The 246,780-nt window shown below is 44.1% G+C and overlaps 3 protein-coding genes across 12 annotated transcripts; 1 reads left to right on the top strand and 2 right to left on the bottom strand.

Moving 5' to 3' along the window:
* Window positions 1-10,060: 10,060 nt before the first annotated feature.
* JAK1 (Janus kinase 1) lies at window positions 10,061-74,791 on the top strand. 2 transcript variants are annotated; one of them, XM_074598627.1, is made up of 26 exons: window positions 33,402-33,803; window positions 42,227-42,306; window positions 43,156-43,354; window positions 45,238-45,361; window positions 50,944-51,097; window positions 52,825-52,988; window positions 53,564-53,906; window positions 55,406-55,579; window positions 56,361-56,518; window positions 57,375-57,498; window positions 60,270-60,456; window positions 62,442-62,548; window positions 63,788-63,934; window positions 65,397-65,484; window positions 66,019-66,146; window positions 66,686-66,821; window positions 67,256-67,407; window positions 68,557-68,707; window positions 69,440-69,534; window positions 69,714-69,906; window positions 70,516-70,640; window positions 71,363-71,535; window positions 71,995-72,112; window positions 72,987-73,097; window positions 74,094-74,191; window positions 74,344-74,791. In XM_074598627.1, exons 2-26 carry the CDS (start codon window positions 42,301-42,303, stop codon window positions 74,366-74,368), a joined length of 3,480 nt encoding a protein of 1,159 aa, XP_074454728.1. In that variant the 5' UTR covers window positions 33,402-33,803; window positions 42,227-42,300; the 3' UTR covers window positions 74,369-74,791. The 2 variants fall into 2 exon arrangements, with proteins under 2 accessions (XP_074454730.1, XP_074454728.1); XM_074598629.1 differs by lacking the exons at window positions 33,402-33,803; window positions 74,344-74,791 and adding an exon at window positions 10,061-10,265 and having other exon boundaries at window positions 74,094-74,340.
* RAVER2 (ribonucleoprotein, PTB binding 2) lies at window positions 55,782-113,320 on the bottom strand. Of its 8 annotated transcripts, XM_074598631.1 has the most exons (15): window positions 113,020-113,311; window positions 101,428-101,494; window positions 97,332-97,801; window positions 93,618-93,809; window positions 92,610-92,736; window positions 91,580-91,662; window positions 88,066-88,170; window positions 87,760-87,871; window positions 86,391-86,647; window positions 84,297-84,408; window positions 83,772-83,917; window positions 81,904-81,993; window positions 81,148-81,276; window positions 77,848-78,029; window positions 55,782-55,921 (listed from the first exon to the last, which is right to left on the bottom strand). In XM_074598631.1, exons 1-14 carry the CDS (start codon window positions 113,191-113,193, stop codon window positions 77,883-77,885), a joined length of 2,211 nt encoding a protein of 736 aa, XP_074454732.1. In that variant the 5' UTR covers window positions 113,194-113,311; the 3' UTR covers window positions 55,782-55,921; window positions 77,848-77,882. The 8 variants fall into 8 exon arrangements, 7 of the variants coding, with proteins under 7 accessions (XP_074454732.1, XP_074454737.1, XP_074454731.1 ...); XR_012588818.1 differs by lacking the exons at window positions 55,782-55,921; window positions 81,148-81,276; window positions 81,904-81,993 and adding exons at window positions 75,954-76,506; window positions 76,770-76,875 and having other exon boundaries at window positions 86,391-86,620; XM_074598630.1 differs by lacking the exon at window positions 55,782-55,921 and having other exon boundaries at window positions 75,967-78,029.
* A 10,149-nt stretch (window positions 113,321-123,469) lies between these two features.
* On the bottom strand, window positions 123,470-237,794 carry CACHD1 (cache domain containing 1). 2 transcript variants are annotated; one of them, XM_074597568.1, is made up of 27 exons: window positions 237,333-237,794; window positions 198,517-198,579; window positions 188,674-188,822; window positions 175,193-175,299; window positions 165,364-165,490; window positions 162,395-162,539; window positions 160,528-160,744; window positions 156,161-156,310; window positions 154,824-155,057; window positions 151,930-152,079; window positions 151,248-151,371; window positions 150,612-150,729; window positions 148,717-148,885; window positions 146,505-146,647; window positions 145,730-145,911; window positions 143,977-144,087; window positions 138,898-139,020; window positions 136,649-136,748; window positions 136,405-136,521; window positions 134,875-135,035; window positions 134,116-134,202; window positions 133,363-133,479; window positions 132,256-132,407; window positions 131,686-131,847; window positions 129,783-129,860; window positions 128,700-128,801; window positions 123,470-126,213 (listed from the first exon to the last, which is right to left on the bottom strand). In XM_074597568.1, the coding sequence occupies exons 1-27, from the start codon at window positions 237,561-237,563 to the stop codon at window positions 125,975-125,977; spliced, it is 3,858 nt and encodes a 1,285-aa protein (XP_074453669.1). In that variant the 5' UTR covers window positions 237,564-237,794; the 3' UTR covers window positions 123,470-125,974. The 2 variants fall into 2 exon arrangements, with proteins under 2 accessions (XP_074453669.1, XP_074453668.1); XM_074597567.1 differs by lacking the exon at window positions 237,333-237,794 and adding an exon at window positions 195,051-195,147 and having other exon boundaries at window positions 198,517-198,562.
* Window positions 237,795-246,780: the final 8,986 nt, after the last annotated feature.

The raw sequence follows: 246,780 nt of genomic DNA, 5'->3' as shown, positions 1-246,780 counted from the left end.
GCTGGGAGACTGCAACTGGGAGACTGCAAATTTCCTGGGTAACTTCTGTAGCAATTTCATCAAAAGACATGGAAAGGTCGAGGTTTTCGGCGAACCTGCTGTCTGATTTTTGTGCCACGTGAATGAAGTGGTGGGAGCTGGAGGGTTGAGGGTGTATCTGCCCCTGGCTTGGTGGAGCAGGGAGACAGAGGGTGCAGAGAGCGGGGCCAGGGTGCAGTGCTGGGATGCGACAGCAGAGGGGCCCCGTGGGCTGGGTAGTGCTGGAGAGTGGGAAACCCCAGGGATTTTTTTCATAAAATAAGCAAAGACTTGAAGACATGTTAGTGCGGTACCTGTTCCCCAGATCCCCCCCGTGGAAGTGTATGGCCCTCAGGCTGCCGAGGCTAATGCAGCAATTTCCAGAGGTCACAATTAATTCGTGATACCGATGTTAAGTGTGGTCATTAACCCAGTGGTGTTTAGAAAACTTCTTTCTGTGCTGGATGATTCATGACTGTCCAGGGCCTTGCCCTGTGCTTCCCTGTGCAGCCCCGGCTGCCGCTCGCTGCTCCAGGGAGAGGATGGGGATCAGCTCCACCTGTGGTCTGCTCCAAGATGGCAATTACAAGGTTTATGTTATTTCTCCAGTCCTCTTTACTGGAAGGCGTTTCTGCCAGACCATGCTGCTGGCCGTTTCTGTGGGCCCAGACAGGGTCGGTGTTGTACAGCCACGATGGAACGTTTTGCCAGTGTGCGTCATTTAAATGGGGGAAATTATTACTGATGTTATGATAGTGGCATGGGTCTGTTTCTGGAGGAGGACTCTCTTGTACCAGAAACTCTGCAAATGATAAAAAAGACATCCTGCTACCAAGAGTTTTAAGTTCTAGACAGATTAAAACCTGAGAAGAGTCAACCCTCAGCTTCCTCTCTGCCCCTTTCCAAATCCTGCAGGGATCCCTTGGCCTGGGCAGGAATATGCTCATCCCAAAAAGGAGAGGTGGACATCTCCCACAGCACAGTGGCTGTGGTAGCCCCTGGCCGTATGACAGCAACACGCCTGTGCTCCTTTACATGCCGTGCCACACTCCTGTTCTGGTTACAGGATGAACGGGAGAGAAGAGGGGCTGTGAGGTCCTGGGGTGGGGAGCGTTTGTAGGCTTGCAGGCTGGCCGAGGCTGGGTTTCATCTCTTTTTAGCTATTTTTCCTGTCATTTTAGGAGCCAGCAAGTGCTAAGGGAATGCATGTCCCCTTTCCTGGGAGAAAGGCAGGTGGCAGTGGAGTTTGGAGCGGGAAGTAGTGTGGCCTTCAGCCAGGTCCTCCCGGCCACCCAAAGCAGGGTTTTGGGTGTTCACCGATGAATATAGTCAGGATGCTGACTTGTACTAGAAACCGAAAAGTTCTTGTCCTTCCCACGGGAAATAAGATAACTGCTCAGAGGCAGATACAAGGTTTGTTATGGACCAGGTCCAAGGAATAAGGTTCCTCACCTACTCAGCCTTGGGTCACGTTTGAGGGTTAATGACCAACCTGACTTATGCAGTGGGACGTGCAGCAAAGCTGCTGGCGGTGTACTGCAGCACATGTCAAGGACTGGGGAAAGAGAGCAAAGAGCCTGTTCGAGTGATATGTGCCTCTGGCTTCAGATTGCGATTCTCGTTTCCTGTTACAACAAGTACAGCTTCAAGCTCTGGCATGGGACAGGAACTGAAACGCTGTCTGTGCCTGAAAGCAACACCTCTCCGATCAGATTTGCTCGGAGCCTTTATCTCCCTCTCTAGCTCAGCGGATGTAGAGTCCATCTCTTTTTCCTGTAGCTTCCTACTGATATCATAATGGGACAGACTTATTATAAATACTGGTGGGTTTGCTATGTCTAAATATTGCTACATGCGAATAATGCAACTATCAAGTCTTTTTTGGCAGCGAAGCACTTCCTCCCACGAACCGTGTTAAAGCAAGATGTAAACAACATGCATACAGTGATACATCACACCACTTTTTGCTCAAAACTAAAGTCTCAGAGGACCATCCATTTTCTGTTAAAACTTTCTGTAATTTATGGGTTTGATCCCCAGGCAAGGCAATTTTCTGGTGACACGTCTCAGCTGTCATTCCAGATGGATTTGTTCTGACCCGCTGGTTCTCAGGCTTTTTCATCAGGAAAGTCCCTTTTCCCATCTGGAGGCCGTCGGCTTCCCACCCACGTCTTGCATGAGAAGAACAGCAGTTCTGCTCCTGCGATGTCTCTTTGGGGCTGCGTGGCTACAGACAAGAATGGCTGTTCTGTTCTTGGCTCTCATCCACAAATTGTCCTTTTACGGGTCGAAGTTTCTGCTCCGAGCAAGCTGGCCAGCTGCTATCAGCTTCTGACAACCGCGGGATAAAAGACTTCCATTGTCTGCTAGCACTCAGCCTTGAAACCAGGTGAAGATGTTGCCTTTTCCCAAAATGCTTTTTTAAAAAAATGTGACTTTCTGTTACTGTTCAGCGTGAAGCATCGGTACCAAAAAGCTTCATTTTAATTGTACTAAAATAAAAAGAATCCTTCCCAACGGAGTTTCAAGCACGCAGTCATCGTTTCAAAGTCCAGCAGTGCCCCATATGAATCAGACTGTGTTTTAATTACCGTTCATTCAAATCGTCTCTGGCTAGCACGGAGCACTTGAACTTTAACCCAAGCCTTCTTGATTAAACATCTTTACAAATCAAGTAGCCTAATTGCAATGTCCCGATATTTGCAAATATTAGATGCACCAGAATGTAACTTGGCTTTAGGTCAGGTTAAGCAATTTCTGAATGTGAGCCTGGAGATGTTGGACAAAGTAGAGTGAAAAAACCAAGCTGATGAATACTCTGGTGAAGTTCCTGTGTGATCGGGAATGTCACCAGCTCAGCCATGCAGCGTTGTTTTTTCTTCAGGTGCAGAGGTATCTTGGCGTGCCAGCACCAAAAGCTGCTCAGTCAGAGCACCCTGTCTGCAAAATTTCATGAGCGTAACGAGAATTCAACATTACTCGTTCATAACAGATATGCTCAGTTCAACCATGGTAAAATTTTTCACTTTCTTAAAGTAAAATCAGATCGATGTGTTGGAGCTGCATTCCTGCTCTTGCTATTGTCAGTGGAGTGCTGTGATTACGAGCGAGAACTCCTGTTTCCAGGTGAGGGTTCCTTTTCCACTCAGTGCAGACACTGTGCAGTAACAGTAATGGCAATTACGCGTGCCTGTTACCGGAAGAAGTAATCCCCAGGAGTACTGTGTGAGCAGAGGATGACACCATCATTTCTCCTTTCTGCATAAAATATTTCTGACCTGTACCTCATGTTTTTGGGACAGCTACTAGCTGAGCTGTTGGATAATATGTAAACCCTGTGTTTTTGTCATTAGCTTGATTCACACGGGGAAACTGTGACTTTGATTGGGGGCAAAAATACTCATCAGGAACTGCGTGTTTCAGTGTGGTATGTTATCAGAGTTACTACTATCATTTCTGTATTTGGGCAGGTGGTAAAGTCAAGATTGTGCAGCTTGGTACATAATTTGCTCTTCATCACATTTCACAGGAGCAGGAGAAGGGCACGGATCTATGTGTGGATTAACATACTCTTACATGAGATCATGCATTTATGTTGGGCTGATGTTAGAAGCTTCTGTTACAAGCACTGCTGGAGCCAGAGGAAAGACTCCTGTTCACTCTAAAGGGCTGTGGCTTGGACCTGTACTGCAGATCATAGGGGAAGTTCTGGTCCCCATCTCAAGTTCCTCATTGACTTCAAGAGGACGAGAGCTGCACTTAGTCTGCGTTGTTTGATACAGGGATACAGACAGGGATGTGCATCTGACCCTGGAAAAAGCCTCCTTCAACTGTAGCAGAAAACAGAGAGAAAAAAAGGCATGATGCTGCTTGGGAGGGACGCAGCTCTTGGTTTGGATGGTTGCCTGGATCTTCTGAAATCAGGCACGGCAACCTCAACCGTAGCTGAGGACATGTCCCCAGCACTGTGCACACACCCATCCCCTTAAATTAAGTCAAGCTCATCAAGATTTGGTGCTCTGGCGCTGCTGGTCAGCACTGCCGAGGGAGCACAGCGTGGCAGCTTCTGGCGCTGGAGGGGTGGGGAGGGCAGGTGGTTATCAGCTCTCCCTCTGCCAGTTTGCTGCCTCCTCCTTATGGTGAACGTGAGAGCTTGCTATCGACTGCCCTCCATTTTAATTAACTCCAGAAGCAGGGAAAGTACACTGAATAATTCAAGAGAGACATGTGTTTAAACATTTGCACAAGCTTCGGATTCCTCCTGCCTAAAAATAAGTCTGTGAGAGAGCAAATGATTCCTGTTGGAGGTGTTGGCGGATGGACAACAGAGCCACGGGCCCCATCCCAACACCATTGTGTTGCCCCACCCAAGAAGACACCATCCTTGGGTCTCATCCTTGCTGCTGGGACCAACCTGGGGCTGATGGTGGTGGAAGGTTCAAGGAATTGAGTTGAGGGCTGGACTCAGAAGGGCAGCACCAGCACAGACGGTTTTGGTAGCAAAGAGCACCAAGGAGATGTAGTTTCCAAAAGTAGACGTGAGAAACCCAGCAGCAACAGAATGTGCCTTGGAAGTTGTCCAAGCAAGGCTGTATATCGTGACTGCTAGTAATCCGTTAAAGATTTTAGAACACAGGTTACGCATGTTCTCCTGGAAGAGAGAGGGGCACCTGGCCTCAGATGCTGGACATTGACCTGAGAAATGCCCCCAGCCATGTAAACAAGCTCTGTGATCTGTGGACCGTGAGGGACGTGAGTCAATGTTGTGTATGATTATAGCAAGGCTTTGGTGACAAACATGGCATTTCCAGTCCTAAAACATTTAATTATTGTTCTGGTTGAGGTTGCTGCTCTGCTTCATCCCTCCCCACCAGCAGACCCACCTCCAGTTCCAGTTAGTGCTAGACTTGCCCTTATAAAAGCCAACGGTTGCACATAGAGCTTTTTCTGGGTTATATACACACACACGTGTATATATATATATGCACACATACACGGAGCTAGTATATAAGCAAGTGCTTGTAGCTGTAGTGGTGTGGCTGGCAGACAGGCGGCAAGTGGGTACCTGTGAACTGTGCCAGCACCAAACTCGTCCTTCTGGAGACAGCCGCACTGGAGAGCAGATGAGCTGAAGAAAATGCATTTGAGGTTCTGAGTATTGATTTGTCTTTGCATATTTTGTTAGTCTGCTCAGAGCACAATAAAAAGGTGGTCACCGAATGAGGCTGACTTCAGTGGAGGGGGAATTAGAAGTGGGATTCGGAGCTGGCCACCATGAGCACCAACATAACCACTATGACCATCACCACCACCCTGCTCCATTCCATCTCAGAGCAGCGATGGCTGGGACAAGAAACCAGAGTTAGACTGCACTGGTTACAGTGTGCCAGCTGCAAACTGGTATAACTCCATCCATTGCAGCTGCTCTACAACTCTACGCAAACCCAGTTTCTGCTTCACAAGTGAACACAAGGTATATTTTTCAGCAGTGGTGTCTGGAAAAAAAAATGCAAATAATGCTGTTGGTTTGGTTTGTTAAGAGCACAATGAGGAAACAGAAGGGTGGCAACAGGGCAAAAACAGACATTGAAGGCAAGCAGCAACAGGAACATGCCTGATGCAGGACTGAGACATGGTGGCAGCATCTCCATGCCGCTGAGCATGGAGAAAAGCAAGCGAACTACAGCCCCTGGCCAGGAAAGTCGGGAAATGGAGTTACATGTTACACCTCCTACACGCCGCTCAGCTCGCTTCAGCCCTGCGCAGGAAATCCCCCCGCTGCTTGGCTTTCAGCAGCAGCTGCCACAGCACCCTCAGAACAAGGACTGCTTTGGATGGGCAAAATTTAATCTTTTTTTTTTGCAAAGAAAACTTGGATTATGGATATGAGGTCCCTCTCCTTCCCCAAACTGAGATCATTAGAATCCCCACTTAGCTTAAAAAAAAAGGGTTGAGCACCATATTTAGTAGTTAATTATGAGAAAGCAATTCACACATTCCTGATGCCTCAAAATAAATTCTCTCACTTGCTTTTTCAAGCAGGGACAAGCACTCTGAAAACAGTGTCACAAACACAGTTTCACGCACAGGAAGTTTAAGATAAATTCAGCAACAGATCAGATGAAAGAACTTGTGCGCTTGCATATCTATTTATACAGCTACCCCTTGGCAGGTCCCACCCCATCGCTGCAGTATCCGGGGGCCGCGCTGTCTCTAAGATAGCGCACAGTGATGGTGTACAGTGCTATCCACTTGGCTGATGGGCAGACATGACCGGGAGGAGGGTGCAGGGTGAATTCACCCACAACACCCACCCAACGGGTGGTCTGGAGCACCCAAGGTTGTTGCTGTGTGACCCACTTCGCCTGACCCAACCCCACGCTGCCCAGTACCTGCTCCTCCCGCCCTGGTGTCCCGACTGCTCCCCATGCTCCGGCCACGGCGTGAACGAAACCCCGCGTGGATCCCGCTGAGAACAGCTTCTGCTCCCTGTGTTAGAAAAAATAACTCTACGTGAAAAGATCAGTTTTGTTGATCTCAAGGAAAAAATGCTCCACTTGCTCTCCTTTGTAACGCCCACTTTTTTTCCTGGAGATAAAAATGGAAGGATGTTTTTTCTTTTTGGGGAAAAAAAAAATCATTTAAAGAATAAATTCTAATTTGAGCAGCACTGAACGTAGCCCAACACTCTGCAGAAGAGCACAGAGAATTATTCTCAGAACACTTTCTAACACTATTACAGTTTAAGTAATTGCTGCCATTGAAAGTCAGCGGCCCATTTTACACACGACGCAGTGCCTGTGACTTCATTGCCTCCTCCTGATTTTTGCTAGTAGGTATGAGAAGAATCAGGCTCCAGAAGTACTGCCGGGAACAAATCAATGACAAACTGAAACCACTTAGATAGTGTTCAGTCACATTTATGTAAAGGTCCGGTCAATCCCAAGCTGACAGCATTGGTGATTTAAAGCAGTTTACTGTATGCAGGGCCCCTCACTGTATCTTGAAATGCCATGAAAAAAAAGGTTTCTAAACATCTACATTGTCTAAAGTAGTGTGCAAGCATCACCATTTCAGAGCCAAAGGTGAAGTTTGGTTTCTGGAAGCTTGAAAACCAAACTGCAGAGCAGGCAGGTAAGGGGAAATTTGTGCATCCATCCCCGCCCCTTCTTGAAGAAGGCTACAAGAGAGAATTTGTTTGAATTTAGTTTGGTTTTTAATTCACAAATACCAAGACGGTCAAGTCCAGTCATCTGTACTTTGCCATTTATTTTGTGGAGGATATCATTGCATCCTGGAAGTTGCAAATTAAAGAAGTATGTAAGATACAAAATATTTCTTCTGACCTGTCACTGCACCCCAGTACAGTACTCGCAGGGGAAAGAAAAATTTATTTTGCATCAAAGGCCTTTTCTGCAGCTCTTTGCAAACCTATTCTCTCTATAAGCAAAAGAACGTATTCTGCTACAAATACATGTGATTAATTCCCTAGAGAAAACTACTTTGTAGGTTTTAATACAAAATTACATCCTTCCCATGGGATGGTATGTTGTGGTAAAAGCAGAGCGTTTTGGGTATAGGTTGGAAATGCTCCCCTGTTATTAACATAGTTCTTGGAGTAATTTTTAGAAGCACATTGATTTCATCCCTTTCATATGTCACAGAACAACCAGTAGAAATCGGCAGACACCAGCGTCCTGAAATTAGGGAGAAAAAGCAAAAGGAGCTGACATTGCAGGAAGAATTGAACACACAGTTTCTGTGAAAGTGCCATAGAAACCCAGCTCCATTTTTTAAAATGAGGTGCGTGAGCACGTGAGAATTTAATTCTTGCTGGAGGACGTGGCCTTTGGGAGCCTGGGTCATTCCTGGACATGGTCTTGAGCTCTGGGCACTGATTTAGATGGAGACAGAGGTAAAGCTGCTCTCCTCTGAGCTGCTGCAGCCAGGCTAAGCCCCTTATGCAATCCTTCGTCACAGCCATCTCCTCGGCTTTGCTTTGATTTGCAGCTCTCAGCTTCAGGATTTAAGGACATTCGCAGCATCAGTTGCTGTGCTGGGAAACAAGACCTGCCTGTAAAGCATGAATAATAAAGAGCTGTTACGTTACTGAGCATGAAAAGCTCACCGAGAAAAACTGATTGTATCATTACAAAGGCAAAGCCATGGAAAGGGCTAGCAAGAATGAGAGTTAATCCATGGAAGCACAGCCCCTGCAGGCAGATTACAGGAGACAGAGAACAAGAGAGCAAGAAAAGGTCAGCCGTGAGAGCCGTGGCATGGCCACGCGCGTCTGCAGGGTTTGACCTCTCTCCTTCCAACCTCAGGCTCTTCTCCAGCCCCAGTTCAGATTACCAGAGTGATAGAGACAGAATGAGACTCCAGTGCTTTCCCGTGCACCTGCAGCGCATGGTTAATCCAGACCCAGCGATGCCATGTGGCTGAGGAAAAAGGAAAAAGGTAATCCAAATTATGCTCTGCTGGTTCCCTGACAGCTGTGGAAACAGGTGGGGAAGGGCTGTCTCGTTTCATCTTGGGGGAGGGAAAAATTAACCAATGATTATCTATCTTTAGTTTGTAAACTACAACCAGCTGGACATGCACAAACAGCCCCCGCCTCCCAGCTCCTGTGTGGGAAATGAAAAGCTTTGGGTCAATTTCCTGGAGAAAATGTTCAGTGAGCTGGGACAGATTAACTGTATTGGCGTATAAACACTTCGTAACAGCAAAGGGACTTGCACACCCATGTGCTGCCGTGCATGAGAAGAGCTTGACAGAAAGATGCTATCAGTGTGTTCTGATTAGCCTGAATTATGTGAAACTACCATTACATCAAAAGGGGGCACATTTACCAGGGCACGTATTTTTTAATGACCAATTTGGCTATTAGGACAATTTCCCCAAAAGGCAGCAGCAGATTGGCTCTTTGTTCAGAAGAAAATGCCAAATATGCGTGCATGTGTGGGAAGGGGGCGGAATAATTTTATTGAACTGAATCATTTTCTTACTGATATTACTTCCACTTGTGCCATTTCCTGTGACTTTGACAAGAGTTCGAAACCACAATGAAGAAAACGATGTCTTTTCTGTGCAGACGGAAGAATTGTGCATGTCTTCTCATTTTGGTGTAAACACCCAAGTTGTTTATGCTGGCTTGTTCACATCTGCATGAGGCTGGAGACGGGGCTGTAGGGGTTGTTCAGCCCGGAAAAGAGAAGGCTCCGGGGAGACCTTAGAGCCCCTTCCAGGCCCTAAAGGGGCTCCAGGAAAGCTGGGGAGGGACTCTGGAGCAGGGAGGGGAGCCATGGGACGAGGGGGAAGGGTTTTACACTGCAAGAGGGGAGATTGAGATGAGATGTGAGGCAGAAATTGTTGGCTGTGAGGGTGGTGAGCCCCTGGCCCAGGTTGCCCAGAGAAGCTGTGGCTGCCCCATCCCTGGAGGGGTTCAAGGCCAGGTTGGCCGGGGCTTGGAGCAACCTGGGCTGGTGGGAGGTGTCCCTGCCCAGGGCAGGGGGTGCCACTGGGTGGCCTTTAAGGTCCCTTCCAACCCAAACCATCCTGTGACTCTGTGATCCACGTACTCCAGCAGCTCAGCCCACACCATGACAGACACTGGACATCTGTGTGGGGATGACGGCCATGGCCTCGGCACTGCAGGTGTGAAGAGAACCCCGCAGCCCCAGCACCCTCCCAGCAGTGCCAGAAGACGTAATGGTTTTTAAGCACCTACGGTTAAACCCCCGGGTGCTGACCCGGGCACCAGGCGGGCCTCCCACCCCGCCCGCTAAAGCCTTTACCCGCTTTACACCAGCCAGGAGACACATCCATTTTAACCCCTCCGCTTTCCCCAACCGGGCTCCGGACGCGCCGCTGCGGCCTAGGCCGGGCCGTCCCCACCAGCCTTTGGGAACCCGCCCCGCCGCGCACCCGGCCGCAAACCCCGCCAAGCGTCGGACCCTCTCGTGCCCCGCCGCCGCCATCACCCCCGCAGACCCGGAGGCGGCCGCGACGAGGCACCACCCCCGGGCGGGCCCGGCCCGGCGCATGCTCCGCGGGCAGTAGCCGCTGCCGCCGCTGCCACCGCCGCACCGGGACCGCCGCCCTGACGTTGCCGAGCGTCCCCGGGCTTCGCTCTCGCACCCACCGGGCCCGGCCGAGCCGCCCCCAGCCCCACGGGGCCGCGGCTGAGCGGCACGGCCGTCCCCCGCTGGCCTCACCGCCCGCCCCGGCGAGGTGCGACGGAAGCGGTGAGTGGGGCCGGAGCGGGCTCCCGCGTTTCCCCGGCCGGGCCCGGGGCCGAGGGGGACCGGGGAAGGGGGTGGTGCGGGGCGGCGGGCGCTTCCCCTCCCTGAGGGAGGCTCCCGAGATGGCCGACGGCGCGGGGCTTCCCCCGGCGGCCGCGCCGGCCCCTTCCCGGGCTCAGCGCGGCGGCCGAGCCCGGCGCCTGCGCCGGGATGTGGGGTGCCGCGGGGCCCCCCTCAGCGGAGAGGGCCGGGGGCGGGCACCGGGGACGAGCCCCCGCGGGCGGCGGCCGGGCTGGGAAGGGGTTTTCAGAGCCACGTTTGGGCGAGGGGCGACTCCTGCGCGGCCGCGGCGGGGGCGGCCGGGTTGTGGCGAGAGGAGGAACCGGAACGAAATTACTTCGGTTCTGGCGGCTGGTGGAAATGGGTGAAATTTAAAAAAAAAAAAAAAAAAAAAAAAAAATCGGGTGCCTGTGAGCGCGCTCGGACCCCCCGTGAGCTTACGGGAGTCCTCGGTCTTCTTTGCAAGCGGAGATATTGCTGCCTTGCACTTGTGTGTTTGGAAAAATTGATTGTGTCCAGCTGTCAGTTTGGCATCGGTTCCTGTCTTGGGGATAGAGACGCTTTTTGGGCGCCTTTCAGCGCCCCCCGCCCCCCCGTAGGTGCTCCTTCCCCTGAGGGTGGTGACAGCCGTCCAGGTCACCTCCTGGTTGGATATCCCTCACCCGAGAGGACGAGCAGGGATGTGGGGCTGGTACCCTGGCAGCTGCCAAGTTGTACCTTCCTTCCACCTTCTCCAGACACCTAAAAACATAATTCTGCTGTACGTGTATGTGCGTGGAAAACGATTTTAGGTGGTTTGGATAGTCCTTGTTGAGTTGGGATTTTCAAAATACATACGGAAAGCTTATGTATGAGGAGAACCAGGACACAAGAGCCTGAAGCACATCAGCCCCGCTGTTAACCATGTAGGTTGGTGGCAGGAAGACAACATGGCAGTCGCGCGGTGTGACAGGAGAGGCTGGACCCGGCTCCGGTTAAACACACATCGAGTCTGTGCTTGGGAGGAGGACGGGGTGGTGCTGGGGCCAACGGGATGGATTAGGGATGCGGAGGGTGTATTTTGAGGCATAGAGACCTGGAGGGCAGATAAATGCAATGCAGGAAGGCTTTTTTTTTTTTTTTCTTTCTGGTGGTTGTTTTTTTTTGGGGGGGGAAAATGGAAATAATTCAAAGTTGCGTTGGTGTTTGAACTGAACTCCAGTTAGCCCAGTTTAACTCATGCTGGTAGAAGACTCTCTGCAGCATTATTCATGAGCAGAATGTATGTACTGTTTTATTCGTGGCTGCTGAAGCTCAGTATTAAGTTCAGTTTTGACCATATATGGGGAGCAGTAGGCATTTCCTCCTGGCACTTGTTTTTAAAACACACAGGAAGTTGCACCTTGGTCTGGGTTCGCGCTAGGTGACACCGAGACAGGTGCTTTGAAATACAGAGCCCCATCAGGACGCGCTGCTAAGGCCTGAGCAAACAGCAGATCCCAGCAGGCTCTCGCTGTCATTTGCGGCGTTAAAAGTTAGTAATTGCGGGCAGGTTTTACAAGTGTTTTTGTCAGTGCGTTCTTAGTGATTCGGTTCTCCTTAAATATCTTAATTTGTCTAACTATCTGCAAGTCATTTGCCCTAAAGCCCAGTGTAACAGGGAATATGCTATGCTCATGCAAAGCAAAACTGCAAACGTTTGACCTTTGGGAAAGGTTAGGTGAAAGACTGGTAAAAAGCCAGGGTGAGTGGGTTTAAATTTGCACAAGAATATAAACACAGAACTGGAACAACTTTAAGTTTGCAAACGCCTGGAGCTCCCTGCACTGCAAAACTCTTTCAGAATTAATTTCAAAGTGGCCTTTTTTGAGAGGTAGATTCTGCAAATCTTGAGCTCTTCGGGAATGTGCTGTTTCTGTAGGTCCAAATTGACTTGTCTGTTCAATGAGTTTATTTAAAAAACAATTGGGAAGCAATTCTGGAGATAATATCTAATACAAAAGCTTTGGAAAGCAACCTGTATCAATTGCAAAGCAAAACGCTGCAGTGTACCTAAACAGTCACCGGAGAGACTCAGTGGGTGAAATCAACATACCTTTTAACCTCATTTTTTTCTTAGTCAAACAGAGTCTGCAATTTAAACTTATTTTAATTCTTTTGCCTTACCGCTTGGCGGGCTGGAAGTAATCCAGGGTTCTTGGTTGGAAGAATAAGTGATACCGATTCAGTAAATTTAGATGGACGTTTCTGTAGTAGTTCACTCTTGCAAATAAAAGACTGAATTCACAGAAACCAGCTTCCCTTTTTTGCATAGAGGGGAAAAATCTTTCCGTTTTCGTAGGCAGCATCCTGACAGTGATGCCCGCTGTCACGGGTGGGAGGATTTCACCTCTTTCCTACCACGTACCTCCCCATCCTCCCTTGATTTGGGGTTGAAACACTTTTTTTTTTTTTTTTTTTTTTTCACCTGTAGAACTGGCCCCAGGTTTCTTGGCAGCTGTTTGCTGCCCAACTTGGTATGAGGAAGAGAGGTTCAAAATACAGCACAAACCCAAATGAAGAACCCTTGAATCTGTACGTTATGTTGGGCTTGAATTGCACAAGAAAGAACTGCTCTGTGTTTACATGGAGAGGAAGGTGTTTGGATTGTTTTGAGAGGTTAAAGCTTTTACACGTAAAAACAAACCCTTAAGATGGGTTTGTATTTAGATGTGAAAAAGATCGTTATGAGAACCTATGAACCAAAAAGTGTACCAAGAAGCTGGGTTATGGAGAGAAGAGCAAGTTGGGTCTTTCTTCCTGCCTCATCTCGTGTCCAACAGCAATTAAAAATGACGAAATGTTTTCTTCTGGTTGATAAACTGGCAATATTGAAGTTGTTCTTTTGTAGCCTGTCCAACAGTCTGCAGTTTCTTAAAGATTGTGCATTATTCCTGTAAACACACTCAGAGTTGCTTTAGATCTCAAAAGCACTTAAAATGCGATTAGATTTCAGGTATTGGTAATGGCAAACACTTGCCAAATTGAATAGAAAATGGCTATTAAAGCTCCGCACGTGATTCGGTCAGTTCATACTCAGAGCCCGACTTCTGCAAAGAAAGCTTTTTCATGGACTGATACTGCTCAGTTTTGCTAGTAGGGTGAGACAAATATGCTTGAACCTCATCAAGAAGGAAAGTGGATTCACAAAAGAATGGCATTTTGGGGTGTTTGACAGCTAAATTGTTACTTCCAGCTATTGCTATAGTTTCTGTACAATACATGAATATAATGAAGATTAGGGGGGATTATTTTGCTCGGTCACTTGATGTCTTTATCAGCGCTTTAGGTACCCTGATCAGTATTTGTTTTCACCATTCATCTAATCATTCCAAAAAAATGATGCTAAAAAGTACTAGGTTACTGGAAAAAGTTGATGATGGTTCTCTTGGGCAAATTAGTTGCAATTTCTCGTGATTCAAATTGGTGGGGGGAAGTAAGGAAGTGTGATTTAGTGGTTATAATTTCCTGGCCCGTTGAGAACAGGTGGATTTTTAAGGAAGAAGTCCTGTCACTTTCTTCATGCTGAAGGGCTTATAAAACTTCAGACAGTCTTGCTGGCTAGAATAATTCTCTTTTTCCCCTGAACTGGTTATATAAATGTAACAGGAGTTGCATAACTGACAGAAAAACTGAACTACAGGAAACTGGAAGAGCACCTTCTACTTGGAGAAGTATAGTCTGTACGTCTTATATTGCGTATCGTTACCTTCTACCACCCTCTGACACTGTATGAGTTGTTTGTTAACAGACATGAATATGGTTCTCTGCATGTTCTGTTATTACATACTTTAAAACAGCTGGCCCATAAAAATGATCTGTTTAGAATTTTTTTTTCCTGCGGGATGTGAAAGGTGAAATAGGAAATAAAGGAAAAGAACTGGAAGTCGATGGAGAAGCAGAGGATGTGTACATCATCCCAAACTATGGAGCGAGGTAGTGGTGAAAGCCTGGGAAAAATCATATTGGATCGTTGAGGAGGAACCTACCTGCGGAGCTAAGATTCTGAGCAAGTGCAGTTATAGAATCAGAATAGTTTGGGTTGGAAGGGACCTTTAAAGGCCATCTAGTCCAACCCCCCTCCTGTGAGCAGGGACATCTTCAACTAGAGCAGGTTGCTCAGAGCCCCGTCCAACCTGACCTGGAATGTTTCACGGGATGGAGCATTGACCACCTCTCTGGGCAACCCGGGCCAGTGTTTCACCACCCTCATTGTAAAATATTTATTCCTTATACCTAAATCTTTCCTCTTTTAGTTTAAAGCCATTACCTCTTGTCCTGTCGCAACAGGCCCTGCTAGTACCCATCTTTCTTATAAGTCTCCCCTTAAGTATTGAAAGGCCACCATAAGGTGTCTCCCTGGAGCCTTCTCTTCTTCAGGCTGAATACCCCCAACTCTCTCAGCCTGTCCTCAGAGCAGGGGGGCTTCAGCCCTTGGAGCATCTTCATGGCCTCCTTTGGACCCGCTCTAAACACAGAATAGGAAAATCATTTGTATTAGAGTAAGTGCCTTGGTATTGCTATTGATTCTGCTTTGTCAGCAGTTCCGATAGTAAACAAATTGTGTTCCAGAAATACCACATCACCGTTCTGTTGTAGCTATGGAGCTCCCAAAGTAGCAGAAAGGGCTTGCTAGTAAAGAACAAACTTTTACAAGGTGACTGGCTTCAAGAAACTCATCCATCATAAACACACGTATCTGGTAGCTTTGTTCTGTGAAGCACTTTGGACTTCTACTCCAAGCTGGTCTGCTACATAAAGGAGGGTCTGCTAATAAATTGAATAACTTCAGTATTTCGTGCTATGTTCTCTGACTTTGGAAGCATGTAGGATTCACGTGAGTCGAGACTTCAGTTGCTTGCCTGTGTACTGGAGGAGGGGACAGGAAGGTTCACAAAGATATGGAGTCAGTCTGCAGGTGGATAAGTGTATAATGCAGCGTTCAATGGGGTCAGAAGCCTGGGGGTGTTTTCATTTCAGTCAGTGCCTGACTTTGGCGGAACAACCTGTCTGTTCTTTCAACATGTTTCTTCTCCTCTCTCTACTGAAAATGCTGCAATTCCCTCCCCAGTCCCCAAAGGCTTAATTCCCTTTGAACACACAATTTAAGTGACAACTGCTATTCGTACTTCCAGGAGGAAACTCCTAAAGGGAAACTTGCACATTCCTCGGGCTGTGGTGCGCAGTCTCGCTTGTTTGCAGAGTGGATCTGAGAGGGGCCCTGGCTACCGAGGCACCTAGACATGAGTATAATGCAAGTTTTTAGCGGTTTTGGACACCAGGTGCTGTTTAAACTGTTCCTTGAGTGTTTCATTCCCTGCCATTTCCAGCTATTCGAAGGCTGAGCCGAGTCTGCATTGCCCGTCAGGTGGCCCAGTTGGAATTTAGCAGGGTATCGAAATAATTTATTAGCAGTACTCTTAATAATTACTCTTCAATCTGTGGCATATTCTGTCAAAATAACTTTCTTGGTCTTCCACTTCAGATCTTTTAAATAACTTAATTTTACTGGCTGGAAGTTGAGATTGAGGTAATATTGCCTCATGCTGTTTTGAACAGGGAAAAATCCTTGTTCAACCAAGGAGGCTGTTCCTAGATCTGCTGGGAGAGCTACTGTGCCTAGGGCTGTGCTGGAGACAGCGGTTCTGGAAAAAATCCTTACACCTTTCATGCCAGGAGGAAGGACAGGTTTCAGTCTTCTACTTTTTTAGGTAAGGAAAATGAAGCGACCGTGCTAGATCTGTGACTTGGACAGGGGAGCGAGGGAGGAGAGGAAACGCTTGCAAGAAAGCTGTTTGCGTGTGGACTCAGTTTTCCAGGAAATTAATTTGGCAGAACTAACCTTACATTCATTTTGAGACACTAGCAGCACAAAGAGATACATTAAACAAAACAAACCTTAAAAGCCTTGGAACTTGTACAGTCCAAATAACTTCCTGTTGCTTGCCATCCATAAACACCTGTCTCTGCACTCCTCTGGATTTTACCAGAGGAAATTTTTTATAATAAAGCTATGTTAGTTTGTAAGGTATTAGATGTTTAGGGGGTGTGTGGAAGTATAAAAGATACCATGTAGCTTAAGTGTTGCGTTAGACTGTCTTTTATATTTAAATCTACTTTGCATAGGTTTTGTGGGGGGTTTTTTGTCCCTAGGATGTCGAGCTCTCACAGAGCAACTCAAGCTGGTGGCCTCCTGCGTGGAAAGAACGTGTGGCCGCCCTCAGTTCTGAGGTTTTTCATCAAGAGCAACTGTAAGGTGGCATTTGCAGTGCGCTTCATATGGTTTTCTTGTACACTCAGTGTCTTTCGTGTTTACTGAAGATGCACAAGAAATAACCTTTCACTTCCTGAACACTTCTGTATTTCACTTTTCCTCAAAGTATGGCAAAACAGATGCTAATAATTTTGAAATTGCCAGAGCCCATCTATTTAGAGAGTTTAAAAGTTCAAAAGAAACCAGAGAGTTAAATGAGCGAGCCTGACCTGTATCGAGCAGCTTCTGTTGTCACCCTTTACAGCTCTATACCCTGTGTTGGAGCACTTGGTTCTACAGGAGTTATCCTCTCCTCTGAAAACAAAAGATTACAAATTCACTGTTTGCCTTCTTTGCTTTTTCCTGCTGTTGATTTGTGTTGCATTTGTATTAAACTGTATTTTTTTTTCCTTTTTGCTTTTTCCTGCTATTGATTTGGGTTGCTGTTGTATTAAACTTTTTTTTCCTTATTTGAATCTTCTACCCTTCTTTCTTGTTCTCAAGGCTTAAGTTGAAGGAAGAGAAAGGTGCATTTGACCTCATTATTGAAGTAACAGCTGCAATTCCAAAACTTAACACTTGCTGCCATCCACTGTTTCTAGTGTTAAAGTCTATTTGAGGGGTCTACAGGCCGTAATGGCACCACGTTCTTCTGACATGGTGTTATAACCTCGCCACTTTTCTAACTGTTTTTCTATTAGAAACATCAGTGCCTGACTTAGGCAGAAAATGGCTTAAATGCATTTTATTTGACTGTTATTGTATTGATTTTTAGAAAGTCTCTTAATAACTCTCTCCCCTAAAGGCATGAAATAGCCAGGAGTTTACCAGATTCTGGGAAGTGCCGGTGTAGTCAGAGAAAAGGAGCCTGTCTGATCCCTGGTTTTTTGAAGGGTCATAACTGTTCGTTGCCAAGAAAACTTCTAGTTGTGTTCCTTGCCCTTATGAAGGGAAATAGAGGGCGTGTTTATTGATGATATAAAACAAGCCCCCATAGACCGATGAACGTGTTGTACGTAGGTGCAAGTCGCTAGCAGGAGCGTTGCCAACCAGGATTCTCACTTGGAAGCCTTTGTCTTCCCACCAGCATCACCTGGAAAAAACAGCTTGTGTTGTTTTATACCAGCACTTATTTTAGTCGCAATTCATAGCTGTGAACACCTTTCTTGTAAATGTGGAATGAATTAATACAGGAGAGCATGGGTTTGATTTCACTGTGAAAGCCACAAGTGGTAAGTGAAAGGGCATATAGGGATAGCTGACTTAGAGCTTCATTTTACAAAAGAAGAACAGCTATCTTCTGCCAAGTTAAAAAAAAAAAAAGGCGGGGTGGGGGGAGAGAGAGAGAGAGAGAAAGAGAGTCCTGCGGGTTTTACAGCCCTTTCAGCTTCCTGTGCACGTGACTTGAGACACGGCCAAGTTACATCTACATAGGCAAGATACACCAGCAAACAGAGGGCTCGCTTGGCTTAAAAAAAAGGCACCTTTTAAATCCTGAATACTCAGTATATGCCAGCACAACCTTAAACATCTAAAGCCTAAGATGCTGGTCGTGTTTGCTTGGTTGTGTACAGATTAACTGCTTGCTCTTTGTTGGTGTTGACTGAACGTTTACCTTGCAATAAAAGTATGTGGTATCTCCAGGTTTAATCACTCCGTGTTCTTACAAGTTAGCTGTCAAATTGAGTGAAAAATGAGCCTGCATTTTTCTTTGCCTATGGTGTGTGTGTGGAGGGAGGAGGTAAGCAGTGCTGCAAGTGGCAGATCACAGCAGCACTATCTTAAGTCACTTCTGTTGTGGCATGTCCCCCCTTCGGTTGAGCAACTCGCGTGCTCTGATGGATACCTGTTCCAGCTCACAAGACTTCTCATCAGCTCCCTCCCCTGCTCTCCGCAGGGATGTGCGAACTTGGACACTGTGTCGTGAAAATCCTGCTGAAGAAACACCAATCTGCTTTTAAGTGGAAGGAGTTTAACTTCTTCCTATAGCCCACCGTACATGAAATAATTTTCTCTAGACCCCACTTGCACCACAGCGTATAGCTATTGACGTGCTTTGTGTGTCATTTAGAGTGCGGAGAAGCACTTATATAGAACCACCCTCTCGCTCCGTATGCTGGGAGAATTAATTTTATGTGACAAGGGCAGGACCTGTTGACCTATAAAGATAAATTTATAGGACTCTGCCTCTTTAGGGAGAGAAATCTGGATCACGTGTTACCTTCACCTCTGCTATGCTGGCACAGCCTCCTTGCGTGCCTTGAGATTGTTTCATGCTTTCTCTGATGAGCAAATTCCTCAGGACTTTTTCAATCCATTATATCTTTGTTACTTAACTACTTGATAAAGTTTAATAAGCAGTTAATGTAAATGGCTACGCTTGTTTGTGTACGTATATGCTGCTAACTCCTGTTTGTGTTTAGAGTTCCATGCAAGTTCAGTTTTGCACAGACAAATCAGTGTGTATCAGTGAAGTTGAGTAATTACATAAAGAACTTGATTTGTCCCAAGGTTTGTGGTGAGTTCAGCCTTTAAAACACAGCTGAGATGCAAACCGCTGTCCCTTCCTGATACTTTTGCTGAAGCTGGCAAAGGCTTTTGTCAGAACTGCAACTTTTTTGCATGACTCCGGCTGGAAATAAGATTTACCAACACTTCGGCTTGCATTTTTGAAGCAATTTAATCAGCACTAGTTCTGCATTCAAAGCCAAGACAGCTTGCACGTGTGCATGCGACCACTTGAGATGTACCATCCCCGAGGTGTTTACCGCTCCCTTTCTGGTGGAAGATACTGACACCCTCCCCACAGCTGAACCAGGAACGCTTCCTTTTTTTGCCAGCAAAGATTGGTAACCACCAGTAAAATAGTCACATCTTCACCAGGCTGTGCTGCCTGTGCAAAGCATGTACCTCTGCTCACTGCCAAAGTAATTTTAAAAATGTTTTGGGGTATGTCCTAATGTCTGAATTATGAAAAATCCTCTCTCAGATATGGTTTAGAAGTTTTTAAAAGCAGTGGACATCAACGTCTCTCCCAGACCATTTCAAGGTGTTTGGCTTTTCAAAACCTATTGCTACTGAGTCTCAGAGACAGGAAAAGTTGAGAGTAGTTTAATTAGCTGGCAAGGCTGACGTAATGATCTTAGTCTTGTAAACAAATCATAGAATGGTTAGAGCTGGAAGGGACCTTGAGGACCGTCTCGTTCCACCCCCTGCCCTGGGCAGGGACACCTCCCACCAGCCCAGGTTGCTCCAAGCCCCGTCCACCCTGGCCTTGAACCCCTCCAGGGATGGGGCAGCCACAACTATTCTCCTTGTTTTAGTGGGGCATTTCATGGTGTGTACTCACAGAGGGGGCAACAGCCTACAAACACTAAGAGATAATTTGCTGAGCATCAATCAAAGGCTTAAGAAGCAGCTTAATATGTTATTTCTATGTTAATAGATATTAGTTTTTTCAGGACTTACTTTAGAATCAAACTCTTCTTAAGGGTAGGTGATATGGCAGCAAGCAGTCTACTCCATGAACTTCCAATTATAAAATGTTCTAAAATAGGGTAATTCTCTTTCCCCCATCTGTCGGAGTCTCATCCATAATTATGGATAAGCTATAAAATGTCTTTTAAAGGGGTGGGAGGAGAAGGTGCCTTATTGGGAATTTGACCTGAGAAGTCAAGTAATGTGGAGAAGCCTGGTGCGATGGATGTTCTTCAGTGGGAAGCATTCTGCAATAAATTGATGATTTAGGAATACCCTTGTAGAGTTCTGTCTTGATTTTGCATCCCACATCAAGTCCCACATCAAGTTTTCTTAGTTTACAGCTGAGGTACATCTTCCTGGTTTGATTTGCAGTTGGTGCTGTTCATTTCCAGAAGCTGTGACCTTAAAAAGTTAACTGGTGGTTTTTTTCGTGTGAGAGCATGAGTAATATAAGGGGCAGGATGGCGAGGAGAAGCTCAGTCCAATTAATTTTACAATAATTCTGTGTTCTTTTCTCTTTCGTATTATGATTTTACAGCTGGGGTCTCGTTCTAAGTCGAAGGCACAGGATTTAGGGAAAGAAAAATCGTAATTTGATCCTGATCTCTTTTCTTTAAGGCAAAATGACATTTTATGCTTAAGAAAACAAGTAACACTTTTCATTTGTGCACCAAACAGTTCTTTCACGATTAGGAGGCTGGAGCATCTTTCATGTAACACTTTAGTGCTGTGAGAGTGGTCAAGCACTGGATGAGGCTGCCCAGAGGTGTTGCAGAGTCTCTGTCTGCGGAGAGACGAATGACCCAACTGGGGACGTCGCGGGCAGCCCCAGCTGCCCCTGCCTGAGCCGGGCTTGGAACAGGCGATCTTGACCATCCTGTGATGTGGAAGTTGTGGCTTAATAAAACTTTAATATGTCCATTTGTAATTTAATTCTGTAGTTGTATTTATTGCCAGATTAAATTTGTGTGTTTCAGTCCTCTTAAAAAAAAAAAAAAAAGAAAGGAAAAAAAAAAGAAAAAAGATAATAACTAGTAAGGAATGGCTTGTTGTTGGAATATCTGGTATGCTTATTCTGTTTCCATTGCCGCATCTGTTTGCTCTCTTGTTACAGTAAACAGAAAAGAATCCCCAAGATTTAAAAATGGTGGGTTTGGCTTCTGTAATTCTCAATTAAACTTTCATCATTCCTAGCTAACATGGCAGGGTGGCTCTTCCAGAGTTTTTGTCAAAAGTATTTTTCAAGAATCTGTGTTAAGTGTGTGATGATAATGATCAGAAAACAAAAGCTTAGAGCCGCCTAAATGAAGTCCTTTGCCCTCATTTCAGTGTCTTCTGGTCACAATCCATTAGTGCTCAGAATTTCTTGAGACGAAAAAAAAGTGGTATGGTGTTTCTGATGTGTTTAACACTTAAATCAGGTCTTACATTATCATCAAAGAAAAAAAGAATACAGAGCAGTTTTTCTGAATCTCTAAGGGTGCTTTTGCTTCCTTGCTGTGATTGATAGGGAGATAGTGGCACGCAGATTTCTCTCGCTTTGCAGATGTTACAAATTGAATTCTACTCACAGAGATTTTGTGGGAAAGGCTTGTGGCCTTTTTTGCTTAAATTTAGGTGAATTTGCTCTTCAGAGTGTTTTCTGCATGTCTCGTTCCACTAGACTTTCAGATTTTCAAACAGGTTAAGAGATTAATGTTACACTGAACACTGAAGGGGTGGGGGGGAAAGGCTATGCATTCTTGTTGGAAGCCAGTGGATACTGAGAGTCAGCTTTCCGGTGGCTTGGTAAGAAAACAGAAAATGAGAAATTTGAGGTTCTCATAACTGTAGGTGTCGTGCATTTTTAAAAAATAAAATTGTGCATGAGCCCTTTGGACAAGCATGATTGAGAACCTGTTTTTCTGCTCAAGAGCCCGTGGCTTGAGAGGAGGGGAGCGGTGCAGGGTTGAATGGGCACGGTGTGAACATCCTCGCTCCATGTGGGTGAAGGTCCTGCCAGAGCAGAAACTAAATGTATCTCCAAAGGTGATGTCCCCTCCTGAGTGCTGGCATAAGACACGTTTTGGAGTGGAACGGAAAAATTGTGGGGAGCGCCGAAATTCCCTCTTCCCTACCGCTTTATGCTTCAGAAGCCTGCGAGGGTGGAGTAGCGCTGTGGGATTATCGGCTGGGTTTCAGTGTGATCTGTGTAATCCTTGGGACACTCGACAAATGGTTGCAGGAGCCTCCAGCCCAGCGCTCAGGGAGACAGGGAGGTGATGTTCACTGGGTGGGTTGGGGGTGGTGTTAGTCATTGTGATGCACAGGCATGGAAGCGATAAGTTTGCACTGCTGACTTGTTGAATGTCTACAGATTGGCAGCACACTGGGGTTTTTTTTGAGTTTATTTCCCCTTAAGAATAAGGAAATATTTTTTTTTTCTATTTACGTAGAAAGGCTGTGTCTAGAATGGTGTAGAGAAGCGCAGTAGACAGTTTTTAACTGTAAATAACCTCACAGATTAAAGATAACCATTGCATATGCACAGGAGTCACATACATAGAAGGAAATGTTGGCTTTGCAGTTTCTGATTAATTTATGCAATTTATGTGCATTTAGCCATTGCAGAAAATGAACCGATTTTACTTCATGACATAGAAGCAAACACCCAGGCAGAAATGCAGCTTCGTGACGGCCAGATTTCTAGCTTCTAAGACACAGGGAAAGATTTTGATTAGTTGTTCGAAAAACAGGGTATTTCCTCTCTGTGAATTTCACATGATAATTCTCAGATTGCTTAAGAAAACTGCTGAAGGGGTGATACATCCAGGTTACTACGGGAATTACAGATAGTTTTTTATTAAACAAAAAAAAGTTTGTAGAGATCACTTGGAACTAAGTCCTGCGAGTCTTCGCTGAAGTCTGCGGTTAACCTTTGAATACAGAGATCTGCTTAATGTAACTAGTATTTGGTTTGTGTTTACTGAAATACTCTTTTAGCGTGTTAGGTTACAAATCAATAGGTTTTTTTAACTGGTTATTAAATTCTGAAAGTAGTCAAGCATTATGGTTCTTTTAATGTGTTTACGGATTTTGGGTTGTTTTTTCATGGGATAACAGCCTTCTGGCAATTACAGTGATTTAGGGCAGTGATTTGGAGTGAAGCTCCTTGTCTCCCTCAAATCCACTGGGCTTCGGTAAATGCTGAGGAATGCCTGATGTGGTAATCCTAATTCTTGAAGGGGCTGACCAGTTTAAGACTGGGGGTATTTGTATGGTAGGATAAACTGACAGCATAGTGTAATCTGAAAGAAGTTGTGTTGTTAAGATTCCTGCCTGTTAACTTGCAATTAAACTTCTGAGTTGCTTTTAAGGACAGAAAAAAGGAAGTACTTTTATGGCTAAGAGTATGTAGAGCTACGGCTTAAGTAGCCATTTTAGACAGCTGAGCTAACAGACTGTGTCCTCGGCAGTTAGCGTACACGTGGTGCACCTTCTGGGTTTAATTTTCGTTATTTCATTATTATGCATATTTCATTATTATGCGCAGAAGCGCATGTGCTTTAACAGACACTTTTGCTCCCCAAAGATTTTTTTTTTTTTTCCTCTTTAGTATTACTTGTAGGAAGTATTGCCCGCTACAGTTAAATATTTATTGCCCAGAATAGCTGCACTGTGGTATTTGCAGATTGTCTGGCTGCAGACCTGGAGCTAAGCTTGAAATGCCCAGTTGCTTTTTAAAAGTCCCTTTTCTCTATAGTTCTTAGTTTTGAAATCCAGGCTTTGGAATTGTAATTGTAAAACATCCAATTTCATCACAGCGTATAAAAAGAGGGGAGAGGTGTGATTTAAAGTTCCTCAGACCCGCCCCTCTCCTTCTTTGCATTTTTTCCCCTCTGTCTTTCCTAATTTTCTCGGCGGTGGGGTTTCATGGAGGGACCCCTCTGGTAGCCATTCCTTTTCAGCTGTATTCACTCTTCTAGGTTTTCTCATTGGTGGAATTATGAAAAGGAGCGTATGGCGTGTGAAGCTGTCTGTGTAGTCAAAGTTAGAACTGAGCCTTTGTGGCAAATAATTGATTTTAAGTTTACCCTCCCCCCTCCCCTAAATTTGGAAGGTTTGGTGTCTCATGGTCTCTTAGACGCAAAATACATTGTTAGTTCTGGTATCAGGTTCAGAAGGGGAAATACGAAACCCCAAGTCTAGAGCGCAGTTCCTGTTTTTCTGACTTGACAGTTTGAGCTCGGACTTTATTACTGTTAGTTTTTGTTAGTTTTAGAAGCTGGCAAATGTTGTTTGATAATTAAGCAAACGGGTCAGTCTGGGCATAATGTTTATCTTCTCTTTCTAATGAGTTATGCTGAAAACATCCCCCAAACTAGTCATGTTATGCTTTTCCTGGCAAAGAAGAGCAGAAAGGGATAATATTTGAGGCTGGCTTAACTAATATGGGGAGAAAGTTACCATGAGTAATTCATGCATAAGGTACCTAATAAAGTAGTGCAAATGTAGCACTTGGGACCTCCCTAAAATATCAAGTATTTTTCTTAAGGGTTTTAGGTTAGTGCTTCTCCTCCTGCATTTTCTTTTCCCTTGGTGTCCAAAAAAGCCACTCAATCCCAAAAGAAACTTAACAGTTGTTATTATCCTGGTGAAAAATGAAGATATAATAAAAACTTGACATAACTTGTAGTGGATATATATACAGATTAACTGTATAACCTTGCTTTGCTGCCACTGGCCTCCCTCTCTTCTTCCCTTTGTCATTTTCTTTATGATCTCTTTTAAGGCATGAATGTCAAAATTAAGTTATTTGGGTCAGGGGATATTATTGCAAATCTGGCAAAGACTTTGGTATACATGATTTTTAAGCACATAAATAGTTCTGGTGGAGTACTTACATACATAAAATGTTCAGGATCACATATTGCCACTTATAGCATATATGTAGCATTAACCACATTGTAATTGGTATCTGATTAGCTCGATTAAATTGTACATTGTGAAGGTTTTGTAATGGCTTTTCCATTCTCCTCTGATGTTTTGATCGTAAATGTACAGTTGAAGTATAAAAGTTACGAACTTAACTATGTGGAATTTCCCCATATGAGATGACTAGTTCCTGTAAACTCCAGTAAATAAGACTATGAATTGTTTTAGAAGGGTTTTTCTCTGATTTTTTGGGTGGTTTGAACAAAGAATGGCAAAGGTACTGCATTCGGAAAGCCTGTCTACTCAACATGTGGATTTCTAGGAGGATGATCTTGTTGGAGGGCGACACAGTAACTCAATGTGGCTGCAGTTAGGAGGAAGAGAGGGTAAGAAACTGTTTTCTGAAGAAAGATGCTTGATAATTGCCTGTCAAACTTGTTGAGAGTGATTTAAGCCTGACAACTCCTTAATTTCTAGTCCTTTTCAATGTCGGCTTTCAGTCCTTTGTAGTGTAATCCTGTGAATCATTTACTTAGAAATGATGTTGAAGGTTTCAAGAACACGTAGAAAATGCTTATGAAACTTTAGTGGTGAGTATTGACACACATGACCCGTCCGTCCTGGAGGTCCCGAGATCGGCCGTGGTGTTGTCCAGTATGTGAAGTCAGAGGTGTTACTGCCAGCCCTGGGAAAACAGATACGGCTGAGGTGCTTGGGGTGAGTCATACGTGTCTGAGTCAGTGCTAAAAGCGATTGAACAAGAGTGTCCTTGCTTAGCTATTTTTAATATTTGCTTACTCACATTTACTGTACTAAGCTCTTTACAGGAAAGGCAGTTAAAAGCTGTAGTAAATTCTTAAAGCCACGTTTCATGACAGGAGCTCATTTTGTTGATTTGTAGTGATGTCTTCATTCCTGCCTTTTCCAAGATTTTTAGGTCTTAGCATAATTTTGTTCTGCTTGATGCTTCCAGAAGTACTGCAGTCCAGTATTCACAGCATTGCATCCAGACCCGCACAGATAAATTGGCATCGGGGCCGGACCTTGCGACAGATCAGCAGTGGCACAGTTGAAGCGGCGAGGAGGGGTGGTGATGAGTAGCTTGGTAGCTACTAAACCACCTAGGGGTGGTTTTCTGCCTCACCAGGTGGAAATCCATTTCATATGGGACATGATTTAATATATTTAAGAAATATTCCTTGGTTTTAACTACAATGGAATATACAAGTCACAGCTTTTCTGTTGTAAAACCCTGCTTGCAATTTACATAATCTTAGGGTGCTGCCCTCGCCAGGGCAGAAGCGTGTTCAGCTTGTGGAGCTGTGATGACCAGTAAGGTGCAGCCCTGACTCCCTTACAGGTGTAGATATTCTCTTCGCAGATATTGACACCTGTATTTGCAGGACGCAGAAGTTCAGGAGGTTGCTTGGGGTGCCCATATGTGTCATGGAGCTCAGCAGTGGCTTCCTGTTTACTGCTGCTGAGTGAGGATTTGGGCTGGGGCCAGAGAAGGTGCAAGAGTGTGGCTGGTGGATTCGCTGTGACATGGGTCTGCCTCTGCCTCTCCCCCCCTCTCCCCATCGCTTACAAGGTGTTGCAGAAATGACTGTAGCCATGGGTTGGGGTGTTTGCTGCGGAGCGGCAGTGGAATCAATATGCTGGCTGGAAACTGCTTTCTTTTCTTGCTGCTGAAAACCCTTCCCAGTGCGCAGCCAAGTTGCTTGAGCTTTGTGTTGGCGCTGGAGGTGGGGAGGGCTTTTGGGGTCACGGTTCTTCAGGCCAGAGGCTCTTTGGTAGAGTGTGGGTAAACTGGACCTGCTCGAGCTGCTGAAGCCAAGATAACTTTTGTTATCAGCCTCTTGGGAAGAAAGGCTGACCTGTGGCTTGTACAACTAATATCTTGGGACTCATCAGTGGCAAAAGCGAGACCCAGGGATTTGTGGGTGTTGAGTCACAGCAGACGGATACTGGTCCTGGATCCAAAGCTGCTGTTACGAGAGGCATCACAAGAGAGGGAGGGAGAACTGCAGCTAAGCGATGTCTGCTGCTATGTGCTCCTACAGAACTGAAATAAAATTATACCTGGACTGGAGAGTGAATTGGCCATAAACTCTTATGAAACTGCTCTTGGCCAAAACTGGAAATTGAGAAACAGTGAGCTACTGTAAATTTCCATAATCTAAAGACACTACTGGGAATGCTGATAGAGTCCTGAAAATGTAAAAATTTATATTCCTCTCGTAATTTTTGACTTTGGACGGACCTTACAGTTGTGCTTTGAAGAGTGCCACTTGGTATTCTGAAATACAGAGTATATATTACTCAGGCTTTTCTTTTTCAGCTTTCATACATTGTGTGTAAGACTCGCAGGGGGCTGATTTTGTTCTTAAAGGGAAGACCACCAAGGTACCAGGCAGCAGCTGCAGAAATCGGACAAGCAAATGTTTTCTAAGAAGAGAAACATGAGATGATTCAGCCCTACCAGAATTTTGTAGGAGAGTTAAACTGGATTGGTAAACTGGAAGAGGTGTAGGACTTTCTAGGCAGAAAAGTACTTAGACTGCCAGGGTGAAATTGTGCGGGGTGGGATCCAGTGCTTTGCCACCTCTGTGTCAAATGCCTAAGCGTCTGGGTATGGATGAGTGTAAAGACCAGCTTTAGTCATTCTGGCACCAAATTTCCAGCGACAGGATAATTGTGCGGTTTGCAGAACAAATGCAAGTCCGTAACCCAAACAGGACTCCCTAAGAAAAGAAAAATAAAGCCCCGCCGCTCACCGTTGTACACTAAAGGCACTGACATATCTTACCGCCTTTGAACTACAGTTGGCACAACTCTGAGGTAAACGTGTAAAATTTACTCCTGTTTAGCTGGTGAGTTAAAAATAGCATATGTATTTGTCCAAGAGATTGAATGAATTGTGTGTAAATATTTAGTTTGCTTGACAGGGCGATACTGGGATATAGCTCATAGTTGACACAAGACACACACCAGGATTTCTCTTAATTGTACCAAGTGCACCAGGTCAAGCCGTAGCATTCACAGTTACATTGGCAAGTGGAAATTCAGTAAAGAACTTGCTGAAAATCATTGTTAGAACTTTGGTTGGTTGAAAAAATCCATAATTACTGATACGGTGTCTTGAAACACTGGACTGCTTTGCTCAGATTATCGGTTCAGGTATGTGCAAGCTGGGGAAACACGTCTGTGTTAATAGGTGATGGGGAGGAGTGGACTGGATTTACGGGTTCCTTCTCAGCTCTGTGTTCCTGCAGAACAAGGTGCTTCTGGCAAATTCTGCCTGTGCTTAAACACTAAATTGTCAGTTACTTTAGTTGTCTTGGGAGATAAAGCTGATACTAGAAGAACATCAGGGTGTTCCTCTATTTGAAGCAGAAGACAGCAGTTAGAGGTGGCAGCCTGGCCTTCATAACATCACAGCTATCCCATGTTCTGAAATCGTAGGAGAATCGGGATGAAACCATGGAGGGCGCCTGCTGTCATGATGTCCAGAGGGCATCTGAGGTGTGACTGACACCACGTTTACGTTGAAAGGAGCAGCTGATGACTCTACGTGTGTGCGCATGGACGTGAAAAAGCAGCAAGCACCGTCTGCTGGGTTGGACACAGGAGGCCAAAAGTTATCTGAGGGGGAGCGTCCAACCCTATAACTGGACAGTCACCGTGGCTCAGACTCCGCTTTTCGGTCACCAAAGGGAGGCACAAGGATCCTTGTTATTTGGCAGAGCTCTAGCTGTCTATTCAGACAACTTGCTAAATAGCTTCATTGGGCTTTCACCAATTGAATTCCTTTGTTTCTGCCAATTTACTAGTATTTGATGATTTTTAGGAAGAAAAGAGCCTGCAGCTGTGCAAAATGATGATGTGTTTTCCAATCTATCGCAGTTGGGATTTAGGGATGATTTAGGGTGAGACCTGTACCATGTCATTTCTTTATCACCTTTACAGATGATATTTAGGACTTTTTAGATAAGACAGACAATATAAGGATTCATTAAAGCCTGAGAATATAAAAGTAATTGCAAGCAAACTGAAGTATATTCTGGGGGAGAGTCTGCTCATCCAGTGTTTGAATCCCCAGCGTAAAGAGACAAGCTTAGATGCAGATGTCTGAGATCCCTTCTCAGCCCAAGGGAAGACTTGGAAACCTCATCCAACCTACTTCAGGTTTCTGTTTCAGGGTGAGAGAAAATGCATCTTGGACTTAATTGTCTGGATTGTCTATGAGAGGAGCACACCGTGTCTAGCTGAAAGGCAGAGAGATGTCTGCATTTAGCCAGGTCTGTGGGAAGCAGGGCAACGTGCAGGTATTGCCAGGGTCCCCTCTCGTCTCTGTCTGCGAAACCTGTTTTGAAGAGAGCTGCTTTCTTAACAAACCATTTACCTGAGGCCGAGGTGAGTAAAGGTCAGTGCAAACTCATTTTTCAGCTGTCAGCCGCACTGCTCCTTTGTGGGGGAAGAGGTGTAACTGTCCTCGGCATTCTGAAAAGAGGAGTGTCTACCCCATTGATTTTCAGGCAGAGACTAAAAAGAAACCAGCTTCAAGTTTTGTCACTGTGATCCTTTTTCTCGAAAGGTTGTTTTATACGCCATGCTCCGTACCCTTTTCCACACGCTTGTGGCCGCCCCTGGCTGGCCTTCGGGATGGGTGAAACGAAGCACGAGAAGTCCTTGGCGGTAAGGCTGCGGCGTGTGGCACAGCAGTCCCTGCGGACGAGCTGACCCGCTGCCTGCCCCGAGAAGCTCTGCCCTTGGTGAAATGGTGAGGAGAGCAGAAAATAAGCCAAAAATAAACCCATGGAATGGACTGAATGGGCTTGGAAGAGGGACTTCAGTGTTGTGTCTCATTTTGCTTCAGACAAGCCAATTGACTAGTCACCGTTCCTTCCTCCAATAGGGATAAATGTGTTTACAGCTCACCATTAATACAGGTGTACTCTGGTGATTAGTCAATAATAAAAAGTAATTGCTACGTGTGTTTATCCCAACAGGTGGACTGTATCCCAACAACGAACTGTATTTCCCACTCTTATTAAAAATTATGTCTCAATGGCAGTAAATCTTTCTCATCTCTAGTCATACACATACTTCGGAAAATGCGCACAGGTTTGAGCATGCCAGTGGATATATACTGTACTGTTGAGGAGTAGCTGCTTAAATTAAAAGTTATAAAATACAATTAGCTTCAAATAGCAATGACAGAACTTGACTGTGGTTTTCCTTTCTGGGGATTGATCTTCCTTCTGGTCTCTCTCATGATGGTGGGAGCCAGTATGAAAAGCCATTTAAATATATTTAATGTATTTGATGCATACCTGCAGTGAGAGAGCAATCATCAGGACATTGGCATGAGGCTGCCTGGGTCCCCGCTGCCATCTCCTGAACGCCCATCCCTGGCGCAATCCCTTGAATGCGGTTCAGTGAGATTTCACTTGAGCCAAAGAAAAACCCATGGAAGGGTGGATAACTGAGCCAAATATGCCTCATTAGTTTGTCTCCACATGCACAGATAACAAAATACAATGGCTGGAAAATGACATTAGGACTCGTTAGCTGAAGTGACAGTGAACTATCTGCAGAGACCATTCCTATTCTGGAGTCCACCCACCGCTGACCTCTACAACCAGCCTTTGCTTTCCAGAAGAGTCTAAAAGCAAATACCACATTTGAGCCACTTCGGTCCTCGCAGTTTGGTGAGCGGGTCCTCTGTCAGCGTGCACCTCTGTTGTCCCTGTGTACAGGTCTCGTCCCCAGGTGTCGCTGGTGGAGGCTGAGACGGGACTGTCGGAGGCCTCTCCTTTGGGTTAGCTGGTTTTTAACGGGAAGTGCTAAGGTAGTCACTCTCCCCCAGCTTTTCTAAACTTAGAACATTTTTTCAATACACAGTAAACCAGTGTAGCCTAATAAATTTTCATGGGGACTTTTCGGGTTGGAAAACTCCATATTGTTCACTTCCTGTTGAACGTGTCTTTTGTGCACCTATGTGGCTAAATCTAGATAAATTTTTTTTTTTTTGGTCATACTGTTTATTGGAAGAGTGAAGCCCAGTGGCTGAGAAAGCAAAAGCTTCTTCAAAATATAGTAGTTAATCGGTACAGTAAGACAAGGTTGAAATGTTACTTTGACTAACTCTCCTTTATTAGTTTCCCAGCAAATAGTTTTTTGTTGAAGGTCAGTGTATTTGATTTTCAAAGCTGTGGGTGGCATTGGCATAGCTACTGTGGACCTCATTTCTTTCTGTAAATTGGTCTCAGATGGCTGTGGCTTTCCATGGCAACACTTGCTAACTCTTTTGCAAGAGAACATCTGCGTATAAATTACCTCACAAGCAAGGAAAATGATCCGTTGATATGAAGGAGCAGTTTCCCCATAGACTGAGGTACTGGTAGCTCACTGCCCGGGATGCTTTGGTGGCCTGCACGGTGTGTGACGGTGGGATGGGCAGGGAAAGCTGGAGTCACTCTGCTTGCAGTCGTGGAGAGGAGAGCTCCGATCTGTTTTCAAATGTAGGTGGTGGTTTGTGCGACGTAGCAGAAATCATAATGCAGCTTATATCTGGCAGAGGAAGAGGTAACACTGCTCTTTGGACTAGCGTTTCTCTAACTTTATAGACCTGGAAACACAGTCAGGAGTTGAGCTTTTTTCCTGAGGTTAGTAGGACTTCACACTGTGGAGACAGACCAGCTGGAGTCCCCTCGAGGCCATCTGAGTGAAGGAATGCCGTGCGAGTGCTAGCTGTTGGGTGGTATTGCCATATTCGTAATACAGATGCTGGGAGAGAAAAACTGAAGCTAAACTCTGTTTCTTCTTGCTGAGTTTCGCTCTTGCCAGGTGGCAGGTTTTCCAGGAGTTAGGTTCTGCCTGAGGGACAGAGGTGCCACCTGAAAGTTCCTCGGGGTTGATGACGCACGTTTTTCTTTCTTGGTTTCAGTAGTTGTGTTGGTTGGAGCACGGCACACGCTGATCCGAGCAGTCAGGCAGAGCTAACTGAAAGAAAGGTGTGCTGCTGCCAGAGGAGCTTGGTGAGGACGGGAGGAGGAAGAGGCTGGCGACTTTTGTTTGGTAGCTGTACATAAGGCTGTACCTCAAAAGTTTTTTGCCAGATTGAATTAACCTGGAGCCCTGTCGGTAAGACCAGAGCTGGTCTGTGCTCAGATCTGAAATCCCATTGAAATTTCTCTTGTTACTCCATTCCTGTTCTGGTTTACCATGTATGGTGGCCTTTACAGATGTTTTTGCACTGTGACTTATGGGACCACACAGCTACAGTTAGCATCTCCTTCGCTACCAGAGCACCTTGCAGAGATTTCTGTACTTCAAATCTCAGCTTTTTACTTCATTGTGTCAGAACTATATATATATATATACAGTGCCTAACAGAAACGGCTTTAGTTGAGACACTATCTTTAACCCTAAGACTGTTTTTGTGTCATCTGGCCGTACCTTCTCCAACCAGAATTGCGTGCAGTGTTCCAGTATTGGGGCTACCAGTGTTACAGCGGGGGGATTTTAACTTCGTAAAAGATGAGCAGAGAACACAGAGAGGGGTCAGAGACTTGGAAGATCAAATTGCTCTAGCTGCCAATAGCAAATCCAAAGTTTGCTATGAAATTGGATGGTTTTGCAACTATATTATAGAAAGAATGTTTGTTGGTTAGGGGATGTCTTTGTTGGTGGTTTGTTCTGAACAGAAAGCCAAAGTTTTGTTTGCTTTTGTTTATGACTTGATTTAAATGGCGAGCCCTTAAGAGTGAACTTTAACAATGTCTTCTCACCACATTAAAAAAAAAATAAAAAAAGAAAAAGGCAAACCATCAAAAAACACTTACCGAAGTGCAAAGCCACCACAGGAAGCACGCGACTACCAGAAATCTTCGTGAATAAAGCTATCTAGGGGATTCAAGTGTCTTGCTGTATGCAGAGTAGATGTTGACCACGTCGATAAAACTCTTTAAGGTCTTTGTAAGGGATTTAAGTGCTTATGGCAACAAGTTACTTTTAAACCAGGTAAAATGCAAAGAGGTGCCAGTATCTCAGTTTGTTCTTCTGGGGGCTGCTGTGGTCAACTTGAGGTTGCTCTTTGCCGCCAGTAATTCCTGCTCTTTGGGAGGTGCTAGGGTGCCAGAACTGATCCTGGGCAGCTCAGCCCCATTGCAGAATGACTCTGGGCAAGTTCCTCCTCTGGGGTAACGAATATTTGCTGTAGCAAAACCTCCCGTCTCACCCATTCCTTCTCTGAGGCCGGTGACCTCCATGCACGGGGTGGCTGATGGTGGGGGTGAGGAGGGAGCCAGAGGCTTGCTTGCAGTCCCTCTTTGCTGCCACCATCATAATGTGCAGCCTGTGCAGTTACTGCTGCCCAGCTCCGGGGAGGAGGAAGCAGGGGGTGGAGAGAACTGGGATGAGAGTCTCCATTTTGTGATACGATTTGAAAATGAAAAAGGTTAAGAACATCTGTGGCTGCTCTCAAGGAAGTGGCTACAAGGCTGAGCACGAGGGAAATGACCGCGTGTGGTTACTGCGCTGGGAGCTTTGCTAGAGTGGTCTGTGAACAGCCGGTGAGTCTCGGAGGAGGGGAGCTTTGCAGTAGCTGTGTGGTCACCAAGAAGTCCCAGCCCCTTTGCAGGTTTTACATACTCTCGAACTAGAAAGCTGTAGCGTCTGTGAAGTCCGCCTACTGAGGCTGTTGGTATTTGGAGGAGCTATTGCTTCTAATTCTACCTCTCACGTTAGAGGCTGCAGAGCGGGACGTGGGAGACCCAGGCTAATTACCAATGCTGTTGCTGATTTCCTGGGTAAGTTGGCAAGTCATTTAATTTCTCCTTCTCTCCTCATTTGCAGAAAAGACATGCTGATAGTGTTTCTTGTGCTGTCTCCCCGGTCTTGACTTTGCTAGACATCAGCTGTTTGCTTGTTTTGGTTTGTTTCTTACTGAAGTTCTAAGACGTGATCGGAAATCCGGGTGCAGTGATAATAAATCTAAGCTTTCTTTTTCCTTAAAAGCCAGTAAAATGTAGGATTCCCTTGTTGGGGAGCGCCCGTGGATCATGGAGGCGGTCATTGTACCTGAAGGGATGTATCATCTTGGTATTATGCCAAAGCTGATGTAGTGGTTTTGCAGCCGGGGGTACAAACAGCCCCCTCCCAGGTAGACTCTCAGTCTAAATAGTTACCCATCAGAAGAGCGTTGGATTTGGAACAGTGCTGTGCCAGGGTGTCATGTCTAGGACCTGGGGTTCATCTCTTTTCCACACGCAGACTGCTTGAGCAGATGAAATTAGATAAGTGAATAAGGTGGAGATCGGTGGGTTCTGGCTTAAAACTCTTGGCTTGTGAGGAGAACTTGGAGGAGAACCTGTAGATGCGTAGCAAGTCCCCAGATGTGAGGTTTCTGTGTCAAACATTTCATCATGGTGGCTTCTGTGAGATCTTAAGGCTCAGGACAGCAGGATGAAGCGAGTTCTCTTGCTCTAGTCCGGTTAAAGAGAGGAGCCTTCATCTGGAAGGTGTGGATGATGAAAGTGCTTCATCTCCTTTCTGGTGGCTTAGGAAGGAGCGTTAGCCTCTTAACTTCCTTCCTTAGGAAGACTGCTGGTAGGTCCTAAATACTCAGGGAGCAAAGGAAGCTTGAATTATTAGGTTGTTTTGTGGAGGAGGAAGGGAGGTGTAGAAGCTTTTTAGAAGTCCTGGCACGTTGATGGACACTGAATCCCCCTTGTGCTCCTAAATCACAGCACCATCCCAGCCAGATGCTGCTCTTGCCATGTACACCCGTGGCACAGTGAGCTGTGTGAAGATACTGACCCTCTGTAGTCTTCCAGTCAGCAGAGGGAGAATGTCACACATGTTGTACTGTTTTTTCTTCCATTCTTTTTATGTTCGTTTCCACCCCTGCCTTTCTGATGGATGTGTGCAATGGATCAGGGTGTCTTCCTCTCTTGGAAAAGGCAGAGCCGTTCCCTGGGCTTGAGCACCTCCTCATAGACCTAAGTGCTGTGCTGACTTCAACTTGGGTGTTTGGCCAAAAACTCTTGAGTTGAAAGAGTGTGCTTTAGCAGAGCTGATGTACGTGACCCCGTGTTCACTCTCTCTCTGCCCCACTTGTGAGACACACTATTTTAGCTTTCACTGAAGTTTTAGCTTTTAACTGGGGCACAAAGATCACATGCGTAGTCTGGCCACATCCAGTTCTAGTGACCAGATGAGGATCGCTTGTCAGGTAAACCCAGAAGGAGCAAGCTTCACACACCCTTAACACTTTCTCTTCCAAAAAACCATGGATTTGGAGGTCTTTGCCACATGGATTGATTTTCCTGAAAGTTTTTCCACGCATCTGAACTTCAGGAAACCCCTTAAATCAGTGCAGTGCCACCAGGAAGAGGCCGTGTTTCCTGAAGATCTGCTTCATTGCTGGGAAGATGACGTGGCTTTTTGCCAGAGGACTTCCATCACATCTGAAAGGTGCAAACCTCTAGCTGTGTGCTAGTGGCACGCACAGAGAGGGGACTTCAGTGAGGGGCATGGAGGAGAGCATAAAGGAAGGAAAAGGATCATTAATGGTGTGTCCCAGGCAGGAATAACAACAGATTGTCCGTGTAAATCTCTTTAAGGCTGGAATCCCCCTCCAGTCCCATTAGCATCAACCTTAGTAATAAAGCTCTTTTTTAGATGGCTTGGGGGGTGGGGGGAAGAGGGGAAGAACTTTTCTCTAGTAATAGGTTTTGGAGTATTGGCTACAGGGTAATTACATAAAAATCATGTCGTTATTTGGTAGGTTTCCATGATGGCTTGAAGCTTGATACATGAACTTATTTTCCTCCAAGGAAATTGGTACCGCTTTAGGCGAAAATTGTTTAGTATTGGTTATGCAAGGATGTGGTAACAGATTGTAAGCTTCTCAAGAATTGTGTCATTTGAAGTTATTGTTAGACCAGAAATTGTCGATGAGAAAGAATTAAGTACGCATCTATAGTTTAAAAGCAAGCTATAGAAATTGTTGGTCTCCATTGATTTCACAGAAGCCCAATCTGTATCCAAAGGAACATCAGGCTGGAAAGATCAGATAATACAGAGGAAAATGTGACTTTGCGTTCATGTGTGTGCTCATGCATCTGCAGCAGCCCTTACCGACGGGACAATAAAGGCGGTAAATTAACACGCAGCTTTCTGAGCGAGCTGAAAACCTTCTTCCTACATAGGTGACACGTCACGAAATTCAGAGAAGTAGCTGAAATTGCCTTGGAAAAGCACAGGAAACGAGCAGGGCTGGTTCTCATAGTGCGACAGTGAATTGAGTGGGTTCCTAAAGCATTGTGTCTGGTCCGAAGCAGTCAGTAAGTGAACGCAACAGGAGTCTGCCTCCTCTGCTTTTCCGAGTTAGGCTGCTAAAAATGGAAATATATAACACCTGTTAATGTAAGCGTGCGAGTAATGAAGGCTGGCTGACACACCCGATCACAGTGCGCCCTGGTTTTCAGTTCTTAAGAACTTTGCTGCACGTGAACTGTTTTTGCTGAAAATTTCCGTTATTTGTGCTCTCAGCCTGATTTTTAGAAGTAAGTTTTACAACACAGATCAGTCACGTCGCAGAATGAATACTGTAGAAAAACCCTGGGGGAATTAGTAATTCTGTTTTTGGGGCAGAGGTGAACAGCGTGGGGTGACATCATTCTGAATGATAGACTAAAATAAAATAAATACTGATTTGTGCATTGAGGGAGGGTGTCCTGTGTGTGGGGGGGAAAAATAGCGTGTGATCACATACATAAAGATGATGAAATATTGCATATGCACAGAAAGGACCCAAATACGGTTAAAAAGGCAACCTCATTCTGCCCTACAGTATTTTGGATCTTGAATTTTAAAAAAAAAAATAATAAAATTTTAAAAGCATTTTTTCTTTACTGTGACTGGAAAGAAACATCCCCAGAAGAGAGGACAAGAGGACAGATAGTAGTTAGCATAGTTAATCTTAAATTATTGGTGAAGAGGAGCGTTGAGAGCTGAGTTGGTGTCGTGAGCCACATCCACGGGTCAGAAGAAGACACGGGAGGGTGGTGCTGAGCCTTTTGCTCTCCTCAGTCTCAGTTGGACAAGAGTTGTGGACCTGAAGGAGCTCTGTGTATGGTGGTGTTCTGCTTCAAGGAAAGGTTTTTACCTCTTTCTTTGCAAGGTTTTTACCTCTTTCTTTGCAATGAGCTTTAGTTGATGGATGCTGGTCTCACCATTGCCTGCTGCAGCGGTGGCTGTTCCTTCCCGGGGCTGCTCGGTCAGCGATGCGACGGCGCCTGCAGTGATTTGGGATTTTAACGTGCTTCTTCATCGCTGTTTGCCATCGTGTCGCTACTGTCATTCTCTCGTGTTAAAATTTGAAAAGCTAAGTAGAGCGCCTGGTTTTATTTTAAAGGAGTCTCTAATAGTTTACGCTAGATTAGATGCATGTCCCATGCCGTATGGGCTGTGACATGTTTCTTTACTCCTCTCTTGAAAAAATAATAATAATTGAGAACTTTCAGGCTGACATAAACTATGAATGCTACAAAAATGGCATGCCCTGCTCACTTAAGGAAAGCCTATCTCTTTCTTAGCATAAGCAATCGTAAACATCCCCTGTCATGAAACCAGAAACTTAAATTGGCTGAGAGGCGACAAAAGAGGAAGAGCTTGCAAATGGTGCTTCAAACCGAGTTCTGGTTTGGTCAGACTTTATCTGGGATTTTCCTCTCCTCACATTTTAGGGACTTTTGCCCCAGAAACAGACCTTCCATCTTTGCATTTGGCTTCCATGATCTTTGTTTATGGTGGAAGCATGGGCAACGCAGGGGCAGTGGTGTAACGGGGCTGGCATGGGGGGTCCGCGACACCGGCCGGAGTCTCGTTTTCCTGTCAGAACTCCCCAAAACGAGCAGGAAGAAAAACTTGCATTTTAAATCCGAGCAGGTCTCAAGTGTGCAGGTTTGCCTCGGGTTAAGTGTGGATGTGCACCAGGAGGTTTCTTCTCAAAATCTGTGTGGGTTTCATGTTTTCCCTTTGTCCATTAAAAAGATTTATGACTGGAAAACAAAGGGTTCTGGGTCCATGGGGTCCAGCCAGGATGGGCAGCAGCTTTCCGGCAGCTGATGGCAGGCCTGGAGGTTCTGCTTGCTTCTCCTCCACGTCGCAGTGCCTCTCTTTTGGGAATTGCGGCAGTTCTTCTGGCAGAAATGTAAGTGTGTCCCACTGAGAGCGAGAAAACTGATTTGGGGTGAAAACCCAACAAATGCTTGGGTCTGCTGGGGTGGGGAGCCTAAGCTGCGTGGCATCTCTAGCCTTGTTTGAGCTGAAGCGAGCGGAGTTTTCTCAAAAACGCCCAGTAGAGCTTGGAGCCATTTTCTCTTGGTGTCTGACATCTCAAGGTATCTCCCAGCTGTCAGTTTTATCCTGTTCCCTTGTTCAAGGAAGCTCTTTTTGTGCTTCGGGGTATTTTTCTTGAGGAAGGCTCTCGGCAGGGCCAGGTACAGGTGTCCCAGCGTCACAGGAGGCTTCAGAGCCTGGTGGGCTTTCCCGCTCCTCCTTCCATGACAGCGGATTAACTCCTTCCTTCTCGTTCAAGGAAGATTTGGAAATAGTTTCTAAAGCATTTAATTTATGCCCCTGCCTTTTCTTTCCTTGATTTTTGAGGCATACAAAAGTTTAAAGGGGTTATTTAACAAATAGTGTTGTACGTTTGTGTTTTTTTATTCCTTAGAAATGCTGGGAGTATTGGGCTTGAACCACTCTGCTTTTATTGAGAAGACCTTGGCCATGGCAAGTCATAGACAGGAACTTCATTTTTTACCAAATATTATTCTCTTCCAAATATTTCATGAAGTCTTAATAGTTTAATAGCCAAACCAGAGGCAAACTGATTTTGAACAACCCGCTTTCTAGAATTCCCTTTCCCTATTTTAAACTTTTCAGCTGATACCAAAATTGTGTGAGGGCGTCATCCGTGCATGGGAAAAAAATACTGACTGTGGGCCCAGAGCTGTTTGTTGACCGAGTCCAAAGAGATTAGATGCGAGTTTTGGCAATCATGGGTGCATGGTTTTGTTATCGTGCCCGTGTGTGCACCCAACATCACTAATTTTGTGGTTGTAACCACGGCGAGAAGGATGAATCATTGTCCCCCTCTGCTGGTGGTGCAGCGGGCTGGGGGTTTGCTCACCCCGCCGGCTAGCTGAGTTATTCTGCGACTGAAATACAGACTTTTGAGAAGGTGGCAGGTATGTGTGTATACATCGGTCAGCGTTTTAGATAACCAGAGAAACCCTTTGCTTTGAGGCGTATCTCGAGAAGAGCTGCCCTACCTTCCCCTAAATACTTTGCAGCCTGCATCGCAAAAAACTGTTTCCAACGTGAGAAAGAGAAAACAGGTGAAGAGAAAATGTGCTCTGGGAAGAGCAAACGCTGTCCTGTCAGTCAGGCTGCTCCCAGCAGCGACTGAGAGCATCCCTGCGGTCCTCCCGCTGTCCCCTGGGGCCGAGCTGCTTGACGAGGAGGGGTTGAGCATTGAGAGATGCTGCAAGGATGAGCAGGGGCAAGTGGAGCTTGTCCTGCTGGAGGATACCAGCGGAGCATGGCGCAAAATGCAGTCTGAGGAAGGATACAGCTGGCGTCTAAGTTCATCAGGGAAACGCTCACAAGGGAGGGAGATAATCTGCAGAAGATACACAAAAAACAATGGTCCTCTGAGGCTCTGAAACCTAAAAATTCCCTTCGGATTCCTGAGATGAAGCATGAGGGGTGTGTAATGTGGTGCTTAAGATTGCAAGAGACCGAATGTAATGGCCGTGGGGAGCTGTGAGTCACGATCCCCGGGGTGAGCCTGGCATGGGGGACAGTCATGTGGCCGCCTGTACGTGCCTGCCGGAGCGAGGGACTGCCACGACGCTGTCCCGGCTGTCACCGGGTGCCGTGACCTGTATGTACGGTAATATTACTGTGCAGGACTGGTGAGAGATGCTACTGCTGAGACCGAGCAGGAGTTTGTCTTGTTCAGTGGAAGCTTTGGAAGATTAAGATGCGTTTTGAAAAAAGGTCAATTCCTGGCGTTGAGCATGGGACTATCTGGAAAAGTTGTTAGTAAATAGTAAGTTAGAGCTCGGATGTTGGTTTGTTTGGTTCATCCCCAGAAGCGTATTATAAACGAAGCAGCACTTAAGGTTCTTTTGTGTTCTGAGAATTGCTGCCGTGATTAGAAACAAGAATACGAGCTATTAAGCAAAACCAAAGAACGCTGTGTTGAAAAGCAACAATTTTGATTTATGAATCTGCCAGAAGGCAATGGTTTTATATTTTTCTTCACATTTTAAAACGTCTGGACAATCTTTTTAATATTATGCCCACACAGACATTAAAATATATTGAGTTTCGGTTATAAGATATGTTGTTTAAAAGGGAGTGTTTTCAATTAGATTAAAGCTAATATCTTTAACCTTTTGCATTTAAATTTTCTGGTGCTGTGCAGAAATAATTACTGGCTTGTCTGCATGTTCCAGTAATCATGCTCAATTACTTCTTCCCCATATTATTGCTGAGGGAATGTGTCTGGAAACTCAAATTTAGCATTAAAGTGGGACGGATGGCAGGAACATGCAGTTTAATTGTAAATACGTGCTGTGCTGTTAAATGTTATTTTTTTCTATGATGGTATCACATTTGCTGGGCGCTTTCCAAGCACAAGGAAAGCTTGTGTGGCAGTGTCAGACTTTCTCCTGACTAAGCCTAGGGCTTATAAAGCAATATTCAGTGAAGTCTGCTGTATCAGATCAGGGCCTCATGCTGTTGCAGCAGAAACAATGCACATTTAAAGTTCCTTTTGGCAGAGGAAGGGGAGAAGAGAAAAAGGGAGGGATGGAGAATACAAATGTCTTTCAGCCTCAGATGAGTGATGGGCGACGTTTACCAAACCAGCAGTACTGTCACATTTAGTTTAGAGACGTTTTGTCACATTTGGTTTGCTGTCGCACTTCGTTAGTGACTGTCCCGGGAGACTGAAGCGGGATGGTTTCCCCTTGAGAGCATGGAGCCGTGGCTGGCAGGCAGTGATGCGGGACCACTGCCAGAGCACGGGAGTCCCTCCGGAGATGCAGAACAGAGCCCCCCATCCTTCTTCTCGCCATGAAGTCCAGACTCCTTCCCCATCTGGCTTATTCCCATGCCAGTTCCTTTCCACCTTTGGAAAGGAACGTACAGGCATGCCTTCCAAGCGTGCCAGCTCCTTTGCTGATGCTCCATGCTCCAGCATCAGGACTGGGCCTAAGGAGACTTCTTACCAACACCCGTTCTCCCCCCTTCTGCTTCTTAAGTATTCCCGCAGCATCTTGTTGGTTTTGCAGCCCTGGCGTCAGACAATACTTTAAATAGAGGCACTGTCACGCCTGCTATTGGGAAAAAAAAAAAAGGTATTGATATATTCCAGGTTTGCTTCAGGTGATAAGGATAACCTGTAACTTTGGGTGGGAGAGTTTTGCAAACCAGCCCCAGAATACCGAAGTGGTTTGTGGTATCAGATAAGGCTTAAAAAAAAAAAAAAAAAAAAGAGTCTTGGAAGGTGCCCCGGCTGCTTGAAAGCACGGAAGTCATGGGCTGTGCTCCTTGTGAACAAGGATCCTCTGAGAGAAATATTACCCTTGCAGTGAAACTCCCTTGAGTGGCTTCCTTATTCTGTGCTGCCCACCCAAGGCTCTGTACCTTTCATACAGCGGAGGTGAATAAAAAAAATGAAAAAACCTGATAATCTGGAAGGGGAGGAAACAATAGAGACTAAGGAAGAATTGGAATTAGCAATATGTAGTAAAAAATGTGAAAAATGAAGTGACTTCAGAAGCCACGAGGGAGGCAAAGCAAAGAGAAGAACGCTCCTTTGGTGTCACAGCTAAGGGTTGCAATGCGTACGACACCAAACTGGTGGCTGATACTCTGAAAATATGAAAAAAACCAACAATGAATAACCAAGGCTTTTCCCCTGGTTTTAGTCTGCATCTCAGCCAGCGCACCCAAAGAGTCGAAGGAAATCAGTAAACCTACATAGACTCCTAGATGCTTGCTATGACTGTCTTTGGTTGAGACTAGATCCGGATCTCAGTTATATTAATGGAAAGATTACCTCAGATTGCATTTTATCAGCCTGACCGTGTATTTTCTGCCTCAAACTGTACAAAGCCATTCCTGACAATTTTAATATTTTTTTCCGCAGCCAGAGTCAAGTTGCTCTTGGAGAGTGAGAAGATAATCCACTTCAGTTGCGTAGAGGATCAGACAGTCACATAAATGCAGGTATGTTAGCTTTTGAGGTTTGGTTTTGTTTGTTTTTCGGTGGGAGTATTAAGTTCGTAAACTGTAGAATTGGTGGTTTGGGCTTCTGTTATTAATTGAGCTAAAGCTTAGTAAAACATGGAACACAGACCCCACAATACATGGAGTATGTGTTCATCTGTTTCCTTCTGGCTCTTTCTATTTAAGCACTGCGTATAAAATGCAACACGCATTTTCTTTTGAGTCAGAGCTGTCCCGTATGCTTTCTCGGCAGTCTAAAAGTTATTGTGTTAAACCTGCTCGTGCTACCCTTTCCTTCTGGAGACAGAGAGAAGTAATAATAAAAAGTAAGTCTCCAATAAAAGCTCATCTCACCATGACACGTTAAGTATCGGGAGTTTAAAAAACAAAGGGTGAGAGGGGGGAAAACCATCAGAAATATTTAGCTGTTAAGGAGATTGTAAAAATAGAAGCTAACCTTTTTTTTAAAGGAAATATAAATCGTACTGTTTATATTACCCAGCCTCAAGTATTGTTTTTCAGTCAGTTAGGTGCTTAAGGATGTGAAAGTTATTCCTGCTTTACAGTAAGAAGAGAAACCTTCTGGAATAGTTGTGGAACCACCAGAACAGAAGGGAATGATTCGGAACAGAGTTACCAGAAACCATCGACATTTCTTTTTTCACTTTTCCCCTCATTTGTGAAAAGTACTGATTTTGAATAATCAGATTCCCAATGTGAAGACTTGGAGAAATGCTGCGCCTAGCCCATCATAGCATGCAGTAGGCTTATTAAGCAACGGATTTGTCTTCTGACAAATACCCAAACTCTTCTTCGTATTTCGCTTAACTGTTCTTCCTCTGCTTTCAGTATCTAAACGTAAAAGAAGATTGCAAAGCCATGGCTTTCTGTGCAAAAATGAGGAGCACAAAGAAGAGCGAAGTAAATCTGGAAGCTCAGCATCAGGGTTTAGAAATACTTTTCTACCTGCAAGATAAAGATCCCATTTGTTACACGGGTGGCGAGTTTACCTCGGAGGAGCTGTGCATTGAAGCTGCCCAGAGGTGTTGTGAGTATATGGATTTTATATAAGTTCTCAGTGACGAGGCTTGGCAGTATTGAAAGTGATGTGTCCTCCTTTGCATGTGAGTCAGTGCTTGTAGAAGTATGCGTGTGATGTAGTCTAGGATGGAAACCTTTGCCAAAGGCGTGTTTGGGCGGTTCTTAAACTGTTTGGAGTGGAAGAAATGGTGAGAGAGACAGTCTTAAGATTCACATAAAGTAATGATTTCCCACCCTGCTTACAGGTACTGATTTTCTCATTTTGGTGGGATGGGATTAGGCTTCTTTTAGGAGAAAAGGAGACACAATATACAGATAAGTTAACACAAGGCTGTTTTACCTCGTATACTAGTTGGTAAGCCTGACAAGTTCTGTCCCATGTGATAAAACATTTTGGAGAGGGCTAATGAGAAAAAAAACAATGCTACTTTTGAGAACCCATTAGATACTTTCCCTGTTTCATTTTTTCTTTTGTTACCTGACATTTCTTTGCAGAGTTACTCTATCAGTAGTACTAATAATTCCCCAGTTACAGTTAACCCAGCTGTGCACAATTGTGGTAATACAGAAATGTATAATGAAGACTTCTTGCTTTGTCACTGTGGTCCTTGACTCAGCAAAATATTTGAATATGTATATATAATTCCACTGGAATCAGTGGATTTAATCTGTGGTAGAGCCTCATGAACGTGGGCCCCGGTGCACGGTGCGAACCCACGTACTGTGCGACTCCTCCTAGTAATTTCTATCGGAAGCTTAAAGCCTTTGAAGAAATGAATTAAAGTGACCTTTCCTTAAGGGAACTTCCTTCTGCCTTCTCTCGCTTTTCGCTAAGCCTACAGCACACGGCAGTGAGGTACCCACTCATGGGCAAAGCCTTACCCATTTCAGCGAGCCCACGATGCTGGTCTCTGCTGTAAATCACAGCTTGAATAGTTAAACCACGGATGACACCAACGTTCTGCTTGTTGCCCTGCAGAAGGCAGCGGCTGCCCAGCCCCATCTTCTCGTGAACTTTGCAATTAGGCTGTTCAGTTTTTATTTCCTTGGCTTCCCTGCTTCCCTTCTGCTCTCTCTCCCCAAGTCACAGCAGAAATGGTTTCACTGAATTCTGCAGGACCTCAACAAAATTGTATTCTGTTCTATTTTAAAATGCTGCAGTGCTCTCTGGAACAGAGCTGTCTCCCTGAGCGGGGCTTTGGCAAAAAGGTACTGCCTCCTATTGAGCAGGAAACTGAAGCAAGGAATTCAAACAACAGTAGACCCGTAAACATACCGTAGCCTGTTTTAATCTGGGATGATGTAAATGCAAGAGTTAACGCGGGCCAGCCTAGACATACAAGTCAAAGTCTGTTCTTTGTTGGAAGACCCTCTGTTGAATGAGCAAAGAATGGAAAAATGACACGTTAAAGCTTTCTGCGTGTGTCCTAATGAGAAGGGGATGTTCATCCTTTCATTAGAACCTGCTCTTTCAGCTGTAGGAGTAATATTTATTAATAAAGGAAAACCGAGAACAAAGCTGTACTGCTGAGTGGTTTTGTTAAAACACCCATTTTTGTGATCTGGAAAAAGTGAAGATTTTTAAGTCGTTTCCTCCTAAGTTCAGACCTTTGGCGAAGTCAGGATTTTGGAATAAGTTTAATGTGAGAAGTAGCTGAAATGATCTGCTGTTTAATACACGATAAAACCAGTGGAGTGAACCAATGCACAGCTTGCAGTTCCACTTTAACTGTAACTTTCTAGTGTTTGTTTTAAACTAATCCCAGTATCAGTTGCTTTTTACCGTCTGTTTTGCAAGATCAGGTATTTGCTTTATGCATTTATGTTTTTGAGGTGTGTATACATATTGTAGCCTTGTGATTCATACGTTTGTTTACTTTTCTCTGGCAGCTATATCTCCTCTCTGCCATAATCTCTTTGCCCTCTATGATGAAAACAAAAAACTCTGGTATGCACCAAACAAGGTCTTTAAGATAGATGAAAAAACATCACACCGGCTCCATTATCGAATGAGGTAAGTGCAAACCCCTGAAAAATGATTCCTTAGCCATACGTGGATGCTCTAACTCTTACTACTGAACTCACCGAAGAAGCAGGAAAGCAAAACCAAAAGAAGCAGCTTGCTTTTCACAGCGTAGATAAGAGATTAACAGGAAAAGCTTAAAATGTCTTCTTATTTTCTTTTCATCTTGCTATATAACCTTGAAACAAGCCCCGGAAGTTGGAAACCCACAAGAACCTGTGTCCGCAAAGCTGTAGGTGATCGAACTAGCTTAAAGCTAAGTTGAAAAAAATGGCTCAAAAATGTCATTTTGTTACGTCAGTATTTTGCATGCTTCACTTTGCATTTGAAGTGTTCAAAGCGAACCATACTCCCGCTGAAGTCGGTGGGAATTTTACTATTAACTTGAAAGGAAAAAGCAACACGCTATTGCTTTTGAAATGCTTTTGAAATTCTCCTCTAGGACTGTGGGGGAGTCGGTGTGACCTCGCTGTGGGTGGCACACGCCAGACTGGAGAAAGCGACGGAAGATAGAAACCGTTGTTCCCAGAATCTTTATCCAACACGTACCATCAGGTTGAACTTCAGGTGGCGTTCTTAAAATACAGCACGTAGCCCGTTGAGGTTTCTGGGGCTGAATGGGTAGAGCAGCCCTCATCCACTGGACAATGAAAGCGCTAATGCTGACAGCTCTTGGGCACGCTCACCTGCTCTACCCAAAGGAAGGGTGTCCTTCTTTCAGGATTTGCTAGAAATCTAATTCTGCACATTATGCTGCCTTCTTTTTTTTTTTTTCTTTTATTATTTTTATTTTGACTTTTCTTCTTGCATCAATATGAGCTTTACGCGTATGATATAGGAGAAAAATAGAATGAGCTTTGCTTGCAGCAATAATTAGTCTAGAAACTTTTCCCATTTTCCTAAAGCAAGTCCATGGATCATTTCTGTTGGTTCTTCAAGGTGCAGCTGTAAGAAAATAAGCTTTTACGTAATATTCCCTCTTTGCCTTAAAATGTGATACATACACAGTTAGTTTGGGCTATAGAGAAAAAAACTTCAAGTGGTAATACAGCATTTTAACGGCTTTTTCCTGATAATCTCTAGTTAGACAATATGATTTGTATGTGCTAATGAGAGAAACGGCATGTGCGAACCCCAGGTTGTGCATCCAAACCATTTCCTAGGCTTGTTGGAGAATAACAACCACTTTGCTTATGCAGATACAAAGACAGAGCTTTGAAAATGTGATCTTTAACTGTACGGTCTTTCAATTCTGATCACGTTTGTGCCGGACCGGTGTTGTTATTGTTGTCTGATGAACTGAAAAATTACTGACAGTCAACAAAAATATCTTTGCTTTTCAAATAATTATAATACCTATTTTTAGGAGAGGAAGAGGATATTACAGTCTTTTCTTTTTTTCTTTAACACAGTCTGTTAGTGGTGTTAATGACTTAACCTCGACTAATCTCAGATTTAAACAGCTGTGATTACGTTTGGCAGATAAACGCCGTACAATAACGGCATTGAGTGACTCTCTAAAAGAAGCTCTGAGGACTCTAATGGCCTCTTACAGAGCATTAAGTGCCCTTTCTTGCTTTAAGAGATCAGCCAGATCAACCATATACTGGATAATAAAAGAATTTTCTTGGTATAATCTGAGTCGGAGGCATTTTCCCCTGATACTGAAATTCTTTGATGTGGTCTGCTTTTCTGGTATTTTAAAAATGTCGTTGTGGGAATTTAATCCTCTGATTAGATGCTGGTTTTAACTCAGTTCTTCAAAAATAGTTTCTGCTGTGTTTGGTGTTTATTTGTTTCTTGTTTGGGTGAATGATGAGAGCTCTCTCCAGGTTCTCTTTCCTTCCTACTGCATCTGACCTGCCCGGGGTGGGGGGAACACCACTCGCTTTAAAACTGCTGGGACACCTCCCTCGCAGAGATCTTCTTTGCCTGCTCATAACGCTATCAAATTTTAGGTGTACAGGCAAAATTACTCTATGCTGAACTTTATTTTCCCAAAATGCTTCTGTTCTACCATTTTATATAATGAAGCTGGAAAACGCCCTGCTTTCTGTGTTTAAAAGTTACGGCGGTTTATTTTTTTTATGCTTTAGAGTTGGGATTTGACGTTTGGCAGGGGCATCGCTTTTGTCAGGTGTACTTCATGCATGAAAATTGGCAACCTTTGCGTCAATAATATGTATTTAAAATAATTTCATATGCATTTAAGAAGAGACTATATGAAATCTAAAGATTCCCGTCTCCCTAGGAATAGTGGAGTGTATCGGTGAAGTGATATTTTCCTTTCTTTCATTTCTGATCTGTTGTGTGTCTTGGCTTGGGCATCTGAACTGAGAGCAGGGCTGGGGACTGAAAAGTTATGAGCAATACAGGATTGTGAAACCGTTCTCTGAATGAATATTGTTTGTTCTGAGCTGTGCAAGAGGCAGAATTCCTCTTGAAAAAGGAAAATGGTCTGGGCTTGTTTAAGAGTGCAGCGTGTTAGACTGCGTATAATCATTCAGAGACTAAATCATTTTTATGTGGACAACCTTGTTTCTGAAATGTCATTACATTGATAGGTTTGTTTTAGTCATGCCCTATTGAGATTATATATATAAAATGAAGGTATGTGACTGAGTAGTTTCAAATGCTTCTAGATGTTTGATCTTTGTGCCGCTGCTGAGAGCTTTAGATTTGGTTTCCAATTGTTCAGACTTCCCGTCCTCCTCCTCTCCCCATCAGATCTGTGCCAGCTGGTATACTTTTGGTAATACTTTAAAAGGACTTTCTTTTCACTGGAAGCTTTGTAACTAGCCCTATATTTCTTTCACTTGCCTCAAGGTTTAGAAAAATAAACACTCTACAACATAAGAAACCACAGTATTTTGTAATATCCTGGACTAATTAGCACACCAGCTGATGGAGGAGTTTAACCGTTCTGTGGCTGGGTTGTGCTCAAGCCAGAAGTAGGAGTGTTTCTTGGCATGGAGAAGGGACCCAAGACACGTGTTTTTGGAAACTCTGGAAAGAAGGACTCTGAGAGCTGCGCCGGGGGAGAGAGAACAGCGGGTTCCCCTCCAGCATTTCCACCACTCCTCGGCCAGATTGAAGGGCAAAACTGCCCCTTCCCGGGGGTGACCCGCTGGGGCTGACTCCCCAGATCCCCCCCGCTGGAGTGTCTGCCTTGGGCTAAAGGGGGAAAGATCCTGAAATCAGGAGCGCGCAGTCTCCTTTCCAGCTCCTCTGCAGGGCTTCGGAATTGGAAAGCTTGAGCTCCCGTTTCTGTTTGTGAAAGTGGAATAGTAATAATCTGTCTCCCCCTTACCACAAGTGCATCGGTCTCTGCAAGGCAGAGACTCCCCTTCTTTCTTTATACGGTCCCTCAAACAATGGGGCTCTAATTTTCATTGTAACTTATGAGTGTTGTCTTAAACAGTGCAGTTTAGTGGGGAAAGGAGCAAATCCTCCTCTCAATTACAAACAATACGCGATACCTTGCCCATAATTATTTTCAGGAAATACCAAAAGAATTGGCGTTATTAATTATCACTAATCTTATAAAGGAGCATGCGGAAACCAAGTAATTTCCTGGAGGCAGAAGGATTTGCTTTGCTTTGCTTTTTGTGCTTCAACCGAAGGAGTGGTGCGCTATCTTACAGTACTTGTCAGGATGCGTGTTGCTGTTCCTGCTCATGCTATAGATACATGCTTTTTGGGGGACTTAAAAAGACCTACCAAAAAGAAAGGATGGAGAGAAACACTGGGCAGAAGGTCTCATCTCTTTAAATTTAAAAAGATGTAATTTGATATATAATTCTTCATTTGAACGGCCAGTTTACTGTACAGGTAACACGTGTGATTTGGAAACGTGGTGCTGAAGTAGAAGTACTAATTTTGGTTTGCTTTTGAGATCCTGACTCTGCACTGAGGCCGATACACACCAAGCTCAACCACTGCAGAACCGGGGCTTAATCCGTGAACTCCCATTCTGGTCAGAGACAAGTCACGAAGATGTAGTCACATATTTCAAAACGCCCAGTTTTGCATGCGGGTTGTTCCGCACCGTAGCGTTTGTAAGCGTTTGCCAGTTGACTTGCTGTCTTCCTCTCTTCCAGGACATGTCTCTTGACGTTTTTATTGTGCTATATTTGAAAGTAAACTGCTTGGTCAACATAGTGATTTGTTACTTGAACAGATTTCTTATTTGTAATCTCAAAATATGTTCATAGATTATGAGGTAGTTTATCTATTCAGCTTTTTCCTTCAATACAGAAAACATGTATTTCAAATTGTGGACTTGGATATACCCATCACGTGCCTCAACATTTTCTACCTCAAATCTTAGGTTTTTTCCATTCAACTTTTTCTTTACAACTTCTTTTAAGTGCAGTGTCTATTAACATTCACATTCATTTGTCTTTTTCTTGTGTAAAGCTGTTTGGTCCCAAAAATTCTTTGTGATTTTGATCACATATGTAGGTAGTCATTAAAAACTTCGCTGTCGAGATGTCATGGTGATGTGAAACAAATTACGTGATGCTTATGGTGGTCATTGTCTATCAGAAATATCCCTTTGTATTAATGCAATAATATATCTATACAATGCAGTAATTCTGCATTGTGTGCTCGTGCCGAATGCTCCTCTGGAATTCGATTGACATATTCTTCTAGAAATCATTCCTACTTAGCAGTTGGGTAAATCTGTTCTGCTGTAACCTTTTAATTATAAGTAGTTTGCGATCACGTGCAAGGCATGAACCTTTGGAAAAGGCACATGGATTCAAACCAGATTTAACTGAACTTTACCTGATTTCAATGTTACTAGAACCCAGATAAACACAGATTTCTGGAATAATTTAGGCAAAGATTTCTCAAAAGGTGCTAACAGAGCTTGAATTCAAAGTTTTTATTAACTTTCAGTAGATGCCAACTCCTCTAGCGGGTTTTTAATTAAATAGCTTTGGGTGAAGATAGGAGTAAAAAGCTTGTTTGTAATGTACACAGGAGATTGTGCCGCTTTAAAAACGGGTGACTTGAATTGGTGCCTTTTTCACCAGCTTCATCCGAAACCAAAGGGAAGCAGAAATTCCAGGGAGCGAGGCATGGCCGAGTTCTTCCCTGTGCCTGAGGAGGAGGTTTAAGTCTTGCTCACGCTTTAGATGAGCCATTTTATCTAGGAATGCAAGTGCGAGCTGTTGGTTAATGCCCAGTAGAGGCTTCACGCTCTCTTACGCTGCTCAAGCAAAGTCAGAGGTGATGGAAACGTACCTGTCATCTGAGCGGTGCCTTCTTGTTCGATTGACTGCAGGGGTGCGACAGGCAGTCAGTCATGGTGTTGTGAGTTAAGAGTGAGCTACTGTTGAGTGGAAACGCTGAAGACCTTTGACTAATACATCGTTTTTTCCCCAATTCCTCAGGCCAGGCTTGCAGTTTCAGCAGCGGGCCGCTTTAAGTTGCAGCCTCAGGGCGGAAGATTGATGGATTTTTGACTTGTAACTGGTTTTCTTTTAAGAGTTTAAATTGTGCATCTAATGTAAATGGAGGATTTCCCTTGAAGTTTTTAAAGTTTATTCCTCTTTTCTTGCAAGGTACTACTTTACAAACTGGCATGGGACTAGTGAAAGCGAGCCCTCGGTGTGGAGGCATTCCCCAAGGAAGGCAAAGAACTCTTACGAGAAGAAGCTGGCTCCGGAGGGGACGCCTATACTTGATGCAAACTCCTTAGAATACATCTTTGCACAGGTAGGAGGTTGCTTACAAGTATCTCTGCCCTTATAGTCACACAAAAACTATCTTATTAAGTAGAAGCTGCTTTAAAGACCTACTTTCAAACCCTTAAAGTACACGTAACCTTACCTGTTCGTATTGATAAGTGTTTTCTTCGTACTTCTGCGTGGTGGAGAGAAGAGAATTTGCTACGTGAAGAACAATCTACCCCTATGCAGAAGGTGTAGAGAAACTGTCTATCTCACAGTCCAAAAACGGCTGTATTTTTATTTTTCTTTCCTCCCGTTGTGCCTCCCACTTGTTGGCGGTACACGCAGCACCCTGGACGTGGCCAGTAAGCAGGGCCCCTACTTCAGAAAGCTTGTGTTCTTGTACAAACAAGTTCATATACACACAAATGATTTTGCAAACGAGAAGCTGTCTGGTTTCGTCAAAGAAATGGAAAGATTGAAGTTGACAAAAGCTTGTGAAATGGGCAAATTAAATGCGCCGCAGAAAAACATGTTTACTGTTGATTCTGAGTATAGTTACTGCAGAATTTTCAGTCTTTGAAATAACGGTTGTGTCCTTCAGAAAAAGAGAGAGCATGAAGCTGTTCCAGTGGATCCCTTTGTTTTGTTGTGAAACCACAATAAAATGCCAAGTTAGCTACAGCTGCGTGTGCATTTTAATGGTACCACTTGCACTCTAAAGTAATAAAATAAGCAAATATTTTTTTCTGTGTAATCAAATTAACGTATGCCTTATTTCGTATGAACGTTCTTGTGTATATGTATGCAACTCTGCAAAATCACTGTTTGAAAACACGCTGCAAAACTGGTTTTTGTTCTTTCCTTTTTTTCCCCTTTTTTTTCCTTTTTCTGAGTGCCAGCAAAAAGAATGAAACCAAAACCAAGCTGCGGAATGAGCAGGGAGCCTACTGATTTTGTCAGATGATATTGTATTAAGCAGAATTTTACCTTTGGGTAATAACACTTTTTAAAAAGTCAAACAGGAAAACACTAGTGCTTGTGTAAGGCAACAGAAATGTCTTTGCTCTTTGGTAACCAAATATTTTTGAGACTGTCCCAGAGCAAGGCGGCTGCCATGGAATTTGCAATCTTGGCTTTGAGATGGGGCTTAGAGACCGAGTGCATGGGGATCATAGAGACACCAGGTGATGAAGGGCAGAGAAAAAGCAGAGACACAAAATTTTTATTGCGTACCAGAAAACATCATGGTGATGGTGCTGGAGGGGTGGTCCTTTCTTTAGTTAATTAAAAAACAAGTGAATTTTTGGTGGGCTAATGTATGGAAGAAGGGGACGGGGGGTTTGTAAGTGTCTGAGCAGTGCAGGTGTTCTACCTGCGCGTCTACACACGTTCTTGGTGAAAGCCGCAACGCTGTGGACTGCATGTGGGATGGATGTGCTGTGACGATCCACCTGGTCATGCCACTTGTTCCACAAGCTGTCATTTTAAAAGACTTCAGCCAGGCACAAACGTTGGTGTTTCTTCGCAAACAGGCAGGGTTTGCGGGGTGAGTAGTGCTTGCCTGTGTTTCTGTTTCACTGGTCTAAGAGAAGGTTTCATCCATTGCACAGCTCTTCCCTTCTTCTCCTACCCCTTCCGTTCCTGGCTTTCGTTTTTGGGTGACTCTTCTTGCTCAAGGAGAGCCTGCGACCTTGTGATATATTGCTTGCTCATAGACAAACGATGACAAATACCAAATCTGGCAGCTTTCTTTTTTTGCTTCCTATTAAGGGTCAGTATGACTTAGTGAAAGGCCTGGCACCAATCCGCGATCCTAAAAATGATCAAGAGGTTCATGAAATTGAAAATGAATGTCTGGGGATGGCTGTCCTTGCAATCTCTCACTATGCCATCAAGAGAAATGTGAAGCTTCCGGAGCTTCCCAAAGATATCAGGTGAGCTGGGGAAACTTCTTTGTCACTGTTGGGTCTGCTGCGCTTCTCTTCCAGAAGGGCTTTTTTAAGCATTTTACCTTCCGGGGTCTGACTGTACAGGTGTTACAAGCTCCAACACTACTAGCGCTAAGTGGGTCTTCCTAATCTTGTCGATATGTATTAGAAAACCTGATTTTTTTTCTCGTCTGGAGAGTATTTGAAATCCATGCAGCTCGTGCAGCCAGCACACTGATGTGTTGGGTACCAGTTGACTTGCTGTAAATTCGGGGTTCTGGCTCAGTAGGTTCAGAAATGGCAGTGTTGTTAAGTGGCAACCTAATGAGAAAACGGTTAGAATAACTTGTTTTATCGATTTGAGTGGGCTGCATCCATCTGACTAAAAAGCTTTCTGATAAGGTTATTATTTGAATTCCTGTTGGCTATTGATGCTGCAAACCACCGCTACGGTACCAACCGCACAGTGGTTTACCGCATCTTGTTCTCTGTAACTTTCAAAGTAAGGCAGTTGCACATTTTAGAAAGCTAAAACTTTAGGAGACAACAGTATTAACTCATAGCATTGTTTTTCTTTCTAGTTATAAGCTTTACATTCCGGAAACTTTGAACAAGACTATCAGACAGAGGAATTTCTTAACCAGGATTCGGATAAACAATGTTTTCAAGCATTTCCTTAAAGAGTTTAACAACAAAACCATTTGCGACAGTAGCGTGTCGCCGCGTGATCTGAAAGTTAAATACTTATCAACAATGGAGACCTTGACTAAACATTATGGAGCAGAAATTTTTGAGACTTCGTTTTTGCTGATTTCGTCTGAAAATGAAATAAATAGATTTAACTGTGGAGATAATGAGAACGTCCAACTATATGAAGTCATCGTAACAGGAAACAATGGAATTCAGTGGAGGCTCAAGCCAAATGTAAGTATCCCTCGATAAATGGGAAATAGAAGATTGCTTTTGGGGGTGTAACAACTGTTGAAAAACGGTCATGATCTTCAGACACTGCAGATCAGCTTTTTATTGAAAGGGCTTCTTTCATAGGATTATGCAGGTTGGAAGGGACCTCAGGAGATGTCTAGTCCAACCCCCCCCATTCAGGTCTAGCTTTGAGGTCAGGCCAGGTTCCTCAGGGATTTATCCATTCTGAGCTTGAAAACTTCCAAGGATGGACACTCCACAACCTCTGTGGGCAACCTGTTCACCAGGCAAAGTAAAGACTGTACTGTATCTGCCAGACCAGACACAAGTCTTGAAAGATCAATGTCTGGGGAGGCCCTCTTGTCTGATAGTGCCCTCAAAGTCTGATAGTGCTTTTTGTGTATGTAGCACCCCAGGTGCCGTGCTTGCTCATGCTCCTAGACTTTTCATGAATAAATTAAAATATAGTGACATTAAAGCTAAGCTTTCTCACGTCAGTGATATTTTATATGTTGTTTCTTGTTTCAGTGCTGCTAATTGAGGTCACTTTGCTTAACCTCTTCTGTATTTGGTGTACAAAAATATTAAATATGCTCTAGGCTTGAAGAGGTTATGGCACATTCTACAGTTTTTCTCCACATATGATACTTGAACAAATAGTCCTCTTTTTGCTTGCCGCAGTTCCCCACAGTGATGAGAACCCTACTGATAGCTATCTTTTCTAACACAAAAAGTATTGTGCTCCACTCCATTTAGATGTACTCTAACTATCTCTATCTCTGACGGAGAATTTCTGGTTTAAACGACAGTATTAATGGGGGGGAGGGAAGGAAGAACTGTTATTTGAGCAGAGGAGCTTGCAAGAAGCACAGCCTGTTTCTTGTAAGGCTCCTGTTTTCTGCTGATTTATAGATTATATTTATTTAAATGCCCAAACCAAAGACTTTCATCTTGGTGAGAACCTGTCTGTGACTAGCAGGAAGCTTTGCTCAGCCTGAACATTTATCTTTTTTAAATAAGTAATTACTAATAACTTTCAGCAATTTTTCACCTCTAAGATGCGCAGCTTCGTTGTGGTCTGTGCGCAGAACTTCATCTGCTGTCGGCCGTTCAGGCGTGCAGCGCGAGAAGGATGTGACTCTGGCTTTTGGGCTGGGCTCTGGGAGAGTATTTCAAGGGCACAATTTAGAAATTTCAGTCGAATCCTTTCAGCCCTGTACTGGTACTAAAATTATCCCTAGCGTATCAAGAGAGAAGTAAGTCGCCTGGCTAACGACTGCTTGCTTTCATTCTCATGAAAACCCTCTCTTGGACAATTCTTGATAGAAGAATACACCGAACATGTAAATGAATTGATAATTCAGTGCAAAGAGCATTCAAGAATGAAATAGTTGTGGAAGATTAATTTGTCGTGAATTTTCGTTTTAGAGTAAAAACACTGTGCTGAAAAAAAATGAAATGTTTTTATTAGTATACTTTTATCCAAAATATATTTGCAGTCTGTACAGACAGAGAAAGAGAAGAAGAAAAAATCTGACAGCAAAAACAAAAAGGATGAAGAAAAACACAAAATTCGAGACTTGTGGAACAATTTTTCCTATTTTCCTGAAATCACCCACATTGTCATCAAGGAGTCTACAGTTAGCATTAACAAGCAGGATAACAAAAGGATGGTAAGAACCAAACCTTGGGTAGGTTGCCCTCCCATGGGAAGCTGTAGTGCCACAGTGGTGTTGGGCAACAGGTGACAACCTCCTTGAGGAACGTTTTCTAATGGGACTCGTAAATACCAGTTGAATGTGCTGTCCTCAACACTGTACAGATGCGAAAAGCAAGAAGTTGGTGGGCATGGTTGTTTCTCTACGCTTGTTATTGCATACCATCATTGCCTGGTGGCCTCCTGGGTACGCTTCTCAGCCTGTGGCCGTCCTCTGTACAGCCTGGAGAGTCAAAAGCAGCATCAAGAAAGAGGAGCTCAGCAAGGATGGCAGAGAGGAGGCAAATGCAGAGAGGACCTGGGAGAGAAAGAGAGGAGGGTCGGTTTATAGATACCCAATTTTGGTGTCCTAACTGATTCTTCTTGCTGTGGGCTGCCAGCTGTTAGAGTTTGGACAGGAGCTGCCAGAGTGCCCTTGGCTTCAAGTCCAACATGACTGCTCTGGTCCTGGGCTTGTGCCGTTTCACAAAGGCTGGCACAAGGGTTTGCCTTACAGATCTCGCGTAGGGTTACAGCAGAACACGTCACGCCAGAGAGAGAAAGTTTCTAGCCAGTAATGAGTGGGGAGGATAGAGAACAGTCAGTGTTGGCTCCCTAAATATACGTATGGTTTTCTGTCATAGGTTTCTGGACAATTTTTTAGCCACCCTTTGCAAAAATTGCTCGATATTAAAACACTGCTGAAATGTTTTAACAGGACTTGAAGAATTCTTTACTAAAATATCTTTTTGTTGTAGGAATTAAAACTGTCCTCGCATGATGAGGCGCTGTCGTTTGCATCGTTGATAGACGGATACTTCAGACTTACAGCAGATGCCCACCATTACCTCTGCACAGATGTGGCTCCCCCACTGATTGAGCACAACATAAAGAATGGATGCCATGGACCCATTTGGTTAGTAAAAATGATTTTTATTGTTCCACTTGAATAATTAGGCATAGAATCACAGGATGGTTTGGGTTGGAAGGGACCTTAAAGATGATCCAGTGCCACCACCTACCTCCCACCAGCCCAGGCTGCTCAAAGCCCCGTCCAGCCTGGCCTTGAACACCTCCAGGGTTCAAGGTTCAATGCTCTAATACTGCTGCATAGTGAATCCATTGAGGAAATCTGACATTTGGAAGGCTGTTAGTTCCCAAAATGTTGTAGAACAACTTAGTTTTGCTAAAGATTATATTGAAAACATGCCACTGTTTCTCTCCATATCAACTTACTCTTCTATAGAATCAGTTTTTCCTCACTATAGGAGTATTTTGAGGCTTAGTTCACTAATAGCTATAAAGGTCGTTGTCAGTTGAACAGATGGGAATATTTTAGGTAAACGGAGTTGAACTGTATCTACGCTGACCCTGGGAGTCCTCGGATGGATGAACAAGCCTTTGTTTTTTTCAATAGCTAACGACATTTTTTTCCCTTCTGCCCACCTTGTTGGCTTTTCCTTTTATGTTTGAGGGTGCAATTTACATAAAACTGAGAGCTTATGCGTGCACTGTGTTGGATGTGGAATTTCCCCATCAAGGATGCTAAGAGCTTAAGAAGTCGTTCTTCCCTTGCTCTGTGTAGCTAAATGTGACTGTGTGCAATGCGCTCAATTAAATCATGTTTTAATAATAATAGAAATATTTCTAAGTTGCTGTTACACATTTTTGTTCCAAATATAGGATTACTCTCCTGTGTATTTACTAACAATAGATTTGGGATGCAACTGCTCATTTGTTGGTTTTCCTCATTTGTACATGGACTCTTTCAGCACGGAATACGCCATCAACAAACTGCGGCAGGAAGGGAACGAAGCAGGAATGTACGTGTTGAGATGGAGCTGCACCAACTTCAACCACATTCTCATGACAGTGACTTGTTGCGAAGGCTCAGAGGTACGTCAGGTGTGGCGTTCCCAGCAGTAATCTGATAATCAGCTAAAAGACCAGCAGCTCCCTGTAATCCATGTTGATACATTTATGTGCTTTAGGGCAGGCACCCTTGTCTTTGTTTGATAGCCGGTGCGGCAGAAGATTGATAATTGTACTCGGAGCTTCATTTTCGCCAGACCCTTGTGCTGTCTCTACAAATACGCTGTATCTACGTTACATCCAGAACATTTCCATTCATAGCAATAAAACTGTGCATGGACACGATTGAAATTGAGCTTTTAAAACTTATATGGTGTGAGAATGACATACAGAATTTGTCCATGCAACTTATCTCATGTTTCTTGAATGTGGATTTAATTATATGGATGTATTTCTGCTGACACACTGTGAAAGAACAGTGCATGAGGACAGTGGCCTTTACGTGTAGCGCGCCACAGAAGGGCACATACACACAGTCAGCTGCTGGAAGCTATTTTGTGAAAGATGAGTGATAAGTGAAAGCTGATGAGATGGGATAGGTGAGAAAACCGGTTAGAAGCAGAAAGAAAGAATGCAGAAACTGCACAGAAGTTTGAATTTTACTGACCTCAGTTGGAAGTTTGCAGCTGACTCGCTAGTTTGGGGAAGATATTTAAAGCGTTCACACGAGAATAATGATAACATAAAGACATAGAAACTGTTTTCCTTCTCTTAGAAAAAAGTGTTAATAGAATCAATCATAGAATCATAGAATCTTCATGGTTGGAAAGGACCTTTGAGATCATCGAGTCCAACCATACACACACACACAAAAAAAAACCCCAGACCCCTACAATCTCTGCCACTAGAGCATGCCCTGAAGTGCCACATCTAGACGTTTCTTAAACACCTCTAGGGATGGTGGCTCAACCCCCTCCCTGGGCAGGCTGTTCCAGGGCCTGACCACTCTTTCAGTAAAGTCATTCCTCCTAATATCTAACCTAAACCTCCCCTGCTGCAACCTCAGATTTCCTCTGGTCCTGTCATTCTTCACCTGGGAGAAGAGGCCAACACCCACCTCTCTCCACCCTCCTTTCAGGGAGTTGTGGAGGGCAATGAGGTCTCCCCTCAGCCTCCTCTTCTCCAAGCTAAACATGCCCAGCTCCCTCAGCCTCTCCTCACATGCCCTGGTCTCCAGACCCCTCACCAGCCTGGTCGCTCTCCTCTGGACACGCTCCAGCACCTCAACGTCCCTCTTGTACAGCGGGGCCCAGAACTGAACACAGCGCTCGAGGTGAGGCCTCACCAGCGCTGAGTACAGAGGCACCATCACTTCCCTGCTCCTGCTGGCCACGCTGTTCCTGAGACAAGCCAGAATGCTGTTGGCCTTCTTGGCCACCTGGGCACACTGCTGGCTCATGTTAAGCTGGCCGTCCACCAGCACCCCAGGTCCTTTTCTGCCGGGCAGCTTTCCAGCCACTCTGCCCCAAGCCTGTAGCGTTGCTTGGGGTTGTTGTGACCAAAATGCAGGACCCAGCACTTGGCCTTAGCGAACCTCCTACAGTTGGCCTTGGCCCATGGATCCAGCCTGTCCAGGTCCCTCTGTAGAGCCTTCCTACCCTCAAGCAGATCAACACTTCCACCTGGTTTGGTGTCACCTGCAAACTCACTGAGGGTGCACTCAATCCCCTCATCCAGATCATTGATAAAGCCATTAAACAAAACGGGCCACAAAACTGAGTCCTGAGGGACACCACTGGTGACCGGCCGCCAAGAGGATTTCACCCCATTAATCACAACTCTCTGGGCACAGCCATCCAGCCAGTTTTTAACCCAGCGAAGAGTACACTTGTCTATGCCGTGATTCGCCAGCTTCTCCAGGAGAATGCTGTGGGGGACGGTGTCAAAGGCCTTACCAAAGTCCAGATAGACAACGTCCACAGCCTTCCCCACATCCAGGAGGTGGGTCACATGGTCATAGAAAGAGACTAGGTTGATGATGGGGTCAAGAAGGGACATTTGAAACAAGAAACAACAAAATGATGAAAAAAACCTCTTGGAAGTAATAGTCATCTCAGCATTGATATTTGGTTCATTGTCTGTAGACATTTGGAAAAAACCTATATGATCAAGACTGCCTTCTGACAGACAGGGCAACTGAGGCACTGAAACAAGAAATGGATTTTGTCTCGGAAATGATTCAGCCTCGTTCATGAGGCTTAGAGAGGAAAGAGAGAGCGGAGCTGCAGCACGGTAGAGGTGAGGGAGCAGGAGTAGAGGGTAGAACTTGAAAGGGCACGGGCTTGAGAGAGGTAAGTATGAAAGTTCAGTCATTCTTCCTCGCTACAGTTGAATGAAACTGGAAGGTGTGAACAACAGCCTGAAATCTTGTTTCACTTGTTGGACAGTCTGGGTTGTGAAAGGGAGTTGTGCTATTTTTAAGTTGAGATTTCAAAAGGGGTCCAGATTCTGCAATTCTTGTGAAGAGAAAATTCCTTCTGAAGAGTCGGGGCTTCTGCATGCTCTCAGGCTCTGCAAAACTCAGAAGCCACAACTGGGCTCGTTGCATGATGGCATCTTTATGTTGCTCTTCTTCCACTATATGTTGTTATGAGCCTTCCTGGGACTGAAGGTTGTAGGATTTTAGGGCCTTTTTCTAGTTCGTTGGAGTTTGATTAGAGGACCCTAGCTCAGGAGCAAGTGATTAACTGGTCCTCTCTGTAACTTCAAAGGCTTTTGGGAAGCTTTTATGGCTTTAAAACATTCTTTAATTATTATATTTCACTTTTTTTTTTTTCTCTCACCCCTAATTGCAGATGATAAATAATTCAATCCAGTACAAGAACTTCCAGATTGAGGTGAAGAAAGGCGGGTACTTCCTACATGGTTCAAACAAGTCTTTCTCCTCCTTAAAAGAGCTGATGGATCACCTGAAAGGACAAATACTTCGGACAGACAACATAAGCTTTACACTGAAGAGGTGCTGCCAACCAAAACCAAGAGGTAGTCTGTCCTTTAAGAGAGGCAACGCACTTTGTTGTTGAAAGAAAACAAACTCCAGAAATAGGAGGCATTCTTAGCGTCTTTGGTTTGTTCTGTGTTCTTGTGCGAAGCTCTCTTGTCACTTAAAAAATTATCTGTAAAGTTTCTTCCTTCTCGGTGGAGGAGGAGTCTTGCCAAAAAGCAAAAGCAAGCACCGTGAACAAGGTTTTCGGGGTTTCCTTTCGGTGGTGCAAGCTCAGCACAGGATGCTCAGGGAGGTGGTGCTTCTCGTGAGCCTTGTTTGCGTGAATTTTTCAAATGACAGTGAGCAAAGTTCTGGCTTCCCTTTTTGCTCCTAAACAGCTGCAGTATCGCCGGCAGTATCGCCGGCAGAGGTGGAACTCTAGATTTGTTTGAAAAGCAAATGTCGCAGCTGACTCAGAGTCACGGGCTGACATGCTGCGGCAGAGCGGGGACTATATAAGGTTCTTCCTTTGCTCCACCGAGTCACGTATGCCAGGCGTCGCGTTGCCTTCCTCTAGCACAGGAGGGTTGCAACCTGCAGTGGTTGTTTGGTTTGAAGCTTGTTTCTCTCATCGTGAGCTGTTGTTTGCTCTATTAATCTTCCCGAAGCAGCAGGGAAGGCTCGGCCAGCAAGCGTTAGCAAGCAGAACAGCCTTGCAGTCAGTAAATCCATCTGTGAGGTCAGATTTTAGAGGGCTGGGACAGTCGTGCGTTTGTTCAGCTGTCAATGCCGACACTTAGTGAAATTGTTTGCTATAAGCTACAAGTGCCTTGCAGCTGAATTTTGTACGAAAGAGGAAACACAGTGGCATGGTTGTGTTGATCAGATAATGGTTTCCTGTTAGAATAAGGGGAATAACTGCGCGACGTTAATTACCTGCTTGTTCTGACGGATTTAGAGGAGAGTTGTCTGTAGATAGAGGCTGAGCTTATCAACACTTTGAAGCACATTGGTAATTGTCTAGAGCATGGAGAGATTATACTTTTTTGACATTTTGATTACATTTTGACAGCTGTGTTTGGAATAAAATAGGACGAGTCAAGGAGTTGACTGCACACTCCAGCTTTTCATTGGCATTAGTTACAGTGGGACCCAGGGCATTATCTGTGCTGCTCCCTGTTCTTTCTCTTCCCCGTTTTGTTTTTCCTTCTTTTTGAGTCTATTTAATTGGCTATTCACAAAGAAGTTTAGGGGATGCAGAAACGGAGCAGTTTTCCCGGCGTACGGTTCATTACTGATTGTTTTCAGAGTGCTAGATCACGGGTTCGCCCCGACGCACACGTTCTCCGCACAGTAATGGGAAGGCCAGATGCACCCAGGCATCTAAAACCATTGTGGTGTAATAAATAATGCCTGCCGTCAAACACAGGAAGGCAAAATCCGTGTGCAAGACTTTGGGATCCAACCGTGCCTCTCCCTGACCAGGAGCAGGGTGGAGGAAGCTTTTGAGTCTTTTCCTTCTGTTCGTTTCCCATTCCCCCGTTTAATTCCAGTGCTCTGGAAACAGGCTGTTAGTGTTTCCCAGAGAGCAAGACATTTTCAAGGAGGTAAAGAGAGGAAACGAGACTCCAGCTGCTCCTCACCCGTCTGCGCACTGGAAGGGAGAGGTACCTGTTGGCAGGAGGGAGCGTGTGGTTTTTTCACTTACTGTACAGCAGAGATGTTTCCCCTTTCAGTCCCGGCTATTTTTCTGTGCAGGAAACACTATCAGTTGCTAAATATCAGCCCCAAGATGGCTAATATTAAGACTGTGTATATGATATAAAATATGTAGCTCTGCTTTAGTGAATTCTCTGTGGTAAGACAGAATATTAGTTACTTGAGCAGAAATTAAATCAGAGTTTCTTCTTTTCTCCCTCCTCCTCATTCATTTGGGGATTTACCTTGCAGTGAGCGTATACAATAATGTTACTGACTGAGAAGGATGAATGCAGTTATATTTGAAAAGCCTTAAAGACTATTTTCTTTCCCTGCCTTCCAGAAATCTCCAACTTGCTGGTTGCCACCAAGAAGGCGCAGGAATGGCAGCCCGTTTATCACCTGGGGCAGCTGAGTTTCCACCGAATCCTCAAGGAAGAAATCATACAGGTCAGGCAGCTGCTGAAATGCGTTTCTCTCTACTTATAAGTAAAGAAGTTTTAGAGCCCACCGTACCCAGTTAAGTAGTAGAAAATCCCTCCATTCCGGCTGGTTCTTCCATTCCCATTTCTCCTCATCACAACTTCGTTCGAATCTTTATTTGTATTAAAGCCTCTTATTGCAGAATCTAAATGTTTATATGTCTTGTGCGGAAGAAAGAAGAGAAGCTTCGAAGTAATGCCTTTCACTACAAATGGAATTGATGTTTGAGCAATTTTGTAATGCCTGTGGAAAGAGGTGCTTCTAAGGTCATTCTTAAAAAGTCATGAAAGTCTTAAGAGCTGATTTTCCTGGCCGGTTTGTTGCTAAATGTGGCCGTATCTTTTAGAGCCTGGCATATCAGAGCAGCAGGTGACTTGAGGTTTAAGATAATATCCTACGGTAAAAAAAGGGTGAAGCATTTAAAAGCTCTGAAGAGTCTTAGGATTCAAAATTCTATGTTTCGAGCTGATCTAGCACCCAGATTTTCTGACAATCATTTGCAGTTAGTGATGCAGGTGACCTGAATAAGCTTCAAAAAGAACCAGTGGCTTGAACACACAACTCACATTTCATGGTTTTAAAAGACCTGAGCTCTTAAATCACGCAGTTAGCTTCTTCAGTTAAATAAAAAGATTTGGGGTTTTTTTTTTTTTTTGAAATTGCATCACCAACCGGGGAGGACAGATATAGATTATGTTAATTGTTTCTTGATTGGTATATTTACAGTCGGCACGCAGGCTTCCTGCGAAAATACCCGAGGTGGAATCCTCTGTTATTTAGGAGGAAATTGCTTTCCCAAACAGAGCGTTCCATTGAAATATTACTTCCTCTGACTTTTGGAAACACATTAAAGATTGCCTCAATGGCAGCTCATTGTAAATAAGGTGCCAGTTGTTATTTGTTCATTTGGTGTTTAGTCTAATAACGTTAAATCACAGTGAACCTGTTTGGTGTTGACGGCGATGTAACAGCTCTTCAACATCCAATGAGTTCACAGTGGCGAGTGTGCGCAGAGAGAGCACTAAAGCAGAGAAAAACAAGCTGTCACTGGTTTTTCACTGTAATAATTTTAAATCTGCATGTAGCTAGATCAAGCGGAAGGCCAAGTCCACTCTCGACTTGGAGAGGGAGAATAGAGTGCAGGTTGGAGTATTTGTGTAAGTTCACACGTGTTTCCTTCATGTCCTGTTTTGTCTGATGTCTTAGGGCGAACATCTTGGAAGAGGGACGAGAACGCAGATTTACTCGGGGATTCTCAACTACAAAGATGATGAGAATGAAGGCTATCAAAATGAAAAAGAGATTAAAGTCCTCCTCAAAGTCTTGGACCCCAGCCACAGAGACATTTCTTTGGCAAGTTTTTTCCTTTTTCTCTGTTGCATTACAAATACTGGGCCTCTCCATATTGTACGTGGTTAACTATGAAAAGCCCGTAAAAGAAGGGGTGTCCTCTATAGTAAGGGAATGGGAAAACGCTGAAGGTGTCTCTCTCACTGTTTTAGGCAGTCAGATCCATAGCGACCAGCATTTTTGAGGTGCTCGGTAAAGCCCATCTCATTAGACAGGCGGCAGCATTGGGTCTGGCTGGAGCACGCCAAGGGCTCGCTTCCTGCCTGCGCACGCGCAGACCACGCGCATAAGGAAAACGGACCCAGGCCTTGCTGGGGTGTGAAGAGCACCCTCATACCCGTACCCACGGTCTGGCAGTCGAGAGCCCTGGAGATCAGTGAGGGTGCTGCTGCCAACCAGAAGTGACCTCCGCCTTGTGCGTTGAGCTGTGAGTCTGTCACTGGTTCTGTCATCGACGTGGCCACAGGGGAGTTGCTTAATTGGAATTTTGCTTAACCATAGAATCGTCTCGGTTGGAAGGGACCTTTAAGATCATCGAGTCCAACCATTAATCCAGTGCTGCCAAGTTACCACCAAACCATGTCCCTCAGCACCATGTCTAAGCGTCTTCTAAATCCCTCCAGGGATGGTGATTCCACCCCTTCCCTGGGCAGCCCGGGCCAATGCTTGATAACCCTTTCAGGGAAGAAATTGTTCCTAATATCCATCCTAAACCTCCCCTGGCGCAACTTGAGGCCATTTCCTACTGAAATAAATTCTTGAGCATCTGACCTAACTATGAAGCTAGAATGGCTCTGAGCCTGGAGGTGGGAGCCAGTAACTTCCAGAGGACCTTTCCAACCTAGATTTTTCTCTAATTTGAAGTCTCGCCTTCCCTGTATTAAGCCTTCCTGGCAGCCCAAAGTGCTCGTACAGCGTCTAGTAAGAGAGGGTAACGTGTCACAGAGGGGATGCTAAGCCCTGGTGTATGCATGCCTGTGAGAGCACAGGGAAGAGTGTTGGTTGCTTGCAGGACCTGGTGAACAACAGCCCACCTCAGACAGCCCTCCGCTGCCCCGTTACTACTGTGGGATGGCCCATCCCTACCGTTGTTGACCCTTTATGTTACTGGAAAACACAGTGATCTTTCGCAAATGTTTTTGTTACTTCATAGAATCACAGGGTTGGAAGGGCCCTCTGGAGATCATCTAGTCCAACCCCCTGCCAGAGCAGGGTCACCCAGAGCAGGTGGCACAGGAACGCCTCCAGGCAGGTTTGGGATGTCTCCAGAGACAGAGACTCCACCACCTCTCTGGGCAGCCTGTGCCAGGGCTCTGCCACCCTCACAGGAAAGAAGTTCCTCCTCATGTTTAGGTGGGACTTCCCATGGTCAAGTTTGTGCCCACTTGATGCTCTGTGTTTGTTAAATGCTTGGCTGCCGCGATGACCAGCAGTTTAAGGACTTACCTCTTTCACTTTCTACCAGGCGTTCTTCGAAACGGCAAGCATGATGAGGCAGGTGTCTCACAAGCACATTGTCCTCCTCCATGGCGTCTGCGTCCGTGATGTAGAAAGTGAGTTGGGTGAACACCTCTCTTGGCAGCAGGCTGGGGAGGGACAGGGCAGCCGTTAAGCTCAGCGCTGGCGCGGGGGGAGGTGGGCTTGGCCGCTGCTGCCTCCTGATTTTGCGGTACAGACAGACGTGGAATTGGAACAGCAGGACAGCAGTCCTTTCTGCTAACCAGCTTTCCCTTCCAGTGTTGTCTTTGAGTAGGTGCCTCACAGGATGATTCCTTGAGGTCGGAATGCCAGAGTGATAGCGGCAGTGTCCGTACAAACCAGCCTTCTGACAGAAGTTATTTCCCTGGGAAGGCTTTGCCCTGTGGTCTTTGAAATGCTTTGTTCCGGGATTACTGTTCATTTGCTACATAAAGCCGCTCTTCTCAGCCTTTTAATGTCGACTCTGAGCACTGAAATAAACTTTGAGGAAGGTGACATAAAAACTTAGTGTAACCAGCTTGCCTGGGGCAGGGAGCGTGGTACAGGCCTATGAGGTTACTCCAGACGGCGGTTATTGCAATACTGACTTTATGCACCTGACTTTGTAGATATCATGGTTGAAGAGTTTGTTGAATTTGGGCCTCTGGATCTGTTTATGCATCGAAAGAGTGACGTTCTGACAACTCCCTGGAAATTCAAAGTTGCCAAGCAACTCGCCAGTGCACTAAGCTACTTGGTAAGAAGGTGTTTGACAAAAGCATTGCCTATCGCTGCTGCAGCCCAACACGACAGAGATTTCACGTGCATTAGTAATTTGCTTTCTCCAGTAGCGAGATGGTGCAATGATGTTCTTTTTGTATTCATTACGTTGCTTTAAATAAGGCGAAAGACTCTCAGAGAAGGTGATGCGCTCCTTCTCGATCAGCAGGCCACACAGGCTCGGTGCTGGCATTTGCCACCAGTTCCGTCACGTGCCTGGGGAAGCTGCCGCACCTTCCCCTTTCTGCAGGCGCGCTCTTTGGGAAAAAGGAATGTAACGTTGGTCTTTTTCCCAAAACGCATCAGCTCTACAAATACAGATACTTAAGTATGAACAGTCGGTTTCCCTCCTTCTCCTTCCCCTGTTTTTCCTCTAGGGTCGTTTCTCCCAAGCTGTATTTTTGGGTTTCAGCTTGGAGTATTTTCCAGCGATGCCCCGTGCTGTAGGTAGGTTCGAGCGCTCGCAGAGCGTTGCTAGCTCACTCCGCTCACTGGGCTTTTCCTCCCTTACTGTAGGAGGATAAGGACTTGGTACACGGAAATGTGTGTACTAAAAACATCTTACTGGCAAGAGAGGGAATTGACACGGAATATGGTCCTTTCATAAAGCTGAGCGACCCAGGAATACCCATAACTGTGCTGTCCAGACAAGGTATGGTACAGGAATCGGATTTCTCTCTTCGGTGCGGTGGGGAAGGGAAAAGGAAGAAGAAATACATTTATACCAGCTAGAACTGGCTCTAGAATAGAAGTAATCTGCTTCCACGAATCTGAAAACTACATGGAAGTAAAGGAGCGTTGCTGACGCCGGGTGCTTGTTGGATTCATTTCTCGAAGTCTAGCGAGAAAATACAGAAGGAATCTCAGTTTCTGGATGGCTCAAGGCACAAGCTTGTAAAAGCCGCAGAAACATCCTTCTGAGAACAGGGATTTGAGAATCAAGACTTCCCTGAAACTAGACAAATACTGCAGCTTTAGTTTATTTTAGTTATGCAGCTAGTAAACAAGAATAATTAAGTTAGAAAGCTGTTTTTTTAGTCCTTTGATATTAACTTCAAAATGCTTTGATTCTGTGTTTTATCTAAGAATGCGTTGAGCGAATTCCCTGGATTGCACCCGAGTGTGTTGAAGACTCCAAAAATTTAAGTGTTGCAGCAGATAAGTGGAGTTTTGGTACGACACTGTGGGAGATCTGCTATAATGGAGAAATACCGCTGAAAGACAAGACGTTAGCAGAGGTAAAACTACATTGCATAAACTTTACCTTGACTTCTCAGGTACATTCTCTTTGGTACTCCAGTTCCCGTACCCAATTTGGGTTGCTTTCCCTGACAGGAAAACCAGCTCAGCCGGACTTGATAAGGGGCTGATCCATCTGAATTGCCGCAGGTTGCAGCAGGAATTCATGTCCTTACTACAAAAATTGCGAATTATTGCATCAACCTGACCTTGTTGGAGATTTTCAGAACTCAGCATAGTAACAATTAAACAGAGTTTCCGATGCTGTCACGCCTGTCCTGTTCTAACCCCGGTGTCCAGTTATAAACTGACTGAGGTTCTGCTTAAAAGCACCGAGGTTCTTCTGTTCTTGCTCGTTTCTTTTGGCCGTTGGTTCAGAACTAGTCTCCTGTGGGGACACCATTATTGTTCGCTCTGAAAGCTAAAAAAAAAAAAAAAAAAAATTTAAATAAATCTTGTTCTGCCTCGGTGGTGGCAGTTTCTATTCATCAGTGCCGCAGTCCCTCGGCATCTGTTCCAAATGTGCTTTTTTCTGTCTTGAAGTTTCGCTGTGTTGGGAAGGCGATGGAGCAAGGCAGCTGCTGCGGGGCTGAAGGAAATGACTGAGCACTTGAGTCACTGCCCGAGTTGTTTTAGCAGGAGGTGGCTGAGAGGAACTCGCTGCCCCGGCTGCAGTCCGCTTCCTGCATGTGGCGGACAGCCGGGGTGGTTCTGCACAGCTTAGAAAACGCACAAGCCGCCCCCATCCCATCTGCCCCGCAGCCGGTACCTGCTCCGGGGTTGTGAAGAGCAGCCGGTGCTCTCTTGTTTCCTTGGCAAGCGTTTCCCTCGGCCCTCTGTCCCGGTGCGCGAGTAACGTGGCAAGCCTGGCACCCGGCAGAAAAACAACTTCTGAAAGGTGAAATCTTCAGCACGTTTTAGAAACTTCATGTGTTGCTCCAAACTGCACCAGATTGAGCACAGTAATAGTTCTCTGCTGGCAGGAGATGACGTAGAGTTACTGCTGGAAAGGAGGATTTCTTTGGCAAAGTTAACAAAAAGTTTGCAATGAGTTAAGGATGTAACGGTCACGTCTCCCGATGTAGAGCACGGGTTTATTAAGTTAAAAGCTAAAAATTCATGCAGGAGTTTCCATTTGCACCTTGCAGAAGGAGAGGTTCTACGAGGGGCATTTTGTGTTGGCAACACCATCGTGCAAGGAACTCGCTGACCTGATGAAACAGTGCATGAACTACGACCCCCATCAGAGACCCTTCTTCCGAGCGATCATGAGAGACATCAACAAACTGGAGGAACAAAGTAAGGCCCGGTTTTACGCATGGATGGAGGGAGGGATAAGGAAGGCTGGTTTATTTGGCGGTCGGGCACCTCCCGGCAGCATCGTGTGTGTGGACGGTTGTCCGCATGCAAGGAGCACGTTGTGTCCCTTCCTCGAGATGAGTGCAAATAGGATGCCAGTGTTTTATTCATACGGAACGTGTGGATTGAGTTACGTCGGTGTTACTGCCGCTTCATTTGGTGGTCCATAGTTTATACAACAGCTTAAGTTAGTTTCAAGATAGTTTTGATCTCGGTGAGATTTCCGTAGGAGTCTCTTGACCGAATCAGAGCATTAACACAGATAATTCTGGTTCCTGGTTCAACGTATGTTGGAATTGCTGCAGAGCAACTAACAGATGATCAGTCCAGGGCAAAACTTTATGTCCCACACCTAGTAATAAATAACAGAAGCTGAGTAACTGCTACGGGGTGGGAAACGCTTCCCACCTGCGACAAAACTGAATCAGAGTCTGGAAGACGACCCAGCGAGACGCTCACAAAGTGAGGGAGGAAGATCGGCAAGCGCTAGAGTGGCGTGTACAAATGAAGGAATTCCCTGTCAAGAAATAGGCAGGCTTTAAGTAAGGGAAGTTGTGACAGTAGGGATAGAAACACACCAACATTGGAAGTGAGCAAGGATGTCTTGAAGTGTCAAGACCGAGGTGTCCTTACAGGAATCTGTCTGACCTGGGGCTTTTTTTCCACTCCCAGATCCCGATATCGTCTCGGAGAAGAAACCCTTTACAGAGGTTGATCCCACGCTCTTTGAAAAACGATTCCTGAAAAGAATCCGTGATTTGGGAGAGGTAAGAGCAGTGTGAGATGCAGAACACAGATAAGCGTTCCTGTGTGCGTGTGCACAGCTCTCTGCCTGGGCTTTCTGTGCCGCAGCAGGAAGGTGGGAACCGTAAATGCCTAAAATAGTGCGTTGGTGACACTGTGGTTGGTAAGTGTTAAATAACGCTGTCTTTTCTGCTGCAATCAGGGCCACTTTGGCAAGGTTGAACTCTGCAGATACGACCCAGAAGGCGACAACACAGGGGAGCAAGTGGCAGTTAAATCGCTAAAGCCAGAGAGCGGAGGGAATCACATCGCTGATCTCAAGAAGGAAATAGAAATCCTGAGGAATCTTTATCATGAGAACATCGTCAAGTATAAGGGAATTTGCACAGAGGATGGTAAATCTTCCTGTAGAATATTAAAAGTATACACTAGAAGGGTTTTCCTTTAGAAATGAAACATAAACATTTTAAGAAGCAAAACAGTCTTAGTTCAGTCTTACGGGTTTATATCTCTTCCTTCATGGAAGCAGCAGGAGTTTCTCTCTGGAGGCCTCCTCCTGCCCATTTTTGTGCTTGGCTAACGTGGGGGTCAGCACCATGTTGGTGTTCTCACCAAATCCATTAAAAACCCGAGCGCCTGGGCAGGCTCCGGGAGCCAGCTGACCCCTGCAGCCGGGTCGTGGCCCCGTAAGCCCAGGGGTCGTTATTAGAAGCACGTTATGGTTCATAGAAAAAAGCCCTATTGCCTTGTATTTTTGCATTTGCAATAGCGGTTGTTCTAAGCCAATGTTTAAAACTTTTAAGTTCAGTAACTGCGCTGCCTGGGATAGATTCTCCTCTGGCTTGGTTCAGTGACTGATAGTGGGCATTAGCCCATAGCCTGGCCGTGGCCACGCGATACCGCTACAGATGCGACCAGAGCTGGGGGCTTATACAGAAGTTACTGGTGCTGGTGGTGTGAGAAGGGTCCCGTGTCTGCAAATTCAACACACGCTCTGTTTTTAGGAGGAAGTGGGATTAAACTCATCATGGAATTTCTTCCTTCCGGGAGCCTGAAGGAGTATCTCCCACGGAACAAGAACAAAATCAACCTCAAACAGCTTCTCAGATACGCTGTTCAGATCTGCAAGGTGAGCCTGGCACCACGGCCTTCCTGCAACTCCCGTTTCACTCGTTTAATAGTTAACGTAGTGGGGGGGAGGGGGGGAAGAGAGGCTCGCTTGATGAACAAAGCCATTCTCCTTGCTCTGTCCCCAAGGACCTGAACCCTAAAGCGGCCTCTCCTGTGCTTCAGGTGTCACTGGCACAAAGACCAGCAAGGGAATAACTCCAGGGCCCCTTGTGTAACAGCCTACTATGAGAAGTTGTTCCTACTGCAGGATTTGACGTGTTAGGGGGCAGGACAGCACGGAGGAAGGGTGTGCTGGCGCGCAGAGGGAAGGAGCAACATGCCGGGCTAAAGCGAGGAGTAGGTGCCAGCGCAGTCAGGCCACCTGAAGCAAGAGGCTGTGGCTTTCTGATTGTGGTGGACCGAGCAGTGACAAGAAGCGTAGAGACAGGCAAAGGGACTGCTGCTGTGGAGAGAAGGCTCTGAAGACGGGGGCTGCTCGGCTGAAAATTAAAAAGCACAAAGCGGGAACAGCAGTCTCTGGAGAGATGAAGAACCAAAGGCTGAGTTTAAGGGCAGGGGGTGTCAGAAAAGGACCCTGTAAAGTGCCAACAGATGGAGAACCTGGCGTGAGAAACCTGGACAGTATTACCACGGGGACGAGGGAGCGTTTGAAGGGGAAGTTGGAGAAAAACTGACTGAAGCATTGGAGAAACTAGCATAAAAGGCTTTCTTCTCTCCTAGGGAATGAACTATCTGGGCTCCTGTCAGTACGTGCACCGTGACTTAGCAGCAAGAAACGTCCTTGTTGAAAGCGAGAACCGAGTGAAGATCGGAGACTTCGGTCTCACCAAAGCAATCGAGACCGATAAGGAATACTACACTGTCAAAGACGACCTCGACAGCCCTGTTTTTTGGTAATAATTTATAAGTAATTGTAATTTTCTTTAACCAGACTGTGCAGCCAAATAACTTGTCTGTTCCCATTGACTTAGGCTTTTAGGCATCCTAAAGATTCTTCCTGTTTTGATAAGAGGCCTAAAAAAAGGTACAACATCAGAGCAAGGAAAAGGCACCTGGTAGACTATACTTATCTACTCTTGTGATGTTTATTTTTTCCTGTGCTTAATGATCCCTTTTCCCACGATCTTGTTTTTGGTTTTGGTCTCCTTTAGTTTCACAGCGACTTGCTGTGTAACGGTTGTACCTTATTTACTACTCCTGTGCCATCCCAAGCCCTGCGGGCGCATTAATTTCTATACAAGGACTCTACAAATGTAGAACGCGCCTCTTTAATTTGTTTATTTTAAATGCGTTGGGGTTGTGCGTGTATGAGTAGGTCTGAATGAAGTTTAACGCTGTCGCGTTGCCCGCAGGTATGCTCCAGAGTGCCTGCTGCAGAGTAAGTTTTATATCGCCTCGGATGTCTGGTCGTTCGGGGTGACGCTCTACGAACTGCTGACCTACTGCGATTCGGAGTCCAGTCCCATGGCAGTAAGTGGCTGTGAAAGAAATTGCTGCTGAAGCGGCTTCAATCAGATACTTTTTTTAAAAAAAATTGGTTGTTATTTTTGGGAACAAGAAGTGGGATGAATCTCTTTATCTTATAGAATCATGGAATTGTCTAGGTTGGAGGGGACCTTTAAGATCACTGAGTCCAGCCATCAGCCCAACATTGCCAAACCCCCACTACCCCGCGTCCCTCAGCACCGCGTCTGCCCGGCTTTTAAACACCTCCAGGGATGGCGACTCCACCACTGCCCTGGGCAGCCTGGGCCAAGGCTTGACAGCCCTTTCCATTAAGAAATTTTTCCTAATATCCATCCTAAACCTCCCCTGGCGCAACTTGAGGCCGTTTCCTCTTGTCCCATGGCCTGTTCCTTGGGAGAAGAGCCCGACCCCCCCTGGCTGCCCCCTCCTTTCAGGGAGCTGCAGAGAGCGAGAAGGTCTCCCCTCAGCCTCCTCCTCTCCAGGCTGAACACCCCCAGCTCCCTCAGCTGCTCCTCACAAGGCTTGTGCTCCAGACCCCTCACCAGCTCCGTCGCCCTTCTCTGGACACGCTCCAGCCCCTCAATGTCTTTCCTGGAGTGAGGGGCCCAAAACTGGACACAGCCCTCATGGGATCTGTCACTAAAGACTCTGTAACACAGAGATACGTTGTGGTGACTGCGTGTCCTGGTGAGGAAACCATATTTATAAATATTACATCTGTTTTCTAATGCAAGTCGATGGTGCGTGGCAGCTGAACAGTAAGCATCTACTGTTGGTTTTCGTTTTGATACTGAAATGTCATCTTCATGTCCAATCGAAACGGCCTGGATTTGCACAGGGCAAGAGGATGCGCCGCTGATTCCCCCTCTTTTCACAGGAGTTCTTGAAAATGATCGGCCCCACGCAGGGACAGATGACGGTAGCTCGGCTGGTGCGTGTCTTGCAAGAAGAAAAGCGTTTGCCGCGGCCGCCCAACTGCCCAGAGGAGGTAATGATGCACCGACACTTTGATAATGACACTAAATTGGCAGCGAGAGCACCACAGAGTCATGGCTGAATAGGCCTTGGCTAATCTTGGTAGGAAAACTTTCAGGTGTGCTAGTAAAAAGGCATTTCCAAGGTTTTTAAGCATTATTTTAAAATGTTTTTTGACATTGACATTCTTGAGTTCGGGACGTCCCTTCAGAGAAGGGCTCAGAACTTGGCTTTAGTATCTGGATCCGTGTAAAATTCATTCTGAATCCTTCTGATGGATGAAATGGAGAGTTCCTGGGTGTGCCCTCGGCAGGGTCACTGCTAGAGCTGCCTCCTCCTGCCCTCGGGGACGCGGGGGAGCCAAGCTCTGCCCTGGCTGGGCTGGAGACCCCCCACCGGCGTCGCAGGCCCCCAGAAGGCTGAGGCAGGCGAGGGGCGGCGGATTCCCGTCTGGGTGCGTGTCCCAGCGCGGGGCAGGCGGCGGCCATGGGTTGCAGGGACAGGGAGGTGAGCGGGACGGGGGGGGACGCGAGCCCTGCGCTGCCGAGACGGACGACTCCGCGTGGGAAGGTCGGAGCCGGGTGAAGGAGGAGCCGTCCCGCGCTCCTGGGGCCGGAACCAATCCGGCGTTTAGGGGTGACGCAGGCTGTGGGTGCCTGGCCCCAGCCAACAGGTAATGAACGGCTGTTAAACCAGTTTAGTAATTAATTACTGAGAGGTACACGCCAGCGGGTTTGGTAAAACACTCCTGAACCGGTGATAGAGCTGTTGCGTTAAGCGTCTACGCTACCGCTGCGTCAACTGTCTGCACTGAGACAATCGTACACCCATTGAAACAAAACCACCCACCGTACCAGATTCTTGCTAATTCTGATCAAAATCTGCAGCACGTTTCTGTCAGCGTTCTGCGTTTCACGGTAGTGAGAATCTGCTCCATTATATTTCCTGGAAAAATGAAATGTTTTATGCATCCTTTAAAAAAACCCTCTCTCTTTTTATTTGTTGTTAGGTGGACCATCTGATGAGGAAGTGCTGGATATTCAAGCATGACGAACGGACAACCTTTCACAATCTGATTCAAGGATTTGAAACAATTATGAGTAAAATGTAACTCATTTTTTTTATACTGTCAGTTCTTTGTGTGTCAAAATATAAATGCCCAAGACCTTTTGTTTTTTTTAACTACTGTAATTTGTACTCTGACTGTGCTGATGTGTTTAAAGGATTCTTCTTCCAACAGTTTTCCTTTTTAATTTTAGTCAACAGTTGGATCAAATGAATTAAAAGGTATGGAAGAAACAATCGCTTCAATCCCTTTTGCTGCTGCTATTGCAAGGCAGATTTATCTTTACCCGATTACAGTCTCAGCACAATTTGCACGACTCCGATGAATGCAAAGGGCAAGAGCCGCACCAAAAAATGCTGCAGTTCTCTGTGCAATCTGTAGCATTTAAAAAAAAGTCTGCTGTGCACGCTTATTCCTGGAATAACTAACGGATATAAGAGGACTTGATACAGTAATTTAATGATTTTTATGGGGTTTTTGAGGAGGTTTTGAGAAGTTTGGCTGACAGTCTATCCTTCACGTGCACTTAAATTTTAGTAACAAAAAACCCCCCTCTGGCATAAAAAAAATCCAGAGAAGACCAAATAATCAGCTCGAGCTTAACGAGCCTGCAGTTCAGAGCTCGTGCCTGTTTTTGAAAAGGGAAAAAAAAAAAAAAAAAAAAGTGCTTTAGTGTTGCGTTCAAAAAACCAACCAAATGACAAAAGCATGGAGCCACATGTATAGTTGTGCTTCTCCTCGAGAAACCTGGAAATTGGCTTTTCCTAACTCAGCCCTCCCCTCCCGCATTCCTGCCCGCTGGAGCTTCCAGCGTGGCTGGAGCTGTGAAACGTGCCAACAACAGGATGCTCTTCGGCTTCTGCTGCCTGTGACCTACAGTGCGGCGAAACGGGTGTAGGAAATCAATTGCACACTTTGGGGATAGCAAAGAAAAGCCAACGGATGGATAAACCTGTGGGGGAGCACTCCCCTAACACGAGGGGCTAAAGGAGAGGCGCGCAGCGGGGAGAAGAGCTGGAACACAGGGAAGTCTTTGTTACCAGCGGTGCCGGCCGCGGGGCGCACCTCACGCGCGTCCTTTCGGGCTGTGAGTTCTTTGGCCAGCACCTTAATTCATTTTAGCAATTCTGTAAGGCCGGTCGTGCAGCCGAAGACGCTGAGTCTTTAAATAACAGCATTGGCCTTTATTTAATTCGATTTGGAGATTCCAGCCCTGCACTCGCGCAGTGCGCAGCAGAGCCAGGGGGAGGGCAGTGGGGCCAGACTGGGACCAGGTCCGATTTGCCGGCGGGACCAGCTTTAGCGTTTAAACTGTAAACGAGTCAAGTGAGGGCACCGCACCCTTGTCTTCTAAACCCGTTACGTATCGATAAACAGTGGTTTAACTGGAAACCTTTTGCTGCCCCGTGACCTAGGCCACACGTTTTTGAGGCTCAGTTCTGGCAATACCAGAAACGTATCTTTAAATATATATCTATATATATATATAAACTTGTAATTATGAGCCACACTGAGGTCAGATTTATTTTTACAGTATTACCTGTTTTTTCTGTATGTCACGTAGAAGCCTGATTTAAATCTGTAAGCACTTTGTTACTCTTTATACAAACCAAACCTAATAAAAGATTTTTTGTTTTCTCCATGTGTGTATCTTTTTTTAATCATAAATTAAACACAGAACGATTTTTTAAATCTAGCTTCCATAGGAACAGTGATCGGAACACAGTGTCTTCAAAACAACCTTTCCCTACATTAAATGAGTACTTCAAAGCTAGTCCAGAGATGTTTTCCTCCCGCAGAAATCCACTTTAAGTGTGTACCAACCATTTATTTTCATTGAAAAGCGTAACAAGGTGAGAAAGTTGCATATACAAAGAGTTTGAACAAAATATTACAAGTGAATTTAGCAATACGCCCATGTGGAACCCCAGAGGAGCTGCTCTAACCTGCGTTGCTGTTTGGCCGTCACAAGCAGTTCCTGCCCGTAGGCACAGCGTGTGCTCGCGCTACAACCCAACCGCTCCGGGTGGGGGGAGTGTTTAACCTTTGAAAATATGTATCTTGGTCACATCACAAAGCTTGAAAGGCAAAGTTTAAGACTTTTTAAAAAAAATAAAATTAAAAATCAGTATTGAAAAATGGCTTCAGTATTATCTAGCAAGACGAAGTGAGACGGAGCCGGGTTCTGGCCTCAATGCTCAGCGAATTCCAGGCAAATGAACTGGGGAGAGGATTCCAAGGCAGCGACCTCCCCCCGCACCCCGCCGCGGCACAGAGGGCTGGCTCCCCGTTTATCTGACACAAACTCTGATTTCAAACGTAATGATTTCAACAGTAACGAGTTCCAAGTCTTCAGCTACAAGGATTAACAGCAGAAAAGAAAGACTCTCGCCTGAGTTGCTTAATGAATAAGCTAAAAATACAAAGTCTTTTTTTTTTTTTTTAAAAACAGAAGAAAAACAGCAATACAGTCAAGCTGGGAACCAGTGTCTGTGTGGTGCCAGGTGGGGCTGTGCCGACACACGCGCAGGCTGCCCAGGTCCCAGCCCGGGGGGGGTGAGCCGGGCCCGTACACCCGGGAGAGGTGAGTGAGGAGCGGTCCCTGCTAACGAGACCTACCTCATGCAAAAGGGAAGATGTAAGAAAGCGTGAAAACCAGAGCCAGGCTGCTCCTCTGCTGCTGCAGGTCATCGCTGGGGTGCAGCACATTCCTAAAGTGAAGATACTTGGAAAAAAAACAAATAATACAATGAAGAGCAGGAAGGTGAGATTAATGACACCAACCGTGGAGCACGTCAGTATTGCTCCTGCTCCAATGCTGAATCATCCAGATTCAGAAAAGGTCAGAAAAAAGACACCAGGCACCTGCTTTCTTCCACTTTCTGTTCTCTTTACCAATGTCCCAGCACCTGCTGGCGTAGCCGCAGCCCTGCCGTACCGACAGCACGCCCGGCAGAGCGGGGGACGGTGCTTTGCCACATGCCCTGTTCTACACAGCGGCATTGCCAAACTGTAAATTACTTCGAGCAAAAGCTGTGGATTCTTGGCCTAAAAGCAGAATAAAGGTTACTTCATTGTCCAAGTATCACCTATCCAAATCGAATTTAATGTTGCAAGGCAGCACACAGTATAGCATCTTACTTTTAACAAACATTTATTGAAAAAAACATCACAGAGGCTCTGGTAATACATTTGGTATATCTCCATTCCAGGATTAAGAGAAATACTAAAAATATAAAGGCTGTAAATGCAGACCTCTCAATCCTGGAAAAAGTAAAGATTGGAAAAAACCCCGCATTCTGAGTTAAAAAAATAAGAAAAAAATTACTATCAAGACTTCATCTTTTAACTTCCTCAGTCTGAGGACAAGAGAAAGGCTCAGCGTTCCCGCCTCGGTATTTTTATTGCTTTCGGCTGGTAAGCGACCAAAACTCACCGTGTTACTTTGCTTCGTCAGCTCCAGCCCACTGTTACTGTCAGTGGCAGACGACAAAGGAAACGCCAGCCCAGCCTTTCAGAAGGCAAGTCAGACTACCCCGAAATGCTAACCTCGTAGCAAGACGTACCCTTTCCTTGGCAAATTTGCCCGTTACAGGAGGTTGTTCCTCTTGGGATACTTACAACCCCCCCCACAGAAAGAAGAATTATTTGTCTGAAGTTAAGGCAGCAATAAATAGCAGAGGTACGAACAGCCCACCTTCGCGCCCAAAGGCAGGAGTGGTTATTTAGGTCTCAATAAACGCGCTTTTTTTTCAGCGAGGATTCTGCGTAACGTACTGCGGAGCCCTGAGTCTGCTGGCCAAGGTACTCCATGGGGCCAGGTTCCGGGGAGGAAATGAGGTACGAAGAGCCTCGCTTCTCGCTTCTCATTGGAGCCACCTAAGGACAAGAAGAAAACAAGTGACACATGATCCAGCCCAAATGGTGTCAATAAATAAAGCTTGGGAATTACCAAGGACCAGGAGCCTGTAACCGACTCCAAAGGCCCGACTCCTTCGGCTTTGAGGTCCGGCTATACACAGCTCATGAGTCAGTGTTTGTGCCCTTTCCCTAAAAAAAAACCCCACCTGATCGTAAATGCATTGGTGCCCCACCATACATGCGATTTTGTGAGGGCAAAGGGCTCCCGGGTGGCCCTGCTCCACAGCGCACGTTTGAAAGGCGGTGGCGTAATGGCCATGCTGTCACCCCGTAGTATTGCAGCAGTTCCAGCCAGCTTCGTCCTTTAACGTAAGGCACCAGTGGGCCACCGTTTGTGCCCCGTTTCTTTTTTCTTGGAGCGCTGAACGGGTTAAACTGTCCTGGCACAGCTCTCATGGCAAGTCAGATGCCGAAGGGCTTGGTTACCGGCCATGCCAAAGCCGGCTGGTGGTGCGGGTTACAGCTACCCATCTGCCATTGCAGGCATGACTTTACATGCGGTACCAACGTGGAGAGAGCAACAACCGTTCTTTTAATCAAAACTTCAATTTAACTAACATGCCTCACTCTGAGACACCGAAAGGCCTGAGGTGAGGACACCTCACCTTCTGGTGAGGGCAGAGGTGACCTAAGGCTGCCCCACCAGGAAGGGCCCCTTGAGGTAGGCAAGGCTCAGGTTCAGTTCCTCTCTGGGATCCATCAGAGCAGAACATCGCAATATCTGTGGCCCTACAGCACTAGGAGCTGTACACACACATAGAGCCCACCACCCTAACCAGTGAGTCTTGATCACTCTCTCTTCCCCCCATGTGTCATTAATTTTGTTAATTAAACAGTCACTTTGCTCTAGAATAATGAACTATCTGCCCTGTAACAACCACCTGAACCTCATCTCACCACGTCCTCCTCAACCACACTGCGTATCCTGGGTTAAGCCTGGCTCCTAGAGCAGAAGATCTGGGGCTTTGGTTTATGTCGGAGTGAGAATTTCAGAAACCTTCACGTGTGTCAGACCAGGACACCAATTCCTTAACTCAACCAAAAGAAGAGCTGTGCTGACCAAACGTCCCCCAGCCCAACACTTCCCAGCAGAAGTGCCCCTCACTGATTCACACTCACAACTCAAATGACCCTCTGCTAAGCCCAATTTCATCTTAGCGTGCACTTGTCATTATCATAAATAGGAATTTGCTTGAGGAACGACTTTTAGTTCCCTTCCCGCCCCTCTCCTGCTCTCCGAACAGCCGTGGGGATGGCGCGGGTGTACTGGCTTGCACGGCAGCGTGCAGCGTCTCCGCTGCGTGGTTCATACAAATCTCCAACTGTGCTCCTCCTCGACCTCTGAAACGCAGCCACAGAAGCAGGAGAAAACCCGGGTTGCAGGGTTAAAGTGAGCGCGCGCGCACACGCACACACACGAGCACGCACTCTCAACCCCTGCAGAGCCTCTTGGGGACCAGCCTGGGTCCCGTCTTCACTGAGATTTATCTTTTGAGTTCAGGAATGAGAAAAGCACCTCGCTGCGGAGGCAAACCATACTTCTGTGTAGTTTATGCCAAGGGACCGACCACTCTCATTCTGCCTTCTACGGCATCTGGCATTAAGACAGACTTTTGAGTGAGCCGTTCAACATCACCTCCACATGCAAGCTTTCCTCTCTGGACTGGAGATAAACTGGAAGGTATTAGTTTGCTCAAAGCCCAGACTATCTCCTTCACTTGTTACAATTTCACTCAATTCCAGTCATATCAGAGTTGTGTATTCCTTCTAAATCGCCTCCAAAAACTGGGAATCTCATGCCGAACCCGAGATGCGAGTTTCTGAATGCCAGACCATCATGTGCTGAATCCCGCAGCTAACCTCTGCGCAGCGAAGGGATTTAACACCGTGATGGAGAAGAGCCGCGCAGGAGAGCTGCATTCCCCCAGACGGGGCTGCTGACTTCAACTGTGGCTCCTCTCGGCACGGCCGGACACCGTGCAAAGGGCCACGAGCTGCGCTGGAGGCTGGAGAGCCAGCTCGGTGTCCCTCCAGCAGCGCTCAGAGAGATTATCATCGCTCGCATGGCTGCGTGGCTGGGGCCAGACTCACAAAGGCAGCAGCTCGTTATGCTGACAGACATACTTCCCTGCAGCCGCTCCAAAACAGATGACAACCTGGCTTTTAAGGTCTCTCCCATCCATAAAAATGGGAGTAATGCGATTTAGCTACGACACGAGGGTATAAATTCCTCAGGACTTCTAAGGCACTCGGGAACGACGACCACCTATGCTCAGATGGTGCAAAGCTTTTACCCCCGCCGTCTCAGTCTGTGTTAAACCGGCCTCCTGTTACTCCAGCCTCCTTTAAGTTGTCCCTCACAGCTTCCATAGTGTTTCCCCATCCCTCCCGCATCTTTATTGATGAAAACTAAGTGTCTACTGGGTGCAACAGACAAAGGAAGCTTTGCACAATGAGTCTGTCTGAACCAGGCTGCATCTGACGTCTGTTAAATATTTCAAATGAAAGCCATTTAAAAATGGTTTTCCTCCCAGGATCCAGTTAACAGTACTGCAAAGTGGCACCCAGACGCTGCTGTGACTTGCTAATGCCACATCAGAGGTTTTACCCACTGCAAAACATCTGCAGTCAGGCAAAAAAACCCCATCTAAAACCAGTGTGAACCTCCTCCTCTTCCTTTGTTCACTTCCTACTTTATTTGCCTCCTCCAAGGCATTGTTGCACATTCACGCTCGCAGATACCATCTTTCCAAGAATTTTGCTCACAGACATCCAGCCTTTCTTTGCCTGTGGGATTTGGTGGTTTGTGGGCAGCGAGGAGCACTGATCTCCAGGGTGCTGGAGGGCTCCGAGGGACGCTGGTGCCGGCACACCCTGCCCAACCGCTGCTTCTATTTATCACATCCACCAGGAACTCCGTGGGATCCTGGGGAGCACGGGTGCAGTGGAAAAACTGCCTTGGCTTGTCGTGGGTACAAAGTCCACTCGGTGGCAGCAAAAGACAAATAAGAAGCGCTTCCACCAGCAGCTGGCCGGGGCTGCCTCTGCAACCACTCTGCTGGGTCTCTCCTCTCACCTTATTTAATGGTTTTTGTGGAGGAAGCTGCAAGCTGCCTGGCTGGTATGGTCCCTGGGCTCCACTGTAAAGTGTAGGCATGACCTGCAAGCAGGTGCTGTAGGCTGGGTAAGATCCACCTGTAGATTCCTAAATGCAGAACGGGATCCATGATAAACCAGAAGTTGAAAGAAAATACGTTTAATAATGCATTTTTACTTGATATAGTAATGAGCGCTCAGTGGATGTGAAAATGCCTGAGTCACATTCAACTGCTAAAAGGAGTGTACCATTCACAGCAGCTCAGGCATGCAGCGACTTCCGGAGCAAAACGTAGGGTTTGGGGGATGATTTACTTTACACAATTCCTTTAAAAAAGAAAAACCTCTGGCTATATAATAGCCTAGGCGAGAAAAAATCCTTCAATAGTGAGACTGGGAAATACTGTTGCGGTGTGCTGTTTCTTGGAAGGAGTACTTTAATACACTCCTGAACTTTACAGGTAGCCTCCGATTGTGGGATTTTAGACAGAGGAACGTTCATGGCAGAGATAAAAGCGTGAATATGAATCCTGGAGAGTAACGGTGCAGGGATGCCCTGCAGAAGGTGACCATGCAGTGCCATTCGTCCCACACTCTCCAGCCCCTCATTCCTGCGGTACCGACGGCAGCAGCCACTACCAACAAAGAAAGCAGGTGTCCAGACTCCAAAAGCACCCTGACAGCTGATGGGAGAAACAGCCAATGCAGACATCAAGAAAATAAAATTATTTCTCACCTCAGCGGCTTCATTTTCAAATTCATCGACTCTCGCCTGGGTAGAGTTATATGCCTGAGCATAATGCTGATACCACTGCTGAACAGCCTCCTATAAAGGAGGAAAAAACCTCTTCCCATTAGCTGTCTACTAAGATGACTCTAAATGGAAACAATTCTTACGGTCTCACAGGACATGAGAATGAATTAAAGGCAAAGCTCCCCCAGAAGCATCAAACATGTTTAACACCAGTGATAAAAGCTCAAACCAAACATTTAAAACTACATTAAGGGTGCAAAAGATACACAAGGCACCGCTGATACAAGTACAATGTAATTTCTGTTACATGGAAGGAAAAGACAGTACGAACACAGCTGAATGATGACATGTGGCATCTCTGCACCTAAGTGACACTGTTTGAGTCCTTGTCTGAAGTTCATACTAGTGACACTAATATTACAATACTACTGATTTTTTTTGGACAGTATTTTAAGGATTTGGGGTAAGGAACTACCTCCAGGAGACATCAAAATGAATTTAAAGCCAATAATCAGATTTAAACAAAATATTCAAGAGTATGTTAGTGCTTTCATGAAACACATGGCACAATGGCCCGCAGGACACCCCTCTTGCTTCCCTAACCCACAACTGTCACCAGGTCTGATCTGACTGGGAGGTGGGTCTGGCCCCCAGTAAAGGCCCCTGCTGCAGCGAGTGCCGTGCAGCGACCCCATCCCCTCCTGGCCAGGCTGAGACCCTCCTCGCACAAAACCACCCCTGTGCCCACCCGTGCGCCCGCACTCCGTCCTCCAGACTCAACCCACTCCCACAGCAGCCCTGCTCTACCCCAGGGAGCTTTGGAGCAACACAGATTTCCTTGCCAGCAGCCTCGGAGAGAGGAGCACAGCCTGTTTCTGCCTTCCTGCCATCGGATGAGGGATCGGGCCACTCTGGGGAGGAGGAGGTGATGGGACCAGGGCAGGAGACAGAGAGACCGACAGCAGAGCCAGGGTGTCTCAGTGCACACCCAAGCCTTCTAGACAGATTACAATCCACTTCTCATATTTGATTTGTATACAATTACATTTCTACACAGACTAGCGATGGCTAATGAAAATATGGAAATACTATTTCACAAAATGTCCCAATGTCTGTGAAACTCAGTACTTGCCCTCAATACTACACCAAAACACTGTCCAGACAAGGGGCAGCCCTCCACCTTAATGGCCATGCTCTGATCACCAAATGGGGCAAACGGTGAAGAAATCCCGTGCAGTGAAACCAGCTGGCAGAGACTGCAAAAATTCCCCAAGCTGTACAGGAACTGCTGGCAGACAGAACACACCCTTCTCTGGGATCTAGCCAAAGTTCAAGAAAACTTTAAAACTTCTTGGGAAGGGAAAGAAAAACTTCATGGTTTTGAAGACAGACAGAAGCCAAGCCAGAAGTTGTAAGAGGTAATTTTTCAGCCAACCGAGCTGAATTCAGGTTCTCAAGAAGCAATCTTCCAATGGTTATAATACTGCAGCTGGGAATGTCTTGAAGCTTCTTTTCACTGGCATTAGGTGTATTTTGTGCTAAATCTATTCTGTACACTGAAAGAGAGAAACTGGCAGTGAAGGGGAACTACAAAGTTTGATGTGAAGGAAAAGGTAGGCTTTAGTTGTAGGAAAGCCTTGAAGAGTGGTACCTGATGTTGGGCAAGGCTGTTCAGCTGCACGCAGGGCTATCAGACCACATGTGTACCAAGAAGCGCATTAAGAGTACACAGAGAAAAACACCGAGCAGCTCAGGGAGGCATCTCTGAGCACATCTCTGCCAGAAATCCTGCTACCGGAGCTCGGGGTGACAAACCAGGCTTCAGAAGAAAGCGCTGCAAAACAACATACCTGTGTGTACTCCCCATGCTGTTGAGAGTAATTAAAATAATTTTCCATTGCATGTTGTGATGTAGTTCCCTGAGACACAGCAGCATCCACGATGTTGTTCGGAAGTCCGGTCTGCTGTGGCGGACTAGAGGCTTTGCTGGCAATTGCTGTTCGTAACATAAAGAATTCACAAGTTTGTATAAACTGCAGAAATTAGGTTGCACTCTTGTTTCACAATATTCTGTGATTAAATCAGAAATTTGCTACTTCAGATTAGGCTGTGCTCAAAATTAACCACTGCTACTGATAATTGAAAGGCTTTCTAGAAGTTTGTCTACATCAGTAAGCCCATTAACTCTGAAAATTTACCCTTCCCAAATAAAATATTAACTATCAGGATAGATCAGATCGCAATTTCAAGACAGACCGCAAGACTTCCTTAAAGATAAGCGTTGTGGTCACTGAAATGACTTGCCAAACAGAATAACAACTTGCCACACTCCCGTCAAGGAGATTTGCAACTAAAACCGCTAAACATTTGCTTACCTGGAAGACATATACCAGGCAACACACTTGCCAAATTCAAGTAGGGGTTGGTACTAAGACGTATTTCCTTCGGTGGTTCTCCTAGCAGCGAGGTCTGTTTTTTCAAGGGAGTCTGCGAAACAATTGGACAGGGCAGTTTGCATTATATTCCTACAAAATTTGTCAGAAATAAGGTAAGTGTCCCAGCAGGATTTTGAAAAAAGCTTAGCCCTATGAAATGTATCAGGAAAACTTTCAAATTAAATACTGGGGACAACTGTGTGGACACATTGCTTCTATTTTTTTCTTGCCAAACAATTTTGTAGGAATGTTTCTCTTTAGATTGTTAAATTACTGAAGGATATTAAAAAACCAAACAAAATAAAACCTTTTACACTCAAGTAAAGGCATAATAATCACCATAACGACTCCAGATGCAGGGAATTAGCATTAAGTACGTGGCCAAGACAAAAATCAACTCTCTTCACCCAAGCCACAAGCAAATAAAGGACAAACGAACCCTGGCCTGGAGAGATGCCACTGTCTGCACTCTGGCATTACAACACCTCTTACTGATCACTCCATTTAGAAGCCCGTACTTAAAAGGGGAAAATGTTTATGAGTGGAAATGAAGTGCAGGACTGACTCACTCCAAACCACCAGAAGTGTTTCCTACGAGGGACTAAGAAGGGTATGCTACCAGCTTACAGCCCCTTAGCTTACGTTAGAAAAAACAAGGACGAAGCAGCCATAGCAAGTTACATAGCTTGTCGGAAATACATAGCTCAAAGATGTTTGTATAATATTCTCCTCTATATCTATTCTGCTCATCTTTTCAAAGACCATTAAGGAAAAAAAATCCACTATTTTACGGGATTAATATTATTTTCAGTAATATAGTATTAATCAACAACTTTTCAAAAAGTGAGACCAGTTTTCAAACACTAAAAACTTCAACAGAGTACTGAAATTCATCATTTTGATGCAAAAGCAGGCATTTAAGACAGCATGACCATTCAGTATCAGCACACAGACTGCGGCTGTCTCGTCAAGGAAGTAAGTTTTGCAAATTGGGCCTTCTGTCTACTGGTGCAGAAGAGGAAACAATTAAACCATCTCCCAGGATTTCAAAAAAGAACTCCTCCTGGTAAACAATATTCATAGAAATAAATGAATGATCTAGTCTTCTAATGGTTTAATTACATTCCCTTTTAACTACATGAAATGCTGAAATAAAACACTGATTTTATCTACGTATACACATACACCCTATGTATCTTCCCCACGTCCCTCTATACACAGGTAAAATCCCCCTTCATTGCAGTAAAAAAATTGATTTAAAAATGAAAAAGTCTATTTTCTGAAGTAGGACCAAATCTGTCAAAGCTGTCTAACACTTGGTGTATATAATCTAATCACTTCAGATGCTTCAGAAAATATGTAGGGAAAATATAGATCTGACCTGAATTAGGAACACATTTCCCCATAAATGTCAAAGTATTTCTGTATATTATAAAAAAAAGCAAATTCTGTTAATGACAAGAAAACAGTGCTGAAAATTAGCCCACTCTGGTTCAACTTAAATCCCATCCCATCATCCTCCCACCGCTCGCCTTCAAGGAAATAAAACTGATACAGAGTAAGAATACGTCAGTTATGGCTAAGAGGTTAAGGATTAAAAGTGGAAAATTCACACACGCACCCCCCCACCTGGCAACCCAAAGGCCCTACACACCACCACAACTGCTCCTGATTAGTCATAAAATTCAACCACAAGTTCAAATTTCAGTCTTTTAAAAGGGACATTGCCTTTGAGATAATTTCATCATCAAATACTATGAGGCATACACATGGAAAAAAACCCCTCCAGCATTGTAAAAAGATTCCTTTGTTAATTCATTTGGACCACCAAAGAGCATTATTGTTCTCTCCCTATTATTCATAACTGAAATGACCTTAAAATGTCTCATGAATGATCCTGTGATCCAGCAAATTTTACAGTGAAGAACTACAATAAGCAGTTGCACTTAACTCTTAGGCGTGTTAAAATAAGAAAGAGAAAATACACACACACAAAAAAAAAAAAAGAAAATATTTGTATTCAACGTTCCTTACCCCCAAACTGGTATCAGGACTTTTTAGTTGATTTTGTTGTTTGGCATGTCCAGCCCGCAAAGCTCCCGCAGAAAGATTTGTTAAGGTCTGATGATAAGGCTGTGATCCCGAGACAACCGCTTCGGTAGTTGATTGTTTATCTGGAGCATTATTTTGCCCTGGTATAGCTTGTCCAACAATGTGCTGATTCGGAAAGAATGGCAGCATGCCCATCCCCGCTGCTGCCGCTGCTGTTTGAATTGGAGTCAGATTAGATGCTGCAGTCAACCATAAATGGAGAAACTTTTCTGTTAGACAAGATTTATCAGTACATTTTGTTTGTGGTTTTTACCAAGTGATGAGAAAAACATTGAGAGATCTATTTTACAGCTGTCCCAGAAAACCAGATTCTGATGATAGTTTTTATTCTTTTACCATTCCAGGAGCAAACAACTCTATTTAAAGTTAATACAATAGAAGAAAACTGTGACCTTTCTGAACATTCACTATGATAATAAGTTACTTAATGTTTCCTGTCACTTTCAAAAAACGTATGAACAACATCCTAGAGGATCCAGTATTGGAATAGAGGGGGAAAACCCCACCTCAGGCGGCATTAGGAAAATTCTTTTTACCAACAAAAGGGCTAGAAAGTATTCTCCAAAATTAAAATCAAGACATTTGGAATAGGTTTCTTCCCCGCCCCCCACCAGCCTCTCCTTGCTCCTGGTTACTACCATTGCTCAAACCACGTCTAGAACTTCCTCTCAGTGGAGGATACAAAACCGATGCATTAAGCAGTATCACAACTGGTCTTTCCTCATAAAAATTGCAGGCATCACTGGCACAGAAACTTACATTCAAAATTGACATCTGTCACAGACTGGATGTCAAAGCTCTATCGCTTAATGAAAGGAATGCAAAACCCCCCCTTATTTGCAGTGCCACTTCAGCTACTCAGTTTTATCTGTTTTGAAAGGACAAACCCCAAAATTTTGGTCCTAAATAAAAACATATTCCAAGTGTACAAAAAATGGTAGTAACTGAGCAGGCAGAGTATTTAACAACCTGCAAATATTCAACCAATGCCACGGTGTGCTCTTTCTTCCCTGACAAACAGTTGAGAGAAGCCGGGCAACAAGGCAAGATATTTCAAGTTTGTTTCCTGCTTAAACCAGCAGGTTACAGTTGGTTATACAGATACGTAACTCGTTACCTTGCTTAACTATAAACCTCTGTAATGTGCATTATTGTCCAGCTCTCTGCCTACTGTACCGTACAGTGATAAGGCTCAACATATCCTTGCTTTTGCTACAGTGGGAGAAAGTAAGGTGCATAATTTCAAGCTGAGCATTTCTACTGATTTCGTATGAAATAAAACGTCATTTACACTTAAGAGCTTCTCCACGGGCTCCCATGCCTGAACTCACTGATGGCATTACCCCTATTCCCAGTACTGTCTGAAGTAGCATTGTTGGAGGTTCTCCCAGCAAACCCGGTTTCTATAAGGAAGAATAGAAAACTGTGTAAATGATCAAAATAATCTGCCTGTTGCTATTTATTATAAATTTCACATTCAGTTAATCTTTTTAGAGACACTAAACCGTTCAATTATACTAGATGAAAAAACATATTTGTTTTAGCAGTTCTAAAAACGTCCGAAGACGGTCGAAGTTAAAGCGATGACCTTCCTTACACTATTAGCCTGAAGGTTTTCAATCTTCATCAGCTGCTGCTGTGGCAAGGGTAGGTGAGCGGGGCTCTGCAGCAGTAAGTTAGATGTGCTCCCCAGAATTGAACTCTGTGAAATTAATAAAAGAAGCTTTAGTTGACAGTCACGGAAAGCAGTACATTCTTGAAATACTTTCAGATGATACTGCTGAAAGAAATTTAAATTAGTTTCTGAGTTAATACAGCAAAGGAAAATAACTATTTCCTCCACAGAGCTAAATTTTTGCTTCATTCATGGAAAGTTATTTCAAGTTCTACTAAACTCCTTTCCTCCTAGTGCTTTTTTTCACCTCACAACCATAAGTATGCTTTCTGATGGCTTTTAAAGGATCAAGAGCATACTCCAAAGACAGCCCAGACCCCACTGCAGCCCCTGTGTCTAAGCCAACAGGGACAGCCAGATGTGTGCGAAGCCTCGGCAGACTGACTAGATAGATAGGGGAGTTACCTACGGTGCCAATAAGAAAGATGAGACACATGGACTTCAGGGGATTACGAGCTGTATGAATAAGGACTTCATTGTTTCTTAACGTTTGCCGTGTGCCTTGCATTGCAATTCTAATACATAATCTCTGCCAAATATCTATACAGTTTACAGGACGCGGTTGCAACCAGCAGGGACTTTCATCCCTTGCTCTTCATTTTCAAAGAGGAATATCCAGATACGTTTTTGCCCCCTTTTTAGTGGCAACTATCTATGTGAAATTCTATTCCAGAACCATTAAAAACCTTACAAATCACAGAATTTTCAATTCTATAATATATTAGTATTTCTCGTTCAAAAATTCTACATCAATTTGCCACCAGAATTGAGCCACTTAATGAACAATTTGGGGCACCACATTCAGACTTTGCTACTCAGCATTATGTGCTCTGGCTAGCACAGTGGCTTAAAAGAAACCTTATGTCCACTCTGGATGACAAAACCACATTATGAATCATGCTTGCTGAACACAGGCTTGACACTGCCTTTCTGGCAGCAGCTCCTGAGCATGACTTGCCAGGCAAAATATAGGTTGCTCTACAAACCTTTCTGTACAGCGGTGCAAGAATAGATATATGGGACACTGACTGTGTCAAATCACGAGTATGGCCTTCCGCATTTTTTTGATATCTCCTACGTAGGAAAGGTCACCAAAACCAGGTAATGAAGATGGAACCCAAAAAGAAGGCAGGTCTCCCCATGCACGGCTTTGCAGATTTCACAGCCTCTCACAACACATCTCACAAATATTTTCAAGCCTAGGTTGTGTGTCTGTGTGGTAGGGTGAAATTCCCTAGGGAAAAACCCTCTATGCCTACAATATAGTCTTCTGGACTCAGAAATGCACGATTTAAAACAAAAACGTGCCATATATAGACTAGTTACACATCTGCTATTTTAATTGTCTTAGTGATTTCCAGTAGAAATTATCCAGGGCCGTTTATTGTCACCAATACCAGTGGTTGTTCCTTCTAAAAGTGGTTATGTCAACAAAGAAAACGTGTTAGTTCAATTGCAAAACTTTCAGAAATACAAGAATGGAAAATCAGTTCGGTTAGAATCCTCAAAAGAAATTCTCTGGGTTAATAAAGATTTATTAAACTGCTGGATGACTGAGGAAAACACATCACCGAGAAAGTTTAAAATGCATTATTGTGGCACATGATAATTGTAACTAAGAGAAATTTAAAGAAAGAAGTTGAAAATTGAAGTTGAAACTACCTCCAGACTTGAAAGATTACTCGATGAATAACCCATTTGTTCAAATTCCCCTCTGATGAATCTTTTGTTATCAATTATATTATAATATTGTAGCATAATCATTCTAAAAATATTGTTCTCGCCATATTACTTTACAAAACCTTGAATATAAGATAGCAAAACCAAGATACACAGGAAGCCGAATCGGTGTGTGACTGGGGAGGTGGGGAGAGAGTCAAGCCGAGACACTGCCTGTTCCTCTATCTTGTGACAATACTGAATTTCCAGACAATAAAAATAGTGACCCAGTTCTTTGACTTGAGAGAATACTCTGAAATAAGTCACTGAATAACAGAAAAATGTGCCTAATAGAAAGAATAGGGATAATCAGATCACTGTCAACAAAATTCAGGCTATTAGATCGGGTTTGGAGCTAATTAAATGACGGGAAGCTCCCTGGAAGAGCATTAGACTTGCAAGTCTCTCTAAAGAGAAAACACGAACTTGTTTGACTTGCAGCACTCTTAAGCCAAAAAACATTGGATCATCATCAATCACACTGTTAACTGTGTACAACATGCCTGTCTCCAGCTGTGATTAGAAAACATTCACATTGCCTTCCAAGGAAGCACAGACTCTCCCAGGCTGAAGAGGGAGCAGCAGTAACTAAATATACCAATTGAAAATGTCACTTAAATAAAAGAAGTATAAGCAAAGAAAGATGTTATTTTTCATTGTACAGGACAAAAGCAACTCATTTGACAGGGCAAAATTATGTACTATTGATTCAAAATTAATATATTCACCTACCAGTTTTTAACAGGAAAACAATAGAAAAGCTAAATATACTTAACATAAGGAGTATCGCTGCATTGTAATTAGGACTTTTTCTAAGATCTTTAAGTCTGCGTCTGCCAAAAGAACAGCAGAAATAACAACTAATGCTTAAGGGGATTTTATTTTTTAAATGGGAATTTCTGAAACATCAGAAAGAGTAAGTCAAAGCGATTGACTCCAGTCCCTCATAGGTACTTATGAAAATCCCCGCCATGAATATTAAAGGCAAAGTTTGGCTCCTGGCAGAGCTGGAGAAATCTCTGATAGAATGTGAATACAAGGTGGAGGCCCAGCAGGCTGCTGGCCAAGTGCGCTGCCGCAGGGAGGAGTTCTGCTTGTGGCTGCCACTCCACCATATTCTCCTCTCCAATTTCGAGGGCAAACTCATCCCAAATATCATTTATAGTATCTTTGAGAAATTCTGGTGTCCATCTGGAATTATAGATACTCCGAGAACATTTAAACACTTACAACCTTGGGGTGTTTTTTTTTTGACTAAGAAGTAACATCTGCAAATCACTATTTTTTATGGCATATATAACACATTTTGGTCCCTGCAAGCTTTAAAATGAAGATAATGATGCTAAGCTTGTTGGCTTGAATAAGTTAAAACAATCAAGTGTCTATAGGAAGTGTGTATGAGCAGTTCCAAAAGATGTGCCATGCTCCTGAAGCTCTAATTTAAAGGGGATTTTTTTTGCCAGTAATGGCGAGTTGTCTCTACGTCGGCAGGTGCTAGCAAATCAAAAGCTCAGTAAGATAAAATAACTCCCTTGTGGATAGTAAGCACAGTCCGCTCTTACATCCCCGTAGGCATCTCGTTATTAGAGTGCTTTTCTTAAAGACAGCTTTAAGAAGAACACTTGATTTTAGTTGTAATTTCTTAAAATTTTGAGAATATTTTTCATCTAAGATCTCCACAAACATCTATTTTGACAAAAGTTATTTTGACACATACCTGATGAACTTTATTCAACTGCAAAAAAGGTGGGCCGACTGCTGAATTTATCAGGTGAGGTAAACCTGCAGATGCTCCAAGAACTGTTTTAGAAACACAAGAAAAAGGTGCCGTGTTTCATAAGTAGTTAGGCAAGTAAAGATCTTTATAAGAGTTATTCTATATTTTTCATATTTGGTTTCCGTGAAGCTTTCCAGTGTAATAAAGGTCACTATAACGAAATCTTTCAGTACACCCAGCTTTGATCTGCAATTAACAACATATCAGAGATCAAATGTATTCTCAAGGCGCTCCTTTAAAGCTGAGAGTTTGACTCAAAGATGCAGAAAGGCCTGCAGCTGACTGCAAGACCCCAGCATTTTCTAAAGTGCTTTGAAACATCAGCATTAGCTAAAGTGTTTCTTCACTAAAGTGTTCACTTCACACACCATTTCTGTTCATCTTCTGTCAGTAGATTATGTCACAAACTCCTAGCTGTGCCCCGTCTGACTCCTAAAAAATTATCTGTTCGCATCCCTGTTCCTAATAATTTCACCATTCGCAATGTGATAAGATTGTTTTTAGTACGTTCATTCACACCCATCCTACTGAGAAACCAGAGAAATGTTTTTGGCTAACGCTGTCATGAAATGCTGTGTACGACTACAGCAGCATCCAAGTGAATAACGATTTACACTGGAAACAACAGGAGAAAAACTCAGGCTGCAAAATTCAGACCTAGAATCAGATTTAAACTTGCCATTTTAATGATGTCTGCAAAAGACATTTCATTTTAAACCCATTTCTAAAACAAACACTCAGAGACCACAGAGTTAACGTGAGGACGTTTTTAGGTAACACTAGATTTTACCCAGACACAATACTGTAGCAATCCATTTCTTGCTTTCGCTTTCATAAAATGTGAGTCTACACAGACACACTGAAGCAGCGTCTGCACAGATTTTAAAATCCGCTTCTCTCCTTTGCTGAAAGCCTCATATCACCAAGAACGGGCTTTGGGTTTTGTTAACTCAGTTTTAAAACAACTTACCAGGTTTCACAGCATGTCCACGCAACTGGGGCTGCAGTAGCATTTGCAACATTGCCGGATTATTAAAACTTTTCATAATCTGCACTGGATTTGGCTCTGGAAGCAAGCCTTTCCTATTGTTCCTCATCTCCAATTAAGAGAGATACAAAAATGTTAGAATCGGGAGAATACAAAGAATACATTTAAATCCCTCAAACTTGTGTCGTCGTAAGGTACATATTTCATTTTACACAAAAAATAATCCCAACATGTCCTCCTCCGTTTTCTGCTCTTTTCCGTGCCCCTTCTCTGTCAAATTAAACGCCTAACAAACTACTCTCCCAAAACTTCAAGCGTATTATTTTTCCCGAGACACGTTTCTTTCTTCCCATTAAATCAAGACAGTGTTATCAATAAAGGAGAACAGGAACACCACATGATATCTTAGAATAGCACCACTCACGTCTTTTATAAAGATGTGGGCTAAAGCTAGCCGAAGTAATGATACTGTTCTGCTTCTACTTTTAAGACAGCTTCATGCAACACTTATCACATCCAATTTTCTAGAAAATAATCTGATAAGACATGTGGGTGTAAAAAGCTTTCTTCTATATCAAGCATGAAATTAAACTATTTCTCCTACCTTGAAATTTATCTTAAAACTGACAAATTCTTGCCTCTCTGTTGTAAACCAAGTTTTAGCTTGTCAAATGACTCCACTTACAGTTCCTCCTCTTTTGAACTGGAACAATTTCTCATACAGAATATTAAATTTACTAAAATCCCAGAGCTATGTAAGTACAACTTTGTGATCTCTTATGGCCCTATTTTACCCTTCCTCCTTGCAGAATCTGGCTACGCTTTTCCTAGGAAGGAGACTGAATTGGGCTGACTAGATTAAAAAAAGGCTAATGCTTCCAAAAGCTTGGCCAGTTTTCCTAATGCAAAGCATCTGAATCCCTCTGACCCAACTCAGGCAGCTCAAGGTGTATCAAACTCATTCTGACAACAGATTCGCAAAGATCTTACCATCCTTTGCGCTGCTATAAGCGCTGCTAATGTGCTTCTGCCTGGCGCTCCCGGAGCACAGTACGACACCTGGACTCTCTTGCCTTTGATCGTCATGCCATCGGTGACTTCTTGTACTTTCTCAGCCTGCTCTGCAGTTTCATATTCAATCACCGCGAAGTCACCGATATAACTGTCTTCATCCTGAGCAAACTGAAACAACATTTCACAATACACTGAACAAAATGCAGAATTTCAGGAACTGCCTTGCAGTATTTTCACCTATTGCAAAATCCTTCACAAATAGCGGGCATCCTGTATTGATGTCTGTATGTCTTTTTCTCAGACGTGCTCTCAGATGTGCAGATGTAAGTTGAATATCACAGTCTCATTATACTTGGCATGCACGCTCTATCTACTTGATTTACAACCTTCATGTCAATCTAATCTCATGGAGAACCTGAGCTATGAAACGTATTTAACACACATTTTCAGAACAAAGAAGGAATGAGAAGGAAATTGCAAATACAGCTGTATGCTACAATCATTTTTATTTTTATTTTGCAGAGTAAGAATTATAAACTCATTATTGTTCAGTTTTTAAACCTACAATAATAATAATGCCATTCATCAGACTACATGGTAGTTGTTGAAACATGTAACAATGCAAATTCCACTGATATATACTGCCTTTTAGGAGAATATGAAGGCTGTGGTTGTATTTAATGCCAAGAGAAGATGCCAGACTGATCAATCAAGCAGACTGGAAACAGGCTTATGTGTCAAACAATGCTCTGTCCTTTGTCTGCAGAGTTTTATAGCAGAATGAGCAGATTTAAATCAAACAAAAAAAGGGGGTGAGAAGGGAGGGAATAAAGCTTTGGCAAAAATCTCCAGTCCCAAAATGAACAGAAACGATATTCTGACACTAGCTCTGATGTGGAAGAGAGGAAATCTCCTCTAGATTTCACTGGACAAAACCAACATATTCCCAACTATTAGGTCCCACAAACTTACACTAACAATTGAGACAGAAATCTCAAAAATTTTGAAGAAAACCAGGGTGGTCAGATGTTTAATGCCACTGTTAATGGCTGGCCTCTGGGATGCGCTCTGGAGAACACACGTATTTTGATATATAAATACACACATAGGTATGCATATGCTACGTATATATATATGTGTGTGTGTCTATGTGGAGAAGCATTCTATTTTATTTTGACATCAGTTTAGCTGCACTGATAAAGACCTGAAGTATTTGTGAAAAGAGTGGTTTGCGGCTATGGAACGTATTGTTGTTTCACCCACAGTTAAAAACTCCCTTAACATGTGAAAGGGCAGCTACCAGTATTCTTGCAAACAGACCAGGAATTTTTAAACTTCTCAAGTAAACAGGTACTGAAGCAAAGCCCGCTGTCCCTATCTAGGTAACAGTGGAGAACTCCTAGTGACAATTTAAGGTTGATGTAAGAAAGGGATGAGGTTTTCTGGTCCATTTTCTGGAAGAAAAGGACAAAGCATGTTCCTCTAAGTCCTAGGAAATGCCATTTTTCTAAGATCCACGTAGACGTTATCTGGCTTCAGCTCTTCTTGACAGAACATTTCTGTTGTCAACAGTGGAGAAATCAAATTGATTTTAAAAAAATGGTAACTCTGGAATCAAATGAAATAAACCAACATTTATTTCATGATTTCAGCTAAGAATTTCAGGTGAAAGATCATATTTACATGATGAAATATGGCATCAGTTACCAGCAGAACTAAGCCATGAAAGCAGCACATGACAGCTACGTTAAAGAAGCCATAACAGGGGATGGGCAAAATGTTCAGAGTGACCCCACTGGAGGGACAATCTAAGTGCAGGAGTGGTGTGAAGGCAGGATTGGCAAAGACTGGGAAACAGAAGGAAGAGAGAGACTGATGTCATGATAATGTAAAATAACAAGAGTGTGAATGAACATTTTAATTGTTTTTCTGAAACGTATTCCTTCTTCCAGGTGAAGTTTTCCAGACAAAGCGCTCCTCCTAGTCGTTCTCTATTGTCGTGGCTTGGGCTGGACTGGCCACTGAAGGAACGACAGATGCTCTCTTTAATCTCTCTCCCTTCAGAGTAGAATGAGAGAGACTTATGGATTGAAAAAGAAACTAAACTACTTCAACAAAATATTAATAATAAAATAAAGGTAACACTATTAAATAAGAATATAAGAAAATAATGAAATATAATCACTGAGAATAAATCCTAGGTTATCATAAGTAAACCTATTTTTCTTCTATTATCATACTTCTATGATCTACCTATTAGTCTATTACACAGTGTGTTTATACAAGTGATAGGTAAAACGATAATGTGCCAAGAATGTTTTCTTGGATATATTTTTGACTGGGTGCCTATTTCCTGATTCAAAAGCACACTGTTTAATTCCCGTATTTTATAGAAAATGTATTTAGTGACATTTACTGATAGAATGCGTATACAAACAGCCCCTCCTCACCTACACCAGGTGTAACCCATGCATCATTATGATTTAAGAGGGAAGGCAGAAGTCAATTATTAAGTGCAAGGTAGAATAGTGTTAGTAAAAACATCTTTATCAAAGAAGCCTGTTATTCTCTGAACTTCAGAATTTTGAAAGAACGTTGAAAAATTGTTGGGGGAGCTGATAACAGCCTCTGGATTATCTGACAGCTGGAAAAATGCCCTGAAGTAAAAGACTTTAAAAGATCAATCTGTTTAGCTAATTAAACAAAGATTGAGTGAGTGACTTGATTACAGCATTTAATCCCTTCTCACAGGAAGAAAACAGCAGGGACCAAAGGCTCCTCAAGCTAGCCATCAGTGAGGTGAAGCTGAAGCCAGATACCTTCAACTGAGAAAACAGACACAAGTGCAAAGTAACAAGGGATGGGCAGTTTCTGGAAAGAGTTACTTCCAATTTAGGTGTACTTGGATCACACAAGTACAAGGATGTGCTTGCGGCCAGCTACAAATTACTGGGGCTCAAAAAGAGCACTAGGGAAAATGGGATGGCCTGCAGGTGGTCAGCCTAGACAGCCTGATGGACCTTCCGGTCTTAGATGCTGAGAATCTCTGATTACTTATCCCTGAAGCTAATCCCTGGGCAGCCTTCCAAGATACTTAAGGAAAAAAAAAAACAACAAACAACTGAAGTCATACCCAACCGTGTGACTATAAAGCAAGCTTTCTTTCTACTGCCTGTTTATGGTACACTGGTCTGCACCACTTCGAGGAGCAACATTTTATTTGTGCTCTAGTATCTTACAAGCCATGATGATGAGAAGGAAACCTTTCCACTGGCAAAGGCTGGTAAGGATCTACCTCTTCTGTACCTGCAAAGCTTTCCAAAAGAGGTACCACTTCTACCACTGGGCAAGCCCAGCCAACTATGAGATCTCAAGCCTACATCTTCTCCAATTAGGGAAAAACACATTAGATATTTGCAGAGGTTTCTTAAATATATTAATTATATACATATATATACACATATATTCTTCATCATCTATACTGTTGCACTTGTGGTATTCGTACACTCTGGCTTGCTTTATTGAGCAATAAAACCATCATCAGCATTTACTTTAAAAGCTCTCTAAAATATTTCTAAAATTATTTTCAATAAAATACATGAGGAGGGGATGTCTTACAAACACTTTATTGGCACTTCACGGGGTCACTTAAATGACCATGATCTTCCAAAAGATACAGATTCAACATACCTGGCAGAAAACAGGTTTATACTTTAGTGAGAAAGCTTGGATCAGTTCTTTTGAATCAACGTAGTCTTTTTGAAATTTATCTACACAAAGGCACTTGGAGTGAATAAGATTTGTCGTCAGCTGGTTCACATCCATCCACTGTGCAAAGAGAGTGCTCTCGTCTAACTGTTTCCCCAGAAGTTCCAGTCTCGCCTTTGCAGCGGAGTCCTTTTTCATGTATTCCACAAAGCCATAGCCCTTTGAATGGCCAGTAACTTCACTATAGACCAAAAAACACCTCTCGACATTGCCATACGCACGCACAAGTTCTTCAAACTCTTCTAATGTAAATGAAATGGGCAAATTAGTAATGCACAGCAAAGCATCTGTTGGTTGGAGTTGCACGGATATTTCTTTTCCCCGAAGAGAATACTGGTGAAATTTCCGAATTGCGTTTTGAGCCTGCTCTCCATTTAACAGAGTAACGAACGCTGTAAGAGACCAAAACAAATTACATCACCGACCGCAGCTTCTCTCCAGCTACAAAGGTAATTACTATAACTCTCCCAACCTCCAAAACCCACTAGTATAAGTCACAGGAAAAATAAGAGTTTCGGATTTATCCTGAAGATGCAACAGATAGAGAGAGATGCTGTAATACATATTTTTAAATTTGACATTATCAACTGGACGTCATGAGTAATTAACTCAAAAAAAGTGACTACAGAAACAAAGATACACACAACCTCACTACTTGTAACACAACAAAATTTTATATTTGGGAAACAAAAAGCAATTAAATTTTCTACTGAAGTCAACACATAACTGATTCTACTGAATTTCTTTGAAGACAGAATCCATAAATTCTCACTTCAGGGGTTAATGATCTTTTTTGGGTTTTTCAGTTCATAAAGCACTTCATACAATGACAGAATCACAGACTGGTTGAAGCTGGCAGAGACCTCTGGAGGTCATCTTGTCCAATCCCCTGCTCAAGCAGGGCCACCCAGAGCTGGTTGCCCAGGACCATGTCCAGATTGGTTCTTAGTATCTCCAAGGATGGAGATTACACAACCTCTCTGGGCAACCCGTAACAGTGCTTGGTGACCCTCAGAGTGAAAAAGTGTTTCCTGATGTTCAGAGGGAAACTCAATCAGTTCAGTTGGCACCTCTTGCCTCATACCCTGTGAATTAAAGAGGATGTAATAGTCTGCAGTGAACCACAGCCGTGGACAAAAGGACCAACACCCACTCTGTACCATGCCATGGTCCCACAAGCAGCTGGAAGGAACACGCAACCATGGACAATCTCGTCATCATACCCCGTCATCATTCCACAGGTAACTGAAGGTTCATGCAGCCGTGGACAAAGGGAGCACTGTACCACCCACCACATCTTTACCACCTCATGGTCCTACAGCCAGACAGAAAGCGCTAACATTTTCTTTCATGCTTTAACAATCATTAGATACAACAGTCTAATCAAGGATTTCTAATTAAAACATAAACATCCACGGGGGTTCTAAAGCAAGTTCTGGTCTGTGCCTACCTTGTAGCATTTATAAAGCCAACAAAAAGAAGCAAGTGTAATCTTGGCGACATACGCATAATATTTGAGATCTCAGTTTTGCGATTCTAGTGAAACTGAATGTTGTTATGCAACCTGCAAACAATTAGTTTGTACTAAAATATAAACAATGCCCCTGCAGCAGGTTTTACATTCTGTCCTAACCAAAGAGATGTACCAGTGATCAGATAAAGACGAGATGGCGTGGAAATCGGTAACCTGGCTCTCAAATAGATTAACATGTGCCCGGGTAATCTACATTGTTTTGCTCTCCAGTATTTTGACACAGCTTCACATATTTCTCTAACAGGATACTATTTGGTATTCTAAGAAGAGTCACATAGAAGATACCAACAGAAGACAACAAAGTTTGAAAATACTATACTTTTTTCAAGATACATTTTTTTCCCCAATGTTTTGAGGTCATTTAGGGCTACCTCCCTGAGTTTATCATTAATCTTAAATTAGTTCATGTAATCAAGTGAAAACATTGTTTATACTCTGGAGAATTTTAGAAGATCTAATTGGAAACATCTTCAGAGCTCTACAAAGTTCTGATTCTGTCCATTAAACTAAAAAGTCATTAAATCTATCTAACAAAAAAAAATAAAAACAAAGAAAACCCACAAAAAACCTCAAAACAAAAGGAGTTCCACTTTTTGGGTGAATGACTCCTGTTGTGTCAGTACTTACTTGGACAAGACAGAATAAACACACACAAACACCTGAATAATTAACAATAATACTGAAGAACCAATACTGATCCCAATACTAATATAAGATAAGATATACAAGAATTATACTCAGCCAATTCTATCAGTAGGAAACTGTGCGCTCCCAGCAGTGGACAGCAAACGTGGGACACTGCGAGGGCTACGGCTTTAGGAGGAAGGGAAGGGCTCAGGGGTCTGGCACGGTGGCAAGGAGTTCTCTGGACTGCTGCCATCAAGGGAGAGAGAAACTACACAGTAAACTTTCTAATTTGTATCGAATGTGACGTTTGTGGTATGAAATAATGCTGTTGGCCAGCCTGGGTCATAATGCCCAGGCATTGCTCCTTCTCATCCCTGCACCCGGCAAGGCTTGAAAACACTGAAACCTTGAATCCCACATAGCCTAGCTGGCTAGAAAGTAAATATTTTCCTGAATTCAGACACTAGAGTCTTCTAAAAGTGCAGTTTTCCCCAGCATTAGAAGATAAATTAGTCCTGTGTCGCTCAACCTAGGACAACACCCACAGACCACTAGCAGAACTTTTGCTTTTTGCACAGCAAAATAATACCCTGCAATCTAAAGACCGTGAGTAGGAAGAGCCAAGACGCTCGAGAACTTTTTTGACTGTATAGTAACACGTTAAGATTCTGTAACATCAGGGCCTCTGAACACAGTTTTAAGGCTTTCATGAATCCAGAGATAAAATAATTTAATCTATCCAAATGAGAAGCCAAGAAAAAATAAACCACCTACAGTGCGTTCCAGTCATGAAAATTTGCAGAGGCATGCAGTAAAACATACAAAAATTCACATAAGTAGGCAAAGTACTATATATATCTACATATACACAAAGACACAGATGTATAAACTCTAAAACCAACCAAACACATACATAGTAAAAAAGTAGTTATATATGAGAGCATCTAGATTGAATGAAAAAAAAAAAATCCTCTTATTCTTTCCAAGTATTTTCAAATATTTCCTCTCACACTGAACACAGACGTCCACTCTGCCATTAGACAGCAGACTACAGTATCTCACACACAAACTGGCCTTGTTCCATATTCAGAAATCAGATTTGCAAGATAATAGGACATTAAAGCACAAATTTAATTAGGGGCAGGTATCAAGAAATAACCATTATCCTCTATCTAAAGATCTATCAAATCTCTCACAGCTATCGGACTAAGATTTTGTCCCAGAAACCAAGGCTGCCTCAGGAGATAGCCCAGGCTGTGGGAACTATGGCGATCTGGAAGGACAGGAATGTGTAGAGGAATATATGTCCATTTCTTTACCTCTCAAGCACTAAAACTCCATGAATCCCCTATTTAGAGAATTAATTTGTAAACGGAGGATCAGACTTAAATAATTCAGAATTTAATTCAGGACAACATTTCCTTCAAAGACTGAAGTATTCCTTTAATGAATTACTTCTGGTTTATATTACCTGACACAAATGCATCTGCAACTAGGTACGTTGTCCTCTGATCATGTCATAGGCACATGTGGTTTGTCCTAAGAGAGGCCTCAGGCCCAGTTTTTCAAAGGAAATCACACAGCTGAAGTTAGCTTTGTCCCAAAGAGACACCAATGGAACATGCCTGAGAGATACCACAGTGGACCAGTCTACTTCTGGCTGACACCAGTGAAGTTTACAACTCTCCATTGGCTTCAGTAGAAGGCGACAAACTACGCAGCCAAAAAAAGCACTGAGGGACAATCAAGTTATGTGATGGCAGAGAACGTGATGACTTCATACACAGCAGACGATGTTCCTCACTAGTTTCATCACGGAATGGAAACTTAGGACACTGGAAGATTTTAAGTTCTTACCTGTTCTTTTATTTCTGTCCACATAACAATACTTGATTTCGTAATCTTTAAATAAGTCGTGGATTTCCTGAAAGAGAAAAGCGCAAGTATCATCAGATAAATAATTCACCAGACCAAGTACGTATATAAATTCATCTTCACTTATGAAAAAAAAATAAAACCCAACCCAAAAACTTTCCCAATAAACAGAAAATCTCACCATAGAAACACTATCAAATATTTGTTTTTAGAAGAGCTGGTTACACTACTGCAGCAATGTTTTTATCTCTTATAAAAAACTGCCTTACTGAATCTGAGTAATTTACTTTTCATTATATAAAGTCACGTAAGCACAACAGGGTGTCGTGCTGACTGTCTTTTGATAAAGACGAATAACATCACAGTTCATTAAATGGCAAAACCCCCACAATTTCTCCTGAAGTACAGCTAGCATAGCTAAAATACCACACAGACAAGAAATACCCGCAACATCACATCATGCAGTTTACTGAGGGCAGGCAACGCTGTCATAAAATGCAACAGTTGTTTTAGTTTCCTGTAACTGCTCAAGTTCGCTTTAACAGATTTTCACTCTTTTAATAATGAATATTCTTTCAATCAGCAGATAATTGTGCCCAGAATACCCCCTGAAAAGTATCCTCTATCAATTACTGCACAGATGCTCAACGAAGAGCCAATCCCAAGAGCATTATTTGCTCCCACTAATTAACGGGGAGAGAGCAGGGATGTGGCAGGAGTGGAGCAGGAGCAAGTCGCAGAGGTGTGTACCAGTTTGCTATAGCTATTCCCCAGCAAGAGCAAGGTGTACGCACGTGCCCCACAAAACCCACAAATTATTATCAGTTCAGTGGCAAGAATACAGATATGGACATTAATCATCCCCAAGAAGAAACCACAAGTAGTAACGTGGATATATGTATTCTTTCAGTTGGATAAATCCCATAAACAACAGCAAAAGACCACTTGGATAAGCAAAATAATCAACTAGCTTTGTCTGAAAGTTTAATTGCAGACAATTTCCAGTAGCCCAGTCTACTTGCCAGTTTGCTAATTCAATATATATAGCCTAGAGGTTAATTGGGTTCTCCATGACTGGTATCAGGTGCACACCTTTTAGTCAAGCGAACACCAATCTCTAGTTTCACTAGTTAACAGCTGTCAAATACTACATTAATAAAACATGGCAGCATTTCTCAAGCTACCAACCATCCTCTCATCAGACGTGATAAGGATGTGGTTTCTGAAAAGCAAAATACGCCAGGCACAATTCAAAGGTTCAAGTCAGGCAGGCGATTTGACGGAGGACATCTCTCAATGAGAGTCAGACACCAGTTCATTCTCAGTCATGAGAGACTGAGAAGACACTTTCTGTACAGTTTTGTGCAGCTCAGCTGTATTGTGGCACCGGGACTCTGCAGATGTTACTTCTGTCCTACTTAGAAAACGTAAATACGTCCCCCTTTTTCTATTTATTTCATTTCATACATTTTTTCACAAGAGTAACACTGAAAGTTTTATATGATTATTAAGCAGCAGGAAATAGTATTTCAAACAGCTCTGAACACCCTTTTGAAAGTCATCTCCGAATCAGATGATTCCACATGATTTCCCAGTAACTCAAATTTTAATTGGGAAGGGAAATAGCCTGTAGTGAACATATCTTCATGGGATAATCATGAGATCTCATGTAAAAATTGTAGGAACATAAGGAAGATTTAAAATGAAAACCAAATTTAAGCACAGTGATTTTTGTAAAGATTTTAACACCGATTTCCACAGGTTGTTGCAAACACTGCCAGGTTTGTGGAGCGGGCTCTTCCAGGGAGGTGAGTCTTCTTGTGCTCTCATGGCCCCCATGGAAGGGCTGAGACCTTCACCTGTGGCACTGGGTTTGGGTAGTATTTCAGTGAAAGCATTTTTCACGTAAAGACCGTTTGTGACAATTTACAAAAATAAAACAGACCATGCCAACTCTTAAGCAAATGTATACCCCTGCAAATTAAACAGATACGTAAATATCTGCGTACATTAGACTAAGATTCTTGACAATGTTTTCGGAAGTACTGCGCTGGCTTTTGAACTCGGGCACTTCTCTCAACTTTACCTTCAACATCTTTCAACACTTAAGTCTGTTAGAAAAGAACGAACACTCCTTCCATTTTAATGTTGTTAACAGTTTCTGTTCCCGACAGCTCAGAGCAGAACTGTCAGGGAAAGCAACAAAAACACCTTACTCGCTGTTTCTGACCAGGTTCAGCTGTGCACCACCAGCACAGAACACATTTGGTCCCTCTGGTGTAAGGAGTTACCCGGTATTCAGGCCAGGAAGGAGCGTTTACTCCAGGAGGAGAAATGGGTCATCCAAGTCAGGTATATTCTCTGGTGCGACCCTATTAACTTGCAAGGAATGTAAGCAGAGGGCTGTTTCCCTGAGCACAGCAGAAACAAACAGCCGAGGTTCATTCCCCGTTCCCGACCTCCCGGCAGCCTGCCGGCTCACGCACTGGGGAGCCTGGCCCCCGCACCCCCAGCCCAGCTCTGCCAGTGTTCTCCCCCCGTCAGCACCTACCGCCACCGCTCTGCACACCCCCACGGAGAAGCCGTCAGCCCCTACCCACGCTCTGCAGCAGGAAAACCTTTCCCTCTCCCTGGGTCAGCCTTTCCATGGCACTGCCTTGTGCTGGGCAGCCACGTGAGAAAGGCGACACAAGCGCTCACCATGTATCACACAGAGTTTAGCAAAGCAGCAGTAATAAACCCAGTGGTGGTACCACATGCGAGCAGTGGCTGCCATCCCCAGCTGCCACCACTTTGCCCACGCTCACAATATCCACATCCAAACCATCTGTTGACCAAGACAACAGTGGCCGGTCCAGCCCAAACCACATCACTGGCCACTATTAGTATTTTTTCCACATGACGTTTGTAAAACTGCTTCTCCTAAACTTTTTTCTTCTTTTATAAAGGAATGAATCTACTAGTCTAAAGAAAAGTGTCTGAGAATTACAATAATCATGATTTAACTGCATCATGTTAGGTCTAACCAAAATGGCAACATCCACTAACATGCCGAACGTCCAGCTGCCATGAGTGTCATGCACTGAATGTCCAGCTAGATTATAATATTTTGACAACAAAAATTGTAAGCAGCTATAAACCTATCTGGCAGACATACAGCAGCCATGGATCCCGTGAAGTTTCCAACACAAACACTGTTTACAGTGGTGTCTCTCTCGGCCCTTAATTATTGCACTCCTTGGACCAGCTCGTAGCTGGCTCCTGAACCAAATGTAAAACTCAGCACTGACTCTTGGGCACCGAGGTGCGTTGGTACCTGAGCAACGTCCCCGCCAGGCAGCTCCCAGGGGATGTGTCCCTGGACAAAGCAAGGGCAATAGGTACCGCAGGAACGGAGAGGAGGAGAGAAAAGGGAGCAGAGAGCTTGCTTGGAGTAACAGCAGTTGCATAAACACGTGGGCCATGCCAGCGGCCCTAACTAAACATCACGGAACAGAAATGTAACCATTAAGGCTTAGCTACTTAAATCTTCAAAGTTCTTAAAAGCAGAGTTTGAAAGCTAGTTAGTCCTATCATCAGTAAAAATTAGGATCCTAACTAGAAAATAATCAGCTCATACTTTAAAATTAGCAGAAAAGCAAAACCAAATATATTAAAGGGAATTTAAGAGAAACCACTAGTAAATACAGGCTGAATATACTTTAAAAAAAATGTATTATTTACTACTATAAGAAATGCGGTTTTGAAATACTTCAATTCTTGGCCTGTCCTGTCTTGTCTCGGGTAGAAAAACTGGCAACATGAGTTTTTACCACATACTGTCAATTTGAAATTTGCATCTCTCAAAGGGAAAGAACACCCTCCTTAGAGGGGATCTGTCTTTATGCTTTATTACCCGCATTGTTTGAAACGCTAAAAGAAAAGGGAATTATTACCAGGTACATTTACCCTATTAATAAAGCTCAATGTATTATTTCTGCTTTTCATACCCAGGATCTCCTACTGCAAGAAAAAAAACAGGCAAGAAATACTCAGTCATCACCTGGAACAATATACCATGTATATAAAGCCTACAGCACCCTAAACCCAAGTATTTTTCTCTCTCTAGATGTAATACTGAATTATGTTATTCTGGCAACAAAAATATTTAACAATTATAATGGTGCCTGGCCAGATTTGTGCACTAAGCTTTAGTGGTGTTTCCAACATAAACACTGTACAAGTCTGGTCTATAACTGGGCTCTCAGTAAGTAGCTGAAGGCCTAAACTTCACAAGCGTATTCTTGAAATGGGAATCAATTATGTTTTAAGTAGTTGAACTAAATAACATGTTTGGCTAACCAAGAAGTTTTAAATCATCTCATAACTAAAAAAGACTTTGTTTTCATTTGCGTAGGCAGAGCAGGAAAGAAGAGGACTTCTCAGGAAAAAGCTTTACACTTACAAATGATATAATGGGGTGTTCATTTAACTCAAATTTTAGACCACTAAATCTTTGAGTCCATGACATGACACACGGAATTCGCTGCAGATATTAAAAAAAAGGTAGTAAGTAAGAGAACATCTACATGGTTTAAAACAATAAACTGCTACTGAGGGAAAATCCAAAGGAAAATCCCAGAGACTCTGCTGGAGAGTAAGACGTGGAGCCCATAGCACCAACAAGAGTGTTAGATAACAAAGCACAAGGATGGCTGCAAAGTGCAATTTTAAACATCTCCTATCTACTAATGACCAGAGAGGTAGGAGGCCCTCAAATTTTCACCAACTGGAAATCGAGTGCCAGACGAATCCTCCCTTGCTCCTAACAAGCAAAAATTCAAAGATTGGGCTCACCATACCTTATAGTATGTTCTTTTGACAAATTTTCGTTTTCTTCAATGCTGAGTTAAAGAAAGTTCTTAGATGAGCAATGGCTGTGGGATCAAGTCTGAGATGTGTAGCAGATGTTGACCTGCCCAGGCATCCAGGCACAGTGGGCACTGAGGTGGGCTCTAAAGCTTTTGCTCACCACACTCCCTCTTCATTGCCACAAACAGTCGCAAACTATGAAACCCAAAATAAAATCAAGCCTGTAATTCTAATGCCTTTGGGGCGAATCTTTTTGTTTGAGAATTGACTCTCACTTTAATAAGACCATATCCTCCAAAGATTTTCAGAAAAGTAATGTAAGTAAATGTTGTCATTAAAGAACAACAGTTTCTCAATAGACTTATGATGGACAGGGAATGAAAAACATATTTCTCTGATCTTCCAGAGACATATTAGTGTGTTGGTAAGAGGAACGCTACAGGACTGGAAATTAATTTAAACCTCCTGGGTATACTGGGCGTTACGCAAGCTAAATGAAAGATGAAAAAGACATAGAAGAGGTAACATGAGAGAGCAAGAGCACAAAGCAAAAGAAAAGCAATAAAGAAAATCAAAAAGCACGTACATCCTAAGGCATGAGAGCTACTCACTATCCAACAAGTATGCCTTTCATGTTCAGTCAGTGTGACGGGGGACTAACGAAAACACAAAGGCCCCTTCTACTTAAATGTCTGGCATACAACAGATTGGGAGAGAGTACTTCCTCAAATCATCACAGTTCATTAAAGGCTTTCGATCAAAAAGGAACAAGGAAAAATTGTGGCTAATCCATGGAGAAAGAAGGAATAAAAAAAACCACCACCCCCCAATCCTACCAGAAATAGAATCATGCTAAGTAGTGATTTGTCTTTTGATCAGAAACAGACACTGGTGAAAAAAAACTGTACGGGTACATCAGGTCCCAAAACACAAAATAAATCCCTATCCCAGGTGGACTGCACCAGTTTCTTATCAACACCTAAATGTTTCATCTTTCTTTAGATTCTGTCATGCCAATGAAGAACTACAGGGTATTAAAATAATTAATCAGCCCTACTTTACTTCATGTCCTACATTAAAGTAGAACAGCCCCTCTGTAAGATTTATTTTCTGCCCTCAGATGATAAAGAAGAAAAGCAGAAATGTGAACGTAGTATGGTGGCATTTAAAGATAATCAAGCACAGAAGAAACTGGTTGAAAGCAAGTGCATCTTCCCCAGGGCTGGCTCAGCTGCGAAGAGGAGCATCAAAAAGTGAACAGCCCTCATCGGTCAGCTAATCTTAGCAGTGAAGACTAGAGATTTTGCTACGAGTCTCAATAATGATTAGCAAGAAAGATAGCCCAGGGTCCGCTCTTTCTAACAGCAAGTCCATGGGATCCCAACTGGTACACCAGGGTACCAGACTGCTGATCACGTCACGTTTATGAGCTACTGCTCCTGTGGAAGTTAATCAGACATAACTAAGGAACCACTAGCAGTGAGAAAACAATGACTTGGGGGAAATCAAAAACAATTCTTCTAATCCACTGGGGTAATTACAAAAACCAAACCCAACAGAAGCTGACTTGCCATACAATACTCACATAAAATCTAAAATAACAGCAGAATCAAACTTCCTGTTTAGTAAGGTGCAACTTCACTTACACTCTGGGCATCCTGAAGTTCTTAGCATCTCTTCAGCAGTAAAGGAGAGAAGTTACCGTTTCCTTCCCTCCCTCTGCCCAGAGCAGTCCTCCTGCCTCCAAGAACACTCAGAGCAGTTTTACGACAGTTCCAAGGACCTTTAATTTGTGATGCATAACTTTGAACACTGCACTTTCAACATCATATTTACGACGGTTTTCCTTGCTATTGAAATGGATTATTTGATGCATCAGAGATGACAGCTGAGGGAGATACACACACAACACGACAATCGCAAGGGATTTCCAAGAGATTGCTACTTCATTGCCAAGCACTGACCGGAATAAAATGAATTACTACAACCAAGCTTACCTTTAAGTCTCTTTGCAAAGATTCTTGATACAAATATCAGTCTTACTACAACATTGCATCAGAGGGTATTAATGCTAACAAGAACAGACCCACTGTTTGACATTTTTCAAAAAGAGCAACACCAGTGGGACGATCTTGCCTGTCTTACCGTAAAACATCACACATCACTGCTCTACTAGGATTCCTTGGATCCTTCTTATGGCCCTTCATCCTAATGAAGCCATAAAATGATTACTCCATAAGAGTAATCTTGCAAGGACGTTTGCAAGTTAGAGGAGTATGTTCTGCAAAGGCTGCAGCAGGAGAGAGGATTGTTGCTCTGGAGAGCGCGTCCTGCACGTGAAGGCTGGTATGCAGTGCAACGTTCTTGATGTAAGCAGCAAAGCTCCATGGAGAAACAGGACAGCCAGTTGTGACCCACCACTCGGTAGCGTGTGTCCACACTCGGTACTGAAGTCTCTGTTTAAGACAGTGGCCACTGCTACAGCATTACCTCAGAATCTGAAGTACATCTGAAATAGCGCCTAGGGCTCCCATCTTCTCAGTGCACGGTGTGTTACCAGATCGCACCTCTCTCAGAGCTTCGGTGCAAGAAGATCAGATCGAGAGGAGAAGGAACACTCCCTAAGTAGAACAATATACTGAGTGGATTTTTAGTACAGTTCGCATATAGCTACAATGATAGAAAAACACTGGCTTGAGGGAGGGAGGGAAAACGCTACAGCAGTTAAGACAGGAGTTGATCTGATAAGCTGTTTTACTCACAACGCTGATCCAACTAACAGGAGTCAGTCAAGAGCAGTAACAAGTGCATCTTCTATCTAATTTTATAGGTTCAGCAATCTAAAAAGTAACAAAAATATAGCTGTACAGCTATCAATGGTGCTTCACCTCAAAATCTGGAGAGGCGACAGTAATTGCGTATATCCATTTTTAGCTCATTATCCTATCACCTGTCTGATAACGTGCAGAGTTCAGGTACTGCGCTGGACAAATCAGATGAGGATGAATATGGGGAACTAACTGGCAAGCCTGGAAGACTCCACCGTGACAGGTCAGTACAAAATCGACTGACTTGCCAACTAAACAGTGAATGAAGACTTTGCCTTCAAGAATAGTGAAGGTGCTAATAAAAATGTTTACCACAGATCTGTCCCAAAAATACCTTTCTCCATCGTTGTAGTGAGAGAATTGTTTGAAGAAATACTAATCCTGCAAGTACGTATTTGCAGATTGAGCTATAAGCCCAATGCAGAAAGAACCTTCTTAACATAATTTTGACTTAATTTGTTTGCCCTTGGGGTTTGTTTCATACTGACACTCAATGAAAAAAAGCTCGTGAGGGAATGCTGACTTCCTCGGTGTGACAGACTGCAAAGTGCTTTCTTCAGGCTGTCCTTCCTCCTGAAAACGGGCTCTGGATTTCCTTAGGAACACAGATGTTGCCAAATGCATTTACAGAAACCCCACTTGCCAAGATTCAGACGTGGGCAACCTTTACCCCTTAACAATAGCCACCCAGCACCTAAAGTGCTGAATGCTTCTGACGCTTAATGACCTCTCTGTTTGTTTGGTTTCTACGACTACAAACCTCTGGTACTCTGTTTCTGGTTCAGGAACTTCATGGCTAAGGTACATTTCATCTGTGTCCTTAAGAGTAATTTTATTTTTTTTATTCAGTTTAACACAGGTGGAACTCCAAAGGTAAAAGAAGATTACAAGTACAATAATAAAGTTAATATGTAGCTACGACTGGCAGAGGAAAATGTTCATTGCCTAATTTCGCCTGAAAAAAAATTGGAGTTTTGTTCTTATTTTGAAGTTGATAAACCATCTGACAAAACTCACCAGTCTGTGTCAGCAGAAGAGCCATTTCTTGCTTGAAAACTATTTTCGTAAATCCTGGCCTCACTCTTCAAGTAACAACAAACAATAGCAAACCCAATATCCCAATGATTAGAGATGAGTAACTACGTTTATGGAAAGCTGTTCTGGAAGACTGTGCTGCATTTTAACGATGTTCACCTCTTTCTTGATGAGGAATAAATTGGCCAGGTTAGCAATAGGTTATCTGATTTTACTTGGCTAACCATTATTTCAAGAAGAAAACGGCAGACAAAACACCTCTGCATGGTGTTTACCAAGGGCGTTAATTTGATTTAAGGAATGTTAAGGTTCACGGTAATTTTTGGAAATGCATGACAGCCAAATACACAGGTATGCTTAACATGCCTGACCACAAACATACCTCTCCTTTCCAAAACTGCTCCAGGACAGAAACTTCGTCTCTAGAGCACAACTAGTCTGCCTTTGCGTGCCAACACCAATAGATTAATGATGTTAAAAATTAAAATGACATTTTTTGAAACTGTATTTCAGGATCTGCACGTGGTGGTACTGTTCCAGCCTAGTAACAGGTGAACATTAGAACATCATATTGGAGAAAAAGGCATCTAAGTGCTACTTTTGAGTCATCAAAACAAAATGGCAAACTTCCAAAATACTGTGAGGCTGCCAAATTGGACCTTCACATTAGTATTTCCCTGCAGCATTCTTTGTCTGACCAAGAAATGCCAAACTTGATGGTTTCCATATAGGCGAGATGTGCTTTTAACCAGTCACGTGAATTATGAAGTACCTGCTGTGTGCACCAGTCTGACATCGTTGAGTGTCAGACAAAGTGATCCTGTTCTGGCTATCTGCAGCAAGCGTCTTGTGATATGCCAGTAAGCCCTCTCTGTCAACACAGTCACGCGTGATGGCTTCTTGAAGAGACGACAAAGATTAGCAGGGTTTTCCAAGTTGTGAGTTTGCTATTGATTAGGTCATTAGGTTGCTATAAACAGAGGTGAGGGTCTGTATGTAAAACGTCATGCAGGATCATAGCAAAACTGTCACATCTAAAACTCTATGATCACCTAAAATCACGTGGCCGGACAGACCAAAAGGCACCATATACGTGAGAACAAAACGTCAAGAAGTGCAGCGGCAAGCAAGCTCGGTACTCTGGATCAAATTACACTGATCGCTGAAAGATTCTCTCTAAAATGAATGGTCTCTTTCTACCGGAGTTATGGAGAAAATGATAGTCTTCACGTGCTGCACTTACCCGCAGGTAGTAAAACTGCCTCTGCTTTAGAAAGAGAGGGGAAGAGACACAAGGAGTGGTTTAGAACAAAAGCTGTAATTACGTTTTTTTATGCTTGTGCATCAAGTTGAATATTTGGAGCCGGTAAAGATCCAGTAAGTGACTGCAGAACTACATCACCTCAAAGTCTGAATCACATGCATTAGGTTTCAGAGTTCACCAATTTTCTCCTCCGAATTGCAGTAATTTGAGCAGAATTTTCCTAAAGCACCAACAGACTGCAGAAAACCACTTTCACTGACTGCGCGCTGCTCACCTCAGAAAAAAACAAACAACAACTCAGGCTTGAAGCTTTTTAGCTTTGCTTTTAACAGAAACTGGATGTGTTGCAGGATTGGACATCAGGAAAAATTTCTTCACCAAAAGGGTTGTCAATCATTGGCCCAGGCTGCCCAGGGAAGTTGTGGAATCGCCATCCCTGGAGGTATTTAAAGGATGGGCAGACGTGGTGCTGAGGGACGTGGGGTAGTGATAACTTGCCAGTGCTGGGTTAACGGTTGGGCTTGGTGAGGGGTCTGGGGCACAAGCCTTGTGAGGAGCGGCTGAGGGAGCTGGGGGTGTTCAGCCTGGAGAGAAGGGGGCTGAGGGGAGACCTGCTCGCTCTCTACAGCTCCCTGAAAGGAGGGGGCAGCCAGCGGGGGTCGGGCTCTTCTCCCAAGGAACAGGCCATGGGACAAGAGGAAACGGCCTCAAGTTGCGCCAGGGGAGGTTTAGGATGGATATTAGGAAAAATTTCTTCACCAAAGGGGTTGGCAAGCATTGGAACGGGCTGCCCAGGGCAGTGGTGGAGTCACCATCCCCGGAGGTATTTAAAAGACGTGCAGATGTGGTGCTGAGGGTCGTGGTTTAGTGGTGGACTTGGCAGTGTTAGGTTAACGGTCGGACCCGATGATCTTAAAGGTCCCTTCCAACCATGCCGGCTCTACGACTCTCTGGTAAGGTCTCCCAGCCTGCCTGGACACAGCCAGTACACCGGTGCCCCCCCTGCAGCACCGCTAAGGGGCCGTGGACGGGCCGCGGCTCCCCTTCAGGCGCAGCCACACGAGTGCCATTACCGCACTCATTAGCCATGCTGATCTGCACACTTTGGCACAGAAACGCTCCCTCAGAGCACCCCCGGCTTTGCCCCGGGACCGGGTCTGCTCCCTCACGCCGTTGGGGCCCGGCCCCGGCAGCCGGGCCGGCAGCGGCCGCACCGGCACGGTGCCGTGCCCCGCCAGCCCGGCGTCTCTCCCCGCCCATGCGAGCGACTCTTCCCGCCGCGGGGAAGGACATGCCGGAGCCGCTCTCCTCAGGCACCGCGGCCACCGGCGGCAACAAAGCCGCCTGCCAAAGACGTCGGGAGAAGCCCGAGCGGACCCGGGGCGGGGGGAAGGGAAGCTGCAGCCCCCCGATCTCCCCCCGGGAACGAGGGCAAACGCGGGCAGCCCCGCACCTCCCTCACGCCGGCGATGGGGAGCGGCTTCCCCGCAGCCTTCCGTCCCGGGTCGGGCCCCCCGCCCCCGGGCACGGCCCGCCCGAGGAGCCGGCGGTAGCGCGCCACGCCGCCGGCCGGCTGAGGGGAGGCGGCGGCCGTACCTGGCTGCTGCTCTCGGCCGGCAGGTTCCTCAGCAAGATCTTGCGCCTGTTGCTCAGCTCCCGCCGGGTGCTCGCCAGGCGCCTCGCCACCTCCTCGGGGCCCAGCGGTGGCGGCCGAAACCCCCGCGGCGGTTCCGCGGGCAGCTCCGCGCCGCGCTCGGCTGCTGCCGCCATCTTGCAGAGCGAGCTGGGGGGGAGCAGCGGCGGCGGTGGTGGGCGGGCGAGCCGCGGGGCACGGCACGGCCACGGCACGGCCCGCCGGAGGGGCGCGGGGAGCCACGCCAGGCCCCGCCGCCCTCCCCGCCCCGGCCCGCCCCGCCGCCGGGCCGCGCCCGCCGCCCTGCCCGGGGAGGCTGGAGTCCGCCGAGGAGCCCTGTGAGGGAGCAGGGGGCTCGGCCGCCCCGGCAGCCCCGACCTCGGCCCGGTGCCGCACAAAGGGGCGCAAATCCCCCTCTGAGGAGAGAAGGACGGCGGGGGGGAGCGGAGGAGACTCAAGGGGAGCTCCGTGGTGCATGGAGGGGCCTCAGGCTGCCACCCCTTTGGGGCACGTGGGAGTAAACGGGCATCAGAGGGTGAATTTCATCCCCACAGTAACGTATCTCGAGTCAGATGTAAGGGACGGACTTGAGCACTCTTGAGGAGAGAGGTTGTGGCTCCGTTATGAGGGAAATCACCTCAAGAACCATCGCGATGGAGGTGCCTCCAGGAGGCTAGGGCTGGGACACCATCTCCCTCCCTGGGACACGATGAGGCCCGGCGCCCCCAGAAGGCGTCACTTCCCCAAAGTCCCACTGTCGGTACCTTCCTTAGGTATGATTCCACCCAGAGAGACTGAAATGCAGAGCGACAACAAAATAAAGCCGATCTGGAGTGAACCCAAATGTTCCATCAGAGGCTAGCAGGCAGGAAGGCCCAAGATGATCTCATTCTAGTTTTACGCTTCATCAGAAACATACCAGAGAAATTACAAAGCATCCAAATGGGTAAATCAATGCCTGGGTGCTGCACTTGCAGCAAAAGCCACCCTCTTGTGGCAAAGCACCACGTAATGGTGGACGGGCAGGAGGGGGCTTGCTGCTGTCACGAGAAGAACGGGAACGCAACATCCCGAGAGAAGAAGTATTTCTGGGGGCCACTGTAAAAGAAATTTCCCCTGCTATAAAGCCTCCCTCCATAAAAATGTTTCACTCTCTTAGCTCTTCCTTTAAAATAGGTTATTCTCTTGGAAAGTTCATTTCTCCTTAAGCATAGTTACTTGCAGTGTCATTTACAACACAGTAAATTTAGCTCTTAACGTTGTCATCATTGCTATAAATGAATGAAGAATAATTTAAATATTTGCATCCATTTTTAGATACGAGGCCGACCGTGAAGAACATGCAAAAGAGAATCCAAACCTGAAAAATAGTAGTCTCTAAAAGGAAATTGGAAACACAGTTTAAGTTAAACTGGGTATATGCGAATAAGTTCTTATCAAGAAAATCTAATTCCTCAAACCAGGACACTGGTAATTCTTGACTAGGTTTAAAGAGCCATTTTAGAGACAGGATTACCAGTTACACAAAGAAAACACCAAACAACAATAGTGTTTTTAGAAATTGCTTTGGTCCAAACCAAAGCTGGCAAGTTAAGACTACAAAGAATCTTGGACCTTCATTACTTCTAAATTTAATTTAAAAACTACTGAGCAAACAATAATCAAAGTCCTTTTTGTTCTTCTTGGTGTATTATTAAAAAAAAAATTGTCAGGGCTGTTCAAGGGCTTCCTTTTCCCTAATATTTTTAAGCAGGTAATGTCCCTCCTCCTTCAGTATGAATTTTTGGAAATCAGAGGTGTGAAGGACATGAGTAAATGGTTTGTGTATTTGTCATGGGAGAATTTGAGAACTGCCACATTCAGCCTGTCCCAAACAATATTAGCTTAGCCTTCATACTTACACCAAGAAACAGGAGCAACAAGTATAACACATTAATTAGCGTGAGATCTGATCTAAATAAAATTTCATATTCTTAGAAAAACAAGATTTTCACAGGTCACCATACTTTGAGAAATGTAACTGAAAAAGAAGTGTATACATGCTGGGTTTTTTCAAATTTCAGATGAAGATTTGCATTTTAAAGCTATGAAATACCTCTTCCAGCACAAGCTATGAGGTATAAGGCTTCTTACGCCTAGATTTACAGATTATTAATCCTGCTACCTATAAAATTATCCATGGTAAAGATAAAAAAAAAATAATGTGAGTGGAAAGCATGCTAGTGAGTGTTTACAAACTGGTGTTCAGTTCAAGCTATGAAATTGAAGTAGGGATAACTAAATACTGTCTCCTCATAGATATCTGAATCGTATCATGGATTATATGAGGTAAATTATGCTGGGACCATTGAAAAGATTGCTCTGCTAGGAATACTGAAACACGTAACGACCTCCTCAGAAATAATTGCCAGATTAAGCTATTACAGTAGAAATTATGGATATGCTAAAACATGCAGTTAAGTGAAACTAATAAAGTAGTGAAAGCAGAGTAATTAATTATACCATTAATTTTTCCAGTTTGAAGGTGGATGCTTTGGTTCACCTGTGTGTTACTGATAATTAATCCTACCTATAGCAATTACCTTCTCAAAAGCTGCCCGCGTTTTTTTGGGGTTTTCTTGTAGGCTGTAAGTGTATCTGAATGAAAGTCATTAAGAGTTAAAGTGCATTGCTAAAAGAAATAGTTCGGAAATGAATAGCTTGACATTAATGGCAAAAAATAAAACTACTGCAGTATTAGTTGTAAATACTTCCAGAGAAATGTAAGCATTTTTTTTTACTTGACATGCATATTTAAAAGATTGCATTTTATAGCTAAAACTACTCAGCTTTTTTTTCTGCCCAGCGTTCCCATTGCCCAGGTAAATGAAGGAACTGACTGCACTAAAAGGCAACTACAAAGTGCTGCGGGAAGAGAGCAGGAAAGATCAAAGATACTGCCGTTGTCCATGGAGATGGTCCGTGAAAACGAACAGGGAGGTAGGCCATGCATCACCTCATTCGACAACCAAAATCAGCCAAACAAGCAACAGCACCAATAACCGACCTGACCCGCGGAAATATTCCCTCTTCAACCCAAATGTCGTCCTGTTTTAAACTACAGTACACCCTCAAGCAGGTACCTGGAGAATTAAAATACCATTTTAAGTAAAAGAACAATCAAAATTAGGCACTGATAAGTAAAACACTAGAGCCCTTTGGAGCCCTCCCAGAGCATCAGTGAGCACGTTAATACAGTACAGAGGTCGTGCAAGCCAACAGCTCACAAACATATCGACGCATTAGGTGTGCAGTTCTCTCATTTGACAAGTTAATCTTCTGCCTTCAGGAGTTCTGAAGAATGCCATACAGTTTCTGCCAGAAGAACCAAAACCCCAGGCTAGTAGCACCGGTCACCATCCTCATCCTCTGTGCTGGTTTTGGCCAGCACTCCCTCAGGTCAGCCGTTACTGCGCTCGGCTGTGGTTTTTGTACCTGCTAACTAACTGCTTTGTAACAGTGAAAATAGAACTGTGTAAGCCTAAACAGTCCTCGCTAGCCCATGCTGGGAGACCTGACACAGGGTAGGGAACCCTCTCACAAACCTCTGTGCTGCTGCGTCTGCAGGAGCGGGAAGCGTCTTCAGGAAGATGCTGAGATGGCGCAACTCAAGATGAAATGCAAGTGGTAACAGTCCCCAGCCAGCCGTGCCCAGGAGGGGGAGAGGCCAGTGAGCCCGTGCATATATGTATTTATGTATTTTCCTTGAAGAATTTCATCTTGTTGACTACAGACCATCCTCCTATATGCAGACATTGCACGCACACGTTTGTATGAGCATACTGTTACTCACTTTATGTTGCTTTCAAAACAAAGCCCTACACATTTATGCTTTGCACTCTTAAACAGTCTTTAGTTTTCTAATGCACTTTCATTATGTTGCGAAACTGCTGCAAAAGCAAAAAGCGCTATTTAAAAATAGCAGAAAAGTGTTGTGACCTGTAAGCGTAACTTTGGTTGCACTGCTGACTTGATGCTATTATACAGAGAAGCCACTTGCGGTAATTTAATTTAGTTCACTAAATTCCCTGTTAATTAAGAGTAATGTACCCATCCGCAGCGGTTGCTTTTGTAGCTCTTCTAAGCTGGAGATTAATTTACTCATGCTTCTGCAGCTTTGAAGTAATACGAGCCATATATTTTGTTTTTCATTTTTATGGGTTGAGAGTGTTAAAAGAGAATTGTGTTACAAACATTCTTTCGGAATTAAAGATGCACTCAGGCACAAATGTCCACGTTCAAAAGTACAAACAAGTTCAGATTTGTGCAGATAAAATAAAAGCCAAGATTTAGAACATCTGCTGGATCTCAAAGACCCATCTGATGTTCCCAGGTATACGAGACACTAGGAATGTATCTGTGAGCTCTTTAGGTAAGTGATTTCTTATATGAAAGAGAAATCTAAACAATTTCTGAAGTGATGTGATTGGTACGTTTCCTGCAGTGAGGGTGTGGAATCCATCAGTTGCTGCAAATTCAAAGCTTCCATAAAAATCCCTGATTGCTAGCACCACTTCCTGTGAACAAAGGGCAAACAACAACGTTCTCTGTAGTCTATATTATGCCCACTGTCTCAAGCTCTAGCTGCTCCTTTTGTTTCATTAGGAAACTGAAAATTTGGAACCAAAATACGTAGGTTCAGTTGTCAACACCTGTAATTAGTTCAGTGATGAGCATCTAGGTGCTCAGTCATTTATCTCACAAATGCAAGTTGCCTCCAAAATATACCAAGGTGCCAACAGAAGTTCCTTTCACCATTTTTCTAACAGGTTTAAATACATCCGACATCCTCAGTGTAACAGTCTATAGCGCAGTAACAGTGGGGATCATTGAGAAACCAATGGAATTTCATATCAAATCACCAACCCAGAGCAGCACAGCGAGCAACTGATACCTTCTGGATTCTGGTGAAGCAAAAGCTTCGTAACCCCTCGCTGCCGCTACAGCATAGTCTCAGCCTTCTTCAGTAATTAACCCTTAGGATACCTCAGCACGGCTAGACTGCAATTTTGTTGAGACAAGTACTGTGTCACGGTGAATCCTCCCAACTATCTCCTAAGCTCGTTTTAATACCAGAGATATTTTGATCAACATTTCCTTCTCCAAGCGCTTAGGAATTGCAGTAATACAGGATCAGGCTTCAGGGCCATCCAGTCACATCCCAGCAGTGCCCATCTTGTCGAAGAGATGCCAGATGGGCAACAGATTGTTGCAGAGACCACGACAGCCACAGGCTTCATTCAATTAACACTCAGATTCACTTTGCTCGTATTCCTTTGCAGGAGCCATATTTGTACTGAACATAGCTCACATTGACTGGAATATGTCAGGTACTGCTGTTTAGGACCAAAAATGGGATGTTTCTTTACTCCTGAAACATTCTTCCATCCAGACACAGAAACACGTCAAGTGACTTTGCTCACAGCTGAACATTTTCTTTTTAAGTGGAACCTGATAGCTATTAAACGTGGTGTAACACCGCTCCTAAATGTGTTAGGAATGATGGATTACCTCAGTAACAGGCTGCTTAGCGACTGCGCCTCGGTTTCCATCCTGTAACACAGGGGTCTGCAAATAAACTGTAAAAAGATAAAAGAGGTAAGAGCTATAACTTATAAAGCGAGTAACTATTCTGAGGAAATCATTACACTGAAACACAATGTAATGGTCTATTTTGGGAATTGTGGTCTTTGCAGTAGAATTTATAACCTTTGTTGACTAATGCATATCATTAGCAAATCCCTGTGAGGGTTATATTTAAAGGCAGCAAAAAAAAAAAAAAAAAAAAAAAAGAGTAAATCTCAAAACAAACCACCACAAAACAAATCCAGCTTCTTGAGTAATAACTGAGAATAAAAGAAAATAAGATCAAACAACTATTATATGTACAGTCCTCTTCAATAAATGGTTCTAAAGGCCAATATATTCACGGGGGAACCTCAGCAATACTTTCTCCTAAAACAATACCCTTCCTGCCTTAACTGACTGTTCTTCCCTGCACGGGCTTTATTTTTCCTCATTCAGAGTCAACTTCAAATTTAGTAATAACTTTTTGGCTGAAAGTACATTTTGGCAATTTCAGTATTAAAAAAAAAAAAAAAAAAATCTTCCTTGGGTTTCTAGCAAAAGCAGGTACAACCCCACATTCCTACGCAGAGTGGTTTTATTGGCCAGCCTGTTCGTGTGCTGCGAATTGCAGTTTCAAATCATTCTGCCTGTCTCACGTTTTCTATAAGGGCCTGTTTTCTAGGAACTGGAAAGTGACACTGATAGTTCCTGGGAAATTGTGAAATCATTTCCCATCAAATAATAGTGAAATCATAATGTTGAGTTAAAGCATTCACCAGGGTAAATGGATACATCTCCCTTACTACCTGATTTACAGCCCCTACAGGTCTGGCTAATTATAAACTTGAAGAAAATCTTTGAGGTAATTAACTGAATAGTTAGTACGTACTGGGAGCGACCAGGCACCTTACCAGCGATTTGGTTTGATATGATAAACCAGTCGGTGATTTATCCCTGCCAGCAGAGGCTGGGGTTTGAAACACCCCCACCCCCACTATTTTGTCCTTTAAAATGCTCTAACTTGTTAAATATGGAAAGCTGGCACAAAGGATGTAGTGCAAGCTAAACTTTCCCAGTGCGTTCTTAAAAAATTTATGAGACTTTCAAATGTTCTGACATTCAGTTATAAAAAAGGTTTCTATAGAAACTGCCACGCAACATGACTTTTTGCTATAAACACACTTAGTGAAGTGTCTGACTTCTACATGTTCATTCTGTTTTCATGGGATAAAAAAAACCCCATCCCCTTCCTGTTATCCAGGTTCTGTGGCTGAGGCCACAGCAGTAACACGTTTTGAGTCATTTATAGAGATTTCCTCAGTTAAGCTGCAATGGAAATAAACACACTTAAAAAGGTTATTATTATTTTGCAGGAATTAGATCACGTAGTTCAATTACTCAACCTTTAATCTCTCCCAATTGCATGTGATTTGCATACCTGCTGCCAAGAGAATTGATACTGGGAGGAAATTAATTGTTGAAGCCTCAGAAAGTTGGAAAACTGAAAATAAGTATACTAAAACTATTTGACCAAGTTCCCGGTTTCCTGCAGTTCTCCGTGCCAACCCATCTCAGAGCGGCTGTCTGATTTCATTACCTCTAGGTGCAGGGCAAGAGTTTTAAAACTGGAAATATCCATCAGCGTTGACCAAACTGGAAATACTTGGCAATCTAACCCAAGGCTGGCCCATTGTTCAACTGGTGAGATGGCACCTGGGTTCAAAGAGGAGAGACGGCCAGTTTCCCAAGAAGGTTGGTGGGGCTCCACCTCTTTCTGCGCATTTTTTGATGCGGGCGTTCTGCTTGTAAAAGGTGCTGTCTCGCCACTCTGGGAGCCCGGGGTCGTTCCCTCGCCCCGTGGAGCTGCGGTTGTACTCGTGCCTCCACCCTTCCCTGCCAGGCGGAGGGTGGGTAGAAGGTTCCTGCACTATGCTTTTTGGTCAAGTTTCCCTTTCTTGCTATCGCTGGTTTTGTTCCATTAGTGGCAATAGCAGCGGAGAGCACTTGTTCAGGCATTGCTCCAAGAAGCTGGTGGTTTTGCCAGCGTCAGCTAGAAAAATGTAGAATAAAATAGAACAAAACATAATTGTTCCTGCTGGCTCCTGGCTTCTGAGAGCAGTACCATCTACCGCTGCCGCTAACGAAACCAGCCCAGGGATAACAGCAGTGAAGGTTTCCACGGCATTTAGAGGCGGCCATTATGATTCATCTTGGAGCTGAAGGTGAAACTTCCAGATCTAATACACGTTCCACCTCTGCCATCAAATTCGTGCTTCTCTTCTGCTCAGGCCGTCACTATTGCTAACTGCTACCGACCGCCGCTTTCTGATGGGCATAGAATTGTGTTGCATTTAACGGAAGTCTTGGTCAAACCGAGTAGATCTGATTATTTGATGGAAACTCTTCTTTTACTTTGGATGTTTATTTTCCCTTAATGTATTATTGATCAACTGTTTACTGAGAATCTCACTGAAGTTTGCAGAAGAGGGGTAGAAGGGATTAAGCCTTTCCCTGGAAGGCAGCAGACAACCTGTAAGCGCGTGTTCGAGTGCAGGCAAAGTCAGTAACTCACTTTGGAAGCTGTTTGCACACAGCGTTAGACACGCTCCGAAGCTCTGCCAGTTCAGGCTCCGTCGGGTTCCCAGGCAGAGGGTCTGCCTATCCCAGCCTCAAAATCGCCACCCAAAGCAGGCGATAGATGTGCAGAGGGAGGGAAGCGTCAGGCTCTTGTAAGGAGATAAAGCCGGCGGCGTTTCTGCGCCTGCGCTGGCGCGCACAGCAGTTATGTTTGGCACTTGACTAACGAGGCAGGGGCCGGAGGGCTGCACTCTTGGACTCCAGTCTCTAAATTCCACCGTAGCCTTGGCTTCAGAAACGCAAGCCCTTCTCTAGGCCAAGGTCCTTCTGTGACTCAGTTCAGAGCACATAAAGTAGAGAAAATAATTACCTCTCATCACATAGAAGCGTTGCAAATAAGTAATACGGAATACTTTACGGCACTTAAGATTAGTTTTTCATAGTTGGAGACCATGGCAAAGGGGGAATCGTACAGCAAAACAACCCAACAGTTACCAAAGTAACTGCTGTAGGAATTAATATTCCAAACATCACTGGAAGCGTAGTGCAGGCTCCTTTGAAAATCCCAGCCATAGCTGGGATTCTCTTTTAAAAACAAATGAAATGGGTAGCTAAGAGCTAGGAACGCTGCAAATTAATCTTTGCACTTGCATCCAGCCGTTTGGATTACCTGCACCCTCTTAACTTGATCCAGGTCTTCTGCATCCTATTTTTTCCCCCTTTTCCATATTTGCTGCCAGTTTACTACCACCGTTTGTACTCTGACAAATCTACTTTCTATCCTCAACACCGTTTCTGGGTCACTTTACCGAACAAACCCCCTGAAAGCTCGAGACCTCATTTTGACCTGTTACAGTCACATCCACCGCTGCACACGTGAACGGCGCCCGAATTCTCATCTCTCTTCTCTCTCATTGCCAAGGGCAAAGGTAAAGATAGTATTTCGTGGCTTAAGTGGCCCTATAAAATGCTCATGGGCAAACTGTAACATACTCTTCTTTCCAAATCGCATTTTGTATCAAGGCAGTAATATAAACAAATTAAAAAACCATCTCAATTAGTTTTCAAGCAATATATTCTGAACATGTGAACATGCCTCTCCCTCTGGCCAGCTGGGTTACTTGGATGGAGAACCTGCTTGTTACATACAGGAAAAATCAATACACTTCACACTTCTCAAATACTGAAAGCATTGAGTCAATTTAACGTTAGTGAACACAAACCAAAGGCAACACTCGTTTTCCTTTCAGAACTTGTTTGGGAAGAAAGAAAGAAAGAAAACCTACAGGAAATTAATGTAACTAAGTTTCAGAAATGAAACAAGTGGAAAATTAATGGCCGTAAAGTCTCGCAGTTACAGGTAAGGCGGATCGGGGTAGGAGTCCATCCCAGGCAGCTAACTGCTCCTCCGTCAACACGGTAAAATAATCACGGGGAGGGAAGGCCGTGGCAGCAACACCTGCAATAAAAACGGAAGAGCTGTCCTGCGGCTTCCTAGAATCCACAACTACATCCAGGTTCCCTGCTGTATTTATGAGGTTTCGTTTTAAATGAGCAACAGGATCTTTCCCAGCGTTAGTTATTCCTGCTGGGACAAGGTTCGCTGGCAGCATCTGAAGCTGTGACTTGGCACACCTCCCGATCTGTGTTTTTTCCCGTAATTATTCCTTAATCGCAAGAGCTTTGGGTCTTGTCATTACTTCAAGTATAAGCAAGGCTGTCCGGACCCCAGGAAGCAAGAACAGTTTTTATGTCCTGGAACAGAAGGGATGAAGCAGCAGCGAGGTGCAGCTCTGCAAAAACCCGTAAAGGTAAAAAGCTTTTAAAGGTAAAGGCGAGGGGGTTTGATCGCTGCGACTTTTTGACAGCTGTTCAGAGAGAAGCGTAACCCAGGCATTTCTGGCGGGGCTGCAACAGAGAACGCTGCCAGCAGTTTCTAAGAACAATAAATAAATCTCTCCACTGAAACGCCACTGTACTCAAGAAAGTAATTAATATTATTGCATTGCACAAGGTATGTGCTTATTCCTATTACTTTCTGATACATTTTGAACAAAAGTTACTTCTCCCGCTATAAAATAGTACAGAATACGCCAGTGTGGGTTAAACACAGGTATGTATACATTCATTAACACTGCAGTTTAATTAAAGCTGGACTTAATGATGTGCTCCATAGCCTTACCTGGTGTAAAGTAAGGTCAGCAGCAGAGCAGGCAGGCACGCGCGGCTCAAGCCAAAGCTGCGCTCTTCTTTATTTCTATTATTTTATATGCGAGGAAACTATTCTAACGTTGCTTGACATAAAAAACTACAGCTGGGGAGCAAATACTCAAGTTCAAGAACCTCTGCTGCACCGTGAGATTCCTTCATATGTACACGGATGGGCAAAATACAATTTAAATTCCGCTTTACAAGTCGGTGGCTTCCAGCGACGCTTTTGTCCCATGGCAACAGCTTCTGGCTGAATTCCAGCATCTACGTTACATCCCCAGGTCTAACCAAATAAAGTCCTGGCTGGAACTTCAAATCGGATTTACCTCGGAATTTTAGTGAGAACACCTTTTGGAGTTCTGTAGGTCTAGGAAATGAACAAAGCATCTTGTTTGATGTTTCGCACAAACCGTTATTAACACTTACATATAGTTGAACACTTGTCCACACTGAAAGCTATTTTCCCTTCGTGCTTAAAAATTCTGCTTCCTGGCTGGATACGTTGTTCTTTGATCAGTAACATTAAGATAATGCCTTTTCTTCGAGAGGCAAACCTGACAAAACAGCCAGTTTGTCCATTGCCCCAAACTCAGCGTTATTTTGGATTCAAAATTAGAAATTCTAGCAAGTTGGGTCTACAGATTGACTCACGACCCGTTACAAGGCCCTCTGAGAACATAAAGCAGTGCTTGATCCATTTCTGCAGGTGCCTGGTCAGCAAACCCCCCGCCATTCCCACCCACCCCCGCAGAACGGCAAATCCAGCGCAACCCAGTTTTCAGTAGCGCAGAAGAAAAAACCCAAATGATCGGCTTTGGTGAGTCCGCGCGATGGCTGAGCACTTCCAGAAATGTTCATTTCCCAAATAGTGACCAACAGGCTCACAAAGGAAAAAAAAAAAAAAAAAGCTTTTAAACATACGTCAATACCGTCATTCATATGTAAAGTTTAGATCTTTCGAGTTCGTAAAAGCAAGAGGAACCTGGCCAAATGTTTCACTCCCGTTATAACACTTACTCAGACAGAAAATTAAAGGAAACTGAGACAGAATAATTTCAATCTAGCCCGTTATCCACAGAACTATACTTTATATACAGTTTATTTCACTAGAGATTTTAGTTTTATACATAGTATAAAGGGGTATCCTGATATCACACATATAGTTATTTTACCGTACTGTTTAAGAACCAATTTTTTTACATAATACAGTATTAAGTACCATATTAATTAAAACACGTGATTTTTAAAAAAACCTACATATAAATGGATGTTTATCATAATGCACAGTGCAAGAATGGTTTTATATCATTGTAATCACAAAACGTGAATCTAAAATACAACGCTGTGATTTAAAACTAATTTATAATTACGATGCTCTGTGTTGTAGACAGACTGATTAATCTTCGTTTGAATTACCAACAATGTTAAATTCCAGACAAACAGCAGCAGCTTCAAATCATGATTTCGGAAAGACCTTCCACAGTAACCCAAGTTTTACAAAACACTGGTTTATCCCTACTTCTGATCTCGACAGCGTCCTAAGGGAACAGAAGAATGGCACAGATTTCATTGGGAATTATCTGGCAACTAATGCTAAATAAATTCTTTATTACTTCCACACAGGAAACCTTTAAGGATGACCGAAGAGGTAAAGACAGAGAAGTTTATGGGCAGAATTCTCAGAATTTTAGTAATGGAGTACAGGATTTTTCCTCTGCAAATAGGAAGAAAATACTGTCATATAAATCAGGTTCTAATATTTACAGAAAACAATTGTGGAAAAGAAAGCATTCATACTGTAAACACGTCAGAAACGACTTCTTCATTTTCCCTTTTGCAGAGTGGGGCAGTGGATGAGTATCAGCTAATAAGAACCAGATGTCTTCCTCGGAAGAACCACTTCACCATCACAGAAGATATGTGGCAGTCGTTGAGAATTGCTAACATGTTTTCTCCCCTCCCTCCCCCCGAAGTTTCGAGTTCAATAAATAGTAGAAAAATAATCCTTTACTTAAAAATCTTGAGATGCATTGTCCCAGGTTCCAGACAGCCGTTGTCGGAGCAGTGAACTTTGTACGCGCGAAACAAACTGCGGAGAAACCACCAGCCTTTCCCCCCCCCGCCTCTATCTGGCACTTGTTTAGCCTTCGGCCGCACAGATTTCTGCTCTTCCAGTTAAGGAAACCAAATCATCGCTGGCTCTTTTAAGCTCGCTCTCTCCTCTTGGCTCAGCATAACGGGGCTTCCAAAGCTCCAGCTGCTGTATAAACTCGCGTCCCCGTTTCTGGAGGTCTAACGTGCCTCCCGCTCCATTTTCTTCAATGTTATGGCAGGTCCATTCATCAAGCACGCTTCCCTTCCATTTCAGAGCCGGCCTTACATTTATAAAAACGTAAAGCTTTTCTGCCTCACAGTTTACTCAGGAAGTGAGTTAAATCGTTCCTGGTGAAAAGCACAGAAGCCGAGCTGCCCGTTGCTGCACGGATCGTCGTTCACAAGTTACGTTCCCGGTGCCGTTGTTCATTAGCACTCGGCATCCACAGTGTGTACCGTGACTGCAGCCTGTAAGTGGTGGCTGTGGTGGAGCGTCGGGTGGTGCAACCGGTAGTGGTGGAACTTGTGACTCAAGAGGGCAGCTGTTTGCGGCGGCGTGTCCAGGTCCAAGTCTTCATCGTGGTTTCCCACATCGACACCAGCCGACAACGGGTCGTTATTGCATGGAGGGTTTTCGCTGTCTTCCTGAGGACTCATAGTGCTGTAGCCTAGAAAAGGAATCAGAAGGACCAAGAATTAAAAGCAAGACTAAAAGGTCAATCTGCCACGGTGCCGACTGCTGCACCCTTCAGGGAATCAGACACAGCCAGTGCTTTATAAAGAATAAAACAATTAGTTAAGAGAAAAGAAAAAAAAAACCAAACAAACCCATCCTCTCCTGTAGGTTCATAATGGATCCCTTTCTCTGTCACCAGCTCTGTTTATAAACGTATAGGTCTGTGCCACCCCAAACGGTAGAAACCAATCACGCCTTCAACAGTTTGGTATGGCAGAATTGCTCGCGCTGATTTGAAAAACAAAACCTAACAGAATTTTTTGGGGCAGTGGTATCTTTAAAGATATTACTTGGATTTTTACGGACAGACAAGAAATAGGTGGGATCCGCGCCCCTTACCTCTAGTCCTATCAAACTACATCTTTCCTAGGAAAGAAAGCTGTTGTTATCTGGAAGCAGCGAAACTTTTCACATCATCTTGTGTAATCACAGTATTCTCTTTTTAAGAGGAAACGAGCACTTTTCACCTGTGAAGGCCTATTTACAAACCCCAAACGTATGTTTTTAATGTCGGTGAGCTTTCCATAGAGTTAAAGAAATGGACTGAATCCACCTGGAAGTGTTTCACGCAGCAGGTCCATTAAGCCAAATGGTACTGACCCGTCCAGCTGCGCACGTGCCCATCGTGCAATCAACTCCTTTGGCCAAAATATCTGCTCCTGCAGTCTGAGAAGTTGAAAAAACAACAGAGCAGCCGACTATCGGAGTAATGAGCCATTGCATTCTCTGGGATATCCTAAGGAAATTATGTCACTGGAAAGCCAGCTAACGGCTAACCCTTGCTGGACAAGATCCTGCTTTCTCAGTGAGGACGCTGCCTCGTAACAGCTCCCTGGGAGACCTTCTGTCCCTCTCTTTTGAAGCAGGTGCTAGTGGTTACTATGAGATTTGGATTTACCACTGAAACCAGCTGTTACCACTCAAACAAAACCACCTCAGTATCTCTAAATGCAAACACACAAACAAAATTTAAAAGGAAAAAGATCTTGCTTTAATTAGAAAAATAATCCATCTCGGAAAACTTTGGCTAAGAGCTGGAAACCCACTGGTGCTTCTCCGAGCATCTCGGTCGGGTTTTCAGCTTGAGATGCCTAAAAGAAGTGTGTTAAAAATATCAGGGTAAGTATCCACAGCTGGGGCTCATTTCCCATGGTCTGAGTCATGGTTTCTAGCTGGCAGAGAGGAATTGGGAAGACGACTGGGCAGCCCTTTGAAGAAGATGGAATTACAGAAACTAAAAATAGAAGCGCACATTTCAGAAATAGGTAGACAGTTCCCCTGCTAACCCTGACACGGGGACGGGAACGATGGGAAGGATTTGCTCGGACTACAAGAAATGGAGCAAAAGGAGCATTAGTCTAGCAAATGTGCCTCAGCACAGGTAATCTGGCCCCAAATCCAGGCTAATTCCTCTTAGAGCAAGATTGTCTCTCAGGCATCTGTTCATCCACGTTCCAAGGCTTTGGCCTTCAGATTTCCTGGCCCTCAGCAATTCCATTAGTGCAACCACTGTCTTAATAAGTGACTCCATCTGCTGTAAGATACCCAGCCACTACGACACGCAGCTAGAGCTGACATCTGTGGCAGACTGCCTTGTCTAACCCTTCTCTTCATTTACGTTACGCCTCCTCACGAGTCAGCAGCGGGACACCCTTCTACCAGCTTCCAACAGTTAAGAAGACTCAGTCCCAGGGGATGGGAGACGTATCAAAATTCCCTGAACCTAAACAGGGTTGAAATGTGTGTGTGTGACAAACACACGCGGCTGAATACCCCTCATTGCTATACATGTACCCAGTAATGTTCATTATTTGCTTAAAGGTGATGTAAGGTGTCCTCTGCGGTGATGGCAGGGACTGAACGTCCAACAGAAAGGCTACGGAGGCACCTGACTCCGTGGTCTCTAAATCCGTATTTGCTTTACCCCAGGAAATGCAGGTGTCCCACACATGCTGCTAGAATTTTATGAAAGATGTGCACGTCACGGCGAAGAGACGAGCAGTCGAGATGCTGACTCGACTGCAAGGGACTTCCTTTCGCTCATTAAGTAGGAGAGGCCCGTTATCCCAACTGAGCATCTAGATTGTTCGGGTTGGCGATGGAAGAAGAGTGCGGTAAATGTAGTCCTGTTTCTGTCGGTCTGCATTCTGGCCCCGCAGCGAAGCTGGCAGAGCCCCCCGCCAGCCAGGGGCACCAGGGCCTTCAGCTGCCGCTGTACCACCCCTCCGAGGAAACCAGCTCCTGGCTGGACGGCATCGTCTGCTGAAGGGTGGCAAAACCGCTCAGCTGTGAGGTAATAAGGAGCAAAGGTTTTTGGTTTGGTTGTGGCAGCCTTATCTGCAACGTGCCAGACTTCTGAAGGAAACCCAGTAACCGCAATCATTAACCCGGGGCCAGGGCGGGGATTCAAGGTCTTACCGTGGTCGCTCTCCGTTCCCGATCGCCCCCAGTACCGGCGTCTGCGTTCGGGGCTGTGGGCGTGCCGCTCGATTACCGCTGCTATAAATCGAGTGTTACTAACTGGGAGGGAGAAAGAAACAGAACTGGTTTTAAAGAAAGTGCTTTTACTGAATTATATCAGCGGGACAAATCAAGCACAGGGGAACAGGCTTTCTACAGCCTAACTCTTCTCAAATGCTACTACTTTTAAGACGACTGTCAAGCGACAGAGGAGTAGGAGTAAAGAGATGGTGTTTAAATGTGGACGGGATCAAGATCCAGTCAGACTCATTCACCTCATCCGCTGGGATTAATAGAAGTTAGGGAATTACCGTGCCAATGCTGAAGAACCTGTGGCAGCACTGGGAGCCGACTCCCAGTGAAACTGAAACGGCCCTGGAGAAGCAGTAGATGTGAGCCATGAAACCCACACACGCTTGTTTCTCAGTCTTTGAGTGCTGACACAGTTTCAAACCTTGGGCATTGTTTTAGTTCTGGTTTAGCGAGGCTCCAGAGACAGGGATCCGCTCTGACTCCGCAGCTCTCCCAGAGTTTAGGTGCACCGGCTCATCTTACGGTACACCACTATCAAACACAAAGTGCCATTTTTACTGGACAGCAAAGCAGTAACAGGCATCCCAAATCAATGCAAATAAGATTTACTGCCACATTTGTTGAACATACATGCCAGGCTTGGCCTCTGCGTTCCAAGGCTGAACAAAGGTAGGAGTTTTCCATACCCCGTACTGACACGATCGTAATTTTTAGGCTGATCAGAGCTATTTGTGGAAGCGGTTATGATGGGGGGGGGCGCGTAAGGGGCAGACCCCCTCCACACGTAATCAAGATTAGTCTTCTAAAAGCAAAAAATGTAATATTTAGAAGGAGACTGAAGATGCACTGGAAGTTACAGTTTAAATCAAAACGTTGTTCTGTCACTTCCTACTGCTAATCAGCACAGGGTCTCCTCCCATATTTTTTAATTCTAGCATATTAAGAAAACAAATAGCTCATTTACTCCTAATCTAAGATTTTTTTACCGCAAAGTGATTTGGTACTTACTGATTCCTCTGTCTTCATGGCTGTCATCGTCTCTCTCGTCCCTATCATTTTCCAGGTTCGACATACGCACTGACATTTCTACACACCATTACAAACAGAAAAATGCAACTGTTAAGAGAAAAATTTTGGATCATCTTACTAACGGCTGTCACCCCGGTAGTATCGTGGAAGCACTTTGCGCTACGGTGTGAAAAAATGCGGTCTGAGCTCGGTGTGCTCATTTCCCAAGACAAACAGGGCTAGGGATTTCAGGAATACGATACACCCCACCTCCCCCTGCAAGGAACAGGCTTTAAATTTTGAAGACAGCGAACTGATTCAAAGTAGAGCCAGGGTGTCATCAAATGTAGAGGTAATTAGCCCTGATCACACTTCTCACCTCTTTCTACCGGTATCCCTTCCGCCAAACAGTTTTGTCTCTCAGACTTCAGTGGTTTTATCTAACTATGTCTAGATATTCCATGAACATCACACGGAACACAAGTGCAAAAAGACATGCACCCTCAGTGAGTTTGCAGATGACACCAAACCAGGTGGGACTGTTGATCTGCTTGAGGGTAGGAAGGCTCTACAGAGGGACCTGGACAGGCTGGATCCATGGGCCAAGGCCAACTGTAGGAGGTTCAGTAAGGCCAAGTGCTGGGTCCTGCATTTCGGTCACAACAACCCCAAGCAACGCTACAGGCTTGGGGCAGAGTGGCTGGAAAGCTGCCCCGCAGAAAAGGACCTGGGGGTGCTGGTGGCCGGCCAGCTTAACATGAGCCAGCAGCGTGCCCAGGTGGCCAAGAAGGCCAACAGCATTCTGGCTTGTCTCAGGAACAGCGTGGCCAGCAGGAGCAGGGAAGTGATGGTGCCTCTGTACTGGGCGCTGGTGAGGCCTCACCTCGAGTGCTGTGTCCAGTTCTGGGCCCCGCTGTACAAGAGGGACGTTGAGGTGCTGGAGCGTGTCCAGAGGAGAGCGACCAGGCTGGTGAGGGGTCTGGAGACCAGGGCATGTGAGGAGAGGCTGAGGGAGCTGGGCATGTTTAGCTTGGAGAAGAGGAGGCTGAGGGGAGACCTCATTGCCCTCTACAGCTCCCTGAAAGGAGGGTGGAGAGAGGTGGGTGTTGGCCTCTTCTCCCAGGTGAAGAATGACAGGACCAGAGGAAATGGTCTGAGGTTGTGGCAGGGGAGGTTTAGGTTAGATATTAGGAGGAATGACTTTACTGAAAGAGTGGTCAGGCCCTGGAACAGCCTGCCCAGGGAGGGGGTTGAGCCACCATCCCTAGAGGTGTTTAAGAAACGTCTAGATGTGGCACTTCAGGGCATGCTCTGGTGGCAGAGATTGTAGGGGTTTGGGGTTTTTTTGTGTGTGTGCATGGTTGGACTTGATGATCTCAAAGGTCCCTTCCAACCATGAAGATTCTATGATTCTGTGTCGCAGACCGCCCAAGCAGAAAGGGCGTGAGAACTGTAATACACCCAAAAGCTCCATTCTTATGCAGAAATAAACACCCGCGGTCGGTGTGCTGTGACAAGGGCCAGGAAGCTGTGAAGCTGGGCTTACATCAGTTTAGCTCAAGAAAAAGTGTAACTTCAGCTCCCTGACACGAACTGCACGTTATGGTTTTGGGGCAGAGTCTCCTCGGGCGGCAGCAGGTCTGGCTGCACCCAGGAGAGGGCAGCAATACACAGGCCCCCTGGAGAAACCTGGCTTTTACAAGGGCTGGCAAAAGGGAAATACAAATGGGGCACTGAAACAAAACCAAGGAAAGAGGGTTTGGATTTTTATTTTTGGTTGGTTGGTTGGTTGGTTTGGTTTTGTGGGCTTTTTTTGTTTTTGTTTGTTTGGTTTTTTTATTTTGGGCTTTTGTTTTTGGTTTGAGTTTTATTTTAAATTCCCACCCTACTATTTCTCTCTCACCCTGGGCAGCCAAAGGTGACATGTGCTGGTGACTCCTCCGATGTATCTGGTGGCGATACGCGTATACCGCTAGGACAAGCACCATAATGCAGCCCATAATGCCTCCAGCCACTGGGCCGACCGGTGCGCTTTTGATCATGTTCAGAGTGATCACCTCATCTCCTAAATCAAAAGGGACAAAACAGAGGAAAAAAAAAAAAAAAATCCATAAATGCCCTGCAGAAAGGTTTAGATCAACATCTCTGAGGACTGGAGAAGATCTTGAAGGCTTTCTAGAAGCTCAACTGCACACAGGCAGGCCAGCACACTTTAAATAGGAGAAGAAATTCAGAGAGGGTACATCTTAAAGACAGGAATGTACAGCTACACTCAGCTACACATCAATATTTTCAAAAATGTAACACCCACAACGGCCCTGATGATACTTCTTTGCTGCTTGGTGCACTATTTCTGCTAATTTACCACTAGCATAAGAGATAAGCATTATGGGAAGCATGGTCTGGCACTGAAAGTGCACGTTATTGCCTACAAACAGCTAAACGCAGCATCTCTACAGACAGGCAGAGTTACCTATTGCTCCCAAGTCATCCACGTAGGGGCTCTTCGCTCCCACAATGCCGCCGAAGCATTCCTTCTGAGGGGCACAGTAGGACTTATCCAGATGGGTCTTCCCGTCGCTGTCTACCATGCACCACTCGCAGTCCAACACACCGAAGCAATCCCTGAAAATGAAAAATGAAAGAAGACCACGTTTACTTTCCAGTTCAACACTTCTTGTTTGGCACAGCTCAGTCCATTTTAGAATCGCGAGACAGAGGGAAGCCAAAATCATCCACAAGCCCTTGCGTATGTAACATTTGGCCACAAACCCCTTCTCATTGAAATGCTTAAGTACCACAAGGGAAGTTATACAGGGAAGCTGCATCTTCAGCATGCATCTTCCAACTCTGTTTGCTTTGGGTTTTGCCTCCATGACTCAGCCTGAGCACAGGGAGAACTTCCTACTTGTAACTGCTCCAATAAGACATTTCTCAGCACGGTGAAGTCTGACTACGGTTCCACCCTTTTTCTGCAATCCTTTGGAAGATGGAAGAAAGGATTTGGAAAGTCTGGTCAGAGCACGATATGTTCTAGCAGTCTCAGTTCCCTGGAGACCGCTCATAACTAGCAAAAAATAAATAAGCCCTGAAGCTCCTCTACATAATGCCAGGAGTAGAAGAGAGAAGCAGGGAACTGGAAGCTGACAGGCAGCTCCCATCCCTAACGTGCTCCGAAGTCACCACCGCGACCATACTGTCTGCTTTCTGCGAACCCTTTGGACCACACCTTCCTCCCGAAGGCAGACAAACACAGCAGCACTATCCATTTTGCTAAGAGGAAGAATTCATTCTCCTTTCAGCAGCAAATCCTCCACTTGCACAACCCTCAGTTCCCAGAGTCACAAAGTGCAACAGGGAAGCCGTTTGTTTGCTATTAATGGTGTAACGTGACTCAAACGGGAATACTGAGCTCTTCTCTTTCTGCACAGCAGCATAATGTCAGCATTGGCGTGTGCCGTAATACCTCATTCTGGTATCACGCTTCTTTTTTTTCCTTGAAATATGTAAGGAAGAGCTATTTTCACTTAATTATTTCAGGAACACGGTATATTTTGAGGGACGGAGGACGCCACTTTACCCGCTCTCTGTTCTCTGGTTGCACTGGGTGTTGATACACTGCGGCAGAGCGTCCTGGAGGCTCGGATCGATTGCTGTGAAAGTCATTGGCTCCTGATGAACTTCACAACTTGGATTCCTATATCAGGGCAAAAAGGAAAGCCCTGTATTATAAAAGCAGTCAAAGCACAATCACTGAGAAACGTCCCGAGCGAGGGACTGAGCACCTCTGTGCTGAGGAAAGGCTGAGCCCTGGGGCTGTTCCGCTGGAGAAGAGCAGGCTGAGAGGGGACCTCATCGATGCTCAGCAATATCCAAAGGCCAGGGGCAAGAGGATGGGGCCAGACTCTTCTCAGTGGTGCCTGGGGACAGGACAAGGGGCAACAGGCACAAACTGGAACACAGGAAATTCCATCTGAACATGAGGAAAAGCTTCTTTCCTTTGAGGGTGGCAGAGCCCTGGCACAGGCTGCCCAGAGAGGGTGTGGGGTCTCCGTCTCTGGAGACATCCCAAACCTGCCTGGACGCGTTCCTGTGCCACCTGCTCTGGGTGACCCTGCTCTGGGAGAGGGGCTGGACTGGAGGATCTTTAAGGGTCCCTTCCAACCTTGACCATACTGTGATTCTGTGATCGGTTTTACCTATTACGTATCACCTGCTTAATTATACTAAAAATCCTGTCTATGCTATCCTGTATCACCTCTAAGGTAGCATAAAAAATTAATTTTGTTAACTTCTGTCCCATGCTGTTCCACTAGAGGAGGCTGGTTCTCACCTGCTTTCGGCGTTGGTGAGGTTCCCGGTGCATTCATTTACCTCCAGAGGGCACTCACAGGGGCACTCGCATTCGTTCTGTTCCATTCTGCAGGGGCAGAAAACACAGAAAACGCATCAGACACGGCACGGTGATTTTAGTCCCGCAAGAGCAGTTTGCCACGGAAAAGGCTGTTCCGTAACCTTTCTCCTTCCCCCAGGAGCGCAGGGATTGCTCTGTTCTGCTCTGGGACTGAGGACAATGTAGTAACGGAGCCTCTCGGATCTCTTACCCAACCCCTGAGATTTAAAAAGGAGACAACCCTTGGACAAATCTCCGATCTAGATGCAAGGATCCTACATAACGATGGTGGTGTAAGCAAAATCTGCAAGCACCGGGATCCCCTCAGTGAAAAACTACATCAATCCACATAAAACCATGGGTATCGATACGCCAGAACAAAGGGCATAATCCACCGACAACTGCCCCTAAGAACCGAATCTATTGTGGTCTTTTAACATTATCTACCCAAACGTGTCAAGCACAAACTACCCTGTTATTTAATACACTAAAAATATAGCAAAAGATTAGAGGTCTGCTAAGTCACCGTGCCTCTTGCAAATGGCATAGGTGAAGTAACTATGTTGTTTTCACTTCAGTTTTGCACTGCATGTTTTCGTTTAGCTTATAAAATAAACGTGGTTTTATAAACCTTGAATGAAGAAGGCAGGAGGAAGTAAACGCCGGGCCCAGCCCCTTCATTCCCGACCCCCCGCTCACCTGTGGCAGTTGAGGCAGAGCCTGTCCACCATGCTGCAGGCACAGAACGCAAGGGAATCGCAGGTCTCGTTGACGATTCCCACGAAGGCGTTGGTGCCCGGGATTCTCGTCAGCCTGTACTTGGAGCAGTGGCTGCCGTGCACCAGGTTTGTCAGATCCCCCTAGGGAAAAAACAAATAGCATCAACAGAGTACCAAGAAACGCGTTGTTTTAGGGAGCTGAAGATTCTCCCCCATCCAAGGAAGCCTACAGAGCATGGGAGAGCCACCACCACAAATAAAAGGCCTATAAAATTCTTCATCAACCTGTTGAGTTTTGCCTCCAAGCTACTACTGGCTGGAAAGACTTTGCTGAAGGTGGAAAAAAATACGCTTAGCTTGTAAACATTACGAGATGTGTCAGCGGCGTTGAGCCCGATATCCTGCCCGCAGCAGGCTGCATTTCGCTCCTTTGCATCGCTCCCCGACCCGTCCCCGCTGTCCCCGTCGTGGGTGACCTTCGCAAAGAGGCTCCGCTCTGACGGGGAGGCACCACCACGACTTGTTGAAAACTTCCTGGCACATGTACCATAAAAAAATACAGGGCAGCACTGTACAGCTGCGATCTATTTGGTAGCCAGACTCATTCCTGATTCCTATTTGCATGCCACAAGCTTAAGTTTTTGCTCTGTCCTATACAATTTCCTTTACAGCGATACATTTTCAATTTTGCATTTCAAGCGTGGGGAAAATGTTTAAGCCTACCTGACATAAATCGACGTATTCTGACAGGACTTCCAAATATTTCTGACACTCATTTCCCACCTTCTCCTCCCAGTAACAATTGAAAAGTATTATCTAAAGAGCAGCTTCTCCCACAGAGCCTAACACCTTTTGAATGATTCTGCCGGGATCTTGTCAAGGGTGGATCTGCGGCGCTGCGATCGGCATTCATGGCGCGGCGAGAGCCAACAGTCCCTGGCTTAGACCTCTTGGCACAAGAGGACGCTCACACAGGCCCTGCGGGGACCGCGGAGCGCTCGCATCTCCAAATACTCCAGTCTGACAAATGATACTCTGCGAATGCTCATGCCAGTTGCACCAGTAAATGCATTTATTTGGTCACCTACCTAAACGATAAGTTATTAGAGACCTTGGCTACCCGTGTAGCAGCGACACTGGTCAGAGTTGGAAGCCACAGGTCAGAGGATCCCAAAGCAAAAAATCCCAACTACTGCCGGAAAGTCCTCACCCAACGACCGAGAACTTATTTTCACGATGCTGGACGAGACTTTGCAGACATCAACCACAGCTGGCCAGCGCTCACGTCCATAATCCCTCCTATGTCAAGTGACTCCTCGCGCGAGCACAGTCTGTGCAGGCCAGATCGCTGGGTTTGTGTTTGGAGAGGGGGAACGGAGGCCAATCCGCAGGGAAGGCTGGCTTCCAGCCTCCTCTGCTGAGCCTGGCAAGGATCTGCCTTTCCACCAAAAGAAACCCAACCCAACCAAAGTACATTCAAAAGCAAAATAAAACAGAAAAACACACTTACCACTAAGCTGGTATTAAATTTATAAAACCGCTGAACAGTTCTGTCACTGAAGCTGTTGCAGAGGTTTTTCTTGACGAAGTTTGGGTGGTTCAGAATGTCGTTTGCGACCAGGGGCTCCTTAAGTGAAAAAAAGAGGATTTTACGCCTTTGAAATCAGACACAACCAGCAGCTTCTCTACAGTCCTTACCACCGCGGGAACCAGAAAAGGAAAAACCAAGAAAAACAAGAAAAAAGGAGCCAGACCTTGTGCGTAATGTGCTGTTGCTCCACCGGTGCGTGTCCTTTGGGATCGATGAGGGTTGGGTGTGCCACAAGGTACCCTCTGTCCTCCATGATGAAGCACCTGCCCACAACAAACAACGTGGAGAGCCCCCCATTAGACCTCCTCGGGCTTTAGAGAAATGCGGCGAAATAAAACCTGATCTGCAATTTACAGCTAGAGGAAGAATTTTTAAAGGCTTCCATTTATTAAAATAACATGGCCATTAAGCAAATCCACTGGAAAATGTCTCTGAAGAATATATCAGGTATTTCCCTGAAGCTTTTCATTCCGTTACTGTTCCTGCAAGCCTGGAAGACAGAGAACTTGAACGTGGAACCGCTTAGAAACAGAAAGGGAAGCTGATCAGTGCCTTGTCTTGTCTGGTCATGCAAGGTCCAGAAATAAATTAAGCATAATGAACTTGGAAAGCTTTAACAGTTTATTAATCTACTACGCTACTAATTAAAACAGAGATTTCACACTCTCGTTTAATGACCTCCTGCCTAAGAATTCAATTTTAACGGGGAGATAAATCACTCCTGTTTCATTTTCAGCCTTCCCATCCTTTCCTCTCCCTTTTCAGCCCTTCCCATTAGTTTCCCGTGTGATCTCAGGGCAGTGATGTTCCATCTGTGCCCCTATCTAGAAACCAGGGTGCTGCGAGGTTTTAATCCGTACTCTTTTCGGCATCTCCCGTTTCCATAGCCGCAGACAGCCGCGCTGGGGAAGGCGGAGGAGCCAGCAGCACCGGGGGACGCCACAGCCTGCGCCAAGCTGAAGAGAATCGGTGGCCGTGGAAGGGAGAGGGGAGGAGGTTAATGCGGCCACTCAATGCTCCCGAAGAGCTCAGCGGGGTGGCAGCCGCGTCCCCCGGCCCCGCGGGGCTTTGCCCGGGCCCCGCAGCTGCGCCGCTTGGGGCGGCTTTAAACCCCGCGATTCCCATGGCAGCCTGACACGTAAACCTCTACCGACATCGGCTCACGGAGGGAGAGAAGGGATATAATTTACAGCAATCATCACAGAATAGACGGGACTGTACACTTTAGGCAAAACTTTTAGTTGGATTTTTTTTTTTTTTTACTGCCCCAAACCGTTTGAGATTTGCATTAGGAATTCATGTTGTGATGTTGAATTCTCTCTGGTTTTTTTTTTCCTCTGAAAGACGCTATAGGGAACAGGCTGGTGTTTACCCCAGAATGACTGCAGAGAGAAAAAGCTCAGGAGAGATACATTGAAAAAACCCCAAACGGCTGCCAGAAAGTTGGAACAGTCGTCCCTTAGTACCTGTGTGCACTTACGCAGGGGCTGCAGGCATTAGATCCAGCTCCTACGTGAGAACGCTCTAACAAAGCGCTTCACAATATGCTTTAAATTCCTCATTTAGGGAATGTAGAAAATAATCACGCATCTGATCCCCTTGATTATTAATAGTTTTTAATTAGGGGGGAAGGAACGCCAAACCAGAAATCCTGATTATTTTTTTTTATACACCATAAAAATATATAAAAAAATACCCAAACCAAACCAGAAAAGAACTGGGAGGATGACAGAAAACCACTTCCCTTCCAAAATAAGGTTTAAAAACAAAGAAAGAAACAACAATGCCTAAACCCTGTTATCAAGTTACTCCAGATCCAAACCAGAGTCTAACCCTGACCCCCCCCCATGATTTTTTTTAAAAAGGGTGAAGAGGAACAATTAAGATACACAGAGGTCTAAACAAAATTAGATACTCCAGATGAAATCAGACTTCTTCTGACTAGTGTGTGCTATGTATTTCTGAGAAAAATATAACCAAAGTGTAATTTAATAATCATAGTTAAAATAACGAGAGATAATACATCACGATTACATGCTCACAGTAACTAAACATGTAAAATGAAAACAAACAGAAGAGAAGGGGAAGGGTGTTCATTTAATACAGAATGGTTTTTTGCCCAGGATTTCAATGAAGTCTAAATATAAAAAAAAAACAAATAATCAGTTATCTTCTGTTTTCGTATTCCTGCAGACTCTTTACTTAGCTGATGACAGTTTGATCTTGAATAACAAAGAAGTCCACGTGATCTTTATGAGAAGAACACGCACAAACTTTAGCGGAAAGCAGAGAACACACATTGAAAGTAAGAGAATCCTAGAATAAATTAAGTTGGAAAGCACCTTGGGTCACCTGGTTAAAGGGAACAAAAAAAAGGCTTTAGCTATTTCTTGCCCAGGAGGAACAGCTTACCTTATTTTGTTTCCCCCGTCTTGGTTACAAACTGGCAGCAGGTCCATGAGAACTTTGTAGAAGTATCGCAGCGTGAAGTCAATGCCCATCACTGCCACCGAATGTCCTGACGACATCTGTGCACTGCAAAGAGGGGAGGAAAAGAAGGAAAAAGGCTTTTACGGCTGTATTAATAATTAATATTTTAATTACTCAGTCCCTTACTTCAAAAGGGGACCGGCATCCCTGCCATATAAACGGCCAGCTCAAATCCACACCCCCGCACCAAAGCTCGGTTCAGCCTCTTTGTGTTTAAATGAAGAGTTACGGCAGCTGGAAAGGGAGAGAACAACATCTCAACAGTGTTAGTCATTTCCTGCAAATCCTGAGGTCTCCCCACATAAATCGCACCTCATAGACCCGGCAGCACCTGGAGGAGACTGGAGACAGCCCAGGACGGGATCGCACCCAGGAACCGACCCTTCTCCCCACGGGCTGTTCTCCCTTGGTTCCTACATACACCGTTACCACCTGTAGACATTTAATATTTAGCAACATAAATTAGGATTAAAAATTCCCTACCCGCGCAAACAAACGCAGGATGCAGCTCCTGCATTTCCAGCACCCGAATCCCCACCACCTTGGGGGGGCTTAGATACTGCACCGCTCCTCTTTGCTCAGCCCCCAGCACCAGGATCTGAACGTCTCCTGGGAGGACAGGCTGAGAGAGCTGGGGGGGCTCAGCCTGGAGAAGAGAAGGCTCCGGGGAGATCTTCCAGCCCCTGCCAGGCCCTAAAGGGGCTCCAGGAAAGCTGGGGAGGGACTCTGGAGCAGGGAGGGGAGCCATGGGACGAGGGGGAAGGGTTTTACACTGCAAGAGGGGAGATTTCAGTTAAATATTGGGAAGAAATTGTTGGCTGTGAGGGCGGTGAGCCCCTGGCCCAGGTTGCCCAGAGAAGCTGTGGCTGCCCCATCCCTGGAGGGGTTCAAGGCCACGTTGGACGGGGCTTGGAGCAACCTGGGCTGGTGGGAGGTGTCCCTGCCCAGGGCAGGGGGTGCCACTGGGTGGGCTTTAGGGTCCCTTCCAACCCAAACCATTCTGTGATTCTATGATATGAAGCTGCCACAGGCATTTTGCTAAATCCCTAAAATGCCAAAGTGTAGGAGTGATTATGAATTTCAGCCAGAAAAAAAAGCTGGCCAAGCTACAGGCATGAAGGAGGTTACCTTGCACCCAGCAACTCGGTGGTATTTAGGTGCTGGTTAATGAGCACCGTGTTAAATGCTTCAAAATCACATCCTACTAACTGGCCAGTTATCCGTGCTGGCCGGATTTAAACAGGAGTAATTCATGTTAACCTGACACTGCCTCCCACCGCCCACGGAGCGCCAGGTGACATTTAAAACCATTTCACTTAACAAATGTTCTGATTCAATATCTTTCCCCAATGTAGGGCAACCATAAAATAAACATTTAGGGAAAAGGCAGAACCCGGAGTCCCTGCGGATGCTCACCAGCGCCGGCAGCGAGAGCTGCTGTGAACTGCAGTATTTCGCCCATACTGAAAACGTGCTTGTGTTCCTATTTTTACTCACCAGTTTGGGAATATACACGGTTGCCTTAGCAACCAATACATCAAAGACCGAGAAAACAGGTTCAGGCTGATGTATGGAAGTGTATATTCTTACAGCTCTGTGAAGGTAAAAAAGCACTACTTTCGCTTAGTGGCATCGTTTTAACTTTCCTCACCACCAGTGAGGCAACTGCAAGAGCTCTCCTGGCAGAAGCACAGTCTTGACATTTGGCTGAGACTGTTTGGATGCTGAAAGCTCCAAATGGAAGTTATATTCTATTTATCGTGTAATTTTTCCAAAACATCCTGTCCTGGCAAATTCCCACCTTTCCCTCAGGAGACGCATCCAGATACTGAAGGTCTCCTGAATCGATGCACGTGAACCAAGGTGCAAATCCCCACTGGGCAGCTGGGCACGAGAGCAGCGAGGTTCCGGAACAAAACCCTTCTTATATAATAATAGAGTAAAATAACTAATATTTATTATGGCAGGTTATGATGTGGTGGTGTGCAGTAGCCTGAGGCTGGACCGATTGACCAGGGCATCCCTGTGACTCCTCCTTCTCCAAGATTGCTTCCTGCAGCACTGGGGCGGCACGGCCGGACCAAGCCACCTCTTGCCCCTGAAGGACACAAAGTCATCAGCTCATCCTCAAATCATGGGGCGTGCTATTTTGCACTTATGTAGGCTTTACGCTGATGACAAAGGAGACGTGTTTGACTTGCTATTTTTTAAAATTTGCTCTTCTAAACAGGAATAAAGACGTTTAGAAAAAGAAGAGACCTGAACGGCCCAGCTGGGCTATACAAAGCAGCGGCTGCGGGCAGCCCCCCGTCCATATAAAACCAACTCTGTTTACTGGACTGAACTTTGTTTGCATTTAAAGGGGTACAGTAAAGACATAGTCAAATCTAATTTGTAGATTTATAAATACAGATTTTGAAAACCTGCACTTAATTTATTTGTACCGTTACCCGTTTCATGGAGAAGGAATGGGAAAAGGGATGACAGCGAAGCAGCACAGACACGTTTAACCGTACGTGACAAGGCGTCAGGCTGTGAAGTTACTGCTCTGTCCTAACAGACTAAAAGCCATTAGGAATGCTGTAAATATTTTAGCTTTGTTTTTAAGCATTAAATCCTTCTGGTTTGCTGATGCAAGCTGTATTAAATAACTTCTTGCATGAATCTTCTATTCCCAGCCTCCAATAAAGAAATAAGATATACATAAAACGGGAATGAAAGATAAGCGTCAGTTCCAGATAAATTAACGTTGTTATTTAAACCCACAGAGCAGTTTCTAATGCGAGTATGCCTGTTAACTCCACTGATTCCTCCCCCACCCCTCTGGGGTTTTTTTGGGTTTTTTTTTTTGGTTTTTTTTTTGTTTTTTTAACTAAGACCTCTTTGGGGATTATAACCGCATGTGACTGTGAGCTTTAGAGGTCATATTTACCCAGGAATCACACTCACATCTGCCAAACTTTGTTTAACCGTTCTTTAATCATGTTCTAATAACCCACGCGAGCTTGAAGTTCTTAAAGCTAACTGAACCGTCACTTGCTAGATAAAAATCAGAATTTTGATTAATTGCACTTCTCTTCTTACAAAAGTGCTTATTTCCCTGAAGTAAATTCCTCTGTGAGAAGCACCACGCAGGCATTGGGCCTGATAATACTCCTGCCAAAAAAGACAGGCAGATGTCCTGCGGTGGGAAATCCCAAACAAAGGCGAGACGCCTCTGAGAAAAGGAGGAAAGCGGAGTCCCGAGCTCTGCTGGCTTTGCACTTTCTATTTACCAGCGCGACGTTAGAAGTTACCTTCGTACTGGTGGGGTCTTAGATGGAGCGTGTCCAGAAGCCACATGCTCAGGGGAAGTCTCGGAAAAGACTCCATGTGAAAAAAAACAAACGAGTAACTACCATTTCTGAAACCTGGGGGAGCTTACGCTAGAAAGGTTTCGTGCATATTCTATAAACTGACCTCCTTTAAGGCAACTTCAAGTTGAACCTTGACTTTTGCCTTGAGCTTTCAGGCAACTTGAAGTTGACCCAACTTCCAGGCAAACCTCAGCTTTAGCCTGGGCGCCTGGCCAGGAGGGAGCTGAAACAAAAAAGGCCTGGTCCTTGAGGAAAGCGGCGTTCCAGCACTGACAAGATGTTCCTAGAGAGACTGACTACACTTCTCCTAGTGGGAATATTCACTGTACTAAGAATAAAGGAAACACCGAGATTCTCTTGATCAACTCTGAATGAAGATACATTAGAATTTGCCCTTTCCTTGTCTTCAAGTCATAGAAGACTAATAAATAAAGAAAATGCTTCTTCCTGTATGGCTATAATGGTAATTTTGATTTTGATCCCAGAGGCACAGGCTGCTGTTTCCACCCTGATTTGTTTTCTGCAATCCTGTAAGGGCAGTTGAAGGTTTACAGGCGTCTCCTCAAGTTCTCGTTACTTCTGAAAGCCCCCAATCCAGAAGCACTGAATTCAAACAGCCCAGGAGAGGAGCTCCCCCAGCTCCTGGAGTATGGGCAGAGCTTTAATTAAAACAGTCTTGTGGACTGACCTCTATTTGCAGTTCACTAGATCTGCTTTCAGCTCTTATTCCCTTCCAAACATTGCCCTGGTACGTACAACTTCAGATGTGTGAAGTGTGAGTAACTTTAGGAGATGTGAAGATTAGCTGTCTTGGCGAAAAAGTCTTTAACTACCAGCAGAGAGGGAACAGATCCCAAGCTGCCTAATGAAAGCGATCATGAGAGTAAGTCTTGTGAGGAGCGGCTGAGGGAGCTGGGGGTGTTCAGCCTGGAGAGAAGGAGGCTGAGGGGAGACCTTCTCGCTCTCTACAGCTCCCTGAAAGGAGGGGGGAGCCACGGGGGGTTGGGCTCTTCTCCCAAGGAACAGGCCATGGGACAAGAGAAAACGGCCTCAAGTTGCGCCAGGGGAGGTTTAGGATGGATATTAGGAAAAATTTGTATGCTGAAAGGGTTATTAAGCATTGGAAGAGGCTGCCCAGGGAAGCGGTGGAGTCACCATCCCTGGAGGTTTTCAAAAGACGGGTAGATGTGGTACTTAGAGATGTGGTTTAGTGATGGTTTTTGTCAGAGTTAGGTTGACGGTTGGACTCGATGATCTGAAAGGTCCCTTCCAACCTGGGCAATTCTGTGATCCCTCTCCTCCTCCTGGGTCCTTGTCTTGCACACATGGCATCTCATGTTCACCCAGGAGCACACTCCCACCAGTCAATCTTTTTTTCCACATGCGGTTATTATTTGTGTATCAATAAAGCTACAGAATATAAACCTATTCATATAACATGGATTTTTGACAAGTATTTCAATGTACTATTTCCACTGAATCTACATGAGGTTATACCACATTTCATCAAGAACACTTTAAAAACAGGTTTGGTTTTCGGTTCCTGAACACACAAGAGTCGCTCAGCATGTTCTCCTCCTACCCAAAGCACATCTTGATCATTAAGAGTATTCTTGCTTGACACAAACCTCCAAACACGACTTACCTGGAAGAATGGACTGTGTGACTGATGGTAACGACGTAGCCTGCCCCTCCGACATCTAAGTAGGGACCAGTAAAGGTAATTAGTCCTGGATTAGCCACCGCATGCAAGTACCTACGGGCAGCCAAAAGAAACACTCAAAATCAGAGAAAAAGGGTTATTGTAAACTTTAAGACAGTATCCTTGATTTTTGCAAAACACAGACAAACGTTGAGTTCTGCACACTATGAACGATGTGCTACCAAATTAATGTTTCTTAATATTAACCAAGTGCCTATTCTGATTAGGACCCGGACCTAAAACAGACTTGCTCAATAAATGGCTCCTCAGCACATACAAGTGCATTAAAAAAGCTCAATTTACTTCTGCACAGAGTACGTTTAATGTCATTGTAGACATTTTTCCCCAGAAAAACGTATGACTTCGTGCCAGCGGAGTCTCAAACTCAAAGCAAACACTGACAAAATTCTGACGTTGCAAACGCAGGAGAAGGGACGTCCTACAGGCAGAATTCACACGTGAAAATCTGGAAAGATGTCAGAAAGTGATTACAACTTACAATCTCTTTTAAAACTTACTGTCAACATAAACTGAGCCACGGTTGTGTCAACTATAAGAAGGTTTATAAAACATTCCAACTGTTGGAAACACTTCTGCGTATGAAAAAGCAATTACTTTGCTTTCCAGTAGAGTAACCCATGACTCCGGACTGCGCTCGGAATTCTACTTCACCGCTAGTGCTTTGTTTGCATCTTCTTTCCACAACACTGCCGTTTGCCTTTATATAAAAAAATAAGACACCATGCCCTGCCGCACATGGAGGTCTTTACAAAACCATGGTTTGAGAAACTCAGTGAAGTGTAAAAGTGGAAAAAAACCCCAAACCCTCCAGAAGCCAATAATGAAAATAACTTGAGAGCTTTTAACATGGGGAGAAGGGATTGTAAAAGCGCATTCAGTTAATTTAGAACATGAATGCGCCCTGTTTATCTCACGACAAAAAAGAGGGCAAAATTCCATCAGCGCATCTGTCAGCAAAAACACAAATAGCAACAAAAAGGGAAGAAAACCTGACGAAAAGCTAATCAGTAGCTGTGGTAATGAGTTTTTTCAGGGAAAACGTGGGTCAGGAGAGGTACGGCAGGGCCAATGCCAGCAGCAATTCCGAGCCTTCCCCGTAGAGCTGGAGGGCTGGGACGTGTCGCTGCGTGGCAGCACCTGGGTGACTCCTCTCAAGACAACACAGTGCAGAGCGCTCTCGTCTCGCAGGCTCTCGCTTGTAATGGATACAAATATTTTCCCAAATCGGATGCTAGGGCATCATTAATAGCGCACAGCTGAGCCGGCAAACACCTACTCTGAATTAGCAAGGAAACACACTGTAAACAAACAAACAAACAAAAAGACTAAAATATTAACATCCAAAAATGGCAGAAAGAGCTGAAAACGCTCCTGAATCAGCTAATCCCTAAAGGGGATGGTCGTTTTCTGCATATTTATATTCCCATCTGCCACAGCAGGGATATGAAACAGAAACTATCACTTAAAATAAAAAGGGTTGAGATTAGAACCAATAAAGGTTTTAACTAGCTGTATTTAAGCCCTGAGCCTTTTACCCACGATGAAAACATTTCCAGTTAAATAGTTTATAGCTGGCCGTAAAAAAAAACCCAGGCTATGAAATCGATCCCAAATATTTTCCTTATTGCCCTCCAAGATTATCCAAAGCTTTGATAACAGGACCCTAAAAACTCACCATTGTCTCCTGGTGGGATCAAATGCTTTGTCCATGAGGGAACCGGGATAAATTCGGAGCACCCCATTGGGGGTTGCTATGTAACGGCGCACAATATAACTGTTCAGGCTACTAATTTCCATTTGTGTCATCCATTCATCTGTGACGTGACTGGTAGCCATTACTTCATTTCTGACAGAGAACTGCAAAACAAAGGCGGACCTAGCAGGGTTCCTCTAAGACTTGCATGAAAAGATAATAAGCTGCTCGCGGGGTTTCCCAAAGAGCGATCAGAGATCATCTAAACTCAATTACTTGTTTAAAGTCTTCTCACACCAGACGGATCTGGCACATTCCACGCAAAGGAAAAGCTTATTATAATGAAATATTGTTGTCGTTATCTCTGCAGCTTTTAGAGTTTGCTTTTGTACTTTACATAAATATAAATAGTGCTCCACTTGCACACAAAATAGAAATTTCTCATTCCTAAGAACACAAAGATACTTCTGCTAAGAATTTACCATAGCTTTAATTTTTCCCGTGTTTATTTCAATAGCTGCTTGTCAACTTTTCCCCCCCCTAATCAGGGAGGAAGCCCTCTCCTTCCTCTCTCCTGGGCCTTGCAGCCCACGGCCATCTCTCCAGGCATGGGAACACGGCTCCAAACCCCCACTCCAGAACCCTGTGAGCATCAGGAGACGGATGGCTCAGCTAGTCCCCTCCTGGAAGAAGGTGCTGGACACCAGGAACCCAAGGTCTCTGGGGCTGACCGGAGCGCTCAGCGCCAAGGACGTACCTTAAGGCCAGGATTGGCGATCAGGCGCGTGTTGTCGCTGAGGTACGCTGTGTAATGCTCCACCATCCGCTTCGTCTCGGGCTGGCTGAGATGTTCGTAGGGAGAAGAGAAGCTGCCCGCAGAGAGCATTACCGTAGGACTTTCTAGAAGACAAAAAAAAAAAAAAAAAGGCAAAATATGAGAAAGTTCAGGACAATGAATCGCAGACATTGCACAGTAAACACATTTGTACCACGCATGGGTACCTCCGCCTGTTCCTCCACTCTCCCACACTTCAGTGTGCGACACGCGCAGCTCCTTCAGGTCACGGGGGGACTGGGAGCGAGGGCAGAAAACGTGAAGTTCTCCACTGCAACCAGAGCATTTACCAGCACAACTTGCCTCCCCAGGCTCTGACGAAACTCAGACCGCACATCAGCTACCTTTCTTGCTTCAAAATACACAAAGTTAGTCCACTGACTCTGATCTCCACGTGTTATTTGGTAGACTTCAGTGCCCTTGTTCTCAAAGTCTAAACAATTCCTGAATTACTACTTTTAGAAAGATTACAGAAGCTGTCTTCCCTCAAGAAGAGATTTTGTGCTAAAGGAGAAATTAATTATCCATGTCTAGGTTAGATACAGCAGAGAAAAACGAGAATGAGCACTTTCAATTACAGATAATGAACAAATGGAGACCTACATGCGCAGAAGATGGAGTTACCAATAATAGCGTAGCTGTCTGGGGTGATTTTCAAAACAGACTAGAAAGTAAACTTCCGTTGTGCAGAAACTGCAATACCAGGCAGCCTTTTCTTTTTAAAGAGAAAAATGATTATGATGACGCAGAGCTGAAGGTTGAGAAGAACGCTTTTTCTGAATATTTGACCCATGGAAACCCATTTCCCCGTGTGTAATGGGCTCCAGAGGAAAAATTTCCCTGGAGTATGTGAAGCGTTCTGCTTTTATCCACGTTCCTCTAAAACACATCACCATACATCCAGCAACCATATGCACTGCAGTCATCACTTATGAACTTCCATTACAGTCCTTCATCTGCTTCCCAGACCGAATATTCTGATGCGATTGCATTTTGCTTTGCATGAAGTTTTCCCACTTGTCAGCTTAGTACTGCGTTTTTTGGATATTTTCCATTTATATCTTGTCTTTCTGGATAGAAGATAATCAAGACGAGGCACCGCATTAAAGAAAGAAAAACCCCTGTATTTTAAACAATCGGCAAAGCAATTTCCATAGGTTTATCAAGTTCCTCCATAACTCCTCCAGTCTAATCTCACTTCGCTATTTGTGGCACTGCAATATAGCTAAGAAAATATCACGACTGTGCCACTAATCCCCCAGGAGACCTTCAAACCTGGCTACAAACAAAAGCACTTAATTCAGAACTTCTCATAATATAGCACAGATTTTAGCAAAAACCCCAAGATTAATACTTAAATATGAAAGCTTGCAACTCGGGATGCTTATATAAGAAAATCTCTATGTTCTTAGGATATATTATGGTTTTAATGTTCTCTATCCTTTCCAGACACCAGAACTTGTACTGCCATGAAGACTCTCCCTCTTTCCAGTAATGTTTGAGCAACTACAGAAATTAGTCAGAGTAGAATCGGTTTAGCTTATGAAAATCAGGAAGGCATCAGCGGCCTGAGACTTTTTAAGCAGGTAAGGAAGGGTCTGGAAACCATCACGCCACAGGAGCTCTCGGTTTCCCCCCACAGACATAACTTCCGACTTCCGGATCAGTGGTATTAAATGCTTATGGCAGCAAAAAACTTGCCTAAATCCAAAGTCAAAAAGTACTCCTGCACGACCAGCTGGGACTTCATCCTACTTGTGTTATTTGTCAATAAGCTGCTTTACAGCCAAGAGAACAGAACTTTGTTTTAAGTTTGGTGAGACATCTCTCCCTCTCTTCCTGCTTCACCTTCTGGGAAGGTGATGGAGCAAGACTCCGGGTGCATTTATCTTGTGCTCCGATGAGCAATCCCACTGCATTCACCCACACAAGTGCTCACCGTTGAGCAGGGTAGCTACGATCAACAAAGGGCTATGAGAAGATAACAGCTGATTAGAAAAAATCAGCCTTGGAAATAAAAGCCTCTCAAGAGGAGAGTATTTCTAGTGTTTTGTAAGAAGAGTTCTATTTTCTGCTGCCACGCTCTACAGAAACATGCCCGAGGCGGTCAAGAGGAACTGCGGGAAAGCTTTACCTAAGGTAGCCAGCTGCTTGAAGTGCAGGCAGGCGTTCGGCTGGCCCAGCAGATCCAGCCGATGATACAGGAGCTTGCTGCTGGGGACAGTGTTGAGATTCTTCAGCTGTTTAACAGGTATTTCTGGCTGTATCACCACCACGCACAGAATAAAGGATGTGTCCTGGACCTGAAAGGCAGAGGCAAGTCACCAAACAGAAACAATGACGCGGAGGCGGTACAGAACTCCTTTTCTATTTAGCGTTCATTCTCTTGTCTTTAATTGCTCATCTCGTCCCGTTCCGGAAGGCAGCACCACACTTCGCCATGCTCTCAAGGATCGCAATTCCTGCTCTCTCTGCAAACAGGTCACTCCTTTTCAAAGAGGCTATTACGGACTCGATTCTACAGAGAGGAGGACTGTGCAGACAAAACTTTCCAGCCCTGCCGGTGTCCATGCAGGGTAGAGACTCCATTACGGCAGCTCAGCTCCGTACAGCCACGCTCCAGTCTGTAACTACCCTGTGTGTATCGAAGCCATTAAGCTGTACAAAAAATACTTTTCCACATTCTACACACAGAATAAAAACATTCAGTTTTCAGGAAAAAAGACTGCATTAAGACCTTCATCTTATTCCTTAATTTGCAATGACTTCTAACGCTGTTTCGTGGATAGCTTTTGAAGTGTCACGAACAGAGGAGAGGCTTCAGGTTCACAGTTGATAAAAACACACTGGCACTCCCATTATGAAGAATACAGACAAATCAACTGTCAAAAATAAGATTTTATCATTACCGCTCTTAATTGTGTGCTGCATGTGTCACATGCTTTACTGGTTTGTATATTTTAAGGATCCTCAGACTAGCAAAACCTGGAGCTGCCCAGCTGCTCTGCAAGGGTGTTTGATATTTAATGTAGCATTACAACATTAGGAAATTAGCTCCAGACACACTCCTATGTGAATTTCTGTTACACAATGACAGATTTAATCTCTTAAAACTGCTCAGCTTAATCTTTTAGGTTGGATTTAACTTAATACTGTGAAATGATCCATAAGTACCCTCCTAAGTTTGTTGGCACAAAAAAGCAGCCAATTATTTCTGGCATCAGTGAAATTCACCTGGATTATATTTAACCTTTGGATTCCATTTTAATCCCTGGGTCAAGATTAGTGTTCAGATATGTTCAAAAGTTAGACTGAGGAAAGGAAGACAGGTGCTAGGCGCTCTCCTAAAGCTCTTCCAGCTGGTAAGAAAGCCTGTTGCATAGACATCATGCTCAGTTTCAATGAAAGCTTCGATATAACCCGTGTGTGTAAAAAAAGTGTTCAATTACAGCAAACATCATTTACTGGCTACTGATACAGCTCTGAAACAAGATCGTTATCAGAATGAGAAGCTGAAATTTTCCCAATTACGTTAATTAATGGATTGTGTTACTCTGCCCCAAACATAACAACAGTATTAAGCAAAAGAATGACTTAATACCAAGCTCTGCCTCAGCACTGTACTCTGATGTGGTCTCTGGTAGGTATTTTCGTGTCACCTGGATTGTGGTATGACATCCAGACCAGCAGAGATTTACTTCCATTGGGAAAGCACGAGTATAATCTCCACGTGACTGTACATTACGTACACCTTACGAAATGAGCGCCTTCGTGAAGAAAGAGCACACACGTATCCATACAGACACATCGCTGAAGATGACACAGCAACAAACCTGAAATGGCAATTTCACTGGTTCTTCCCTGTAACAAAAAACCTCCACATTCATGCAGTTTCTAAGTAATTAAAACCTTTCATACTTCAATATATAGCAATACTTCACGCTTCACTATATTCAATATATTAACGCTCTCTTCAATATACGAACTTACTCTATGCCATCCTGACACAGCGTCACTTTTATTCCTTACCATTTTCCAGGCATAGCTGACGTTGTAGGCTTCTTTCCCAACTTCTCTCAGTTTGTTTAGATGCCAAGACAGCGAGGAATTCACGGGAACTGTGATGATCTGGCTGCCCAGGGGAATGCTACATTGGCAAATATAACATACGGCACTTTATTACACACTGAGAAAGCTCTTAAGCAAAACCCACCTACTGCACATTTATAAAAATACCGTAAGACATGAAGAGATTAACTGTTACCTGTCTTAGGTGAAAGAAAAGTATACGTATGCTGAAAACGCACTCGCATACCACCACATTTTGAGTTAAAACCCATACTCAGATAACACAAAGGATAAAGAAAACCCCAGACCAAATAGTGGGAAATCTTCCCGACATGGAAGAGAGACATTAGAAAGGGTATCCCCCAGATCAGCTGTGGAAACCACTGCTCAGCACAACAAATGATAAAATGAAAAAAGTTGGAGTTAAAACCAAACCACAACTGTTCTGCATTTAGGGGGATGGAGGGGAATTCCAGCCGAGTATCCAGATATTGTAGGAAAAGGAACTTTACCCTACATTCTCTTAAAATTCCTCTAGAAATGCTTCTAGTGCCCTAAGGACTACCAATGTTTGGCCTTGCAACTCAGATTCCTTACCTAAGGATGTTCTGTCGCACCAGCTCAAATTTAGGAATGTTCTCGTAATGGATAATATCTGTGTGAAGCGGAGGTTCAGACAGCAGGTAGGGCCTGGTAAGGGAGGGGTGCATAAGAGTGTATCCTAAAAAATAAAGACACAAACAGCGAATGCATTTTAAAAACTGAGCCCAGGATGAAAATGTACAGGGGGAAAAAAAGAATGCAATAACTACATACAGTTTTTGCAAAGGCTTAACCAATGTCAGCGAGCGAGCAATATTATCATTAAAAGTGTTGCAAATGAAGAACTAGGTAAGCTGCGAATGAAAGACAGCTTCAAGAACCAAGCGATAAAAAGAGGTTAGGATCCGAGGAAAAGAGCGGAACACACGTACGCACCAGTTCTGCCTTTTGCCCTACACATCCAGAAAACCTCCAACGTGACACATGCAGAAAATCCCCACAGCAAGTCAGTGTTTCCACATCAAAACTCCACTACAGAAATTTCAAACCATGAATCCACCTACAATCTTCAGCAACTCTAACCAAGCGACTCCAAAACTAACCAAACAACATGCAATTATTCTTTTAATATCATCGATTACTACAGACTATTTAGAGACATGAGAATTAAGAGCTTCCTTTTGATGGTTAATGGCCTCAGTGGGACTAGAGGAGATTGTCTGAGCCAAAAAGTTACCTTTGTTATCAATGAGGAAAGTGTAGGAGCCCAAGGAGTCTTGATAATAGGTGACATCTTCCAAGATATAGGCGAGATTAACATCCACTCCAACAATCCCAAGCAGCAGGTTTCCAAAGTAACAGGGTTTACTTACAGTCATTATCAGGCCTTAGAATGAGAGAAATAATGTAAAGCCATCAGCAATAATTTCTAGTTAATTATTTTTAGAGGAATGAGCACGCGCTTTGTCATTTCAACATATTATACAGTTAAATTTTATATATTATTCCTTGCTGGAACACGGATAAAAACTGGAACGCACACAGGGAAGCTGAGCAGGTTATCTGTCACGTCTGGCTGGTTTTAGTCACTCTCCCTAATTAGTTAATGTATGTTTCTGATAGTGACCTAAGGTAGATTTAATCAATTTATTAAAACACACAGCACAATCAACGTTTTGGGGTGTTTGTCAGTTTACAAGTGGACGCCTTACAGATCAGAAATGCATTCGCATGAAAAAACAAAACAGTATTTTGTTCCTTTAACATCATTTAAGGCAATTTAAATAATAGGGGGAGGAGGGAGGAAGAGAATTTGTACTTGTAAAGCAACAACAGGGACGAACTGTTGCTTGTCTAATTGTTTATTCAGAATATTAAACCTCCTCTGCTTAACTAAATCCCAGTGTGGCCACTGGTACTGGGAATCGTACCCGTAATTACACACTGGTTTGAGACTCACCTTGTACCTGAGGTAAGAACTCGCACTAATACCTCATTTCTCTTACTTTCTACACCACTGCTATTTGGAAATTCAGTGACTCTCTTCCCTCAAACCAATATAAAATTAATTTGCATGTATAAGCTTTTAAGTACGCTTTGATATTTATGTAAGACAAACCTCCTCTATTGCACCATTTCTCATCCTTCTGTTGCTCAAATTTTCCATTATGCTGGGATACGGCTTTGCGAGAGAGCAATAATACAGCTTAATTACCGAGGTTAGGAAACGCAGAAAGTAGGGAGCATTCTGACTCAGAAGAGATTTGCTCAGGAATAGTCTTAAACTTGTTTTGGGACTCAACACACAAGGCAAACGCGCGACCTAAACTCAGCAGCCCTTGAAAACTATGAGGGGCAATGGCTTTAAACTAGAGCAGGTTTAGATTAGACATTAGGAAGAAGTTCTTTGCAATGAGGGTGGTGAGACACTGGAACAGGTTGCCCAGAGAGGTGGTGGAGGCCCCATCCCTGGAGACATTCAAGGCCAGGCTGGATGAGGCTCTGAGCAACCTGATCTAGTTAAAGATGTCCCTGCTCACTGTGGGGGGGTTGGACTAGATGGCCTTTAAAAGCCCCTTCCAACCTAACACATTCTATGATTCTAACCCTCAACTACTCTTACGTATTAGCCAAGACTAAGAATATGCAAAGTCCTGAATGAAGAAACACAGAATTTCCTCAATTGTCACAGCAATATGAAGTCACTGCTGTATTTCCTACCTTGACTGTGACGGTCACATCTCTGTACAGAGGCCTGGAGCAGTACCGGAGGAGTATCAGGTGAACTGCCCAAGAACCCTCCAGTTCCAACCCTCCAAGCATGTGCCCTGAGCTTTTGGAAGGGCACCAGACCCAAAGGGAAAGGAGCAGCCACGCCGCAGCTTACCACGATGGCACTTAAGGAAGGGTTAGCTCCGGCAGTGAGACCCGAGGCCAGGTGTGCATCCAGGAGCTCTGCCAGCGCTGTGGCAGCAGCCCAAGCCCCATCCCAACCTCCTGAACCTGCCTCCGGCAAGAATCCAAATAGCATCACCGTGCAGCGCACGCTTACCCTGAGCACACATTAAACTAATTTCTGCATTTCGTGCACATGTGTCAACTCACACACATCCTGGTACGCTCCCAGAAGTCTCTATCGATATCTACACCTTCCGTCTCTCCATGACTGGACGTAGCGGTGAGATCAGATCAAGCTGAACACACGGTTTTTGTTAACAGGGCATCTAATTTTAAGGTAAAAGGGCAGGTCCACGCACCTTGCCACCACCACAGCATAAATTAGAAACTGATGAGAGAACCAGACTGTAGCCATCTGCTGTGTTAAGGTATTTTTCTGGATGCATTCACAGTCCGTGGAAAAACCATCACCAGGCTTCCACTAAATTCAGTGTATCCTGCGCCCCAGACTGGCCGGGCCCCCACCAGCCAGCTCAGGCTCCCTCTTCTGCCCAGCACTGGGGGCACGGCAAGTGTGCCGAAGCCAAAGGAAGAGCTGACGATAGCAAATTCTGGACAATAATTAATAATCTGTCTTTGGGCAGTGGGGAATGGATGCTAAACTAGTTATGAAGAGCCATTGCTTGTGGGGCAAAGACAGAATAACGGGAACTCCAGCAGGAAGGATGACTTCAAAGTCACGTCCGTGGCTCCACAGCAGAGGAGGAAAGGGAGGCTCAAATGATAACAGCTTTTTCCTCTCTTCCACTGTGGGGACCTGAGTCTGCCTGTAAGATGTCACGACGTACAGAAGTACTGAAATAATGAACGCTGCAATGGCGCAGCATGGTCACGGCTCTCGTTTCAACATGACAAGGTTCCTCCCCTCAAGCACAAAGGACTTCTCTCCACAAATTGAGTTACGGGTGCTGTATACACACACATATATAAAAACAAATTTCACCCCGAGAATCCAACCTGAATCTATCTACTCCATGTCTTATTACCACTTTTTTCATAACTAGACCTTCTGCAGATAAAAAAACCTGCTGGCATGAAAGGCGAATTTTATACTTGCCTTGGGAACACACCTAAAAGCATCACCTTATACAACTACAGGATATTTGAGAATATGTAAGCAACGGGAACGTTATCTCTTTTGGTTTTATATCTAAATTCCATGTAAGCACTTACCATCTCCCATTTCATCTGAGAAAGGCAGACTGAAGACTGCCTCATCGATCATCCGGTTGGGGAGGTTTGTATAGAAGCGGCCAACTGTGGTTTCCAGGTTACTCAGTTGGTTCAGGACCATCATGCTTCCCTTGACCACAGGCAGGGCGGTTCGGTCCGGCACCCCGTACTTCACCGAGTTCTGCTCTGCCAGGTCCCGCAGAAAGGCCAGTTCCTTCAAACCTGTCACTCCCTCTGAAACAGAGATGCGAGAAATAGAAGGAAGGAGACAGAAGCGGCTTACTTCCCATCAAGGCTTCTGTATCTTACTCCAAAGGACTGTCAATAAAAGCAAAACGATACATACGCTATACTGTAGGACAGAATATAATTATTTAAGCCATAAGTGCCAAAAGACTAGCATGGTTTTAGGAAAAGTAATTAGCTAGTACAAAATTTAATAAGATTGCCTCTCACATACTGTTGCACTGTGCAAAAATTCAACACGCTGTTCACATCACCGCTTTAAACAAAGATCTTTTAACAAAGAGTTATGTGACCCATAAATCCACAGGACAGCTCTTTGTTCTCCACCGGTGGCTACTCCGCATAAAGGACCAGGAGCATATTATACGCCTTTGGAGATAACAGGCTTTGTTCTGTAGCTTAAACATTAGTTTCATATTTTACACGAGTCTCAAGCTCAATTCCTGCGGACAAATCAAAGACTTCTGTCCATATTAGGCCTCAAATGAGTATTTAAATTTACAGTCAAATGATACATCAGCGTAAGCATTCGTTTCCTCGGCTAGAGTCCGTGTGCAATTTTTAGTAATACAGCATATAGCCTGCTTACTGAAAACGCTCTGTTGGAAAAAGCACAGAATACCAAACTACCGTGTGTGCGATCTTCATGTTTAACTTTACTCTTAAATCGGGTCCGAAGTTATCAAAGCACTTCAGGTTACGTTTGATGTTACATTCATGCTCCTTGGCTAATGACTGGGCTAGAAGTCACATATATTCTCATTTTGCTGCACCAGGAAACACAGGCAGCATCAGGAAAGTTTACAGTTGCAATAATTATCAAATTTAATTCAGTCTGGTTGCCATTAGACAATGTCGGCAACAATAGTTTATACCCTGAGCAGCTGCACTGCGATATACAAGCATGTAGTGGCACACAGGCTTATACACGAGAGGTAACATCTGGATGCAGCCTCTGGATTACACAGGCCAAAATCCATTAACAAACTGTTCCCAATAAGGCGTGGAATTCCATTTGGATGAGCTTGATAAACTAGCTGTACAACGAAAGGGAATTTTCATCCCACTGGAAACACAAAAACTTTTCTCACCGTTCATAAGCGCATAAGTGAGAATCATGACCGAGTTATTGAGGAAACTATTTTCTTCATTGATGACACGTAGAGTAGCTTTTTTATCATCTTCCGAGGAATCTTTTGATGTAATCCCAGCCGAGAGATAAATTATGACCATATCGGTATCTAAAAAGAATTATATATATATATAGCAGAAAGTGCATTAGATTTTTAACTCAGGAAAGCCACGTGGGAAGAGCCCTTACATCTGCTTACAACCACGTATTGCCAACAGTTTCATCTGTGAGATTCGCAGGAATCTACAATGGAAAAACTATTGGCAGAGATCGTAGGTTGTTTGGTTGGACTCGGTGATCTTAAGGGTCCTTTCCAACCATGAAGATTCTGTGAACACACCGTGGGCTTATGAATTATACCCTTCGTTATTAAACTTCTGTTTAACAAACACCAGTTTGATTCGGTGCCTACCAGCCACCCAGAGGCACCGTGGCTTGTTTCTCCTGAGCAGACCCCACCAGCACCTTCTGGCCTGGCTGCAACCAGGCAGGAGCGCGCGAGGCCAGGGTGCAGCATGCTGCAGAAGCTGTTCTAACTCCATGGAGAGGGCTGAACAGCAAAAAGCCTGCAAGTTTTGACTCCTGACCCACTGTTCTTCTCCCGTCCTGCAATGAGAAGCCCATGGTGCTCTCCCAGCTGTTGCTGCTGCAAGAGCAGCGCAGGGCGCTCGGCATCGCTGAGCTCATCCTCCCTCTTCCACTAAGGTTCGGCTGTGCAACCAGGTCAGCCCCTGCAGAAGCACCCCAACAAGCCTACGTGAGAAACTCAAAAATCCCTGCAAAAGCCCTTTTTCACCCACTGCTTCTTTGTGCCTTCATTAGCACTGCTGCAATTTAGCCCCCGACTCGCAGGGCGACAGCTGGAGGAGGCCGAAGGATGGAAGGCACCCGACGCTTTTGGATGTTGCCGGCTGGAGCGTAAAGCTCGTGAAACGCGCCGCGACACCCCGCCGTTCCTCATCCGCTCCTTTCACGTGAGGTTGAACACGTTTTTCAAGCTGAGTGTGTTCTCAGCGAACGGCCTGCCTCAAAGCCTTTGAACGTGTAAATTCAGATCACGGCTCACACACCATCCTGTTTCATCATATTATATCTCAATACTGAAAGTACTTTATGCATATAATTAAGACACTTGTAGGGATGATACACCACCATATAATCTGAAGCACATGAGGTTAGTTGGTTAGATACCAACTTTGTTGTCTCATCTGGGTTTTTTTGTGGTTTTGCTGTGGATTTTTTTAAATAGGTACGAATGCTTTGACGTGTACATTTTGTCACCGTGACTTGAAATTCATGAATTTCAGCCAGAATTGGCTTTTGATACAAACAAGTTAAGAGGAGCTGTTATCTGGGGGGAATTTCTGCCTTTTTTTATAGAATCATAGAATCATCTAGGTTGGAAGGGACCTTTAAGATCACCAAGTCCAACCATTAACCCAGCACTGCCCAAACCCCCACCACCCCGTGTCCCTCAGCACCGCGTCTGCCCAGCTTTTAAATCCCTCCAGGGATGGCGACTCCACCACTGCCCTGGGCAGCCTGGGCCAAGGCTTGACAACCCTTTCCGCGAAGAAATTTTTCCTAATATCCATCTGAACCCTCCCCTGGTGCAACTTGAGGCCGGTTCCTCTTGTCCTACCAAGTTATTTAGAAGCTAAAACTAGGGAAAAAAAAGCCAAGCCAGGTACTAATACAGCTTTGGCTGTGGTTTAAGGAAAATTGTTAACGTGTTTCCTAGGCTATAGCATAGCTGTTTTTTATATATATATATATATATATACACACACGTATACAACCTAGCTATTTAACTAGAGTTTTTTCAGGCAACGGTGGTGCTCGGTGGCAGAGCGGTTTCTTAACACTTTGGGATGAGGTTCTGCTGAGCAGCACTGCAACAGGAACCAGCATAAGGCAGGAAACTGGGACGTGTTCAACAGCACAATTCCTCCATCTCTTACCAGTAGTTCCCTTCTAACTTTCCCAGTGCGCGTTCGGGAGCAAGGCCGTATCTCAATAGCTTCCCCGACACACCCACACATTGTTCTCCAGGAACAGGATGTTAGAAAATTAACAGTGAAATGAATGATATTTTTTCTCTAGGTTTATTTTTCTTTTTTAAAAAGATGAAAAGATTATTTACAAGAAAATGAGGCATGCTTTATAAACATCCTCTTCTCCAACCTATTGTGTCTCACCCTATGAATTCTGAAATTTCCTATATACGCATTAGGTCTTCAAAATCTTTCACACTTAGAGAAAACCTGAATCCAAAGCATTTGCCTTTTCTTCTAACTTTCTGTACTTGTGCCCCAAAATAACTACTTGGTATGAAACCTAGTAAAAGTAGGTGTTTTCACATTAATGAAGAACATGCCAAAATCTTCTAATCCTAATATCCATAAAACATATGTAGGAGGATGCTGCAAGATCCTCCAGCTGATGTTCTTAGAATAACCACTAATGACTAATATGCATCTTATCCCAGCCAGCTTCAGCAGCGCTGGAGTTTTTTTTTATTTTATTTTGTATTTTCTAGGAAGTTGCACCCTTTTCATCGTATTGCCAGAGGATGGCAAAAACCTGCCCTTGACAACCCCGTCTTTCAGCTAAGCAATGTCCAGTCAGACAAACGTTTCACTGTATCTGTGGCCTGAAGTTCAGAAATTGGCTGAACCTTTAATAGCAAAAGCACCATTTTATAAATGGAAGGAGTCACATGAAGTAGGAGCACATTTCCTTAGTCTTTCCAAACCACTTTCATTCCTGGACTTTTCTTTTTGATTTCTACTCTTCTGAGCTGGTACCTGGTCTTCAGGACAATGACGAATTTGCAATCAATGGATCACGCTATGGGACCTGCGTTCCGTAAATTGACTAAACCGACCAAGATGAGCCTGCTTTCTCCACCCTGCCGCGGCACTGGCAACATTACTCAACTCCAACGAGCATCCAGAGCACAGCTTCAAGAATTTGCTTTCCGCGGCTTCCTGGCAAGCAAACGTGCCACTCAACTTCACATCCATCTTTTCCACATCTTTCACCACATCCTCATTACAAAAACACACACCAAAACCCCCCAATCTTGGGAGTGGGAAGGAGAAAGCCCATAATGCGTACACCAAAATTCAGCAGGATATTCTTAGATACAGGAAAATTCAGCCAGGCCAACCTCACATTCCATAAAATATCACCCATAATTGGTATTCTCAAAAAACCCTTTTCGCTGAGAAACAGGCCACTTCCGTAGGATTCCAGTTATGCTGATTACGCAGTAAGTCAATGAACCCGCAGTAACAGCAATTTTTATTGAAAGGAACCCCCCGCACACATTTGGGAAACGATTCAGCTATCGGGCAATTTAATCCTGTGATTTCATATTATAGTTTAAAAGAAAGTCGACAAGTGAAACAAATTAAAAGGGAATGGCCATATTCAACAGTCACTCATGAAGATTCCAGATACCCCCTGCCGAGAAGGACTCGGGGGTGTTGGTGGGTGAGAAGCTCCACACACCCCGGCAATGTGCACTGTCAGCCCAGAACCCCCCGCAGCCTGGGCTGCATCCCCAGCAGCGTGGGCAGCAGGGCGAGGGGGGGATTCTGCCCCTCTGCTCCGCTCGGGGAGACCCCCCTGCAGCGCTGCCTCCAGCCCTGGGGCACCAACAGCAGAAGGACACGGAGCTGTTGGAGCGGGGCCAGAGGAGGCCCCGGAGATGCTGGGAGGGCTGGAGCCCCTCTGCTGGGAGGACAGGCTGAGAGAGCTGGAGGGGTTCAGCCTGGAGAAGAGAAGGCTCCGGGGAGACCTTCCAGCCCCTGCCAGGCCCTAAAGGGGCTCCAGGAAAGCTGGGGAGGGACTCTGGAGCAGGGAGGGGAGCCACGGGATGAGGGAGGACGGCTTTAAACTGGTAGAGGGGAGACTGAGATGAGATCTAAAGAAGACATTTTTTTACACTGAGGATGGTGAGCCCCTGGCTCAGGTTGCCCAGAGAGATGGTCAGTGCCCCATCCCTGGAAACGTTCCAGGTCAGGTTGGAGGAGGCTTTGAGCAACCTGATCTAGTTAAGGATGTCCCTGCTCATTGCAGGGGGTTGGACTAGATGGCCATTAAGGTCCCTCCCAACTGAAACTATTCTATAATTCTATGATCAAGTAAATGCTACTTAATAAAAACAGGTGCGCTTTTTTTTTTTTTTGAATATTCAAGACACTACTACACTCCTTTGGCCTCTCGCCAAAGCGCCTCCTCTCGCCAAAGCGAGAATCTCAAGTAAGAAAACATTTGCAAGCCTCAGAAATAATCAGGATTGCACAACAAGGGACTTACTTCCTTGGAGTTTTGTGCCATTGTTTGTATTTCGTATCAACTGGAAAGCCTTTTGAAATCCCACTGCGTGCTGCGTAGGGCTGTCAGACGACTTGATACTGCTAACAAAGGTGGACATCTTCCTTTTTGTCTCACTAGTGGCAGGAGACAGAAACGTCTTATAGCACTGATCCAGCGAGCAGGTCCTCACTGTGTCTGCCACGGTTAACACGGAGATCTTGAAAGAGAAGAAACTATATTGGATTACCTTACCATTTATAATTCTTTACGCACCGATATAGGAAACACAATGAAAAGCCAACTGAAGAGATTCCGTGGATTTAAAATTCAATTGTTCAAAAATAAATGCTTGAGGCATAAATCCATCAAATTTGAAAAGGATTAGACTTAGGGTGATTTCAAGAAAAAGAGACTTCAGTCTTTGTTTCGCAGACGAAGTCAGCTTCACTCTGCTCGTACATAATAGTTAATACACTGTCCCGGGCAGGAGCCTGAGTGAACTAGAGATAACCGAAAACAAAATCAGCAGAGAGCGTTTTCAGGAGAGCCTTGAGTGCCTACAGAAAAGTGGAGTGCACACAGAAAATGAAAAAAAAAAAACCAAACCCAAACCCCAAACCTCTAAGGGCTTTTCACAGGCAAAGCCTTATGTTGTTCTAATGTTTCAGCCAAAGCTACCATCAATTTCTATCCCATAAATAAGTTAAGGCATGTAGTTGTACCACTCGCATTAATATAAACACAACATACCGGTCTTATTAAATGAGTGTCATGCTTTATTATAAATCGTGACTGACGCAAGACAGTCATAGAATTAAGCAGTAATTATATACCCGTATAACAGGTTTCATAACCACTAAACTACTGACCGAGTAATATATGTCTTAAATGTATTTTCTTCATTACAGGTCTACATTAAGACAAATACTTTTGACACTTAAATTAAAGTACTATTAATTCTGCTTACATATAAGGATTAATTTACAGTATTAAAACTCGCTAAAAGCACAGAAGTGTTTTTTCCTGTACTATTAACGACAGGAGTTAAGGCAAAGATTACAATCAGCTATTCTTCAACTTGATTTGACTGAAACTCCCTTCCTATTAAAAATAAAAAAACAAATAGAAACACCATAATGCAAAACAAGCAGAGAGAACGATCAAGGTCCTACTAACAGAAAATTACTGAAAGTGAAGACCAGACTGGGGACTGCTTGTGGTCCTGCAGAAGCACTTTATGGGCCCCCGGTTGCAATCCCTACTCAAAAAAATTACAGGTTAAGGGACTTTCTCATTGTTGAGCAGAGTATCTGCGGCACAGCAAGAAATAAAATCCAGATTTCTTGGCTTTATCCTTTCCTTGCTGGTATCACGATTGTCTGGGAATCTTCCAAGCACTAATTATGTTTCAGCTCGCTCCAGTACAGCAGCAGAATAAATAATTTCCATTTTCACAAGCAAAAAAGACAGCCTCAGAGGTAAAATGAGTTGCTCAAAGCAATCTAGTACTTCAGAAGTTGTCAGGCTTGGAGAAAGGTTCTCCTAATTGCACGCTGTATCACACTGCTGACCATCACCGAAAGTCTCTGCCAAGATGAAGGAGTCTTTAAAGATTACTCAGAAACAGGATTTCGCCTTAGATCAGTGGTTTTCACTTTTTTTCAGCCTGTGGATCCCCATATGTTTCCCCTGCAGTAATACAGGCTTCCAAAAGTGAGCTCGAGTCTTCGTCACCCATTAGAGGTAGACCACAGATCCCCATGAGTCCATGGAACACAAGTTAAAAACACCACTTTGGACGAAAACTGAAAACACTGAGTGTGGTTGAAACCAATGAAAAGATGCTCATTGCTTGGAGAAATCTCACCTTATCATGTTCATCTATAGAGCTCAGAATAACCTGAGCAGCATCTTTGGCGATCTGAAGCTGCGTCTCTGTGACCGAAGCCCCATGGTCCACAATGACGACGATATGCTTGGACTGAGGTCGAACAGTAGAAACATAGACAGGCCTGAAGGAGAACAAAACCCAAACCACTGTCTTGAGTCATCTTGTAATTTCCACTAAAATGTTTACCAGCAAAAACAGTGGAGAATTCAAAACAAAAACATCCCACCAAGAAACAATGAATTATAACAGGAATTATTGCCTTTATAGAATCACAGAATGGTTTGGGTTGGAAGGGACCTTAAAGATCACCCAGTGGCACCCCCTGCCCTGGGCAGGGACACCTCCCACCAGCCCAGGTTGCTCCAAGCCCCGGCCAACCTGGCCTTGAACCCCTCCAGGGATGGGGCAGCCACAGCTTCTCTGGGCAAGGGAAACTTCTACTAGGAAAGATGAACTGAGAATCTGAACACGCAGAAAAAGCCCTCACTTTCGCTCTCCTGATTTTTTTTAACCAAAATGAGGTGTCAGATCCTTCTCCCTCTGTCACAGCAACCACTTTCAGCTAGGAATAAACAATTCTGCTCATGCGGCAGCAGTGTTTGGGATTACTGTTTGCAGCAGCTCACGTCAAGCTTTGGATTAAGTGTTGACAAGCAAGAAACGCCTCATGATAAATGCTGGGTGCCGGGAACCTTACTCACATGTAAAAGTAAGTGCAATAGTGGGTATTTGCTGGTTACCTGACAAGTAAAAACCTGTGCAACTGCGCAGAGTTGCATTAGCATAGCGTGTTCGGTTTATTGTAATAAGGGAAGGCTTCTAGCCAAGAAAGGGTTTTCTCTTGGTGCCCTGGAATGCACTTTCACACGGATCGTGCTCCACAACCCCTTGGGTCTGAGCAGTTTTGAACCCCATGGCCAATCTGAGTTAACTCTGGCTCTTGGCGCTGCCATGTGTCTATTTGTGCCAACATCAAAAGCCACATTTTCAGTGAAGCCGTGCTCAGATCCAGTTCGATACTGTGAGAGATGTGTGAAAGATTTCACGAGCTCTCGCACCAAGGCTTCAACCTGCAACACATGAGGAAGATCTTCATCAAGGAGGAAGAATTAAAAAAGGACAGGACTCTCTTCCCTATTTAGTCCAGGCCCAAAACTAGTTAAGAGTCAAGTGAGAGTTTTATGATGTAAATTTTATTATATCAAAGGCAGCCAGAGAAATCTTATTAAGAGTAAAGGAAATGCAGAAGATTTTAGACAAGGCACTGCAATAAACAACTGGCACAAATCAGCTCTTAATTGTAAAACAGCCTGCAGCTCTACACCGGTATTAATACCTAGAACTTAAATAGGGCCTTTGATCTTCAAAGCACTTAAGTATTAACTAATTAATCCACCCAAACTACCCTCTGAAGTAAATACTAGCAAAAAGATAACCCTTATTTAGCCATGGAGAAACTGCAATCGAGACGTGGTGATCTGGATGAAATCAACAATGGTTTTAGTGTCAAAATTTTAATCAAGACTGTGGTACCCCCAGTTCTCACGTCTTCAGACCGCACCTTTCCAAGGCCACAGAGAATTTAATCAAGCCCAGACGCTTCAACTTTGATGACACATAGAAGATAACATCTGTAAACATTTGATTGCTCAACAGGGACAGGTAACCAAAGACCTTTGAGGCTCTGTACACTCGGCTACTGTCCTGGTGGTTGTTGTGTTTCAGATTTGCTATGAAGGGAGTGTCAATAATACATATTGTTTTAGTTGTTCCCAGGTGATGTTTATAGTTTTGAGGGACTTTTTTCAGCTTCCCACAGAAGCTGAGAAGAAGCCTAGACAGAACAATGGAACGGCCAATGGAGTATTCCATACCATAGATGTCATGCCCAGTATATAAATGGGGTTAGTCAGGGGGCTGGTACTCGCCATCACTGCTCGGGATGGTACCAATTCACCAGGTGGTGAGAGTGACTTGTGTCGTTACTATTAATTATTATTGTTATTTTCCTTTTCTAATATTGTCCTATTAAACTGTCTTTATCTCAACCGGCAAGAGTTTTTCCTTTTCCCCTCCTCTTCTCCCTCCTCTTCCTGGGGAGGGATGGGGGGGTGAGGGAGCGGCTGGTGGTCCTACCTGCCAGCTGGGGTTAAACCACAACAGCTACGCAGAAACGTACCTAGATGTGCTGATACTCCCTCCACATAGACTGATTAACTGGTACAATTAGCTAGTGTGTGACCAGAGACGCTACAGCCACTGCTCTTTCTCAGAGGATTCCACCCTTGAGTCTCGATCAGTCCCATCATTTTGACAGCAAAAGCTAGGGGAAAAAATACTGCACTGCCACTGCTCTGCTTCACGCCTACAGAACAGGAATATTCCCCTCAGCAAAAAAAAAAAAAACAAACAAAAAACCACGTGACCATTTGATCCTTTTTTCCTACAGTTTTCTTAGTAGAAACTAAAAGTTTCCACTGCTATCCGCAACGTGCCGCTTGAACCTTGGGTGGAGACTGGAGAGATGCTCCTAGCTATGCCCTTTCCAGCCTCTCATCCTTCCGCCCCCCTCCCCAAAGCGATTCACCCGCCAAATCAGTAGAATACACATTCACTACTTTATTAATGGGGGTCAAGGATGAGTCAAATACAAGATAAATTTTGCCTATGGGCTGACCTACAATTTACAAGTTACTGCTTATTTACAGCTTATTTGATTTGGGAGAGGTGAGGAACCTGTACGTAATTTCACTTCACCTCAAAGTTTCTTAAAAGTGAAACCTAGTGCTTTAAAAAAAACAAACCTAAGAAAACCCAAGGGACCCCATTAAAAGTTACTCATGAACGTTGTCGTCTTGGCAAAGCGTAATGCTGCAATGAAGTCAGTGCTTGAGGAATCCATTTTTAGTGCTTTTCCCACTACATTGCAAGGAGACAAACCGTACCTGCTGCGGTGTTCATAGCTGCCTTTGCACCGGAACTTGTGGGCCGGGAAAACGGTGAAAATGCCTTCTTCCGAACTGAAATACTGCCATTTAATTCCTGGGTTAGACTTCAGATTATCAGCAAGAACTACAGGTTGGGAAGAAAAAATAAGACATAAAGTAGAGTTAAAGGGAGGTCGAACTTGGAGGTACGGTTATTCAAGGCCTCTCTTGTATGTGCCTGGAGAAGAATAACCTGGGTCCCAACACCAACTACAAGCAGCTCGATTTGAGGATTGATAAGAGTTTTATGTCTGATTTACAAACAGTTAAAGGCTTTTGGAAACTTAATACTGGACTTGACAGACTTTGTTTAATATGTGATGACAATTCCTGAATCTCTGAAGTCTAACTGGGGGCCAAGAAGCCAAGGCAGAAGCAAGGAGGGAAGAGATTAAGGCAATTATGTATCATATGCACACACACATAACATCTACGTGTAAAGATCAACACATTGAGTTTTCATAAAGAAAAAACCCTAATGTTAAAAAACCAGTGTGTTCTTTACACTGAAGTAACACCAAAACCTTAAATAAGTTTGCTGCTTACAGCCCTGTAACCCAATCTGTTAACGTTACCTATTCTGACTTCTGTTTAAAAATGCCTACGTGAACATTTAATAAAAACAGTTTTACACACAAATGTGGGTCGGGGAAAAACTCACTGTACAGAAAGAGTTGAAAAGGTTAAAAAAGGGAGAATCTTCTTCTTTAGAAAGTCCATCGTGTTGCCATATTTGTGTAAGGGTATGTAGGTACAGCTCCCACTCTGGGGACTCAAGAGTTTCTCCAAGTTTCTCATTATCCCTGTGCCGTAATTAGCAAGGCCCCTCAAGTACTGGTTGTTAGGAGAAACAGTCACTTTTCAGGGAAAACACAGCACCTTCCCTTAAAGGGTTCTGAGTGGTCAAGTGCTACCCAGTGGGTGGTGGCTCCATGCTGGTGACACCCATCCTCACCATGAGCATCTCCATCAGGTTTCCATTTTCAAGATCATAAAATTCAGGAAGAATGATAACAACAGTCCTCAGCAGCTACACAGCAACTTTCCTCCAAGTCACCCAGAAACTCCTCTGTGGCAGGTGATTATTAGTAGCTCGTCGCATGGCCAAAAAGTGAAGAACAAAGAAGGTAAATAACACGTTCCCAAGTTGTGTAGTCAAGCAGGAACCAAGGTCAGAATGTAACCGTGGGTACAGATCTCAAACCCTCCTGTAGTTTATAGGCCACATTCACTCTGTTTAAAATATACTTGCTTGCCTATTAAAATGATCTTTAAGGAAGCGCTACTTACCACTGAGAGTAATTCAAAAGCTACAGCTCAGCAACGTTAACAAAACTCATTATGTTAAGTAAAGACACAAAACACCACCAGAACCAACAATTAAATAAAGTGGCCACCCCAGGGCCGAGACCGTCTGCGTTAATGACTTATAAAGATATTTAATACACCAAGCTAAACCAACAGAGCGTATGGATACTGTGGAAGTCCCGAGCACTCAGAGCCCAGGTGGGGACAAGGGTGTTTTGAGTCACCGCAGGCAGAGGTGGCATTGGGATTTGTGCCTCGTAGTGCAATGGAAACTTGGCACGTACACACACACGTACATATATATATACACACACACACACACACATATATATCATTTTCTTGCCATTTCTCCTTTCGTGCTCTTTGATTATAAAACTTGCCAGAACTGGCAGAGGGAGCTCTGATTTAGTGCACTTCACCTTCGGCTGAGATATCTCCCTTAGGACCAACACTGAGAATAGCTTCATCTCCCGAATCATCAAATACGCCAATATTTAGGTTGGAAATCACTGCAAGGCACATCTCAAACCTCAGCCAGACGCCCTACGACAAAATACCCACGTAGAGCACAGCTTATGTTCAACATCCTCAACAGTTTTGCACTTCCTCGAGTTTCCCAGACTGGCTGCAGCCACGATGTTCTCTCCACATTCAGCTCAGCATAATTACCCTCTAAAAACCACAAGCTTGGGGTTTTCCGCCCCCCCTGTCTTTCGCCACAGTTTTTTATATTTCCACAGTGCTTAACAGTGCCAGTGGAAATCCCGGCTGCACCGTGCTGGATTCTGTAGAAAGATGCAGCTTTGCACGACTGTGGCTTTCAAGAATTTGATGTCTCAATGGATGAGATGAGGAGGAGGAGCAAGGAAGAAAGAAGAACAAGACATGAAATGGTCGATGAGCATTTTCCCAGTGGGTTAATGACCGAGTTGGGACCAGAACTACACTCTGCTCATACCTCTTACTTTTCATCCTTCTCCAAAAAATACCAATTCAAGGTATTTTTGGTATATTGGAACAAGGATGCCAAAGCTTGTTTCTCCCTCTCCCCTGTGCACAGGTAAAACCAACCTGGTGATGTTCTTGGGAGCAGGAATCATTTTTTCCCAGGAATTCTCACACTTTCAAAAAAAAACACCCATGATCTTGCAACTAGAAGTCAAACAAATTTGCAAATATTGTTTGTTTTGCTCAAGTTCCCCCTAAATTTCTACTAAGACCTTGATTTGTTTTTATTCAGCTGATATACCAGTTTAGCAGCGCCATTTCTGATTTGTACAAAAAGCAGGTTTCTTTGGTCACAGACGATGGTTTCTGTGTAGCAGGGACACAAAGCAATGTGAAATTTTAATATTGCCAAATTTAGGCGGTACGGAAAAACTTTAGGCAAAAATCAGTTTTAGTTAGAAACAAAATAAACTTAACTCACACGGAGTTTCTAGGTTTTATACCTAGCACTACCAGAAATTTCTCTCCTCATCACCCCCCAAAGCACCCATCCTCATTTCCTCTCTGAAATCTTGTCTGGGAGAACCCAGATTCATTTCTGAACTCCCGGCGGGTTTGGCAGCCCGACCCTCCAGAGAAGGTGCAGCATCGGTGCTCAGAGCCCACACAGGTTCTCCTGCCTGGGACCACGTTGCACGGCCGCAGCTGCAGGAATCCGGGAAAGTATTTGATAAAACCTTTATTAAACTGCAGAGAAAAGCTTGGAAAAAAATTCCTTTAAAAGCATCAAAACCTTGGAAGAAAAAAAATATTAAAAAGTCATAATCAATTGTATTTAATTACTTCCTTTTAAATACTGTCTTTCAGCAGGGTATGACAATCAACATTATCCATCCTACTGCAACAGAAAAACCTTAGAAAAAGCTAACACCCTTAGACTTTGACACAAATAAGGGCACCAAAGACCAGGCACACCACTACGGCTGAACTGCTGCTTCACGTGACTGCGCTGCCTCACGGGCTGGGGGGGAGAAGGCAGTATCCAACATTTAAATCCTCCTTTTAACATCTAGCCACTGGGATTTCATAGTTCTGGGGTGAATCATGGAGGCTGTTTTGCTTTGTATAAAGAGGCTGTATTTCTGGTATTAAAGTTTTTGTTACGGGTTACAGCAGTTGAAAAAAGTGTATTTTCAAACCAAGTATTTCAACACTCATTTAAAGCCTGGATGAAACAACTTGTCCAGTTTAACTTCACCGACAGCACTAAAATAAATGAGCTTATAACTAAAAGGTTGGGTTTTTTTTTTTAAATCATCGCTATATTAAAGATAAACTCATTCCCACAAGGCCATGATTTATATTTATTTCTCCACAAGAGTATCTGGATTTAAAAGTGCTCATTTTCCCCGTAAAACAACTGGTTTTGAACCTCAAACAAACTCCTCTCTCTGCTGTTCCTCCCTTTCACAAAGTTCTGCTCATATTTTCCTTCAGCTGGGATGTTAGTTCAATAATACTCTCCCCTCAGACTACCAATTTTATCATCACACTACTTTTTTTTTTTTAATATTTTTTTCCTTTTTTCTTTTTCCTATGGCCGCAGTAGACAATCTCCCAGCAGATAAACTGTGGCTGAAAAAGACATGCTTTTTCTTTTTAAGTGCACTTTTATTTTCCATCCACTAAAGCTGTAAGAACGCCCTGCAGAAATCCCCTCCTTTCTCAGTCCCTGCCAGGACACTCGGCAGCAGATGCTCTTTTTTAGCCCAAACTCACCCACCCCAAACTTTCCGCTCCACCAGTTGCTCACCTGTACCTTCTTCTCTCCTCCTCCTTCCAGCAAAGCCAGCCTCGGGACAGGTTACACAATCAGAACACCCAAAAATAAAGCCACTGTAAGGCAAGTTGCCTTATAGCCTACAGCTAAAGGCTAAATTTGTCAAAATTACACCCTCGGCAGCACTAGCAGAAACGTGTGCAGGGCACCTCACTGGTACTCGCTTTCCAGGCTCTATATGCTCCATCCGTGGTTCCCGTTTTAACTGAAAAAGTAATTTACTTTTTTCATTTTCTGGTCAGGTTCAGGTTATTTTCGCACACGTAAGAAGGTAACCATCTCCTAAGTATTTTGTATTACTGAGTACATGCAATGATTTTGCTCTTCTAAAATGAGGAGCATCGCCGCTTAACAAAGACCCAGCCTTGACATCACGCTACTTGGTGGAAGCCAAGAGTCCAAATCTTATAAACGCAGAAATCTTAGCGGAATGCCTTAATTCCAGACAGAGAGTGGGGATATAAATGGCCACCTGGGAACTGCCCAAGAGCTGGCATTGCCAAGTCACACCAAAACCTCCGTCCCTTCCGCTTATGACGCAGCGCTATCTGACCCCGAATTCTGCTGCGGACAGAAAATTTGGAAAGTATTAACGTCAGAGTATTTGAAATGATCATTCTCCCTAATTATAAATATCTCACAAGGCAAAAAGGACTTTTAGAAAGAAAGCCCTATGTGATAGAGTTTATAAAACTTCAAAGGGAATGCGATATGATAACACTTAGCACTTCTAGATACCACTTTACATCTTCAAAGCGTAGTCAAATCATTAACTAATTAATCTTCAAAGAACAGCACAAACAGTCAGTGGGAAAAAAAAAGGAACTACTGAACATAATTGCTCATTATAAGAGAGTTCCTTTCAATCCCCCTCTTTAGCATTACATTTAGTGAGCTGCAGACCTCACGGTTCTCGCTCCACAAAAAAAGTTTCATTTTCTGTGCGACGCACGTACCGCAGTTCTTCTCTGGTAAGTACCTCCATTAAAATCATCATCAGGAAGATACTTTAGTGTTCCCCAGAAATCCCAGCAGAAAGCGGATGTGTTGATTTTACAAGTCAAGACATTCTCTAACTCTCCAGACCTACAAACCTGATCCAGGATTTTCTGAGTCAAAGTGTCTTCTGGCCCGTGTGTTTTCCCCAGAAATAAAAGGCTCTGCAGCTCAAACCCAATTAAAATTCTGCTGATGGCATGAGCCAGGACGGAGCCCAGCTCTCTCCCTGGGAGCTCTTTTGACTCTGAAGGGCAAAGAAGTACGAAAACCTTTCACTTTAAGGAATGAGCCCAGCTTCCTTGATTTAAATGATTTGGAGGAGGGGTATTAACTCATCTGCTCAAATACCTCCCAACTATTTAAACTCACCTGAGGTATCAGTTTGAAGTAGAGCAATGTAAGGAACATGACCAAGGCACTCCACATTTTAAATGATCAACACCTTGAATAAGGCTCAGACAAAATTTCTTGAGCAACTTGGTCCCATCTTTGCACGCTGCTGGGGAACAGCACTCTGCTAAAGCTGCCTGACTCGAAACAGACATTTCGGCACTTTGAAGGATGAGAAGAAGAGAGATTTACTGGTTCCTTGTTTATTAAAAAAGAAAAAAAACTCCAAGGAATCTTGATAACATAATGCACTGGCTCTGGGTAAGATTTTGTCATCTAATAAATAAAGGACTATTCATACTAGCAAAGACAGATCTCTTAATCTAACTAACCAAAGCCTGTGATTCCATCTGAAGAATAAAGACTCTCTCCTTATCTATTTTGTAGTAATGGCTAAAAGTAATCCAAATGGAAAACTCAAGCCAAGATAAAACAAAACCTTTTCAAGACATTAAAAAAAAAGTCATCTAGTATCAAGAAAACAAAAAAGGCAAATAATTCTTGGGGGCTGAGAGGAGTATATCTATTTCTTTCTTCTTCCTCCCTTCCCCAAGATTAATGTTTATTTTCTCTTTGTATTATAAAAATCCAATAGAACACTGCAAAAAAGGCCTTCTTTATTTTTGAAAGTTTCATGAGCTCCGTTACCCGTCTCAACCCGTTGTTCAGATCAGAAGCTGAGGCTGCTGCCTGCAGCCAGGGCTCTCCCAGGCTCCGCTCCCATGGCTCGCCCGGAGTCTGCGGTGCAAATTCCATTCCCTTCCAACACCTCCAACCTCACCACTCGGATCCCACTTTCTTACGCTGCGTGCGGCACGGGCCAAGAGTAACATTTAAAGAATTGAGACTTGAGGGCAAACAGAGCAGAGTTTAAATTTATGTTTTGCTGAGAGCTTTTTATAGGCCGGATTACTTAAACTGCAAAACTCAAGCGGGAAAAGGGGAGATACTCACGGGATTTATTTTTTTTTTTACTTTAAGAATGAAATGATCAACCCATTTGGGAAGAGGACCTGGTTGATGGACAGGCCAGGCTGGTTTTGGAAACTGGACAAAGTAGAGAAGAGCAGGGGAGGTCCTGCTGCTGGGCTGGAGGAGCAGAGGGCTTTCAAACCCTTCTCTAGGAGGCTGACGTGCTTGGGGACCTCCCCAACACGCTTCATCCAGTGGGAAAGCCTATATAAGGTGATTTTTGGGAAGCTGTGGCTTCCCATCCTCCCTGGAAATCTAAACGAGCAAAGCAGGAGAGAAAAAACACCATCAAAACACTCAGATGTGCTAACAACTCTCAGGCTTTTTAGAACAGAAAAATAATTCAGGCTGAGGTAGAGTCTGAATGCGAAGTGCGACAGCTGTTCCTCACTAGCTCTACGAGAGGACACTTACAAAAGAAGTAAGAAAAATATGAGATTAGAGGAACTTTTTTCTTCTTTGATCTTTATCCTCTTTCAAAGGCGGTTTTAGTTTGGAGCAATGAATGCACACAGGTAGATGTACTGAGAAACAGCCCCTGTGCAGACCAACTGCTCTGTCCTACGTGTGTCCTCTAAAGTAAGCGGCTTCACAGAACTAGGTCATTGCAGAAATAAGAAAAAGTCAAGAGTTTCAAGAGAGAGATGACACTAAGTAAGTACTTTTAAAAACTATTTCTAACCTGAAAGCCATCTTCATGGCTGTAAGGACATCGGTGCACTGACAGCACCCTGGCCTTCTGACCAAAACCGCTCCCTGGTCTGTTTATAGCCCCAGCCTGTCTCAAGCCAACTATTGTCTTAGACCATGGATTCCTTTGGGCAGAGACTGCTTTTTTGGCACAACAGGTCGTGGTCCATAACTACATGAGCAAGTGCTAGAGATACCACCAACACAATACCCTCCACCCACAAAACAAATACTCAGCCTCCTGCCCCTAAGCCTTCCCACATCCAGTTTATTCCAAAGCCCGCATAATTCTGCGGCGATAGAGGGACACAGCTTTGGACATGGGCGATGTCCAGCTCCACGCCAGCGTTATTCTGCTCGACCCTTCTGGCCGCAGCCCTTCCCTGAAGCCACCCCAGTCTCCTGTGCTGTGGCCGGGGTGGTGGAGCTCACGTGGTTTAGATGTTCTCAGCTGAGGACCAGGGAGGGGAAGGTGGGAAATGTCATCTCAGAGACTTTCAAACACCTTGACACAAGGAGACGAGGACTAAGGCTATTCCTTGTAGCTCGCCCACAGAAAACTTAATTTCTTATTTCACTAGGTCCGTACCCAGTACCAACTTTTGTTTCTCAGATAAACCTGTTTCCACCTCATTTTTCTGCATCACTCCACTCTTTCCACTCCGTTTCTCTCTTACGGGCACTTTCTCACTAATAAAAAACCTCCCTCCAAAGGCTGCGTTTCTGAGAGCCGCTACCAGGGAAGCTGGAGGAGAGTCTGCTGTCAATAAATCCCGAAGCACTTCCCTGTTCTTACGATCACTCCAGTTCCCTCTCCTCTTCTGCTGCCCTTTTCTGCCAATGCCAGTTTGAAGCTCCTCCTTTCATCAGGAAGCTTTCAAGCTGGAGGCAAGGGAAGAGGAGACACTCAAGTCTCTCTGTCGAGCCAGGGCAGCAAGAAGCTCGAACACGCGCTCGCTTTGTTTCTGTGAGAAGTCAAACCAGAAATTTAAAAAACATTTAAGGGAAACTATAGCTTATGTGTTTTCCACCACTCATGAAGAAGGACTATTTCTTTAATAATGTTTTTACCTGCATCTTCTGCGGTAGAAAAAGAATGGGGTTTTTTTCCTACTTAGATAAAAACCGTTAAGTAATTCATTTAATGCTTTGCTTTTGTAACAGTGACAGAAAACTTGCTTTCAAAAATTATTTTGACTCATCAAGAATTGCACGTGATTTTGAACATTATTTTAACAAGTTGTTCGGTTGGTTTGTCTTTTTAATAAAGAGATAGCTTATGAGTAAAACAAAGCGCAGGGAATCATAAGCGGCGAACAAAGACTGCCTATGTTTAGGATGGAAAATACTACACAAATGATGGCCATGAGACGCACGTCAGGAAATCAGCTGCTCTGGCCAACACCTGCGTTCAAGATGTGCTATATGGGATGGAAAGGAACCTATGGGGACTGCTCGTTCTGCTTTTTAGATTTCACTAAGGCAGCATTAAGCAGGAATAATGCAAAGCTGTAAGAAGGGACACAGTAAGAGAGGCTGGACAGAAATTTGGGGTTCTTTCAGCCTATTTGTTGAAAGATACGCAAATGGTCAGTGCATGGTGATGGTGCAATGGGAGGTCTGCCACTTCCTCAGTCAAGTTACAAAAATAAATCAGAATTTTATTCCAAAAGACACATGAGAATTAAAATAAATAAAAAACACATTCTCTCAAGTCTGCGTCACTTGTCAAAAAAAAAAACCCCAAAAACAAACCCAAAGCCCAAAACTTATGTCAAATGAAATCCACAACCAAAATCTCTCAAGTCTGCATCACTTGTCAAAAAAACCAAACCTAAACCCCAGAACACATTAAATGAGATTCACAACCAAGATCGATAGTGTACTCTAATTTAGAGCACTAAGGCATCATAAAAAATTGAAAAGTAAGGTGGAACAGCTGGATAAAAGTATGACTAAAAAACCTGAAATTATGTATTATTTCAAGTTCATCAGGATGCAAAAAAAGAAAACCTTACTGCAGCGCAGGACCAAAAGCTGAATTTTTCAGGGATAAGTCATATGTATTTTGGTTCTGAGCATATTTCTAGCTCTTTAAGTGTGTCAGGCAAATGCCCTGACTGTCAAGATGGAAATGCCCTGACAAGACAAAGAAAGGAAATATTTTACGATGTCCTTATATTTCGTAGCTTTTGCATATCGCTGCAAACACAGCCTCACATTAGCTGAACTCAGCTAAGAAGATCAGAGAGACTTCTTTGCATGGCCCCTTCAGCAGCTGACACTACTGATGCCAAAGCAGACAGGCCAAGGAAGGAAAGTGCCTTGGAAAAAAAAAAAAAAAAGAAAAGAAAAAAGAAATAAAAAGCGCATAAACCACAACAAAATTATCCATGGTAGGCTGGAATAAAATCTTCATGACATTTTTATAAAGTACTTAGACTAAGGGCATTACTTTAGGTATCATCTTTCAATCATGAAATCTCAAATTAAGAGCAGTGTGACAGTTTCAAGGAGAAATAAAAGCTTGTTGCTATGGCAATCAATGCTAATTCTCTATGCCAAGGCAATGTTAAAGTCTAACGGGAAAAAAAACCAACCCCATAACAAAAGGAAAATACCCAAAACTATACTACTTACCAGAATTTAAGTCTCGTCCAGGATTGAAGGCTCTGCTATTGACAGTGGTAGACAGTCTATCACAGCTAATAGTTCTAGAAACGTTGGTGTTAAAATTTCCATCAAATCTGAAATGACAACAAAAGGATTAGCAATCTAACACTATCGATTAAAGCTACACAGCATTTAGAACGGCGACGCATCTTTTTCAAAATTTCAGTGAAAAATAACTATTTCAGAAACTCCAACATTACACGTATTTTAAGCATCCAAGAAAAACTGAAACACAGAACTATGAGGGGTAAGCTCAGCACGGCTGGATTGCATCTGCTCTCTACAATGATATGGTGCATTTTCCTCCACAATACTCCTTGAAAGATGGGATCATAAGAGAATGTTCCAGCCGGGGAGATGTGCGTAGCATCCAGACTTGCCATCAAGAAGCCTCTTCTCCTGTTGCCGAACCAAACTCTTCCTTGCTCGAGATTCTCTCACCAGTACTACTATTTCATCTTTCACTTTTCAAAAATGTATTCCAAGTGTGTTGCATGAAGAGGATTTCCTCTTTATGTCTTTACGAGAAAGATCTAATGGAGCAACTGTAAACCTGTTTTCTGTACCCAGACTTGAGGATTTGCATGCAAATAGCTGAAGGAACCTGACAGTCTGAAGTTTTGTGACGTTTTGGTTAGGTTAAATAATTCAAATACATTCATAACCCCACTGCAAAAAGTATTCCAGTGCATAGATCTAATGATAATAAAATATAATTAAACCAATGCCTTAACAAAATTTAAATAAAAAGGGTTTTAAAGGGTTATAAATAACTGGAAACACTTCTGAAACTTTCAAGGACTTAAATGCAGTTTTGTATCATTACACAGGCCAAGTCTATTTGTTAACATTTTTGTGACCTTGAACATTTTGATGACAAATGACTTAGGGTGTGATTATTCTCGTACTTCAAAAAGCTATTTACTTCCTAGCAAAGAATTTTTCTACCGTCGACCTGTTCCTAAGAAACGACAACAAAGCACAAGCGAGGGCAGCATAACGTCCCGGCGTGGACGAAGAGCCTCCACCAGCCTTTCTGGCATAAAGCCGGTAGGAAACAAGTCTTGGAGAGAAACTGGGCAGAGCAGGGGTTTGCTCCGTACTGTCAAGACTAAAACAGAGCACTACACAAAAAAATCAGCTACATCAAAAGATACCAACCAACTTAATTAACGGCACGTCAACCACTGGATCAGATCTATACACCACCCACCCAGTGCCATTCCAACGCTTTCCATTTAGCTCAATGCACACTATATTTGTGTTTAAGGTTTTCTATTGAGTTGCTTATTGCCAAGTGCACTGAATTGCTTAAATTGACGTTACATTTTTCTCACACGCACACGTATATGTACACATAGCAACACGCTCACACAGACGCACTATCACAGAGCGTAGGCCCAAAACGTTGCAAGCAAAAGCAGCTTGATAAACAAGCACCGCTCTTCTCGTTGAAGATTTTAATTACGAACTTGAAATCCATTAAGTTGTAAATACTTCAACAAATATGGAGCCCAGTAAGAATGGAATGGCACTGATTTTCTGGTTCTTTCCTTACAGAGTGTTTGCTGTAAGGGCTGGGGTTCGCAGATGCAAACAGACAATAAACCAATGCACTGCTAAATCATCCCCCTTAAAACAACAATTAGCAGAAACAAAAACCGCAGACAGATGGAATTGGTTACCACAAGGAAATTTCAAGTTATGACCACAGGAAGCAAGTCTTTTTAAGCAAACTAAAACTCTCCTAATCCAATATATTTTCTTTCAGCCCATTTCCAAACAATTTCATTCTACAGGAGGCAGCTGCAGCAGCCCCAAGCCAGGCAGATGCAGGATTTGCCGAGAGCCCCCACCTCTCGGTTCATGGGGGCCTTACTCATGGGACCTACGAAAACCTCTTGACTTAGAAGCGAAAATTAAGAAAAAGAAAAATATTTGTTAGTAGGCTTACGATCACCATCTCAGTATGTGACTGGATCCACTCTCAAAAATTTTAGCGTTACGAACCCAGCCAAATGCTCCTGGGAGGAGGCTGGGGCTCACCGCGAGCAGCTCTGCTGTTGTGTACCCAGGCCATGGCTTTGCCTTTTGTTCAGGATTCACGCCAGTACAGCCATAGTTAAGGTTGGGCTGAATTTTTTTTTTTTTTTCTTTTTCACTTAAAGCAGAGGTTTAACTTGTGTTCTGAGTGAAGAGTACAGCACAGCCTTCTCACAAGTTTAGAAACTTGCCCTTCTCGCATACAAGTCATTTCCCAGGAACTTACTATTAAACTCCTTAACGATTTTTCTGAATTACAAATGAGTAAAATAGTCTTTTATGCAAACGCATAACAAAACCTCAGATGTTGATTTCCTTGGTCTTAACATCAGACTGAATTTTACGATTCCTGTAGAGTCACAAGAAGTCTCATTTTCCGTGGGTAGAGCTCATCGGACTGGAGGCTCTACTTGAAGAAGCTCTAATCAAACTGAATTTTTGAATATGCAAAACCTGATCATTATTGATTTCCAACTGCTTAATTTTAATATCTTCACTGCCACATAGAAATATCAATGAGAACATTGTCTCCTTAAAGGGGCACGGCTTAAAATTAGTTGAATCTATACCCATAAACACTACCTGCATCTGCATCCGACTGTGTTAGCCTGAAAGGAGATGAATGCAACTACCAGGGAGGAGTCAGAGCTACTGAGGCACCAGCATTCTTTGATCCCTTCTCAGACACAGACTTGAGAAAACAAAACAAAACAAAGGAGTCATGTATATTTGGAAATAATTCACTGCCCTCCATACACTTTACAGTTATGTAGAATAAATGTAGTTTAAACATAGCTCTATCAATTTGATAATAATCAATATTATTAATACATATATATAAATACTAGGGAAAAAAAAATATTTTTAAGTTGCAAACCTTCTACCATATAGATGAAAATGTACGTGGAGAGTGCACGATTTCGCATCAGGGACACACAATTACAAACTTGCCTGTCACTGGAGAAACATCTTTAATTGTGGCGGCTGCTCAACACATCAAAACCACTCAACGACGAGCGAAGTGAAAAATGCCGTCTGCAGCGGGAACAAGCCCAGGCAGCTAAACTCCTTGCTCTACAAAAAGTACAGTGGGTTCCTTATTGGACACAGATGTTTGGGGCTTTTGTTAGTTTATCCAAAACAGCGTAATCAACAGCACTCCATCGGTGCTGGTGTTTTGATTCAAGACTCGGATGGGGCAAAGAGGTTTTGATGATCTGCATTATCCTTGCTCTTCACGGAAGAGAGAACTGGATGGACAGACAGAGAGAAAGGTTTCCTGTCCTCCTCGTGGGACCCTGCACCCATCAGGCTGTAAGATCAAGAAGGGATGTTATGTCAGACACCGAAAGCAGCCAAACCGTGCTGGCGTGGAGCTCTGCATGGGCTCATCCACTCTGCCAGGAGCTGCTTGTTGAAATTATTAGCGACCTGCTCTCTGAAAACTCCTCCACTGAGGAAAAGACTTGACATTGCACAGGAACATCATTCTCAGATCAAGCCTGTGGCTTTTCCTATCCCCATTAAAACGTAACCACTTCAAAAAATTACAGCTTCTACCAAGCAAGCAAAAATCTTGTTGATTTTTTTGTTGGGTAAAGAATCTCAAGATTAAGATTGATAAAGGATGGGTTTCATAAAAAGCGTGTTTATCCTTGGGCAAAACCAGATGGAGAAGAGCTAGAGATTGCGAATTAAACATCTCCATGCTAAAGAAATATTTCCGAGGAATATTAAAGAACAAACTCTGAGGGAAAGATAATGACTTCTCAGGATGTTAGCTAATTGTCCCAGTGCTCCCATCAAAATCTATTAGTGATGGCAACAGGGTACCTTGTTAGCAACTAACATTATTCATGTCTCGGAACACGAGCAGTAAATGCTAGGGTTTAATTCAAAATCATCTGGAAATCTTCCTCTCGATTGTATTTTATGCCAAAAGTCACCGCTCACCCTCACTCAAAGTGACACGTGCATCCTGACATGCAGTTCTCGCACTACTACTCGCTTTAAATTACCCAGCGGCGCAGTTGTATGTATCTTCATTCAAAAGGTTGAGTGCATTGCTACATCACTTCTCAGAACGCACAAAGCTGCCAAACCGAATTTCAGGTCTCTCAGGCAGATATTAATGTGGGGGTTCAAGCAGATGAATTCTGTATGCCTTCTAGGAAGGCAAAAATAAAGTTATCGCCCTCAGCCGCCCCGCCATGGGCGCTCCTGCAGCCCCAAACCCATCGCCACGGGCCGAGGGGATCAGGGTTTCGGCTACAAACACCCCATTTACATTGCACTTTCTCTTGGAGCGTGTCAAAGCACTTTAATGCAAAAGATCAATAACGTCCTTCAGCTTTTCTCGGTAAGCAAATATGATATTACCCATCAGGAAAATGAAGACATAGATGCTGAAATACTCTGCAGCAGAGCTGGAAAAGGAAAGCAAGAAATCACTGCCCCTGAGCCCACCCCTCCTTTCTCCTGCTACAGCACACAAGTAGCAAAAAGAGAATACAGTTAATGGGAAAATGATATAAATAAAATATGCAGAACAACAACTACTTTAAACTCCATAAATTAAAGACCAGCTCTCCAACAGACCTGTCATCCTAGAGCAAGGACTGCTCCAGACTGAGCTATGTGGGATACCTACCTCAAATCTCTTTTTGGGTGCAGTTTGCCTTAAAACTGACTTTTTGCACCTTGCAATGGAGGGCATTTTTAAAGCATGTCTGGTTCTATGATACAAGGACCTCGAGAAGAGACCAGCTCCTATCGCAAATGTACGTCCTCACAAAACCACGACCAGAAAACGGACAAATTTACATTGCAATATTTGCAATCATTTTAATGACACTGGAGAATTTTCCATGTACTTCTTTTGGGACCCTCTAAGTTGTTTCAATTAAGAATATGGTATTAGCCTATTTGGCAATCTTCACCATTAGCAACAATTAAAACTAAAGCCTCAACCCTGCCATGTGGCATTTACATTCCTGACTGTAATCACTAGTTTTACCTTTCCTACCACTTATTTATACCTTCCACGAAACACAAGTTTCAAACTGTACAAATCTTCCCATCCCTTGCTTTGGAAGAAGTTAAAACCCCCAAAATTTTACTATTTTACTAAATTAAGATCTGCAGACGTGCATCGATCGCCACCCTTTCTTGCACAAAGGCGACTTAATTTTTACCGATGCCTCCCCCTTTTGCCAGCAGCAAGACTACGAGGTGGCCAATAACAGCGATGGCTGACGGCGGTCTCCGTTGAGGCTCCAAACGTTCTAGGTGGTAACACCACCGCCAACACGTCGTGGTTTAGGCCGAAATAGCTCAGTTGGGAGAGCATCTGTCTCATCATTGGCCAATTCAGCCCAAACCATGACAAAGTCCTCCAAAATCCTTACCAGAAAAACACACCAGAACCTGTATTTAGATGTAATTAAGTTTTGTACTTCCTTAAACAAGAGGAAAAGGCATTGGCTGAAATTTAGTTTCAAGACAGGCCCACTCCCCCCATCCCCCCTTTCCCTCTAAAAAGCCCTTCCTTCTGGATTCACTTTAATGAACAACCGATCGAAACTGCATCCCGAGGGAGCAAACAGAGCCGCGACTCCCACTTTGATCTCTTCCCCATGGAGAAACGCGCTCCCTGCCCAGCTTGCAAGATGTTCATTTGATTGACGTTCGCTCTGATGTGCAAACCGCTTTGAACTTCAGACATTAAATTCCCATCAGGCCGCGCTCATTTTTATTCTCCTTCAACAGGATTTACAAGCAGGAGATCAGCAAGTGTAGGAGATAAAATAAATTTGCAGCAGCTTTGAATCTTACATCAAAACAGCGCTCAAGTGAGCTCCAATTGGATTTCGTTCGGCCTGAATTTACAGTGTAAATCAACCTCTTTTGTACAGTTTCAGTTTAGGGAAAAATGAGGGAGCTGCGTATAAAAACGACACTCGAGCGGCTTCTAAGGGGTTCTCATTGTTTTGAGACTCATTTCTTTCCCTCCCTTTCCGTTCATCCAAATTTAAAGTTGATTTTAGTATGCAAATGGAATTACATAAGTTCAATGAAAATTCAGCATTTCCTTTGAAATTCACAACTAGGCGTGCTTTCTTGATTGTAAGGCAAGATCTTCACTCGTACTTTACATAATTAAATAAATACTTAAAGATATGGTTCCCACTGCATCTAAACAGAACGCTGGAAAACAATGTTTTTATGAATAAATTCAACAAAAAAGCAGCTACTGAGGATTCAGTTCAGTTTCTTCTGGCAAGGCACAGAAGTTGTTCCAATTATTTCAACTACTGCTTGAAGTTGTCAAAGTATACTTGCTCTCAGACATAAAGAAAGTGTATTATTGGAAGGAGGACTGCAACCCAGTAACACAAACTATTCCAAAAACCACTTTTTCATGAGGAACTCGGCCACATTTACGAAGTAAAAGCAACAGTCCAAGAGGGCAATTTCCTAAATGCCTGCTACAGTTTATGGACAACTCAAGGTCACGCCAAGACTCGCACTATGCACACTCCCTACATTTTCTAGAAACCCACATGCATTACTGTAGTCTGATACCCGGCAAGAACAGCAAATAACATCTTAAATTTCATTTAGTGTGGCCCACCCACTTCTCCTTTGGAAGTGCAGCTCTTCAGATATTGCGGCAACTGAAGGAACTGCATGGGATTCCCGTTATCTCCCACTTAACTGCTCGGAGAGGAAAGATAAACACTGAAAGAGCTGCGATAAAATTGAACTGCATTAGCAAATATTTAACCATCTGTTTAAAAAAAGAAAAAAAACCAACAGACCACTTCTGAAGGTGGTATCAGAGTCAGGGAGTAAATGATTTTCAAAAATAGCTTTGTAAACTCACTGATTCAAACAGCTCTATTAATGTTTGTAACGCAACACTGCCAAGTAGTATGTTTTACCAACAAATATTTCTCCACTCCATCTCCTTTCACAAATTTAGATAAATGCATTCCCGAAGCTCTTATCAGCATAGTTAAATAAAGAACAACAACAGATATCCAGCTGCCTTGAAACATATATAGATATATATGTTATATAGATATTAAGATAGATAGTAGGAAGAAATTGTTGGCTGTGAGGGCGGTGAGCCCCTGGCCCAGGTTGCCCAGAGAAGCTGTGGCTGCCCCATCCCTGGAGGGGTTCAAGGCCAGGTTGGACGGGGCTTGGAGCAACCTGGGCTGGTGGGAGGTGTCCCTGCCCAGGGCAGGGGGTGCCACTGGGTGGGCTTTAAGGTCTCTTCAAACCCAAACCATTCTGTGATTTTATGATATGTGAGCAGCAGAAGCAAGAGTGTTAATGAATGGCAACGCGCCTCTAAACGTACGTTTTTTGGAGACTTATGACAACTTCCCGTAAAAGCTATCAGTGAAATACATATCAGTCCTCCAGGGTAGAAGCAAAGAGAAAGGGAGACGTTTCCACCAGCACACATGCGTATTCCTGTCCCATCTGCAGGTGTAGGGTTATCAGGGGACCATGGTCGGCCACACCACCCCTCACAGCAGCAAGGCACCATACCAGGCGGCTTCCCAGCGCTGCGACTCTGCCCTTCTCTCCCCACTCAGGTCCCAGTCCCAGGGAACTCAAGGAAACCATTTCCTACCTTCTCTCCCAGACACACAAGTACATGAAATCCTGTAGCACAGCAGAGCGTGATGGGTCTTAAAACTGGGCAGGAGCGGAGGGGGATTAAGAGTGGGTTAGGGAAGATTTTTTGTCTCCCTTTAAAAGCATCATCTCTTTTTTTGTTGGAAAAGCTGCACAGGCAGCTGCGTGTTTCCTCACAACTGCATCTGAATAAGAAGTTATAGCTTCTTTTTCTTTCTGGAAGGTAATCTTACTGCAGATATGCAGGGCTTTGCTAAGAAAACCACTGGAGTGTGCTTTGTGGCACCAATTCTGTAAAGTACATACTTGCAACTGCATCTTCACGTGTACTTATCGTGTCAGCGTAACTTTAACTTACCCAGCAGAAGTGGAACTATATAAAGCTACTTCTGGAAGTCTCCTACTAGAGCCAGCTAGCATCAAACACAGCTTCTCGTGAAAAAGGCATTTTGAATACTTAAATATTACACACATTATCAGACTTACTCTTTCTTTTTGTGTGGAAAGACTTTGATTTTCTTTCATCTGCAAATATTCAATATAAAACATCTACTTGATCTACAAGTTGCCATCCAGTCCAAGACCACCTTTATGAAGAAAGCTATTTCAGTTGTCATTCACAAGTCAGATCACGTAGACCTGCAAAGTTACAACCCCACACAAACCTAATGCTTCCAAACCTGTTTCCCAAAACTCATTTCTTAAGTCCCTATTTAGACACTTTTCACGACAGACACATATCCCGTAAGTTCCCACTGAAGGTGCAGGGAAGCTGCAGGTGCTCAGTACTTCTGATAAATAAACACTGTTTGTTCTTTCCCCCACCCTCTTGCTGGCACTCTGCTACAGCCCCATCTGCACCCCATCAGGCCGTTTCAGCTCCAAGACTTCCTTCCTAACAACCTACTGAGGGCTTTGTCGGGAACAAAGCATCTCAGGCATGACAAACAGGAGACACCGTCTTGTACACAAAGGTATCTATCCTCTTAAGAAGGAAGATACTTTAATTAAAACACTGTCTGGTAAAGAACCTGGAGACAGCATGAAATCTGTTTCTCGTGGCTTCTTCAGCAGCCTTTCTTAGTGAGGAAACACAAAGCTCTATTTTTCCAGCAGGGATTTCTTCAAGGATTAGAAGATGCATGTCACTTGACATCCATTTTCCTTATCTGCCATCAGTTTACCCATCCGTTTCGCTAAGAGCCCGGAGCACTTTATCCATATTAACTCTGTCTGTCTGGTTGGAGGGATGCCATGGGCTGCCTCTTCTCAACTGCTTTGGGCGCTCCCTCCACGCGGCACAGCCCTGGGAAAAGGAGCAAGGCTCCAGGCTCTGACCCTACGGACACAAATATCGCCCAGATGGTAGGGCAGATACTGGGTCTTCGTACCATCCACTTCTGAGTCTCTCCCTCCACTGCCATCTTGTTTTCTCCGTTCCCAAACCTTGATTAAGTAAGAACTGAAAATGCAAACGGCTATATCTGAAGCAAGGAACAGCAAAAACTAATGAAAAACACATACCCCCTGCTCTGTTGCTCCAATTTAGCGCTCCACCTCTACTTAGCAGTGCTTGCATATATACTTAAGCGTATGATTAATTTCCATTGACATAAGCACATGTTTAAATGCTCTGGTAAACCAGATGAGCATAAGCGTATGATTAAGCGTTTGTTGAATTAAAAAAAAATCCCTTGGAAGAGTCTCTTTGCCAAAACCGCTCAATAGCCACCAACTGCACGGCCTCGTCAAGTTGCTTTTGCATATTCTAATTTATTTATTTTCCCCACTTTCCAAAACAAGGTAGTTCCATTGCTCAAACCTACCTTGGTGGGGAGAACTAATACGTGATTGCTAGCACTTCGCACTAGTTAGGCCAGTACACGTTGGGTACAACCTAGCAACAGCCAGGTTGTTAATTTTAATCCAGAACTCGTCACCATGGACTGGAACCACAGACACGTGGAAACTTACCCACTTTGGGCTCTTCGCTGTAAAAGCCAATACCACATAATAGCAATAAAATAAATCTTGTTTTCCTTGGCATATCTCACTACCCAACTAAATGAGTAATTTAAATGCTAAATTCATTTTCTATCCCCGTTCGTGCTTTGTTAGTCCTGTTTCATATCATTTCTTTATAGTCACCAGGTGTGGTATTCTCACAGTTTATCTCAAGCAACACGGCAAACTGTCTTCTAAGCCAATGCTCGGATCTTCAAGATAAATACAAGCAAATACGAAGCCCCACATGGCTAATTTTGTTAATGCTAACAACAAATATCAACTAAATAAAGATACCAAGCCATTAAAAACCCTTTAAAATAAATCCTCTCTCTACACAACAGTTCATCATCTCTACTTGACACAGACTGTAAATACCTTCCCACGTTATTTTTCCAAAACAAACCCAAACGTGCTGCATTCCTAAAGCAATGTCACTAAGCCAGAGCGCGGTGTCAGAGGCTGATGGAGGAATCGCTTGACAACATGAAGTGCCCTCATCTAACAAACGTCATTGTGCTTCTAGAGGGCAAACACCGTGTGATAAACAACCTTAAATATTGTGGGACAAGCCTTCAAATCTACCTTAAAAATACACCCTGAAGATAATGTGCTTCTGACACTCTTCTTGCACCTAATGTTTACTCAAGTGAAGAGGCCACATGACGAAAACACCTCCCTGCACCAAGAAAAAGAATACTCAGAGTTAAGCAGTTGGAACACAAATATTTCACAACCCTCCTGAAAGAAAAACCATAGCCCCAAGGACACGCACATTTTCAAGGTACAATCTAAAGCAAAGTATCTCCTGAAAACAGCAAATACCACAGACAAATCTGTGTCTTTTTCAACGTGACCTTTCCTACAGCAGCAGCTAATAAATGCTCTAAACCGAACTATTCTAATTGCTGTTGCTCTAAGTCTAGCACTCTTCTGCCCAACGCTAACACGCATTTTTTAAGCATCAAGGATAAGCTGTCACCGGCAAAAGCACGCCTAACTTAACTTCTCACAAGTGCATAGCTGGACCAAATTAGTCCAAAAAAGTAAAGGTGGAAGAGTTCAAGTAAATCAGTAGCCTTCAAAATATGATCACAGTATCCAGGTGGGAGATAACTGTGTCTTGCGCTTTAAAATCTAATTCCTAAATCCACATTCAAACACTGATACATGTGTTCCTGTTCCCTAAAATCTGACCATTAAGATACGTACCTTAACTTCTAGTGTTTTCTGTCAAAAATCTCAGTCTATTTATTTCCCTGGACAACAACAAAAAAGCTACTGGTGGTTTCTGATACATCTGCCTGCAAAGACACTCGCCCCGCTCACCATTTCCTCCCTTTGAACCAGGCCTAGAAGTGATGAAGGGAGAGAAATGGGGATGCTAACGAGCAAGGAATCTTTTAATTTTTATGGAGAGCTTCTGCTTGAAAAGAAATGTATCTCATTTTGGCATTTCTATTAAAAAGGAATCTCTCTCCTGGAGAGGCAGGGAGACAAGGACAGGTTCTGAGGCAGCTGTCGACGCTGAGCAGGGGCATGGTGTGAGGTGCCCTCCTGGCATTTCAGGAACCACCTCCTGCCCCTGTGAACCGTTTCACTTCCCCCTTTAGCAGGCTTGTGTCAAACATAAGACCTAATAATGCCACCTTGGATATCTACATTAGCTTTTTCCCCTGACATTTTTAACCAAAATAGGGAGTATCCCAGAAGGGAGATGTCACAGAGAAGGAAAATGAACGGAAGAGCAGCAGGCAGGAGGGGCAGAAGGGGGAGAAATGACAACCGAGGTGATGGCAGAAGCATTTAGGCAATGGGCAATTAACAAAGCATGGCACCAATAACAACTCTGAAGTTAAGTTTCATAAGAAAAAACACGTTTTTACATTCTTTCTTTGTATGACTTGCAGACAATTTCCTAAAGACAGCAGTGGTCAGATAAGCCCCCGTTCTTCAACCAGAAATACCTGACCATGTCTTGCCGAAACTCCTTCTGGAAGGTCCTGCAGACTCATAGACTGGTCTGCTAACCACTTAAGCAGATTTAATATTATCAAGCCAAGTAATTAAATAATGAGAATCATCTTGTACAGCCCGAATAAGGAGCTCTGCAAATAGAATATTCACCTCTGCTTTGCCAGCTGTGACCTCCGGTTCTGTTATTAAAACACTTACTGCGAAGGATCCTTACACAAGTCCACCACGGGCAAAGAAATTTCTAAAGGACTTCCACACTAAGTTATTTTGGAGGACAAAGTGAAAGGAAATTCATGAAAGTTTCCAGACTCAGAGCAGACCTGTCATTATTTTTTAATGAAAAATTACGTAATACTGACAAAGGGGTTATGAATGTCATTCCTCCTTCTCTTCACCCCTTGCTTGTAAGGCGTTACTGCTGGCTGGTGGTTCCTGCACAGAGAGATCAGAGGGCAGAAAGATTTTCATCCTCAACTAATTCTTGACCTTTCTACTAACGCTGCCAACAGCCTGGCTATTTAGCACCAGATGTGCCAGCACTGCACGTCGGCATCTTGTCCAGTAGGAACTGCACTGAGACCACTACATCTACGCACAACCCAACAGTGAGGTGCCCCTTTCTTTGGAGCCACCTGAGGCTTAGCCCTATCGAGATTTCTTACTTTCACACCAACCACAATAAGCACGAAACAAGCAAGTGGCCTTTCCCTCCAGACGCAGATTCATACCGCCTATTTCAACACGGCCCATATTTTAAAACCTTATATAAACACAGGTTAATACCATACTTCAGCCGAGATGAACGCTGTCATTAAGAGAAGAGCTGTCTTACAGTTAGATTGCAGAAAACTTTTTTAATATTTATCATCCAAATTACTTTCCTCTCTCTAAAATGTTTTTAAATCAGACTGAGATCTAAACAATGAAAATACACTCCGTAACCAAGGTTTGCATTGTATAATAAACGGCAAGAAAGTTACTCTTGTTCTTCTCTAGCACATATGGAAGTGTTTAAAATGTTGATTGTTTAGAACAAACTATTACACTGCTATTGGAAAAATCAGACCTTTTATCACACCTTCCTGCAATTAGGAAACCCAGAGAAGTTTCTGCAAATACGCAGCATAATACAACATGATGAAAGACAAATAGATTGGATTTAGACTATTCAAAACTCTTGTCTTTAAAAGCAAAACAAATTAAAAATGAACAAATTCACTTTCCAGGCCAGGTACTCTATTTCTGCAAATCTCTCTGTGTATCAAACAGCAGCATGTCAACCTGATTAAACTGCAGTGCAGTATTTATAGCATGTGATGTACTGACCAACTCGTGATTTTGGTTACTGTACTTCAAAGGGGGGGAAAAAAAAAAAAAAAAAAAAAAAAAAAGAGTCCCATGACCAGCTTCAGAAGAGTTATTCAGGGCAAGCAGTGTCTCAACGCAAAAATGCTATCTTGGACATAGACAGACTCATTTTGTATAGAAGACTATTCCATGCAATTAAGGGTTGAACAATTTTTTTCCCGGGTTTTTCATTTTGCAGTCCATCAGAGCTGAGTCCCAGACCTTGTTTAAAGCTCCTCGTTAACCATTGGTGTAGTAGAAATGTAAATGAATACGAGGACAAGATAAGGAGCATCTGTGGAGTAGCCTTCCCCCCCTCTTTCAGAGTTACCAAGTGGCAGAAAGTACAGGTTATTTTACAAAGAGAAACTTTCACCTTTTTTCTTCACATACTAAACGACAGCGTTAAGTACTTTAATACTTACTCCATCATAGATGGTGGAATTGTACAGCAGTCTTGGATTGCAGTCAAGGGCGACGTGAGATGAGCAGTATATGATGCTTCCACTACTTGCTTGTTACGATTCACAACATCCAAGTAACGGTTAAACTTCTCACGAATTTTTTTTGCCAACTGTAAAAAAAAAAAAAAAAAATAAGAAGAAAGATGAAAAATAGGCCAGTTTCTCTGTATTACCGCGTTCCTTGTTAACTTGAATGGAAAGTAAAAACTGCATGTGTTAAAGGTAACTGTTGTCTGCTTTGCTCATTGTACTTCTATTTTGGTGGCTGAAGCGCTGTGAAGTCTCCTAATTAATGATACCGGTCACAGAAAGGAGCATATACAGAAAGATAAAATACATTTACCACCGAGCAATGGGTACTTGAACACCAATTTTGCAAGAATGAAAATGAAATTTCCATTATATCAAGTTCCCTTTCATCAAGGCCCGACACCTGGATGTGACTGTACCTCTGCTACTGGCTTACCACTGAAGCTCTCCAGCGTGATGCTCTTGCAAGGCCTGACAAAGCCATGACGGCGACTAAAATAAACAGGCCACAAGTCAATTTAAAGAAGCTTTATAAATGGACCCTCAAGGAAAGCCCAAGTAACTGTATTACAGAAGACCTCACCAACAGAGAAATCTCTTACTGGTTCCAGCGCAAACACCCAAGAGCACATCACAGTGCAGTGAATTATTGAAGGGAACAGGCTCAGGATCCAGGCAGCCTCCTCAGCCAGGTGGATCTGCGCAGAAGCATTTCACAACTGCTCTCACGTAGTTCTCCTCATTGCAATTTGGGCAAAATAAGCCATTCCAGTTGTTGTTTTTTTACTTCGTGTTTTCTGCTGCTTTCCTGGGGGGCATCAGGGGCTTTTGGCTGAGCATTTTCCAAGCGATTTTCTAAATCGATCTAGCAGCTCACTGTGGCTAGTCGTAAGCTACAACAGCTTAACTACAGACTTCAAATAACAATAATCTGTAATTGACATTATAATAAAAAGAAAACAATGACAACTGTCTCCCACAGGTGAAATTCTTCCACGAGCTTTTTGTTGCCGGAGTTCCTTCTGATGAAGGCAGCCCTTTATAAATCAGGACAAAATTTAGAGGTTAGACTATTACTTGTAATCGTAGATGACTGAATTTCTCTCCTTTCAGAAAGCGAAAACAAACAGACTGTCATCCCCCTCCCGGCAATTCTCAGGCCTTTAAAAAAAAAAATAAAATTAGAGTGCCTAACTTCAGAAATAGCAAATTGGGTATTTTAGCCCTTCTCTTTAAATGTTTCTTAAAAATAAAATAAATGAAAAAACAAGTCAACAAATTTTTGCAAACAAATACTTCTGAGCTCTGCGTCGGGGCTGGCTGGTGTGCGATTTGAAGGCAGGGATGTGCCCGGGCTCTCTCCGTGCCAGGCAGATCCAAGGCTGTCCGATGGTACACGGTGTCACCAAGGGACACATCCCAGGCCTATTGAAGCTCCTCTGCTGCCCACTAAGAGCTCACTTGTCTCTAGCTCATTAGGCACTTCACGATGAGCCTGACTAATTAATGACTTTGGAGAGGAAAATTGGAAGGGAAAAACTTGTGACTGTTATTTGAGCAAACATGACAGTAAACACAGTTACTGGGAAACATCAAGTTTCACAAGAAACATTTACTGAGACTTTCGTTCTTGGTCTTTCATTTAAAGTAAGAAATTAATGAAATGGATCAGGCACACACAAAATCTGCTCTGGCACATTCAGTGTCCTTTTCACATTTAAGTGTATTACACTTAATCATCCGCCAGACGCATCCTAAGTGAAAGGGAATCATCTCTAAGCAATGTTGTAGTTGGATACTGAGAAATATTGCATTTTGCATTTCTGCAAACTTTTTTCAGAGCTGAAGTTGCTCGTTAATTCCTAACACTCATCTCTGCTGCTCCCTGTGCGCTCCAAACTCCCCGGGGATGATTTAATGGCACCGCTACACTTGTGCGCTGAGAAACGCTGTCGGTTGTTCCAGATCCCCACGACCGACAAATGTCTTCCCTAACTATTATTAACAGGACATTTTATCATGATTTACTTGGTTATGCGAATAACAAGGCCCACACCGATAACAGCAGCGCCTTTGCCTCCATTGTTCCCAGCAAATGCTGCAGCTCAACGACAAGTCTCCTAGGAGCACAGGTTTTAATAGGACCTTGCCCAAACGACTTGCAGAATTATACCTAATTAGTTCTGTAGAATGATTTATTGCCAAGGCACCGGAGGACTACTAATGGTCTCCTCCATGTTAGGCATGCAACACTATTAAATCGCTCCCAGTTGTTAGATAATAAGCTGCTGGGTAATTTCTGTTTTCTGGTAAACTTTTTTTTGTGTCCCACTGTACTCCTCAAACGTGTCCTGAGAAGCGTATTCTTCTGCAGGGTCTCAAACATACACAAGCCAAATTTCCTAAGTCAAAGCACTTAAGTTTCATGGTTACAAAGTTCCTCTCCTGGTTTGGGCAAATGAAATACCTGTGCTTAAGCGCTACGGAAACCTGTACACTTCTTTCTTGGTTTCCCTACCTGAAATCACAAAAAGCGGAGAGAGCTTAAGTTCGCTGAAAAAAAAGGACCACACAACCATCATTAGCTGTAACAAAACGACCACGGAGCATCAGACCAAAAGGACTCTCGTTTGGAATCGCCGCTTTTCTCTGATAAATGAATGCTGTACAAGATGAGGTTTCGGTGTTGATGAGTTTTCACCTTCCAGGTTGAACGACAAAAGCACCCCACAGCCTTTGAATTTTACCCTGCTGTGCGGAGTCTGAAGATCTGACAAATCTGTTTTTCAGAAGAGCCCGTACCTCAGAACCTGATAAAAAGCAAATGTTTAGTACCTAAACTGTATCTCCCATCAAAAATCCTCTGAACGGCTCAAAGTCATTACATTACTTTTATTAAACGGGATCCAACACTTCAGCGGGGGCAGAGAGTCAAGTGCGTGTCAGCAACAAGGGACCTGAAGCCTCCCAGAGCTACACAGACGTCTATTTTCTGCCCACGGACACAAGCACGGTTGGAAGAACTGAGTTTGTCTAATCTGAAGAACCCTAAAAATACTGCCCTTTGATAGCAAGAGAACGCTCCCGACAATCAGAACCACTTTAAAACCAGCTAACTCCAAAAAGTCACTTTCAATTTTCCATTGCAAGTTTATGACAATGAAGAAACCACGTTAAGAACCTACGGGTAACAGCAATCAGCCGAAGAATTACTAAAAACAAACGGTTCCAATTCATCAAATCGAGATGTACAATCCAGATGAAGCCTAACAAAACTAACACAATTTTTCTTCCGTAGCTGGGCTTCACTGGAGCATAAAAATCCATGACAGTGAACAAGCATTCCAGCTCTCAGCGATTAAAATAACAGCAAAAAATAATACATATTTCAGAGCTCCTCGTCTCTGCCCTGCGTGCCCATGCATGGGTGCACACTCACATCATCAGCTCCGAAACATTATTCGGTTTGCGAAGCGATGCACGCAGTCGCTAGAGACTGTCAGAATAAAAGCTGCGGGCTTAAATCAGCTTCTCCTTTTCCTAAATAATAAACTAAAATCTTTAAGCAAAAGATGACTATTTTTCCCAACGTACACCCTGCTTTTTTTAACCTGCCCAGAGCTGCGCAGCCATTGCGTACCGACGGCTGCGAGACCCACGCCGCACTGGTTACAAACCCTCAAAGCTACAGAAAGAGAGACTACAAATAATGAAAGGACAGAGCACTGAACTCTGAAGCCATCCTAACATAATCGTTTAAAACATTTTTAAGGCAAAATGGAAAACTGCATCCCCAGTCAGGCACATAAAAAGGGGCAGGGAGCTGACATCCCACGCTCGGGTATACCCCTGGGTAAGTACCAAGTGTGACAGACGTTTCCTGCTCCCACAGAAATGCTCAAATTCACCCATTTTAATGGGGTCTAAAATAAATCTGGATACCTTGAGATTGACATAAAATGCTATTATCCTCGCGTCAATTCTCAAAGCGTTCTTCACCCCACTTTAAAAACCAAGGGGAGGGGAGGCTTCCTCTCATCTCTTTTCAGATTTCTGTATTTTCTCCTCAATTTTAAGGAACCAAATAATGAGAAATGAGTGCCTGCTCCAAACAATACAGCCATTAGCTGTGACTTTTTTTTTTTTGCCTTTTTTTTTTTTTTTCTTGGCAGTTGGCATGCAGCCAAAGCCTTTCAGTTTGCAGACAGGTTGGACGGTACCACCTGTTTCTATTACCGCAGCACCCATGGGTAATGCACTTCGGTTGTCACCATCTCCACTGACAACCTTTCATCACAACATCAGTGAGTTCCTCTAATTTTCCCAGAGACATTTTCCTCATTTGCATAGTTCCCTCGAGCCTTTTTTTTTTTTTTTTTTTTTTTTTTTTTTAAAGCTTCGTTCCCCTCAAAGCTCCACGGCTCTGAAGTCTTGCCTTTTCAGGGAGCACTGAGGGAAAGCAGAGCTCCAAGGTGAGGTTTTATCTCTGGCTGTATCTTGAAAGCCAAGGTATTTTTAATGTTTTCAAGACTGTATATAAAATATGCATCAATGAGGCTGACAGGCATGGATGCCGTAACGACTCACAGACAGGGGTTTAACACTACCAGGCTGCTTGAAAAGTGCTGCTTACACACTGTAGACTTTAGTTAGTATTTTTATTTTTAAATCCCCTCTGTGAACCAGAAGAACCTGGAACAAAAGTACCTTTCTTCAACAGCCAGCAGGCACTCCTCCCGCTGCATCACAACTTAACGCTACTGTGCGTCCACAGATTCCTGTATTTATTTCCTATATTTATTTCCTATATTTATTTCCTATATTTATTTCCTATATTTATTTCCTATATTTATTTCCTATATTTATTTCCTATATTTATTTCCTATATTTATTTCCTATATTTATTTCCTATATTTATTTCCTATATTTATTCCTAACCTGCTTGGGTCTTGAAGAAACCACTGCTTCTGTACAAACCCAGAAGAGCACAGAGGTCAAGCAGGTCTCGTAATCTGGTTCTATTAGAAACAAAACGGCATACCTGTAAAAAAAAATGTGTTTTGTCTCACAGTTCTGTTCCTGAACCTCCCAACTAACTAACTTTGATTTCTTAGCAGCTCCTAGCAGATTTATACGGAACTGATTTTCCAGGTTATTATTGCTGGTTTTATGGCTGATAATTATGCTCTGAATGAGCTAGAAGGAAGAGGAATGACAGCCTTTAGCGCTCAACCCAGGAGCTGCATGGAGAGAAGGATACATTAAACAAGGAAAAAATTAATGACAAAAGGCACGTCTCGCTGCTTGTGCATTCCCTTGTTCTAAATTAAAATCCTCCCTCTGTCCCTGTCCTTCCCAGCCTTCAAACAGGAGTGAACATTCCCAGGAATATTCCAGCAAGGTGATTTTCAGCTGACGCATGCATATTTAGAGTTGACCATCCGAACTAATTCATTTAATTACTTTATTTGCTACCGCTTCCTTCCCCAGCATGCATGGACAGACAGAAACAGAAGAAGTGATTATGAATTTCTCTCTGCAGAGATGTCGATGCTGCTGCGCTCCCAATTTCTCTGCCAGAGTTCAGCGCATCAAGACTTTTCTGCATGAAGCTGGTAAATACGCTCCTGCCCAAGACACTGTCACTGTCCCCTCTCCTCCTTGAAGCCCAGTTTCATGTTCTCCATACTTGTAAAACCAGATGTCTGGCGGGACGCTGAACACACACTGACGTCCTTGAAAACAACTAATCTAGATTTCCCCCCAATAAAACTAATCATTTCCCACTTTATTTATATCACTAGTTCACACCACTTAATTTTCATATTGTACACAAGTTCTCTGATATTGAAAGACCTTACAGTAAAGGAATCCAGGTTATTTTTGGCAATCGCCATCCAATCTTTAACAACCTATTCAAAGCAAAGAAGGTTTTATCTGTTACGTACAACAGTAATTCTATAACTCTGGACCTTAAAAGTGTAAGCAGTTTAACGTCGAAGGGTAAACCACTCCTCGTGTGCCATGAAGAAAGCCAAGAGAATTAAAATAGCTGGGCCTGAAGGCCAACAGCTGCAGTTTTTCACTTTCACAACAAACTGAAAGTCATTATTTACACAGTTTGGTATATTGAAAAAAAAAAAGAAAAAAAAAAAAAAAGACATCCCCCACAACAATCCAGTGGTCTGCCAGAACAAAATCCCAGCTGACATAAAACTGTAATTAATTGCCTTTGGGTATCAGTTGCTAAGAAAATGTTAATGAATGACAAAATCAGGAATGAGCGACAGGGGATTTAATTTGCTTACATTTGTTTGCATTTGCTCAAGACGATCCCGTTCGATGTACTGCTCTTACTCATAAAACTCCGGTTATATTGCTTGTGATTCATTAGGGCTAAAAGACCTGGTTATTAATGGAACAGAAGTGCTCAATTATTCTTCTATCCACTTCATTGTTGAGCTTTTAACCACAGTAATTATGCTTCACCGGGGCCTCGTTTTTCTCCTCTGACAGCTCCGAATTCATCACACTACCTACAGTGTTTAGACAGTTATTTATATCTACTTAGGGTGAATACGTACATCTGTGGCTGGGAAACAAGCGGCGTCTTTTCCTAAGTGGAGAATCGAGAGTCGAGACTTCAAAGAAGTTTTAATCCAGATTCTTGGTTTCCCGAAAACACTTTTAGCTTTCAAAAGCCATCTGATACGTATAATCTAGCCCACATGGCCCTTTCGTGGTGTGCAGACCACCCAGAAACACTCAAGACAAAACGTTACCCCAGCGCGATGTCAAAGGCAGCAAACCCTTCTTTAAGATGTTGGGATGGTTTCAGATTTAAACTTTTAAACTCGGGTGACAATTACCCTTTTGTGGTCCCTTTGCACACAAGCACCCACCTGTGCACGCTCAGAGGGAAGCCGAAGCCTCCCGAGGGTGGACGGTGGCTCCAGCATCACGCTGAGCGTGGCACGTCTCCCATCTGCACCACTGAACCATCGCCGCTCCTGCACATCCGACCTTGGGCACCACATAAACGAATCCCCCCGGCACCACCGACAGCATGATGCCTTTCCAAGCAGCAAATTTCTTCTATGGGATTGGAATTTGGACATTCAGTTTTTATTTACAATATTTCACTGACACATCAACAACAAAAAAGACTTAAAGAAGGGCGATTGAGATGAGATATCAGGAAGAAATTCTTGGCTGTGAGGGTGGTGAGCCCCCGGCCCAGGTTGCCCAGAGAAGCTGTGGCTGCCCCATCCCTGGAGGGGTTCAAGGCCAGGTTGGCCGGGGCTTGGAGCAACCTGGGCTGGTGGGAGGTGTCCCTGCCCAGGGCAGGGGGTGCCACTGGGTGGCCTTTAAGGTCCCTTCCAGCCCAAACCATTCTACGATTCTAATAGGAACACGCAGCAAAATTGTATAAATTAATAACAATGATACAAAGTGAACTACTCAACTACGCATCCATATGCATATGGACCTCCAGGTGAAAAAAGGCACCACTTACAATAAGAGAACAGGATGTCCTTACGCTCAGTTCCATATAACCTCTTCTTAATTCTGTGCTCTCCAATTAGAGGTTGGCAAAATAGAAAAATAATTTGGGGGGAGGGGGAAGGGTGTTATTGGAAGAGAGGAGATTTAAGAAATAATTTAAGGATTCTAATACAGCACATCTGCTGCCCTCCCTGTCATGACATTCATACTACTGGTGACTGATTAACAATAAAAATTGAAAAAAAAATAATAAAGCATAAGCCAAACAAACCCAGGAAAGAATAAGGATAATTATTAGGGGTATGGAAAGTCTTCTGCACTGTTCACTTGAGAAGCAAAGTGGGAAAGGTGGCATAACAATGACAGGCAGGGGAATCAAAACTGCAGGAGAATGTCCCCCTGGCTTATTTACCTCTCCCCATATTTTTTTACTGTTGTATTGAGGGTGATGATCTCAACTGTGATGACTGAAAATCAGAAATGTGTTTCTACTGCCAAGTTTAATATGTAGGTCAGACTCCCACAGAAGGATCAAGCCTCAGGAAAAACTTGTACGAGATGCCCTGTAACCAACCAGAGCCAGGAAAAACCTCCTGTAAAGCGTAACATCTCTTACGAGGGTTGAGACACTATTATCTGCAGGGTCACGCAATTGTTAATACCAGAATTAGTGTAATTTACCAAGATTAATGCCTTGCTCTGGTTTCTTCTGTTGTTTCCCACACCCAGCCATACCTCAGCAAACAAACACCTAATACAGACACAAGCAGTACCAAAGGTGAACTTTGTTGGTTTTTTTCTAAATATAAACCTTGCCATTTTTATGATAGCACTCACAGGAGATTCATCTTAAAATTTGCACTACTGCAATCTAACAGCCTAATTTAATATGAGATCATTAATCACATGCTCTTGTGTTTACCAACGTTATCTGTTAATATAATTACACACTTCAATTTAATGCCCTTATGGGACGAGGCTTCTACACTAAAGACTTGTTTCTTGTTTAACAGAAATCCAGTGTTGTTGGAACTTTCCCTGAACTACTCCCATCTCCTGCAAATTAATTTAGTTCCTACATTGACCAGAATCCCATCAAAAGCCACCATATTCCTTCCGAAACAGAAGAGCTGAGCCCTGCTCTCCAATGCAAACTCTCCCAGAGTTTAAATACACTATGCAGGGATTCAAAATCCCATTTGATCCAGCTCTGCTTTGACTTTTCCCTTGGGAAAAGAAACAAACATCTGGGAAATTTACTATTTACAGTAAACACAAGTTAGAGTGTTAATTTGTTTATATTACCTGACCAGTTTTAATGTACGGGAGCATGCAATGGACTGATACACTCTTGGAAACCAGCAACAGCGACTCGTGTGAGTGGCCAGAGAGCTATTTCCCCGAGGAGGGCTCCTCCGAGGCACCTGGGCTTTTACCGAACATTAAAACTGGCTTGCTGGGTCTAGGAAGGTCAGGTTTCTCGCTGAAGGTTGTGCAACTGAGTCCACGCTTCGACTGGAAGGACCAGCTGGTTCCTTGTTCGGGCACCCAGGCAGGGCAGCGGCCGCCTCTTCTACCAAAACTCATCATGTTTAGCATGAAGGTGGAGTTGTGAACACACAGTACCTTCTGAACAATGTACCTTAATTTCTTAAAGACGAAAGCGAGATCTATTTGATCCGTTTTACAACTGACACTAAATTAATTTTCCAAATGCACACATATATTAAAATGCAAACAGCCCATGTGTTGAGACATATTATCTCAATGTTAAATTGAAGAGTTAAATGGTCAAATGCATTCCCGTAAGAAAAACTCAAAGAAAATGACAAAAAACCTCAACCACAACTCCATAAGGCTGTAGCTGTCCCGTATTTACACAAAGCAATTGATACCATTTCCACATTCATAAACAGTATTAGTTTTTCTGCCTTGAATTAAAACAATTTTAAAAGAGACACTTCCAACACGAAAACTAGTCAATTACCGTGAGATGCGACACAAGGGCTCCAGCTCTGCTCTTTTGTTTCTGAGGGAAGAACCCACACAAAGCAGATGGAAAGCCTTTTCATGGCAATGCAAAACTCTCATATACATAATCAGCCCATACAACGATAAACGGAATGGAATAGAAATGGAGATGGGCCTTCTGATGTGCTGGACACTAGGGAAGTGGCCACAATAAATCCCAATACACTGTAATTTATAAGTTGCCTTTGTAATGCTGCCAGCGGGCAGCAGGAGGTGGGGAGGAGCTTTCAGACTCACCTGTTGAACTTCACTTTCTCCATTCGATATTTTCTCCGTGTACACAAAGGAGTTGAATATCCTCTGCAAGACAAATCAGAAAGGACACGTAAGAGACTTTTTGTTACAAATATCGCATTAAAGCGGCTCCAAAAGGCGCACGGGTGAGGAAATCTGCGTCAGAAAAGGACCGTTTCCCCTGGGGAGTCTATGGGAGGCTTACCCAAGGGAAATCCCGTCTCCATATACCCGTTTCTGGATCTGCGTGAAGAGGCTGGTTTTGGTTTTGAAGGCAAACACAAACCAGGTTTTTTTTCAAAATATCTGTTAATTTACCAAACTGACACAAGGTGCTAAAAAACCATATTTCGCATTTGAAAGCTACTGCCCGCACAAACTATGACTGTTCTCTAGCGTTAAACATTTAACCAAAGCTAACTATTTCTCAAAGCACTTGTTTCCACTAACACACAAGAGGCTGTGAGACAAATTTAGACACATTTGGTACCTGAAAAAGAGAAAAACGAGACCCATTTTTGAACACAACCAAATTGGCCTCACTAATGGCAAAAAAGGGTGTATCAGAAGATGGAAGCGAGAGAGAGCTGCGCCCTGGGAAAGCCTCCTGTCTGCTCCCAGAGGGACACAAGTCCCTCCATCCGCTGTGCCTCCGCAGGTGAGAGCGGCACCGCCATCACCATTTACCTACAGTGGTTACGTGGAGGAAAACACTCAACACCTTGTTAATACTCTGTTCCAGACTGGCAAATAAGGTTGGAAGGATCTGGGGTTAGACCAATGGCATTCCTGAAAAGTTGGGGTTACACCGATGGCATTCCTGAAAAATCCTGAGATCTTTCTCTACCAGCCTCAAGGGGAGCTGGGATTTCACTGACGGAGCGAATTCCACAGCTATCAGTGTTATGTCAAACACATGACAATACATCAGCAAGAACATCTGTAGGCACGGCCACATCTGGCGAAGGACGGTGATTCATACAGACCCCGTTGAGTCCCTCCCTTGACGTGATAGTTGTGAAATTACTAAGACTCATGTTTACAGCAAGACAATAAGCCAGAGTCAGCTCTCCAAATTATTAGCAATAACAACTGCAGTTACTAAAGAAGTCTAAATTTCATCCAAATCCAGTGTAATCATTGGCCCACGATTCCCAAGGGTTTTCCTGATGCAGGTTTAGCTGATTCCCCCTGGTAAGGCTGCACGCAGCTCTGACTGGCAAAACCAGCCCGGAAAGCCCTTTGGTGTGCTCTGCTCCACTTACGCTCATCGCTTTCCCTTATCCCTCTCCCTCCTGAGGACTTCAGGAATTTCAAAAATTTGAACTCTTAATTCTAAAGAAACATTTGGAAGGGCAGCAATAAATCTCCTTGGTTTACAAGTCCCAGAGAGCCGAGGAGCGGGGCAGGGGGAAGAGAAGAAGAAAAAAAAGGCATCTACTCTTAAAAGCTGCCCGTACACTGAGACTTCCTCTTCTTCCAGACCTTTGTTTAAAGTTCTGCTTGGGTACTTTAACTACAAACATGTTGGCTTTTTTTCTCCCCCCCCCCCCCCCCTTCATAAGATGAAAAGATAATTTAAACATCAGAAGAAAATACATTAAAGCATGTCATTTTGATGCAAAATGTTTTAAATGAATTGAATTTTTCTCTCCACGCAGCATTTAGTCTCCAGACATCAAAAGGAGCGAGAAGGAAACAGACTGTCAGCTACCGAGAATGGAGCTTTCTGTCCTTAACACAAAGCTGACCCCTTCCTCCACCCCTTTAACACGGAGCCGTGTTTATGAACCTTCAAAATAATGCCAGAGAACATTATACACGGTTGTGTAAGAGCCACAGAGCCAGCAGAAATTTATTTGGCCACTGGGCTAGGTTTTTAACCTATTTTTCCTTGCTTTATAATTTAACCAAGCTCTAGCAAATCGTGTCTTCTACTTTTTTTAATTAAACGCTCTGTGCATGTCAGAGAGGGGGGAGCAGGAGCCTGTTAGTCAAACTGCCGCCACAGACATTGAGCCGAAAACAACAGTAAAAACTAAATAAGGCTTGAAACCACCCAGGAACACGCGAGCCGTCGCGCACGGAGCTCCCCGAGGCTACGCGTTTAACTGCTCGGCCCCTACCTGGGAACTGTCCCGTTACTCGGGATATCTGCTCCCCAGTCAAGAATTCCTAAGCAGAATTTCACCCAAAGTCAAACACATCTCCCTGTTGTATTTAAGCTAATTTCACTGACTTAAAAAGTGATCTAACCTGAAGTAGAAAAACAGAGCTGAGTGGCAACCTCCAAACGCAGTTAAGGGAACTTCACAGACCCAAGAGTAAGTCAGCTCTACAAACTTACAAAAATAGTCTAAATTATTTAGGAGAACTTGCCCACCGTAGTTTACACAGCGCATTAGCATCTGTACTTTATTCTTCCCACCCCTCCTTGTTTAATTGAATCTGCTGAGCAGATGGCAGCAGGCGAAGTTCACTCCAAGAGGAACAATTCCACACGTGTTTAATGAGATGCTCGCCCGGGATTATTTGCCATAACCCATCACCACTCGCTCTCACAATGCGGGAAGGCTGCAACCTCTGCGCTGGTTCGGCCTCCAGCCTTTCCCCCGCCGAGCTGGTGCTCCACCAGACACGGAGCTACCTGCATCCCCGCCACCGCTCCCAACGCTGCCTCCTCACGCACCGCCTCAAGCCCTCAAACAGCATTTTGTTATCTTTTTCTGCATTTGCCCCTCTCTTTTTGCTATCATCAGCTATTTTAAGCTTATTATCATCTTTGCAGATAATCAGGTTCTTGCTGGTACCTTGACCAACACCTTGACATTGGTCAACTACATGAAAAAGATTCATTTTCTCAGGAATCCTCAAATTCCTTTAAACCCAACATCTTTAGAAGACACCAGCTTTGTTCCTGTAGCACACAGCAGAGGGCAAAACTTCTCGCTCTCTGCTGTCCACTACTTATCTCGGGTACCGGGCTGAGAACAGTTGCTTCAGTCGTGCTCTAACCCCGCACGTGCCGTAACACGCACACCGTGCTTGAACTTCTCCAACCCCTTGGGTTCATCAAACAGGTTTCTACAAAGATTTTTGACTTAAAAAAATAAATGGAAACAAAAGCAACCTTCCCCCCCCCCCCTCCCCAATCCAAACTCTGAATGAAATTTCAAGATTTGGTTTCAAAACCAAATGTCACAGCTTTTCCTTCGTGCTGCCACAGCTCACCCAGCACGGCAAGCAAACCTTGCTTCATTCACTTCAGCTGTTTCTACCACAAAGCATCAGTTTTCAAACACAATATTAAAAAGTAAACAAAGCTCAAAACTTAGCAGTTCTGAAGTGTCTGCATTTTCCATACTTTGTTGCAAAAGCAAACTTCAGAAATGGCATTAATACCGGATTTAGCCAGGTCTAAATTAAAAAGTCAGCGAAGTTGTAATTCTCTTTTCAAATTACTCAAACGTCAGAGATGCTCAGAGAGAAGTAACACTTGTCAGGCTGCTGTACCCATCACCTGCTGCTCTATGCTCCCATTTAAACTCCGGGGGGGCAGGCGGGGGCTGAGCACAAAGCCCTGCGCCATCCCCGGGGCCCCCGTGCCTCTGGCAACACCTGAATCCTGCAGCACGATGCTCGGCACATCACTCATGCTCTTAATCCTCCCCTTCCCTTATCGAACACGCATTTAGCTACACAAACAGAAGCCTAGAAAGAGAAAATCAGGGTATCTGCAGGGACGACTGCAGGATTTCTAGCAATCTGTGGCAGCTCGGAGACACACAGACTTCAGGAGAGCTGAGCAACGTGTCCCTGTGAACCTGCTGAGGACGACCACAGCCTGGATGGAGTCCTGAGAAACCTGGGGTTCGGTTTACAACCACATATTTTCACATCTTGCTTTCCTAAGCTCCTTAACTATCTGTCTGAGTCAAAGCACTTGCAACTTCCTAGAAAACATTCTTCCACGTTACCTAGATACATCCATTAATGACTTTAACTGCAATCAAGTGCTTCTCGGTGCCACCAGCCTGCCTCAATTTTAGCTTTGAGCAACAGGACAAATATTTGATAAGCAAGATAAACCGGGAAGCGATGAGAGGATGTAAGGGCAGGGGTCCTCGGGGCTGGGACGGGGAAGATCTGGGCCACCGCCGGGTAATGCCTCCCACAGGTGGGGTCTGACAGTGATGGACGGGCCCAGCACCCAAACCCGCGGTGCCAGGAAGGACGGAGTCAGGTTTCCCAGCAAGGCAGAGATAAGGGGTAGCTGGGGTTTAGCTTTGTGGTGCGCCCAAACAAGGCTTAGCAGAATTTTATTCATCATTTGAAGCCAAAGGCAACTCAGGTTTAAATCCAGGAGTGGACTCTAAACCAAGCTTAGCATAAAAAGTAAAATATTAACTGGCTCATTCCCTCAGCTCCTTGAGGTTAAAATAAACTCAGCAGCAATGAGGACTGCATCTATTGATGCAATCTCACTGCAGTGAGAAAATAACTTCAAAAGGTCCCAGTTTGACTGTCAGCACTGCATCAAAATAAACAAAAAAAGCCACAACCCTGAAACCGCCAAAGTCCCCAACCAAATAAAAGCACCAACTGCTCCGCAGAGCCGTCAACCATTTGCACATCACTTTATTGCTAGATGAGATACAAATCCATCTCCCTACCAACAAGAATAACATTTTTAGAGACAAAGAGAATCAAGAAAAACAAATCAGGATTAGTAACATATCCACTGAGCTGTAAATATATTGAAGCCGTTTTAGCATCTATACTGCAAGACTTTAAAAAAGAAAAAAGCCCACAACTTTCAGGAGATTCAGGACGTAGCCTGCCGTTACCTGCCGTATTTGGATACTGACAGGAAAAAACTCTACAACATTTAAAAAGTATACAAAACAGCAGTAGCAAAATGTACATGTGTCAAATACACACAGTGTTAGCTCAGCAGGGCTGCAATACTTTTTAAACTTCAAGCAGCTACTAACCAGGGTCTGTTTCTTATTTTAAAGGTTAATGTTTTAAAAAGTGGTGAGCAAACAAATATACAACAAATCCTTTTTCTGATGAAACTCACCGAGTGAGACCGTTTTGAGGGAAACCTGTGGCTTCTGTCTAGAGTTTATTTTTGCAGTGTCTGAGGCCATATCACGTTATGTTTTGTTACCATTTTCTAAAACCAAGAAACATTAAATAGTGGGTTCCCATGAGATCAAGGACATGCTTTGTGTTTTTCACTAAGAATTTACAATGTGCATATAAGAAGCTAAAGTAAATGGGAGGAAAACACAGTGAAAGGCAAACCCGGTGGGATGAGAGCAATGACAGCAGCAACCCAGCATTACAGACCCTGCTCGGCCCAGGGACGGCCACGGCAGCTACAGGGCTGAAGGGAGTATCCCAACATCACACTGCGAATGCCCTTCTCTTTCTGTGGGTTTCAGAAAAGAAGTTTTCAGGAAGAATTTAACAAATTAATGTTGTTTTTTTTTTCATTATGTCATTTATCAAACAGCAACAAATATATTTATCCGACAGGCAGACAAAGAAAAAGGTGATGCAGAGCTCACAAGCTGAGCCCAGGTCGGTGTTGTCATGGGGGTCAGAGCACAGGCAGCCTCTCGTGCACCACGAGCAGCATCTTCAGATAAAAAAAAAACGAGGAAACGCAAAGACTCATACAGGTTGTGATTCTGCCGTCCTGGCCCAGTTCATCTCCTCCCACGGCCATTTTGCTCGGAGAAGCTCTCTGTGTCACTAATGGGCACAGTCGGCCTGTGCTCAACTATCTACATGGTTGGAGTGGGGTTAAACCACAGCACCACTTGAAAGACTCCTTTGGCAGCTTCGTTTAAACGATTTTGCTTATTTTACATGTAAAATTTACACAAGATTACTTGGAATGAGGAGCAATTCGTGGGGAAAAAAAAACCAATTGCGTGAAGAAAGCTGAGACTATCAGACGTAGCTTTGCCATAAGCAAAGTGAAGCCAGAGCCTCCTGGCACTCCAGAAGCAAGCGTGCATGTGTTTGCAGGCGTCTGTCTCTGCCTGCTCACACACACCTTCATGGGTGCACACATGCCCCAACATTTGAGAAGGTTTTAAGCAGGAAAACACCATCTCTCACCCCAGTTTTTACCTCAATGAAGATTGTCCACCAATTCACTATTTACAAATCAAGCTACCACTATCTTCTGCCACGTGCCTCTGCTCCCCGCTCTGCCACCAGCGCTGGAGCAAAACGTTTTGTCCAACACAGAGGACAATAAAAGAACTGGTAGTCAGGCTTAATCTTAATTTTGATGGTAGAAAGCATCCCAGTTAGCATTTATAATTAATCTACTGCCATTAGCCTGTGGGTGGTAAAAGCCTTCAGGATCATTTCGAGTCGTTTTCAGAAGGGGAGACGCTAAGTCGGTGCGACATTGCTTGGAAAGAGTCAAAGTAGAGCACAATTCTTATAAATGTGCTTCCCTGGAAAACTTCAGGCATTTGCAAGGAGACAAAACTATGGAAAACTGAGTAACTGCCAAAAATGCAATCAAGAACCAGCAGATTTTTTGTCTTCTTTTTCAAGGGACCAGAGAAGAGAGAGGAAAAAAGAGTGAGAGGGGAAAATACCCTAAGAAAATTAGTTCCACATGTTAAAAAGATTATCCATTTAGCCAATGTAACTTGACTAAGGTTATGCTCATGACAATGTATACGGCAGTATTTCAGAAAAAGGAAAGTCAGGCTATCCAACCTTAAAATGTAAAGCAGATGGTCTTCTCAATAGGATTGGATTTTTTTCTCCCTACGCTCCTCATTCCAGCCTCTAGGATGTGAAACTTAAAATATTTATATGGGGTTTTTTTCAGGTTGAGAACTTTTTGATTACTGGACATTTTTCAGCTCGCTTCATTGTGTTGGTCCTCTTCCCTTAAAAGAGAACATAAATTTGAGCATTTATCAGGAGCAAAATCGACCCGAAACTTTATTCTATTGGGAGAACTCTGGGTTTCATTTTTCTGGTTTGTTTTCAAGGTCACGTCAAAATGACTAACAAAACTGGGGAAACACTTAAGCAGCAAAGCAATACACGTAAATAGATGCAATCCTATAGCAAAAAGAGCATATCATTTTAGTGTAATTACTGTGCTTATCCAATTTGGTCATGAATTCAATATACAGCAAGTATGCAGAAGAAACGTGGTTCGATTTATGTACTATTCCAGCTAGGACTGTGTAAGTTTACAGCAATATCAAAAAGCCCCAAAAAACAAAGGGACATACAGACACACTGAGAGCACGTGATTTCGTTTCCTGATCTGTTTAACACAATCGAGGCAGAATCCGATGGGGTTTGTTTGGAGAAACGCTGCAGCACAGGAACACTGAGGCTGGAGTGAGGTATTAGAGAGATCTACTTGAATCACACAAAAAAAAAATATCCAAGAACGACCAGCTTAAACATAGGAATTTATAGATCATAAATCACAACACTAAACTTCTGTGCATAAAATAAATGGGCTGATGCTAACGTAATTACAGAACTGTTTTCTTTAAATGTCCAAGAGTATCATTTTTCAGGATCTCTCAGCAGGAACCATCAACACACACACGATAAATATCATGATAACAGCCTTCCCCTGCAACTGCTGCTGCAGCGCTTCTGAACGATAACTGTCTAACACAGCCCACACCCAGAAAGACACAGAAGTGTAGAACTTTTAACACACGCTACGGTCAGTTCTCAGCTGTTTCCACGCAAGGCACCAACACTTTTTTCACGACAAAAACAACAGCTGAGTAACAACCTGAAAGAGGCTGTACATCAGTACCTTCCTGTACGAGTCAGTGTCTGTAATAAAAAGTACAAGAGTATTCTCATATGATAATAGTATTTGTATTAAATAAAGTAGAAGAGTTTTAAGGTCACGTGTTTACATACCTCATTTGCATTGTTTTTCTTTGATATAATCCACACCCTTCCTTTTTCCAGCGGAAGGGAGCAGGAACAATTCTTTACCCTCCTAAATTCTTAGGAGGTTTAATTTCTCAACTAAATTTTACAAGTAGTTAAGAAATTAACTCAAGAAAATATTGCATCGATTATTACCATAATCATTCTCTCCAACCTGGATGCAAAGTTATTTGAAAGTAACTCTTACATTTCAAATTGACACAGGGCTTAAAACTGACTTGAACTTGACCCCCTCACGCTGCCCGTGCAGAGGTGAGCTCAAGGGACACCAACCCTCGGGTGCAAGAACCCACCAAACCCCCCGAAGCGCTTTGATTGCTGCGCACCCGAGGGAGACGCGTGTCCCAGAGCTGCAGTGCCTGCAGAGGGTGACACTCCGGCTGCCGAGCTGCGCGCGTTAACTCATCTCCCCGTTTTCACACGGCTGGTTTTGGTACGCCGCCTCATCTAGGTGCTGTGGCTGGAAAATCAAGCTCTTGACAGAGATTTACAGGACAGCATATATATTAAAAAATCTTCCAGTTTAACGTCAGCATATTTTATGGGTTAGAAAGAAGTAATTACTGGGCTATATCCCACCTGCAGACGTAGCCTCCCAAAACGCTGCTCAAACCAAACCTGGTTTACGCAGCGGCTGTGGGAGCCAAAGGAGAACAGACGAGGAAAGATCTGTGTTTGCCTAGGAGCAGGAGGTGGAAAGGGCATCTGGGGCAGCGGCAGCCAGAGCACGCATGCGGGAACGCACTCTCCTAACAGCACAAATTACATGCGCAAAGCTCTCCCTACACCTGCACAATCGCATGCTGGGAAACACCGCGTGCTCCTGGAAGAGCTGCCCGGGGGTGGGGGAGTCCCATCCTCAGAGGTACCCAAAGCCAAGGGGACAGGTGCCCCAGATTAGCAGGGCACAAGGACCTCAGGAGGTCCCGTCCCACCTCAGCCAGTCTCTGACCCTCTGAGGACGCGGTGCCAGTCCCAGAGCCGTGACCCCCACACTAAAACTGAAGGTCAATCACCAGATGCTTGCAAAAGCAGAGAAGAGTTAGTTTAATTTGCACTCTTTGTGACCTTGAAATTTGAAATCCCCTGGTGCTTGCTCTCTATGAGCTTTAAGAAACAACATCTCACTATACTTAGCTGCTAATGAAAAGCCATCAACCAGCGCTGGAAATAGGACATTTTTCCCCTCGCTTCCAAAACAGCGGTGGAATGAACCATAGAATCTGTTAGGTTGGAAGGGACCTTTAAAGCTCATCTAGTCCAACCCCCCTGCAGCGAGCAGGGACATCTTCAACTAGATCAGGTTGCTCAGAGCCTCATCAAGCCTGGCCTTGAATGTCTCCAGGGATGGAGCCTCCACCACCTCTCTGGGCAACCTGTTCCAGTGTCTCACCACCCTCACTGCAAAGAACTTCTTCCTAATGTCTAATCTAAACCTGCCCTGCTCTAGTTTAAAACCATTGCCCCTCGTCCTATTGCTACATGCCCTTGCAAACAGCCCCTCCCCAGCTTTCCTGTAGGCCCCCTTCAGGTGCTGGAAGGCCGCTATAAGGTCTCCCCGGAGCTTTCTCTTCTCTGGGCTGAACAACCCCAGCTCTCTCAGCCTGTCCTTATAGGAGAGGTGCTCTAGCCCTCGGATCATCAACTCAGGGAGCAAGCACACTAGCGGACTAATTATCTGACAACTTCTCCCGGTTGTGTTTTGCGAGCCAGAAGACCATCTGATACTATCAACAAGATTAAAAAGATCTACAACAGAAGCAAGTGCTTCATCCTGGACCCCAAAAAAATAACATACAGATGAAAAGTAGCAAATAATTGCCAGGTCAGTAAAGCAAAGACGATCTCTAGAAGAAACTGCTAAATCACTTTTCCAAGCGAATTGCTAGTGCTCATCCAAGATCGACGACAACACCCATGCTCTGCAGGAGAACGGCCAGAGGAGCAGAGGTGGCCCACGGCATCCAACAAGCCACCTTCAGCTGGCTCCTGCTGGATGGGGATCAATTAGTCCCTGGGACTATTTTTCCCTTGTTCTTTCATAGAGCTGTGGTCCAGCATGAGTCACCCCTCCCTGAAACAAAACCTCGCAGAACGCTCAGTGGGAGCTGGCCGATTAACCGTTCTTCCTCGTGTTTAACTTGTTATCTCGGGACACAGAAGGAGGTAGAGCAACCCGCAGAAAACAAATGTAATCTTCTGGAAAGACCAGAGCCATTAGATGTTATCGGTTCGCAAAGAAAAAAAAAAAGAAAAGATTGAGACTAAGGGTAGGCTCATGAACTGAATTCCTACAGCACTTCAAAGCAATTTGTGCATGAATGCAAGCATTTATTCTTCTAATTAAAAAAAGAAAAAAAGCAAGCAAAATAGCAAGACATCATTTACATGAAAGAGGGGGGAGTAAAAAAAAAAAAAAAAAAAAAACACCACCAAAACCCCCAAACTCAAACAAAACCTCCAGCGCTAATCAAGAGCAGAGTAGATTCCTACCCAGAAATGGAAGGGAAAGCTCCAGATTTAATGAGGGAAGGGATTGAAGAAGGGCAAAACTTGCCTCAGCGTTTTCTGTAGCATTCCTGCCAAGCCATCCCACGAGAATTTCTACATCCAGCCGTTGGGAGAAAAAAATCATCAGATGTTTTGCAAAGCAGAGTTCTTTCTCTTGCACCCTCATTGTTTTACAGACTGAAGAGGCTGCAGGCCAGGGCTGCGGGGTCCTTGACTGCTGGTCCCAGGAGATGGGACGGTTCCACCAAGGCAACTGCTGAGATGGAGAGTGCTCGGGCCAGAGGGACCTGCCCCAGACCGAGGTGTGCCTGGCACCAAGCGAAAGGGCTTTTTCGTATTTTGCTTTTTAATGGTCTTTGTTTTTACAACGGAAGTCTGCGTAATAAAAAAGGAGAGAGATGGCTCTCTGGCATATCTCCCTTTTCCATGTTATACCAGGTCTCCCCAGTATGGACATCCTACCCGAGAACTACGTGTCCAGTTCTCTATATGAAGAACACTAAACAATTCCCTTAACATTAGCAGTGTTCAGGTGTGGACTATGCAAGTATGTGCAATGATTTCAGCTAAACAGAGTCCATGATCTGATATTAAAGCACAAGTTTTTGTAGATACTATATTGGTCTCCAAGAGTCCCTGACAAAAGTTGTCATTATTCAGGGAGTCATTTAACCAGGACTCCAAAACATAGAAACAGCCTCAGCTCTGCTTGTTTTGTCTTGCCAAACCAGCAACTGTAGCATAAATCATATTTCAAGAAAAGAAAACTAACTAGCATAAAAGCCTGATGAAAAAATCAGAACAGAAAACAGTATTTCTAATCTGCTGCTCTCATTATTTGGATATTGGTGAACGGGTATTTATCATCTTAAATAAAAATAATAAATACACACCATGAAAACAATAGCGTCCTTCACTGTTGTTGAATGAACACCCTACAATATTTCCTAACTAAAAATAATAATTTCAGCCCTCTAAAAATTAGTTTTGCTGAAATTATTAGAAATCTATTTATCTTTCAAATTCTAAGTAGCAAGAAATTAGACTGAACCTCAATTTAAAAACCAGCGCATGCGCTCTTTCGCTGAGCTTCCGATTACCAATACTGAGATGAACAACATCTGAACGATTTCTGTGTTTGAAAATGGATGCCACAAATTAGCAGTTGAAATCTGTAAGAATTCCCCTCCAAAAAAAAAAATCTCTCATCCTTCACCTGTCCAAAGACGACACCACAGATTACAACGCAGGATTTTTTTTTTAGTTTCCACGTAAGCACCTTTTCCTTAGTCAGTGGAATATCTTTTTGCAGCTATTCCAACGTATGGGATACTCTTCGCCATGTGGTCAGATTCCTGTGGTTTCACATTGAAGCCGTACACCCTCACAGTCACTGCAGGAGGAGTTTTCTGCCGGGGCTGTCCCAGATCTCCCACTGTTTACCCCGGAGTTTTCAAGAGAGAAACGCGCTACTTCCAGCTCCAGCAGACCTGCACTACTATCAGCTTCTGGAAGCTGTTCTTTTTAAGACGACTTTGCAGAACATCCTCACTATAGGGTAACAAAGGTTGGTCATTTGATGAGAGCATCAAACACATGCACGCATAACATTGAACGAAAATATTATACAGATATTGCAGGTAAATCAAATATTTATTTCTCAATCTGATTTCTTTTCACTCACGGAAGAGATGTAATTATTTTAAAAGAAGACGTTTAAAGACCAATTATGAGTTTGCAGCCACACATGCTGTAGATTGAGTAGCATCACCTGTTCTCCATTTCCTGAATTCCTCCTCTACTCTTAAAGGTATGACAGTATTCAATAACTGTGCTCCTTCGGCCCTTTGAAAATACTCTTATTTATTTCTAAAGTTCAATTTCTTTGTGAAAACGCTGAAAAAAGGAGCAAGAATACTGCAGGTTGCAAAGGGCTTAGTGGGGGTTTTTTTGGTTGGTTGGTTGGGTTTTTGAAGAGATTACCAAAAGAGAAGAAAGCACATTCTTTTTCTATGAAAACCTGGGATCCTTTAACTGAATATTCATCCGCTTCTGCAGATTATTTAATGAGTTTAATGCGGACCCACCCAGGTGTGAGCACAGCGTTGTCACCCAGCTCTGGAGGACAGAAGAGCCGAAGAGGCTCCAGAAGATGCTGCGCTGGAGACTCACATCCCCACGCTGCCCCGCGCCAACGCTCTGCAGACAAATGTCCTTAATGTTCGACTTAATCGAAGTTTGTCAGAACATGGAAAACTAAACCATCCACCTTCCAAAGGGGCCCTGCTCAAGAACCTGCTGTGAGGAGTCACCTCTTGTAACTCACTGGGTTTGGTGGTCGAGGTGGAAAAGCACAAGGTTAAAGGGCCAAAAGCGTAAAGCACCTTCACATGCAGATCACTAATGATATAAAAAAGGATCGTTACCGTACCTCGTCATGAAATAATGAGTCTGTGATCATCCTCATCTGAACTATCCTTTTACACTCCCAGAGAGGCAGGAAGACATACACCCCATCAACCCCTTTAAGCTAGTTACCCTCCACGGCCAGGACCGTACAATCATTCCGCACTAGTTAAGGTAGAAGTTTATTTCTGGATATTTAGAAAAAGTTCAAGATTTTAAGGGACTGTATCAGTATGCAATCTTGTCATATGATTTATCACCCATGCCTCCAACTCTGGTTGGAAAAACTGCACATTTCTCAACAGGCTGGGTTTTGAACGCGGCCAATCTTATTACGGAAAATTTAGGAAAACATGCAAGAAAAAGCACAATGCAAAAGAGCTGCAAAGCAAAGAGGAAAGAGAAAAAAGAAAACCACTGTCACGATGTTTAGAAGCAGCCCAGATTTATTTTTTTTTTTTTGGAAGACTTTTTGAAGATAGGTTTTTCCTCTATTTTGAGTTGGTTTTACCCCAAACACAACCTTCCAAGCCCAGAGACAAGGAGAGCAGGCTGGACTGAGAACTGCACTATCCCGGCTGTAGGGGACAGAATTAAAATCTAGGATTGACTGACATCAGATTTATGTTCCACAACCTAAAAACCATACAGAAATCACACAAGATAATTGCTACAAACCTACAGGCACAGTCCTGGGACCCTGCACATTCACACAATCTTCTAATGGATGGTCAGCATCGCACAACACCATGAGGACAGGAGGAACAGAGCAGACAACAGCATTTGGGAGCAGATTTCCATTGTAAAAAGGGAATTTAAACTGGAGGGAATGAACTTTTCTGGAAAAAAAAAAAAAAACCAGGAAATTTATAATGGTAGTATTAATTCCTTTTACGACATGATGTCATTGCCAGTGGGGTTGTACCTATTAAAAAGATCAAAAGGGGCTCATGCATACAAACATTGTTAAAATTAAAACAGTAACAGAGGCAATTACTATTTTCATTCCTTCTGTAAATATTATTACAGGCTGCTTTTTACAAAACATTTACAAACTATGAAGCGGGCTGCACTGCTCCTGGTGATTGAACATAATTAAAACAATTCCTGTTTCAAAACAGAAGAGAATTATTTGACCTTTTAAAAATCTCAATTTATGTTTAACTTTGTCTAAATAAAATATTTTGGAACCTCTGGAGAAAAGGCTGCATATTTACTCAAAATAAATCTTTGCTCTGATTTCCTTCAGAAGATACTACTTATGTGAACTCCCTCATTTCAGAGGCACTCATGCTGATGTGTACAGTGTCATCTTCATTAAAAATAATCAAGAATCCCTAGGCAGACATTTGCACTTGAAATTATAAAATCTCAATGTTTCATAGTACTGCAAGGTTTCCTACCATTCGTTCATATTTAATTTTTGAGGATGCTTCAGTGCACATAAAATATTTATCCGTCAAAGGGGTTTTCAAACGAGAATGTTTAATAGTAGCTTCTTTCTCAAAATAGTTTTTATTTCATTTTCAGTAAAGCACCCAAGCTTTCATTTGTTAAATTTTATCAAGTTCAGAAATAGAAGACGTCAATGAAAAGCCTATACTTGTTCCATGCTGCTGCATTAGAACAAACAGTATTTTACTAAAACCTGGGATTCTTTTAAAGCGTCACATAGTAATTCCCCTCTTTATGAATACATGACTCAAGGCCAGGCTGGACAGGGCTTGGAGCAACCTGGTCTAGTGGGAGGTGTCCCTGCCCAGGGCAGGGGGGGGGTGGACCGAGATGATCTTTAAGGTCCCTTCCAGCCCAGACCATTCTGTGATTCGACGATGGATGGTGCTGAACAGCCATCAAAATATCACGCCAGTGGAAGCACAGCTTTCCACGTTAAAACCGAGCATGAAGGCAGGCCACAAGCTTGCACGAGCCCAACAGGACTGACTGGCAAACCTCAAATTGAATTAAGGATTTAAGGCTGTATAGAGACCACCTCCAGCTCAGGAACCTAAATAAATTCCCTTTCTTTTGCTTTTCTGTGCAATTATCTATGTGTTGCACATCTGCCTGAACACGCAGCAATGACACCGTAATCCACTTTGGTATCAGGATTAGCGAGTTCAGACACCAAGGAGAAATAAAGGCATTAGTGTTACTTTGAACGTAGACAGAACTGAAGTAGATTAATGCTACTCAGGGAATAAATATTCCTGTTGTCAAACACAGTTACTACACTGGTATCAGTATTTGACAGTCAGAAGGTGGGGGGAGATTTATTGGACAGGAAAATTTTCATCACGCCGATACTGAAAATTTATCTTAACAAATTAATGAATAAGTATTAAGTTTAATAAATTAATAAGTTGCTGATACCCACAAGTTAACTTTACCTCCCTGTTTCAGCATGTAATCTGTATTTTAATTTCCAAAAGCTTTGCATGGCACAATTTAAAATGTGTTTTTTCACAATAGTTTTTGCTACACAGAGCCCCTGGGAACAGACAGACCTACGCTGAAAACAGCTTAACACTTCTGTCACCCCTCCCCAGCTTGACTTTAATTCTTTCTATGTCTTTTCACTCTTAAATATAACAAGGATACTAACACAAGGCAAAGGTTACAAGATCAAAAGCACCAGCCAATATAAAAGTTCAAAAGATTCCAAGAAGTGACATCCATCCTAAAATAGATATGATAAAGCACAGGAAGACGAAGTAATGGCACGAATTTCAGGGTTAGGAAGAAGTCACAGAATATTGAATACCTTAAAAAGAAAAACGAAATCTTCTGAAAATTCTGAAAGCCCTATCTCCATGCAAGACAAAGTCCTTTCTCTAGTGCCTCGTAACACATTAAATCAGGGTTTTAAACAATATGGTGTATTTCTGCTTCTCCTGACACTTGCAAATGAGTGAATAATTAGTGGCAACATGAAGCAGCTGTTTCTTACGGCAGAGGATTTAGTGTTTCACACTATTTTGGTTTGTTTTTTTTTTAAGTAAAAATTACGATGTGGCAATTGTAACAATGTCATTAAGTACGAAGTAAACGCCATCAATTCACACCTGCATCTCCTACATTTCCAGGTGACACCCCTGTCTCTGCAGCATCCCTCGCCCCCACGTGCCTGACGTGGCTCCCGCCTGCTCCCTCCTCTGCTGCGCTCCCACTCTCATCCGCAAAGGCAAATTTCCAGTACGAGCATTAGCTAATAAAAACATAAATTATCCGGACAAAAACCACACTGCAGTATATTCTCTGTTCCACATGTTAAGAATTACGAGGTGGTGACCTCTGCGTCAAACTACAAAAAAATGGAATGCTAACCAAATCCTCCCCGAGTCCGCAGCAGCCAGCCAAGACACATCCGAGCCTATCATCTGAAGATGAATGATAATTACAGAAGTTTAAAACAATTTACGAAGGCATTCTATTCGATAAACACAGCGATCACTAGTTGCTTATGTTAATATTTTTTCATATATTTGCATCCAATTTCCACCTATTTCATAACCACAAGCTATTATTCATCCAAAAGTGATTCAAAAAGCTGATGTCTTGCTGCAAGCTGCTCCTCTATTCAACCAAAGCAGCAAGGACACAGAGGTTTTCTTCAAAGCATGAAAATGTCAGCAAAACCTTTACAATCCTTTTCAAAGTCTAGAACACATTTGCATGACAAAATTTAACAATTACAAGGAACTGGATTTTTTTTTTTTTTTTTTTTTTTTACTTATTTCATTACACTAAGAATACAGAGAATGAAGCAGAGAATCATTTCCAGATGGTGTCCTGGTTTGGTTTGTCAGCTCAACAGGGTTTGGGACGGTTCAGTTACTTGATCCTGGAGTGCTAACAATTCAGAGGCCCTTTTTTCCAAACCCAAATTAAATACGTACCTTCCTCCTATCCTCCCTAACCTTCTACCACGTCACTACACACCCCTCCTTGCTCAGCCCTACAAAAGCTATCAGGAAAGTTTCTGGGTTAGTTTTGCTTGTACGAAATGCATCCCCCTGCAAAGAAACGAAAAAAAGCTGCCAAAACGTGAATGACTGATTGTATCTTTGGTTTTTATTTGCAAAGAGATGCAATAATTTTTAATCTGGATAATTAAAAAGGGAATTTCAGGTGCAACACCTGCCCCTTACTCCAATCTGTAATTTTATAGTAGAAATTTCAGCACTCCTCTCACTTAAACAAAAAAAAAACCAAAAAGGTGGGAGACTCTTACAATAAACTTTCCAAATGCATAAAGTGTAGAAGAAACTGGGAAAAAGAAGGTTCCTGAATTAGTTTTCTATGTTTCTTGTTAAAAGAGTGGACAAGAGAGGAACGTTTTCTACAATGTCAATGCCGTTTTAAGTTTACAACTTGCAAAGTTAGTTGGTTTTACTTTAAGAGTTTGGCATGTCCTGTTCAAGCACCAAAACAGACCTGAAAGATGGATGGAGGAAAACAAACAAAGCCCAAACCCAACAACAACAACCAAAACCAAAACCCCCAGCCCTGCAAGATTCAACTTAGGGCTGACAAAGCCCTAATGCAAACTTATATATTGGTTAAAAAAAAACAACCCAGAGTGTTCTGAGTATTTATTCCATCTGTCCGAGGAGAGAAGGCACACGCTAGCCTTGGCCATGGTAGGCACTGGCAACAAACACAAGTTTGAGGAGGTCCTTCCAGCTGCTTGTAACAGCTTTCAGCTAAGAAATACTCGATGGGTGGAAGCTCTGTCTTTCGCAGGAACCTGAGGTCAGCACTAACCAGCTCTCACCCCAAGCCCTGGTTACGTTTCCACAATGTTCTCCTCCTCTGCAGACAAGAGGCAATCGAAATGCCATCATATCTAAGGACTACTTTTTAGAAACACAAGTCTTGGGCAGAAAGAAAATTCCAAGGTCCACTTTTTCACTTATTAACCTTTTTCTGGATGAAAATGAATGGAAAGGTGTGTTTCAAACACTAAGCTAGTGCACGTTCAGTCCACGGACAGGGCTAGATTTAGTTCACAAGCCACATGTGGCATATTGGGTCCTCAGCACCGACTATCCTGCACCACTGACTTGCCCCTGCCGTGCTGAAATAAGACAGATACACCCAGTGAAAGGCCTGGTGGAAGCGTTATAGCTGTGCTGAGGCTTGCACTTCAAGCAGGATTAAAATGTCTTTTTCTCTCGCTGTGAAGTCTGAAATTCAGGCTTTAAGCCTGGGATAATAACCCTTCATAAAGCAGTATTTCTTTGTGATTTAACAAAACAAAGTTCTGCCCGGAAAACATCTCATAGGGTTCGTTAAATCATTTCCCCCGTTGTTTTCTAAGTCTTTTGTCACAAATACTCTCGCATCTTTTTTTCCTGATAATATCGCAGACAAAAGTGTTTTACAACTTCAGAAAGTCACTAGTCAGTCCAAGCTACTCCAAAATACTATTTTTAGCTGTTTCATGAGCGGTGCTCGGTCCTCAAAGACTAAGGTGCTGCTTCTTGGTGCATGTTGCTGAAGTTCAATCCCAGCAGCCCAGCCAGCAGCAGGGCGAGGAGGAACCTCTCGGCAACGCACTTTTCGCACCAAAACAAACAAGAATGAGCCTCTGAAGGATGAATTCCTTGAGGCCGGCGTACAATGATCACCCATCTTAAAACTGGCGACTTTTAAAACACAATTATTCTTTACTTCAAATGGTCTAGTTATATATCCGCAGGCATAAGCAGTGTATCTGCCTTAAGAAATAGCCACCTTAGCACTTCTGCCACGCCAGCACCACTGTTTGCTGGGGCTGTGCGGAACCCCTGCAATCCCAGGGATTCATTTCAAGGATACGGTTTATACTAGAGCCCCACAAATAATTGCATTAACATGACTACTGCTGAGGCAAACCTCAGCGCAGAGATGGGGCAAACAGCCAAGGAAGGAACCTCTGAAGTTCTTCAGCTGCAACACCAAACCCACACGGTACGTACCGACGCTGTTAGTCCCTGAGAGATGTCAAGCGTTCAATACGGAACGGACCACAGTATATTCAGTAGCAATCACTCAGTGACTATCACTGAGTTGCCCGCGTTGTGCAAAGTGGTAGGTTTCACCCCAAATTTGCTACACGAAGAGATTCTCTGGCATGCAATAGGGGTGTCATGGTGCAATCTGACTTCCAGAAACCAGCATAACGCAGCTGGACATGCGGAAATTCAGAACTCATCACACGGCATGTTGCAAGAAAGATGACTGCTAAAAACAATACTTACCAAGTGGTACAGCTGACGAAATATAAAACCCATCAGGCTAAGCCTAACACTCATTTCCTCACTGCTTTGTGCTTCGCTGGAAGCATACAAGACCCTCCAATGTAAATAAATCACATATGCAACCCCCCCGAGACACTTACACCATTACAGTGATGTAGACCAGTACTACTGAAAATGAGACCTGGGTTCCCATTTTTTTCTCTCAACTTTATCTTCCCTGTGGCTAAACTGCATTTTGCTTAGTCTCCAATCTACTTGTTCTATAGCCGCTTGAATTTAACACCAACACCTTTATTAAGCAGTTATTGGTCCACCTGTTCCGAAGATAAACATTAAAAAAGGTGCAAAAAAGATACCGTATTTCCTGACTGCTAAACATCTTCCAGACAAATTACTCATGATAATAAATTCATTTTAGCAGGGCTCTGGCAACAGCATCTATATGAAATACTTGTTTTCTTTAGCACTAAGTTTCAAAATTATAATTAAATTGCTGCTTCTGGAACATCTTGCTACTGTTTTTCATTTTCAGGTTGATTTCATTTAATCTCAGATAAAACAGATTTGTTACAAGAAAGGGACAGGGAAAGAGGGATGATCCCCGGGGTGGCAGGAGCCGTAGACTGTCACAGCTACACGGGAACACGCCACCCTCCGCCTCCCACGCTCAACACCAGATTGACTTTATTTCATTTCATCCTCTCACAATGCACATGTAATGACTGAGCAAAACAGCTGAATATATGCTCTGGGAATAATATTAAAATTTCAGCTTTTAAAGAAAAATAAAGGAGTGCCATAAGGAAGCTCCACACTGACAGCACAAGCACGAGATTGGATTTCAAAATTTCAAAGTGCACAGAAATTTCTGCCAGCTGCAGAGACTGTTCCTGGGAAATGACACTCTCGACACCGCACCGTCACACAGGAGTGGCAGCAAACACCACGCTGTGTTCATAAAGAAATACTTTCCAATTTCTGAAAGCAGGGAACACCTATCTATTTCTCAAAATTCCCACAAAACACTCACCAAAATTCTCACATAAACCACAATATTTAAAGGCTCTATCAGCGGAAAGAGCTGGAAAGAGTTGGGGAAAACCCACCGGGGTTATTATAGCAGAAAATAGTGCAATTGCAGAGAGCAGCCAGCCTCCTGCGAGGAGCACGATTAGCACGTTAGTTTAATTCCCGCGCATCGCTCCAGCCCACCTGCATTCCCGCAGTGTCAGATCGCGGCCCTTTCTTCGTGTATTAATTTTACATGCTCCTTTCTGGCAGGCAGGCAGGGAGCTAACGAGCAGTCCCCCAGGCTTCGTCTGCAGAGGAAAACTGGCAGCGGGACCACAGCTGTTGCCTAATAAGATCTTCATATGAGAAGGCAGAGGAGCTGCCCAACGCTAGCAGTCAAGCTGGTTTTAGAGGGTTTTATTTATTTATGTTGAAGCCGCTTCCTTACCATTGCAAGAAGTTATGAGCGCGTGGTGGCATAGCAAAAAGGTCTTACATCAATAAGCCTGGGCTGTGCCAAATTCCTCCAGACCCATCTCCTGTTGGTTGTTTACCGATGGTGCAGCAGATTTTTAGGTTCGTGAACCATTGAAGTCTTTGTGAAAGACTAGCAACTGTTGGCTTAGATAGCTTTCATTGGGGAGATCCTAATCTCCCGCATTCAAAAAAGGCTCGCTTTGATATTCAGGAGATAAAACCCAGACTATTTCACTTAGTTTGAAGTATGCCAACCTACATGGCATATTCTGCATAAGAAGTTCAGAAGGAAAAAGCAATGCATGGAAATAGCACTAACCAGCTGGAAACACTTCCAGGAGCAACAGGGTCCCCCATGGCCATGAAGAGCACACCAGGTCCCGAGACGACAGTGACCTCAAAACGTTCCTACAGCAACTTTCCCTTCCAGGTTTTCAAAACTTCATGGGAAAACAAAGGTAACCCACGCACGGCGGCAAGAAACACATTAGATACAACAATTATCTTCTCCATCTGGACAGAAAAACACCTACTGAAGACAGAGCAAGCCATGAAAATCCATCCAACCATTCATGAAAGCCCAGGCTAAACCCAGGGTGGGTGGAAGAAGTTGTGTTTCACTCACGGGTGGCTGCAGCCAGCTCAGGGAGCCCAAGGGATGGACCATGGTCCTGGGGGCGGTGGAGGGGCAAGCAAGACCCTCTCCTCTCAGCAGGCAGGAGCAGCTCAACTGCTTTCGTAACCCTCCTGAACACATGGCTTGCTATTAGAACTAGGCACTAGGCTGTAGGATGAGTCAGTCTGACAGATCATCGCTGAAAATAAAACAGGTTCTCATCAGCTTGCTCTTCAGCCTTACAAACTGTAGATCCGACACGGCAGGAGCACATGCCAGGAGCACCTCCTCCTTCTTCTGCAGCAGCTGGCCACGAGGCTGGATGTGCCGTCATCTGCCAAAGCATCTAACTACAGCCTGTGTCTGAATCCACAACTCAGAGTTACTTGCTCTCTGGAGTAAATCTGAAACTGTAGTCAATATGATTGCAAGTTAAGTTGTCCTTTGCACCTTCTATTTTCATGAAATTAAAGCAAGAACTTTAAAAACCTAGTTTCTCACTTCAGTATCCGGATAGGACAATTTTACGAACAGTTTATAAACAGAAAAAGTCATCAATTGTAGCACACTGCCTATGTTTTAAGAGATACAAATTACAACACCTACAGGTGCCGTAGCCGAAGCAAACACTACCACTTAGAAACTGCACCCTCATCACTCACATCTCGCACTACAACTCATTAGGATTCCTTCAGGACTTGTCCCTCAAATCAAAAACAGACGCCAGAAACCAATTAGTAACAGGCTTATAAGTTTATCAACTTAAACCACCCACTTTTGGAGGAGAAATAATTTATTCGGACATCTGGAGCTCCCAAGCCAAGTGGGATGGCAGAGGGAAAAATGAACAAGGCAGGACCTGTACTGTCTTTTCCTATCCAGTCATATGGATTTAGGGAACCTGCACTCGCTTCGTATTGTGTCAAGTCCCAGAAAGTAAAATAAACTTCATTTAAAACTGTCTGAGTATCTAGCATTTAATCTGCTTTATTACCCGAGATACGAATAATTTCTCAAAAAAAGTCCTTGTGCTAAGTATTTCACACTATTTTTAAATATTTATCACCTTTGCTGTGTCTTGGAAGGTTATTGTCCACCATAGAGATTACATGTGCATTAACACCCTGATCAATATCCCCATTATCAGCCGAAGAGACTTCTCAGATTTAAATTTATATTCCAAAAATACAAATTTCTGCATTCTGCTTTGCACGGTGACATTTTTAACACACACAATTAGAGAAGGAGCAAAAGGAGTGATGAAAAGTGAGGAAGCCCATGAACTACGCTTGGACGAGCTGCGGTAACAGCAGACGCGGCTGCACGCTGCTCCTTCCACACATCTCTCTGGGTAGGAACACACAGAGAAAAGGAAACAGCAAAAAAAACTGAGCACATTGCCATTTTCTTGGGATTTGCCTAGACAGAAACAAACCCCAACACCGCATTTTGCACAGAGCCAGAGGTCCTGTTCTGATTTTACAAATCCATTATTTATTAACACTTTTGTTCCAGTTGATTTGTATTTTAAATACAGGCTCCTCCCAAAAAGCCACATTTATGCTTTCAAAGATTCTTAATTTTCCTTTCACTAAGGCACTATTATATTTCCTTGTCCGTGGAGAGTTTTATCTGGGATTATACATATGTACCAAAACACAGCTGTTCCACTTCTTTTCTCCTTTATTTTTTTCACATAGAAAAACCTGCCTCTATCAGCCACCCAATTAGCTGCTCACTATCAAAAGACTGCTTTGGCCTTTCATCTTCTCGAAAACTGGATTCAAGTGAGAGGGTGTCATGGAAACTGTGTCTCGGGTCATTTCCTGTTGCAGTTTTTAGTCACCAAAAATAAAATAGTAATAACAATAATACTGGGTTTTTTCTGATTAAAAAAAAAAAAAATGAATACTTATTATCCCAGTCTGCAAAGCATGCAGTAGTTATAAAAAAAATAAATAAGTTATTCTTCATGAGAAATCTTCATCTGACAAACTAGGAACCTGATTTTCAATTCAACGTTCAACTAACTCTCCCGTAAAGAAACTGACGATCAAATGTGAAGAACACAACATCTGCAGCGAATATGCAATGAAATAAATGATTTAAAAAAAAAAAAAGAGAAGATATCTCTAGCTTTCAGAATTTGTATGCTTTTTTATAGTTCACAGTACTACCGTACAGCATACACTGTGTGTGTTTCTCTAAGAATTTCACTAAGCCAGTAGGATAGAAAACCATTAGATAATTATATAGGGGTTTGCTATCAAACCGCAGAAGTTTCAGGTGCTTTATCTACTCCAAATACCTCCTTTTAGAAACTAAAATCTCAATTACCTCTTGCTTTTGCAAAAACAGTTCAAAGCTTGCTGAATTTCATTCTTACAAAAGAGTTGCGCTTGACTGGTAAAGCCACGAAAAGCCTTACGAAAGACACCAAATTCACAAAGATGACAAATTTCAACCAACTGCTTGAGGTTACAGATAACATCACATTTGTGCAACCAGCCCAAGCCCATGGAAGGCCTAGTGAAAGGTGAGATTTGCAGTGATGCAGCATGTATTTTTGTTTATTCATCTCCAACTAGCAAGATATTAACATGAACCGTTACCCTGAACCCGCATGCAATGCACTAAAATAAAGCAGATTACTTGGGTGATAGCCCGGAAACCCGCGCTCCGTGCTCCTGACGAACTTCCTGCCAATATTAATCCGAAATGACTTAATTCCCACAAGTTCTAAACTTAAAACTTTCACACCACCTTGCAACATACCGTTCTTAACCTACAAGATCAGTCTCAATCCCACTGATCATTTTAATAACAGCATGGTTTTGAGGAACTGTAATCAGGAGAAATTTGGAGCAGGGACAGCCCATGGTAGAAAACTGCCAATTTATTTATATCCACATTACTGAAGAAATGGCTAATTTCTGATTCCAGCAACCGGTGCTGCCATCTCCAGTTTCTGAACCCCGCAGGACACAAGTCCTCGTTTCTTTTTTAAATTAACACGCTACGACCACAGGCTCTCAGCTTCATTCTATCTAACGAAAAAAATACATGGAAAGCTCAGGAATTGGTGAGTTTTTATGCTTAAAATGGGGGATAAATAAAGGAAATGGAAAAAAAAAGAAATCACTCAATGACTTAAGAATACCTTAGTCCTTTGCCGTATTTTCTTCTGTTTTGATGAAAAAAGAGGGAGACCATAAGGCTGCACACATATCCATATCCATGTAATGCACTTCCTCAAACACGGAGTTAAATGGCGGGGGTAACAGGGAAAGACAGAGAGCCCCCACTTAGAGGGGGCATTAAATCAAAGATATCACTTATAATATACGTGTATCACTTATAGAGCTTTTCTATGGTAAGGGGAGCTTGAGGAAAGGGCGCAGTACCTGGAATGCATCCACATACAAACACACCTGGAAAGGGATTATGCCTTCCTTCAAAAATTAACAGGTTGGTTGCTCATTTGGTTTCATCACACAGAAAAGCTACGTGCTCATGCTGGGGCTGCTGGCAAAAAGGTGTTGAATGATTTGTCTCAAAAAAGCTTTTTTCAATTCCTAAGATTAAATTCTCAATCAGAACAATGGTATCAATGCATAATATCTCGGTTTATCCTGAGACAAGAAGTGCTTTGAAGTCTTACAGGAACACGGAGCAAGCCCAGCCCACTGCCTTTCACCCCTGATTCACTTTAACTTTGGCCGTGCCTGTTCCTCTTGCGACATACTCCAGTTTAATACCTACAGACCTCTTTGAAGGTGCCGGGGTGTATCCCAGTCCTCAGCTCTCAGCTTTCGCTCTCAGCCACCGCACAACCAACTGCTTTACCCTTTGGGGGAACCTGCAGACGCTCACGCCACACACAGACCTACTTCTGCTCTTTCTTGACATGATGGAGTCTGCAGCTGTGACCACAGCTGAAAAACCATCGGCAAATAGGAGGAATTGGATGAAGACAGGCGGCTGGGGTGCAAGGCAAGAAGCAGAGGTGAGGGACACTGCAAGAGTTACTGCTGTCAACACAGATCTGTCTGGAGGTACCCAAACACCAGCAGCCCCCGGCTCTTCCTCATCGGGCTGTTTTGTTAGAAATACGTGAGCAGCACTCGCACAGCAACCGGCAAGAAATAATACACAGAGCACACCTACCGCCTTTCCCTCTGGGGACAGACCATCTGACCAAATTAGAAACCCCATCACATCTGGCCAGCTTTATTATCCTAATTAAAAGTGTGTGTGGTGCTTATTTTTTTGCGCCCCCCCCCCCCCCCCTTTTTAAATAATCTTCTCTGTGGATCTTCACTCAGATGGTTCTGAACTGGAATGCATTTTCTGGGGTCCTTGCAATGGGACTAAAGCGAAGCTTTCTCTGCTTGTAACCCTCCAGAGCACGCGAATTAGCAGCAACTGCAAAAGGAAATGTCTTTGTCAGAGAACTTCAAGATTTTTTTTTTGTTGAAGTTTAGTTCGTTTTGCTAGTGGAAACTTAATTAGATGTCCGCTAGATTCTTCTTGTCACGAAGACATTTGCCAGGTCAAACTGAACATATCCCTGACCTTGCAGCCTTGTTTTTTGAGAAAGAAAACCTTTTTCTCGCCAAGAATCTGTGGTGCACCACAGATAGAAAAAAAAAATACCAAAATCCAGCTGAGGGATTAAATGAAAAATGAAAGATAGCATCAGATCTCAATTTAAAAAAAAAGAAAATAAAAATAAATCAAATGCTATTCTGGTAAGTGGCCATTACAGACAAATCTGATCCATGGACCAAACCAGAACTAAAGGGACTACCTGGGCTGAGAAAAGTTGTCTCAATTTCACCGGGCTGGGGAGCCGCTATTGTTGCCGCAGACCCACTTGTGCTGCCAGGGTAGCAGAGAGCTCATTGCAAATGCAAAGCCCCAGCTGGGGGTAGGAAGAACTAAACGTGTTAAATGCTCCGCTGGTGAGTGCCCGTACCAATGGCCCCCACGTCGGGGAGCGGGGGTCCCTCCCCCACTCCCATCTCGCTCCCCATTATTCTCCACTCAAGCTGAAAGCGAGAAGGTCTTTTCCTCTGCCGCTCGGTGTCAGCCAGACTTGGGAAGCTCCGCAGGAATTGCTGAGAGATCCAGAAACGCACAAAAGCCTCCTTCCACAAAGCCCCCTTTCATCTAGGCAGTGTGTCTATTAAATACGTCCTGTTAATGTGCATACATTTTTATAAAGAGATTATAAAGTGAAGACTCAGTCACTAACTCAACTACACAATAAGATTTTTAAGTCTATTACTAGAAAACTGGGGTTTAAAATGAGTAGCTGGGAATGCTTCACAACTCCTCTGCAGTAATACTCAAATAGGGCTGGTACCCGCAACGACAGATGAAGGTGTACTTTGTGCGGTTTAAGGCTTTCATTTCTTTATTTGGTGACACACAGGCACCTCGGAGCATGACCGCCGCGCACCCAGCACCGTTCAGGGATAAAACGGAAAGGACGATTCAAGCCCTGACAGCGTACCTGCACCAAACACGGTGCTCGGGGGACAGCAGCGTCTCCGCTCTGGCGGGCTGGCAACGGGAAAGTTAAATATATAAATAAAATTCAATCAGATCGTGCTCTTTCGTCGTGGCGTCAGGATGAGCTGGTGAGCTGCCATTCCTGAGCATTTGCTCCTGCTCTCATCAAAACCAAAGCAGTAAACAGCCACTCTCTCTGCTTTCTCCGTTATACCCCTTTCTACATCTTTTTCCTTCCTTTCCTTTGCCCACAGGGGCTGAGCGTCTCCCAAGATTTTGAATAACTAAGTCAGGTAGACATAAAGTTCCTGCCAGCCCTGTGAGAAAGCAAGTTATTGTCTGTCCACCGAAAGGCAAAAAAAAAAAAAAAAAATCTGCCTTTTTTTCTTTCTGCATCAAAGCAAGGCCACAAGTTGACAATCTTCACCAGCGTGGGTATGGCTGTAGGCCAGCTTCGCATTCCGGCCTTTGCAGGATCTGCAGCTCACCACAGACTTGCTACAGCAAGGTTTTAATATTTTAAATATATTTTTGGACATGCAGGCAGTCAGACCTGGAGCTCGATGCTAACATTGCCTCTAACCTTATTTCAAGCGCAAGAATCCCAAAAAGGCCGTGAATCTGTTTTCGGTATTAAAAGGAAATGTCTCCTAGCAGCAGCGGCAGAAACCCAGTCCAGCTCCTGGTTGTGGACACAGAGCGAGAGCGGATGGTTGCAAAACTGCTGGGTTTTGTCATGCAGACGGTGCTCTGCAGACCTTCAGGTCTACACATTCACAGCGCTAGGCATCCTTCCAGCTCCCTGCCAGTCCCTCAGGGATATCTTTCATCAAGTGCAAAATTTCAGGGAATCTGTTACAATCGTGTTATTTCTTGCGCTGACTGGAGAGGTGCGTCCCTCTGCCATACCAGAGCTGCGAAGTGACCACCTCAGCCCCACGGTCGCGCCGAGGAGGGCTCAGTGCTCATCTGATGCCCAGGGGCGGGGAAATTGCTTCCAGTGCACTGGTGGTTCTGGAAAGCAAGGAGACAGGGAACAACAAAAACAAGCAAACAAGAGGTCAGGAAATGGCAGAGCGATGCTGGAAGGCAGCAGAAACCCAGCTCTGCTGCACCTTCGGTCTGCATCAGAGAGCCTCAAGTACAACTTCATGGGAATGCCCTACGCCTCCCGATGGGTCAAGGTTTGCGGGCAAAGGCCTTGAACACACAATAACATTTTTCTGTATCAAAGCTGCACCAAGGTGTGGATTAATAAAAAACAGGTAAGAGCCTGGAATTAGCCTGACCTACACTATATGCTCATCTAGCAACGCAGCTCTTGTCTAACTTGGCTCAGAGCAGACAACAGCTTTCACTGCATTTCTAAGGAATCCCAAAAAAATGTACTTCCCTACTAACATTTTTAATGACTGTATTATCCCTTTCTAGCTACTTGTTTTTTCTCTTCCCCTTTAGCATGAATTTTCAGGCTGTAATAAATCATGCAGATGACACACTCGACACGCAGAGAGCACACTCAGCAGGTCTTACTTTTCAAACGAGCCTTCACATAGCAGGTCTGCATTCATTTCATCCTGACTCCAAGTCTTCTTCCCTTCTCAAAATAGCTGCTGCACCTCTGCTCCTCGAAGAGAAATCCTCTATTTCAGACACTGAAAACCATGGCGGTGTATGTTGGGTTTCATTTATTTTTAGAGGCTGACTTTCTATTCTTGGACATACATGAAAGAGCGGCGTTTGAAAGTCTGAGGTTGCAATTACCAGAACATATTTTTTTAAATGTATTTCTAGACTTAGAGTCAACAACTTACTGAATAAATACATAAATACGAAGGGGGAGGTAAAATCACATTTACGTGACATCATGGTGAAACGGTATTTTAAAATTCATTAGATTCAATTTTTTACCAAACAGAAATAAATGACTACCCATTTCTATTAAGCTAGTTATCTACCATTATGTTTATGTTGGGGTTATTTTAATTTTGGCTTTGCATCCAGTAGTTTTAATGGAAATACAGTATCATCAGTATGTTGGTATCTAAAATGTTAAAAAACTAACACAACTTTTGGAATACAAACCCACAGTCCCGCAGCGAGCTCTGCGCAGGATGGGTACCTCTGCCAAGAACAGCTGCATCTTCAGCTAATTTTTAACAACTTCAAGACTATCAAGCACATCCCTCCGAGCAGCTACCAACATCATCTAGGGCCACATAAAACACAACAGCAACGTGACGCTAGCTTTATATTTGAGAACTTGAGATTGGTGAAGCCAACCTACAGCTAAAAAAGTTTGAAAAGTTTGCGATTTTCATCCTCCTCCTGAAATATATTTGAATATTAACTACTTTCCAAAAAAATCATTATCTTTAAGAAAGACACAAGAGACTGTGTATCCAGGAATAACATTTTCTGATTTTAATCAAACAGATTGAAGACTTCGAAATTTCCAGTTTAAAAGCAGATGCCTGACCACTGCTGGATAATGTGACGAACTAGCCATCCTCCGTGCTTATTCCCGTCTTCCTGCCTGCACCAGAAAGTACAGTTTTCCCTGCAAAATGTTTTCTGTAGCTGAACTCCACCAAACCAGACCAAGGGAATAAATCCCACAAGAGTCCTGGATAGCCACTAGCAAAATATGTGAAAGACAACTAAGAAATTCACATTACACACGATTCTTAGGGGAAACAACATGCCCAAGGAAGTCTAACTACCTAGACCGCAGTTGTAGCATATTTAAATTAAATATTCTTTCATTGTTACAATTGTTAAATGTATTGTCATCAAATTAAATATCCTTTTGTTTTACCGTTCGTATGCCTTTCGTACCAGACAAATATTCTGACTCTAAAATGCTGGTTTGGCCTCTCTCGAATACACCAGTCCATGAGGGCTTGACCGTGCCAGCTGTTGTCAACTGGGAGCTGAACCTGCAGACACGCACCCGCCCCAGCCTCCACCGCTAACAAAACACCAAACTGCAATTTAGGATCCACTGAGTTGAAGTGGCCTTTCCTCCTCCATTTTACATTCCCTGCAACGATGAGAGATCCCGCTTCTTTCTTTTCCTCCAAATGGTATTTAGGTCTCCAAAATCAAAAATCAGAAATCCCATATGACTTCTGATTCAGAAAAGGACAAGGGAAAATAATGGGCTAGTTCACTCACCGTGAACAAAACAACAAAAATATCCTGAAAACTACATTCTTCTGTACCAATCTTCCACCAGCATTTGCCCATCTGTTGATTTGCAATGGATGGGCTACCACTAAAATAAAACACTTCAGGCAAACTTAATTTTGCTCCCACAAAACGCACGCCTCCATAGCCATACCAAGGCGGCCGTTGTAGAGTATTCCCAAAAAGTGCTCCTCACCCAATGCTTGCCAACGCACACAACATCTCACCATCTACTTCACCCTGAAAAGCATCACACACTGTTTTTTCTCTTCCGTGCTGTTTCAAGGCAAAATAGTACTAGTGCAAGTCAAAGACAACAGGTCTCTGCCAGGGACTTGGGCTTTCTCCTGTTCCCAAAGCAGCAGCCAGGTTTGGGATGAGGCATCAGCAGCTGAACCGTCCCACGCCGCAGGACACGACCTGATACGCAGCCGACATGGAATGGTGCTTGTCCAGGAGCAGCTCTGCCATCACTGCAGGCCATGCCATCATCCGGATGCTGCTGAACACCTCTCCTTGCGGCTGTAGCACTATTTGACTGGTTTTCACACCCAACTGCCACCACACGGTAAGGCGGAAGGAGATGAAACGATCACAAGCGTGTAGGGATCACAAACCTGATCTTTCTTGTGCTAACACGGCTTCTGGGAAAGAACTGGTGAAGACCGCTGCTTATTTGGTTAAAACCAAGTTATTTTGCTAACTTGCCAGTCATTTTAGTACCAAATGCTACTCTCACACAAAAGGGAAGTCTGCCATGATAAAATCTCCTGACAGCCACAACTTGGGGTTCCTTTATTTTCCAACAAATAAAAGGCAAAGAGCCCTCCCGGCTCTCTGTGGAATCTTCCCAAGCACTGGTGAGCCCTTTCCAGCCTTCGCTCAGAGCCTGGACTCGCTCCAGGCAAACAGGCTCCCACTGTAGTTATTTCTGGGAGTCTGTCCCTTCTCCCCTCTGCCTCATCCCCAGGCTTTGTCCGATATTACTTCTGAGGCAAAAACGTGGCCCAAGATGAAATATTTCTAATACTTCCTTTGGTGAAAGCAACAGAAGGAGGGAGTGAAGCAGAGACGGGGAGGTCGTGGGAGCACCCCAGCCCTTTGGTGTGGTACCATCATATCATCATCATCAACTGAACTCACCTCTGGACACAACCTGGTCTGAAATCCACAAAAAAAGGGCACAAAAATACTCTCGTAACCCTACCAGGATGAATGCACAAGAAATTCTGTTTAAGGCACTCCAGCTTCTAGAAACCTTTATGGCAACTTCCAGATGTGTCTATTTTAAAGCCTTTTTCCCTGGCCTCATTCCCACCTGTGACGATCGTAAGTATAGCTGAAAATTCCTATTGCATCGCAGGACTATGTGCAAAAGATGGCCAAAACCGGAAAGCAAGCACTGGCTAGAGAGCTCCGCAGAAATGCCAGAAGTAAAATTACAGCTTTTCTCAAAAAGCTGCTACAGCTTTTCTGCTCTACTAGTAGAATGGTTGCAGCTTCAAATCACATAGTCAAAGCTGAGCAATTCCCTGTGCTCAAAGGGAAACGGCACTAGCGAAAAAGCTGGTTTTATCAGCTGCTTCTGGCTGAGAAGCTGGTAAAGGGAGATGTAATAGTTTGTTTGTACTAATGATTGTAATTGTGCAAATATACTTTTGCAAAATCACTTGGGAGACTCTACAGAGACCTTCCAGGCAGTTGATAAAAGTGACTCCATTAAAATTTTTCATGGGATTGGAAATGAGTATTATTGACTTATGCCACTGTGATTATTTCAAAAGTCAATTCAGCTTCTCTCTGCTAAATTAGACATACAGTATCATACGGAAATCTGTACCAGGGAAGAACACACATAATGCAAGACTGAAGCAATGACCTAGCATGCATTCTATTTTATATTAGAAAAGACATGCTTTCACAACAGACACCGGGTTAAGTATCACTGTCATTAAACTCTCTTTTCCATGGGAAAGAGAGTACAAGGATACCCTTTCAGATTTCATTAACACGCAGCGTTAATGAACAACAATAAACTACATGAAAGTGATGACTGCAGAATGCAGCCTCTCCGTACTTTGTTCTGCATTAAGCTTACAGTACGACAAGAGGTAGTACAGCCATTAGTCAAAACCTCAGCAGAATTTTTGACAGACAAAGCAAAGGCTGAGGCATCAAATACGTTACTTGAAATTTCAATTTTTAAGCTATAGTATCCACATACAGAAAATGAAGTCCCCGGCAAAGCCCCCCCAAGCTCTGACCTGTGAAACGTTGCCATCAACAGGCTTCACGGAGAGCCAGGCTTGCGCTCAGGTAGCCCCACACCCCGGCCCTGAGCAGTTCAAACTATGCAGCGTCCTGACAAAGGACATACAGAAATTGGGGATAATTCCTTATAGCTGGGCGCTTCCACACATGACAAGGCTCCAACCATTTGGGGATTTGATGAGCCTTTGAGCAAGCTGGTCTGGTGGGAGGTGTTCCTGCCCATGGAAGGGGGTGGAACGAGATGGTCTTTAAGGTCCCTTCCAACCCAAACCATTCTGTGATTCTACGATCCCTTTGTCAATTATTCACCAATAATTGATGAACAGAAAACACTAACTGTTAAACAAAAAAGAATGCATTAATACTTAACACTTCCTTTTATCCACAGACATAAAATAATAACTGGTAACCACACAAAGCAGAAGTATCTTTTAATATTTCCCATTTCCTTCCATTCTCAAACACATCTTGCCTTTCTGTCTGAAAGAAGGTGAAGCACTTGATTTTATTTGACAATAAGCATTACATTTTTTCTCACCGGTGCCTGGGCAAGCTACCAGTAGCAGAGCAGCTTCTCTGCTAAATTCAGATCACCAGGCACTAACCGTTCCTCCTCTGCCCAATTAAGCCGAGAAAAGAAGTGGGCTAACACACGCTGTATTTACTTTTGCGCCTTCTTAACATACATGTTATCAGCCCTGCCACAGCTCAGAGATTCCCAGTCGCTTTACGCTGTACGTGGATTTCTTGCTGCTAATAACCCCTCCGGTCCCCACCACGACTGGCAGGGTCCTTCGTCGCAGCAGCGCAGGGGACAGCTAATTATCTAGCAACCCACCTTGCTGCACCACGCTCGGCAACTTTTATCTGCACAGGACAGCTGCATTCTCCCCGTTTGAAGTGAAACGTCAGTCTTCACTAATGCAACAAGACTTACATCACTAACGATGTCCCGACACTTTGAAGAAACAACTCAAAGCCTAATTAAAAATTCAGATTCGGTCTCCTACGCGCAGCCATTTTCACCGCCCTTCCACCAGGACCTCTCTCTATCTTTTTGAAATGTTTCATGCCAGAAAAAAAAAAAGAATCCGTGTGGAACAGGATGAAAAACAGCAGCAGTCTTGGGCTTTCAGACAGGCTTGAAAAAGGCTGCTGTAACTGGATTCAAACCAAGACATAATCATGTAAAACAGATGAGGTTTTACTCTGTTGGTTTCTACTCTGTAATTATTACTAAAGTGCGCACGACTACCGCATAATAATTTTTTAAAAAAAAAAAACAGAAAAAAAAATATAGTCAAACATTTATCAGCCTTCCTTACTTACATTTTTCTATTATATTTCAGCTTCACAAGCTGGAAATAATGTGAAAATGAAAGGGAAAAAAAAGAAAAAGGGAAGCAGTTTTCTGTGCTGTCATTTGGTTGAGGGTCCACAGAGGTCCAGGTTTCAGACCCAGCGCTGGAGGACTTGCGGTGGTCTACATCACTTGCTGCGCAAGTACCTTACAATCACCGACAGACTTATTTGTAAACAGCCACAGAAAGTGGGGAAATGTGTGAAACCCCCAATTTCAGAGATGGAGAATTACAGTTCTGGTATCTGAACTGGTTTGCAGTACTGCTCAAAATGGGATTTCTCTCTTCTAAGTCGTAAATCCACTGTCATTAGCCAGAAGACCATCCCATTAGAAAAAACCCAACATATTCTGTCAGTGTTCATTTTCAAAGAGATTAAATAAATGGACGGTTCCGGTGACTGCAACTCATTGCCATCACCCAGAAATCTTCAAAGAACGTGGATTTTTCAAAACAACGGTGTCAGAGCATCCTCCTCATATAAACCCAGGGACGTCTACCCATCTCTGTGTCATTCTGGTCTGCGCGCAATCTCTTCTTCTTGAAAAACATATGGCCAGACAAGTTATCAGTAAAACGGATAAGTAATATGCTTGCCAATCAACCTGGAGAAGCTTGTACTATGCTGTTTATTATTTTACACATCACTACATGAACTAAGCAAGTATTAATATAAAGAAAAAAAAACCCACCCACACAGGAAAAAAATTAACAGCAAACTGCTGTTTTCAGAGTCAAAATGCACTTTTTTTTCTTCCAACTTGCAAGATCAGTAAGAGACAATGAGAAAGGGCTGTGCTTCTTTCACGGAGTAAGTGTAAAGGATTAAGACGGCAGAGCTGCCTTCAAAAATATTCAAGGCCCTCTGGGCCTGTAACTTTTGTTACTATCTGGCTAGAAACAGCAACATGCATTTTGAAAGTTATAGACGCACTTAATGCTTTTCATCTTCAAAGCGTCGCTTAATCCTTTCAACTCTCACTACAAGTATTGTAGCCCCATTTTGGAGGCGGAGATGTTACCTTGCCCCACACTATCAGAAAATAGTCCTCACCTTGGACGCCCCATGCAGATTTAGAGGGTTAAACCTTGCCAAAAGCAAACAAAATGCTCACAAAAGTTCCGATTTATTCTTTTCCTGCCCTCACCTCCCAACCAAAGAATTTCATTTTTTTCAACCAACGACCTACTCTGTAATTTCAACAACGTCAGACAAACCAGGATCAAACGAGCCAGGTAACAAAGATGGTGAAACTCCACCAGCAGACCAGATGACGCACAACTGCCAATTTAGTTATAATTTTAGTATAAAGGGTCGCTTAGCTTTTAATTACTGCTGAGTGTCAGCTCTGCCCAGGAGAATATATTACAGGACTGTCACGCGAGCTGCTCATTCACCAAGCTCCAGTTTGACATTCGGCTGTTTAAGATGAAGTCTACTGAGTAATGACAAGTAATACGGCTGCTCAGACTGGCAAGCGGAGATGTGACTGCACGTCCTCTTCCAAGGATGCAGCCTGCTGCCAAAACCTGCTCCCGGTAACAATATGGACACTGTCAACATGCGCCCTAACTAACAAAACCCCAAGATAACGGTTACAGGTGACAGTGGGTACAGTCCCTGCATCTGCTGCAGGGACAGCATCCCCACCGCTGTCACAGCGTGGCACCCTCCGTCCCGCGGGAAGGAGAGGGGACAGTAAGAGATGGCGGTGCGGCTGTTCCCGGTTTATTTTGAAGAAGCACTGATGAACTTTGGGAAGAATTGATCAGGGGAAAAAAAAAAAAGTGCCAGCATGCACACGCACACACCACCCCATACCCCGACGCATAAAAGGAAATACATGCGATATTAAGATACTGCAATGTCATTAACTGTGGGTTTGGCAGAACTGTCAAATGGAGTGGGAACGTTAATTAATTGGTGCAATAGAGAAGTCAGACAATCGATGAACTTCCTATATTTAACCACTCCTGGAGGAATAACACCCAGGAAGGTAACACACAGATGCCCGTATACCCTTCTGCACTGCAGCCCACAACACGTGTTCTCACTCAGTTAATACCTCGTATGATACAAATGTGTACATTTTAATTTGAAACTTAAGTACGAAATTGTTAAACTGCTGTTCGATACATCCAGCGAATGATGCATCTTACCAGTTCTCACCTAGGATACGTTATCCTCAGCTGCTCCATGCAGTATCATTCAAGGAATAAATTTATATATGGAAAAGGAGCACTTACACAGGCGAGAAAACAAAGCATTACTTAAAGGTAATAGTCAGATAGTGCACTGATGCACTCATGCCAAGTGTCTATAAATAGAAATCTGTGGTGTGAGTGCCAAAAACAACTGTCAGATTGATGCTGGCATCAGAAATCTCTCATTTCCTCCTGTAGCTCCAGCCTTTATTACAATGCAGATGTACATGCACCTCATTCCTCTCAGCAATGCAAAATAATGCGATTGGACTAGAAACACTAAATCCTTATTGCTGTTGGACTAATTACGTGAAATACTGGTAGAAGAAGAACGTATTTCACGAAGTCGGTACTGCACAGAGGAGATGGATCTCGTTTATAGCACTTGATGGCTGCTCCAGCAGAAATTAAATTTTCTATCTATTTTCCATCTCAAAACTTTCATATTTGTTACACAGACATTTAAGGCTCAGAAACGTCACGGTTCTCCTCTTACCTCTTCCATTGCTCCTCTACTGTCCGCTCTGGAGGCTCCACCTCATCCTCCCTTCCTGCCTTTATGGAGGCTCGGTCTACAATTTCCTCTTTTCCAGACTCAAACACACCCAAACCAACCTCTCACCTTCACTCTATTTAAGCATTTCCACCTGCTCCTTCACTCATTGGATGCTTCCTCCCCACTCCCAGCTCAGACCTACCCTTCCGCCAAAGCCCTCTCCCACAATCGCGTCCCACTGCAGCGGCTGGTGACACCACCTCCTGCCTGTTACCAGGATGTGCAGACGTGGGACACACAACTGGCAGGGACCAAAGCACGAAGGGAGCGCGCAAGGGAAGCGTAAAATCCTGCCGCTTCCTCCTCTACAATTGATGAAACTTAAGCAAAACCGCAGCTCTCAAATGGTTGGATATTAAACCTTCCTCCCGCGACCGCAACTTCCTCTCAATAGGCCTGCCTCCACATCGCTCTCTAAACGCAGGACAACACCCTTAGATTTATATCGAATTAAAGCCCAAAAGCGCTGTCGATGTTCTTCCGAAATCCTCCACCCCTCCTTTCTGGCCGGGCACAGCCTCGCCACAGCGAGCACCTGCCTGCATCGCCCCGAGCATCCCCGCTGTGCCCACGGTCCTGCGGCACAGGCAACCCACTGTCAGGCACCGGGTGCCCGCCAGCCCACCACCGCTCGCCGACAGCCCCGCACAAGCGGAGAAAAGGGTGATTCTGCTCCAGCTACACTCGGCCCCACCTGAGCAAGCTTAGGAAAACTCTGCCCTAAAACCGGGTGAGAAGGACGGGCTGCAGTGACACATGTCATAACATTTTTTTTGTTCTACTGTAGGAGGTCAGCAAAGAAGCTTCGAAAATCAGGGGAGGTTTGTTCCCACCAGTTTTTAATCTTAAACAGCTGTAATAATGTTACAGGGGAGAGCAAAGGACAGGCTGCGCATTAGCTTGATGGGAGTTAAGGCAGCCAAAATATTAAGCATATAAAAATAGAGCTCAGTATGAAAAGGGTTTTCAGAGTTTAACTGCCAGTTTCACCGCATTAAATTACTTTGGGGCCTTAAATATCCAACTAACAGTAAACACAGTTTTAACGTTATTTGCATCCTTGTGCACCGGCATTCAGATTGTTTCCGAGTCCGTATCATCTGTACAATTCTTGGAAAGAAAACCTGGCTCATCCTACAGTTAGCTGGTGTTTCACAGCAAGGTAACCATGTATATTTTTATGAATTCCTTTTTCAAAGACAATACGCGTTGAGATGATTGTATTAATTTTTTTTTAACACCAGAAACAGATTTAGCAATACAATTATTATTTGCATTAACCAGAGACTGCACCCCTTACAGGATTATGCTCCTATCTTTTGAGGGGAAATACATACATGCGTATGCACGGCATAGGAAAAAAAGTGACTTCCTTGAATTCAGTACATCAATAATCTACCTCGTTAAGTGAAGTCATTTAAATCCCCGTCTTCTTAGCATCAAGGACAAGAGACAGCTCAGTGTTTTCCCGGACAAAACGCAGCCCTAGGAGGCCGGCCAACACAATGATGTTTCAGAGGTGAGAGAAAGAAGCCAGTTTAGGGAAGATAAAAGGCCATTTGGGTAGAGACCCCTGCTGATCCTATGAAAGTGTCTCCTTTTCAATCTGGGAGGCTTTTAAAACTGCATTTGCTACTGACCATACCTTCCCCTGAAAGCCGCTGTGGATCTGATTTCGCTTTCCCCCCCGAGGCAGGGTCGGTGGCCGAGAGCTGTACCGCAGGGACCAGCACACCCCGCAAGCCCGACCGGTCCCTACACGAAACACCCCCTTAAGATGCAGCCTCGACGCCCGAGATGCAAATGACTCCTCATCACCCACCTTCACCCAAATCCCGACATTGAATTACAGCGTCTGAATAAACTTGCCCGAACGCACGGGAAGCATTTCTTTACCCCGATCTGTGCGTTTTCGGGCAGGACTCGACTCATTTCAGCTCCTGCCAGCGGGCAGAGGGATGCTCGGGCGGAGGCGTGTTAGCGCCCAGCCGCGAGCCCGACGGCCGCCCCAGGGCCGGCCTCAGACCCCTCTGCGAAAACCGGCCTCCGGGACTTGGGTCGGGGCGTCTTCTGCCCGTTGCTATTGTGTAAATTACAAATAAAACAGGAGTTCCTCCGTTCTCCCCCCCCACACACAGCCCGCCCCGCTCGCTCCTGCCGCGGAACCGCCTGGGGATGAGGGGAGCCGGGGGGGACTGAGGGGAGCCGGGGCCGGTAGCTGAGGGGAGCCGGGGGGGACTGAAGGGAGCCGGGGCCGGTAGCTGAGGGGAGCCGGGGGGGACTGAAGGGAGCCGGGGCCGGTAGCTGAGGGGAGGGAAAGTTTGCAAAGAAGAAAAGAACCGCGGAGGGGGAAGGCAAGACAGACCGGAATGAAGAAAGAAAGGGCAAAACAGGAATCGGGAAGAGCGTGTGGAGGAAGGAAGGAAGGAAGGAGGGAAGGAAGGAAAACCAGGCGAGGCGAGGGCCGGGCCGGGCCGTACCTGCATGGTGACGACCCCCAGCTCCTCGGTGGCGAGTTTCCTCATCTGGGTGGCCAGAACTTGCGCCTCGTCCAGGATGGAGAACTCCGCCTCGGCGGCTCCCAGCCCGCAAACCAAGGCCAGGCAGAGGAGGCCGAGCGGCCCCCGGCCCCGCGGGCGGCGGCCCCGGGCGGCGGCGGTGACGGTGGTGGTGGCGGCGGCGGCCTCCTGCCTCCCGCCGCTCCGCGCCATGCTGCCGCGGCGGGAGAACGGCGGGCACCGCCTCCGGCCAACTTCCCGCACCGCCTTTCCCCTCCCCTCCCCGGCCCCGAGGGGCCGGTTAGGGCTGGGGGGCGACCGCCATGAAGAGACCCGGGTGTGCGGTGGGAGACGCGCACATACACGCACACACACAACGGCGGTGGCCGCTGCGGGGACACTGCGCGCCGCGGCCCCGCCGCTGACTGAGAGCGGCGGCGGGAGAGACGCAAAGTGCGGAGCTGGAGGAGGAGCGGGAGCGGCGGGGCCGGGATCGGAGTCGCCGCCGGGCGGGGGCAATGCGGGGCCGGGCCGGGACCCCCCCCCTCCCCGCTCCCTCCCCTCCCGCCCCGACCGGGGCGGGAGGGGAGGGAGCGGGGAGGGGGGGGGGGTCCCGGCCCGGCCCCGGTGGTGGGGGACACGCACAGAAGACCCACCCCGAGCAGCGGCGGTGTTTGTAGCCCTAAAAAAAAAAAAGTCAGCCCGCTTTTCTTTTTTCTTTTTTTTTTTTTTTTTTAAAAATCATTTCTTTTTCAACCGGAGTTCCTGCCCCCTCTCGCAACCGGCGGGCGCGAAGCCGCCCATCCCCAGAGCGTTGCCCGTGGCAAAAGCCGCCAGGAAATGTTTTTGGCGTGGGAAGAGGGATGGAAAGAAAATAAATGAATCGGAGGAAGGCAGGCGATGGCGAAGCCACTCGATGGCACGCTAAGTGACATCCGTCCTCCTGGTGAAGGGCGGCGTGGGGAACAGATAACAAGCCGAGACCCCCTGGGAAAGCATCCCCTTCAAGAGAAGACGCGCTGGGGTGGGGAAAAAGCCACTTTATGGGCAGAGAAACCCCTTTCCACAACCCCTGCTCATAACCCAGTCAGCCCTGGAAGCTTCTTCCCCCTCCGCCGGGTCGTACATGGCAGCATCTTTCTCAATCCGTCATCTTCCTCACACCTTAACACCTTCCTTCCTTTAAGGTTTGACCACGTGGTCCTTGAGGTCCCTTCCAACCTGGGACTCTATGATTTGTAGTCCTAAAAAGTCAGCCCACTTTTCTTCTTTTTTTTTTTTTTTAATCATTTATTTTTAAACCAGATTTCCTGCCTCCTCTCGCAACCCGGGAGCGCAAAGCCGCCCATCCCCAGGCAGCTCATGCTGGTGTCGGAGCCATGAGGAAATGTTTGTTGTGCAACAAGAGTGGAAAATAAATAAATGAAAGGAAGGCAGGCAAAATATAACCCACTGGATGGCATGCTAAGTGACATCTGTCCTCCTGGGAAGGGCGGCGTGGGGAACAGATAACGAGCCAACACCCCTGGCTTCAAGAGATGGTATGTTGGGGTGGGAACAAAGCCACTTTAAGGGCAGAGAAACCCCTTTCCACAACTTCTGCTCATAACGCAGGGGGCTGTGGAACCTTCTTCCCCCTCCACCAGGTTATACCTAGCAGCATCTTTCTCAATCCCTCATCTTCCTCACGCCTTACACCTTCCCTTCTTTAAGGTTGGACCAGATGGTCCTTGAGGTCCCTTCCAACCTGGGATTCTATGATTCTACGATTGATTCTATAATTCTCATCACACACCTCGTTAGAAGCCTTGCATGCACATTGAGTTGTATTAGAAAAACTCATACAGGTGAATAGAATCTGCCAAATAAAAGCAGGAGGCTCTTTGTGCAGCACCTGGCAGCGGTTCCAGCAATCAGTGAGCCCAAGAAGCCAAATACTAGGCACATACAAAATACATTCCCTCTAGATTTACTCTTCGTTAATTAACATTTTATGTTTTGTCATAACCCCGCAGGTGTATATAATTTTTAAATAAATGTGACCTGCAGTGACTATATGGCTCCGATACCCACTTCACTAGTTAATTTTAACAGAGTCCTACCAGAGTCACCCATGTCCCCTAGCAGTAAATTCCTTGAGTTAACAAGTCATCTGAGAATTAATACAAGGACATGTTATTTTCTAGAATCATGTTCTATTCCCTTGAAATGTGGTTTCTCTCTGATTTTTGGCCTTCTCACGGGTGCTGGGTGCCAGCCGCGATTCCCCATCCCAGTTTGTCAGAGGCGGAAGCCAGGTCAGACGCAAAATTCTTCTCCCGAGGGGGAGGGCTATGGCCGGGCAGCATCCGCTGGTGTCTCTCAGGGTCAGGCTTTTACCCGCTGTTGCTCTTTTAAGGGATGTCATCAAAACTCCCTTTCATTTGGTTTTAATAAATTAAATTTTATTCTTACTGTGCAAAAGCCGTATCAGTTTATCCTTGGCTTTGGTTCATTTAGGTGATTTATGGGTCTAACATAATATATTTTTTTTCAGTTTTCCTGACTTCTGGTTTAGCAAAAGCAACCTAAACCAAAACGCCGCCTCTCAAAACTGCCATAATCGGTATCTTGTATTTCCATTGCTGAAGTAGCATTTGCTACCCGAAAGACAAGGAATTTTCTTTCCATCATGCTGAAGCTTTTTTGGACTTCTGTCGGAGTATTTTCCCCGGGCCCAAGAGAAAGAGAGGCAAAACTGAGCCAAATTCGCTCTTAGCACTAGGCATTTTTGTATTACATTTTATGGGGTTTTTATTAGATTCACTAGTGTAGGACGCAAAGGTTTTAAATTATAGTGAAAAGCCAAATGGCTTTCAAATATCTTGGCTAAACTGCCCGTATTTTTTAAATTTTATTTCTGACCTTAGCTGCACGTTTGAAAAGAAATCTCCATCTCTGTAAACTTTGTTATGTACAAAAATTATCAAACCAAGGCCACAGCTGGAGCGCAGTCAGTAGCCGGCTGCACATTAGCAACACCGCTGGATTTCCAGCTATCGAAGACACCCAATTCATGCGCCCCATCATGAAATCACGAGGTGAATGCTACAAGTAGTCTGTCTTTTTTTCTTTTTTTTTTTTCTTTTTTTTTGACAAACTAACCTCAGGAAATGAATGAGGCAATTGTCCTTCTGGTTCCAAAGCCCCGGGATCCTGCTCATGGCGAGAGAACCGACTGAACAGGTTTAACATTTTCGTGTACAATCTGAACTCATTTACTGTACAGCCCCGGAGGCAAACCTGGGCTCCTCCTGGAGTTCCCATATGTTTCGTGCCTACACCGCTGCCTCCCCAGACAGCACCAGTTCGCAACCCTTCCCTCCAGCCTGCAGCTTCATCGCCTGCTGGATTTACGGAGGTGATGTGGAAAGCAGACCCGATGCAGGATTGCGACCGAGGAAACCGTCTGTGGTGCCATTTCTAAATCAGTTGTACACACGCTCACTTGCCCACGTCCAAATATTTAAAGAAAAATAGGAAACATCCCCCTCCAAAATGTCATAGGGGAAAAAAGAATAGGAAATATAAAAAACCATATAATAAATATCAGATCATATGATCTTTGGAGTCACAACTCATCAGTTAAAACTGCCAATTCAGACAACCTGATGTTTATCGCCCTCTCAAACCAGGCTGGCCTTTGACACTCTTAGATTTCAAGCTGACACAGTTGTGGATTAAATCTGTCTCCTCTTGCTTTAGAATAAGCCTTGGAGAAGAGGAGGATTGTCCTGGCTTGGTGCTGTAGGGTTATGGCATCCGCAGAAGTGGCGTGTAAATGAGCTGCGGGCTGGAGGGGGAAAGGACCAGTAAGATGCAAAGAGAAGAGATGAAGCCTCTGCTGTGCTAACAGTGTTCGGGCATAAATAATGCAGCCGTTAAGATTTACAAAAATGAGGCCACACCAGAAATATGTCTCTTTTTTTTTTTTTAAAGAGCAAGAAAAGAATGAATCTGGAGTTTAAGTGCTGGAGTATGGGAAGGAGAGGAACATATGTCAGATATAAACCCCAGCGCCATGGTGGGAGTAAACATGCTTTTGACAGCAGCGTCCGTGGATGCCGAGTAGGTCAGTATATGGCAACGCTGGAAAACAGAACAAGTGAGATGTCTCCAGAATAGCTGGCACATGTGATGGTACCAAAGAAAAGCACTATTTCTGTAGCATATGATTCAACATGGTTTATTAACTGCGTGTATCCCTCTGTAGAGATCATGGAATTATTGATATATCTTCTAAAGTTACCTTACATAAATATTGAAAATATATTTTAAAAACTGCAGTCTAACTCTATGTACAGGTGCAGATCCGTGTGAACGCAGAGGTCTCTCCTGCGGTACCCCTAGGCTGCTGCGCCTGCTTCGCTTTGTAGCAAGTCCCCGCGTTCTCCTGGCAAATCAGGAGCATCACATGTCAAAAAGGCATGGTCTGACCTTTGGAAAATCTCCTTCAAAGTGTCCCTTCTGTTATGGTACTAATCTTCACGCCTGCAAGCAATACAATGTACGCTTTGAGTTAGCCAGAATGTTTGTTCATCAGCCTCGTACTTTCTGCCGGATGCTCTCTCCCAGTCCATAGCCCTTTCACTAACTGGTCATAACCAGTCTCTGCATCCAGTAACCCCCGTAAAGGCAGAGATTTTCTCAGCCACACACCAAGAAAGGAACCGAGAAACTCTTTGTGGCTCTCATTCACTCAATTCCTAACCCGAAGCAAAGACTAAATTTAATCTTTTGGTATAAATGCAGATTAAAAATAGAGAAAATGGAAGTCTGCATGAGGCTACTACTTTTTGCTTTGCTGCAGTCTTCCTCTCCTATCTCCCCATTTATGTGCTTTGTTTTTACTTTCTCATCTGACTCCTCTTCTATTTGCCTTCATTTTGATTTTGTAAGCTATACACAGGCTAAGTCTGAAGGGCGTAATTCCCCCATGTTCATTTTCATGTTTAGTTTTCCATCCGTCTCTTTATATTTTTAAATGTTTTCTCTGGAAGTTACATCTTTGTGTTAGTTTTGGCTGCAGTTCTTGCTTTCTCAATAAGTTTGATCTTTGCTCGCTCGCGAGAGTTGTGTGTTGAACATAGTGACATGTTAGGATTAAGCCAAGGGTAGCATCTCTTATTCTTTGCTTTGTCATGGAGTATTTCAAGTAGCAATTGATTAATGCATCTGGAAACTGCTTCTTTAAACCTTGTTTCCTTGTATACAGATTACAAACTGTCTTATACGTCGGAAATAATTGTCCCTTGAATATCCATCAATAATTGCTGACGGGGAGAGCATTTGTATAAACCTGTTCTTAAGTCTGTACTCCTTATATGTGCCCATTTTCACGTGTGTCACATCCTAGCGCCTGTAAGACTCTAAACTCCAAGTTTTATCTCACAGTCAGTGCAGCGTCTGCCCGCCTAATCAGTCATTCCTCTCTAGATTACAACCAGTCGTGAAAATGGAAAAAATGCCTTGGTCTCCTCCCTCCCCAGCCCGGGTCTGTAAGTGTGCCGATGAGAGCGTTCTTTCCATAGCACCATCATCACCAGATAATATGTTTAATGAAAGCCATCACGTGTGTGGTGTGGGGTTTCAAAGTGAGCATTGTGCCCAGCTGTACGGCTCGGCACTGAAAAAGCCTGATGCTAGCAGCACAGCTATAGCACAGCATTATTGGTGCAGTCTCCTTCCAGGTCAGCTAATTTTATACCGAATTCTAACTAAGAAATGGTGTAAGGAAGAAAACAAACTCGTAGGCTTCAAACTATCATCATTGCAGGGCTGAAATTTTGAAGCAAGTGTAAAAAATGCCTGAAAACTCATGCCAGGAGTGGGGCAGAAGCCAGATCAGTAAAGTCTTGTGAAGTGATATGGAAGGTGAATGATGGCGGGTAGAGGTAACTCAGCCCACCCGGGCAGCAATGCCGAGCAGGGGGAGAGGCAGAGGCATCCCCCGTGGGAGAGAGACGGCCCTGGGAAGGAGTGGGTCAGGCACTGGAAGCCGATGGAAGGACCCGAGGAGCTCGGTTTGCTGCTCCTGCTGACCCCAGAGAGAGAAAATGGGAGACAAAGCCAGAAACTTCTCCCTGCAGAGCTTTTGGGTACTCTGGAGTTTTCTTACCCTTCGCTAGAAAGAGTTATTTGGGGTCTGGGCACCTCAGCACATCTTGTTTCTCCTGAAACAAAACCACCGCGGGAGTATGATGTTACAACAGAAGTTCATGATATAGGAAAAATAATAGACATGATTTATCACAATGTAAAAGTGAGTGAAGACAGTGTAGGAAAGCTGCAGTCAAACCGTTTGTGATTGATGGAACCATAAAAGCAGATGGCATGGATTTTTTTTTTTAACCAGTTGTCCAGCAGTCCATGGCAATTTATAAGTCATGGCCTTTATACAATCACATAATTACCTGTAAGAGAACCAGCCTGTTAGGATGTTAATAGTTCACCTGCCACAGTAGACCTCAGAGTATTCACCCTGTTCTCGCCGTACACCTGAACATTACCAAGGTTCTGTTGTGCTTTCCCATGCAGACTGATTCCGGGCAGCAGGCAAGCGTGCTGGAGCCTCTTCCAGAAATCGTGGTCCAGTAGGTTCACAGTCTCATCCTAACTCTAGGCTGATGAGCTTTCCTTGCTCCAGCAACCTGGATGCCTTCAATGTGTCTCCTTTGCCTGCATGATACCCGGGATAACCTCTTTTTGTGCCATGGCACCCAGGTCAGGGGGAACTCCATTAAGGAGACAAAGATCTTGTCACCCTTGTCATGCTGAACCATGTCAGAACTGGCATGGTTCACCGGACGGTATTCCTAGAAAACTGTGAATGAGAGGCAAAGGAATTGTTTGAATATCCGTGGTTCTCCCTTGAATCAAGACCATGTGAATTATTAAGCATTTTTCATGCTTACGGATACAAGGACATGCCCATGCTGTGAAACAAAGGATACAAATTTCTAATTCACATTTCTTGATCTCTTCATTCTTCCATGGTTCTCCTCTTTCCGTATTATATTTTAGCTACACACAGCTAATGGAAGAATCAAACAGGATGAAGAAGATACTATTTTTGAGATTATTGCTAAAATCAAAATACTGCATTACTTGCACTTTTCCTATAATTTTAGGATAATCTGATTTATTTTTTTTTCTAAAAGTAGCATCAGATGCCTGGTAGGTTATTAAACTTGTTTTTGCAAGTACCTGCATTGGAGTGAGGGCACGTTTGCCTCAGCAGCAGATGCCAGATTAGACCCAGAGGAACCACACGTGAACCCTCACAAGGCTCGAGCAGCTGTTGACATCTCGTATCTCGGCTGTCAAAGAGTACAAGATTGGACCTCTCATTACATTCAGCATCAAACTTCTCACCAATCACACGAAAAACATAGACCTCTCCCTTAGTTATGAGAATCCCTGGCTTTTTGCAGCGTGCTTCCACCCTTGGAGCTGCCAGACTCCAGCAAAGACTCACTGATTATATGCAAGCCATAGTTTTTTTAGAGACTTATAATTTGGCTAAATTTGGCTGGATTTTCATAGGTGCATCAAAGGGCACGCTCTTGGCCAGTGTGGCAAAACTTAAACAACCTCAGCTTTTCTCTTTTCTCCACAGAACAACTTTGTTTATAGTTTTCTGTAACCTCATTTGTAGAAATGGCTGAACCCTTCAGCATGAATATCTTGGAGTCTAAAGCAAAAAGTAGCTAGGAGCTTTCCAGCACAAATAGAAAAAAACCCAAACCTGAAAACCTGGATCTTATCGCTGAGAAATGGCAGGCAGCCTTGGGAACAGGCACTGCTACCGGCAACATTTGTAATAATTCTGATACTCTAATCTCTTTATCTTCCTCCTGCATCTGTTCTTTTATCTTCATGATGATGCCATGGAATTCACAGCACCAAAATGTGGTGTGGGGTGTTTTTTTTTCTTTTTCTTTTTCCTTTGGCTTCATTCTCATAACTAAAATCGCCTCATTTCTATTATTTGAAAAAAGCAAAAGTTCCAGTGTAACTTCCACGCGCTCCCAGACGCCCATCTTGTGAGAAGGTGCAGTTATCGTCTCCCTTGGCCGGGGGAACATGTCTTGCCACAGGATTGAACATAAACAGCAGCGAGAGCTACGCAGTTGTTCCCTGACTCGCAACGAACCTGCCGTGTAATGGCGGGTGCCAATTTTTCGGTGATGTGGTGATTTTTTAAGGCGTGAGAGGATGATCTCCCACGGGACCAAAAGAGTGTCACTTGGTCCCGGCCAGGTCGGTTGGATGGAAGTATTTGTAGTGGTGACAGGGAGAACGTGAGAGCCACCCGTCTCTCTCCTGCCTCTTGGGAAACAGTATATATCTCAGCTGTCCCTGTCATGGGGATTCCTTGAGGTCCCTAATCTGAATCTCCCTCTAGACGCTGAGCAGACACTTTAAACGTGGTATTGCACTGCTATTAATATCACCGTCACCTAGGGCCCGGCCATATGCGAGGCAAGGCTTGGAGGGTGAAGTAATAACTTCTGCTAGACCTCCTGATATGGTTTGTGGAGCACTTTGTAAACAGGCTGACAAGATCTTTGTCTCCAAGAACATGCTCTCTAATTAGGCAAAGGATGCAGTGTGCTCCTGGGAGTGGAGCAGTGTGCCCCGAGAGCCGCCTGCCAACACGGCCATCCCCACGCACATGAAATTTAAATCTCTCCACTCCAGCACGTAAACAAAGCTTGAGAAGAGTTGTAATCGAGCAGGAGGAGAGCTGCACAGTGAGAACGTGCTGTCTAACAGGTTTCACCAGCCCGTCTGGATGAGGGATGCGGCCAGTCAGGCAGGAGGTCGCTGAGGAGCATTTTCGTGATTCGGGATTGCGTGTTCATCAGGACCCAGGTCTCTCTTTCTCCATCTCACACTGTTCTGGGAAGTCCTTTCTGAAGTTACATCAGGGTGGAGCTCCACTCACCACGCTGGGTGATAGTCATCTCCGTGGTGCGTCATCACCTTCTCAGGAGATAGCCCGATGGTGTCCACCTCAGTCAACAGCTTCGTCTACTGGGTACATCACTCAGCAGCCAAATTTCCAAGCCTGAGCACCGGGCTCTCCCCCTCTCTTCTGCATTTTACATTCAACAACCATCAATTAAAATACAATTCCAAGAATGAAGGCCAAAATCCAGGGCTCTTTCCTGCCCAATGAACAGCCTCCTGTGTGCCTGGAGTCATACCCTCCCTGTCCTCCTCCTCTGCCCCAGCACATCTGGAATCCTTTAGCCTTTAGCAGTCGGGCTGCAGCGGGTTCCTCACCATAGTCTGTGCTCCGGGAACACCTTGAGCTGGTTATGGTCTCTGAAATTAGGCAGTCAATAAGTGGAATTTTCTTTTATTACATTTTTAGGAATACCTA

This window comes from Larus michahellis, chromosome 8 (assembly GCF_964199755.1).
Source record: "Larus michahellis chromosome 8, bLarMic1.1, whole genome shotgun sequence".
Taxonomy (NCBI): domain Eukaryota; kingdom Metazoa; phylum Chordata; class Aves; order Charadriiformes; family Laridae; genus Larus; species Larus michahellis.
The sequence above is the reverse complement of the archived record's forward strand: the minus strand, read 5'-3'. Positions and strand labels throughout refer to the sequence as shown.

Excerpts from the sequence above, each read along its gene's own strand:
- JAK1 (XM_074598627.1), top strand. Across the intron at positions 63,935-65,396 it reads GCCACAGAGACATTTCTTTG|GCGTTCTTCGAAACGGCAAG; the intron begins GCAAGTTTTTTC and ends ACTTTCTACCAG. Across the intron at positions 67,408-68,556 it reads AAGACAAGACGTTAGCAGAG|AAGGAGAGGTTCTACGAGGG; the intron begins GTAAAACTACAT and ends TGCACCTTGCAG.
- RAVER2 (XM_074598631.1), bottom strand. The coding sequence starts at position 113,193 with ATGGCGGCAGCAGCCGAGCGCGGCGCGGAGCTGCCCGCGGAACCGCCG. Across the intron at positions 92,737-93,617 it reads TTATAGCAGCGCAAAGGATG|ATGAGGAACAATAGGAAAGG; the intron begins GTAAGATCTTTG and ends TCTTAATTGGAG. Across the intron at positions 81,277-81,903 it reads TTGAAAATGAAGCCGCTGAG|GAATCTACAGGTGGATCTTA; the intron begins GTGAGAAATAAT and ends TTCTGCATTTAG.
- CACHD1 (XM_074597568.1), bottom strand. The coding sequence starts at position 237,563 with ATGGCGCGGAGCGGCGGGAGGCAGGAGGCCGCCGCCGCCACCACCACC. Across the intron at positions 160,745-162,394 it reads CTATAGATGAACATGATAAG|ATCTCCGTGTTAACCGTGGC; the intron begins GTGAGATTTCTC and ends TTCTCTTTCAAG. Across the intron at positions 155,058-156,160 it reads CACTTATGCGCTTATGAACG|AGGGAGTGACAGGTTTGAAG; the intron begins GTGAGAAAAGTT and ends TCTCTGTTTCAG.